Source organism: Nansenia antarctica (genome assembly GCF_963989245.1).
Source record: "Nansenia antarctica genome assembly, chromosome: 1".
NCBI classification, from domain to species: domain Eukaryota; kingdom Metazoa; phylum Chordata; class Actinopteri; order Argentiniformes; family Microstomatidae; genus Nansenia; species Nansenia antarctica.
The window spans coordinates 91,899,002-92,187,359 of record NC_137674.1 but is presented as its reverse complement, the minus strand read 5'-3'; the positions used below and the strand labels follow the sequence as shown (position 1 = coordinate 92,187,359).

The 288,358-nt window shown below is 42.6% G+C and overlaps 2 protein-coding genes across 2 annotated transcripts; both read left to right on the top strand.

The window, feature by feature from the left end:
- Positions 1-30,785: 30,785 nt before the first annotated feature.
- On the top strand, positions 30,786-91,200 carry wdr18 (WD repeat domain 18; the record flags this gene model as incomplete). The annotated part of the gene is made up of 10 exons (XM_080536077.1): positions 30,786-30,995; positions 32,030-32,140; positions 33,407-33,540; positions 44,172-44,313; positions 50,835-50,978; positions 55,966-56,030; positions 59,269-59,393; positions 83,078-83,244; positions 87,217-87,285; positions 90,249-91,200. The coding sequence occupies 10 exons, from the start codon at positions 30,786-30,788 to the stop codon at positions 90,375-90,377; spliced, it is 1,296 nt and encodes a 431-aa protein (XP_080392203.1). The 3' UTR covers positions 90,378-91,200.
- A 36,898-nt stretch (positions 91,201-128,098) lies between these two features.
- Positions 128,099-274,166, top strand: grin3bb (glutamate receptor, ionotropic, N-methyl-D-aspartate 3Bb; the record flags this gene model as incomplete). Its single annotated transcript, XM_080527278.1, has 9 exons — positions 128,099-128,551; positions 181,749-182,377; positions 189,995-191,087; positions 199,022-199,167; positions 211,755-211,870; positions 216,855-217,006; positions 254,458-254,622; positions 271,039-271,100; positions 273,533-274,166. 9 exons carry the CDS (start codon positions 128,099-128,101, stop codon positions 274,164-274,166), a joined length of 3,450 nt encoding a protein of 1,149 aa, XP_080383404.1.
- Positions 274,167-288,358: the final 14,192 nt, after the last annotated feature.

Sequence of the window (288,358 nt, the reverse complement as noted above, 5' to 3'; positions counted from 1 at the left end):
CAATTACGACTACATAAAAGTATGTGTAAGTCTCTCTTGTCATCATCATGTCTCTGTCTTAAATCATAAGAATTAACATTTCCATTGTTTGTCACATTGAAATGTCATTAGTTTGTCTCATTTCTCTTGTTTCATCCGGCAATAGCTTCCTTCAGCATCTGCAACTTTCTCTCCCCACTTCTGCAATGGTTAATATAGACCAGATCTTAACAGCATCTCGGTCTCTGAGTCCTTCGCTCAATGTCTCTTGATTTCCTTGATTCTGTCAGGAAATAGAATCGACAGGCATTGTCAGAATACATTCCAGGTCTTTCTTGCTGAATTGTGTTTTCTCCATCAGAAATGTCCTCCTTTGAGGTTTCATAGAGTCTTAGAGTCTTAATGCGTCTTTCTCTGTTCACTAAATCAATCAAAATGTTATATGTCTGCTGAATCAACACAGATTTGCATGATAATTTCAATATGAGACAAATTTGTCTAGTTGTTGTATGTTGTAGCTCTATGTGTGTGTGTGTGTGTGTGTGTGTGTGTGTTTGGTTACAGGAGCAGTCTCCGTTCTATTAATAGCCTAGGGTCAGAGTTTTAACACTCTCGCCCTGTTGTGATGCTTGGTTCAGAAATATGGTTGTTATTCATTTCATTCTTAATGATAACATTCTGCATGCCATTCATACTAGTTTGCTTCCCATGATGTTAATAGACATGCGGTTTTAGTAATCAATTATGTTGATTGAAACTTCTCTTAGAGTCTTTTAAATATTATGGCCAAATCTTTTCAAACTTAGTTTTCCTCAAAGTGCTGTGCTTTCAATCACGTATTTAAGGTCTTGTCCCTAACTTAATACACAATAAATATCTCAGTCTGTACTGTTTGTCCACAGTATTTCCATTACACAATAGACTTCTGCTTTGTTCCTTACAAAGTTCAGAATCTCAATAAATCCTAACTCTCAGTGTTTTGACCACCGTCTTTGACTATACAGCGCCTTCTATTCAAACTATATTTTAATTGAGTACTTTCCAATATCAATACATCTCCTTTTTGAAAAGAATTGAGATTCGTTCTAGAACAGCAATTCAGGTTAAAGCAAATAATCACATTGTGCCTTACCTGTTTCGCTGAATCTAGCATCCTGTTCGTTAGAAGCCATTTGATATATGGAGATCTTTCTTGGTCACGTGGCCGGAAATTATATATTGATGACTCAGAGAGAAGGTTGAATTGTAATCATTGTATTAGGCAGATCTGGGTTGCATTCCCAGATGTACAGATGTTTTCAAGGCAGCATGCTCTGTTACGTCCAAGCTTCAAGCATGGCTACAACATAGGAGATGTCGAGCTTGGCTGCGGCTGGTGCCGAGCATGGCTGTGGCATAAAGAGATGCCAAGCAAAGTACTGATGTTTGTTACAGCTTATATACAGTTCTCAGAGAGGAAATAGCTTTTACCTCGTAACTTACAATACTGACATTAGTTCCCATACATGGCTATCCTGTGTTCATGCTGTTCTGCTCGGCTGACCACTGCAGTAAGGCTCCTATGTCCTTAGAGTTAAACTGGTCTCACTGTTACTTGATATGGTATGTGCCTGCTCCTAAGAATGTTGTTTACTACTGAGAGTGGGCACACATAAAATAAGTTTAAGGTTAAACAATGAGTATTGCAATATTTGATAGGCACACAACATTTGCATATAGTTACACAAAAACACATCATAACAGTAAGTAAGTACAGTGGAGCGCAGTTTACAACAGGACCAACATCAAACATCATACAGCAAACCAACATCATAGTGCAAAAAGTAAAATAAATATAAGAAGTGCCAAAGATCAAGTGTTCAGGTCAAGACAGTCCATAGCTCTCTGAGTGGGGGTGGAGGGTAGGGGTGGGACAATTAGAAAATGTAATGTCACGATTATCGTGGGCAAAATAATCGCGATCCACAATCTTTATTTATTTATTTTTCGAATGCCAATAAAACACACTGTAATCACTTTAACTTAGATTTTGTTGTATTTTTATTGAATCATGTTAATAACATTAACATCATTTTAAAAACATCTTGACAAAAAAATGAAAATCTTTAATAAAATCTTAAATAAGGTAATGATACATTATAAGGTATCCCTGCATAAATAAAGGAAAAAATACTGTCAAACAAAACTTGAACACTGACACTTTTCTGTCATCAAACTGAGTGCTAGCCTTAGCTTGGCTTAGAGACTTGAAAGCTTCAAGATAGGTTAAAGTGCAAACATGTCAACATGTTCACTTTTTCTGCCTTTAGCTGTGCTCGGAGAGGTGTGAGTATGTGCCCACTGGCACTAAACACTCTCTGAAGGAACACTAGTTGCAGCCATGCATAGAAGCCTGCGTGCAACCCTGGAAAGGTGAGGCATTTCTCCTGTGTGACCACGCCACCACAGCAACGGGTCCTCGTCAGCTTGGATGGAAGACACATGTATACCTTCACCTCTGCTCTCACCTGTCATGATGACACACACACACACACACAACAGTAATCTGTTTTTGTTCATAATCAGTTGCATATCATGCAGTTGACAAAATAACTCCTCCCCCTCTCCCCAGGGATAAATAAATAATCTAGATGTCATCATAATTTCATCCCACCTGTTCTTCTGTGGTTCTGTGTTCATCTTCAGATCTCTGCTGCCTGGTTGCAGTGATCTTCTTCAGCAACCCAGCAGGCCCTTACTTGTTGCTTTGGTAGGGGGGGTGGTGACGGGCTCTGTAGGTTGAGATTGACCTTCCTCCTCCTGTCTCACTCTTACAGGTGCCAGTTGCAGGGCCTCCTGTACACAGTTGCCTGTTGTGCCTTCAAGATCTTCAGAGAATTTTTATTTAAAGCGAGGATCAATGAAACACGCTACATCCATAATTCTCTCTGCTTTCATCGAATATCTTGAGTCAAGGTCCTCCCTCATCATCCTCTTCATCTCTTGGACCAGTGCCGGGTCTTCATCGTTCTGCTCGAGGATCTCTGTTTTGACGTGCACCAGGACCGGTTTGACAGCAGAGAGTGTGACCCTGGTCTCTGAGGCAAGTGAACTGGCTGAGAGGGCCAAGGAGCTCACACACTTGTTCAATAACAGTGATGTCGGAGTCCTTTGGCATCAGGTGCCATACCCCTCTTTCTGGATTCTAGTTTCCATTCTGGGGATACATAATGTATGGTGAAGCTTATGTATGGTTCACCCCCGTCTCCACTGCTCGTCCACAGGTCAGTGGTGGCAGCATACCAGGTGCCCTGTGCCACCCTTTTGGTCACGTCAGCTTTCACCTCATTATACAATCGCGAAATCTCTGTTCTGGAGAAGAACTGTCGTGTCAGCACCTTATATAGTGGAGCAGAGGTTTTCATAATTTCTAAAAAGCCAGGCTTTTCCACTATTTGAAATGGCATCATTTCTTTTGAGATGAAGTATGCCACTGCCACAGTGAGATATTTGGCATTCTTTGAAGTTGGTGCATATGAAGCCTGATTTTGCAGAGTCTCCTTGGCTGCTTGCTGTCTGTTTGGTTGCTGCTGCTGAAGACTAGAAGAAAAAAAAAAGTCAGTATGATGCATGGATGTTGAGGATCACATTAGTTATTCATAACAGACACATAGCAGAATAGTGATCATTACATTTGTTACCTCCTGCCTGAGGGGAGCAGGGCGAAGAGACCGTGGCCTGGGTGTGCGGGGTCAGCCATGAACAGAGATGAGGAGGCATGCTGTAGCCTTCTACACTGCCCTCTACGGAGCGGAGGTCTCTGATGCAGAGGAGCTGCTTCAGGGGCTACCACAGTTGGGGACAGCGGAGCACTCTGCCCTGGACGCTGACATCAGCCTGGAGGAGTCGTCTGGTCGCTCTCCAGGCATAGATGGACTACCTGCAGACTTCTATAAACATTTCTGGAGCTGTTTGAGGACGGATTTCCTGGAAGTACTACAGGAGTGTGCTAGGGGGGGCTCCTTGTCAGTCTCCTGCCGGCGTGCAGCTCTCTCCCTCCTCCCAAAAAAAGGAGACCGAGCATTGATCAAGAACTGGCGACCTGTGGCCCTTTTATTTACAGACTATAAACTGCTGTCTAAGGTCCTAGCGAATAGGCTGAAGACTATCAGGCAATCCTGATACAAAAAGACTAGTCATATTGTGTCCCGGACAGGTCCATAATGGACAACCTGTTTTTAATGACAGATGTATTTGATGTATGCAAAATGTACAACCTAGATGTTGGTGTTTTATCTCTCGACCAGGAAAAGGCTTTTGACCGTGTTGACCATGTGTTTTTATTTTCTACTCCCAGGGCGTTTGGTTTGGGGGAGGGTTTTATGGCATGGTTAGGACTGTTGTATAATGGGGCATCTTGTAAGGTTTCAGGGTTTGGCGACAGCCTTTTCTTTTAAGCTTTTTATTTATGGTCCACGGTACTCAGCTGCCAAGAGGTCTGTACATGTTTTACTTGTGTGTCTGGAAGACAAGAAAAAACTGCATGCAAGGTCAGGGGTCAGTGGACCAGTCCTGATGACGGGTGGTTTGCTGGCAGCACGGCTTAGGCTGGAATTTGTGTACTACAAACTGACAGATAATATAGATGATTTCATAAATATGTGGGGTATTGGCTGGGTTTTGTGCTCGGTTGAAGAAGAGTTGCCTGTACTTAATCTTTGAGTTTTTCTTGTTTTTAATGTTAATAATTTTGTTTCTTTTTGTTGTTGTTTTATATTCTATTATGAAACAAGTGAATTAGCTTGTATTCTTCTGAAAGATGAATAAAGAAAACATTTAAACCTCTCTATCTCTCTCTCTATATCTTTCTCTCTCTCCGTCTCTCTTGCACACTTAAGGACACACACACCGACAGTAGTTTGAAGGCTTTGGATAAAAGTGTCTGCTAAATGGTAAACATTTAAATATAGACGGTTATGGACATCATAAAGCGGACTCTACACCACACTAGTGGTCACATGACCAACTAACACACGTTAACATGACTGGGGAGTATGTCGCGTCTGGCCTGCAGGGAGAGCTGCAGGACGGTTGGTGAAGGAGATGGGGGCGTGATTGGCACCGGCTGAAGCCAATTGAGTCCCATCAGACGGCTTCTTAATGTGTGTGTTTGTTTCCCCCGGGGGTTCAGTAGGAGCGGAAGCGTGTGACGGGCAGACGCAGAGAGACGGAGAGCTGCGACACAAAGACTGTGCTAGTATTACCACCAGTGGTGGAGTGTCTGCCAAGCAAAGACTGTGCTAGTATTACCACCAGTGGTGGAGTGTCTGCCAAGCAAAGACTGTGCTAGTATTACCACCAGTGGTGGAGTGTCTGCCAAGCAAAGACTGTGTTAGTATTACCACCAGTGGTGGAGTGTCTGCCAAGCAAAGACTGTGCTAGTATTACCACCAGTGGTGGAGTGTCTGCCAAGCAAACCAATAAACCGGGTGGTGCCCTTACCAATAACCTCTCATTCCTGTTGTCCGGCTCCCTCTGTGCGTGTGAACCTGCTACAATGACGTTATATATAACGATGAATTGAAAATCAAGGACCCCAATTGAAATAAGCCAGTGGCTTTCTTGGGTTTTTATCCTCTTAGTTTGACCTTGTATGTAATATGTACTTTCATGTACCTACTTCTGCAAACATTCTAATAAAGTTTTCAATCAATCAATCAATATCTGACTCCAAAAGATATGTCATGATTAATAATGATTGATAATGATTTGTTGATCCCTGTGTGACATACACTCGATCGTATCGGATCCTAGATTCCATTAAGAACACCCAATATCTGTGACTTGAAATGAGACGACATGGTGAGGCATTGACAACACCTGATGTGATAATATATAAAGGCTATGATTGATTGATTGAAAACCTTTATTGTCCCCAATGGGGAAATTTTGTTGTCAAATGATATGATAAAGGCTAGGCTAATACTATAAGGCTAGGCTATATTATATAAATAATATACTACACTATATAACTATAATATATACTGCACTATATAACAACAGCTGGGTCCAAGAAGCAAGCCCCACCAAGTAAGTAACTATTTGCCGTCCCCTCAGCCGAAGGCCCGACGAGTAATCCATCACGACGACCACGGCGACTCCCCTCACGAAAACATTCGGAAAGTATCGTAACTCGTACTTTCATTCCGCGTACCGCGTATCGCGTATCGCATGGTTATCACGCCGACACGTGAAAATTCAGTCCCGAACGACTCGTCGCTAAAAGGAAAAACAACACCAAGGGACTTCACGTTTCTTTTCTCTGAAGCTTTCAAACGTTCAGACGTTTGTTTTACAGCTTCATTGTCGCACCTAGACCCCTGACCCAGGGAATAATGGTTGGGAATTCTATTAAAAGAAAGAAGAAAAAAAAGACTTTGTTGCACAATCAAAATAATGAGCTATTTAAAGTGATGGCCTACAACATCCTCTACCATGGTTGAAATTGAGGACAGTGATAATTTACAGCAGTCAAGAGAGCAGTGATGATGATGATTAAGCTTGTAGCATAAATAAATGCTTAGGCTGTAACTTTTTGTTGAAAAGTTGATTTCAGTGTTTACAGAACAGAGCAGTGCTTAAAGAGATGTCAGTTGATTTCATTGTGTTTAAAGAACAGACATTCAGTTAGTGCTTAAAGAGATGTCAGTTGATTTCATTGTGTTTAAAGAACAGACATTCAGTTAGTGCTTAAAGAGATGTCAGTTGATTTCATTGTGTTTAAAGGAGTCTGACAGACTTTCATGCTTAAAGAGCAGTCATTTGATTTTGCATTTGTTTATTTTGTTTTGCACACAATCATTTGTTCGTTCATCTTTATTTATGAATAAATGTCGTTTTGCTAATATAAGTTATCCATATATCCCTTTTTTATCCATCCTGTGGGACGGGTCGTGACTCGCGAGCTCGGGGAGCACCAAGCAGCATCCCTAGGTGCTCCTCTGAGCACTGGCCCCAAAAAGTTGTGCACCCCTGTATATAACTATATAATACACTATATAATGACAACTATACTATATAACTATACAATACACTATATAATGACAACTATACTATATAAAGGCTATAAATGCTAAGGCTAGGCTGTGGAAAGGCTGGAGACACACAATAGGCAACAAGTGCAGCAATTGGCGAAAGGGCAAACTGTAGGAGATGTTACAGTTTTTATAGTCTCTTCCATTTTTTTCAATTGTGGTGCCAAAAAACAAATCAATACTTTTCTAGTATTATACATGTTGAAACCAGTACCTCTCAGTACTCTGTTCTTGATACCCAACCCTAAAAATCATGCACACAGAGGCTTTAGGAACATAGCCAAAACGTACTAGTACGTACAGGCTATAGGAACGTAGCCATAATGTAATTTTATATGAACTTGGCAACAGATATGTCTTATCTGTGGACCTAAACAGGACTCTGTAATCCGCATCTGCAAACCCGTATGGATGGTTTGCGTACTGAGAGTCCAAGAGGAGTAACTCTCTCCGCAATGGCTGCATGATCTATAATGTGGCAATAGGTTACGAGTTGCACAACAGTTAGTCATTAGGACAAGGAGTAGAGCTGGATTTCATTCTGTTGGAATACACATTATTCAAACTGCACAATAACCATATATACTCATATCATCTAATGACAGTAACATAGCCTTACACAGAGAACGTAGTGGTCCGGCCCATTTGCGTTGGTCCAAGCTGGGAAGACTAAGAAGTATTTCATGTCTAGATCATCCTAACATGAATGAAAAAAAGTTGTCATTATACATAAGTACATTTTTAACGGCATACATGCTATGCTGTCTAACAGCATTAATATCTTTAACAGCATAAATGTTGTTATTTTATGTACACTGACACTGTAAAGTCAAGCATGGTGGGTGGTGTAGTCTTCCATGAAGGAACTACGAACATGTCCTCTATATAAATGTCTTTGCCCTACGGAATAAATAACATTGAAATACAAATGGTATAACAATGCATAAACAATTGCATTGTGTTTCATTTATGCTATAGTCTTTTGTATAGATTTACTTACATGTAGCCGAGCTACTTCTTTGATGATTGTCATGCAGGCATTCCCGATCTGCAAGAAACAAAACTCATCAGTGAACAAGCATGAAAGCAAATACAAAATATGCTTTAACCTTCCTTGTGTTCACCTACTTCCCACTACTCACAGTTGAATCAATGTCTCTTTGCAATCCCAGGCTCCAGAATTCTTCACGCACCAGGTATGGTGTACATGGTATATACCAGACACCAGACATATGGGTCCTTCTTTGACAATATATTCTTCCGCCGGCCGTCCCTTGTCCAGGATGTAATTCAGCTGCGAATAACAGTTATTAATTATAATTAGTTATTACCTATTGATTTATTTTTTGTCAGATAATGCTGTACTGTATACAGGGCTGGACTGGGACAAAAATTAGGCCCTGCCATGTGGCTCAGACCGGCCCAACACAATCGGTCCGACACCGCCGATCAACATGCTGGCAGTCTGTTGAATATACCATTTGTAAAACCCCCTATAGAGCAGAGTAAGTGACATGGACAGCAAGTATACCAATGCAAGTGTGAACCAGTGTACTCACTCACTGTTGACATACTCCATGGTGATGAGACATGGCTGCTGTGCTGAGCAAACAATACCCATACTCAATACTGTTAAGTAGTTGTATAACAAAAAGCTCGGCAGTCATAGGAATAATTACACTTATTTATTAACATTTTAATACTGTTAAGTAGTTGTATAACAAAAAGCTCTGCAGTCATAGGAATAATTACAATTATTTATTAACATTTTAAATACAAACAATATCAAATATCACTCAATATAACACCACTGTAAAAAAATTGCAGACAATGCAATAGGGAAGAGAGAGAAAGACACACACACACACACACAAGAGAAATGTGAGACATGGTACAGCAACACATGTAAAAGATGGCTATAGCTGAAAAGATTGGATACTCACCCAGTTCCGAAAGGCTCAGCCCTTTCAATCTCCACCTGGACAATTAATGGCCATATCCGAAAGATAGTGAGAGGAACAGAGTAGAGGGAGGGGCAGAGATAAAGAGACAAGGAGTGAGAAGACATGATAAGTGATTACATAACTGATTCAGATCAGAATCTTCTGGGAATCAAAAAACAGATTTGCAGCATGTCTATATAGTGTATACTCACCAAGTCAAAACGCTGCCTGTGAACTCCAGATCAACCAACACAAACGGAAAGGCTGCAGTCTTTAAAACATGACAAGGGAAGGCATCCTATGAGACATAGAGAGAGAGCAAGAGAGAGAGAAGGAGAGAGGAATGATTACATGACAGATTCAGATCAGAATCTTCTGGGAATCAAAAAACAGATTTGCAGCATGTCTATATAGTGTATACTCACCAAGTCAAAACGCTGCCTGTGAACTCCAGATCAACCAACACAAACGGAAAGGCTGCAGTCTTTAAAACATGACAAGGGAAGGCATCCTATGAGACAGAGAGAAAAAGAGAGAGATTAGCATTTGTTTGGCAAGTCTGTGGCACACTCCCGCACAGTAGGTGGCGGTGTGTGGCACACACATCCCTGAGACTGGACTAGCCTAGTGATGAGAATTTAGATATTTTTAAATATATGTCTCACCTTTTTAAGCTAGAGGAGCATCTTTCTCATGAGGTCACTCTTCTCAGCTACCCTGTCAATGATGGTGTCAGAGTCCAACCCCATGAGGACATCTTTTTCGGTCGCCATCAACAAGAACGTCTCCAGCTTGTCTGCAGACAGGGTGCTCCTCAGTCTGTTCTTGATGAACTTGAGTGTTGAAAATGTTCTCTCGCAGGCCACCTGGGTTACGGAGAGCGTCAGCAGGTACTTGTAGGCAAGCCCAAGGACATGGTAGGCATCTGAGAGCATGTTGAACTGTCGAAGTACCTGAAAGCAGCAGAGTGGGCAGTTTCTGCAGGAGGCGCAGCTTTTGCTGACAATATCTGGCTCCTTATCCTCTCCTGCAGACCCATCTTCTTCCACTGTTCTGGCAGTGTATTCCTCCATGTGGGATGCCTTAAGCCTGTCCCACTGCAGAGCGAAGTTCTTCATTTCCATCTGAAGGTTTTCCACTGTAGCCCTGCTGTCAAATCTGATTAGACATTTGCTGAGGTCCTGGAAAGCATTGTGAGGAAGGTCTGTCGTCTTGAAATTGTTGAAGTTCCTGGGGTCCAGGCATGCCAAATCATTAATGAGAGTGCCGTTTGTTAAAAACTTTCTCTGGATTACCTCGCTGGCTGTGTCCAGAATTAGGTTGTGGACATTCACCTCGTATGCTCTGAGAGCATTGTCAGGTACCTCATCTAGAGCCTTCTCTCCCGGCATGTTCTTCCTCTTCCTTAATCTTTTCTTGGGGAGTGAAGTCTCCACTTCGATGTCTGCTCCTCCCTCTCTCTCTTCCAAGTTCTCGTTGGCCCACTTTACAAAGGTGTCTGCAGCCGCCTTCACAGTAGTGAAATCCCGTGTGATGTTTTTGAGGCTGTCTTGTGTGGCTATCACCATCCGATGGGCGGAGAGGATTTCCATCCCACTGGTCTGGAGGTACTTGGAGAGTGGCGTGGTGAGCTCAAATATTCTGAGGAAGATCTGTGCTGTTAAGACGGTTTCGTATTTGAGGAGGCCCTCTTTGAATCCTCTTGCTTTGGCACGGATGGTTGGCTTCTCCTTTGCCTGCTGTTCTATGGCTGTCAGTGTGAGCACTGTTTCGAGGTAGAGGCTGCTTGTCGGTTTATTAAAGTGTCCAAACACTTTTCCAACTGCTTCATGCTTGGACAACCACCGTGTTTCTCCTATTGGAGATAGTCGTCTGTGCCGTTTGTCTTGGGCTTCATTGTCCCACAGTATGACCCTCTGATATGAGTCCTTGATGAAGACTGCCACGTCGTTTAGTAGACTGAACAGAGATCCCCTTTCCAAAACACTTCCAGTCGTGTCTGCCAGGACAAGATTCAGTACATGGGCATAGCACCATACATGGACATGAGTAGGAGACTGGGATGCCATAAGTGCTGAAAAGCCTCTGTACTGACCCTGCATATTTGATGCTCCATCTGTTGAGTTGCCGATGCACATGGCCTTGTCCAGTTTCAGACCATAAAGGACCCCAGAGAGCAATTCCACAAAGTATTGCCCTGTGGATGCATGGCACTTCACCACAGCAACCAGCCTCTCATGGACTTCTTCTGTCACGTACCGAATAACGACGGCACACTGATCCTGGCTGGTTATGTCCTGTGTGGTGTCGAGCTGAATAGTGAACATTCCAGCTTTTTGTATGTCACTTGCGATGGTCTCCTGAATGAGATGACCAATACTGTCTATCACTGAGTTTACAGTGGTCTTGGACAGTAAGGTGACGAGGGACCCTCTACCTTTTGTTCTACTGGATGCATGCAATTCTTTGCTCTTTTTAATGCACTCCTCAAGATGCTCTTTGAGGCTAACATTGCACTTTCCTATTATAAGGATGAGCTCCAAAAAGTTGCCATGATCCAGGGTACTGTCGTCCCACTTGTATAGTGGCTTGGTCTCCACATGCCTGTAGCTCAAGCCCCTCTTGCCTATCACCTTCACCACATCCACAACACACTCCAAAACCTGGCGTTTCTTTCTTACTTGCTGCCTATGAGCAGACATCTGACTGCCAGCAAACTTGCTCTGGATATCTCCTTTTCTACTTCTTAGAAAATAGGCTTCAGCACACTTTCGGTGTGTAGCACTCTTTTCATGCTCCTCCACATTCTGTTGCGCACGTCTCCATCCTGTCATTCCAGTAATACATTTTCTGGGGTCAGTGCTATTGCCAAATGCCATACAGACAAAACAAAACAATGTATGCTCTTCTTCGCAATATGTGAGCCACTTCCTACTGGTGCCATCTGCACATGTGAAATACTTTTGTGCCGCTGTATTTTTGGTTCTCTGCTGAGGGTGGTAATCTAAAAAGTGATCTAGCATGGAAGGCTCAGGACAGGCAAAGTAATTGAAGTCCTGAACGTGGCACTCTGTTTCCTCTGTTTCATATTTTTCTCTCTCCTTTTCCTCTCTTTCCCTGACACTCTGCTTTTCTGGGGAGGGCAGCAGCAGCTCAACCTGGTTCAACAAGACATGGACAGAGAAGTAAACTAACTGGTTGTCAAAATCAGCAAAGTTCTCATTTACATGTACACACAGGCTGCATGATTGCATTATGTTACACCTGAAGCCCAGTCATTTCAAATGGAAGGTTGCAAGACAACATTATTGGGTTGCAGACTGCATGAGTTATTTCTCCATGCAATAAAAAGCATTCATTAGTTCTGAACTAGGCTAGTGTAGATTTTTTTACAAATATTTTTATTTTCAAATAAAAAGTATTATTAACACCCATTGTTGGTATTGCATTTATGTCAGTGACAGTGATACCTCAACTTGCTAGCTAGCAACAAAATAGAAAGTCACAAAATGCAGAACACCCCCATCTAACGTTAGCTATAGAGTCCACAGCCAAGCAGCACTAACGTTACACCACGAGAGAGATCACTGTGTGTGCATGAATTCCAGCCAAGTCCTGGTGAAGCAATGCAATCATGCTGCCTGTACGGGTTAGCATAAGTCATAAGACATTCTCTGCTGCTGCTCCCTTAATCTGGCCAATGCAAGCGACTAACATAACTTTGCTTTTGTAAAACCAAGTAACAACATTGCTTACCTCTCTAGCTGTGTCCTCTGTCTCCTCCTCAATTGCTAACGGCACATCAGTGCTAACGTTAGTTAGCGGTAAAGATTTTGCTGTGGCAGCCGCAGCTGTAGTAGGCCTAGCCCCCACAGTCGATGCAGAGAACATGTCTGTCAGTTTCTGACATTTTGAGGCATCCTCTGCTAGCTTCTCCCTAATTTTCTGGGCACCCCTTTCACTATCTTATCTACGGACATGACACTGTACTTGGGTTGTCGGCCGAGGGATCAGAGTGGGGGAGGGGGCCGATGGACAGCAGGGCCTAAGCATGTGATTGGGCCAGCCCATGTGTTAGTATAAACGGGGGCCGCCGCTTGGTTCAGCGCTAGTTGATGCCGCGCTAGTTTGGGCTCGGCCGCGCTAGTTTTTTTTTTTTGGGGGGGGGGTCTGGCGGCCCGACCGGCCCAAAACTAGCGCGGCCCATCTGCCAGCGGGCAGAAAGATTGTATGGCCAGTCCAGCGGTGCCCTGAGCCCTGTGAGAGAAAAAAAAATCTGTGACGTACTCACTGACTCAACATCACCCTGGTGTGTTGACCGGGGAGCAAGAAAAAGGTAGCTCAACAACAACTTCTCCAAATGTCATTTAAACAACCCATTCCTGCAGACTCAAACCGTGCTAAAGCCATTACAAATTCCATTGGGAAGTTTATCGCGATAGACATGAGGCCATACTCCGTTGTGGAGAACAGAGGGTTTCAAAATATGGTCAACGTGCTTGAGCCACGCTACCTGGCTGTGCCTGCTACTTCAGTTCCTAGCGAGAGATTATTCTCCACAGCAGGAGACATAGTGACTGCAAATAGATCTACCCTCTCCCCAGACAATGTGGACATCATCTTTTTGAAAATGAATATGAAGTTATAAACTTGAGGCTGCTTTGCTTTATTTATTTTTTTATTTTTTATACCATGTTTAAAGGATTTCACTTTATTATTTAGGTAAAGTTAGGTTTCACTTGGCAACCAGATTGCAGCAGTGATGTTCAAGGAAAAAGTAGTTTTTATAAAAAGATAAAATGTTTTGTGTTGATCCGAAAATGATCCGATCCGTGACTCTAAATCCGTGACACGATCCGATCCGTGAGTTTGGTGATCCGTTACACTCCTAGTTATTGATTTAACTGGAATTTTTCTGTATGAATTTATGACCTGACTCATCCTTTGTAAATAGTCTCCATTTCAATCATCAATATCAAACTGCAATACTGCTCATGTGCAGTTCTAATGGTGCTGTGTATTGTGTAATTAGAGAACTTACGAACTTCTGGTTTCTTTTCCAGTTTCTCAGCTGGTGGCTGAGACCAGTACTTCACACTATTTGGTGAGTTGTATGTTACTTACACACCACAAATAAACATGGCTTCCAACTATATAAGGGACTGGAAACGAAAAAGGGCTAGATTGGATGCTGCCGTAGCATCAAGCAGTGATGAAGAGCCATCTGAAGAGAATGTGCCACAGCAGGAGGAGGGGGGGGACACACGTGAGGAGGGGGACATGCAAGAGGACGTGTCTAACTTGACTCAGCAAAGCTCTAACTATGAGAGTAATGACGAAACAGAGGAGCATGAGGACTTTGGGGAAAATCCAGACTCCAGTGGCTCAGATGGAGAGCTCTTAGAATTAGACTCTGCACCAGAGGATGAAGTTGCTGCACCGGAAGATGAGACTGCTGCACCAGAGGCTGAAGAGTCCAATTTAAGACGGGACCTTGCAGCTTGGGCCACCGGCACACAGCAAACACAGAGGAGTTTGAATGAGCTGCTCCGCGTCCTCAATATACATGGCCTGAATCTGCCTAGAGATGCTCGTACACTGCTTGCAACTCCACGTTATATTGAGAGCCAAGTTAAGTGTGGGGGAACATATATGTATTTTGGGCTTGAAAGTGGCATCATCAGGCATCTAACGCAGTGCACTAACCCAACTGGACCGGTAGTAGTTGATATCAACGTAGACGGCCTTCCCTTGTACAAGTCCTCTCAAACCCAGTTCTGGCCTATTTTGGGAAAATTAAAGGATGTAGAGCCTTTTCTTGTTGCCCTCTATTGTGGGAATACAAAACCCAACTCGGTGGATGACTATTTGGACGACATGATACAGGAAATGAAAAGCATTCAGGAACATGGCATTTCTTATCTGGGAACAACATTAAAAATCATATTCAATGCCTTTATCTGCGACGCTCCAGCAAGAGCCTTTCTGAAGTGCATTAAAGGCCATAATGCTAACCAGGGCTGCGAACGATGTGAGGCTGCGTCCAACATGGTTGAGGGCAGGATGGCTTACACAACAGGAGGTGAACATGTAAAAAGAACGGATGACAAATTCAACCAGGTTCAGTACACAGTCCACCAGAAGAAGGCGTCGCCCCTCATTGCTGCTGGTGTTGGTTGTGTAAGCCAGTTTGTACTTGATTACATGCACCTAGTTTGCCTTGGGAGTGTTAAGAGGATTCTCACGTACTTGCTGAAGGGTCCTGAGGAATGTAAACTTGCACCAAGATTGAGAAAAGAAATATCAGACCGGCTAAAGGCACTCAGAGGAGCAATGCCTTCTGAATTTGCAAGGCAACCCAGGTCTCTGGACGAGTTGGATAGATGGAAAGCTACGGAACTTCGTCAGTTACTTCTCTACACTGGGCCAATTGTGCTTCAAGGCATACTGCCCGATGCCCACTATGACCACCTGATGTGTCTCACAGTTGGTATCTCAATTCTCCTGCAGTCTGACACTGAACAGAGAAAAGCCTATTTGGACTATGCCAGGGATGTGCTAAAGCACTTTGTAGACAATGCTGTGAATTTCTATGGGGAAACCTTTCCAGTGTACAACATCCACAGTCTTCAGCACTTGAGTGATGATGTTGAGAAGTTCCAGTGCTCTCTCAATGACATCTCAAGCTTTCCCTTCGAAAACCATCTGCACTCAATCAAGAAAATTGTGAGAAGTAGCCACAACCCAGCGGTACAAGTCGCAAAAAGAATTGCGGAAAAAGAGTTGGTCAAACCAAAAAGACAGACTTGCAAGACATGCTTTGTGTCCACCAACATGAGAGACGGATGTTTTATAATCGACGAAGGGATCGCGTTTGTCCAGGAGAAGAGGAGTGATGGCACAATGGTGGCTGATGTTGTCAACTTCAATGACGCTAGTAATGTCTTTGAGCGTCCATGCAACTCCATGCTGCTTAACATTGCCTATGTGGAGCGGACCACGAGGAATGAAGCTCAGCAAAGAGTAATTACTAAAGGAGACCTGCGGCGCAAGGCGGCCTGCCTTCCGCACTTACAGGGGTTAGCCATATTCCCACTGCTGCACGGAATAGAGTGACTATTTCTCTTGGTAAATATGCTTAATTTTAAATGCACTTATTTTCACAACATAGCCAAAATTGTATACGGAATTAGGTTTCATTCAATATTTAATAATATTCATTAATATTTCCAGGCGCCATTCTCAGCGCATCCCTAAAAAAAGAAACTATGTTGATTATGTGCAAGGTATGTTTTAATTTTTATAGCTTGTCTATTTTGTTATTACAACAATTGAACAAACTTAACACCAAACTTTTTCATCCATTTATGCCTAGATATGTCTTCTGGGGATTCATCCATCTCTCCACCAGCCAACAAATGTACGAGTAATCCATACCTTTATTCATTTCTGCAAGACCTGCAAATGTTCAGTAGCATTAGCATAGGTATTGACACGTCTTTGTCATTACAGGTGTTGTCTTCCCTGCCCCACCGCCAAAATTCAAAAAAGTCACTTCAGGTAAAATCTAGTTGGCGCTCTATTCTATACTTATAAATGTTAACTTTCTATTCACCCCGGATGTCTGTCTTGCTACAAATTGATTGTTCATGTGTAGTTATTGTTCATATCAGTATATTTGTTGCAGGGTTGCAGAAGGCCTCTGTGAAGCAAATGCTAAAAAAAAATGACCCCCAAATCCATGTGAGTTTGGTCACAATGTTGGTTCACCCATCTCAATTTAATAATTAATTTGTATTTAAGAAAGCACATTTTAACGATATTTCCTTTTAACGCTCAGTTTCTATGGACCTCTTTGAAATAGAAGAAAAGGACAAAGAAGAATATGCCTGTAAGCAATGCGTTTGTATTTTTAAAATATAACTGGTCTTTCCTCTCATTCTGTGCTACTTGTTCCTGTTTGAAGTTGTTCATGTGCTTTGATCTTTGTTTCAAAAGCCACTGATGACTCTACAATGATAGACTCTCCTCTGCAGTCATCAACACCAGGTACTATGACTATTTTTCTATATAATCTCAATTCAGTTCATGTAGTGTGTTGCCGATTTGTCTTCCCAGCCTCATAGTCATAGAGTAGAGCGTAAGGACAATAGAATAGGGGACAACCAACATTTGTTACAGCACACATTTAAGACAAAGACAAATGTCCAAACTAAATAAAGCATGAGGACGTCTCAATAGCCTTTTTCACAGCAATAGTGGGATTTGAGCAGAGTCTTGAAAGTCCATAGATTGGGGGCGGTCTTGATGTTAAGTAGGCTAGCCACAATGTTAGTCCACCCATCTTCATTTTCCGTATTGTGTTCCATATTGTGTTGAACTGACATTTACTTCAAAGAAAGCAGGTTTTAATGTTTTAGTTTATTTTACAGTTTCTAAGAACCTCTACACCCTGCCTGAGAATGATGAATGTAAGTAATGAGTTAGTATTCTAAATATATAACTGGTCTAACTTTCCTCCTCTACTATTTATTCCTAGTGAAACTAACTTGAATATATGGGATCATGTGATTTATTTTTGTTGTTTTTTCACTTTGAAAAGCTGATGAAGATTCTACTTCCTTATCAGCTCAACACTCATCCACACCAGGTATTATAAAAAATGTTAATGTTGTTGTTACATGAGAATATGGTAAGGTCTGTCATGGAGCTGCAAAGACTCATAACACCTTTCTTGTTGAAATAGTCCCAGTGTCTCAAGACCCCCGAACGTCCTCTCCTGTCAGAGAAATGCCATTTAAAGGTAATGGCAAATTACATTACAGATTTTGATGTATTATGCGAAGGTAGTGACAGCTTGTTGTTGTTTTGGTGACAAAGCTTGAGGATTATTACTTTTCTTTTGTGCTGATGAAACATAAAAATGTAACAGCACAAGCAAGAAATACTAAAGGTTCGTTTTCAAATCACATTGTCAACAGTTGTCACAGCACATGTCCGACTTATTCTTAAGTTTACCGTACAAGGATGAAGTCAATAGCAACCCCTTGGAGTTGAATATAAATGATTCTATGTTTCAGGCTTGACCCATAGAAGGCTGAGTCAAATATCAAGGTCCAGGGCCCTCATTTCTTCACCAGCACAGACCAGGACTCCTAGAGGTTTGTGTTCAAATCACGTTGTCACAGCATGTCTTAGTTATTGTTGATGTTTTGACACAGATGAGGTCTAGAGCGACCCTTAACAGTTGAATACAGCCGCCAGTGCATGCTGCCCACCGGGGCCGGGGTTCGTATCCCGGCTCGCCAGATCCAGATATGGCCGAGGCACACGGGAAGCGGCATATTGGCCGGCCGCTTCCGAGGGTGGGATAGGAGTATTTCTGGACTAGGATCCGTCGCGCAACACCGCCCCCGTCTGGTGCTGGAGTAACGGTACTGGGCTCGAGGAGCCAGTCAGCCTAGTCTGCCTGGCGGCCTCCTCTGGGACTGCCGGCCACGGGGTCGGGCGGCGGATCCTTCGCAATAGGCAGGGGATAATTGGATGCTAAGTTGGGTTAAATTGGCTACCAAATTGGGTGAAAAGGGGATAAAATCTGAAAAACAAATTAAAAAAAAAAAAAAAAAACAGTTGAATACAAATCATTCTATGTTTCAGGCTTGTCCCAGAAACGCCTGACTCCACAGAGGGCACAGAGCTCCAATGGTACTTCCTTTTGATAGTAAGAAGCTTACAGGTATGCATTAGTGACCTGTATCACTAACATGTTTCATTCTCATTTCAATAGTGGCCCTCTCTGACTCTCCACCAGCACAGAACAGAACTCCTAAAGGTTCGTTTTCAAATCACATTGTCAATGTGTTTCAGGCTTGTCCCATAGAAGGCTGACTCAAGATTCAAGGTCCAGGGTCCTCTTTCACTCTCCACCAGCACAGACCAGGACTCCTAAAGGTTCTTTTTCCAATCACATTGTCAACAGTTGTCACAGCATGTCCTACATGTTGTTGTTGTTCTTGTTGTTTTGACACAGATGAAGTCACAAGCAACCCATTGAAGTTGAATACACATGATTCTATGTTTCAGGCTTGTCCCATAGAAGGCTGACTCAAGATTCAAGGTCCAGGGTCCTCTTTCACTCTCCACCAGCACAGACCAGGACCTGACCAGGACTCCTAGAGGTTTGGGTTCAAATCAGACCAGGACTCCTAGAGGTTCAAACCAGACCAGGACTCCTAGAGGTTTGGGTTCAAATCACGTTGTCACAGCATGTCTTAGTTATTGTTGATGTTTTGACACAGATGAGGTCTAGAGCGACCCTTAACAGTTGAATACAAATCATTCTATGTTTCAGGCTTGTCCCAGAAACGCCTGACTCCACAGAGGGCACAGAGCTCCAATGGTACTTCCTTTTGATAGTAAGAAGCTTACAGGTCTGTATTAGTGACCTGTATCACTAACATGTTTCATTCTCATTTCAATAGTGGCCCTCTCTGACTCTCCACCAGCACAGACCAGAACTCCTAAAGGTTCGTTTTCAAATCACATTCACTCAACAATGGCGGTAGCTGCCATGCATGGTGCTAGCCTGCTCACTAGAGAGCCGTGCCAAAGAAGACTTTGACATAATAATAATAATAATAATAATAATAATAATAATAATAAATTTTATTTATATGGCGCCTTTCATGGCACTCAAGGTCGCCGTACAACAACAAATCTAAAAACAGCCACAACATTCAAAACACAAAAGACATAGAAACATACAGTATAAAACATAGCCAGCAGCAGAGCAGCACGGGAAAAGCAAATCAACAGGGATACGCCTGCGTAAACAGGTGGGTTTTGAGGTGGGTTTTGAATGAGATGATAAGAGTCAATGTTCCTGATGTCGGGGGGGAGGGAGTTCCAGAGGCGAGGGGCGGAGCGGCTGAAGGCTCTAAACCCCATGGTGGACAGACGGGCTGGGGGGACGGTCAGGTTGATGGAGGAGGCAGACCTGAGGGACCGGGTGGGAATGTTGATGTGGAGGAGGTCGGACAGGTATGGAGGGGCGAGGTTATGGATGGCCTTGAAAGTGTGGAGAAGGATTTTGTAGTCGATGCAGTGTTTGATGGGGAGCCAGTGGAGTTGGTGTAGAATGGGGGTGATGTGACTGATGACAGGGGTTCTGGTGACAATACGGGACATGAGGAGAGGAGGAGCCAGGATTGGACCCTGCGATTATTGGGCGACCCCCTGTACAGTCTTGAGTTACAGTTGCACCAGTTGAAGCCAAAAGTGACCCTTCAGAGTTTTAAGAAAATATACTTGCTTGTTTCAGGTACACCCCAGAAAAGCCTGACTCCCCCTAAACGTATGTATTCAAATGCATCTCACGATTATCTGCATGTTTGTGATTTTTTTCTTCTGCTCCAAACTGATTTAGCAAACTTGTTCGTATGCTCTCTATCTCAACAGGACCTAAAGACAAATACCCACTCTCAGAAAAAAGTAAGAATTCCAATTGAAGCTAGTAACATTTCATGTTATTTGACTTCAGTCCTGTTAAGTATGTGAAAATACAAAAGAAGAAGCTCCTTCCATTGCCTCAGTCAGAAATGGTTATATTTGTGAGATCTTTGCGGTTTGCTTAAGCACGGAATGTTTTCACTTTATTTAACTTATTACATTGTGATTTACATCAGCATTCCAGAGGACAGTTGTGGGCCTACTCCTCGAAATTTTGGACGAGGTGAGGAGGAGAGAGCCATGGCAAACATTTTCACTGCGACAGCTGGGGACAGAAACAGATTTCACAGAGCAGGAGGAGGAGCTGAAGAAGGAAAATTTCCGACAAAGCATGGTGATAATTTAAAATAAAAGTTTACGGCTGCATTTACCGCGCCAAAAATGTACAGACAAATTTAAACCCCAAAAAATGTAATATACGGTACACGAAAATGAGTTCAATGTATAATACACCTGAAAATGAGATGAGATTCAATGGAGATGGCAAAATATTTAAACTTCAAAGGGTTGAAATGATTGTACATGATTTGTACATGATTTGTAAAAAAAAATCCACACAGACCTCCGTGATGATGAGCATCGGAGGGAAAAGTGCAAGGGACTGCACAAACAAGATGATGGACAGGTATTTAAATGCATGAACAAAGACGCAGGTTGACTTCATGTATAACATAATTTCACCCATAATGCACATTAGTCATGTAACTAGGGTGGGTGGTAGCATACTACAGATTATTTTGTGGCGAGTGTCAAACATTTGCTCACTATAGGAACAAGAGCTACAGGGCACCAGACATTCAAGCATATTACATTTTCTTTGGCACAAAGTAGGCAATCCACAATTTATCTGGCTCTTTACTCTTGCTTTTTAAAGTTTTAAATGGGATTCTTCTGTGAAAATAACTTTTCTTTTGCTTTATTTAATTACAGAAGCTGTCATGAACCTAAAAAAGGTCACAGAGGTGGAGGCAAGGGCGAGCATCGGAGATCACCTGAAGCAGGCCCCAGGCAGAACGGGCGGTGCTGGCTACAGACAGAATACAACCTAAATGTTGTCTCATAACTGTCAATAAATATTATTATGTTGTTAAATGTTCCTATTTAATTGTTATTATGTTATTAAATATGTTGTTATTATGTTGTTAAATGTTCCACAACAATCAACATTGTTAATATTTAATATTATTTTTTCCTTATTTTTATTTCGTATTTACTAGTTCCCTAAATAAAAAAATAAAAAAGAAAAGTGCAGCAGTTTTACATACTGAACCTTATTGATAAATTTGAGTTGTTGATCAGAGGAAAATAGATATCTGTCAGCCATGTTGCTGTGTTATCGTTGATCTCCTTGAGATCTAAATGTCATCAAACTTATTTGTAAAGTTTATATTTACCCTGTTATATAACAAATACATGTTCTGTTGTAAAGTTCATACTTCCCTACAACAGTCAGTTGTCATTATATTGCTCTGGGGTCTTAAAGTTGAAAAGGAGACTCAGAGAAACAAACTGCCCAATTCCCTGTGGGGGAAGGCCCCCTTCCTGTCTGTTTATTTTTTTTACAAAATAAATCTTGGCTTGTTTATATTCTCCCATCGCCTCTGATTCTTGTCCCCCAGTTCTATTTCATTATTACTCCCCATATCCCCTGGATAATACTTGGGGATGTAACAAAGTTCCATAAAATGTAATCAGACAGTACAATTTTCATTTCTGGCAGTTTAATGTTACTGTGGTCCTTGCATTAGATGTGTAAAACATAATTTAAGCAATCCAAATAAATGTCCCTTCCAAAGCTGTAAGAATGTGCCGTGGGATCAATGGCAACATGTAAAGCCTCAATCTCCTCAGCAGATAAGGCACATTCTACACTTAGAACAGTAACTCCATAGTTATTGTCATCTACGGATAATCCAGAGTCCTCCCAATCGATGTCTTCCATCTGTGTTCCCTAAGATCAAATAATGAAAGTAAATGTATGGCATACATTTTAATAACACCTATACGTTGTGTATGTTAATCACCTCTGTATCGGGCTCCATGACTGGGTTCTGCATCAGGCCTAGGGTCCACATCTGATTTGGGGTCCGGTTCCCTTCGGTCCTCAAGGGATGATCATTCCAGCCATCTGTGAACCTGGCTAGATCAGCCTTCAAACGAGGTAGGAAAGTGTAATGAACACAGAAGAGGTGAAGACTGTCAGAGATGTCCAGGGATCCATCCTCTTCCCGACTGTAGCACATCATAATAAATATGTGTAACTGCAGTCCGTTCGATTCTGAATAGGCATTTGATTCTGTAAAGAAAACACTCTTAGACTCATTGATTGGAAAAACTTACTAGCAGGCAGAAACACATCCTGTAGTGTTTGGCTACTGTAAATTAACAATACCTCTGGTTATGCACACTTTTCCCAGATATGAAGCTTCCACATCCAGTGCCTCGAGTGGTAAACATGGTCTGTGCAATGTCAACATTCTCCACACCCTGGTCACCTCTCACCCTTTGAAATATACAATTTGGAAATTACTTGTAATATTATTATTGCTTGTAAGTGAGGTCATTGTCACTTGTGTTCTTTGTTTAGAGAAACAATTCCCATACATAGACTACGCTCACTTGTAAGGCCAGCCATGCCTCCTCACGCCTTCCATGAAAAACTCATGTGCAGTATTGGCTTTGTTGTTGGTTGCTGCATTCAGATACATGATCTAGAGTGAAATTATATATTATTTCCCCTGAATGTAATTCAACACAGTCTAGTGGATGAGAACTGTAGTAGACCTACCTTGCGAAAGAAGCCATCTATGCCTCCAAATATGACCATATTGTATCTGTTGAGGAAAAACACATTTACTAACAAAGATTGTTACTTAAGCATCATATAACTACATGTATTGGATTGTTATAGATTTACAGCTGTTGTGGATTACACACCTGATTAGTTTGTGATTGGTGTCAATGTGTTGAAGGAAGTGTGGGCCCCTCACACAGTACGTCCGCCGAATCACACAGCCCATTCTTGTCATTCTCTAGACAGTATGCCAGCTGTATAAACTCGTTGCATTGATCCTCTTACTCTGGACCATTGCACACGGTGACCCTCTGCTTGCAGACACCCCTTTACAATGCGATAACCTGCATGGGGTAGCCTTGACTTGATGTCACTAACTGTTTGGTCAAGGACTTCATCTGTCATGGGGGAATACAGACTCCTCACTGACAAGCCATGGTCGTGCATACTCCTGAACAGAGTTCTTCTACAAACTCCAAGAATGTGTGCAACACATTTTGCTGAAAGACCAAGTGCAAGAAAATCTTGTAGTTGTTCCTTTGTGATATGGAGCCTTAGACGTCCACAGGCCCCCATTTGCCTCCTCACAGAAACTGAGGGAAGATATGTATTCGACTTCTCTAATAAATTGCTCAGTTCATCCATTGCTTGGGTGACTTCATCAGGAAGACCAAGGTTGTGTACTGCACTGATGAAGGTTCTTTCTTGAGTTACTATGTACTCCAAATAGTCAACATCAGGTGGGTTCTGGTCGAGAGCATGCTGTAGTCTTGTCCTAAGTCTGGCTATGCACTCTCGGGTCAAAATAACCTCTGTAAAAAGAACAGAAATACAAATCAGCTAGCTGAGTGTGATAATATAATAATAAAAACTCAAAATCTGGTATGAATATATTTACCATGTCTGCAGACCCAGGCGTTTCGTCATCCATCCTCAAATTACTGCTTTGTAAAATACTGCTGCAAGCCAAACAAAATACAGTGAGTCAATACGTAATTATTGATAATCCTGGAAAAAAAGGTTCTCAAAAATGTCGGTAGCAGTAGTACATACCCAGCCATCACCTTGTCTTGAGACATCTTAAGACACATTTGTCAAGACGTCTTGAGACACGTCTTAAGACGTGCCTTTAGACATGGGTCTTAAGATGTCTTGGAAATATGAAGATGTCTTGGCTTGAGATGTCTTGGAAATATGAAGATGTCTTGGCTTGAGATGTCTTGGAAATATGAAGATGTCTTAACTTAAGATGTCTTGAGATGTCTTGGAAATATGAAGAACACAATGAATGTCATAGTATTGTCTCAGCATTTTATTATTTAAAAAACAACATACACAAATACATAATCATACTGTGGATTACTAATTGATAAATACATTTACAGGAAATTGCAGGAACTATTATAAATAGGAACAAAATGATTATGTGTACAACATTATTATATGAACAAAATTATTATATGTACAAAACCTTTTGTAGGTAGGACACTATTGGACCTCGGCCCAAATCTAGTACTGAACCTGACCCCCCATGCTAAACCATTTGGAAGTACAGTATACTAGGCCTCCAATTCAGACACACTGGGGGGCTGTCACAAATCTACTAACTCTAATTATTTAAAATACAAATAAATAAATAAACAAGAATGTGTTGTGTAACAACTGCCCCAAGATTCTCCTCCACCACAGAGAGACTAAACTGTCCTTCTGAAAGAGACTACACTGACATCCTCCATCCCAGACAGACTACAATGACCACCATCACAGTGTGACATGGGAGAGTTACTCCATATGAGAGTGGAGAAACCTATTCTTCTGGTAGCATGTGTTCCTGATGTTGTGGACTACTCTTTTATCAACAATTTCACAGTATTGCCCATTGGTGGCAGTTGACTTCATACCTATCCCAACAAGTTGGCGTGGTTCCCAAAAACATTTATGATGTAGGAACAGGAGGGTGTCAGTGATGGCTGAGGGTGGGAAGAGAAGCTTTGCTCCCTCCTTGTACTCTTCACAGCCTGTCAGGGGATCTTCTCTGTGGAGTGGCAGGAACACGGTCCCTTCAAACAGGAGCTGTGGATTCTCTGAAAATAAAAGACATCAAGTATTAAGGTAGGCTATAGATTCCCATCAATATTTTTTATACAAGGTCTTTCAGTAAGACTATTTTACCTGACATGGTAGCCCATATGCCTGTGATTTTCACCGGTTGCCTGTGGTTCCTGTCTTCACCAAGTAGGGTTGGGTTGAGTTGGGTTGGGGTTGTCTCCACAAATGACCCAACTCTGATAGTCTTTATATCAAATCTGAGAATGAAATTCAGTATGCTAATTAGCATATCATTTAGATTGTTTTTAATTTATTATTTTAGATGATTCATTATTTTAAAATATTATTTTCTTTAGATAAACAACTAAAATAAAAAATCTAAATTAGATGCTATTGATACTGCATATAAACACTTATATTATATATATATATATATATATATATATTATATTATATATAATATACTTTATTATTTATTATTTATTATTATTTATTATTTATATATAATTATTTATTATTATTTATATATAATATACTTTATTATTTATTATTATTTATTATTATATATATATATATATATTATATTATATATAATATACTTGTATGTTTCAGGGGACAATGTTGCACACTGATATTTAGTGTGTCTCTGTGCTGCTTGCGCAGCAAGAGGGTTGTCAATATTTTGGATGACAGGCTTTCCCCTTTTCCAAACCTAGGAAATAAAACAGCATGCATATGATTCAAAGAATGCTCTCTTACAAGAAGTTAATACTGACTTATTTGATAATTAATTGTATTAAATATTGTATTGAAATAATTAATACATTTATGATCAACCCCACCCTGCCATACCTTTGGTCCGAGGAAGACCTGTTCCTGTGTCAGGATTCTATTCTCCATCCTCTCCATTAGATCAGGTTGCCGCATATTTTTTGACACCTGTAGTTTTGACAGCTCTGGCAACACCTCGTTTCCATGCTGCCTTAAGCCTGTTTTGGAACGAGTTATATTTTGGTACCAACATTCTAGATATCTTTGGTATAACTGACATGCAGGAAATAATACTGTACATGATAAATACAGATAATACAGTTACTTAAGTAAATAAACACATTTCGAAGTAGATGTTCCTACCAAGCCCTCGTCTTTGCCGAAGATCAGTGGCCGACACTAATGCGACTGAACCAGATGCTCTGTATACAGGGGCATAGCCTGGCAGCCCGTGTACAGGTGTTTTGTCTGCCACATGATTGGGTGCTGACAATGTGGTGATGGAATCCAAGACTGCAATCCTCTTGACCATGGTCTTCTCCATACTAACACCATTCTTGTGAGCGATGACTGAAGTACAACATTCATATAAAACAATTAGCTTTAAGCACCTATATGGCCTTGCAAATTAAATACTGTATGTGTAGTTACATTTACCCATGTCCTTGACCCTGTGGTGGTATCGTTCAAAGCGGTTGCAGTCTCCAATCATGGGGTGGCCCAGCACATCTGTTTGCTCTCCAGTGTGATAGCCACAATGAATGTTGGCACGGTTTGCAACATCTGCTTTCCATATCTTAAAGAAAATATGACACCAAAATGTACTTACTTCTGCTAAATGGTGTTAATATGAGTTAATATGTTAATATGAATTAATATCTAATCAAACCACACTGTTTTGATGCAAAATCCTGTAAGAAAAATAATATATATATATAATAATGATATCAATAATAACTCACCCTCTCGAAAAGTTTGTGGTGGTCACATATCTCGACCTGGAGTTGCCTTGCTTTGTCATCCGTCAAACTAGCTGATCGGATCAAAGCCAAGTATCCACTCAGCAAGATGTTGGCTTTAGTCACTAGTCGGCAGGTGTTAATGTTAATGTTAATGTTAATTTTATTTATAATGTGCCCCCCATCCAACTTTTACATCGGCCCGGGGCGCAGCCCGGGTAAAGGAACAGATAAAGACAAAGACAAGGAACACAGAAAGCAATCAGACACAGACGACTTAAACGTAAATCTCAGGTATACAATTCACAACAAATAGGGAGTAGATTTAGGGAATATCATTTAGGAAGAGGTGGGTTTTTAACTTGGCTCTAAAGGAGTCCAGAGTGGGGGAAAACTTGATGGCAGAAGGGAGCGCGTTCCACAGGGTCGGCCTATGTATTCAACAGAGGCTGCTGTAAATGCCTCAGGGCAACACATGACATCTCTGGCTATGATGGGCCACATCTGAATGAGAACAGCCAGTGGCACATGCCAAGTGATGAACATCTGGGAGCTGAAAGTATAATGTGGTGTGTAATGCAATTTCATTCAGAGCTGTTCACACTTCTCACAGGACATGGACTTTGATGACAAAAATGTACTATTTAGTGATCTTAAAACAGTTGCTTGTTATATTAAGTGTGTTCTTCACTTCAACTTCCGTAATATGGAGAAAAAAACCAACAAATTCTAGCGCAATTCAGGATTTGCAGAGAAGAGGACCAAATCACCAGCGGCTGTCACATATAACAAACAGGCAGAGTATTAGAGAGAAAGCTAGTTCCCATTGACTTTGGTTGTTCTTTACTTGTATTAAACTATTTTGTACTTTTCTATTTAATTGTACTTGTATTAAATGTTTTATCAACTTCCCAGAGATGTCACTCGTTGTTTATGCTCATCGTGTTGAAAACACTTAAACTTCACAGTTAATACCTTTTATCCACATGACATGCATTTTTTGTCCTGGGACACACCAATTGAATTATTATTAACTAATTCATAATGTAAAATATATAATAGGATAATTCATTATTATACTTGAATTATTCCAATTGGAACAAGATCGCCTGACTGTCTTAAGACATTGATATTCAGTGTCTTAAGACATCTCAAGATGTTCTGTGTCTTCAAGACACAGAAAATATGGCTCTTATGCTCCATGTCTTAAGTGAGTGTCTTCAGGTTAGATCTTAAGACGACTTAAGACATCTTGACAGACAAAATGTCTTATTTTGGTTAATTAAGACATCTTAAGACATCTCAAGACAAGGTGATGGCTGGGTATGTAGCTGGGCTGTTTGAGCTTAAAATAAAATAGCCCCCCTGTTACGTACGGTGTTCGTGTTCTGTGTGTGTTTGTGTTATAGCAGGCCTGCTGTTTGTATTGTGTTGTGTGTTGTGTTTTTGTCTCCCCCTGTTGTTGTCATTTTTCCTAGGTTCACAGATAATTGCTTGGTTCCAGTCCCATCATTCCACACACCTGTTTCTGATCAACAATCAACCTGGTCTTTGCCTATAAATGTTCTGTCCTCAGTGTTCTCTCTCTCTCTCTCCTGTTTTGAGCTGTGGCAGGGCTCTGGTGGGTAGCCTTGTTTGGTTTTGTTTGTGTTATTTGTTTTGTTCATTTAGATGATTTATGTAAGTTTCCATTTATTATATTACCTTGTTTAATGTATTTTGTTTGTTAATCATTTATGTTTATTTGTGCACACAGGGACAGGTGACTAGTTGAGATACCCTGGGTTTACATCTGCATACACGTAGGACATACCTGCTGTCTAGCACCCCAGTTTAGAGTGAGCACCACCCACTGTACTTTTGAGGTGCCTAGCACCTGTAAAGGGGGGTGGGGTTATTATTTTGATTACTTTTATTTGGTGCCACTGTTAGTCCTCTCTGTTCCCTGTGTTGCTGTATTAATAAAAATCAAGTTAATTGCAACCTTTAGTTTCCTGGTTTTTGTGTGACTGCACCCTCACTTGTCCTTTCTGTTGCTCTATGTTGCGCCCTTCTACCCCGAGTCACCAGGGGGCGTAACACCCCCTATCAATTATTTTAAGCTCAATTGTTATTACCAGGCAGTGACAATGGCTAAAATAATGACTGGAGACCGAGGAGGTAAAATATTAGTTCTTGATAATTTTAGGTACCACAAACACCACACAAACAAACAGAATATTCGGTGGCGGTGTTGGAGAGAAGACTGCTGGACAGTACTGGTGACCAACATCTTTGATGTAGAGGTAGACAATCCCAACATCCAAGTTCGGGAGGTCTACGAACATGTACATGCCCCCGATACACAAAGGGTGAACAATGCACAATTTCGCCAAGTGGTTACTGGAGAGGTGGTGAGGGAACCCACCGTACCCATCAAACGCATTTACAACACTGAGCGCGTAGGTCTACAGCGGGGCCGAGGTCGGGGGCGACCTCAAAGATTTCTGTCAGTTAGGTCTGTTATGGCCAGAGCCAGAGCTGCTGTAATCCCTCCCATCCCAGCTACCGTTGATGATGTAAGGATCGACGGTCCATGGGCTGAGACATGGGGCAGAGACCACTTCCTCCTGCTCCAAGACAGTGAGTGGGGCATAGCAGTGTTTTCCACAGAGGACAACCTAAGACAGCTGCAACACTGCAGGACATTATACATGGATGCTACATTCAAGTCGTGCCCACGCCCACACAACCAAGTCTTTACTATACTCGGGGACATTCATGGCTTCGTTGTCCCCCTTGTACATGTCCTCATGGAGCAACATACAATTGGACACTACCGACAAGTGTTCCAGTGTGTCAAAACGTCAGTCAGGAGAATCACCCACCACCGTTGGCGTCCGCGTAAAGTCATCTGTGACTTTGAGCAAGCGCTGAAAACTGCTCTTGAAACGGAGTTGCCACAAGCCAGAATCGGAGGATGCTACTTCCATTTCAACCAAGCCTTGTGGAAGAGGGTACAGGGACTTGGATTGTCTGGTCCATTCCGAAATGACCATCGACTGGCAGCAGTCATCCGCAAGGTGATGGCCTTAGGACACCTGCCTCTGCCTCTGGTCCAGATCAATTTTGATCTTCTCCTCAACCACAGAGACACCAGGCGTGCCCTGAGGAACCACCCTGAGTTACAAGACTTCCTCACATATGTTCGTAACACATATGTCCAGCCTGGAGTGGCCTTCCCACCAGCAATGTGGAATGTGTTCGAAAGAAACATGGAGCAAAGGAACAATAACCATGTTGAATGTAAGTGTAACAATGACAGATCTGAACAAAAAATATATAATTTCATCTAATAACTAAATCTGAAGTATTAAGTTAATTATTTTATATTGTTAATATAATATTGTCTGCTAATTATGGGTTAATTCATTCTTATCCTATCACCTCTGGGCCTGTGCGTATATCGAGTATAGGTTTAACTATGAGCCGAAACAAAAATTAACGAAACATCAAACACAGCAGAGGACAGGAGGGCTCTTTAAACAGAAGGGCTCTTTAAACAGGTGGACGAGTTGCCAATTGGTCCAAATGAAATTTAACTTGAGCACCCTTATTTTGAAGAAATCCTCATTTACATTAACCGGATGTAAATGGGCGGAGTTCCACTATAGCTCCTCCCATCTCTGTAATGAGTCCCATCCAAAACACCCGCGCGCAACATAGAAAGATGTCAGCGCCCATGGAAATAGTGGTTAGTGCCGATTCAGCTGAACAATTATGGAATTGCGCTGTATTCGAGCTTCAATCGGGTACAAATCTCTTGTCTTATCGAGGTGGAAATACATCTTCGAGGTCTCTTACCGTTTTAAATGGAGAGTACATTCTTGGAGCCCAGCTCGGGAAGAACTTCATCAACGTGTGGGAGATCCAGAGAAAGGTAGGCGGCGTTAGCAGCTGTGTGCATTGAGAGGCCTCTGTCCATAGCCTGAGCTGCACATTGTTGGCTGGCTGGCATGCTTCGCTGCCAAAGCGAGTTGTAATAGTAGCCGGATAGCATCCTCCTGGCTCGATCCAGTCCATTGGACAGATAGAGTCGGAGACTTTTCCATATTACACGTATCGAAAAACACCGTTTGTGATGAGAAAAAAATCCGTCTTTCACTGACTCTAGTCATGTGGTTGCCCCCGTTGGCATCAAGCTAGTCTGGCAAAACATCCATAAACGCACATGGAACTACAGTAGCGGACTGACCATCTGGAGCGCCGGCCGTTCTTCTGCCTGCGGGGCGGCGGTGGCAAATAATGATAATATGGGTAAAAAATAATAATAATTAAGCGTTATGGAACGAGAAGCCGTGTATATCGTAGCATTCATGTATTTTAATTAAACTATGTTTTATTGTAAGTGTATTCATCCGCTGAACAGTTGTTTATCGGTTGCTAAGCAACGGTAAGCATGTAACTTCAATAACGGTAATATATACAAACGCGGAGTAATATGAAAATATGTGTCAACATTCCATTTAGCCGTGCGTGTATCGTGGATATTGGCACGGCTGGAACGCAAACTGTCCATTCCAACTTTCGCACAGCCCAGCATTTCAATACATGGCAAAGTCTCCGACTATCTGTCCATAGCTAGACTGTCTGCATAGAGGAGGATGCTATCCGCTTATAGCAAGGCTTTCATTCACTTATAGCAAGGCTTTCATTCACTTATCTTGAAACATTACTCTACTTTCTAGCTAGAACATTAGTTTCATGACTCGAGTCAATTCATGATTTACCTGCTATAACGTGCATCTACTGCCTTTGCCAGTAGAAGGAACATTTAGCTAGTAATGGATACCTATGGTATTGAATAATAAAGGCATACATTTAAGCGTTAAAGCAAGTTAATGAACAGCGAAATGTTACTCCATGTCATATTCTGATTAAACTGACAATGCACCATTATGTAATATTTTTCAGGATCAATTACAGCAGAAAATCGTGTGTCCCGGGATTGTAACCTGCTTGACAGCTTCCCCCAATGGCCTGTACCTTGTAGCTGGCATTGCTGAGGCTGTCTACTTATGGGAGGTAAGAGAGAAACTGTGCACTCATCAAGCGACTTTCAACTCCACTACTACTAGTGTGCAGTGACGTGCGGTGAGGTCAATGATTGGGGAGGCACTGGCTCCTATCAGAGCCAGATTTACACACATATGAACCCGATACAGGCATCTTAAATTCACCATTCAATTGGCAGGTTGCACAATGACTATTGTTTAGGAGACCGTATATTTCATGTTTCCTGGACAAAGATGTCAGTGACTTTGTTGTAGAAGTCCTCTTTATTTTCTTTTAGGTCATGTTCTCACATGAAAGTCCGAATCATGAGCAAGTGGATGAGTTTGCAACATTGTTGCATAAATTGTTTCTCTGATTTGCGTTCTTACAGCCCTTTATGTAAACGAAGTAACATACGCAATCGAAGCAACAGACGTGGTAGTTGATTGGTCAGAAAAAATTGCATGTTCTCACAGCTCCAAACGACGCAGAGCAAAGCGAATCTAAACCTAAACTCTGATTCCAAGTGAAGCAAATGTTCTAGTGAGAACACACCCTCAGTTTTAAAAGTATCTTCTTCTGAGCAGAGATGATTGCCAGGGATGAAAGTCGTCCTTGGTCAGTCCGATTCCGACTGTTTCAAGTCGTTTCTCCCATTTTAGCGTCCCTACACTGGCTCCCCATCACATTTAGAATTCAATTCAAGGTTCTGGTCATCACTTACAGAGCCCTTCATGGTCAGGCACATGCATACATTTGTGACCTACTGGGTCCTTACAGCCCCAGTAGGTCTCTCAGGTCCTCTGACCAGGGTTTGTTGATTGTACCCCCTGCCAGATTAAAAACCAAAGGTGATCGAGCATTCCAAACCGTGGCTCCCAAACTTTGGAATGCTCTTCCCTTGGATCTTAGATCAGCGGTCTTGGTTGAAGCTTTTAAAAAAACAGCTGAAGACTGTCTAACCCCAAAAGCCTGTCTTTTTGTGTCCTGTTATTATTTGTTGTACACTTGTTATTTGTTTCTTGTTCTTATTTTCACTTGTTAACCTATTTCTTTTAACCTGCTTTAACTTTTACTCTTTTATTATGTTTTTATATATGTAAAGCACTTTGTGACCCCTGGTCTGGGATGGGTGCTATATAAATACATTTTACTTACTTAACATGTGGAAACAGTGAAGGTCTGAATACTTTCCAAAGCCACTGTAAGTTACTGTTAAGCTGTTATGAAAAATACACTAATTTCCTCCATAAAGCAACACAATTTTCATGTTCATGTCATTGTTACCAATTGCAGGTCTCCACTGGGAATTTGCTGGCCATCCTGAGTCGGCATTACCAGGACCTGACCTGCCTGTGCTTCACTGATGACAGCAGCCATTTTATCTCTGGAGGCAAAGACAATCTGGCTCTGATCTGGAGTCTAGCCAGGTACAAACCACATACCAAAACCCACAGAATAGTCTATCTGAGCCCCGCCTTGTATGGTCTATATCAATGTGATTAGGACATGATGGATACAATAAGGTTCATGGCAGCTTCTGAAAACTGATCTAGCCTTTCTTGTGACCAGTCTCAAAACAAAATGCAAATAGGGATGTCAGGGTTATTGCATAATTGTCACAGCGTGATAAGCTCCAACCGCAATTACAGTACCTGCGTAAGTAATGGGACAGTGAAGCATTTTCTTTTCTTTTGGCTCTACACTCCAAAAGTTTGGAATTTAAATCAACAGGTGTTGCTGGTAAGTCAGGTGTCAATGAAAGTCAAGGAAGCCATTATTTGGCTGAAGAATCAGAAATAAACTATAAGAAGCATAGTCAAAACCTTAGGCATGCCTAAATCAAGTTTGGAACAATGCTATTGACAGCTCTTATGCCTGGACAAATTATGTGAAAGAACACATCTGACAAGCCAATTTTCCATCACTTTTGGTGCCCTGAAATCGGGGCACTATGAATAAAAATGTTTGTTATTTTTAAATAGTGAAACCAATCTGAAAATAGAAAACCTTGACTGAAAGCCGAGTATAGAGCTTAAAGAAGACAAAATGCCTGCTCTTTCTAATATTTACGGAGGGCACTGTATATAAAGAAACGCGGTCGGGTCGAACTCACAGAGGGATTGACCCTTCTGTCCCACTCACACACACTCTCCTCAGAGAGGAAGTGATGTCGGGGGATATATCAATCTCTGGCTGAAAGAGAGAGCAGAGCAATGAGAGGGGGAGTGGTGCTTCTAGTTCCCCCAGTCAGCTCTTATTACAGGCCTGCCCTCACAGGTGTTTCATACATTCTACAACAAAAAAACTGCTTAATTATAGTAAATAAATAGAGGGTAACTAACGTCTGTGCTTCGTGAGTCGTAAACAAAATACTACTAGACTTCATCACAAAAAGGCACTATGTATACAAGTGTTTTATGGATGCATCCCTAAAGAACAGTGCTTGTGACATAATATGTAATACCCAGAGACCCTGTGGAGGTGAGGCATACCTTTGTGTGGACAGACTGGATTCTATTTGATACAAGTACATGATAATAACCATCTCATGTTGTCATGGTGTTAGTTGTCTGTTGTTTAGTCCATAATGGTCCAAATTCACTGACGCTTCCGCTCGGATTGAATGACACTGAAGTAACCTTACCCTTCTTATCCAGTAGGTGGAGATGTAAGACTTCCATTGCTCGTTCAGGTTAACCTGAATGTTGTATGGTCATTCACAATATGTGATTTAATAAGTAGGCGAGTACGCTGAAATAGAATTCTTAAGATTTAACAGTAGATGGATTAGAAATATGTGTCTGTCCTCTCTTAATATGTATTCATTTAAGTTTTCCAAAGCCACAAAGTCTTATCTTTTTCATAATGCATGTTATGTTGCCAGTAAAGCTGTCACTGTACGACTATCAGCCAGCCTTTCTTTTACATCTCTATACAGCTCAATCTTTGCCAACTCTTCATTGCAATGATGAAACAATCGAAGTTCAAATTAGAAGGCTTGAAATAAATGGTGTTAACAGTGTGGAAGCACCCAATATTCAGTTTGAAATGGCACTTGTAAAAAAGTATTCCACACCACACAGTACAGCTTTGGATAATTATATTGTCCTCTGGTGCTATTTGTGTGGGCCAACAACCTTTTAAGCAACACAGACGGAAACCAAACAAATCTACTCCGATAATTAGAATGAACTGCCAGTGCTCAGTCAAACCCTAGAGGGGGTCTGGATTTTGACATATACCATGGATTTATTACTGAATATGTTAATGTCTTTGTTCCAATGTTCTTGTAAGATGGTAGGCATATTTCATCTGCCCTTTCTCAGAGCTTCATTGGTGTCAGTTCTGTACTATCAGATTGGCACAAATATGATGTCCTGCTTCACTTAGCTTAAAGGCTGCGGGGGCCGGTTGTACTCTCAGGTTTGAAATGGACCCGAATGTTAAACAAGTTCCTCACCACTCATGTTTGTTTGATGTGGATGAGACAAGTTGGTCCACCTCTCTTAAAAGAACACAGTCGACTTGAGTAATAATACAAGGCCACAATCTGGGAAAGTACATAATACTGTCCTGAGATTTCAATTAATGAAAGGCAGCAACATTACACTTTAATGAAACTTTCAGCGAGTGGGCGGTTGTACTTGCATGTTTTATTCTCCCTCTATATCAATGCCTCTCAGCCATGCAGTTTTGCCACCCCAATCTCCTGACAATTTCACAATAAAAGAGTAGCACTCTTTTGTCCAAAATGTCTTAAAAAGCAGGACTCGCTGTGCACTGTGTTCACATTGCTTTGTGTCTGGATTTTGGAGCCTCACTTCTGGCAGTCCAACTGAGCTTTGATTGATTAGAAAATCAATGATGAACTTTTTCGATTTTAGCACGGGCATAGAGAATTAACAAAGGAGTACAACAAGCAAGATGGGGATAAAAATTTACTTTTGACCAACATGTGTGAACTTCAAAGATGTAACTTGCAGTACATCTCTCAATTGGTGCTTTTGTGTTTTGCTCTGTAAGTGGAGACTATGGTCCCCCACAAACCAAATGCTAACTAAACACAGGAAATATCTACACTCAGGTTTTGAATGTGAAAAATGAAAGCAGGGAATTCCATCTAAGAATTGTAGAACTTTGCTACACTCTGCGTCACAGTAATGAACCGTGACAACATTTTTAGGAAGGTATGGCAATGATTTTTTTTTCAAGAACTATATCAGTTAAAATATGAAATAAATAAAATCTTGGCATGTACCCCAGAAACAAACCAATAAAAAGAAAATGATATGTATAGTGCCATGGAACTGCGGCTAGCGAGTTCCTTATGTCTCTTGCAGCTAGCTCTGTCTTTTACTAATGGACTCGCTAGAATGCCAGTCTTCAATCTAATCTATAAAATATAGCTAGTTGTGTAGAGTAGGTAGGGGTTTAATCTGTACAGGTCAACATTTCAGCGGGTCTAAATCCTGTCGCTGCAGAAATGTCACTGTGTGAAGTGTTGCTGAAAACCACCACAGGGTGGTGACATGCTGTGAAGGATAGTATGCGTCTTGCACTTACAAACATCCATGTTTATTTACATTTGGTGGAGTGCACAAACAATAACCACCATCGAATTATTTTAATCTCCTGGGAATTATTATTTTTTGGGTGGTGGGGTGGGTATAAGCCATGTTACCTGTGATTAGCCAGGTAGGATATATGAATGAATGAATCGTTTAATGACCACACGACCTAGGTCGGTGGAATTTGTTTTCGGTACAGGTGGAAAAGCTCATTACAGCAGTGTCAGTTACATCAAACATGCACACATTACACACATTGCACATGACTATCACAATGGACATGTACACACAACCACAAGACAAGAACATAGTCAATATTTACAACTTATAAAGTGCAGTACATCTGGCAGGGTTAGTGCAGTGAGTCAGGTGTTGAGAGTCCTTATAGCAGAGGGGAAGAAACTGTTTTTGAAACGGGATGTTTTGGTGGCCAGGGATCTGTAGCGCCGTCCAGAGGGCAACAGTTGAAACTGGTGGTAAGCAGTAGGGGTGTAACGATACATCGATTCACATCGATGCATCGATTCATTGACTAACGATCTGATTACATCGACGCAATGTAAAAACATCGATCTATATCGTCATCTTAAAGATACACCTTTATTTTGAATTTGCACAGGCTGCATTCGTAAACTCGCTCTTAGAACGCTGGAGCGCACAGTGGTATCAACGTCATAAAGGGACCAAGACATCTGATTGGACAAGAGGCATTCCTTGAGTGGTGATCAGATTTCCAGAGCGAATTTACGAACGCACCCACAGCGTCCCGCAACTCGGTGAATGAATTGTCTCCGGTGACGGTGTGAAGACACGAGAAACATTCCGTTTTTAAAGGGGGGACAAGTTCTTCCAGTTTTGTTTCATAGGACATTAATGTTTTAAAGCTGAATATCTCTTGTTTGTGAGACTAGTGAACGGGTCTATTTTTCTTTTTGTAACAGAAGAATACTGTATAATACAATATGATTTAAATGCTGGATAACTGGAAGAGCTCACAAATAAAATGGTCAAATCATATTCTAGTTGTTTTTGTGAGTTGATAATTGTGTTAGATTGGCATATGATATCGCGTCATATCGATCATATCGTCATATCGATCTTGAATCGAATCGAATCGAAATCGTATCGTGACTGACATTGTGATATCGTCAAACATTGTATCGTCATACAAACAAATCGATATAATATCGTATCGTGATGAAGCTGGTGATTTACACCCCTAGTAAGCAGGGTGACTGGGACTGCTCCACACTGCAAGAACATCATCCCTCTCATCAGTTCTCATTAGGGGTGGGCATCAATGATCGACGATCGATAATTGATTGATAAGGATCTTGGTCGATCACAAAATATTTTGCTCGATAATCATTAATAAATTGAGTGGAAATTAGTTTGTCCACGTTATGTGTGAGAAATTAACTTTGCATTTGCCTTCGCATTGAATTTCGCAACGCAGTACGGCATGATGCAACAAGTTACGCCGCTCATTACAAACACTGCGCAGTGACATGTACAATACGACGACGACCCCGACGACCACCTGCAAACAGTACATCCGACCCCGATTGCTCCTTCGCTACCTTCTCAGCCCTCCATCACGTCTCATCTAATAGGGAGGTGTGATGCACAACGAGAAGAGAAAGTAACGATGGCCATCTGCAAATTAATCGAAACAGATATTCTGCCGCTCAGTTTTGTCGAGGGTAGAGGATTTCGTGCGCTCATGCAAATAGTCGAGCCAGCATATCCTATTCCATCGCAACGTTCCATAACCAGGCGCATAGAAATCAAGAATAAAGTTTTCCCCAAGGAAAACATGCTTGTTATTTCTGCCCTAGGCGTTGTTTTAATGAAAAAAAAGCTGATCGTTAATTCTTGTGATTATCGAAAAAGAAATGTTTATCGTTTGCCCAGCCCTAGTTCTCATCCTTCTGGACTTGTCTGCTGTTTGACACAATAAACAACCAGATCCTTCTCGCCACCCTCTCAGACCTGGGCATCTCAGGCTCTGCACTCTTCTGGTGCACATCAGTTCTCAGCAGCCTGAGAACTGATGAGATGGATGATGTTCTGGCAGTGTGGATGTCCACTGTGACAGCAAGTGGAGCAGTCCCAGTAGAGTGAGCAGACTTGAAGCAGGATTGATGTGGGTCAAGGAGAGTTTTAGCAAGGAAAGAAGGGATACCGGTCTGTAGTTTGGTACAGCAGATGGCTTCTTGAGAAAAGGTTTGTCTTAAAGGCAGCCGGGACAGAGCTAGTGGTCAGGGAGGAATTGATAACGGTGTTGTTTGTGGTTGCCTGATTGGATGAGAGACGTTTTAGGATATCATCAGGGGAGAGAGGGCAAAGAGATGGTGAACCACAGCCAACTCTACTAGTGGTAATAGCGATGGCACATGGTTGTGTGAAAAAGCTGCTAAGGTCATCAGTGACATCATTTACAAAGTAAGTAACAGTCATCTGCAGAGGAGGGGATGGTGGGCTGAGGAGTGAGGAGAATGGCAAACAGTTTCCTTGGGTCAGAGGCAGATTGAATTTTAGAAGAAGCTTTGGCAGCAATCACAGAGGAGGAAAACTTCAGGAGGAGAGAGTGATAAGATGCTAGGTCGCCAGGAGTGTCAAAATATGAGGAGAGAGTGGACATGAGGATGGAGGAGGCCCCAGGCCCCTGAGACATCTACTACCTACTACCCTGTCCTGTTTCTCCTGATACATCTACTACCCCCCTGTACTGTTTCCCCTGTGTCTTTAAAACATTTGTTTTTGATCTTCCTCCTTCTAGTACGACGACTGCCAATGGCCCCAGGCCTGAGCATAGATTACTTTTTCCTGCTATGACTAGTGGATAGTTGATTCACTTACTTAGCCAAATGTATTGATGTAAATTATTGGAATAAGGCGTCTGCCTTATCCAGTAAGGTACTTCAATGGCAAACATGTAATGTAATGTAATACCCCATCAGTAGACTGAAGGGAGAAGGATCGAAGGTAGGGACAATGGAATAGAGAAAGAGATGGGTTCGATAGGTCCGAAGGTTGTGGTAAGTAGTAACAGAATGGGTAGAGATTGAATGAGAGAGGATGGATTTGAGAGAAAGGGAGAAGATACAAAGTACTGGAAGAGTAACAATAACGTTGGAGGTGGAACAGGTTTTGGTGAAGACATGGTCACGTTGATTTCCTGTCTTATGACTGTCGCTACCCTGTCTTATCGTGGCAGAGTGAGACAGGGTAAGGACAAATGAAGAGATAAGGTGTCAAACCTTTTTGATTTGATGTTGAAGTCACCCAGGAGAGTGAGTGGTGTGCCATCCTCAGGGAAGAAGCTGAGAAGGATATCCATCTCATCTAGGAAGTCGCCGAGCTGACTTGGGTGAGAGATTACAACAATATGAAGTTTGACTGGGAAAGTAACACAAACAACGTGGAATTCAAATGAGGATATGGATAGGTGATGGAGAAAGAACATTACATGTCCACTTAGGTGAGATGAGGAGCCCTATGTGAGAAAAGGAACAGGCAGCAGTGAGTGCTGCTGGAGTAGCCGTGTTCTCTGATGTGATCCATGTCTCAGTGAGAGTCAAAATCAGTGTTCAGTAGGGGTGGGCATCGACGATCGATAATTGATCGATAAGGATCTTGGTCGATCACAAAATAAAACATTTGGTCGATCACAAAAAAAAAAAAAAAATCGACCAAATGTTTTATTTTGTGATCGACCAAGATCCTTATCGATCAATTATCGATCGTCGATGCCCACCCCTAGTGTTCAGTAATACTCTGTAACTGGCTATCTACTGGCTATAGAAAGCTGACATTCTCAGCCTTTCAACAGTCATCAAAACTCAAAATAAGCGTAAGCGACTGAAAATGATGAAGCCAGTCACATACAATATGAGCTACATTTTCACAACAAGCCTGTCTATTAGAATTACTCTGATGCCCCCTGGTTGTTGTATTGCCTATCCTTCAAGCATGAACCTTTTTAAACTCTGGGTAGGTGCCAAAAGAAACCGTTACTTCACCAACTGCACCCACGAGGCACATTCGTCCGATATAAACAAGACAAACACCAAAACTAGTATAAAGACCAACATACAACTTTTTAATGATCTTTTAAAAATCAAGTAATGTGTACGGATAGTGGCAACAATTAAAACCTTTAAAATATATATATTTTAAAACTTCTAAATCATTTTCGATTTAGAGGTTTACATGTGCTAAAGCAAGTGTACTAGGTTACTAGTAACTTAGCTGGCTGGCTGTCACTCTGAAAGCTATGGCTAAATTGCTAATTTGCTGGTTTAAATGTTAGGGAATTACAAGCAAAAAATACTTTGGCACCCTGTCAAAAGCACCCAGTACCCCTGTCATACACATTGATGGATAGTGGATACCCAGTTCCCCTGTCAATACAAGTTAAAGCCTTGCCGTCACACGCTCCACTATATTCTACAACACCTGGACAATCGAAACACCTATGCCAGTCCTGTTTGTGGATTATACTTCAGCCTTCAACACCATCATTCCTGACCTCCTCCACAATAAACTGGCCCAGCTGAATATCCACCCCTCCATCTGTCAGTGGATTACTGACTTCCTCACCAACAGAAGGCAGTATGTCAGGATGGGCCCTCAACTGTCTCAGCCCCGCACAGTTAACACCGGTGCTCCTCAGGGCTGTGTGCCCTCCCCCTGCTCTACCCCCTGTACACCAACGACTGTACCTCTGGTGACACATCTGTCAAGACCATCAAATATGCAGATGACACCACCATGGTTGGCCTCATCACTGACAATGACGAGACTGCCTACAGGAGGGAGGTCGGCTGCCTGGTGTCCTCGTCTGCAGCCAATAACCTGGAACTCAACAACACCAAGACAGTGGAGGTGATTATGGACTTCCGAAAAAAGGCCCCAACTCACTCTCCACTGGTCATCAATAACTCCCTGTCACAATAATGGATGAATTCAAGTTTCTGGGAACTACCATCTCCAACAAACTAAAATGGGATAACAACATCACCCATTTACTTAAAAAAGGCCAGCAGCGCTTGTTCTTCCTCCGTCAGCTGAAGAGACTCCACATCAGTCGTCAGATCCTTGTCCAGTTCTACAGGGCCGTCATAGAGAGCATCCTAACATCTTCCATCACTGTGTGGTACGACTCTGCGTCTGCCCGATCCAAGGCCAAGCTACAAAGAGTAGTACGGACAGCTGAGCAGATCATCGGCTGCCCCCTGCCTCCCATCACAGACCTCCATAGCTCCAGATTATGAAGAGAGCACGCACGATTGTGGCTGACCCCTCACATCCAGCTCACAGCTTGTTTGCATTACTCCCTTCTGGACAGCGGTACAGGGCCACCAGGACAACAACATCACGCCACTTGAACAGTTTCTTCCCCAAGGCCATAGCCCTTCTCAATAACTCCTGATTATTGCCACTTGCACTTTACATGTTCTTGCACTTAGTTGTACAGTATATTTATTCATAATATTCACTCATATTGGTACTGTATATTCTGTCTTGAGTTTTGTTGTATTGTCTTGCTGTTACATGTACTGTAGCTTGTTTAGCATGGTAGAATACAAAGTCATGTTCCTAGTGCACTGCACATGGCGAATACAGTTGAATTGAATTGAATTGAATCACACACACTGCATTGTTCCCCCTCCATAACATCTCCAGACTCCGCCCTTCACTCTCTCACTCCAGTGCTGGAACTTGAATCCACGCAATCGTCACTAATGGTTAACTCTCAGGACTATCCTATAAGCTCAACAATAAATTACAAATCATCCAAAACTCAGCAGCACAAATCCTCACCTGCACCAAATAGAATGACCACATTACTCCCATTATCATGCAACTATACTGGCTACTGGTCCAATACCGCCTTGACTTCAAGATCCTCCTACTCACATACAAAGCCCTTCACTCCCTTACACCCCTACCTCTCCCATCCACTACACAAATACACCCCTACCCGCACCCTTCGCTCCTCAGCCGGCCTTCTCTCCTTCCTTTCAACCCAACTCAGCACAATGGGCTTGCCTTCAGCTCTGCCGCCCCCAGACTCTGGAACTGTCTCCACTCAACTGACACTTCTCCCTTATTGTAAACTACCACTCACTGTTCTCTGTTTTTATGCTGTGCATGTCCTATTACTGTTTGTCTCCTACTGTTTCGTACCCTGTCTTGTTGTTTGATATATTTGTATACTGTCCATGTTTTCTTGCTGCTGTATTGTCCTATTTTATTATGTTCGGTCATGTTCCATATCTTTTAAAAAATCAAATGTTTAACCATAACTTTGTAATTTTGGGGTCTTTACTTGGTTGTGGTGTCTAACCCTATGATTTGGGGGTCATCTAGAAATAGTCACACACCATCGAGTTAAGCCAAATATGATTTGGGGGTCATCTAGAAATAGTCACACACCATCGAGTTAAGCCAAATGTAAAAAAATGTACCTACATTTTTAACCATGCCCGTGGACCTAATATTTATTGGTAAATTCTAGAACAAACTGATAGACAACAGTTTACATTTGACATATGCTAATTAAGGTGAAAAAAGAGGTACATTTGGTCAAAAAAGCTATTGACTCAACATCTGAGTGTGATTTTTCAGGGAAAACTGCAGTCATCTTGGATTTGTGCCCTGCACACGTTTTTCTTCAGTAAGATGTTCGTAGCGATGTACCTTTTTAGCGCTGCCTACTAGCAGCTGTTTTGTGTATGTTTTGATTCCGAGACAGTTTCTCTGCTATTTGGTTTGAGTGATACCAACATTCACATAAGCATATCTTCTTCAACTATTTTCGGTTTCAATGTATGACACATAATTTGAAAGATTACAATCTGCATTTTCATAATTGTTTTTTTTCTTTTTTTAAATGACCATGACTTTTTAGCCAGACCCTGTCACATATATTTGAAGTCTTTTAGTGAATACAAGATGGTTCAATTTCCACAGAAAGCCCTTGGCTGCATCTTCCTCTTCCGTCCTCCTCTGTATGTGCACATGCCATGCTGTGGTGTGTTCCTGCATTGGGGATGTTTGTCGCAGATGTTGCTTCAGATGTTATCCTGCCAGGAAGCGCCTATCACCACGGATCTCCCCGCTCAGCTCAACAACAGAGGCTTTCTATCCTAACCGTATCTTATCCTTCTGTCTATCACAATTCATCCACCTATACCTCTCTCTCTTCCTCCTTCTCTTCTCTCCCCTTTCTTCACCTGTGCTGCTCTGGCAATTTGCTGTCTTGACTGAGCCAGAAGCAGTGAAAGCCCAGAGCCCACAGTGTGCTTAGGTGGCTTTAATTGCTTTTTTGGCCCAAATGCTTTCTGAATCCCTTTTAGAATCCAGCATAAGGGCCCACATTTTTTTCGCCACATGCAATTCTTGAAACTGAGATTTTTGTGATTAAAAGCTATGTTTTGGGAGTCTTTAAATCATGTCCAAATGTTCTCTTTGTCTTTCAGTGTGGTGCAGCTGGACCCATCACACACACCTGAGCCCTGCCATGTTCTGTCCCGCCACACTCTCCCCATTACAGACATCCACGCCGGCCTAATGGGACCCCAGGCGCGAGTAGCCACCGCATCGCTGGACCAAACAGTCAAGGTAGGCTTGCCTAAAGGCAACTACTGAAGAGACTGTTGGAAATGTATGGTTGAGTGACTATGGCGGGAAGTTTGATTGTGGCTTGAAGATTTTTCCTTGACCTCAAGTTGAATGATACAGTTGCCTCTTCTTGACAAGTAGCTAAGGATAAAGGGCTCTCAACCAACTTTCTGATATCTCTCATATAGCAACCTAATGTATTAATGTAAATAATTTTGAAAATGTCCACATCTTACATGTGTATTTTCATGTCAGTAAACACATTTTTGTTGGACATGAACAAAAACACTTTTTCATTCCTCTAAAGCACACTTTGTTGGTAGGTTAGGTCTTAAGTTTGAAAGACACGCATAGTCACAATGCATATTTAGTCATAAATTGAATCTGAAAATAGTTGAGAAAGATATGTTTATTTGAATGTTGGTACACCACAATTCAATTAGCAGACAAAATCGCCCTGAACTAAAACAAACTGGTTTCAGACCGTGCTCCATCGCGCTAGCTAGGTAACGAACAACAAAGAACATCGCAGATAGCTGCTCTGCATGTTTAGCACATCATAACATGCAGATAGAACATGAACTAAAAACACATAACTACACCACTAGATGATCACACATTACCTAAACATAAACAAGACGTGTCACCAGCACTCTGTGAATCGCGTATCCTTCTTCTGAGGAGAGGGTCACTTGACATACGATTATGATCGCTTCTAAATACACAGAACAAAATATAAACGCAACACTTTCGTTTTTGCTCCAATTTTTGAAATTAAAGACCTAAGACTTTTTGTCTTTTTTTTATGTACACAAAATGCCATTTTCTCAAATTTGTTTAAATCTGTGTTAGTGAGCACTTCTCCTTTGCCGAGATAATCCATTCACTTGACAGCTGTGGCATATCCAAATGCTGATTAGACAGCATGATTATTGCATAAATTGCATATTATTGAATAAAGACCATTCATTCATTCATTATTGCACAGATGTGCCATAGGCTAGTCACAATAAAAGATAAAAGTTGTTAGTACATAGCAATGTTTTCTTTTTAGCTGCTAGGTAGCTACCAATGCGATGGTTGCAAACACGTGTTTTGCATCTTCAGATTTCAAAGTATGACACATCATTTGAAAGTTTACAATCTGCACTTTCATAATCTGTAAAAAATCTGAAGAATTACCTGGGGACTTTTTCACCAGGCCCTGTCACATGCAAATAGGGCTATGTCAGTCATTGTTAGTCTAATCAGTCTCAAACTTAGTGTGCTTTGAGACAATACTATAATAGAGATTTGAGGTTAACCCTGGAAAGTTCCTACCTTGAAAATTCTTGTAATTTTGCAACCCTATCCTCAGGTTATTTTTTTCTTTCCTCTGCAAGCCATAATAAACAGTTTGCTTGGGGGGTTCAATGAATGACCATCAAGATCTTGGCAAAAAATAGTAACCGTCAAAGCCACTAAATTATTTGATCTAGAAATGTGTTTTATTTCATTAAGTTGAAGTAGGAACAGAAATGTGCAGACGAAGACATAGTGCCCTACACTCTGAAGTGTACAGAGTGAACTCTTTGAACAACTTGGGTCAGTTGAACAGCCCTGCAGTGTATGCTCAGATGTCAGTATTCTTGTGCCCCCTCTTTCTCTCCCTCTCTCTCTCCCTGTCATTGAAGAGCATGAACCCTTTGAATGCTATCAAGGTATTATTTTGCGTGATTATATGGTGATTACAACCCTTACCATTCAGGGTTCGACGTTAAGGTTTTTTCCTACTTGCTTCTCAAATCTACTTGCCCCATCTACATTTTTACTTGCCCTGCCTACCGTTGCCGGCTGTGCGGCGCATAGATTTCTCTCACAACATACTTCTATGTACCTCCTAAATTTCGTTGTTTGGTACCTGTACTGTAGCAATGACAATAAAGTCCATTCATTCATTCTAACTAAGATCTGTTGCCTGTTGATTGTGTGTAAATCGCTACAGTACACAATGTTTGTTAAAAAACTGTTCATTAGCTGTATTATATCAATCATTATATTTAATTGTAGATGAGAATTGGTTCCAACTATTAACTTATTTGTAGCATGGACGGGTAAAAGCAATATGGCAGAAATGTAACCTGTCAATCAGTAGTCATTTCAGATCAGTGAAATGATAAGTGCTATTTCAGAGTATTCAGACAGGGCCAATTACACCCTCCGTGCCTCTCTGAACAGGTGAGCCACCTGTTTAACGTCCGGTCAGTTCACATTAGGGGTGGGAATCACATGGTAACTAACGATACGATAACCTTACGATATTTTGCCCCTGATACCGATAGTATCACGATACAGCGACTTTGCGATAATCGATACATAGTAACACAATTCATCAACGCTACATCACAATATCTGTATTAACTGAAGAAAAAATGCCATTATAAAGGCAAAAAGCAGGAATTATGTTTTTTATTCATTCACTTTGTTGTTGCTGGTTGTGAACAATGAAACAAACAATAAATTAGGCCTAGCCTACATCTTTCTTACTCGTCTCTAACATACACTCACACTGACTGCCACTTGTGTGCCTGCCATCATACAAAATAAAAAGACAAAAAAAAAAGACAAAAAAAAAAGACCGAACGGCCCAGAAAGCAGGGGTTATCATGTTTAAGGAAGGACTATAGATATCTATTGTATCTATGTGAAGACTCATGTCCTATTTAGAAAAGAGGCTACAGAGCAGCCAGCAGTATCATTATGCTATACATACTGATAATATTAAACTATGCATTTTACTTTTTAAAATATATTTTCTGTTGTCTCATTAATTGGAAGAGTAGCTTCATAATATAATTACCAAATTACCATATAATAAACCAGTGGAACATTTAGCTAGCCTACAACTTCAAGTGGGATACCATAGAACTTACTGCAAGATATGAATAACATATGCACGATTCCATGACCCCACTTGAGACAAAGAAACGTTAACACATTGGTAGCACTATCTGGCACAATGGTAGCACTATCTGGCACGGAGCGCGCAAAGTATCAATGGACGCGTTATTATTCTCCACGACGTTGCATTTCCTTTGACATTGTTTGTCACATTTTAAATAGATAACATGCTACTTTATCAGCTTTCTCAAACAAAGTTTGCAAACGGATACAAGGTGTTGTGGCATAGCCTGGGCGCTTGAATACTGTCCTTGTTGCGACTAAATACAACCTTACACTGCGGATTACATACAGTAGATAGATACCATAGATATTACATACAGTAGAAGCCTCGTTTGAGACGATAGACAGTCAGACGCATAGCGGCTACATTCAGCATCTACATTTCTACATCTCTGTCGAATACTACACGGCAGAGTTTGACGCTTGAATTTTTACAGCGCGGAACCGCCTGAAAAACATACCGGCATATACACTAAATCGATATTTGGCGACGTGAATCGATCATTGTATCGCAAGAGGCCACGATAGTTCACATGCCTGGGAATTGTCTGCAGACAGTGCAGTACATAGCTGGTATTGTGGTATCATTCTCCACCCACGGATATGTTTATGCGTCTATTATTTGAATCTAACTTGCCCGCATTTTTTTTTTTACTTGCCCTGGGCAATCGGGCAACCATTAATGTCGGACCCTGCCATTCCTGTATAATTAGCCTACAACGCCTATCCAAAGTATACCCAAAATAAATTGCTGTTCTTGAACCAATTGGAATAAATGCATGAGGTTGTCTCCTTTTGAAGGTTGCGCTTCGAGCCAAATAATCCATCTCAAGATACAATCACAACAGCAGGCACAATCGACTTTGCTGTCAGACCACCAACAAACGCTACATTGACAAATTTGATAAAACTCACCAATGAAACCTTATAGTTGACCACCGATCGATAACATTCCGACAACAATGGTTTGTTTACATTGCTAAAATAAAAATTAAGGTGAAAATGAAACAAATAACTTGTGTGTTCAAACTTGTATTTTTCAATGCCAGTGCCACTTAGTCATTCTTACCATTGGGGAACAAACTTCAGAGTGTTACCTTCAAAAGGAGACCAATCCCATGCATTTACTCCAAATGGTTCAAGAACAGCTTTCAATTTGCTTTGGGTACACATTGGATAAGCGTTTTAGGCTAATTATACATGAATGGTAAGCAGTGGCGGCTGGCCAATAGAGGGCGCTAGGGCGCCGCCCCCACCTTCCAACGCAGCCCCACTTCCTAGTTGCTACTTGTAAAAGATTTTTAAAAATAAACATTGTTTATTCATAAAATGCGGCTGATATTCTGTCGGCGCCTATCAGCATTCATTAAAAATCCTCCAATACGCCCCGCGGTGGTGTAGCGGTCTACGCACTGGCCACTAGTGCATGCTGCCCACCGGGGCCGGGGTTCGTATCCCGGCTCGCCAGATCCAGATATGGCCGAGGCACACGGGAAGCGGCATATTGGGCGGCCGCTTCCGAGGGCGGTATAGGAGTATTTCTGGACAAGGATCCGTCGCGCAACACCGCCCCCTGGGTGCCGGAATAACGGTGCTGGGCTCGAGGAGCCAGTCAGCTAGTCTGCCTGGCGGCCTCTTCTGGGACTGCCGGCCACGGGGTCGTGCGGCAGATCCTATGCAATAGGCAGGGGATAATTGGATGCTAGGTTGGGTTCAATTGGCTACCAAATTGGGTGAAAAAGGGATAAAATCTGAAAAAAAAATAAAAAAATAAAAAAAATCCTCCAATACAATAAACATTTTATCTGTGTGTGTGTAAAATTCACTGTGAAAATACATAGGGGAGGAGTCGGGGCGCCGGCCGAATGGCAGTCTATGGCAGGCCAAATACTTTTGGCTTACACGTGAGCTGTAGCAGCTCTCCAATTGGCTGTCTCCTATTTCTCGGTCGGGGCGCAAAAAATGCGCCCGAGCATGCGCAGATTATAGGCTTACCTAGGCTGCAGCCTAGGGCCACTACCACTAGGGGTAGTAAACATTTTAAAAGGCGTGAGACTTGAGAGCCCTGAATATCCGGTTGTTAAGTCTGACGTCAAACGTGACGTTTTGCAATTTCCGAGTCCAAACCAGAAATTCTCCGCACCAGAATACCAGTGTACTACAGAGGTAGAATGACAGTTTAATCGTTTTTTAGACTCTGATCTATTCATACAACAAGGGACACTGCACTTTCCCGTTCTCCCCATATTGTCAGGGTATTTGAGCCTCGGAAAAGCGCTATATAAATATAATTTATTATTATTATTATTGCGGCATTTCGAAGACAGCGCCTCAGCCAACTTTGGACCCGGAAACACGTCGCGACTTAACAACCGATATTCGGACAGACAACAGGAGAGGAGAGCAACAGAGAGACAGACAACAGGAGAGGAGAGCAACAGAGAGACAGACAACAGGAGAGGAGAGCAACAGAGAGACAGACAACAGGAGAGGAGAGCAATAGAGACAGAACTGAGGTGAGGTGAGCAACAGAGATAGTTCAGGATGATAACAAACAGTTCAGTATGACAGACAACTAATAGAAAGACAACTGTATGATTATAGAGTTTACATGTTCAAGGAAATATTGTATGATAATAGAAAGGTACACTTTAATTTAATTAAAGAAGTAACAAAGAACACATTTATTATCACAATTGCATTGTGTTCCATGTCTTTCTCCATTTAATAAATAATGCCTAGTTGAATGGCTAAACAAGACAACTGTCTGGACAGTACTGCTAGAATTATTCACCTTACCGCTGCACAGATAGACAAAGGGTATATAAGTCCATTCTGTTAACATTAGGTCTACTCTGCTAACAAAGACTATTCCAGTTGATTTGTCAGTTGTGCATTATATTTTTGTTGTGTTTGCAGTTTGCCCTTTAATAAGTTATATATAAAAATAATTAAGTTATATATATATTCTCATGCTAAAATCGACTGTAAATCCAGATTTTTAAGTTGATATTCTTCCCCGTGGAGCATGCCCCCATAACCTGTGCCCCACCCAACATTTTTATCACCAGCCGCCACTGATGGTAAGGGGTTAAAACCTCAAACCTAAATTGATTGCATCGAACTAAATTAAAATAAGCGGTATTGAGTGAAGTTAACGCGAATGGCACTAGTGACCCACAATGTACACTAACAGCGATAATACGATAATGAACTACGAGAGCACTTAAATAGCCTCATAGGCAGCGAGAATGAGGCGCGGCATAGCTTGCTAATACAGTTTTTACTATTCAGATCGCAAGGAGGAATTCATTTTTGCAGATATTAATACATATTGATTTCTTTTTTTGTTTTGACTTGTCAGTCGGACAACTGCAGGAGGAAGTCCACTTCGTCCGAACATAAAATATACTTATCCCAGATAAGCGGACAAGCCTTAATGCAGAGCCCTACGCATGACTACCTATGTAAACATAGGAACATAGGAAGCATGTACAGGCCAAGACAATTGGCATATGATGCTTGGGCCCGCGGATGGATAAGAAGCTACTAACAAGAATCACTTTCTCTGTCTCTAGCTGTGGGAGTTGTCTACCGGAGAGATGCTCTTATCTGTCCTCTTTGACATCGGCATCATGTCGGTGACCCTTGACCCCTGTGAGTACTTCCTCTTCTGCGGGGCCAGCGACGGTATGATATTCCAGGTTTCCCTGTGCAGTCAGGTAAGTCTTATTTTCCTCAATTCATTTAACCCTGAACTTTCACTGAGAAATGTCCCAGCACGTAACAGAGAGATTTGAGCTGACAGACAATTCTATCTGCAAAACAATAGCCCAGCTTTACTTGCTGGTATATTACTAAGTATACCTATTGTTTGTTATACAACAGTTACTTCCGACCAAGTCATTTGATTGGACGAGGCATTCCATGAGTGCTGATATACAGTATAACAGCACTGGGACCTTTAACTATATGTATCACTCCGCCGCACAGATGTTCTACTAGATGACAGTTAATTAGACTACATTGTTTGTGTTCAGGTTACTAGGCAACAGTCCATTTGAAGTTCAGTTGCGGAACTATTTATTTGTATTTTTATGATTAAATAAACAAACAAATCATAATCTGTTAGGGCTGTCCCTAACAACTATTTTTCTAACGATTAATCTAGCGATTCTTTTTTCGATTAGTCGATTACTCTAACGACTAATTTAACGATTAGTCTAACGATAATTTTTTTTACTGTTCGATTAATGTATCACTTAATTCTTCCCAAAATAATGTCTGTATTGTCTCTCTCAGTGTCTTTATAAAGCACTCTGGGTAATAGCTGCTGCTCTTATAAAACAAAGCAGCGTGTGACATGCACATTACTCAGACGGCCGCCCCTTTAAATGATCAGCTGATGTATGGGGGCTGTCTGTGGGCCCGCAATTAAACACAGACACCTTTAATTCGGTGACATGCTACTACTACTACTACTACTACTACTGTAACTGCCTCTGTCAAACAGCCCCAGACACAGGGCAGACTCACTGCTATGTTTAGCCAACTTGAATGCCAACATGGCCATCAGGGTTTTTCCTGACTCAAAACGAGGCGGAGGTGGTACCAGTGGTGTTTGACATCGGGGGGGACCCATGAAGCAGGGCTGTCTGGGGGTCCTTAAACATCAAACACTTAATTTCTTGCATTCTGGTGAATTGATATGCACCAATTTGTGCCCTTTCTGCATCAATTTATGGTGGAAATGTCATTATTTATGTAAAGGAAAACACAATATTCAGGCACCAGATGACCATTCAAAATATAATGTAATATAATGCAATATAAGACTTTCAAATATGTATTCTCCTTGAGCAGTCAACATACTATCAGCTATTTCGCTAGCAAAAACGAAAGCTAACTTATTTGCGAAACAGCGCCCCCGCCACCACGTCGGCGCAGTGCCGCAATTGCAGTTAGAAATTACAGAAATCCACAGAGTGCAGCGCTTATAGAAAATACGACCGTCAGTTTGTCGAGAGCTGGAGGCGGCTAGAAATATGACGGAGGCGGCCGCCTCATAATTCTCTATGCAGGAAAAACCCTGGCCATTTAGAAGTCTGTCCATCACCACAACACATAGCTAGCTAGTAGCTACATGGCTAGCTAACGTTACTCTCGCTGCTATGTTATGATTAGCTAAATTGATGCTAACGTAGCATGAGAGCTACGAGCTAGATAACGTAGGTGCGAGCACCACAATGACAATAGGCTACCGTAGCTAGCCAGCTACATAGCTAACGTTACTAACACCAGAAGACAAGACATACAAACTGTGGTGAGCTACATTGCTTGTGTAACATTAGCTAGTAGCCTCCTCCATGTTTCCACTGGTCGCAGCCATGTTGTTTATTTGCGACGCACATTACGCAAGTCAACGTATTGACGTAGTCGATTACGTCGACGCGTCGTCCCAGCCCTATAATCTGTTGTCGCTTATTACTGTTAACTAATAAATCGCGCTGTAGAACTGTTGTATAAAAGCAATATCACACTCGGGGTCGTGCTGTTATACTGAATATCAGCACGGCTGTGATCGTCTTCGGTACTCGGCCTGCGGCCTCGTACCTACGACCGAATCACAGCAGTGCTGATATTCAGTATAACACACTCCCTCTCGTGTGATATTGCTTAATTATGGCCGTGTCTTTATTTTGTTATAAATTGAATCTGACCTCATAACAGCAATCAAATGGGGCCAATTTGAAAGTTATACAAAAAAATACAAGAACTGCATAGTGTCATCAAACCAGGACCAGTAATCATGTTGTTACCTTATTTAATTACCACAAGCTAACTCACAAAGCAAGGCCCATTTCCTCCATGTACAAGCAACTGACATAACACAGATCAAAACATTCTGAACATTACTAGAAGAATCCTCCCTCCAGTTGTCAATTGTCTCATAATACACATTCAAACTGAATACCCTTTAGTCATCCCTGCTCATTTCTTGTGTAGCAGCAAACACAGTAAACACATATTTATTTAATAAGAGGGTTGCTCATCCTTCCACTGAAAGCTCTTTGATCTCTCTCCTCCCGGAGGGCTGGAGTGAAGAAGGGGAAGCATGAGTGATTTTGTAGTCTGCAACACTCTCACACGGGTGGGAGAATGCGAGGGCAATACAGGAGCACTATCCTGGATAATCCCTGTCTTTATTTGTGCACACCTACATTTTTGTCATTCTAAGAATACATGATATTTTTCCTCCTGTCACGTCCACCCCATCTCTCCACTAGGGTTAGAGTTTGGTTAAAACGAAAGAACTATTGTTGCTGAATGCTGATCCTGACCCAGTTAACCCACATTATGCACATGATAAATGTTATGATTTACGCAAGTGATTTGTGTGGTTGTAGTGAATTAAGCATGCTTTTATATCAGACTTAGCTGAGGTGCTGGAGCTGAAGAGTATCAAATAGAGTAAAAAAAGCAGCACCCGCACACTCAAATCTGTGCAAAAAGCATACATTTATTACAAGCTTTCGGTCATAGACCTTCTTCAGGCATAAAGCAGCGACAAGTGAATGCAGTAATATAAAGGGTTCAAACTAAATTACTTGATTAGCCAATGCATAACACCTGTGTCAAATATTTCACCTAGTGGCTAGACATCAAGGGAATTGTAGTCCTAGATTTAGTGGACTACAAAAGCCACATACACAAGTGTTCACTGAGACAAGAAACACCAAATTACAAATTCAAATATAAACACAGAACAAAAAACAATAGAGAAATGCTACAACATCAGACATTAGGCAGTAGCCATTAGGGATGGGACGAAATGTGCGTAGGGCTCAGCATTAAGGCTTGTCCGCTTGTCTGGGATAAGTTATGTTCGGACAAAGTGGACTTCCTCCTGCAGTTGTCCGACGGACAAGTCAAAACAAAAAAAGAAATCAATATGTATTAATCAAAAATGAATTCCTCCGTGCGATCTGAATAGTAAAAACTGTATTAGCAAGCTATGCCGCGCCTCATTCTCGCTGCCTATGAGGCTATTTAAGTGCTCTCGTAGTTCATTATCACTGTTAGTGTACATTGTGGGTCACTAGTGCCATTCGCGTGAACTTCACTTCTCAAATTAAAAATTCTAATATATATCGTGAAATAATCGGTGTTTTATTTTCCCTTAGCTACACTTCTTGGGGAGGCGTCCGTAATAAAGAGGAATTATTATGGACATAGACACCAAACATCTGACAAGCAGGCTAAAATATCCTCGTTAAACGCACCCACTTGAATCCCAATCACGAGTTGCCTGAATGAGGTCTTTCTTTTAATCGCCGATATACTAATCCAACGTACGTGGAATAGCCCCCAGAGGGCCGGATACCGATAAACACATTTGCCAACCAATAGCATTGCAAGGGTAAAGAATGGGACCCATTCACTATGTAAATGTGGTTTTGGGATAGCTAAATGTGATGTAGTAATATTGCTACAGGGGGCCTTACAAGGTTAAGGCAATACATTTTTGGTAACCACTATGTTAGCTTGCCCTTTTATGTACGTCAGTACACTGTATGTTTGGACCTTGCATCGAATCTACAAATAAGCATGAAATTCCTTAGTGACAAACACTTTCCTTTCCTGTGTGATGGTGTTGCTTGAATATTTTCTGAACATCATGTCAAACTTCTGTCACCAGTTCTGTGACTGTCTGAGATGCCGTTCCCTGCTCCTTTAATTGTGCCATTTACCCGAATGGAGAGCATTTTTCATTTCCTAGATAGCTTAAATATGACTGTGCCCATGGATCATTGTTTAATAAAGGGGATTTCATAAGCTAGCTGGGCAGAAGTTCCTATTTGACGAGTGTTTCAAAGCATGGCATTAAATGCCATTGGGGAAACAAGGGCTGCATCTGACAGTGTGCCGTTGTGCCATTTGCTCCCCCCCCCTTGTTGTCGAAATTGTCCTCCAGGAGACGAGACTGAGCCCAGCATTGTCATATGCATAGAATTCCCTTCCCCACTGAGGCACAGCAGCAGCCAGATGGTTCTTTTTCGTGGTTTAGGTTTTGAATAATCCTGCCTTTTCTTTTGCTATAGAAAATACATAATTTTCTCACTAAATCGTTCCGAACAGCCCTCATGGATTTAAGCACTTGAATATCGAAGTTAAACAGTTCCATATTCCATGAGTGTGTGGATTTGACCCATTACATGTTTCACTCCTTGGTAATTCAGTGGTATGTAATGACATGACTTTACCCCCCTATTTCCTGCCCAGATTTAAAAAAACAAAAAAACAAGAACAGGCATATTGAGGAAGGCTCTGGACAGATCTATCTCCCTTTCAAGTCCACTAGTCATTTTTAATTGAGCTTGAGCTTTCAAGGCTGGCAGTATAAATGTGATGTAATGATTTCATTCACTCATAGTCCAGCTGTGTCAGTCCTCCCCAACCCTCTTCACTGCATGTCTGATGCAATCTCATCCTTAATAAAAGCAATTAAGTCAACGATCAAAACCTTTAGGAGCTGGACAGGGCCAAAAACCTGCAACTGGAAGAGAGGGAGGAACATGGGGTGTACATGAGAGGCAAACTAATCAGCCTTGGGAATGAAGAAGAGAACTGTCAGTAGCTAGGCTTTCTTTGATACTGAACTTCTGAACCTCAGTTTTTTTATCCCTAACCCTTTTTTCTTATCTCCAGAGCATAGGTCGGGATAAGACCTTTCAGTCGGACAACGAAGGCAACCAAGTGTTCAAAGGCCACAGGTAGGCTTGCCTTTAAGGTTGTGTCAATACTTCAAGAATCACTAGAATACCAATAATATATTGTACAGTGGCAAGAAAAAGTATGTGAACCCTTTGGAACTACCTGGTATTCTGCAATAATTTATCCTAAAATGTGATCTGATTTGGGCACCCCTAGCCAAAATGCCTTTTACAATTAATATCGAAGTGAAAATAAGCAAACCTAACCTCTAAATGGTACAAAGTTAAATATGACACATTTTAAAGCAATTTTTTTTTTTAACAGTTTAAAAGTAAGAAAACAAGGAAAAAGGCCTTGTACAAAAGTTTTGGAACCTTGTCAGCTAGTACTTTGTAACTCCTCCTCGGGCAATTATAACAGCTTGCAAATGCTACCTGTAGCCAGCTAAGAGTCTTTTAATTCAGATTTTCAATAATATTCGAGTCTGGGGACTGTGATGGCCATTCCAAAATCTTCATCTGTCTTTCCTGGAGGTACTTCATGGTTGATTTTAAGGTATGCTTTGGGACATTATCTTGCTGGAATACCCAACCTCTCTTCAACTTCAATTTCTGGACTGACCGTCGAACATTAGCCTCTAGAATGTCTTGATATTTGGTGGAATCCATTCTTCCTCCCACCCGCACAATATTGCCTGTGCCCCCAGCTGCTACACAACCCCAAAGCATAATGGATCCACCTCCATGCTTAACAGTTGACAAGGTGTTCTTCTCTACAAATGCTTCACCCTTTTGTCTCCAAACATACCTTCTTTGGTTGTGTCCAAAACGTTCTGATAACTGTAGAAGTATAACTGGTGGTGGGTTCAGAACTCACCACTGCCACCTATATCAGAATGTTGGTTGGACTTCTCTGGCTCTGAGAAGAGAGCAACACTGCATGCTGTTTATTTGTAAAGCACTTTGGTTGACGAGTGTCATGTTTAAATGTGCTATATAAATACATTTGATTGATTGATTGATTGAATTACCTGGGTATCTAACAAGTTTTCTAAATTACAAATTGTGTACCTACAGCACTCGTGCACATGACTCCTTGGTTTTATATATTCCGTTTGTTAGGACAGAAGTGGGTAAAATGGCATTTCAATATTATGCCCCATATAAATGGAATAACCTGTAGATCCTGTTAAAATGTATTAATTTGATTCCATTTAAGCACTTCATTCCAAAAAGCACTTTTTGTATGACTCCATGCATTCTGAATGTTCATGTGCACTTTGATATTTGGTCTGTTATTTGCCATTCTGTAATTTGTTTCCTGTGTTTGTTATTTTTACTGTGTATACCGTATTTTCCGCCCTATAAGGCGCACCGGAGTATAAGGCGCACCTTCAATGAATGGCCTATTTTAGAATTTTTTTCATATACAAGGCGCACCGGCTTATAAGGCGCACCGGCTTATAAGGCGCATAGAATAGATACTGCAGTCAAACGTTTGACTGGGGTTGCGTTACGCCCAAGCTCCACCTACTGCGTTGCGTCACCTCTCCATCGGTGTTGTGTCAACTTCCCGTTGTCCAAGCTCCACCTGAGCGTTGTCACCATCAACGTTCTACCTGCTCCACTGTCAAAAATATATATTTTTCCACCTCAAGTATCAGCCGTTCGTCATCCATTTTTGCAACAAGCGTCAAGGACCTGCGGTGATTCACAGCTGACTCGCGTGAATAGCAATTCGCAATAGCTGCAACCACGAGATATAGAGTAGTTAGCTACAAGCATTTTCAATCTGCTATTATCTCTATTAGTGGATTAACCGCTGTGGTGATTTAACAGCTGATAAAAATACATCAAGTAGACTACAAACAGAGCAAAACAACACCAGAAAACAACCAATAGGCTATACAATTATAACCAACAACCAATATGTGACAGCTCCTGGTGAAATGTGCAACGTACTTTTTCAGTTTTTACACATGCTTAAACTGCAGATTGTAAGCTTTCAAATGATGTGTCATACATTCAAATCAGAGAAAGATTGAACACGACAGGCGTATTTGAATGTTGGTTCATCTCAAACACTGAATGGGAGAAAAGTGAATCTGACCAAACCACAACAAACGCTGCTAGCGGCTAACAGCTAACAAAACACATCGCTACGAAGGTCTAAACTGTATTTTAATAACATGACAACATACTGGGAGAACATCGACATGCTAAAAACACATAACTACACAACTAGATGAACACACAGTTCTTGCTTTTGAACACGAGCTAAAACGAAAGTATGTTTACAAATCAACCCTCCCTTACCGGTAGCCTCCGGCAAACGAGAATAATGAATCCAATACACAAATGATAAGTGTTTAGTGATCGTTAAACTGTTGTTTATTATATCGAGTGGGTACTTTAAAACTTCAAGTTGAAAGCACCAAGAATCTCACTTTGTTCCCTCGGAAACTCTGTTTAGTCTTCTTTACTTGGGGTCTTGTGGTGTGGGACTGTGAGTAAGCACAACACCGGTGTTTACTGATTACCGTAATGCTGCAAGCGGTGTGAGTGTCCGAATTGAACAGTTGGGTGAGTACGGCATCCATTCAGAGCACATGATAGAATAACAATAGCATGTAGTGCCGAGAGACGGGAGTCGGAGGCGGCGTATTAAATGTCACAGCTAGACGTTTATTGACAGACATGAACCAGTTGTTATCACACACTTAAAACAGGAACTAAAACTCAGTACCACCCACTTAACCCTCCGTACGGAACAATACTCCCAACTATTAGTTCCGGGGGTGAATTATGTTAACCCACCACAAGCATAGCATTCGCGGAGATTCCAAGATGGCGGCCGTCGTTTACTGATTACCGTAATGCTGCAAGCGGTGCGGCTTTGTAGTTTACCAGTCGTACTGAAACATTGTATTATTATAAAAAAAAAAATATTGGTCATGTAATTTTTACATTTTGATCCATATATAAGGCGCACCGGGTTATAAGGCGCACTGTCGTTTTTTTTTTTTTTTGGGGACTTTTAAGTGCGCCTTATAGGGCGGAAAATACGGTAGTTGTATTTTTATGTAATCAGGGCGTCATTGGAAAAGAGAGCTTGCTCTCAACTGGCCCTCCCTGAATAAATAAAAGTGAAATCCCCCCAAAAATGTATATATATGAAGTTATATATCAAGTTATATATCAAGTTTATGCACGTACATACTTTGTTTGATTTTATTGCACACACTGTCCCCTGCCTTTACACACATAATTGAATTAAGTTGTTCTGTTTCTCACCCAGAAACCTAGTGACCTGTCTGTCTGTGTCTATGGATGGCACGCTTCTCCTCTCTGGCTCCCATGATGAGACTGTGCGACTGTGGGACATCCAGAGCAAGCAGAGCATCCGCAGCATCAACCACAAAGGTGAGCTTGACCCTCCCACCACTCACCTCTCACATCACTCCACAACCCTCTGTGCCCCAAACCAGTCTTTCTTCTTGCGTCACTCCAACTCTCTGGGGCCCAATTCAGCTGGTGACGGAGCAAATCTAAAGCCTTAGGCATGCTTCCATTGAACTCAGTTTGTGCAGAGTTTCTACGTTCTCCGCAAAAACAGCAGGGCATAGTTTTGCTGTTTTGAGTTTGTAACTATCAGGAGGGACATTTTTAAGCCGTCTATACTGTGTGGCCATGGGAATAACTGCAGGGCATTGCAAGTGGCTAGTGCCTAAAAGCATGTATCGCTGATGTTAAACACCAAGCCGTATCATCTCCAAGACATTTCTCCCTGAATTCCTCATCATGCTTCACCTTGGCCCTAGGCTGTGTTAAACAACCCATCCATAGTTGCCCTTCTTCGAACTGCTGTCGAGGCCAAGGCATGGGGGTGGCCTATGCTTCCTAGCTAGTTGGTTAAAGAAAAATAAATAAACTAGGGATGGGACGAAATATCGTATGGCGATATATCGCGATACAAAAACGTGACGATACGCATCGTGTTGCAGGAAAATGGATCGCGAAATAAACTGTGTTTTATTTTCCATTAGCTACACTTCTTGGGGAGGCGGGGGGAGGCGTCCGTAATAAAGAAGAATTATTACGGACGTAGACACCAAATATCTGACAAGCAGGCTAAGATATCCGCGTTAAACGCACCCAACCTGAATCTGGCGAGTGGCAAGCCCATAAGCTTGTTGGTAACATTAGTCCGCCAGTAGTCTCGCATAGCCAGACCTATCTCCACACTTCGGTTCGCGCGCGCGACGCGAGAGAGTTTTTGCCGGGTGAGATGTCTGCAGATGGAAAGTAAAAAAGTTTAAACGTTAGCAAATATAATTGCTGAGTATTCTGACAAGAAAGTTGTTTAAAATTGGTCGTTATTATTGGACATACGTTTTTTTTTCAGGTGAGAGAGTAAAGTCAAAATGACATTATCTGACTGCATTGCCCACAGCAATCCAATATTCAATTATAATTATGTTATAAATTGATATGGATCAATGTATACCTCTTATTAGATTTGAAATACTCTGGTTGTTATGTTTGCCTTTTGGTTGACAGCAAAAGAGGGAGAGAGGAGGATAGAGAGGGAGAGAAGGAGAGAGAGCAGGATGGTGTCGGCACACCAGAGAGAGAGACAGCAAGAACCAGGTGAGAAAGTGGACAGGTAGTCAAGACCACATAAGTAAGTAGCCTTGAGAACCGATGGTTCTCTAGCCTAATGGCCCATAGGGCAGGAGCCTATCTCCTACACCCCCAAGGCAGCAAACCTAGGGGAAACACTGATCTTGTTTTATTTATGATATCGTATCGTGACTGTATCGTATCGTGAACCCCTATATCGAGAGGTGCATCGTATCGTGAGTTGAGTGTTTCCCTAAAATCAACATTTTCCATGTATTATCTATGTTGATTAGGGGTGTAACGGTTCACGTATTCGTACCGGAAATTTCCGGTACGGGTCCTTCGGTTCGTGTGTACTGAACGAATGCAGCTTTACCCACTGCACACGCATAACTTTTGTGTGTTGAAGTAATCTCAGCCAGTACGCATGCGCACACATGCCACAGAAAGATTGTCAGTAGATTAGCTTAAACTAGAGCTTGAAGTTCCTCCAGCATCCTTTAAGTCTCCTGTTTGAGAAAATTACGGTTTCTCAGTTACCTACAATGACGATGGACAAAGACAGGTGGATCGGACCAAAGCTAGCATTGTTACATTTTGTTTGATCGGGTTCAAAATTGTTCGATCCGGTATGCGGTTGGCTGTACGTCGAGCTTGCTCTCTCATTGAGACGGCATCAGCCTAATGTGAACATCACAGATACAAGAAAACACTGTGAAGTGCAAACCCAGTGTAGTAGAATTATTTAAGTATCTAAATAGAAAATAGAACAAGGCAGCCTGCTTCCTTCAGATTGTATAGAAAATGTATTTTATTCTCTTTTGCAAAAGGAGAACAGTTTACAAGCATGACAGACAGAGTCTGGCAGTCAAATTCTTCTCAGAAAAGTGGAGTTCATGGCACAGAGCCTAGCTTTTTATGTACAGATAACAGTTACGCCCTCAGGTAAAATACAAGCCAATCATAGGGATTTCCTGTCTACATCTGTAATGAGGAGGGGGTCACGTGATGCTATGTGATGCTATGTGAATGTGTCTGTTTAGCCAATGGCAAGCTTCAAGTAGAGAAACTGGTTTCACTATCTACTGGACTGAGGTCGTCAATGTGTTAATTCTGCCCAGACAGTCTGACTGTCTAGTGACTCTTGTGAATTCAGTCTCAAAGGTAATGAATGTCTTATCAATAAATAAAATGTCTTATCAGGCATATTATTCCGCCACACCAGCTCCCCATGGTATTTAAGTAGCCTCTCGCTAACAATTCAGGCCGGGCCAAAGCAACAACAAACATAGCAGCGGACCATACTCTGTTGTCGAGAACACAGGTTTTAAACATTGAAAGTAATCGAGTTATGTAGTTCCCTCTTGTCCACATTTCTGCCAGCTTTTGTATACCATTACACCTCTAATGTTGATCAGAATATCAATACATCCATTCACATTCCAACCCTCATGCTCTCTCCTGTCCCTCATTTGGCTCAAGACTCAGACTGCTGTTCCTCTGCTACCTCTCTCCGTCTCTGTCCCTCCTTGAGAGCCTGTGTGTTTTCCTGCTGCTTAGGCCTAACTTGCTGCCAACTACAGTTAATTAATGGTGCCATGTTCATAATCACTTAAATTGCATTTAACATATGTTAATTACAAAAGTACATACAACTGGTAAATTATTAGTATTCAGTTTGGTGTGTGAAGGCTGCTCTTCAACCTTACAGCTTTATGCAAAAGTTATTTATGCGCAAGTTGTAGTCCATGTTGTATTACCATCAGCACATGCAACATTCAGTAAATTGTCCAGCACACTAACTAACAAACTTGCCGTCTTGCATTTAGCTCAAGTCAAGCTGACAAACTACGTACTTGATTTTGACAAACTGTCTGATAAAGCAAAGCAAAACTGAAGTCGCAAACCCTTCTCCCTAATTTTTATTTCAGGCATTATTTGGAGGGGAAATCAATAATCTTAGCACTGTCAGTAATGTATTCCAACATAAGTATGGATCTTCTCATTAGGGATGCACCGAAATGAAAATTCTTGGCCGAGGCCGAAGCCGAATTTAAGGAAACACTTGGCCGAATACCGAATACCGAATACCGAATGTGTATCGGCAGTTTTTAATTTTATCATTGCATAAACTAAATACATTTTGCTTTTTATTCATGCTTCTCAAAGAAAGAAATTGAGATTTAAAAAAAATAACTTTTATTGAACATTCCAGCAGACATCAGTCTATACCAACAAAGCACAATAAATAAAATAAATCAGTCAAATTAAATGTTTTTGTTCTCCCTGAATAGCTGCTGAAAGAAAATCTTTGTAGGCCTACAACAAAAAAGTGCATTGGGATAAAAGTGCTTTGAGCCTACTTTTTACTAGGCTACTTCTTTTCGTAAAAGACCATATTTAACATTTTAACAAAATGTTTTAAACATTAGAAAACAAACAAACAACATTATGCCTATACTTGACTGACTGCTCAAATTAAATCTGTCTGTATAACGTATGTATATAACTTATGTATGTGTAGCTTGTCAGCTATGGCATGTCAGTTACACAATATATAACAAAAATGTGCATAGGGATAAATAAAACAAATGAATAACTGGCTGCCCTTTAAAACAATATAAGCCTACTTATTCAGGAAAAGTGGCAGGTTCATCGATGCCCAAACTGCTGAAGGCTCTGGCCAAGGAACGGGCTGCAAATCTAACGTTGGTATTAACTCAAACAATCCAGACAAAAAATCTAAATATTTAAGTCCATATGTAAATAAAGTTATGTGTAATAAAGTGGAATGAAACAGGGAAAAAGTATTGAACACTAGATGAAAAAAGGGCGCTTGTGACTTCAAGAAGTAATGGCGATTAGCGATGTTTAGCTTAGCCAGTTGAACAGAAGTAACTTCACTTTTAACATCACTTCCCGGGGTCGTAGAGGGCTGGTTGACGGCTTAAAATGACCGTGATGACATAAGGACCTTATCCAGCATAGTCTTGTGTTTCTACCCCGGGCATAGCGCGGTGTTATTCACGGACAAACAACTCGTTATACGTTCGATTTGGGCTCTTCGTCTCATTCGCTGAGCAGCATGGGATGCTTACACTGTTTGATTGCGTCATCAAAACACGCATACTATTCGGTGGTAAACATTCGGTGTTTTCACACATTCGGCCGAATACCGAATGTGCTTTATTTTGCGATATTCGGCCGAATACATTCGGTGGCCGAATGTTCGGTGCATCCCTACTTCTCATACTTCACAGCTTTTGTCACCACCTTGGCTTTCACCCTCACTTCATACGTCTTCACAACTTGTGTTTGCAGCAACAGCGGCATTGAAGTAGACCACCATTACGACGGCAGTATGAACCTCTTAAACACTGGCCTACTGTATATATCTAAAGGTCATACTTCCGTCACACATATATTAATAGAAAATAGAAAACACATTTTAAAAAAGTAAGTAAATAAAACAGTCGACGTCTCATCATGTCCAGCTGAATAACACTGCAAGCTAGCAAGCAAAAAATATTTGATTAAATTTACCTTCAAGGGAAAGCTAACATAATATCTTGAGCACAGACTGCCTTGAACAAAAAACTATTTTTTACTACCATGTAATAATAGCATATTGGCTCTTTGAGCCAAATAAACCATCTCAAGATACAATCACAACAGCAGGCACAATCGACGTTGCTGTCAGACCTCCAACAAACACACTACATTGACACATTTTATAAAACTCACCAATAGGGCTGTTACGATTATTCGACGTCGTCGACGTCATCGACTACGTCAATACGTCGGTTAGCGTAATATGCGTCGGTTAGTCGTAAATAAACAAAATGGCGTTTTTTTTTTTTTTTTTTTTTTTTTTTAACCTTTATTTTACCAGGCGAGACAATTAAGTGTATGAGTGAAAAATGGATAGCTACTAGCTAATGTTACACAAGCAATGTAGCTCACCACAGTTCGTATGTCTTGTCTTCTGGTGTTAGTAACGTTAGCTATGTAGCTGGCTAGCTACGGTAGCCTATTGTCATTGTGGTGCGAGCACCTACTGTACGTTATCTAGCTCGTAGCTCGCATGCTACGTTAGCATCAATTTAGCTAATCATAACATAGCAGCGAGAGTAACGTTAGCTAGCTATGTGTTGTGGTGATGGACAGACTTCTAAATGGCCATGTTGGCATTCAAGTTGGCTAAACATAGCAGTGAGGTGGAGACAAATACGTTTTTTTTTTTGTTTGTTTTTAACAGTACAAAAATTATCGTTAGACTTATCGATAAATTAGTCGTTAGACTAACCGAATAATCGATAAAATAATCGCTAGATTAATCGTTAGAAAAATAGTCGTTTGGGACAGCACTACTCACCAATGAAGCCCTAAAGTTCACCACCGATCGATAACATTCCGACAACAACGGCTTGTTTACATTGCAAATTTTTTTAGAAAAACAACAACATTTATTTCAGTGTGTTCAAACTTGTATTTCTCAATGCCAGTGCCACTTAGTCATTCTTACTGTTGGGGAAAAAAACTTCAGAGTGTTACCTTCAAAAGGAGACCAACCCCATGCATTTACTCCAAATGGTTCAAGAACAGCTTTCAATTTGCTTTGGGTATACATTGGATAGGTGTTTTAGGCTAATTATACAGGACTGGTAAGGGGTCCAGCTCACGTTGTTGAAGCAAGTTTGTGTGAGAAGTCAGCCTCAATCAGCAGAATGATTTTATGGATGTTACAGGGTAATCGGAGTGATTGATGGGAAGTGATCAATCCTGAGGGAAATCTACTGTGATCAAATCCTAGCTAAGGGTCTCTCAATATAGGACTTAGCCTATAGCTCAGGCTTTGAAGATCATTACATGCACAGGCACACTCACACACCACCATCATAGACAAACAAGTGATCTTGACTGGCATTCTAAAATCCTGTACCATAATTAACCAAATCCAACCTCTGTTGCTATGGATCCAGGGTGACGTTCTGATTGACACAGTATTTAGACTTCAAACGACCTCTCCTCCCATTGCTGTCTCTGTTGCTCCTCCGGCGTGGATAAAACTGCCAACTTTGTTAATCCTTAGTGGCGCTGTGAGCACAGTATTATTGGTCTGCTGTGTGTATGATCACAGGAATTTATGCCTTCTGTCTGACATCAGCTGCCGTCTTTGTCATGGCAATATTTGCTGCCCCCCCCCCCCAGTATTCTATTAGGTGACATAGGTAAACTCTAAACTGTTACATTGAGTCACCTTTCTTTACATTTATCTTACAGATCAGTGACACCAGTCCCTCACAAGATAGACTGTCTTTTTGGGAAGAGTCAACACTGTGCTGTGAATGTCACATTGCAGTTCTTATTTTAGAGTGGCCTTTTATTGTGACCAGCCTAAGGCACACTTGTGCAATAATCATGCTGTCTAATCAGGATCTGAATATGCCACACCTGTCAGGTGGATGGATTATCTCAGCAAAGGAGAAGTGTTCACTAACACAGATTTAAACACATTTGTGACAGGGTTTGATGAAAAAATCGGCACGATAGTGTACTGTACTTGTTGAAGTCATCCTGTACTGTAAGAAGTAGGCTAGTGAAATAATTTCAATCCACAGTATTATTCTACAGCAAATCTACAAATCAATGAATTAATCATTATTTTTGATTCCACACAACATTACCGTTCATTACAAAAGCATTTGCCTTTTCTATTATCTATTACCGGTATATCTCTAGCAAAGCTAGCTAGCTAGTACACACACACACACACACACACCATAACTTGTGTAAGTTCATACACAACAAACAAAACCGCTAAGTCAGCTAACAAAAACAAACAAACAAGCTTCTACCAAAGCTAGCTATCTAGCTAACAAGCTAACACCTGTGTGGCTAGCCTTGTAAACACTGACACAGCTTAGCATGTAACTCACTACATAGTTAACACTGACACAGCGTAGCATGTAACTCACTACATGGTTAACAAACTAACATGTTTGTTAGTAAGCAACGCATGCAACTCACTTACCCAAAAACAAGGAGAAGCTGTATTGACAGACCACAGTCCGTCTCAGGTGAATACTATGTTGATCTACGAAACTTTCTCTGTGGTTAGTGCTTGATTGCAGCATCCTCTCGTCAACAAAGACACTTTGTTCAGTGTATGCAATTTCATGGACACACATTCTATATATGACATCACTTTATGAAGACATGATTTAAGGTTTATCCAAGGACATCATTTTGAATTTCTACGACCAGACAATAATTAGGGGCAGTGGCTCAGGTGGTAGAGTCGGCGTCGAATGATCGCAAGGTCGGCAGTTCAATCCCTGGCCGGCCACGTTTCCAGGTGTCCTCGAGCAAGGCACTGAACCCCTAATTGCTCCAGGGTCTCCCTCTATGGCCGATCCCTTGCCTCGAGTATAAAATACCAAATTCCAATAATTGGCTTACAGTTGATTCAAGTTGATTGCATCAAGTTGATTGCATGGCAATAAAACAATTATAAATGGTTTATTATTTGTACTTTTGGTGCCCTGAACTAGGGGGACCATGTAAACTCCTCAAAAAAGGTTCAGAAATGTTATTTTGATCGATTATTCCTCCTCTTTAATAATACCAATTGGTATTGTATTTTATATCGTTGGAAAGCCTGATTAGTCACCTTTACAACGAGGTACAACTTGTAAGGATCATGCATTAGTGGAATGAGCAACACAGCTAAACTTTTACAGCTTTTACACTGTCAGGGACCTCAGTAGCGTGTGGAAGATCCATACGCAGTCACAACAGCTTGGCACCTCCTCCTCATGCTGGTCACCAGCCTGGTCACACACTGCTGTGGGATAGCACCCCATTCCTCAACCCGGATTTGCCGCAAGTCAGCCAACATGGTTGCGTTGGTCACTGGCACGTACAGCGCGCCCAAGCTGATCCCACAAGTGTTCAAATGGGTTGCGGTCTGGACTCACGGCAGGCCATTCCATCCTCTCCACTCCCAAATTCTGGAGGTACTCTGTGATGATCCTGGCTCTGTGGGGGTGAGCGTTGTCATCCTGGAGTATGGAGTTAGGTCTCAGATTCTGGAGATATGGGATCGCCACTGGCTCCAGAATATCATTCCGATAACTCACTGCATTGAGATTGCCTTCAATGATGACAAGTTCTGTTTTGATGGAATACCAACAGAAGAACATTGCAGGGGATTTTGGCACATTCGTTTGGGCCGCTACCCTCGCGTAGGGCTGGGTATCGCCACTGATTTCCCAAAACTATTTGATTCCGATTCACAGCTCCCGATTCAACTCACAATTTGATTTGATTCAACTCACAATTTGATTCGAATCGACTCCGATTCGATTTAGTTACAATATAAATGTTGCTTGAATATGAAAGAGATTCTCAGAACTAATGCTATAAATGGTTCAAGAAACCCTATAACATGTAGCATTGTTAAACATATCAATGTTTACATTAAGAATTGACTCCAAAGCAGTTACATGAATGTACTTTTTATTGGAACATAAATGAACATCATTGACCAACATTTTGCTAAATCAGACACTACAAACGGTGCTTTTTAACGTGCTTTACTGCAGCTGGTGTAAATAAAGGGGCTACAAACAAAGCCTACCGGTAAACAAGACATCACATATCCCTCAGGACTGTCTCAAATAGCTTATTTGCATAATATATATACAGTATATATACAAAATAAAACCCCTACCCTAGTCTGAAGAACATGAGACGTGAGACTCCTGTTATCATTGATATAGTGGCAAGTGATTGTCAGGTACGAGTCCATTGCTCTGGATGTCCAGCTGTCACACGTTATGGCAACTCTCTCTGCTGGCTGAAGTGAAGTTGCGATGTCACGTTTCACCTGCGCATACATGTCTGGGACTATCACTTCACTCAACTGTTTGCGTGTCGGTAACACGTAGCGTGGTTCTAGTACACTGACGAGGCTTCGAAAGCCAGCATTTTCGACAACGCTGTACGGGCGTATATCCTTGCAAATAGAATTTGCTACAGCCTCGGTAATTTGTTGGGCACGCGGAGAATTTGATTGTAATTTGCAACCAAATGTCTATCACCGAGGCTTGTTTCGGATCCGCTTTTCCATGTTTCATGTCATTTCAGGGTGATGCCCCATAAGTGGTTCCGTAGATTTGTGGTGTTTCCACTAAATTTAACCTCCACTGCGCACAGCTTGCATATGGCTTTGCTTTTGTCCTGCTCATCTCTATCGTCATCATTTTTAAATCCAAAATGCACCCAGACATCTGCCTTTAAGCCTGGTGGTGACTTGAGTGTCCCTGCCATCGCCATGTTTTTAGATTTTACAGTGTTGAGACTTCTCGTTGCGTGAGATATGATAAATTCTTGTAGCGTGAGATCTGGCCACGAGATCTCGTTGAGGGTTGAAGCTGCAAGCAGGAAAATGCATGAAAGATCGATCTCGGGATTTATCCTCATTCAATGAAGATCGATTCAGAATCGGGAAATCCATTTTTTTAACCCAGCCCTACCCTCGCGTTTAGCTGTGTTGCTCATTCCACGAATACATGATCCTTACAAGTTGTACCTCATTGTAAAGGTGACTAATCAGACAATATAAAATACAATACCAATTGGTATTATTAAAGGGGAGGAATAATCGACCGAAATAACGTTTCCAAACTTTTTTTGAGGAATTTATAACAAGTGATGTCATTTCTAAATGGTGAAACCAATATTTTCATAAATACCCTATTATAATATTTTAACCTCATTGTTGAGACTGTTGTATAGAGCCAAGCAAAGAGTAAATGCTTCACTATCCCAATAATTACACATGGCACTGTATATTGAATGCTTCTTCAAATATTGGTTTTGCGATGGTATCGAATTACACTCTACACTTTTTTTTTTTTTTTAAGGTTATTTTTTCTGAGTGGGGCAGCCCCACTCATATTTGTACATTTTATTAGACAGATACAGTGAAGACAGACAGGAAAGTACGGAGAAGAAGGGAGAGAGGGTATATGTCAGCAGGGCATGGGCCGGATTCGAACCCATGCCGACATGGGCATGTGTGTGCACTGCAGACCGTGGTGCTAGACCACTGGACCACCCCAGGCCACACATCTACCAGATGAAGTGATGATATAGCAGTATACATTCTCACAAAAATGTATGTGGTCTGATCTTTGTAGCTGTATGCAATTAAAACTTGTGAAATGCTCCTTAAAGCAGCAGCCTAAATGAACGGATGAAGCCAAATTCCACAGATGAATAGGGATGGGAATTGAGTACCAGTTCCATTTTTTGATCCATCGGAAATGTATGCCTCCAAGGTTATCGATTCCTGTTTTCAATGCTGGCATGTTTTACGCATGCACTGACAGTTTTCCGAGAGTCTTAACATTCCAATCCTCCAAGTTGTTGCAAAATGGTTGAGGCTTGATTGGTCTCTAGACAGTATTATTCAACACCCATCTATGCAACAAAACAATTATGTTTATACATGGGATGAATTAACGTTCATTTGAATACATTTTATGACAACTTTAGTTAATCTACTGTCAACATCACTAAAGTTAGCAACAGAAAGTTAGCTAATGTCAACGTTAATGTTAACACGATAACGTAAAATTGTTGGCCGCCAGCGAAATGATGGTAATGCAGACTTTGAACTTTGAACTCGTTCCCATAGGGATAGTATTGCGGCCAGAACGTTTGCCCACGCTACCGTTACTGAGGGTAAATATCCTATGCTAATAATATTAGCGCCACGCAGGCAGGCTTAACAGAGTTTTTCTTTGACTAAGAAACTAATGAAAGCGAATGCTGTACAAATTGATGACAGACAGACTGTTGCTACAGATAGCTCTGAAGCTACAACTAGCTGCTCAAGCTCATTTTATTTATGTTAGATATTATACACTGTGTTCAGAGACTCAATAATAAAACAGTTGCGTTGACGCTGAACCCGTGTACGCCTACTTTTCTTCTGAAAATGTATCAAGAAGCGATAAGAGAAAAGATAAAGAATCAAACTGATAAACATGATAGGTATCAATAACATCTTATCAATTCTCATCCCTACAGATGAGTGACAAATTCAGCTATCACAGAATCACCAGAAACCAGAGGCTTTTCCAAATAATCTTTCACTGTGTTCGAAAAAGGAGCTGAACTCCTCCAAGCATTCACACCAAACCAATGGACATATGGGCAGCACAAACATCCCAGTAGGAATTGGCTATTAGTTGTAAGAAAAGCCTGCTGTCTGCTGTTCACTATCACATCTCCTCCAGGTAAGCATGTTAGTGCCTTTTCTTTTCCTACTGTTACTGTCATTTCGTGCCATGGAGGTGCTTGATGCAGGTGCTCAGTTATTACACCTAGCCCATAGCTTGGACATCTTGTCTGATCAGCCATTGGGCTAAAATATAGTCACTGTGTGTTTGGTAAGGGAGCATGCTTGCCTATGATGTCACAGCTTATCTGTTTATCCTCCGTGAGTGGAATTTCCTCTCAATAGATCTGAAATTGAAAGGACAATGCCTGGCGTGATGATATAACCCTCTGTAAAGTCTATTACAATCTATTGTAAGTCTATTTTCAATGGGCAGGGTCAACTGGTTGATCGGATAAAGATTTATTATGGAGTTATTTGGCTACTGTCTGATTGACAAGACATTGCATGTTGGGGGTTCATAGGATATTTCCCCTCTCCGTTTGATATTGTAGAGCTGTGTGATATCTACTGTGATATCTACTGTGTTTATTGAGATTGCAGTATGAACTTGACAAGCGTATTGTAGTATTTCAGTACTTAACGATTTTGCCTTCTATCCTGGCTAAAGTGTGACTCAATGTCTGTAGTACTCCGTGCCTGACTTCAGAGTCTGGCTAGGCCTTTGAATGCACAGTGAGCTGATAATGATGGGGATGTGCCCTACTCATGTGCCCGGTATCTTTTATCCTGTATCGTTGTGTATTGATTGGTATATCTGCAGTGTGTTGGCAGGGCATGAATGTGTGTTGGAGGGGCCTGTACCATTAGTGTAATTCCAGTAGTGGGGAGCCAAGTCCCTGGGATCGATATCTGTAAGTGAGTGGGCGATAATTAGCTAGCCCATATTACCACAACAAGGAATGAAAATACTCTGTCACCCCATACACAAACTTCATTTTATATACTCCAGTGCATAGACATTGTGAAACACAGGTACAGTACGTCTTTGTAGCTCACCCACATGGTAACTCCTTTCTGTTTACTCAGGTGTATTGCTGTGTCTGTCCTAGGCACAACATTGCTCTAGTCCCACTGCTGGCCTGCATTATTCATGATGGTTTTTGTTATGCTTTTGGGATTATAATAATGTGCTGATTGGACAGCAAACCTGTTGGGTTTATTGGCCAATTCCCATATTAATGTTGGGGTGTTTCTTTCCCCCACTCTATCTCTCTCTCACTCGCTTGATTGCTGGCATGGTTCTGTTCTTTCTCCGATCCTTAATCTGTGTTGACATTATTCCTCCTGTCCTTCCAAAATGTTCTATGAATATTTTTTACTTCTTTATCTAGCTATATTCATTTGTCTGTTTATTTATTTCTCTCTTCCCTTTCTCTATATGTATTCCCTCTCTGTATATGTTCTCTCTCTCTATTCTTTCCCCAATTTCTATGTTATCTTTGTATTTTACGCTTTCTACAAACATTCCCTTGTTGGTTGGTAGGTGGTAATGTTAATACAGATTAGTGATGCACAGGGTTGGCTCATAACCCACAGTCTGGTGAGTTTAAGGTCATGAAATATTGGCGGGTAGACGGGTGGGTGGCGGACAGATTGACTCAAGAGAAAACAATGCATTTAAAAATCCAATGCAATTCGTATCTATAGGCTACATTGAGGTTTTTCTTTAATTATTTTTACCTGGGGTTAGTGCAAAGCCTTTAGGGCCTACCTGTATGCATGCCAAATACACAACAATCACTTAATGTTTTGGGGGAATTTCTGCAGAAAAACAGGAAAACAAGACAATGTCTGAGTTTAATTCTAGAAGAGAAAAGCTGGAAAATGGAGAGTTGTAAATAAAAAAGGGAACTGTAGGCTACAGCGCATATTCTATATTTGTGGGTTTGGGCCTCAGATTTTCACTCGGATACAGTTGCAGATGGGTTCTTAGCAATTGCGGGTGCCCATGGGAGAACAAGCGGCTGACCCGTACATCACTCGTCCAGATATGATTCTCAAACATGGGCATGTAACCACAGTTAATCGTTTAGATCTAAGCTTTCATGGTCATTAAGCATATCACATCTTAAAGTCTTAAAGCATACAGCAAAATGCCGAACCTGTTTAGGGTAATACAATATTCAGTCTACTACGTCATATATTAATCTTCTTTTCTTCTGAACATGATGACAAGATACATACAGATATCTGTCAATATGGCCATCGGTATCAGTGATGCAACGCCTCACAATTTAGAAAATTAGAATGTATCTAATATTATGTTTGTCAGAGAATCAGTTTACCCCAGTGACACAATTCCGAATTTTTGCTCACATGTGGCACAGATCGGATATGTAACATGTATGTGTAACCAGTAAAAAGAGCACATTGAATCTGATATTCTCAGATCTGATTCAGGCCTCAATCTCATACCGGCCTCAATCATATGAATCAGATATGTGTCATTTCGACTGCGATCTAACCAGGCAGGTCACATATAACTCAATTCGGATTTACATGTCATTGAAAATACGACGGTCTTTGCATTTTGATGACGTTTGACGTGAGTTTCACTCACTCCAACAGTGAAGTCCCCTTTCTTCTCCCTCCTTTCTTTCTTCACTTCTTCTGCCTTAAAATGTGTGCGATATTTTGCGGACCTCTAAACCTTCCATACTTTGGAAAGCAATAGGATATGGGTCATTTTAAAAAGTAGATGTAAGCAGGTGTTAAAAACATTTTTTAAAATGTGGATATAGACACTAAATCGGAACTTGGCATTACGACTTCCGGTGTGCAACTTATGGCGCTTCTCCATTGACCAGACCGGGACGGTACACGACGGCACGCATTTGTATCTTACCCATACCGTATTTTCAGAAGCGCTTCTCCATTATACACAACAGACCCGGAGCGAGTCGGGACAGTCCCCACGTCTGTTCACTAGCTACATTACTTTGCTTTTAGATACCTTGACTGCGGGATTCGAAAGAAACATCGTAACATAATTGTGTAAAATGATTTGGGGGGCCAATATCTTTAGCTAACTAAAGTAACTAGCTTACTATATTGTGGTCTTAGCAGTTGGTAAAAGAACAGGATTCAAATAAATATATATGAGCAATAACATATTGTGGGCTTGCTCCAACAAGCAAAATAAACCAAATTGTTCCGTCTCAAGCTACAATACTGGGACCATTCGTGACTGGGCTACACGCGATATACATATACTAGGGGAACGTGTGTGTAAGACACGAATACATTTGGATTTCATGCATTTCAAGTGGCATCTTTGTAATCGTGACGACGTAGTCATGTCTAAGAATGCATTTCACCATGTAAATTCTCAATATAGTGAAAATACCACCGCTCATCCGTGATCAGACTTAGCTGGGGTGCTGCAGCTGAAGAGTATCAAATAGAGTGCAAAAAAGCAGCATTTGCACACTCAAATCTGTGCAAAAAACTATGTTTGTTGCAAGCTTTCGGTCTCAAGGCTCTCGGACCATTGTAAACAACAGCTGTATGACGCGTCACTTATCGATTAAACCAATCAACGGTCTGCAGCGTCACATCGTAGCACGGATAGTACCTTTCGCTCCGACTCAGGAAGGGTAGCTAAAATCAGTACGGGTACTACGGCACGAGTTCTGGTACGGTACAGGACGGTAGTGGAGAAGCGCCATTAGTGACAGCCAGAAGACGAGCAGAACAACTGAGTCAGACAAGCATGCTCAATTGAATAGTTTTTGGGTCCCTGCAGAGTGTTTGTGTCAACCTGCCATTGAGGAGGGATTTAGTATGCCAAGCCATTTGATGGTTAAAGGTTGCATTGTGCCTACATTTGGGGAGTGATAAATCAACTCCCACATTTTTGGGGTCTTTCTCCCTTTGTGTGAAATGGCTCTGGCAGCGATCATAGTCTGCTGATTAGGAATTACAGCTTACCACTGTCAATTTAGCTGCTAAAGATTTAAAGCAAGAGCAAATGAATCCATTGACACGGTGACCTTCCTGTGTCCCCTGATAAACTGAGCAGACAGAGGTTGCCACGGTCTGCTCCACTACTGAAAGTGTTTTAGTTGCACCAAAGTTATTGGGACAGATTAATATTACGTTCAAATAATGTACTCATGTTCAGTATTTGGTCAACAATCCTTTGCATGCAATAACTCTGTGTCTGTGACCCATTGATCCCACCAGATGCTGGGTATTTCTCTGGTGATGCTCTGTCAGGCCATTAATAATTTTAGTATATTTAAAACATACTTTCTAAATGGTGAACCCAATTTGAAAGAAATAGCATTAAAGCTGAATCTCTAGTAATTGTTTTATTTCTAATTGTAATCATTGGAGTATGAGCTAGAAGAAGACAAAATGCTTCCTCTTTCCAATTCCAATTCCAATTTATAGAGGGCACTACTTATTATATATTACTATTATCTGCAACGGGTAGGGATGTAACGATGCACTCAACTCACAATTCGATACAATTCACGATACTGGTTTCACGATACGATTTTCTCATGATAACAAAATGAGATTGGAGACAAATTATGACTGAAAAATATGATTTAATTTATTTCTCAGACAAAAAAAAGACTACTATTTTCTTAAAGAATTACTTATTGGTACCTCTTCATAACCAACAAAATAAGGAGTTATTATACTTGTTTGTTGCTTTGGATTGTTTGTTTTTGTTGACATGGGATGTGTTTGGCTAGACTCAAATTATATTTTCAAAATGTATTGCTGCTGATATGTAGTTCCTTCTATGACCTTATATTCTTACAACTGAAGACAGGTCATAGAAATGATCTATTTGCATATTAAAATGCATTTTCCCCGTAATTTACTTTTTGATAATGACCCTGCATGCAGAATCACTTCTTCAACTGCATTCCCAATGTCAATGTAGCTAGCTAGGTTAACTGTACACTTACACAACACACCACCAACAATGCACACTTCGACAACAGCATTGCAAGACGAGTGCAGCAAGCTACAGCAATAACAGTTTAACCTTAAAGCCCAACAACATGGATAGATAATCAGCATGCTAGCTAGTTAGCCTAGCTACATGACTTTCACTCCAAGTTTAGCATAAACATGACCGCTTTGTGTCCTCCACCTGTCAATACGAAAGTCACATCAAACTTTATTCAAGCGAGCTAGCTAGTCTTGCATGTAATCTGCAATCAAGTGTCATGGGCTCAAAACATTAAACATGAGAATATCAGATTCAATGTGCGTTTTTACTGCTTACACATTCCTGTTACATATCCGATCTGTGTCACATGTGAGCAAAAAATCTGAATTATGTCTCTTCTACCTGGCAGTGTAAATGCGGCCTAAGAGACTCAGGAAGTACAGGATCCTCAGGTTAAATGTTTCTTTTACATTATGTACAGTAAAACAATTATATCTGTGAGCGTCATATTCAACATACAAAATGTGGTATTGTAAAAAATATTATTTCCTAACTAAACACAACCAATGCATTATTTTGCATTCCAATTGCATGGTATTTGACTAATTAAATTATAACACTGTTATACTGTGTATTCTTATGATTTTTCCTCGGAAATGTCCTGTTTGACATTATAGCCTTGTCTGAGTTTTGTTTGGGGATCTGTTTGAAACTTTGGGTTTAGCTAATGAGTGTCTATGCTGGATGGATAATTGCCGTGTTCAGATTTCTGTGAACATTTAAAAACGTAACGAACTAAGACTAGATAATAATGTTCAAATGATTGACAGATGTATTGTTTTAGTTAGAAGTAGTTTGCATTGAGCAAGGGGAGGCAGAGAGGAGCAGAGGCTTCTGAATTGTCATTGCAATTCCCATTGCAGTCAAAAGAGGGCACAATCCTACATAGGGTACCTTTAACTGGATCTGCGGAAATGGTGGAAATATGTTAACTATGGTATGAGGTGACAGATGACTGAAAACAGGGCACTTTTTTTAAGAAGACCAAAAAAACATTGAACATTGAAACACTGAATTTAGTCATGAAACTGGGGAATGTTCAAGTCCTTGATGAGGAATAGGCCTAAGTGCCATCCTCGCATTCCTTCTTTTGTTGAGACTCCCTTTTTGTGTAGATTGTTTCTCTCTCTACTAGAATATTGTTACACAACAGATCTCAGCATAAGAAGTGAATGGACCAATAATCTGTCAAGAGCAGCAAAACATGACCTATGGGAACATGCATATTCCCTTAGTGAAAATCAGCTTGATGCTTCTAGTTTGTAGATGAGACGTCTGAAACTGTTTTGATGCATGGCACTGGATTCTCTCCAAAAAGTTAGCAGGATGATCTGCAGTCTGCATAGCTAAAACCCAACCAAAAGCTAAAAACGTAATCATCATGTGTTACGTCCTCCCTCAGATGTAAGACTAGGGAGGAGGGAGGACTGCAACATAGCCTGTGTACCAGCACTGGTGAAGCAACTGACCGTGTGTGTGGTGCTCAAATACGGTCAGACCGACAACAAGGTGTACCTTAAAGAAAATGATTTATTTGCCAATGGTAATAATAATAATAAAGTGAAAAACATGGACATCCATGGACATACAAATAAACAGGGGGGAAGGATAATACAAAAACAGAGGGTAGGAAGGGAGGGAGAAGGCTGCGAACGGTGTCACAATAAAACCACAGCCCTATGCTTCCCTACACCTCTAATCTAGCATATCTACCTAGGTACAGAACTGCTAACTAATCTACCTGGAACCTAAATCTAACTGCTACAAAGGATGAGTCGACATCCGCTCGTTCTCACCTAGTGTGTTTAGACAAACAGTTACCTACGTGATGTGGTGTAAACCCCAGGGTATCTTACCTAGCCCTCTCCCATGATAAGGCAACCGGGGACCATAGGTAAACCAAACAAACACTAGACAGACAAATATAGCAACCAGCTAATATACTAACAGAACAGAATGAAACAGAATTACTCAGAATAGAATGAAACGAATGAAACAAACATAACCTCACCCCTCTTCCCTCTAACCTACACAAGTAACAAACTGCCACATATATAGGGAACAGGTAGACAGGTGATTGGTTGACAGGACAGGAACACAGGTGGACTTGATGATGGATGATTAACAGGGAGACAATCAACGGATCACGAACACCTGGGAGAGAGAGAGAGAGAGAGAGACAAAGCAAAAACAGACAGGGATGTAACATCATGGGCCCATTCCACTAAGGTCGATTATCTTCTAAGCCTCGATAAAGTTCTAAGCCTCGATAATGTTAGCTTGCGTTCGGTTCCATCAATGTGGCTCAAATAATTCGCTGCTTGGTTGAGCTCCTTCTGAGTCAGATATAATTAGCCTGGTCGCGACCAGGCTAAAACACTGGCTAAAGTAAGACGCGCATCAAAAAAGGCTCACAGGCGGAAACTTCATCCCGAACGACAGTTCCTCTTTTAGGAAATATTAGTTCCCACTTCACACGAGATAGATAGATGGATAGGTTGACTGTGTGATAGATAGATAATTTGATATTTTGAAAGTGTGTTCGATCGATAGTTTGATTGTGTGATAGATAACTTGATATTTTGAAAGTGTGATAGATAGATCGATAGATCAATAAATAAAAGAGTGTAAAAAAAAATGTAATTGTGTCAACTTGCATTACTGTCATCACAGCGGTCTGGCTGGCGCAGTGGTTAAGGCAGCCGGCTAGAGTTCCAAAGGTTGCGTGTTCGAGACTTGATTTAAGTCAGTGGTTCTCAACCTTTTTTGGGCCAGCGCCCAAAGCGCCCCTGTCCATTATCCAGGTCTCTTACCGCCCCCCATCAAAAAAAATTGGCTTTTTTTCTTCCCTGAATATTAATGTTGACTAATATTCTGTGTTATATCATTTAAAAAGCATGTCACTGAATGCCAAATAATGGATTTGATTTAACTGGGCAGTTGGAATATCATCATCATTAGTTTACCAGAGAGCAGAAAAGCCATGTGAATGTGAATAAAAATGCTGTTTATGAGTGTTAAACAAACTCAGACAACATCAGAGAATACAAACAGACTGTTTTATGATGCTAATATTTATTAATTTTTTATTAGACTTTGTTAACACAGTTCCAAAGTTCAGAGCTCTGCGCTCTGGGAGCGCTCAGAGATGGGTGCTCTGACTGAAAAGACGGTTTGCCCGAGCGAACTGACCGTTCGTGCATTTACGAATGTACCTGTAATAACACTGCTGACAGCTGATCAATCGCAAGCAGACAGAGTAGTGGTTTCCTATAGCAACAAAAGACGCTGACAGCTGTTCGGAGTGCTTATGTGTTCGTTTCCAGGGCATCACATGAGGAGCAACATATCACTAAAAAGCGATCGTATATTTTAGTTTGTAAACGTTAAGACGAACACATCGCAATGCTAACCTCAGAATGGCACTAGGGATAACATCCACAACAACACTTAACAGTAATACATTTATGTAATATACTGTAATGAACCTGCGAGGGGAAGGGACATTCGTAGCTGATTTCTCCAGGTTAGATGATTGGTAAGCGACAGAGAACTTTCCGGACTGGTTTATTACAATACGATCGCTTTTTTGAGATAGGTTGTTCCTGCTGTGATGTTCTGGTATGGTGGTATGGTATTAGCACTCATTTTAACTAAATTAAATAAGCTGTATTGAAAGGAAGCGAACGAAGCGAACGCATAAGCGCAGAGGGTAGTGTGTATACGCGGGGAGGGAGTATTTGGCACGACAGGCTTATGTCACCGGCGGGGACATGGACTCAGTATCAAAACTAACATAAGAAATATTCTCTCTCGCTTATAGCCAACAATTACAATGAGCCTACAAACTGAAACACATGTCACTCAAGCATAGCCTACAAGGAAAACACTCATAGAAATTAAACAAGACCGTAAATTAAACAACACCTTATCGCTGTTAGATGAGCAGCACAAATTAAATAGCCTGATCCTCATAAATCTTCGCCAACTGGCTAAATCCAAAGACAATCAACTATTTACAGTTATATAGCCTATTCCACTCCTATCCGTGTTCATTTGCGGGTGCTATGCAAGAAAAGGATGGCAAGGGTTGAAACATGACATTACAGATGGGATGAACCAGGGTTATTTCTATCGTAGACTAGCATAGTATTGCAATTCCTGCACTGTACATGAACTGTCAAGATTCTTCTACAATGCAGCTTACCCAGACACATTGGAAACTATCAAAAGCTCTGCCTTTGCTAGCTGAGTTTTTAGCTTCATCTTCTTGTTGACACTCTCACTTTTAAAAAAATGTGGGCGCTGCGCTACGTGTGTCTGCATCACAGAGCCCGGCCAAGTTCAGAGCACTGCGCTCTGGGAGCGCTCAGAGATGGGTGCTCTGACTGAAAAGACGGTTTGTCCGAGCGAAATGACCGTTCGTGCATTTACGAACGTACCCGTAATAACACAGCTGACAGCTGTTTTTCATGAGAAAAATACTTAATGCACGAACGCCCCCCAAGAACACCTCAACGCCCCCCTTTTAAAAATATCTGCTCCAGCGCCCCCCGATGTTGTCTTTTTACATTTAACCGAAGCCTTCATGCAAATCGATTCACAACATATATATATATATATATATATATATATATATATATATATATATCTGTCTAAGTGAATCATCTATCCATCAGTAATCGTATTTTTTTTTTATCTATGCCAAATCCAGGGTCTAGTTTAAGAACATAATTTACTCAGAAAGGCTTCAAACACCATTGTAATCGTGTCAGTTCTTGTAAATTAGCCTGCACCATCATTTTATAGCCTATATACTTACTATTACTATATTTTAGATTAGATTTTAGATTAGATTCAGACAACGAAATGCAATAAAAAAGTGTGTCCGAAGAGGGATTCGAACCACCGTCTTAAAAAGGCGAATAAATACCATGGCAGCGGTAAATACCACTAGGCCATCGTGACGATAAGACCATTTAGCCTGCTGCTGATATCACCACAGTAGTAAATATTCATTTATTAAAATATGAACATATAACAATAACTAGGGCTAGTATGACCTAAGCATTTAATCGGTCAGCAATTTCTTGCCAAACCATTTCCCTCGCCTTGTTAATTGCGGCAGTATTGCACTATTTGACATCTTATTTTTCTGTCTTCATAAAAATCAATAATTCGGAATGCTGCGCAAATGTAGGACCCCTGCAGAGTGGAGTATCTTCATTTCGACAGATCGACTCTTCAGGGCTCTTTATGTCTGCGTGCACGCGCCCATATCGAAGATTTGTAAGCCTGTCTTCTGTGAACACTGATGACACAAGGCTGATCCTCGTTCGAGGAATCACCTGAGGCTTGAATTCCAATCCCGAGTTGCCTGATCGCCGCATTTATTTCAATCGCCGATATACTAAGCCACTATAGTGGAACGGCCCCCATGTCTGTTTCGAAAATGTTTAAAGAGATAATGACTGTTTAATCGGATCCATGAACTCTGTTTTGATCCCGCACTTTCTAAAATGATGTGTCTAGGGGGCAACATTCAGTTTGTAAACAAGTATGTTGTTACTGTGGAACTTCAAACTGAATTTCGCTGTGGTGGCCAGAGGAGGCATATTTCCAACAGACTTATGCCCAGCTGCTTTAAGTTGAATGGAAACCAATTGGGTAGCTTTGAAACAAGTAGTTTCAACAAGCTACCCAAGAAAGTATGGTTACTCTGCAAATGCTTCGTGAGAGACTGAGTGAGTGCGTGTGAGTTACTGCAGTCAAATGGCAGTGTGGAAGAGGGAGGGCATCCACCTTGTAAAATTCCTGTTTCTTATAGTAATATAATAATAAAGTAATATAGTAATAATTTCTTTTTGTCTTTCTTGCCCTCAGCTAACTGATCATGATAATTGCTAGTGAATGTTGGGGTGTTAACAAACAAGAGAAAGTGGGTGATGGTTGAAAGAAAACCCTCTAAGAAAACCCTCTATGAATAGACTAAGGCCCAATCCCATTTCTTATGTTTACCCATTTCTCGTTTGAGTGCCATTCGCTTTTCTGCTTGCCCCTCGGAACAGAGTTACAAGGGGTAGTGGTTGAAATCTTCCCCTATGAAATGGGCCAACCCTTCAAGACCCTGATACGTCATCAGTAGTATCATAGAAAAGCATGGACGCTTGCGATTCGTTCACAACTTATAAGTTTCACGCTATCAATTGCTCAAACAAGTCATCAAATAAAAAAGAACAATGCTTCATTACCAGGCCAGGTCATGGCATGATAGCAGTGCTCTCAGAGGCAGATTACAGTGGATTATTCGGTTAGTTGAGAAGGTCATCAGCTGCAACCTGCCATCTATCCTGGAACTGTTCCACTCCAGGACCTGTAAGAGAGCCGGAATGATCATTGCTGATCCTTCCCCCCTCGGTCACCACCTCTTCCAAAGTCTTCCATCTGGAAAAAGGTTCCGGTCTATCAAGACCAAAACCACGCACCACCTGAACAGTTTCTTCCCCATGGCAGTGGGCCTCACAAACAAGCCCCCTGCCTCTCATTGACTCTGGGACTTCCACTCCCCACCCCAGTCTCACACACACACACACACACGCACACACACACGCATAACACTGACAATGTATTCTATATTAGTTTTACATTACTCTAATTTACAGCCTACATAATTGTTGTTCTACTGCCCCATTGTCATTGTATTTTTAAACAATGTTTAGTTATATATTGTTGTTTTTATCTTTGTCCTATGCACCAACCACACCAAGTCAATTTCCTGTATGTGCGAATATACTTGGCGATAAAAAGAATTGATTCTGATTCTAAAGTTTTAAGATGTAGGTCACATTTCTTGATGCATGTAAGGGAAAACTAGTACTAGCACAGTCAACCGTTGCTGGGTAGGATCTGTTCCTAGGAGGGTCGTGGTGCGTTTTTTCTGTTTAACACTGCAAAAGAGTGTTCCCCAAATATTTTAACGGAATTAATGTTTTCTTACCTGTCTCCTCCCCCTTGGCATCTTTGATTCTGATTGAGTCTTGTGTAAAACTCTGACCCAGTTACAGGCAGATGTTAGCCTAGTGAATGCGGCATATCATTTATTTTTATTTTTTTATCTTCCCCACATATAATTACATATTGAGGGTATCCCCCTCAATTCCCCCCCACTCTCTCTCTCAAACGCCCTCTTTTTTACACTCTTGCAATGTTTCTCTCTCCCACTCCCTCCCCCTCTCTCTCATCCTCTCGCTCTCTTAGGTCCGGTCACGAATGCCTTCATCATCCCGGCGCCTGCAAACATGTTCCTGCCAGACAGCCGCCCAGGCATCCCCCTGCCACGCTTCAGCCGCCACCTGAACCCCTCTGAGCAGGGCGAGGGCGGGGAGACTGGAGGGGTGTGTCTGCGTCTGGCACCACAAACACAGGTCAGTCACCACTTGGGAGACATTCCTTACAACGATCCCCTAAACCTAACCCCTGCTGTAAACCCTGAACCTGACATTAACTCTACTGAATTGTTGCATGTCAATAGAGTTGTGGTTGAGTCTACAAATGCGATGCTTGAACTCTCAATAAACTGTCTACATAGTATTGGGGACTATGCAAATATAGTGGGGGCCAGCCTTTCCCGTAAGGTCACTGAGATGATTAGATTTAGCCATATGATGCAGAGTTCAATACATGGCTTTCGAGCGGGTGTTTGCTTTGATTTAGCACTCTAGCCCGATAGTAATGGAAGGCAACATATTAGTAGGCCCAGTGACCCAGTGGGTATTTGGCAAGCAGGTGTCCAATCACCGGTACCTCAATGATGAGCAAGATCTAACATTTCTTTTACACATATTGTCTTGCACATTGACTCTTGAAATGAACCAGGCCCGCTGAGGCATTCGAAATGTAAACATAATGTAGATAAGAATATGTATTTGCCTACTTTCTAACACTTAACTCTCCTTCTCATCTTAAAAAGCGGTGTAAAAATCAATTACACAGGGGCTAAATTAAATGGTGATGCAGAGGTCTTTGAATTACCTACCACCTGCTCACTCAGGGTATACACCTGTGCCAGGTTATTTTCTCTCTCACACAAAATATCCCCTATCGTGACCCAGAGGCATGCCCCCAACATCACATAGCACATGATGGTGACAGTACACTGCATTCAAGTAAGGGCTGTTTGCTTTCCTGTGCACATTTTAGCATGTGGTTGCGTCTGTGACCGCTATAAGTGTCTAAGTGTGTACAGGCATATGAGTATGAATGTGTGTTACTCTGCTAGAAAAAATGAATCAGCCACACTTCTCCACAGCCGGCCCTTAGATAATCCAGACGATGTTTTGCTCCAGGTCCATTATTGGGTTGGCTGCTTGGGGTGACGGGCCAAGGGAAGTCTAGGCGATATTGAGCCGCACATGCTCGTGGGCTGGCACTCCCCAGTGAGGTTCCAGATGTAGAGGGTGGTTATTTGTGACGCATTTAACCTTGTGCGTGCATGGTCATGAGAGCATGAAGGGGTTTGACCTGTGTGTCCTCCTATTGATTCCAACCTTCCACCTGTCACTGTACTAGTGTGAGTGATTAGGGTAGACCCTCACATTTCCCTCCATTATTTTATACCAATATTATCATTAATCAATATCATTATCATTATCAATATTGACCATGTACAGAAATATCTGTATGTTGGTCAATGACGGATAAGGTTTAAGAGAGAGCTGGCTACTTTTCTTCTCAGAGGATCTGCTGCAGGGGTCTTAATGAGGTAATATCCTGTCACATGATTATCAGTTGATTTGATCCAAAATGGTGCCTTGAAATTGGTTGCTCCGAATGATATCAGTGAAATTATTTTTTTGTGACAAAAGTGATTTGAGCAAAGCAAACATTTCTACATAAAAATCAATTTTGCAGTATATTGTTATAAACCCTTATAAAATCATGCCAGAATGTTTATATAATAGTTGTAATATCATTTTAGATATTTTAATGGCACATTAGCTGGTTGCATTTGTGTTCGGGCGGTTGTACCGAATGACATTTCAACCCTTTAAAGAGCTGAAAGTGACTGAATTTGTATTTGTGTATTCAATAAAGGAGAGCAAATAGTGTTAGTTAACATAATATTTAGTTAGTATATATATTAATTGTTAATTTTAGAAAATATTACATTCGGACAACATTTACATCATTGACCCATTAGCAAATATTCCTCAGATAATGCACAGATTAAGCATAAACAGCTTGGCCGTGTATTCCAATCAACCTTGTCGGAATGGACTGCACAACGTTGGTTTGTTTACTTTTATGAAGAGAGTAGAATCTACCCCTTTGAGGGTATTTGTATACAGTACCAGTCCAAAGTTTGGACACACCTGTTTCCAAACCTTTGACTGCTACTGTACATATTGGTTTTACCATTCAGAAATTACAACACATTTTAGACACAGTCCCCCTATTTTAGACCACTGAAATTACAGATTAATATAATGCCCAAATACATTTTAATTTAACCAAACTTCCTGTTTCGGCCTGTCTCAGTAAAGAAGGCACTTCGAACTAATAATCTGATCATTATTATGATAACTAGGGATGCACCGAAATGAAAATTCTTGGCCGAGGCCGAAGCCGAATTTAAGGAAACACTTGGCCGAATACCGAATACCGAATACCGAATGTGTATCAGCAGTTTTTAATTTTATCATTGCATAAACTAAATACATTTTGCTTTTTATTCATGCTTCTCAAAGAAAGAAATTGAGATTGAAAAAAATGAACTTTTATATATAACTTATTATAACTAATTATCGTGGGATTTAATCTCTACTGCTTTCCAGGGTTCAAGTTAATGACATTCATGATTTGTCTCTACATAGGCTTCAGAAAGTATTTAGATCCCTTCACTTTTTTCACATTTTTGAATAGATTTGCCATCAATCCACACACAGTACCCCATAATCTAAGTAAAACGTTTTTTAATGTTTGCAAATGTATTAAAATGTAAATACAGAAATACCTCATGTACATAAGTATTCAGACCCTTTGTCACTCTTAAAATTAGGTCAAATGCTAAATGTCTTCAACAAGTCATTCATTCAACAAGTTGAATTGAGTCCACCTAAGTGTAATGATAATAGTTCATGTTATTTCAGAATGAATATCTTTTGTTTTTATAGTCTCTGGTTTGCATAGAAACCACCGCATGATACAGCTGCATGTCATAAACTCGTGTAGAACAGCTGGGAGTCTGAATATGTTTTCAACAAGGCAACAACTCTGCTTCTTCCGCTACGACTGCTAAGCTAACTAGCTAGATGAGTGTAAGGTTGCGTTCGTAAAGTCGCTCTGAGAGCGCTGGAGCGCACACTGGGCCCGACGTCATAGAGAAACCGAGTCATTTGATTGGACGAGAGGCATTCCACGAGTGCTGATCGGATTTCCTGAGTGAATTTACGAACGCAGCCAGTTTTGAAAGCGCGTCGCCTCGCGCCGCGCGCCTGTTGAGAGTTATATTTAATTCTATTGCGTCATCAAAACACGGCCACTATTCGGTGGTAAACATTCGGTGTTTTCACACATTCGGCCGAATACCGAATGTGCTTTATTTTGCGATATTCGGCCGAATACATTCGGTGGCCGAATGTTCGGTGCATCCCTAATGATAACATACCTGTAAAGTTGTAGTGAATGATTGAATGTGACATGTTGAACATGACTGCGAAAACGAAATATTATGATGTGATGATTTTGAAATGTGTGATGTTATAATGCGGGACATGTTCTGTCATTTTGGGAATCAGACAAATAGCCGAAATATGTGAGGCCCTACTCCATCTCGCGTTACGGTGCTCTCTCTCTCTCTCGCTATGATAAACTGTACCGTATATGCCCACTATGATAAACTGTATATGCCCACTATGATAAACTGTATATGCCCACTATGATAAACTGTATATGCCCACTATAAGCACCGCTCTTGTGATCAGGGCTGTTCATCTGGTCCACCCTTTTTTTTTTTTTGCATTTAGCAAACGCCTTATTCCAAAGCGACTTATAACAAACACATTTGACTAAGTGAATCATCTATCCACCAGTCCTAGCAGGAAAAGGTAATCTATGCTCAAGCCAGGGGACAGTCGTGCTAGAAGAAGGCGCAGGAGAAATAGTACAGGAGGGTAGTAGATGTCTCAAGAGGGACAGTTAAGGTGTAGCCTGAAGAGATGGGTCTTCAGTCTCCGGCGGAAGTTCCGACAGCAGTGGGAACACACACACACACACACACAGAGAGAGAGCTACATTTTCACTTTTAAAATGAATGACTATTGAATACACAGATAAGCTCACACAAATTCTCAAACACAAAGCTAATTGTTTGCCTGTTTTGTTTTCTTGTTCATTAGGCCCAAGAGGAGACCTACTTAGGGAAAGCGAACCATCTCTATTCTCTTATGAGTGCTGTAACAGACAAGGTGAGTAAGGCTGAAATTTTAATTGGAGACATTACACAGTACAGCACCCCCAAGATGTTATTTAAACATACTTTCAGCAGTTTTTTGTGTGTTAGATGTTGATGGATTCCCTGTTAAAGTTAACGAGCAAGTAAAAAGTAGGTAGTGGCATTATTGACGTTTCCTCCATTCACAAAGTGTGTCCCACATACCGCCCAATCCTCCACCTACTCGGTTGCTCTGTATTGATCCTACCTAATATTCATTGCACATGGTGCAAGGCTGGAGAAGTTGAGCACCGTTCCCGAGTGCTCAGTGGGAGACGTTTCCGATAAGTCCAATGATTGCAATGTCCATACATTGAAGAACATGAACAAGCCCACTGTAATTGACTATCATCCCCATGTATACGGACTACTAGTCGCACCACTCAGGGTTTCCGTTAGAACAATTTGCCGTCGGACATCGTGTCTGGGAAGATTTCGATTTACCGGACAAACGTGAATTATTCCGGTCATCATAATTAAATAATAATTTAATAATTAAAATATAATATAGCTGTTTGTCGCGGTGATTACTGTTGTGTAGCGGCCTATATATGCCATTTAATGTCTATTTCTCATCCGATACGATTAGATGCGAGCTATATAATATATAATAATATAACATGATTTGACGCATGCACGCTATGCCATTATGTCCAGCGCTGAACGGGCGCCTCACTGGGAACTGAACAGACAGCATCGATCAATGAACGGACTCCACATTACGTTAACTGAAGTTTGTTAAATTGTTTGGGATTAATGTGAGTTTTCTATTTTCTCTTTCCAGTTTTACCCTTTTTTTATCAATAAAACAACGTCATTTCTATAACCAGGTCTCGCTGGTTGGGAAGGCATTTCATTTAGCTGCCTGTCAAATCATACTTAATCGGACTCGGGAGTATGACAATGAGGAGAACATAACTGTTTATTGAGAAACAATTGCAGGCTGGGATACGATGACATTTTAATTAGGTTTTTTCTCTCTCTCTCACTCGCTGTCTCACACACACACACACACACTCACACGCACACACAGACACGCACACACACACACACACACGCACTCACCCGTGGTGGTCAGCACGGTGCTGGTGAAAAACAGGGAGGAGATGAAATCCCAGTTGGGTTCGCTGGAGTTCCCCAGCACGGACACGCCGTAGTTACTGGCCTCCAGCGCCCGAGCCAGCAGCTCCTCCAGCCGGGCGTCGGACACGCACGCGTTGTCCCGCAATTGTTCGCGCAACCGGTGCTCACCACGACGGCGTCAGCCGCCTCCATCTCTTCAGAGCCAGACTTCTCCTCAGACTCATTGTTGCTTGGTTTCATGAAGTAATTGCTAAGCTTACTTTGTTTTGCCATGTTTACATTAATTTAATCGCTCGCTATGGTGCACTTTGAGCTGCAACGTTTGCGTATTATTATGGTGGACGGGTTGGCAGGGTTGCCAGATAGGCATGGGTTACCGCCGAATGGGCTACTGGGTTTAAGCGGTAATAGACTGGTTAGGCTGTAATCCCATCTGGCATCAATCCCATGTGGCACCTGTGCGCTGTTTCGCATAGGCCGGCCTACACATTAGGAGTCATCATCATGCCGGTGTCAAATCATATCATAATAAAAGAAATACATAGCCTATATATTCGTCTTTTTTAAAATAGAAGGAATCAGAATGTGAACTTTAGCGAATTGTATTCAAAGGGAATTATTTTCACCGGACAATATGTCCGACGACTTTTCAATTTGTCGGACTTCAACAAATTTTACCGGACAAAGACCGGTAATTACCGGTTAACGGAAACCCAGGCACCACTAGTGTATCTTGTCTTACCTGTACTATTGTCACCTTTATCTTGTATTATGCCTGTTGCCTTATTGTCATGTGCTGCAATGTCAGGAACCGGAGCCTAAGAATTTTACTCTCTTACACTTGTGAAATGTAACATAACAGTAAACTTGAAACATTCTGGTTAGATGGCGAATTGTGTTTCCTTGTCTTAGTACTACCCTGCCAATAACAATAAGGTTGAATCTAATCTAATCGGTAGCAAAATAGGGAACATAAAACCTGTCATGCTGTCAGTCAGGGAAAGCATCTTCTCCTAATCATGAAAATAGGCTGAACCATCCTTTTAACTCTCCCCCATCCCTTTAATACTCTTCTAATTTATATTACATAGTTGTGGCTGAATTAAAACTTACTGTCACCCCAATGTCACGTTCTTGTTTTCCTCTTGGCCTTTGCATTAATGTTGTGTGTAGTGATGCATTCGTGCAATTGTATGCTAGGAAGTAAAGGTTGCTTTGGATTTTCCATAGAGGGATTTGTCAGCGAACGAGACAAGAAGGTCACCAGAGGCACCTTATCCCTGGGCTCAGTGAGCCGCTGTCGACTCCACCACTCACACACATACACATGAGTCACAAGTGCCCCTAAAGTGGATTAGCCTCACTCTGTCCAAAACAGAGACACACTCAGTTCTCTCCCACAGGCGAGCCCAAAGCCTCACCAGCGTGTCCACATCACAGCATAAGGGAGCGAAGACGTAAATAAACTAGGCAACACAGGCAAAGAGTTCTCTCTCCCCTCTATGGCTCTCTTTAATCTGTGATTAAATGTGCAGTGCTGTCATCCAACGGGTGCCTGCGCTGCAGAATTGGCCACAATGAAAAATGTCAATATTTGCTTGCTGAGATTAGTAAGGGTTTTCAAACTAGATTTGGTGTCCTCACCAACTCCCGCCCACTGGCAATAAAGTCATTCAGTTTAGCATTGTGACTCGAAACACATTCATATTGGAAGGTTCTCATCCTTTTGATGATGTTGGAAAAAGAATATTGTCTGAGACTTACAGGCTAATGCAATCTAGAGGTGGTCAGTTGAAATGTTATACCCAACCTTTGTGTCTTTCTCCTCCACCCCCACCCCCCTCTCTCTTTCAGAGTGTATTCGGGGATGGGGAGAACACCAAGGTGCGAGTGTCAGAGCTGGAAGAGGAAGTAAGGACACTGAAGAAGGTCAACAAGGACCTCTACGATTTCACCACACAGCTCTTCACAAAGCCCAGCTAGAGCAGACGTCCCATGCCCACCCTCCACCAGGCTCCCCAACACCAAGCGCTGGGACCCTTACCTGGGGTGAGGGAAGCCACCACATTCCCTCTTACCACTGAGTGGTAGGCAGGGGGCTAGGGGAAGAGAAGAGAAGATTGTGTCATTTGATTTGTATGGGGAGGGCTTGCCTAGCATTGCGAGTCATTGAGCAGGACTTTTTTGAACAGTGGTACAGTATATTTAGAAAGTTGATTACATTGTGGTAAAGGATCTTCATTTTAAAGGCAGCGTGAAGAAAAGGGGCTGAGATTTGTGCGATATAGGTTATGTGTGTATGACACAGCCACAACCGCAGTCCAGTGTGGCTAGGCTTACTGTCCAAATTCGACTGTCCAATATCGATTTGATTATCCCATGACACCTTAAAGTTACGGATATCTAGTTAATTGCTCTTAGACCATCTGTCTCCTTTGTAAACCTGCTAACCGACTCAAATTTCCCCCAACATGCTTACTTTTTTGGCCTTCTGTTTTCTCTCTCGACTGTGACAAGCTCACCAATGCTGACACATTCAATCAGCTAATAGATTAGATGGATTTGAGCAACAACATCCTGCTGTCCACCCAGGTTTGTTGAGCTTAACATTGACGCACTGGGTGTGAAGAGACATACTCCAGAGTTGACCCCAATTAACTTCCTGTTGCAGAGGTCAAGCCAGATGGAGCTTCTAAGGAACCATGATCACAGATTAAGAGTTGAAGGGTTGACAGAGTGAAGTGTTTTCATTGTTTGTTGGGGGACGATTTCTCGTTTTGTTCTGTAATAAAGACAAATGATTGACTGGATGTGTACTTTTTTTTTTCCATTTGTGTTTTATCTTCACTGTAATATCAAAGTTTGTACTAGTTGGAGACCATTACAAATAACTGCAGGGTTAGGGTTATTAAATTAGATTAGACTGCTCTTTGTGGACTTCAGCTCTGCCTTCAACACCATCCTTCCAGACAGGCTAGTGACCAAACTACTAGACCTGGGACTATCACACTCTATATGTGCATGGATCAAGGACTTCCTGTCCGACCGCCCCCAGAGGGTGCGGGTGGGCTCCCACACCTCCACAGCCCTCAGACTCAGCACTGGGTCCCCCCAGGGCTGCGTGCTAAGCCCCATCCTCTACAACCTCTACACCTACGACTTCACCCCCGTCCACCCCAGCAACTCCATCGTAAAGTTTGCAGACGACACCACCGTGGTGGGCTGCATCTCGGGGGGGGACGAGGCGGCGTACAGGGATGAGGTAGAGCAGCTGAGCAAGCTGTACAAGGTTAACAACCTGCTGCTGAACCAGTCAAAGACCCAGGAAATCATCGTGGACTTCAGGAGGAAAAAATCTGAGGTCCAGCCCCTGCTCATCGACGGAGAGAGCGTGGAGAGAGTCTCAACCCTCCGATTCCTGGGGGTGCACATACAGGATGACCTGTCCTGGAAGAACAACACAGCAGCCATCATCAAGAAGGCACAACAGCGGCTCTTCTTCCTGAGAGTCCTCAGGAAGGACCACAACAAGCAGGAGATACTGGTGGCCTTCTACCGCTGCGCAGTGGAGAGCATCCTCACCTACTGCATCTGCAACTGGTTCTCCAGCTGCACAGCCGCAGAGAGAAATGCGCTACAGAGAGTCGTGAGAACAGCCCAGAAGATCACCGGCGCCCCCCTCCCCTCTCTGGAAGAGCTGTACAACACACGCTGCCTCAGGAAGGCCTCCAAGATCTCCAGAGACCCATCCCACCCTGGGTACGAACACTTTGCCCGGCTGCCCTCGAACAGGCGGTACAGGACCATGGGCGCAAGGACAAACAGACTGAAGCTCAGCTTCTACCCCAGGGCCATCCAGGCCCTGAACACAGCAAAGACCTAGGTTCTGGGCCCTGGGCAGTCTGGACGGATTGATGGCAGCTGCTGGATTGAAAAATCAGGTGTAGTGCTGAGGCACAAATGTGTACATTTCAAGCCTGCAAACTGCGACACTTTAAATGAATGTGCAATAACACTATGTACAATATGACAACCCTAGGGTACATAAGGTTGCAGAGAAATAGGACATGTTAGAATAGGTATAGCATAGCATAGAGTACAGCACAGTGTTTTTATCTGTGCAGTATAGTGGATAGTGTACATAGCCTTTATTTATGTAAACCAGCTCCTTTCCCTTCTTGTTTTTTTTGTTTTTCTTTCCTAGCACCAGGGGAGCCACCCCTCCCAAATGTCGTTGTTTGGTACCTGTACTATAGCAATGACAATAAAGACCATTCATTCATTCATTAGATTCAACTTCATTGTCCTTGCGAGGCCAATACCAATAGCTGATTCTCATAGAACACAATTGTCCGATTCCGACTTGTTTGTTATTTATTTACCTCTTTGTACCCTGGAACAAAATAAATACATCTGTATTTAGCTTTTGATGCTGATATATTGTTTCTCAGTGGTTAAATGAAAAACAGAATTCCTTTTAGCACAAGATTTGGAACAGTGCCAAAAAGATGCTCTTAAGGGCTCTGCACACAGCGTGCGATTTCTGTTGCGCGTCAACATTCCATTTTTAAGTTTGAATGGAAGTCTATGAGAACATCGCATTTCAACACACACGGCCCCGATTTTAATCGCACAGCGAAAATTCGATTCCATTCATTTTGAATGGGAAAAAGCACAAATTTGACAGTGCGACAAAACTCGCACGCCGTGTGCTTTGTCCCATTCAAAATGAATGGAATCGAATTTTCGCCGTGCGATTAAAATCGGGGCCTTGTGTGTTGAGATGCGATGTTCTCATAGACTTCCATTCAAACTTCAAAATGGAATGTTGATGCGCAACAGAAATCGCACGCTGTGTGCAGAGCCCTTTAATGCTGATGTATTAACTATGTTTTATTAACATTGGGAAACATCTGTAAAAATCCATGTCTCAGTTATGACCTGAAACGATTTCCATTAATAAATAGAGCAGCAATTATTCATTTGTGTTACCTGTACTTTACTAGAAATGTACCTGTACTAGAAATCTCACATTCCATGTTCACTGCATTGATATGAGTGGTTTGCTGTTCAATGTAATGTTGTGGCAGTCTAGTCATCCACTGAATTGTATTAGTTGTAATTAATTCATGAAAACATACAAAAAAGCACTTTGAAAATATACTGTAAGAATAACTCCTCCCCAAGACTAACTTAAACAAAGTGGTACGTTCCCCTCTACTCACAAGTGTCAACAACCTAGTGCCTACAAATCTGTGTCGTGCTCCATTCTGTTGAAGCTGCTTATGAGAAAGATAGAACATCTACAGTGCACTGCATAAGTAATGAGACAGTGAAGGATGTCTTTTGGCTCTGTATAACAAAAGCCAATCAAACAATGGACCTATCGCTAAGCCACGCCCCCTTTGAAAACTCAGACAAACAAACAACGCTTCACTGACAGTGACTGACCGACCGTGACTGAATGACATTCAATGACTTACAATGGCGGGAGTTGGCTCATTTATCACAGCAAGTAATCGATTTTTTTTTTTTTTTTTTTTAAGATTACAAGAATATTTAGTCTAGAAGCTTTTCACCATCAGATATTAGCAAGTTGTTTGTCCGACTTTTGCTGTGATATTCTATTTTGGGCCGTGGCTTAGCGATAGGTCCATTACTATGAGGTTCAAATACAGATTCTTGTAATATTCTTAATAAGGATGCACGGACACAGACTCAAGGTAAGTGTGACTTTACTCGTAAACTTCAAGGTACGGAATCCCGTAAAGGACATACAGTGCGCATGACATAGAATAGGTAGATAAGTCTGCTATTACACTCATCTACTACACTCCTCCCCTTAGCTAATAACCTCTTATCCATGAACTAATTAAATGACCTAAGAACATGTCAACTCTAACATCCTGCTAAACCTAATTAACGTCCTACTTCTGCCAGAACGGCACAGTCTCTGCCTATTGCATGGGCTGCACCCAACTAAAGGTCAAGTCTCTCAGGAGGGTTTCGTTGGCGCACAGGATTACGTCTTGCTATCTGGCCTTCAGGCGGAGGGCCAAGTTGCGCTGGTAACTCAGGCTCCTCTTGTCCACATCTCCAGTCTAGGGCGAAGTTCCCTGGGTCGTTGTTGATATCCTTGTCTGCATCGGCAGGAACGTTAGACCTCAGCAGATGATCCACGTGCACGCTGACTTGGCGATGACCCACCTGTACGGTGTAGGTTAGAGGGCCTTTACGGTGTAGGATAACACCTGAGTTCCACAGGCGCTTGGGATGGCGGAAATCACAGACCTTCACCCTCTCCCCCTCACTGAAGTGTCTGACAGGCCTTGAGTGCTTGTCATGGGCCTTCTTCTGCTGTAGTTGATGCTTAACTACAGTGTTTGACAGGTCTGGCTTCAGTAGTGTCAGGCGGGTGCGGGGTTGGCGTTTGAGGAACAGTTCAGCTGGTGTACGTTCAGTCACTGTGTGGGGGGTATTTCGGTAGCTGAACAAGAAGCGGGAAAGGCTCTGGTGAGTGGGCACAGCCGGAACCTCCTGCTTAGTCCAAGCCTTCTTGAAGATTTGCACAGCTCTTTCAGCTGCTCCATTTGAGGCTGGATGATACGGCGGTGATAATGTGTGTCTCGTCCCGTTGTTTCTCAGGAAAGTCTCAAACTGCGCTGAAGTGAAGGGAGGACCGTTGTCTGAGACCAGCTCTTTAGGAAGGCCATAAGCCGCAAACAGGTGTCTCAGTAGGTCGATGGTCTTCTCAGCTGTCATCAGCTGAGTAGGGAACACCTCCATCCACTTTGAGTGAACGTCCGTGACCACCAGGAAGTGCTGTTTGTTTATTTCAGCGTAATCCACATGAATACGCTCCCATGGTGCATTAGCCCAGGACCACGGATAGAGGGGCGCAGCAGCAGGCCTGTTTCGGACTGCTTCACAGGGAGAACACTGACTGACACACTGCTGTATATCCTGGTCGAGCCCAGGCCACCACAGATAACTCCTGGCAAGAGCTTTCATCCGAGTGGTCCCTGGATGACCCTCATGTAGATCTGAGAGCAATCTCTTCCTGAACTTGGGTGGCACCACTACTCTAGATCCCCAGAGTAAACATCCTTGATCAGTAGAGAGTTGGTCTTTCTTATCTGTGTAGGGACGAAGGTAAGGGTCACTCACATACGCTGGCCAGCCTGCCAGTGTCAAGTCCATCACCTTTGATAGGACCGGGTCTCGTCTGGTTTCCTCTGCTATGTCTGACGCAGATAGTGGCAACTCTTCGATGAGTGAGATCTGGAAAACAGCTGCATCATCTTGACCACCTGAGTCACTGTTGCATGGTAACCTTGATAAAGCATCTGCATTGGCATGGTCACCTGATTTTCTATATTCAATGTTATAGTCGTAGGCTAACAGGATCAGAGCCCACCTTTGCATGCGGAGAGCAGCCAATGTCGGAACAGCTGATTTAGGTCCTAGAATGACCAGGAGAGGCTTGTGATCTGTCAGCAACTGGAATTTTCTTCCATACAGATACTTGTGAAATTTCTTCACTCCATAGATTATGCTCAAAGCCTCTTTTTCGAAGGATGTTCTTCGCCTGAGGGTAGGACATGTGATATGACGGCCCCAACTCCATACGGAGAAGCATCACACGCCAGTCTCAACTTCTTCTCAGGGTCGTAGTGCGCGAGCCACTTGCTCTGTAGTAGGCGCTGTTTGCAGGTCTGAAAAGCCTCTTCACATTCTGAGGACCATGTCCATTTGGTATCAGTCTGCAGTAGTTGGTGAAGGGGGTGCAGAATCGTTGACAGGTTTGCTACAAACTTGCCATAGTAGTTAAGGAGACCCAAAAATGATCTTAGCTCAGAGACATTAGTGGGTGCTGGTGCACTGACAATGGCCTCCACTTTGCTGTTTGTTGGGTGCTGACCTTGGCTATCGATCTTGTATCCAAGATACTCCACTGAGTCTTCGAGGAACTCACATTTTGACGGTTTCACTCTCACGCCACATTCTTCCAGTTTGCTCATCACCTTGTCCAGTACAGCCATGTGTTTTTCCAATGTGGGGGCTGTCACTAGAATGTCATCCAGGAAACAAACCACGTTGTCTATGCCATGTAAGATCTGGTCCATTGTTTTCTGGAATATCGCAGGGGCTGTTGAGATTCCATAGGCTAGACGATGGTACTTGTATAGCCCCTTGTGGGTGTTGACGACTAGATACTGTTCCGATTCTGAGTCTAGCATCAGCTGTTGATAAGCAAACGACAGGTCAAGCTTACTGAAAACCTTACCCCCGGCTAGGGTGGCGAACAGATCCTCGACGTTTGGCAGTGGGTATTCTTCCTTCTGAATACTCTGGTTTATTGTGACCTTGTAGTCTCCGCATATCCTCACACTGCGGTCTTTCTTGGGAACCACGACAATAGGGGCAGCCCAGTCGCTCCTATCCACTTTTGAGATGATGCCATTCTTCTCCAGGCGTTCTAGTTCCTTCTCTACAGCTTCCTTTAAAGCATAGGGAACAGGGCGGGGCTTGTGGAACCTAGGATTGTCATTTGAGTAAGTAAGGCTGTCTTGTCACCTTTTACTATGAGCAGTAGTAACATCCACTCTCTTCCTTCATACTTGACCGGTACCTGTATCTGGCCTAACACATGAATCCTGTCCCCTGTGTAAGATGAGAGACGGACGGCAGCTGGTTGGAGAGGACACTGTTTCAGATGTTCTCTGTAGATATGTTCCGGAGCTATGGTAACTGAAGCACCTGTGTCCAACTGCATACTCACTGGTTTTCCAGCTAACTACATTTTTACATATATTCCCTCTTTGTGTCCTTCAGCGGTGTACATGTTGAATAGTTCAACTGTCTCAATTTCACCTTCCTCCTCTTCCTCTGACACATTGTGAGTTCTTCCTGTGTGTTTTGCACTTTTACACACCCTCTGCACGTGACCTGTCTTCCCACAGTTGTGGCATTTCTCATTAATGAACCTACAGTCACTGGGTCGGTGATTATCTCTTCCACACCGATAACAACCTTGCTTTGCTTTGTCCGATGCATACTGCGTTTTGGGTGCACGTCTTGCACTTCTTGAGTCATGTACCTTGTGAACCTTCTGGCGTTCTGAGTGCTCCGACAGCTCCATGGTGTCCTTGTGGGCAAGCTCGAGTCCCAGGGCAATATCACAGGCTTTCTTGAATGTCAGATCCTTTTCTGTCAAAAGCCGTCTGTGATAGGCTTCACCTGTGAGACCACACACAAACTGATCTCGGAGAGCATCATTCAGAAACTGGCCAAACTCACATGAACTAGCTAACCGTTTTAAGGCCAGGATGTAGTCTGCCAGTGCTTCACCTTGGTTCTGGTGACGCTTATAGAATCTGAAGCGTTCAGCAATTATAATGGGCTTAGGCTTGAAATGGTCTGATAGTGCTTTAGTAAGCTCAGCATAAGACAGTTCCACACATTTCTTTGGCTCTGCGAGACTTTTCAGCAGCCTATATTCAGTTGGGCCCAAAACACTGATAAACACATTTGCTTTCTTCACATTTCTATTTCATTTGCAGCCAGCCAACTCTCAAAACGTTCCAGATAAGACTCAAAATCCTCCTTTGTTGAATCAAAGTCATCAAAGTTTTCTTAAAAAAAAAAAAAAGTATATATTGCCTTGTAGAAACGATTTACCTGAATATTCAGTAGTGTTCACTTTCGCCAACAGAGGTCAGCAGAGGAGCCCATCAAAGCCATGACTTCATCGCTATGCCGCGGCAACGTTGCTTGCTGACTTGTTGCTAGCCGCACTCACTTCTTGACAAAAACGGCGCAGGTTCCTTATTTCTTCTAGTTCACTTGGTCAGTTTTCAAGTTCAAGTTTTTTTTTGTAAAAGAATTTTAATGTTTTTACGATATCATCAACTCGCCACTGTAATATTCTTAATAAGGATGCACGGACACAGACTCAAGGTAAGTGTGACTTTACTCGTAAACTTCAAGGTACGGAATCCCGTAAAGGACATACAGTGTATGAATATTGAAGTATTCAGCATGACATATAATAGGTAGATTAGTCTGCTATTACACTCATCTACTACAATTCTCATCTTTTATTTGATGGTATCTGTGTAGGCTACATATTGGTTTGTTTGTTCAGAAAGTACACCACTTTTTTATGCATAGTAGCGCTATTTCAGGGTACTTAAAAGTGATGGGACAATAATTTTTTTCTCTGAATAAATTAACTTCAATGAAAGGTTGTGTGAAGACGTTGATAATAAGGGAGATGGAGACATGTATCTCAGGCGAACACCCGACTAAACAAGCCTCTTTAATCCAGCCTCTTTTAACATAGCCGGTGGCACAAACCACAACCTACAAATATCGCCCCCTACCGGGGCCTCCATGCAACAGCTACCACCACAGGTTGGATTTGTCTCTTTTTCTCAGTGTGACACTAAGCTAATTCACCAAAAGGTATTTTTTTAATAATCAGAATCGCTTTTATTACATCTTACCGTACAAGTACACAAGAGTAAAATGATTTGGCTTTGGTTCCTCAACATTTACATTGCAGTATTCAGATATAGGGAAAAAACAGAACAAACACAATAACACAGTAATAATAAGCACAGTAAGTAAGCAAAAAAAGTAATCCCACAACAATAAGAAAATAAAGTGGCCTTTTGGTAAAGTGCAGTGAATCGTATAACTCTTTTAACTCATCTTTACCAGCGGTGCCAATAATTGTGGAGGGCACTGTAAGTGCTGACGGCAGCAGCAGGATGAATTATGAAGTGTACATAAACATATCGTCAGCACAAGTACAAGCAAATGCCTCCAAACTCATTAGACAGTGCTTCATCATCCATCAGGACAATGACCCAAAATATACTGCCATGTTGTAGCAACTATGATGAATGAATGGACTTTATTGTCATTGCTACAGTACAGGTACCAAACAACGAAATTTAGGAGGGGTGGCTCCCCTGGTGTTAGGAAAGGAAAAAAATAAATAAAAAATAATCACAAGAAGGGAAGGAGCTGGTTTACATAAATAAAGGCTATGTACACTATCCACTGTACTATACTGTACAGATAGACGACTAGGGTTGTCATATTGCACAATAGTATTGTTTCACGTTATTTAAAGTGTCACAGTTTGCAGGCTTGAAATGTACATGTTTGTGCCTCAGCACTACACCTGATTTTTTCAGTCCAGCAGCTGCCATACAATCCGTCCAGACTGTCCAGGGCCCGGAACTTAGGTCTTTGCTGTGTTCAGGGCCTGGACGGCCCTGTGGTAGAAGCTGTTCTTCAGTCTGTTTGTCTTAGCGGCCAGGGTCCTGAACCGCCTTTTCGAGGGCAGCCTGGTAAAGTGTTCGTACCCAGGGTGGGTTGGGTCCCTGGAGATCTTGGAGGCCTTCCTGAGACAGTGTGTGTTGTACAGCTCTTCCAGAGAGGGGAGGGGGGCGCCGGTGATCTTCTGTGCTGTTCTCACGACTCTCTGTAGCGCATTTCTCTCCGCTGTTGTGCAGCTGGAGAACCAGTTGCAGATGCCGTAGGTGAGGATGCTCTCCACTGCGCCGCGGTAGAAGGTCACCAGTATCTCCTGCTTGCTGTGTTCCTTCCTGAAGACTCTCAGGGTGTATAGCCGCTGTTGTGCCCTCTTGATGGTGCCTTTTGTGTTGTCCTTCCAGGTCAGGTCATCCCGCATGTGCATCCCCAGGAATCGGAGGGTTGAGACTCTCTCCACGCTCTCTCCGTCGATGAGCAGGGGCTGGATCTCGGACTTTTTCCTCCTGAAGTCTACGATGATTTCCTGGGTCTTTGACTTGTTCAGCAGCAGGTTATTAACCTTGCACAGCTTGCTCAGTTGCTCTACCTCATCCCTGTACGCCGCTCGTCCCCCCCCCGAGATGCATCCCACCACGGTGGTGTCGTCTGCAAACTTTACGATGGAGTTGCTGGGGTGGACGGGGGTGAAGTCGTAGGTGTAGAGGTTGTAGAGGATGGGGCTTAGCACGCAGCCCTGGGGGGACCCAGTGCTGAGTCTGAGGGCTGTGGAGGTGTGGGGGCCCACCCGCACCCTCTGGGGGCGGTCGGTCAGGAAGTCCTTGATCCACGCACATATAGAGTGTGATAGACCCAGGTCTAGTAGTTTGGTCACTAGCCTGTCTGGAAGGATGGTGTTGAAGGCGGAGCTGAAGTCCACGAAGAGCAGTCTCGCGTAGCTGTTTCCCCTCTCCAGGTGGGATAGAGTGGCGTGGAGTCGTCGCGATGGCGTCCTCTGTGGACCTGTGGGCTCTGTAGGCGAACTGGTATGGATCCAGGTTGGGCGGGAGGCGTGTGAGTATGTGGGCCCGGACTAGTTTCTCGAAGCACTTCATGATGATTGGTGTGAGTGCCACCGGGCGGTAGTCGTTTAGGCAGCTCACCGTACTTTTCTTCGGGACTGGGATGATAGTTGAGGTTTTCAGGCAGGGTGGGACGGTGGCCTGGGACAGGGACTGGTTAAAGATGTTGGTGAAAACCCCGGCCAGCTGGTCGGCGCAGTCTCTCAGCACCCGTCCCAGGACGCCATCCGGCCCCGAGGCTTTCCTGGGGTCCACCGCCTTCAGTACGCGTCTCACTTCATGCTCTGTGAGGGTGAGGCTGCTAAAAGCTGGAGAGAGTGGTGTTTGTGTTGCGGTTACCTCCGTTCGCCCCTCGTCGAACCGGGCGTAGAAGGTGTTCAGCTTTCCCGCCAGCAGGGGGTCGTCCTCTGCGGCTGTGAGCCTGTTGGCTCTGAAGTTTGTCATCTGCTGAACCCCCTGCCACATCCGCCTGGAGTCGTTGCTCAGGAGGCATTCCTCAATCTTCTCTCTGTGGTCTGCCTTGGCCGCTTTGATTCCGCGCTTTAGGTTGGCCCTGGTGGAGCTGTACAGCGGTGTGCTCTTCCCTGCGAAGAAGGCGTTGTCCCTCTCGTTGATCAGTTTTTGGACCTTCCCAGTCATCCATGGCTTCGTGTTGGGGTAGACCCGGACCCGTTTGTCCACGGTGACTAGGGAGTTTTTCAAGTAGAAAGCTGTTGGCTAGCTAAGCTAAGCTAAGTCAATCTCACTATTTAATTTGCTGAAGAGGAGACTGAAGGCAAAATGTCCTAAAAAACAACAACTGAAGATGGAGTCGGCCTACAGAGGGCTATTCCACGAAACTCGATTATAGCTAATTCAGGCTTGTTTACATAATTCGCGATCATTTCAGATCGAGTTCCGTTCCCTGAATGTGTGTCATAATTCACTGCTTGGTTACTATGCAACCAATCCTTCAGAACAAACCTGGTAGCGACCAGGTTTACGGTCTGGTTTAAGTAAGATGTGTGTCAAAAATGTCTCACAGGCGGAAACTAAATCCCGAACGACAGTTCCCGTCAAGTGTCTTTTTGGAAATATTAGTTCCCACCTTTTACGAGATACTGTAGATAGATAATTTGATTGATAGTTTGATAGTGTGCCAGATAGATAGATAGATAGATAAATAAAATGGTGGAAAAAGATAGGTATGTGTGTCAGCTTGCATCTGAAATAGCAGCGCTGTGTGTTTGGCACAGGGGTAAGGGCAGCCAGCTTGCAATCAGAAGGTTGCTGGTTCGATCTTTGCCTCAGGTGAGAGGGGTTGATTTTAATTTAATGTTTATTTTGTTGACATTTAACAGACGCCTTCATGCAAATCGATTTACAATAAATACATCTGTCTAAGTAAGTGAATCATCTATCCATCAGTAATCATAAGAAATAATCATGAAATAATCTATGCCAAATCCAGGGTCCAGTTACAATGCTAGAAGAACATAATTTACTAGTCAGTAAGGCTTCAAACACCATTAGATTCAACTTTATTGTTATTGCAGCATCAGACAACGAAATGCAGTAAAAAGCATAGGCCTATGTCAGAAGCGGGATTCGAACCCCCAAAGAACACTTTAATTACTGTAGATGGCACCGGCTAATACCACTCTGCCATCCTGATGATCTGATAATATGTAGCCTGCTGCTTATATAACCATAGAAGTGAATGTTCATTTATTTAAAAAATTAACATAAAACAAGAAGTAGGAGCTAGTATGACATACATATTTAATCTGTCAGCAATTTCTTGCCAAACCATTTCCCTCGCCTTATTAATTGCGACAGTATTGCACTTTTTGGGGATGATGGAGTTAAATGCAGAGCTGAAGTCCAAAGATGCCAGGGGAGTCCAGGTGATGGAGGATGAAGTGGAAGCATCGTCTACGGACCGGTTGGCTCTGTAGGCAAACTGCAGTGGGTCGAGGAGGAAGTCAACAATGGCCTTGAGGTCGAGCAGCACGAGGCGCTCAAAGGTCTTCATGATCACAGAGGTCAGGGCGACTGGTCTGTAGTTTTTTAGGCCTGTGATCCTCTGCTTTTGGGGAACAGGGATGATTGTGGATGTTTTGAAGCAGGCAGGTACCTTGCATTCAGCCAGTGAGGTGTTGAATATATCTGTGTACACTGGAGACAGATGATCTTCACAGTGCTTCAATGTAGAGGGGGAGACAGAGTCTGGTCCAGCTGCTTTGCGAGGGTTCAGTTTTTTAAACAGTTTGTTGACGTCCCTCTCCTTTATGGTGAGAGGTGTGATGAGGGTGGGGTGGCTGTGTGGGACCATTGTGTGGGGGAGGGTAGTGTCTTTACATTTACATTTTTGGCATTAAGCAGACGCTAAATCTAATAATAAAATAATAATCTAAGTAAAATATATATATATAAGCAAATAGCTTTGTTTTATGAAGTAGTTGGGAGAATGACTTGAATTAACCAGGTATTGTAACATCTGTAATACTGCTCTTCAGACAAAGTCAGTCATCCATCCGTGGACAGATTTTTTTTACAGATGTTACCTGTCCCATTGGTAATAAGTGTTCACTTATGCCAAGCTGCATTGTGTAAGACACTCACAGCTTATTTGATGCTAAGGGCGTATCAGCCCAGCTTGAGCATGATGAATTATTCATGACTTGCTTTCCCGCACTCCCAAGCTTCTTAAATACCTAAGGTGATCCAATCATCTGATAGACGCTTTATTAGCAGTGCAAGCTGCCAACAGATACACAGAATTGCCCCGCAAAGATTCTCAGACAAGGAAAATGAAATAATATCTCAATCTAGAACTGAAGAGATACTTCCCCCATTGTAAGTATTCAACAATTCACATCAACAATTTTTTAATTCACCATATTTCCATTGCAGCTATTCATATGAAATGTAGACCAGACATTGGTATTAACTCAATAAAACTACACAGCTTAAACATTTTTAACATTCCGATCCATAAAAAAAGCTATATGCAATAAAGTGGAATGGCACAGGGGAAACTAAGGCTTCGTTCACACGGCAGGTCTTGATGCTCAATTCCGATTTTTGGGATTGGCAGTTCACATTACTTTTAAAATGTGACCTACGGTATATTTGACCTACATTGACTCCCGTGTGAATATTCCATGGCCCTGAACAGACCCACATGTGCAGAAGGACAATTACAATGACGCGCAGCGCAGCACACTGTTTACAGAAGTAACCATGGATAACATGATAACATGATAACGTTACAACCGGTTTCATTTTCAAGTTTTTGTGCAGCGGAAGCCGGCAAAGATATGTGACAGGGTTTCATTAAAAGGTCCCCATCTAAATTGTGGGTCCCCATCTAAATTCCAACAGTTTTACATTCACTAAATACCTACATTTAGTTAGCAAAGTCGGGTGGGGGGTATTAGTGTGGCAGTGTGTGTAGCCACGCCCACCCCAGCTGTATGTAAGGAGCCATCTGCGTGTGATCTGTTTGTTGACAAAATGGAGGCTGAAGCTCTCGCTAACGCTATCAACAGAATTACTAAAGCAGGCAGAAATATCGACAGTGGGCAATTAATGAACTCCTTCATACTGGACTATACATAACGGTAACTCCGAACTCCGAATCTGACGATGACGAAGAAGACAACGGAAAGACTGATCTCCACATCAGTTCATGGAGCAGTCCAGTGGTGTAGTCTAGTTTTTTCTAGTGGGTATACTGTGATTTGCCCTCCCAGTCAGAGCGACACCTGTCCCGTAGCGACACCCCATAAGCACCACCACACTCACTTATGCATACAGTATGCATCTACACCGGTGTTTGCTGCCTTGGGGGGGGGGGGGGGTGGCATGGACTGTACTTGTACATCAAGCTGCCTCACGCTACAGAAACAGGAGATAGGCTCCTGCCCCCTAAGGGCCGTTAGGCTCGAGAACCATCGGTTCTCAAGGCTACTTATGTGGTCTTGACTACATGTCCACTTTCTCACCTGGTTCTTGCTGTCTCTCTGGTGTGCCGACACCATCCTGCTCTCTCTCATTCTCTCCCTCTCTATCCTCCTCTCTCCCTCTTTTGCTGTCAACCAAAAGGCAAATATAACAACCAGAGTATTTATAATTTAATAAGAGGTATACATTGAATTCATATCAAATCATAACATCATTCTAATTGAATATTGGGTTGCTGTGGGCAATAGAGTCAGATACTGTCTTTACTTACTCTTTCACCTGTAAGAAAATCGTATGTCCAACTACAAAAAACAGACATTTCCAATGAGTGAGAGTTTGTTCCAATGCTTCAATCCACTGTCCATGTACTGTAAATATACCATTATGGTATTACCATAAAGCCCAATTCTAGCAGAATAAGAAGATTGTATATCTACTTTCAGTAAAATAATAAAGTGCCTCCAGTTAGCTCTTTAGCTGGCATGTGTGCAGCAGACTAGCTCATCTCACCACCTCTGAGCTAGTTAGCGTGCTAGTTCTTTGACACTATTATTCACACCATGGAACTATAATCAGACACTTTCTAATCACAATAATAACGACTAATTTGAACCAACTTTCTCTGTCAGAACACAGTAATGATATTTGCTAACGTTTCAACTTGCTTACTTTCTTCTGCAGAGCTTTCACCATGCAAAAACTCTCTCGCGTCGCACGCGCACACAAAACAAAAACAAAACCATTCTCCAGCGCGGCACGAAGCTGTGTGTGGAGGTCTGGCCCGCCCGCCCCAAGGCAGGTAGGGGAAATACTGAGAGCATTCTGAACGACTGGTTATGTGATAACAAACATGTCAGAAAGTTTGAAGTAAGTGCTTCGTAACACAGACGGGGTGAATTTTATGAATAAAAGTGTGACAGTTCTGTCACAAAACGCCGTTACGTATCCTCGCGCATTTTTTTGTGGGTATACGCAAATCCTTGGCCTTTCCTAGTGGGTATACGGCGTAGTCCTGCGTATCACGTAGACTACACCACTGGAGCAGTCGTCTACAGACAGACCGTCTGCTGTGTTCTTGGGTAAGTTTTAGTGAGTTACATGTGTTGTTTACTAGGATTTTGTGTTCTTTACTTAGGATAGCCAAACAGTTATTTGTTGTTTTGTGAGTAAGGTAGATACCGCCTTTGTTAGCATCATATCAAACCACTGAAACTGCTCACCATGATTATGCCACCCCTCTCCAAAACTAATAGGAGATGGTGGGAGGAAGAAATAGGTTGTCAAAGATAAAACATTCATAAAAATGAATTAATACATTTGTTGCAGACCTACTAAACATGCAACATACTGTAATATGTTTCATGCACCATTTTAGTGTGTTTGTGTGTACCAGCTAGCCAAACAAGTGTTAGCTTGTTAGCTAGCTAGCTAGCTTTGTTAGAGATACAGTATAATAGATTATAGAAAAAGTAAATGCTTTTGTAATGAACGCTAATGTTCTGTGGAATCAAAAATAAGGATTAATTCATTGATATGTAGATATGCTGTAGAATAATACTGTGGATTGAAATGATTTCACTAGCCTACTCCTTACAGTACAACAACAGTACACTGAGAGTCTATGGAAAACCTACACTAGCAGTGTGTCCACACCTCTGACCTGACATCTTTGTTACAGAATGACGAGGTGAGAGGTTCTGAGAGATGACACCTTGATGAGTCACCAGCACTTCAGGTATTTGTCATTGTATAAGCAATTCTATTTTATGAACATAGTAGTATTTTGTAAAAGTGGTGTGTTGGTAACAGTGGGCAATCATTTTAAATGTACTGTCTTCTTTTTTTATTAGGCTACAGCTTTGATGCCCGGATGGGAAGGAACTACACCAAGTCCCACTAGATGCTTTATGGACTATAATGATAAATGCATATGTGACGGGGTGTATCTTTTCATGAATCACTCTCAGCTGGATGGCTCACGTTCATTTATTCTGTCGAAAAATATGTACAGTGCATCAACTTCAACTTCATCAACGGAACGTGCAGGGTCATTGGTCTAATTTCGTCTCAGTGGTTAAGAATGCACTCAGCCATATAGTAGTCACTCACACTACACAAATTATAACAATAATATAAAACAAAAATACAAAATGTGTAGACTACATAAATCTTCACTTGTGTGATCGTATAGTGGTCTCCATTTAACAATAACAACAAGAAATCATGACATCCAAACGCATGGAAAAACCCCGCACCCGGAATACGCATGGAAAAACCCCGCACCCGGAATACGCATGCGCACCACGTGCAACAATGGCAGCAACCCGACCGCTAGGCAAGCCGCAAGCGTGCTGCAAACTAGCGAGGCGGAAAATCCAACCTCCTCATAGAATACAGTCTACTAACAGAACAACAGACATACAATAACACAAAAAATAATAATATTACCTGTCGAAAAATATGTACAGTGCATCAACTTCAACTTCATCAACGGAACGTGCAGGGTCATTGGTCTAATTTCTAAAATGATATTACACACGAACAGTCACATTAGCGTCATCAATGCTAACAACAGAAAACTCATTTTACCAATGCTATGATATGTTCCAAGTAAAATACAATACATGGGGAAACTCAAAACAGCTATCTTACTTATCAAACATTCAAATAAAACATAGGTACATTAATAATCTCTTAAATTATATGCGATCTCAGACCCTGCAGAAAACATGACCTTACCGTCTCAGTGGTTAAGAATGCACTGAGGGAGATCACGTTACGTCCCGTGCAAATGCACTGTCCAGCTATATTTACACAGCATCCGGGTCACGGACACAGCATCCGAGTCACGGACACAGCATCCGGGTCACGGACACAGCATCCGGGTCACGGACACACCCCGGGTATACCACGTCATTAAACATATACATAAACATTACATTAAACATAAACATACCTATTTTAGCTATAATTGAACTTGACCTTTCTACTCCGTTACATACACCCCCCTTAAATTATACTAAAATGGGGCAACAGCATGAAAACCGGAGGACAGTAAAAAAAAACAGGAGCGAAAAAAACAAACAAATGACAAAACAAAAAAACAACGTGGATCTCGAGCACTGATGTACCAAAACTCAACATTATAAATTCTTCCATAAGAAGTGTGTAAGGACAGATTGGTACCAAAACCCGTACTTATCACAGAGGAGAAAGAGATGCCATCTACATCCCAGAGTTGTACATAACTTTGCCCTTACAAGAGGATCTCATGACTCTAGGTCACGACTCAGACCGGAAGCAAAATAAATAAAGAAAAAACAGGATGCACTACGCCCCTACATAGACGCCGCAATGAAACTAAATGCAGAACTTATGAAGGGCTCAGTACTCCCTTTAAGCATCTGCCCTGACATCTCACAAATAAGCCTATTTGGGTTCCTAACACTCCTCCCACATCTCGTGACAACTGATGGAACTTGAGCACTCTGTGAACGTGTGCAAACTACCTGCTCCGGCTCAACCTCAACTAGAATTGGAAGGTCACCATGGGCATCACATCTAGCTTCAGGTGAGTGTACTGTGTCACATACTGTGTCAGGGGGATAATCAGTGTGGCAGTCAGGTACAGAGTCATCAGGAACACTATCCAGCAACTCATCTGGTCGGTCTTCCTTCGAGGCACTCGGCACGGGCATAGTCCCTCCGTTGACTTCTTCCTCATGGATGCTCTCTGCCCCCGCGTGCTCAGGCGACTCCAAGACCCAGTCCCTGGTGCGCAACCGAGAGGCCTCTTCAACATCAGAGGTGACAGAGCCCTGAACACTGGCACAGGAAGCTATAGACTGCGACTCCTCTAGGGATGCCGGGTTCCCATCTTGTTCCGGAACGGTCAAGAAGTCAACCGGAAGCAGCATGTTCCTGTGTACAACCTTCTCTCTATTCGTGACAACATCTCTGATCCTGTACACGTTGATGTCCGATCTCACAGACACCACATCGAAAGGAGTTGATTCCCACCGGTCTGCGATCTTCCTCTTCCCTCTCTCACCTCGATTGGCAAGTAGCACTTTGTCACCAACACCCAACGGCAGTCCTCTGACCTTCCGGTTGTACAGTTTGGCGTGACGATCTTGTTCCCTGATGGCATTCCTTTGAGCGATCTGTGCTGCTTCAGAAAGATCTCTCCTCAGATGTTGCACAAACTCATGACGACTGACAACGGCATCATCCTCCAGCACATGATGAAACATGACATCCACGGGCAGCCGTGGGACCCGTCCGAACATCAGGTAGAATGGCGCGAAGCCCGTGGTCTCATGCACAGTGGAGTTGTAGCAGAAGGTCAGTGTCTGGAGCATCTGTGGCCACCTGGACTTGCTCAGTGGAGGGAGGGCCCTTATCATGCCCCCGAGGGTCCTGTTGAACCTCTCTGTGACGCCGTTGCCCATGGGGTGGTATGGAGTCGTATGGGACTTATGCACACCTGCCATCTCTAGTATATCTTTTAGAAGCCGACTCTCAAAGTTAGCTCCCTGATCCGAATGGATTCTTTTGGGGAACCCATATATGCAAAAAAACTTGTCCCATAGACAGCGGGCAACTTGTTTCGCAGTCTGGTTCCGACAGGGGAAGGCAAGAGCTACTTTAGAAAAATGGTCCGTAACAACAAGAACATCAATGGTCTTCTTGTCGCTCTGCTCTGCGGTCCAAAAATCGATGCACACTAAGTCCATAGGAGCTGAAGTGCGGATGCTCTCAAGAGGTGCTCGGGCGTGTGGTTCAGGAGTCTTCCCCAAAATACATCTCTGACAGTGCTTCACGTGATTCTCAACATCCCTCTGCATGCCTGTCCAGAAGAATCGTTCACTGACCAGAGAGGATGATCTTGAGCGACCCTGGTGGCCAGCCGCATCGTGGACTCCATGCAAGACTTGTTGCTTCAGAGCATCTGGAGTGACGAACTGAAAGATCCTCTTGTCCCTGATGCGGTCTCTCTTCACACGGTAGAGGAGTCCACTACGCACTCTTAACTTCTTCCAGTGTTTCAACAGCCTGAGCACACAGCTAGACTCAGCTGTTCTCTCGTGTGCATTTGGTTTCCTATGTCGCTGCATATAAAAGAGAACCCTGCTCACTACAGCATCTTGTTGCTGGAGATTGTGTAATTGACTCTGTGGGATGGCGATGGAAGGGTCTTCCTCGGGCAATTGCAAATACTCCGGATTAATGTAGGGCAGCTGAGAAACACCCCCAGTGCGATGGACGTCCATGACAGCAGACACCTCCTCAGCACTAATGGCACCTCCAGAAGACTCAGGACTCAGGACCTCATCTGTGTCGACATTAGTGTGCTGAACACCTTGACAGTTGGTAGTCAGCCGGAAAGCATCCTGCACCGTACCAGCCACTACTCCATTCACCTGATCCAGCAAGGACAGGTAAGGCTCCCTCACCAGGCGATGACTCACACAGGACTTAACAAATGGCTCACGGCTCAGCGCATCAGCGACTATGTTCCTAGGCCCTGGGATATAATTCAGATCGAAATCATATGCAGCAAGTTTGGCCACCCACCTCTGTTCGCATGCATCTAACTTGGGCTTCGTTAGGATGTAGGTCGAGGGGTTGTTATCCGACCACGCTGTGAAATGCACTCCCTTCAGCCAGTGGGAAAACTTCTCGCATACAGCCCACTTCAATGCCAGGAACTCAAGTCGGTGAGCTGGATAGTTCAACTGAGCATGTGACAGCGTCCTACTAGCGAAGGCAACTGGTCTTGCAACTTTATCACCAGGCTGGAGCTGAGAGATGACGGCGCCAATCCCATCGAATGAAGCATCCACTGCTAGGATAAATGGCTTTGCGAAATCAGGATGGGCCAGGGTTACAGAATGCAGGAGATCGCGCTTCAATGTCTCGAAAGCATCCCTACACTCGGCCGTCCAGTCAGCTGGTTTGAGCTTTACAAGATTGTGACATTTCTTCACTGGTTTTCTCCCTCTGCGTGCCTTTTCTCCAGCGTTCTGTCCAGAGAGAAGCTTGAATAGGGGTCTGGCCTTAGATGAACAATCTTCAATGAAGTGCTGATAGTAAAGCATCATGCCCAAGAAGGACCTAATCTTCTTCTGTGAAGGAGACACCCCATCACTGTCCATCAGATCGGATACCTGTACTTGGCTAATGGCTTCAACCTTCCCAGGGTCCGTCTGCACTCCTGACTCATTGATGATATGGCCGAGAAACCGTACTGATTTCCGCAGAAGATAGCACTTCTTTGGAGCCAATTTGAGATTGTTGTACTTCAAACGAGAGAAAACCATCTCTAGACGCTCGAGTGCCAACTGTTCTGTAGGAGCGAAGACCATAACATCGTCTAGGTAGCACAATAGACTGGTGAAATTCTGATCCCCAAAGATCGAGAGCATCATCCGCATGAATGTAGCCGGGCTGTTGGACAACCCTTGAGGCATCCGGTTATATTCATGCAGGCCAAAGGGAGAGGAGAACGCAGTGTATTTCTTGTGGTCCTCATGTAAAGGCACGTTGTAGAAACCAGAGGTAAGGTCCATTGTGGAGAAGTAGGCATTACCACCTAGTGCAGCCAGCGCGTCAGCCTGATGAGGCAGCGGATGTGCGTCTTTCGTTGTCCTCGCATTAAGCCATCTGAAGTCCGTACAGATGCGCAATCCTCCATCCTTCTTCCACACAAGAACCAAGGGCGAGGCATATTCGCTGTTGGACTTACGAATTATGCCCTTCTCCTCCATGTCGTTGATGGCAGACCTCAGCTTCTCGTAGTGGTTCGGTGGCACTCTGCGGTAGGGCAGGCGAAATGGCCTCTCGTCCACCAGATGTATCTTGTGCACGAAGTCAGACGCCTCACCACAGTCCAACTTGTGGCGTGAAAAGATTGACTCGTATTTCACAACAAGCTGACAAAGCTTCTCTCTCCACAGGTCAGAGACTTCACACGCGTCCAAATCTAGGTCGCGTAGACCAAGTTCCTCCAGTGCCTTTCTGATGTCTTCTTTGGGCCTTGCTACAGACTCACCAGTCACGGATTGTGGGGAAGACTGAATGTGGTCGGGCGGGGACAGATCTTCAGCGGCAATGCAGGGGAACACGTCCGCCAATTTGGTGTTTCGCTTCAGCACTACCGGCTCACCGGTGGGATTCACAACCTTCATAGGCAGCCATCGGTCGCCCCACATCGGCGTAACAACTCTGCCAACCAGAACTTTATTCGGTCTGCATCTGGACTGAGTTGGTTCCACAACCACCGTACTGCCCTCTGATATAGGTGCCGACACAGGGAGTCTGCCCCATACAAGATGCTCACTATTTGGCTGTAGCACCACACACTGTTGTAGCTTCAGTGTGCCAACCTTCTCAGGCACTGTCTCACCCCTCCATCTCTCTGTATTGGAAAGGAGAGAGAAGAAGTGATGACAGTCCCCATCACTGCCACCACCATGTTCAGATATCAGCCGCCAATAGCTGTCAGTCTTCCTCATCAACTCTAGGATTTTCTTGATGGCATTACTGCCTAGTATCATGTCATCGGTCTGTCCAGGCACCACAAGCATTGGGATGACCATCTTGCAGTCATACACCACCACATCGACATTGTATATTGCCTTAGGTACAACTCGGTGACCACCACATCCTATGATAATGACATCATCAGCGGGGCATCCTCTCAGATCAGGGTTACGCTGCAAGAGACGCGCCTCCGCAGCCTCGCTAAGCGTGCATGCCATAGAACCACTGTCTATCATCGCTCTAAGAGAGACATCTGCAGCGGAGACAGTGGTGTAGAATAAACTATCAGACCTTTGGACTCGGTGTAGACCTTGAAATACTACTGTTTTGTTCGAAGGCGCTCTGGAGATGAATGACTTGTACGTTGACTCACAATCAGCCATTTCATCATTTGGGGAGATATCAACAGGATCTGCACAGTCCTCCCTTGAATGCAGATCTATAAGTTTCCCTGCTGCGCCGACTGGGCACGCCCCTGCATCGGACACTTGGATCTGGGGTGTCCAGGCGAATGGCACTGGAAGCAGAGCCTCTGGTCACGGCAGTGAGTCCAAGCAGAGTGTCTAGCGTCGCCACACACAGCACACGGCAGGTTATTCAGACCCTCAATCCTGGGGGGGCTGGGTCTATACTGCTTGTTTGACATGTCCTTAGCAGGAGCAGACTTCTCCACTAGGACTTTCTCTAGCATTGAGATGATACGTTCAAAGGCCTCTGCGCCCTTGTCTGGGCGAGTATCCTGCTTTTCAGGTGAACACATATCAGTGCCTGACATCTCAACTCTGTTCACTAGCACACCCTCACTGGGCCTTTTACTCACGGCTGCGGCAACACCGTTCGAGCACACCTGAGTGTGGAACTCGTCAAGTACATCTTGGACCTCTACAGCAGTCCACTTATCGATCGTCTTTGATCTGAAAGTCATGGCAAGCTCTTTGGATGGACAGTTCCTGATGAACATACGTGTCACCTCCAGGAGAGGGCACTCAAGTGTTTTGCCTTGTTCTTTGAGGCGATCAGTGGCAACATCTGCAGCTTGATTGAGGCGTAGCCAGTAGTCATACGCTTCCTCACCACTCTTCGGCAGCGTGGTGTAGAAGTCGGCTAGGGGGATAGGTGAACAGGGAACAGCAGCAAAATGCTTACGTAGAAGACCATAGATGGCCTCTGGGTTTTCAGCGACATTAATGCCACTGCTCCTCGTCCCATACTTCACTACATCCTTAGCCCTGCCCCTGAGATGGGTGAATATTTCTTCCGCCTGCTGATCTGCTCTGATGTTCGCCTTTTTCACATAACTCCTCATTATGTCTTCCCACTCACGCACATTCACTGCGTCCTTATCATCCCCTCTGAACGTTGGAGGCTCCTTCACCCTCCTGTGAGGTACCAACTGGACTTGGGACAGGTCTAGACTCTGGGTGGATGTATCAGTGGGCGTGGTCTGTGCATGCGCAGTGCTAAGAGGAGGTAGCATTGACTTAAGGCGTGCAAGTATGCTATCTGCCAGCTGTAGACCAACATCTCTAATTATGTCACTCATCTGGCTCACTACATTAGGTAACTGGAAAGCAGAGATTGGGGATGGGGCATCACTGACCCGTGTGCTCGGTGCATGATCAATGTCGTGGCTCTGAGAAGGAACTGTGTCCCCACTAACTGAAAGGGCCCCAGCAGCATCCTGACTACCCACAACATGAACATCACCCCCCTGAACAGGACTATCATAACTCAACACTGGAATCCCCCTACCTCCACTGAGGAGGATCGCTCTACCCCTCCCAATGCTACTGCTTAGTGGCGTACTGAAACATCCTGGTCTGTGGCTCATGTTGAATTACAATTCAAGAAAGCAGTACTATACAGACTAATCAGATAAAAGACCAGTAAAGAAAAATGTCACCAAAACAGCAATAAAACTAAAATAAATCACAGATCACATTCATTAATTCAACAATCCATTTGTGCATAACATCACCGAATGAACTGAGTGAAACCATACGCCGCCCACCAGACAGCACGCAGGAGCGGTCCAGCAGAGTGATCCAGCAGAGTGGTCCCGGGTCAAGGTGAAGAGTTGACTTCAGGTCCACAGGTCACGGCACCAATGTGACGGGGTGTATCTTTTCATGAATCACTCTCAGCTGGATGGCTCACGTTCATTTATTCTGTCGAAAAATATGTACAGTGCATCAACTTCAACTTCATCAACGGAACGTGCAGGGTCATTGGTCTAATTTCGTCTCAGTGGTTAAGAATGCACTCAGCCATATAGTAGTCACTCACACTACACAAATTATAACAATAATATAAAACAAAAATACAAAATGTGTAGACTACATAAATCTTCACTTGTGTGATCGTATAGTGGTCTCCATTTAACAATAACAACAAGAAATCATGACATCCAAACGCATGGAAAAACCCCGCACCCGGAATACGCATGGAAAAACCCCGCACCCGGAATACGCATGCGCACCACGTGCAACAATGGCCGCAACCCGACCGCTAGGCAAGCCGCGAGCGTGCTGCAAACTAGCGAGGCGGAAAATCCAACCTCCTCATAGAATACAGTCTACTAACAGAACAACAGACATACAATAACACAAAAATAATAATATTACCTGTCGAAAAATATGTACAGTGCATCAACTTCAACTTCATCAACGGAACGTGCAGGGTCATTGGTCTAATTTCTAAAATGATATTACACACGAACAGTCACATTAGCGTCATCAATGCTAACAACAGAAAACTCATTTTACCAATGCTATGATATGTTCTAAGTAAAATACAATACATGGGGAAACTCAAAACAGCTATCTTACTTATCAAACATTCAAATAAAACATAGGTACATTAATAATCTCTTAAATTATATGCGATCTCAGACCCTGCAGAAAACATGACCTTACCGTCTCAGTGGTTAAGAATGCACTGAGGGAGATCACGTTACGTCCCGTGCAAATGCACTGTCCAGCTATATTTACACAGCATCCGGGTCACGGACACAGCATCCGAGTCACGGACACAGCATCCGGGTCACGGACACAGCATCCGGGTCACGGACACACCCCGGGTATACCACGTCATTAAACATATACATAAACATTACATTAAACATAAACATACCTATTTTAGCTATAATTGAACTTGACCTTTCTACTCCGTTACACATACACACGGAGACAACATTATCATTTTTTACCATTCTATTATTGTATTGCTCAATTGTATCTTGCCTAATTTTTTCTATTGCCATGAATTTTACTCTCTTGTACTTGTAATGGGATGTAATAACCTTTTGGCACACATGGCAATAAAATGATGATGAATCATGAATCTTGAATTATTATTATTATTATTATTATTATTTAGCTATTTAAACGTGTCAGCGTGACAACCCCACTGACAGATGACAGGTAGATAATGACAGGTAGTGTAATGGGGGAGTGGTTGTCTTGAGGGTGTGGTTGTCTTGAGGAAGTGATTAGGGTGGAGTTAACCAGCTATTGTTCCCACCCATTACCTCTGTGAAAAACGTCTCTGAAGACTTTGAGGCTGGATATCTCAGTACGGTGGTTCAGGGGGTATCACCATTAAACTGTCCATGACTTCTTCAACTTGTTTCAGATTTCAATGTATGACACATCATTTTAAAGCTTACAATCTACCCTTTCATAATCTGGAAAAAACAGATTTTTTTTTTTTAACCATGCCCTGTCACATATACCTGACTACTTGATTGTTGTCAATGACCTTGCAAACAGCTAAAATGGTATAGTAATCAACTGGTTGTAATGATAAAATCGTCCTGACCTATTGTGATCTCTGTCGCCCAAATCCTAACTTGTCCCTGCTTAGTGAATGAATGAATGATCTTTATTGTCATTGTACGGGTACAACGAAATTGAAATGCAAACCCTAGGTGCTAACAATCAACACTGTCTTAAGATAATAAAACACAGTCCTAAGATAATAAAAAAGAAGAATGAGACATAAATAGGGGGATAAGTAATCGGTAGGATGTATCTATTATGTAAACGTTATATACACTATGGCCTATTCACAGGGGGGTATATAGACAGGGGGGTGTTAGCTTACTATGAACTAGTAACTTATATACAGTGTATGTAAAACTAAACACAAGAATGTAAACATTCGGTTTTAGAACATTGCACTATTCCCTTGGTTGTTGCACAGTAGTTTCTCGTATTTGGGGGGGGATTACAGAGGGGATTTTTGGTTTTGTTTCGCTTAGATCATTGACGAGTTTAGTGCACTTATGGCCCTGGGGAAGAAACTGAACTTTAGTCTGTTAGTCCAGGTGGGCATGATACTGAAGCGGCTGCCTGAGCGCAGCCGTATGAAGTGTTTGTTGCCAGGGTAGTGGGGGTCCTTGAGGATTTTGACTGCCTTCTTGAGACAGCGGGAGTTGTACAGTTCTTCCAGGGAGGGGCGAGGGCATCCGATGATCCTCTGGGCCGAGTTGACGACCCTCTGGAGCGCTCTCCTCTCTGCGGCTGTGTAGCTGAGGAACCACATGCAGATGCAGTATGTGAGGATGCTTTCCACGGAGCAGCGGTAGAAAGGACACAAGCAGGTCTTGTCTGAGGTGGTAGAAGAGATAAATTATAGGGATAGAGATAGAAAAGTAAGAGATAAAAGGAGGGGGGTGGGAGGGGTGGGATCGGGGGGGGGGGGTTCTTCCTACTCATTCATTTGGTCCATTTACTCCAGTTCATAGTGAATTGCTCTTCACGGTTTCCCACTTTATAAGTAATTCTTTCCATTTCTTTTATCTCTTCAACAGTTTTTTTTCCAATTATTAACAGATGGTGGGTTTAAATCCAACCATTTACGTGTAATTTGCTTTAAAGCCGCGATACGTAATATGGTGTACAAATATTTATCTCCCTCCCTGTGTATATCTAATGGAATAAGACCGAGTATAATATTGACTGGATGGAAAGGATTCTGTAAGGTAAATGTATTTTTTATTTTTACTTGAACTGCCTCCCAAAACCTTTTCAATTTAGGGCATGTATAAAAAAAATTGTGTGTGATTGGCTTCTCGTTCCGTACATTTCCTCCAGCATTCTGCATTGCCTGTTGGCCTATATTTTGACAACATTTTCGGTGTTAGGTAGATCTTCATATTTATTTTCCAAGCAAATTCTTTCCAGAATGTTGATTGTGTTGTCTTAAATATTCTTTTGCATGCTTCTTTCCAATCTTCATCCATGCTGTGCCTTCTTGACGATCACCGTGGTGTTGGTTCTCCAGGTCAGGTCATCCTCCAGGTGGACGCCCAGGAATCTGAAGACTTGGGGCGGTTGTGGTGCAGGAGGTAGAGCCGGTGTCTAATGATTGCAAGGTTGGCAGATCAGTGGTTTAAACCCCGGCTGGCAACATGTCAAAGTGTCCTTGGGCAAGACACTGAACTCCCAATTGTTCCCAGTGAGTGAGCTGGCGCCTTGCATGGTAGCTTGCCACCTTTGGTGTGTGAATGGGTGAATGAGAGGCTGTTGTAAAGCGCTTTGGAATAAGGCGCTATATAAGTCAGTCCATATACCATTTACAAGACTGAGACTCTCTCCACGCAGCCCCCATCGTTGTACAGGGGCTGTATGATGATCTTCTTCCTCCTGTAATCCACGATCATCTCCTGGGTCTTTAGCTTGTTCAGCTGCAGGTTGCTGGCTTTGCACAGGACTGACAGCTGCTCCACCTCGTCACGGTACGCGGTCTCGTCACCTTCGGAGATGCAGCCCAGCACGGTGGTGTCGTCAGTGAACTTGATGATGGCGTTGCTGGGGTGAATGGCGATGAAGTCGTGGGTATAGATGGAGTAGAATAGGGGACTCTGCACGCAGCCCTGAGGGGATCTGGTGCTGAGGCTGTGGAGGTGTGGGGGCCTATCCTGACCCTATGGGGGCAGTCAGACAGGAAGTCCTTGGACCACAGGCAGAGGAGGTGGTCTAGTCCAATGTCTAGAAGTTTGGGCACCAATCTGTTATGTAGGATGGTGTTAAATGCCGAGCTGAAGTCCATGAAGAGCAGCCGTGCATAGCCCCCCACCTCTCTCCAGGTGGGACAGGGTAGAGTGGAGAGTTGTGGCGATGGCATCCTCCGTGGGCCTGTTAGCTCTGTAGGCGAACTGGTGGGGGTCTAGTCCGGGCGGGAGGCTTGAGATGATGCGGGGCTTGAGCGTCTTTTCGAAGACCTTCATGGGGGGGTGAGTGCGACTGGACGGAAGTCGTTCAGGCAGCTGATGGAGTTCTTCTTCGGAACTGGGATGATTAAGTCAAGGTTTACAAAACAGGACAGTTTAATAAAATGTGATTCGTTCATATCCTAACTCTATCCTAGGGACTATGCAACAGCTTATCTCGGTACAGTACATGGGAGGTAATGACAAAGAGTGCAATTTGTGTGTGTGGTTTAAGAGGCCAACAACATCACATTAATTATCTCCAGCACTAGACCAGTGTCTACATAGTGTACTGTATGTGAAAACTGCGCTTTTCTACGTTCTGTAGTGAAAACATAAGAAGTTCCTAAGGAAATTACCCACTCTGAGGTTATAAAGTTGAAAATTGGTGAAGTGTCCCTTTAAAGCACATGCACCTTTAATTCAACATATTTGGTAGAATTTATGTTTAGAATCATCTGCAATGAAATGAGAATTAATCTGCATTGTACTGTTACTTAGGTGAAATGTCACTGTTGGGAAAGGTATGAGAAAGAGGCAGGATAGAGAAGGTATAAGGTTTCTAATTCTTATTTATAAGATAAGGTTTATTAATTCAAGCCCCATCTGTTTCTTGGATTGTGTTTATATTTACACATCAACACTGCCGTTAGGCAAGACGCTGCTCCTCTTGTCTCTGTTTACTGTTGCATATTCATTAGTGTTGAGTCATCTGTAAAATTCAGGTTGCCAGGTAAACCACCTTGTTAAGCCTCATTATGTAATAACTGCACATTATGTAATAAAATCCCAAAATGTAATAAAAAGTCACTTTCAATATGTAATAACACCGCATTATGTAATAACCTGCACATTATGTAATAAATCGCCTGAACGCAAAATGTAATAACGTTTGCCTTTATGTATTATGCATGTTGTGTTGAAACTAAATAGTATTTCTAGCGACCAGTTATATGCTGATTTGGTTGCTTTCTTCTTAAGTTATGAAGCCCCCAATGGCAATTTGCTTGTTTAGGAGACATTCTGAAGACCTGATAACTCATTCCTTCAGGGGATCATATTATTGTTATAGGGTTAGGGTTAGGGTTGCCTTGTCAATTAACATTATGCATCTTTTCAAAGCATTTAAACGTACTGAGTGCGCTTCGGTGCTTGTTATTTATTTTTTATTTTTTTACTTTTTAAAAATCATAGCCAGGGCTGAAAGTGGATTGAAGTTCTTGCAGGTAGCCTAATTATACAATACAAAGAAGTAGAGTCCGCACACTGCTAGAAGACTGCTCCCAGTAGATTCATTTTGATGTTTCAGTCATACAAGACCTCCAGAAAAGGTACAGTTAGGTCCATATATATTTGGACACAGACAGAATTTGTGTTATTTTAACTGTTTACCAAAACATCTTCAGGTTACAGTTATATAAGGAATATGGGCTTAAAGTGCAGACTCTCAGCTTTAGGGTAAGGGTATTCACACATCCAAATTGAAGGAAGGGTTTAGGAATTACAGCTCTTTAATATGTAGCTCCCTCTTTTTCAAGGAACCAAAAGTAATTGGACAATTGACTCAAAAGCTGTTTCATGGGCCATGGGGGCTATTCATTCATTATTTCTTTAACAATTAAGCAGGTAAAAGGTCTGAGTTGATTCCAAGTGTGGCATTTGCATTTGGAAGCTGTTGCTGTATACGCACAACATGCAGTCAATGGAGCTCTCAATGCAAGTGAAAAAGGCCATCCTTAGGCTGTGAAAACAACCAAAACATCCATCAGAGAGATAGTGGGAACATTAGGAGTGGCCAAATTAACTGTTTGGTACATTCAGAGAAAAAAAGAACGCACTGGTGAGCTCGGCACCACAAAAAGGTCTGGACGTCCATGGAAGACAAGAGTGGTGGATGATCTCAGGATCCTTTATATGGTAAAGAAAAACCCCTTCACAACATCCAGCCAAGTGAAGAACAGTCTCCAGGAGGTAGGCATATCATTATCCAAGTGTACCATAAAAGAAAGACTTCACACAAGCAAATACAAAGGTGCATAAGCCTAAAGAATAGAAAGGCCAGATTAGACATCTGTCCATTCTTTGGTCAGATGAAACTAGATCAACCTGTACCACCAGAATGATGGGAAGAAAAAAGTATGGAGAAGGCTTGGAACGGCTCATGATCCGACGCATACCACATCATCTGTAAAAAAAAAAAACGTGGAGGCAGTGTGATGACATGGGCATGCCTGGCTTCCAATGGCACTGGTAGGGCCTTCACACCGGCAGTTCCGAACGCCGGTTCGCGTTCGCGTTCGGAAACCTCCGAACGTTGGCGCTGTCTGGCGAACGAGCCCGCGTTCATACCAGTGTATCGTTCGCCAGACAGCGCCAACGTTCGGAGGTTTCCGAACGCGAACCGGCGTTCGGAACTGCCGGTGTGTAACGCCGGGTGCACACAGGGCCATTGCGTTGCACCGGAAGTCATTCATCTCAATGGGGCCGTTGCGTTGATCAGTTGCCTTGCTCTGCATTGCGTTTCTTGACCGTCAAGCTGCGTGCACACCAGGCCATTGCGTTGCACCGGAAGTCATTCATCTCAATGGGGCAGTTGCGTTGATCAGTTGCCTTGCTCTGCATTGCGTTTCTTGACCGTCAGGGTGCGCTAATCAGCCAAAAAAATTCAGCTTTTGCGTTGCGTTGGATCCGTTAAAACAACCGGAAGTAAACCGGAAGTAGTTTCTTGCCCAGAGCTTTCGCCTCAGATGTAAAATCCTCAATTTTGGCCGCCATTGGCTACAATCTGTAATTTGGCTCTACAAGTGTTAATATGTCATTTTATGAAGTTTTTATATGTTTTCAGGCGAGACAGTAACCATATATATTCACAAAATGTGTCCAGTTTATCAAAATAACCTGTTTATATATCTAATCTGACATTTTTTTCCCCACTTCTGTGGGAAACTTCGCTAGCAACACGAGTAGAGCTTTGCATCTGCATCGCACGTTGAAGTACGTCAAGCCCATCCCACCAGGTTGCGCCAGAACGGTGGGTCACGGTCCCTGGTGTGCACGCAGCGTAACGGCCAAGCTCCACCATGGCCATCGAGCGTTGCGTCTAATGTGCGTTGCGTCCGAAATTGGGATCAAATGCATTGTAATCAATGAAAGGTGCTCCACCTGCTGCGTCGCGTCACGTCAGCGTTGCGTCCGATGGCTGCGTCCAAAGTAGACTTTCAAAAAAGCCGTGGGGCGCCCACGTGGGGCGTCACTCACCGCACCTGTGGTGAACTCTTGTTGCAGTAATGGACGACGAACGGCTCATCCTTGAGGTCGAACTTTTTTTTTTTTTTATATGCGACAAATGATAGATTGTACCATAATGCCCAGGTGAAGGACCGAGCATGGGGTGAGATCGGGTCCACACTTGGATTATCAGGTAAGATATAATACGACAACTACTCAGCTATTGCGAATTGCTATTCACGGGAGTCAGCTGTCAATCACCACAGGTGCTTGAAAGCTTGTTGCAGGAATGGACGACGAACGGCTGATCCTTGAGGTCGAAAAATATTATTTTTTATATGCGACTAGTTGTTGCTGTTGATATGTAACTAGATTTATGGTTAAGGATAGGGTTAGATTTAAGGTTAGGGCAAGGTTTAGGATTAGTGGTTAGTTAGTTGAAATGTTGTTGACAGTTAGTTGAACATCTACTGAACTAGCAACTATCTATTTGGGAATATGTAGATAAAATATTACCCTGATTGGAAAATGTTCTGTATGATGTTGTTATTGTTGTGGACATAATTGCAGTCAAGGGTGAAATTACTCCCGTATACAAAAAATGCCAGTGGAGCTAGAGTAGAACGTTGACGTTGACGCAACGTTGATGCGACGCAGCAGGTGGAGCTTGGACAACGGGAAGTTGACGCAACGTCGATGGGGAGTTGATGCGACGCAGCAGGTGGAGCTTGGCCGTTAGTCTGCTCGGGACCAGGCTAATTATATCTGACTCAGAAGGATATGTTGCATAGCAACCAAGCAGCGAATTATTTGAGCCACATTGATGGAACCGACTTATTTAAACCTGGATCAGAGTTAATCGCTTGGATCAGAGTTAATCTCGCATAGTGGAACGGCCCCCTGATGTGTGTCCAGGGAATTTATTGACCTCTTGGAATCCATGGATTTTGTCCAACATGTCAATGAACCCACCCACAATCATGGCCATACCCTTGATCTTGTGATTACAAAGGGTCTTGAGGTCTCAATATCAGGTATCAGCGACCTGGCCCTCTCTGACCATTTCTGTATTTTCTTTACCATTGTAACACATAAAGCTGAAAGCAATGCTGAACGTGTTGTTAAAAAACGTTATCTTACCCCTGCAGTGGCTGAACATTTCAAAGCTTTAATGAACAGTAATCACACAACTCCCACGTTATGTGAAAACGACTTAGTAATTACCTTTAACAATAAAGTAAAAATGGCCCTAGACTCCCTGGCACCTACCAAACTAAAAAAGGTTGGAGCCAAGAGGAGAGCACCATGGCGAAACAGTGAAATAAATCTCTTAAAGAGAACATGTAGAAAAGCTGAGCGCAGATGGAGAAAGAGCAAACTACAGATTGATCAGAATACTTTTAAAGAACATCTATCTGCCTTTAACTTGGCAATGCGAAATGCTAGGAAAAATCACTTCTCAAAGATAATATCTACAAACAAGAATAACCCCAGGGTCTTGTTCTCGACAATTGATTGCCTTGTAAACCCTGCTCCTAGGACTCTAGACGGCGCAGCCTCTGTCACCAAATGCGAGGAATTTGCAGCCCACTTCAGGGATAAGATAACAAATATTAGAATGTGTATTACTCAGGAAAGACTAGGTTTGTGTAGCACCACAGATCCGCCACCACAGAACATGACTATGAGCATGTTCACCATGATTAGTACGGAAACACTAGGTAAAATTGTGTCACAGCTTAAACCGTCTACGTGTCCTCTTGACCCTATTCCTACCACCTTTTTTAAGGACATTTTTGAATCTGTGTCTGATGACATACTAGGCATTGTAAATCACTCCCTACTTAAAGGGATATTTCCTGCGGCGCTAAAAACTGCCCTGGTTAGACCCACCCTGAAGAAAAGTAACCTAGATCCTTCTGATCCAAAAAACTGTAGACCAATATCCAATCTTACTTTTCTAAGCAAAATTTTAGAAAAGGCAGCGTATAGACAGCTTCATGAATTCTTAGTCCTAAATAATAGGTATGACCCACTTCAGTCAGGTTTCCGATCATACCACAGCACAGAAACCGCTTTGCTTAAAGTAACTAATGACCTTAGGATAAATGCAGACTCGAAAAAACTCTCGATTCTTGTACTCTTAGACTTAAGTGCAGCCTTTGATACGGTAGACCACTCCATACTTATTGAGAGACTTGAAAACTGGGTTGGCCTCTCAGGTCCGGTCTTAAACTGGTTCAGGACTTACCTGGCTGACCGTGACTACTTTGTAGCCCTTGGTGACCATAAGTCAAAAAATTATAGCACAACCTGTGGAGTTCCCCAGGGGTCCATTTTAGGACCGTTGCTTTTTAGCCTATACAGGCTACCCCTCAGTTCTGTTATCAAGAAGCATAGCGTTAACTACCACAGCTATGCTGACGACACTCAGCTTTATATCTCAGTAACTCCCAACGACTACAAGATGATCGACCACCTGATAGACTGTATTGCCGATATTAATATTTGGATGACACAAAACTTTCTCCAACTCAATCAAGAAAAAACAGAGGTATTGATCATTGGCGAGAAAACTGGGAGAGAGAAATTATCTGCACACTTGAAAACACTAGCTCTTAACACTAAGTGTCAGGCCAGGAATCTTGGTGTCATAATTGACCCAGATCTAAATTTTGAAACTCATATAAATAACACTATTAAAACATCCTTCTACCATCTAAGAAACATCACTAAGGTACAATCATTTCTCTCCCAGGCAGACACTGAAAAATTAATGCATGCGTTTGTTACTAGTAGGCTAGATTACTGTAATGCTCTCCTGACAGGTCTCCCCAAAAAAATGATAAATAGACTACAAATGGTTCAAAATGCTGCTGCTCGTGTCCTTACTAGGACCAAACGGAGAGCGCACATCACACCTGTCTTGAGATCACTACACTGGCTCCCTGTCAGTCATAGAATAGACTTCAAGATCCTTTTACTAGTTTATAAATCACTTCACTGTGATGCACCCAATTACATGGTGGACATGCTCATAAGATACACACCAGCTAGACCCTTACGGTCTAGTGGCACGGAACTTTTAATAGTGCCAGAGGCTAGGACAAAGAGATTTGGAGGATCAGCTTTTAGCATATATGCTCCTAGATTGTGGAACACCCTACCTGAGGGCCTGAGGTTGTCTAAAACTCAGGACATTTTTAAGCGTGACCTCAAAACCTACTTATTCAATGTCGCCTTTTGATACTAAGGGAGACATTGGACATTATAGAACTAGGATCACTAGGCCACTACACCATACTCGTGTTTTTGAGATTTGTACTGACAGGAAAATGGACCCGGGTGCTGATGAGGCACTGTCAGCTCCAAATAGCACCTAGAGCAGTACTGGAACCGGTACAAGAGTGTACCAGGACCACCATCAGGTTGTATTGCTGTCATCTTTACTGTCTCTATTGTGTTGTTGCATTATAACTGTGCTTAAGTTTCTCTTTTGGCAGGACCTGTGACCATACTGGATGCAGAACGATGCAAATACAACACAAAATTTATGGACAGTGTGTACGCCGATAATATGCAAGGAATTTTCCTGGATACATGGTGTACAGGTTTTTGCCCTTGCTTGCTTGCTTTGTGCCGGTGGTCCTGGCCTCCCCTGGGGGACCGCTGGGTACTGGTAAGCAAACTGGCTAGTAGTCGCTCTATTGGTAGAGGGCTGCAAGGGAATTTTTTCCTGGCTACATAGTATACAGGTTTTTTACTTTTGCCTGCTCGCGGCTCTGTCAGTATTGATTGATTGATTGACTGATTGACTGAACATTTTCATTGTGTGAAGCGCATTGAGTTGCATCTTGTAAGAAATGCGCTATACAAATAAAATTTGATTTGATTTGATTTGATTTGTCCAGCCTTGTTTTCATAAATCTCGCGAGAGTTCTCAAAAATAAGCCTGGATTTTCCTTTAGCGACATTGATGGAATACCCCCAGATTGATTCATTGCAGTTTCCCAAAGTTAGTTTGGCCATTCTCCAACTGCGACTGTATTGTATCCAGGATTTAAAAGCAGATTTACCCGTGTTTTCTGTCATCCGATGTAGCCGCAATTGGTCCAATCAGTCGCTCAATCTCAGCACCGCAGCAGTGTCACACCGAAAAATACGTGTTCCCACGAACTCTCCTAGTCTATGCGTTTCAAATCCAGTTTAATACAATTCTGTAACAGTGAAATCGTTTCTCACAGTTGTGCCATTTTAAAAGTGCAAGATGGACATAAAACCCACATTATTCTTTTCATGTTGGCAACACGCAGGTGTCTATTTTTCACTTGTCAATATCCCGTCCTACCATAGGTGAAAGTGGGCCGGAACGGTCCGGTGCGGCGTTCCGGCAAGACTTTCTGTGCTGGAACGCCGTTGGGGGAAGAGATGCAGCTGCCTGTCAATCAAAATCCGATTGCTGCAGAGTGCAGAAGCAATCACGATTCACGATCCATAATTTCCAACAAGGAAACACATGGCTGACGTTATGTTTCGTTGCGTCTATTTTAATACCTTTGAAAAGGACATGTTAACCCGCTTTACAGTAGACCCGACGCGACGCGACGTGGTTGGGTGGGCAGCACTGGGCACTGAGACAGTCCGACCGGGATTACAGTCGCGCCGTATGGAAGCATATAGTGGACTTAATTCAAATGTTAATGCAATTTGAGATTGCATTTGTATGTTCCACTTTTGCATGCATTCTTTCAGACAATATTCAAATTCAAATGCAATTCTAATGATTTGCATTTTCATTTTCATGTACCTGATGTGCACATTCGCTGTCAATATTAAAATGATAATGCAAAGCCATTTGACATTTAATTTTCAAAGTCATGCGCTGCTTTGTAACTGACAAAACTGACAAGTTCATTCTAATGTAAAAATTACTATGCAATCCCAAAATAGCATATTCATTTGCCACTTTTGCCTGAGTTATTTGAGTCAATATTCAAATTGTAATGCAATAATGTGATACGCAATTGCATTTACATGTTCTAGTAAACACATCCGCTTTGTAGCTGACAAAATTCAAATTTTCATTTTAATGTGAAAATGACTATGCAATCCCAAAATAGCATATTCATTTGCCATTTTTGCCTGCGTTATTTGAGTCAATATTCAAATTGTAATGCAATAATGTGATTAGCAATTGCATTTATATGTTCTAGGAAACACATCCGCTCATTAGAATTGCATTTGAATTTGAATATTGTCTGAAAGAATGCATGCAAAAGTGGAACATGCAAATGCAATCTCAAATTGCATTAACATTTGAACTTAGTCCACTATATGCTTCCATAAGCAAGCCGTGTTGCCAGATTGGGCTACTTTTGGTCACACTGGACGGGTGGATTCGGCAGCTTGTAGACTGGTTGGGATGGAAATTGTCAATTCCATCTGGCAACCCTGGTAGCAAAATATGTGCATACGTATCTGGTAGCCTACTGGTACTTTCAAATCGCATCGTATTATTATTATTATTATTATTAATAATAATAATTACAATTTACAATACAAATACAACAATTGGAGGTCCCTCAAAGAAAATTTGGGCGCACTGCGCGTGCACAACATCAACCTCCAAGGCTTGATTTTGACCCAGGAAAAACCCTGGTATGTACTGTATAACATGATAGCCATCTATGCACTGTATATAAGATGATGACCAAGGGTCTTTCTGCTGCTGACCAAGGGGTTGAGTTCACTTGATGAGGCCCAATTTTGTTTTAGACTCTGTAGGCTACTGTATTTGTTTATTAAGACTTAAGATATATTATCTGAATTTCTCTTGTTTTATCAAATGTTCCAATTATTTTCATTTCTTGTGCTGGTTTAAAATGGCAGGAAACTAGCACAAATAATTGTGTGGGAGAGAGGGGCCGCAGCTACCAAAACGTGCACAGTTTTGGGTCGCTCCACCACCAAAAACTCTCACTCCAAACTTTTGGTGAAACATGGCAGCCCTAAAGTGTTTCTAATTTCGACACCAACACCACGATGTGTGTGTTCAGGGATGCATGAAGCTGGGGGCAGGAGGAGAACAATATGAAACGATGAAGGTTGGGGTAGTAGCCTATAGTTCCTGTAAGAAACTCAAACCACTTTCACCCCTGCGTCCTACACCGTCTCACCAGTGCTCCGCAAGTGTTCTCCGAGAATGACCGTCCAACTGCATCTGCGCCTTTCCATCGTTCACCCCTCTCCTTAAACTCCGAACCACACATTCGCATTGGAACTCCATCTATATACATCACCAGTCATATCATCGTCAACAAAAGGAAAAAGGATCTTACAGAAAAGACAAGCAGAGAAGAAAGAAACAAGGCAAGCGATGCTATCTTCTGACAATGCCTCATTTCGCTTGAAAGCCCAGCAGGATGCATTTAATATTCTCAAGATTCTTGGCATACTTTTACTTCGGATTCCAAGTCATTGTCCATTTCTTCATCGACCCGTGTCACCTTCATCCCCAGCCGTGCCACATCCTGGCGCAGATCGGACACACCGTGCGTCTCGGTGCCCTCCTGCCCACACGCCAGCCGGCCAGGGTACAAGCAGCTCTGGACCGCGCCCTCGCCGGTGTCGCTCAAACTGGGGACAACTTTCTACCGTACAACCTGAGCTTAGAAGTGGTGCCTCGAGAGCCCATCAGCGGAGACCCGGAGTCTCTTTTCAGGTGTGTTTGTCAGGCTATCGTTGTTCAAGGGGTCTCCGCTGTGCTCGCCTTCCCCCAGACCCAGGATGAGATCGTACAAGTGGAATTTATGGCTTCTTTTTTGGAAATTCCTTTTATAAGCATAATTGACCACGGAGAGCCACTGAAAACTCAGGTAACCTATTTTTATTTAAATGAATCAAAGCTGAAGTGTCTTTATGTAACAGGTGTATGTTCTACATTTCCAGTAAGCCCTCCAGTAGCCTAACTTTAGAAAATGGAATGCCTGCGCGTTAGTAGGCCTATGCGTTATTGTGATTAAAACGTGTTGAGATGTTTTCTTTTTCTCAACACAATATATTGAGTATTTATCCATTTCAAATCATTTAGTGGGAATCAATTCTGTTCTATATTTAAATAACAAATTAATCTACGTTTTGACTATAGGGCAGGACATGTACGGTGTCTTACCACCGTCTTCAACTATGAATCTGAGCCTTATTTTCTTTGCCAATCTGACATTTCGTTATTCTATGTGTGTGCTTGTCCAGATCGCGTCCTGTGCTGTACGGTCTGTCTCGGTGGCGCGTTGCGTAAGAGCTCAGAGACACCGCTTCTTTTCCACCAAAAATATCCGTGCTGTATCCCGACCTTGACCCTATTAGTTTCTAATTTAACAGTGAGAACGTTACTAATACGTATGTTGGCATTGGTGTGTGACATGTTGTTACCCGCCGCAGACGGGTTATTGATTTTTTTCATTCATGTTTGAAATGATGGGATGCAGCTAATAAGTGCGTTGATAATAGCGACCCTATTTCAGTAATATTTTATTCCATATTCAGATGTTACAAGTGATGGTTTTTATTTTGCTACATATTTGCTGATTTTCTTTTTCTATAAAGATGAGGAAAAACAGAGCAGCACACAAACACACACACACACACACACACACACACACACACACACACACACACACATCTGCATGAGACTGTGATCGTGAAATGACCAAGCAATGATTCACCCGCTAAACATTCTGCACATTTGTGGATAACTTTAAGGGGGACATTGACAATTTGTCTGTCACATTATTGATACGGAATGTAGTAGGCCATGTATGTATTAGATTGTTTTATACTGTCTCTGTTGTTTTAAACTGTGTTTTAAATGTCTCTCAAAAGATGTGAGCTGAACGATTTGGATTTTATATGGAGGAGAGAGACAGACAGGGGTGGAGGAGAGAGACAGACAGGGGTGAAGGAGAGAGACAGACAGGGGTGGAGAGGAGAGAGACAGACAGGGGTGGAGGAGAGAGACAGACAGGGGTGGAGGAGAGAGACAGACAGGGGTGGAGGAGAGAGACAGACAGGGGTGGAGGAGAGAGACAGACAGGGGTGGAGGAGAGAGACAGACAGGGGTGGAGGAGAGACAGACAGGGGTGGAGGAGAGAGACAGACAGGGGTGGAGGAGAGAGACAGACAGGGTGGAGAGGAGAGACAGACAGGGGTGGAGGAGAGAGACAGACAGGGGTGGAGGAGAGAGACAGACAGGGGTGGAGGAGAGAGACAGACAGGGGTGGAGGAGAGAGACAGACAGGGGTGGAGGAGAGAGACAGACAGGGGTGGAGAGGAGAGACAGACAGGGGTGGAGGAGAGAGACAGACAGGGGTGGAGGAGAGAGACAGACAGGGGTGGAGAGGAGAGACAGACAGGGGTGGAGGAGAGAGACAGACAGGGGTGGAGGAGAGAGACAGACAGGGGTGGAGAGGAGAGACAGACAGGGGTGGAGGAGAGAGACAGACAGGGGTGGAGAGGAGAGAGACAGACAGGGGTGGAGAGGAGAGACAGACAGGGGTGGAGGAGAGAGACAGACAGGGGTGGAGGAGAGAGACAGACAGGGGTGGAGGAGAGAGACAGACAGGGTGGAGAGGAGAGACAGACAGGGGTGGAGGAGAGAGACAGACAGGGGTGGAGAGGAGAGACAGACAGGGGTGGAGGAGAGAGACAGACAGGGGTGGAGGAGAGAGACAGACAGGGGTGGAGAGGAGAGACAGACAGGGGTGGAGGAGAGAGACAGACAGGGGTGGAGGAGAGATGTGCTCCTTAACTGGTGCTCATGTGCTTTGGTCTTTGAACCTTATCCTTATCTTTACCTTACCGGATCCTTATCCTTATCTTTCCATGTTCTTATCGAAACCACATTGCAAGGATTACTGTTTTGCACCCAAACTACAGTATCCAACATCAACATAATACAGTTGGGGGCCGATTTTGTTTCTACTAGCACAGCCTTTGGCAAAGATAACTCCCACAAAATACTTCTTGTAGCCATCAGTGAGCTTGCTGCATCTTAACACTAGAACAGCCGTGAGGTGTTAAACAGCACCAGTGAGTACAAAAAAAATTCTACCTTTGCACTCGATCACATTTCAGGACCCTCCTTTCATGACTTTTCCTAGATATGTGCGTTCTACCACCCAGCATTTTTACATTTTCAAAATCGAGTTAGTATAAAGCGTTTTAGCAGTATTTCTGTGTGTGTCTGTGTACTTGTGGCTGCCATCTATTTCTCCAAGCCTGCAATTCTCTTTTATATCAGCAGAGGTAGCAAGGGGACACACACTGTGCTCAAATTCAGGCTTCAGTGCTGAATGAGACACAGTGCATAAGACTGATATTTGTGTTTATATATAGGCTACAATAACAATCAAAATAAGATATGTATATGTGCAGACAGTTATGAAAATGATAAACTGTACAGTATGTCTCCCAATCAATGTTCGTTCAGACAATACAACCAAAGGCGTAAAAATACTGATGTTCTCATAATGTAATTATATATATAGCTAAATTAGACTGTAGACTGCTATGGAGGTATATTGAAACCAATATATAGATTATATATATAGATTATATATACAACCTGATTGGATTAAATAAGATTCTGTTGTGATTGTGTTGACATTGTTGTGATTGCAAAATAAATCTTGGTTATGTAATGTGTAAAGAACATGATGACACGAATGCCTATTATGATGATATGCAAAAGGGACAATCTGTCTATGAATCTTGGTTCAATCAAGGTTGTACATAGATATACGCAGATTCATATTTGGATAGTTGATTTTGGCACCATTGTATAGTAGCCAATTGCAGAGAGTATACATTATTTTGTTTGTTTACTGCACATTATAAATGAAATGATGTGTATTAATTATTTTTGTTGGTTTGAATCCTCACTGTGTTCATGTGTCTGCTGATGTTAGGGCCGGCGTGAAGTTCACGACAAATAAACAGACTGTGTGAAGCTCATAACTATGATAACACAATATTGCAATATTTATTACTATTCTTTTTTAATAATGATAATCAACTTTCATTCATTAGTAAAGCTCCCGCAGTCTCAATCAATCTCCTCTCCATATATAGCATTTAATCTGTTCCATAGTTCGTTCTCAGCTGACTCAAGCTTCATCAGATTGCTCTAATAATTTCCCCACTTCTCTGCTTATAGGAACTTTATGCATTTTAGAGAAACATGCAGAGCATGTATTTGACAAAGAAACGTGTAGGCTAAGAACTAGTTTCTAAAGTGAGTTACAATCACTTGATGGTTGATATACGGGGGAGGGTAATCTTATTGATCGTTTCCCATTAGCAAACAATAGCTGCCAATTCATGAGCGAGCCAAGCGGGTTTCAAAGCTGCCAAGCGGGTTTCAAAGCTGCCAAGCGGGTTTCAAAGCTGCCAAGCAGGTTTCAACGCTTACAAGCTTACAGCAGTCGATTGTCTGCTGATGTTACGGGCACGGCCGGCGTGAAGTTCACGACAAATAAACAGACGTTATCACTGTGAAGCTCATAACTATGATAACACAATATTGCAATATTTATTACTATTATTTTTGTATAATAATAATCAACCATCATTCGTTAGTAATGAAAACTCCCGCAGTTCCGATCAATCTCCTCTCCACTTTACACATTACATAACCAAGATCTCTTTTGACATCACAACAATGTCAACACAATCACAACAGAATCTTATTTTATCCAACCAGGTTTTATATTTTGATTATGACATCATGTCTTTCAACATTGTCACACTTTTCATTACACACATTAGCGGATTTATCATTCTGTACTCTTTCTCTCCTTTCTTTCATGTATTTTCTTTTCTTTTTCTCAATTAGTAGTCTCCTAATCTCGCTACAGTTTGAGCGAGACTGTAACTGTCATTGTTTGAATGAATGAATGAATGAATGGTCTTTATTTGTCATTGCTATAGTACAGGTACCAAACAACGAAATTTGGGAGGGGGGGCTCCCCTGGTGCTAGGAAACTAGGTGCTAGGAACTGGTGCTATAACTGTGTTCATGTTATAATGTTTAGTGAACGAACAATTGTTGGGTGTTTGCCACAAATCGGAATTATCTTGCCGTGAAATGTACATAAAATAACATGATGTCGGCGATCTACTAGAACTGCGGGACGACTGCAATGTAGGCTACCATATATATCTGCCATATCATACCGTTTTATATTGAAAAATATGATGGTAAATAAATACATGTGGGACCGATGTATGATATGGCAGAGGTGTGGTGTGTATCAGTCTGTCTCGTTCCAGCGAGTCAACTCGTGTTGACTCAATAAGACATGCGCTTGATGGGGGGAGGGTTGATGGCTGGCTCTCGATCGTTTCCGATCAATGAACAAAGACATCGGGTTCCCCCGCAGTCACAGTGCTACATGAAAATATCTAGCCACACACCACATAGCATACCTCCGCCCTATATGTATTTATCATCATATTTCTCAATATAAAACGGAGGTACGATATATGGCAGATATATGTATGGTATATTATGGCAGTTTCTGGCGCCTGTCCCGTTCTGTTGTTCAAAGAATATAATATAAAACGCATCACTGCACTGCTGTCTGTCCTGTGTTGTTTTGTTTGCATTGCATTTTAGCACAGTGCGCCGATTAGATAGAAGATGTTCTACAGAGGGTGATGTAACCCCTACCTCCCCTCCCTTCCCCCACCCCTCCCCTGCTGTTGTGTCTCGATACCTGGTCAACACAGCTTGGGATTCCAAGGAAATTACTTGGAACTATGTGTGAAAGGGACAACATTGCAATATATATTACAGTTATTTTTTAATAATGATAATCAACTTTCATTCGTTAGTAATGAAAACTCCCGCAGTCTCGTTACATACATGCATACGTTATTATATATATATAAATAAAGCCTTGAACTGGCCAAGCATAAAGGCTGAAGATGGAAAGTCACTACAGGCCTATGCACTGTATTTGAGAGGATGCAACAATGCCATGCAAGACTTGCACTATCTGGAAGAGCTTGATAGCCCATCAAACCTCAGGCTTATTGTTTCTAAGTTGCCCTACAAGTATAGGGATAAATGGAGGTCTATTGCCTGCAATATACTTGAGATTAGTCATGGCAGGGCTAAATTCAAAGACCTTGTTGGCTTCATTGGAAAAACAAGCCACAATTGTTTTAGATCCTTTGAATTTAGATTACCATCCCCCATGCTTCAACCATTATATCAAGTGAATGGAACTGACTTTAGAAACGAGTTATTCTGGTTTATTTGCGAGGACCACAGGAAAGGCCAAGGATTTCCACTTACACATGTGTGAGGAAAAGTAACAGCGTTTTGTTACAGAACTGTTCGCAAATGTTCCATTTGTTCATTTGCTTTATTGAGGTGACTCTGCGAAATGACAATAACTAAACAAGTCCTGACAACAAAAATATATGTATAATATTGTATATAATGTTTTTTCTGTATATCACTGTAGACCACAGTCTCACTCACATATACACAACACAACACTGTTGTGTATAATACAGTTTTCTCAGTCGCTTTGGTGCATTTCTCACATCACTATTAACATTTGCACAACAGTTGTCAGTGTCATCAAAATGAAAAGTCCTGACACCATTGTTTATGAACAAGATAGTCAAATGGCTTTGTCATGTTTTCATTATGACAGTTCACTCTGTAAGTGTTTTCCAATGCAAAAAAATTAGATCTTGAAAGTGAAACCGCAGGGTGCGTTCGTAAATTCGCTATGAGAGCGCCGGAGCGCACACCGGGTTCAACGTCATAAAGGGACCAGGTAATTTGATTGGACAAGAGGCATTCCATGGGTGCTAACCAGATTTCCAGGGCGAATTTACGAACGCATGCTAGCGAATTCGACGACGAAAATCGTCAGAGGAGATATACGGGTTATTTTGATAAGCTGGACACATTTTGGGAATATATATTGGTACTTTCTCACCTGAAAACATATTAAAACTTCATAAAATGACATGGTAACACTTGTAAAGGCAAAATCACAGCATTATTTTTTTGAAAAAAAATGGAGGATTCAAAACGCCTTCTGCTTGCCGGTGCGAAATGCATTCTGGGAAAAGGCGTCGGAGCCTGGCAGACGGCCTTGTGTGACATCGCCCTCCAGCGATCTTTGTGCGTCAGTACACTCTTCTCTATGTTAAACTATCATAGTGCTGAATCACACCTCATCGCGATTGAATAAGGTCGCGATCCGCCGCGGTCCTAGTGTTAATCTTCATCAAAAACTGTGCAACAAAGTACTAGCTCGTTGGTGCCAACATTTATGTCCAGGCCAATTTGGGTTTTCCAAGCTAAAATTCTTAATTCTAGTTTCAGAATGTCATTTTTTAGTTCAGTCGTCAGTCAGTCGTACATGAAATTATTAAAAGTGTGAAGAACAAACGTTTGTTCTAACAGCAAAAAACCTGAGGGTGCCAACAGAATTGGCTCTAATTGTTTGATGCACTGTCATGGATGTTAAGAGAGGTAATGGTTATTTTATCAGCCTCTGCCTGGTGGCCTGTCACACTATGGTAGCTCTAATGCACCTGTCCCAAGTTTAACATACTAGAGGAATCATAGAGACAGATCCACAGCACCACGTCACTCAGCTAGTTACTATATCTGGTGCTCTTTTGACTCTTGGGCTGCATCTCAATAGTCTTAAGTCGGTCCCTCTTTTATTTTCCTCTCTGTATCTGCACCGATCTGAGAGAACATGATAAGTGTAAGGAGGTTGCCAGTAGGCGTCAACTACCATTCATTAACCTGTCCTGGGCTAAAGAGTGCTGTGCAACACTATGTTTAGTGGCCTAGGCTCTCCATATGCATAAATTCCTGTATTATGTACAGTATACAATATACTGTATAAAATATTAGATTTTATACTCTAAGTCAAATCTAAGCCATTCATTAGTAACTGGTACAAAGCGCACTGGTGATCTATGTATGCAACATTCGTCATTCGATGTTTTAGGGAATATTGTGTACAGAATTTCATAATATGAGAATATACACAAGGCCTAGACGGTAGAGAGGAAACCACTCCAGACTATCCAGACACACCTCCAGAGACAAGGAGACAGAAAAGGGAATGCGGGGGTCACCTAAGTTCATGATATTGAAGTGTGCTCTCAAGGATTTGTCGTATGGTTTGATGCTGTTATTGGCCATGCCATGGCATTGTGTGTATTCTCTGTCAGCTGTTCCAGTCCTGTCATTCACAGTTGCAACATCAGTGTGTCTTCATGTATTATATTGTTGGACTTGGCAGCGTTTACTAGTTTCAAACAGCTTACATCTCAATGTACTTGAACAAATTAAAATGCGAAAAATCACACTGTAACTCTTATAGTGGGTAGGGAAAAGTGCATTTGTTTTGTTGTCTAATTCTGTCCATTACAATCTCTTAGAAGTGTTCCTTAACTGACTGAAATGATCATGGGGCTGAATGGAGGAATAGATAGACACACATATCAAACATGCTTGCATGCACAGTCTGCCCACTTGAGTGTTTTATACCATTATACTTGACCTTTGACACATGAAGCCATCATAATGCTATTAAAGCCAGGATATGAATTTAGTCATTTATGGCAGCTCATAGGCCTGCGCGATACGAGGAAAATCTGTGATGTGTGATATTGATGACGATATGACTATGATAAATAAACAAATATTGAAGTGTACAAATTAGCTATACAGTTCCTATGTCTTTCTGCTTTAATAGGTACACTGCTAACATAGACCCCAAATCCAAATATTGAATAGCCTATGCCCACTGAATAAAGAAATTAAATATATTATTTCGAACATGCTTTTATTGAACAAGTTGCACATAGCTAGCTAACATTAGATCAATAACGTTAATTCAGTCTAACGTTAATGTTAAAATACTGAAATGGCAAACCCCATTTTGTGAAACCGTTAGCTAGCTAAAGAATTGTCTGAGGATTTGAGAACCTCAGTGTTTCCCCTACCATTGCCTTGGGGAGGCGGGCCGCCCTCCCAACGGAACCCCCCGCCCCCCCAAGAAAGAGGAATTATTACGGACGTAGACACCAAACATCTGACAAGCAGGCTAAAATATCCGTGTTTTTTAAACGCACCCAACCCGAATCTGGCGAGTGGTAAGCCCATAGGCTCGTTGGTAACATTAGTCCGCCGTAGTCTCGCATAGCCAGACCTATCTCCACACTTCGCGCTGTGCCAGCGCTGGAGAATAATACAAGATTTTGCGCAAGTGTGCGCGCGAGACGCGAGAGTTTTTGCCGGCTGTGATGTCTGCAGATTGAAAGTAAGCAAGTTGAAACGTTAGCAAATATAATTGCTGAGTGTTCTGACAGAGAAAGTTGGTTAAAATTGGTTGTTATTATCGTGACTAGAAAGTGTCTGACTATAGTTCCATAGTGTAAATAGTGTCAAAGAACTAGCAAGCTAGCTAGCTCAGAGGTGATGAGATGAGCTAGTCTCCTTGCACACTTGCCAGCTAAAGAGCTAACTGGAGGCACTTTATTATTTTACTTGAAGTAGATATACTATCTTTCTTATTCTGCTAGAGTTGGGCTTCATGGTAATACCATAATGGCATATTTACAGTACATGGACAGTTGATTGAAGCATTGGAAATGTCTGTTTTTTATAGTTGGACATACCATTTTTTTTTCAGGTGAGAGAGTAAAGTCAAAATGACATTATCTGACTGGATTGCCCACATCAATCCAATATTCAATTATAATTATGTTATAAATTGATATGGATCAATTTATGCCTCTTATTAGATTATAAATACTCTGGCTGTTTTGTTTACCTTTTGGTTGACAGCAAAAGGGAGAGAGGAGGGTAGGGAGGGATAGAAGGAGAGAGAGCAGGATGGTGTCGGCACACCAGAGAGAGAGAGAGAGCAAGAACCAGGTGAGAAAGTGGACAGGTAGTCAAGACCACATAAGTAAGTAGCCTTGAGAACCGATGGTTCTGGAGCCTAATGGCCCATAGGGCAGGAGCCTATCTCCTGTTTCCGTAGCGTGAGGCGGCTTAATGTACTAGTACACCCCTGGACATGACGCTGGTATGAGGCAGGGTCTTACCCCCTGGGGGGGGGGTCCATGCCACGGTCCATGCCACCCCCCCAAGGCAGCAAACCTAGGGGAAACACTGAACCTAAACTGTGGAAAAGCGTAGACAATCTCAAGACTACAAGTCCATCTCCAGAGATCTTAATGTTCCTGTGTCTACTGTGCGCAACATCATCAATAAGTTTACAGCCCATGGCACTGCAGCTAACCTCCCTGGACGTGGACGGAAGAGAAAAATGTCTGAAAGATTGCAACAATGAATTGTTCGAATGGTGGATAAAAAACCTTGATCAACTTCCAAACAAATTCAAGCTGACCTGCAGACACAGGGTACAACAGTGTCAGCTCACACTATTCGTCACCATCTCTGAATGAAATCGGACGCAATAGTAGGAAACCCACTGCTGATACATGAAAAAGCCAGAGTTTGCCAAAACCTACCTGGGGAAGCCAAAATCATTCAGACAGATGAGACCAAAATAGAGCTTTTTGGTAAAGCACATTGTACTGTATACAGAAAACGAAATGAGGCCTTCAAAGAAAAGAACATGGTGCCTACAGTCAAACATGGTGGAGATTCACAGATGTTTTGGGGTTGCTTTGCTGCTTCTGCCACCGGATGCCTTGACTGTGTGCATGGCATCATGAAATCTGAAGTACCACCAAGGAATTTTGAGGCACAATATAAGGCCCAATGTCAGAAAGTTGGGTCTCCGTGCTGGAGAGTTCTGAAGTGGCCAGCAATGGGTCTAGATTAGAACTAAATCCCACACCTGTGGAGCGATCTCAAAACAGCAGTTTTCAAATGTGAGTGACGTGGAGCAGTAGGCAAAAGAAGAGTGGTCCAAAATTCCAGTAGAGAGGTGTAAAAAAACTCATTATTAATAATAATAATAATAATAATAATAATAATAATCTTTATTTGTATAGCGCTTTTCCTGCAAACGTTGCATTTCAAAGTGCTTTAAAACCACTCTGGGTTTTTATAATCTTAATTTAATTATTTAGTCATTTAAAGGAAATAATAAAAAGATGGGTTTTTAGTCTTGACTTGAACATATTTGCTGAGGTTGCATCCCTAATGTAAACTGGCATTACATTCCACAATTTGGGTGCATAAAATGAGAATGCAGCCTCACCAAATCTCTTCTTTTGTACATGTGGTACACAGAGAAAACCAGCGTCAGAAGACCTCAGAGCTCTATTGGGCTGATATGCTAGCAAAAGGTATTTCAAATATTCTGGTGCTATGCCAGTGAGAGCTTTATAATCAAGCAGAAGGATCTTGAAATCTATTCTGAACTTAACAGGAAGCCAGTGTAGAGTTTCTAAAATAGGAGTTATATAAGCTTGTCTGCTTGTTTTGGTTAAAACTTTCGCTGCTGCATTTTGGACTAATTGCAGCTAGCCAATAGCTTTCTTCGGAAGACCAGAAAGGAGACTGTTACAATAGTCCAAACGTGTAATAACAAAAGCATGCATTAACACTTCTGCATCAGCCTGCCGGAGAAAATGTCTAACATTCCGTAGATGATCAAAAGCATTTCTAGTGATAGATTTGATGTGAGGCTCAAAGCTTAAGTCAGAATCTATAATCACACTTAGATTCTTAGCTTCATGTTTGCAGTTTGAAAGCAAGGTTCCCATCGTTTTCGACAATTTGTCTTTTTGTGGTTTTGGTCCAATGACAAGAATCTCAGTTTTGTCCTGATTTAGGAAAATGTTGCCTTCAACCTTCAACTTACCACCACCTTAAAGCGGACAAAAGGCACTGGAGAACACATATACATTCACACCCTTTAATGAAGCAAACTAATTGTGGTGGTTCTGGGCACAGAGGGAGGTCAGCACACGTAGCTCCCCCTGTCAGTCAGTCACCATCATTTATATTTGTATAGAATTACATAATTGATGGGCTGAGGCTAGTTATGTTACAGTATGTATATCAGGGCAGACTCTGTGCTCACCACTTATATTGTATTTAGAGTCTTGTCCTGTGTTATATGACGATATATTACATGTATTGTTGGCCTGTGTATAGTACTGTGAAATCAAATCCCCCCTGGGACATTAAACAAACTTAGTTAGTTAGCGTTACATCTTAGGATAGATTTGAGTCATGTTCTGTATACATACATACTACCATAAGGGCATACTTAATGTGGTTACTCCATGTTTACTAGCTGTAACATTAACGTTACATCATTCTTTTTCACTTGTTACTCAGTCAACCAGAGTGCAGATATCAAAGACTATCAGCCTGTTATTCACTTTATTTGTATAAGTATTATCCTTTGTTTGATTTCTTACCATGTACCGTAACAGTACCTTGCTATGTTTCATTTTCATTATAACATAACGTTATGTTATGATAGCCAGCTAGCATCAGCAAACCGGAAAAGTAGTGTCAGTGAGTCAGTCACCTTTCTAATAAGATTCACAAACCTGAAACATCATCTATGTCATCACTGCTGGTGATGTCATTCTTGCTGCTGATACTGCTGCTGCAACAGTTCTTGGCGCTTGTTTTGTTGAAAACAACTTTGGGATATCCATCCTTACAATTTTGCAAGTCAGGCACTGATTGAGATCACTTCTTCTTCAGGGCAGGGCAGGCTACGCAGTACGCAGGCTAATATCGCGCAGCTGCTGCCTCTCTGTTGGACTCCGGTACTGCACGTTACTCAAGATTTTATTTTATTTTTAAGTAAAACATTCGGGGCTTTTCAGAAAACATCCGGGGCTTGAGCCCCAGTAGCCACCCCCTAGCGCCGCCCCTGCCTGAGGGACCCCACATGTGATGTCAACATTATCAGAAACAGAGTCTCCCAGGCAGGGGCGCCGCTAAGGGGGTGGTAAGTTAGGACGATTCTAAGGGCCCAGCACTGACAGGGGCCCATGAGAATCTTTAAAAAAATATATATTATATTTATAAATAATATTATTATTATCATAAGGACGTTAATGTAGCCGAATTCAAATTATAATTCTATGTATTAAAAAAAGTCACAAAAGAAACAAACTGGAGTTTTGTTTCTCTATGTTTAACAAAATGAAGCCTTATTATTTACCCCTCTATTTATTCACTGCATGGTTCAGTCCACCGCGCGCGAGCTGCTAGACTAGAGGAACGTTACCGCAAATATTCTGACAAGGTTTCCATGACCAACATGTCCTGCTGTAGTATGTGTGTGGGACAGATGGAGGACAGCCAGATTGGAAATGCATCAAATGTACGTGTGCGTGCGTGGACGATGTCGTGAAAGGCAAAGCCAAAGTCAGGGTCTCAAAAGAGAAAAGTAAAAAAATCTGTGATCTAATCACTGCATGGATGATCTAGTTAGCTCGCTATAGCTAATTAACATTAACTTCAAGTATAGTTAACTTACAGTGCACTGTCAGTATAATTTCAGTTAAATGTATGAGATGAGTGCAATTTTGGTCCAAATATAGGTTATTAGAGCTCAGTGAATTTGTATCCAGCAGCTATGCACTCTTGCTATAGCTAGCTAGCTAACTAGTATAATGTTACATGCTAATGACGTCATGCACAGATGCAGCTCCAGGATCAGGACTCCTTCCCTCAACCCACCTCCCAGTTGAAGGAGAAGGAGGTGAGCAGTAGGAGTTTGGGGTTAACAAACATATTTGGAATATTTTAATGTATGCTGCATTACCATGCAAGCATTGAATACAACTTTAGCTAATATTCATATTTAGTTAATAGTTCTTCCAGTAATTGCAATAACATTGACCATTGGCATCTTAATAATATTGTTAGCTAGCTAGATAACATTTAAGTTAGCTAATCTGGTGTAATGTATGTATTATTATGTTAATACTATTATAGGACATATTATGAATTATGTACCTATGGATACTCCATGCCAGGGCCCACTTCAAGCAAGGCAGCCAGAGAGGAGAGCAGAGGTGGGGGGGTAGTGGTGGTCTAGTAGTGGATAGTGAGTTGGACTTGTGATTGGAAAGTTGCAAGTTCAAATCCCGCCTGAAACCTCACCACTACTTGTGTGCCCTTGAGTAAGGCACTTAGCCTTCAGTTACTCCAGGGGGAATGTCCCTGTAATTCGTAATTGTTTGGATTAAAAGCGTCTGCTAAATGGCAAAATTAATTAAAATTTAAAAAATTAAGAGGTAAAGAGGCAGAAGAAGAACAAAGGACAATGACAGCAGCACAGCAAGTTGGCTTCATCACTAGATTTCAAGGATCTTATTAAAGATGTTGCTATATACTAAGAAGGCCCAGCGTTTAGCTTTGATTTGATTTGATCTCTTTACTCCTATCTTGAATCGTTGTGCATTAGGCTAGATATAGTTTTTAGCTCTCCAGGTATACTAAATACTGCCGCAGTGTAAAAATTAAAATCTTCCCATTTCACATTCAATTTCGCTGGCACCATGTCTGTGTTGCTCCCTCTTGTATAAGACACGTTTGTCTTTGTGTGAAACAAGCAATGCTGAGTCAGTAAATATCTCTCTGCTGTAATTCTTCATTGATCTAATCCTGACAGTATTATGGCCAACTGATCTTTACAAGATCTACATTTATTTAGACACAATACCACCCCATTAAAATTATATATTTTACTTTTTGTGTGATTTATACTTTTATAATTGGGTTCCAATCTTCATTTAATTATACTTTTGTCCTTGTGTTGTTCAAGTCTTAATTTAATAAGTTAAAGAATGTTGAGATTTCTTTGCTGAATTGTTGATTCCTGTATTAACTGTAATTTTACATTTACAAAAGATGTCCATCATTGGATTTCTTGCAGTGCATCAATAGTTCATCAACTTCAACTGGGTTTAGGTTGATGGGTGGTTTAGGTGGGGGGGCCCAAAATTATATTCTGTCATGGGGCCCAGAATCTCTAGCGGCGCCCCTGCTCCCAGGACAACAGAGAAATGCCTACCAGAGATACCTTAACCCTAGATAAGATTTAAACCACTCTAATACAAGTCCTGAGAGACCGACACCGTTTTCTAAACGATGTATTAGAATAGTGTGATCTACTGTATCAAAAGCAGCACTCAAATCTAACAAGACAAGAACTGATACACCACCAGCATCTATGATAAGTCTGAGATCGTTTACAACCTTTACTAATGCAGTCTCAGTACTGTGGTTAGAACGAAAACCTGATTGAAACTTCTCAAATAAAATGTTTTTGCTAAGAAAATCAGTAAGTTGTCTGAAAATCACTTTCTCAAGGATTTTACTTAGAAATTAAAGGTTATATATTGGTCTGAAATTTCCGAGAACAGAATTATCTTGCTTTCCTTTCTTAAGTAGTGGTTTTATAATGGCAGATTTTAGGGGAGTGGGAAAGATGCCAGTTGATAGAGAGCAGTTCACAATTTCTAATACGGTACATTGTCAGTTAAACAGTCAAAAACACTTTTGAAGAACCATGTTGGGATTGGATCAAGTGAGCATGTTGAGGATTTCATTTGTGAAACAACTGTTTTTAAAGTATGGGGGTTGACAAGCTCAAATGAATCCATGACAGCAATAGGCATACTTAATTCACCTGGGAGTACCAAATTAGATTTTGAATTCTCTAATGATATTTATGATTTTATAATGGAAATCTTTTATTGAAAGAATGTAGCAAATTCATGATATCTAAGTGTTGAAAATGACTAATTTTCAACAGGCGCAACCACTGAAGGGTTAATCAGACAATCAATGGTTGAAAAAAGCACTTTGGGCTTACCTTTGTTTTCAGACATTATATCAGAGAAATAGGTTTGTCTAGCCAACTTCATTGCCCTATTATATGTAAAGATCTGGTTTTTAAAAATGTCAAGGTGTATATGTAGTTTAGACTTTCTCCATTTGCGCTCTGCTTTACGGCAGTTTCTTTTCAATTGGCAGAGTTCTTCCATGGTGCTTTGCGTTTCGATGACACTTTTTTTTTCTTTTTTCTGGAGCTATAATGTCAAGGGTAGTTCTCAATTTGTTGTTGAAGCTCTCTACTAAGTTATCTATCGAGAGTATTTCGCAAGGTGAAGAGAGTGAATTCATAAGGCTCATGAACTTTTCATTTGCCGATGAATTTAACAGAGGACACAGAAATATTCAATCCTTTTGAAATAACTAGATCTAGTGTGTGGCCCTTGTTCTGAGTAGGCTCTGTAATGCTGTGTGATGGCAGTGTGTTTGGTGTGTGAGTCTTTGCTGGGGTTAGGGGAGGGGTTAGGGTTAGGGGAGGGTGTAATATGCTGTGTGATGGCAGTGTGTTTGGTGTGTGAGTCTTTGCTGGGGTTTCTGAGGAGCAGGCTGGACCTCATCTCCTCCAGCTGTCTCTCCAGGATGGGGCTGTGCTCCTCTCTCCAGGATGGGGCTGTGCTCCTCTCTCCTGAACAGCTCCTCTCTCTGTCTCTTCAGTTCTTGGTTACAGGAAGCAATTGATTTCAGTTATTTTTTCCAAAGGGTGTGCTACCAAATGTTAAGTTGATAATAAGTCAATAATTTTGTCCAGTCCATTTTTGGAGTTCTGTGTGGAAAGAGATGAGATTTGGCTTTTTTGTGTTGTTCCAATGAAAACAAAAGAAATACATGTGAATGTGAATACCAAAGCATTTGTAATTGCTTCTCTGGGAGAAGTGGTGCATTATCTGACAGAAGTGCAGGGGTGCCAATATTTTTGTCAATGACTGGATATATTTACTTTGTCATCTTCGCTTTCAACTGCTACAAAATTGTTGGCCACCAGCAAAATTATGGTAATGTTATTACTGATGTCCACCATGTTTACAGTTAGTTTGTAAAGACTTTTAACGGACCCTTTGCAAATTAACAGATTTCAGTGTGCTCCATGACGTTAAAACTAGAGCGCTCTGAAACTAGAGCAGATTTTCAGTGTTAATTTACAAACCCACCCAAAATAATTGTTCTTATTCATCACATTTGCAGTCTTTTGCAATGTGTTTATTGTGCATGTTCATATCGCGATGATGATGAAAATATGATATATCAGTCAATCCTAGTCAACCTGATGGGTAGCCAACAAGCCACCTGACCGTTTATCACTGCATTGTGATATCCCTCTCACTGCTGTCCCTAAGTCTGGGGTTCAGCACCATGGACAGTGCTTAGGGATTTGTCATGACTTGACAATGATATTATTTCAGATGTTATCTTAATGATAGATCTATGAAGGGTTTATTTCATGGCTTTTGAAGTCGTAACTAACTGTGAGACGAAAGGTGAAACATAACTGATCCCTGTGATGAGATTCAAAGAACAAAGTGCCTTTTTATCCTGTGAAAAGTATTAAAGTATGATGAATGGCACTGTGTACTTGGGGCAGAGGATAAATTGAGATCTTGCAGACACAATAAGGCTCCTCTCCCTCTCTCTACCTCTGGCTGTCAAACTGCCTAAAAGCTGTTATTAGTCTGTGCTGTGGCTGCACATTGAGGAACAAAAAAAATCATGAAAGTGAATAATTGAGAGAGGGCTTGTAGCACACAATGCCACACAACATGATCTGCTGTCTTGACGTTTTGAGCCTTTGAGTTGCATATTAGGGTCTAGAGCAGGCATGGGCAAACTACGGCCCGTTGGACTTTGTTGTTGTTTCTAGTTGATCCCACTAGATGGCGCAATCCAGACCCAATTGACCTTTGCTGGAGTCTGGTCTATCCTATCACGTGGAACAAGTGTTGAGAGGAGTTTCTCACTTTGTACTTTTGGTTTGCTCCAATGTTATAGAGTTAACAGCCAAAGAGCCAGAGTTATCAGCCAAAGTAGTGATTAATATAATTCCACAAATGGATACTACTTCATTTCCAATCATAGTTAAGCTTCTCTCATCCGGAGTACTTGACCTTCTCCTCTCCTTCGGCCTTACCCTGTCCCCCTGTCTCCCTCTCCTCCGACTCATAAGGCAGGCAATCAGCTCGACCTTGTCTTCACCAGATCTTCCCACACTTACAACCTTACTGTTACCCTTTTTTGGTATTTGTCTGTCTTACATGTAACGATGAATTGAGAATCAAGGACCCCAATTGAAATAAGCCAGTGGCTTTCTTGGGTTTTTATCCTGTTAGTTGACCTTGGATGTAATATGTACTTTCATGTACCTACTTCTGCAAATCTTCTAATAAAGTTTTCAATCAATCAATCAAACCCCTCTTCCAGTTTCTGATCACCACTTTATATCCTTCTCCCTTCCCCTCAAAACCTCCTCTTCCCTGTCAGCCTCTAACCACTTAAGACCCTCTCGTCGTAACCTAAGTACCCTGTCCCCCATCACCCTGTCTTCTTCTGTCCTATCCTCCCTACCCTCTGTTGAATCCTTCTCCCTTCTATCCACTGATGCGGCATCCTCAACCCTCCTGTCCGCTCTCACCTCATCCTTCGACACCCTCTGTCCACTAACCTTGAAGCCAGCTCGATCCTCTCCTCGAGCTCCCTGGCTCTCTGAAACGCTACATGCTTGTAGACTTGAGCTTAGAGCAGCTGAGAGGAAATGGAGAAAAACTGGCCTTTATGATTACCTTAACCTCTATCACTCTCTCCTTTCCAACTACGCCTCCTCTGCATCAGCTGCTAAAGCATCCTATTATCATTCCAAAATACATTCTTCTGCCTCTAATCCTAGAAAACTGTTCTCCACTTTCTCTTCACTCCTTAATCCACCTCCTCCCCCTCCTCCTTCCTCCCTGTCCGCCGATGACTTTGTCACCTACTTTGAAAAAAAGGTGGACGACATCAGCAGGACCTTTTCCCCCCCACCTCTCCCTCCTCCTACTAACGATGCTAACACCCCTTCCAAACTCTCTCCTTGACACTCGGTCTCTGGCTTGTCATCTTTTTCCCCCCTCTCCCCCGATGAGATTCTCACACTTATCACATCAAAACGGGCAACCACATGCCCTCTTGATCCCATCCCCTCCCCTCTTCTCCAATCCATTTCCACCGACATCCTTCCTTACCTTACCACCCTAATCAACTCCTCCCTATCCACAGGATCTGTCCCAGCGGCCTTCAAAATAGCCAGAGTCAAGCCTCTCCTCAAGAAACCTACCCTTGACCCATCATCTGTCCACAATTACAGACCTGTATCCCTTCTCTCCTTCCCTTCCAAAACCCTTGAACGCGCGGCATCTAAACAACTGACTGACTATCTCCGGAAGATGGAACACTTAGACTCCCACCAATCCGGCTTCAAGGCTGGGCACTCCACTGAAACTGCGCTCCTTGCTGTCACGGAAGCCCTCCACTCTGCCCAAGCTTCCTCCCTCTCCTCTGTTCTCATTCTCCTTGACCTGTCTGCTGCCTTCGACACAGTCAATCACCAGATCCTTCTCTCCATCCTCTCAGAACTGGGCATCTCTGGCACCGCACACTCCTGGTTTTCTTCCTACCTGGCGGGCCGCTCCTATAAGGTGACCTGGAGAGAATCGCTGTCTTCTCCACGAACCCTCTCCACTGGAGTAGCCCAGGATTCTGTCCTAGGGCCCCTACTCTTCTCTCTCTACACCAAGTCTCTTGGCTCGGTAATCTCTTCACACGGGCTCTCCTACCACAGCTACGCAGACGACACTCAACTCTTCCTGTCCTTCCCCCCGTCTGATGTACACGTGGCAACCCGTATCTCTGCATGTCTCGCTGACATTTCAACTTGGATGGCTGACCACCATCTCAAGCTCAATCTTAACAAGACCGAGCTCCTCTTCATCCCCGGGAAAGCCTGCTCTCTCCAAGAATTCTCTATCAGAGTGGAGAACTCTACTGTAACCCCCTCCCTGACAGCCAAGAATCTTGGAGTGATCCTGGATAACCGACTATCCTGTGCGGAGAACATTGCAGCAACGGCTCGCTCGTGCAGATTCTTCCTCTACAACGGAGGATACGACCATTCCTTACCAGAGAGGCAGCGCAACTCTTGACCCAGGCACTGGTCATCTCTGGTCATATTCTATATTCACTGTGGGCATGTCATTTCGAGCAGAAAACCTGAAAAATACGACCGATAAGAACCATTCATTGTCATGTAGACCTAAATGTATTATATCTTTGACCACTGGTTGGTTTTGTGGCGCTGTGACGACTTTCAGTACTTCAGCAAGCAGAGAATTACAGAGTCATCTCCAATGACTCGAGTCTGACAAATGGCTTGCTTTCAGAGTATTTTTCTTCAAACCGATGTTATTGTTAACCACTGTTATTTTCAAATTGCTATCACAGAATACAGAATTAGCTCAAACACACAAAACGAGCACACAAATTGTCAGATTTGCGACTCGGTTCACAGCATTCAGATCCGGCTTGTTGGTGAACAATCCAACACTCGTTCTTTGTCAGTGGTCCACTGAACGAATACTACAGTGTATCGTATTTCATATAACAGTGGGTCCACCATATTTCATATTTAGCAACATGTAAGCAGTGGGTCACCGTATTTTATACTACTGAAAATAAATAAATACCTGCAAAGGTGATTGCAATCGGAACCCAGTGCCTTAGACCACTCAGCCATCCTGATTTATGTTTGCTATCTGATTACTTTTTTTATTTGTTTGTTAAGGTTTCCAAATTAAGCGTGAGCGATAACGCGTTAACATTGACAGCCCTAGTTAATACCAATCATTGAATGTCTGGTCTAAATTTCATGAATAACTGCATTGGAAATACTGTATGTTGAATTAGAAAGTTGTTGATGTGTTGAATACTTATTTCTCCCACTGTATGTAATATCCAGGGTTTATCACCACCCACTTTCCTGGTACGCATTGATGTGTGTAAATGGGGTGAACCGAGTGTAAACAGAGGTCAGACAAGAAATACCAGATATTTTTTTCTGGCATTTTAGGGCTTGTGGGAATAGGGCTTTAGAAGCCCTCCACTTTGCCTCATTGCATATGAATTCAGCTGACTGGTTTTAGCCATGAGAAGATACATGAGAAACAGCAAAGCCACATACCAGGGGCCTTGTTTATAAAACTGCATAAGTTTGACATGAAAAGGTTGCGTACGTACGCAGTTGCTTATTTCTCCAGTTTATGTACGCACATTCTCCCGCCAAGTTAGTTTTTTTCTAATTTTTTCTACATTTCTAAATACGTTTTTTTATAAATCCCAAAGTTTTATAAATCCCAAAGTACGCCTTCTTTCATACGCAACGTTTATAGATGAGGCCCCAGACCAGCACACAGGGTTGGATGGAGTACTAGCATTTCACTTCAGAGCTAATCTATTATTCCTCTGACTGCAAACAGCATTTTGGCAGGCACAGTTGCTCTTTGAATTCTGTACATTTTGGCTCATTCGCCTGTAAAAGTCTCCCATGCAGTTTTGTCACGGTACCTATGTAGTTATCCAACCTCTAGTTGTGTTGAGCTCTCCCTGTTACGGTTGCTACCACTGATTACTAGACACACCCTTTGGTTTTAAAACAAGCCCACTTTGGTGAGTATGTTGCTCTGTGAAATCCCCACCCCCTGCCAATCACAGAATTGAATGACATCCAGGCTGTTAGCCATATTGTTAATTTACCCCATAAATGCTAAACTACAGGTCCTAATACATTTTCCACTTGGCCATGTACCCCTGTGTGCTCTCTAACACTGAATGAGACACATCAGCCAAGATCTTAGCAAGCAAAACACACATATGCCCCATCTGTTTACTCATTGAGCTGATAGTTTGACAGGTCTAAGAGCAATACAATCCTACAACGTGGGGATATAGGCAGATAACATAGATTTTCTGTCAATCTAATCCTGTACAAACATCTCAGGCAAACATTGCCAACTATAGGGAAAGATCTGCTGGTATTTGCCTGTGTCAGTCATGGCCAATGGAATTTACTATAATCTGCTAAACCTGAGGAAGGCACAGGGCTGAAATGTTGGTTCATTTATTCATTAAAAGTTAATGTTTACCAGTATACAATAATAGAGAGAAATGTTATTATTATGTTAAATGTATGATCTGCCAGTATGCCCATAGAACATCGTATTGGGGTGTTTGTCTTAAAGGGGCAATCTGGGATTGGTACATCCATTGTCCTTCAAGTTAATAAGATATAGTCATTGATACTTAATCTGTTTTACCCCATCACCACCCCAAATAAGTTTTACTACATAGTTTTTCATTTTGATCTCATTTTGATGGTCAGTCCTTGCATTGAGTCATTTTGAGGACGCATTCCTCATAACTAACATTTCTAAAGAGTCTGTAATGGTTTATAATGATCTATTAATTCTAAACAAGATAAAAGTAAATTGAATGATTAACATTCTGGTAGTATCTGTTTCTAACGAAGTTAATGATACCATGCTCTCAGAGATTACACAACTTCAAAGGACTCTTTGAACATTTTATCTCACAGATTTATGTTTAAAGTTTCTGTTATGTTCATTACCATATTAATGATAGACATTTAGTATGTTTATACAGTACTTTAAATGCAATGTTGCTCGTGCGGTAGACACTGGTTTTGCTTTTTTGCAAATTGTAAATAATTCAATTGCCTTTTCATTCACCAAAACTAAAGTATTCCATAAAGTATTCCCACCGTATGGTCATTCAACATGGTGTCAGAACTAAACGTGGACATAACAGACTAATTTTCAAGTTTCAAGTTTTGAAAACAGACACGGAAAATCAATCACCGATTGAGTGAGGACAACTAGCTAACAAAGCTAACTTCGTAACTTCTGACCCTCTACAGAGAACTGGCGAGTGTTTGAACAGAAGTATGACATGTTCATTGCAGTGGCACATTTCGACTAGTGATGTTACGCTCGACGCAGTAGTCACGACACGACACGACACGACCCCCTGACGCAATGTGCGTTGTCACAAATGTATCAATGCTTGCGTCAATTTGGCAAAAACCACATGATTACTCAAACAAAGCTTTGTACGTCACACAAGCACCTCTGACCAGTGTGTCAATCATTTCGCAAATGTGGCAGTGTTCCAAGTCTTGTACTGCATAAAATGACGTTGAACTCACTCATATTTGAGGGTTGTTGTCAGAGTGGAGACATACGGACACTAGACAGAATACATTTATTGACGGAGACAGGGATAGAAATAGACATCTGGGCTTATTGTATTTTGCCCCAAATTCCTGACTTGTCAATCAACACTTCCCCATAGTTCCTCACAAAGGTACAACATTTGAGATTTTAAGACTAAGAGTTTGCGACACACTGTCAGAATTTCTCTTTTATGTCACGTCTAGCTCAAGCTTGTTTGCTACCTGGGTGTTCTCTGAAAAGTTCTCACCGGGGACTGCAAGGCTACTGTTGATTGGGGGCGGCGTGGGGGAACTGATAGGCTGTAATTACCTACTGCTTATGTTGCAGACCGACATTTTCCCATTTAAATACGATACAGAGTTATCGCAATTTCCTAATCAAATATATTTTTAAGACCTACCAACTCATATTTCTGATCTTGGGGCATGGGTTCAAATCCTGCTTCTGGCAACTTTTTGTCTTCTTCTCTGTAATATAAAATACGGTGGACCCACTGCTTACATGTTACTAAATATGAAATACAATGGACCCATTGCTTGCATGCTACTAAAGGGGTCATCCCTATGTTCCCACAGCCCTATGTTCCCACATGTTTAAGAATTTGTGTCCCCATCAAAATGAGCCCTAAGTTCCCACATTTCTAAGTAATCATACTGTAAAGGCAGGAATCTCTGTAGGGTTAGGGTATGTATTCTATATTTAGGGTTAGGGTTAGGTTGTATTCTATATTTTATGTATAAATTGTTATGGCTGTATTGATTTGAAAACCCAATAATGCGGTGGGGCCACCAGACCCGTGGACATTGGCTGAGTAACAAAAACAGGAACACCACACATGGGTTAATCTGATCACCACACAAGGGTTCAACTGAACACCACACAAGAGTTAAACTGAACACCACACAAGGGTTAACCTGAACACCACACAAGGGTTACACTGAACACCACACAAGGGTTAACCTGAACACCACACAAGGGTTACACTGAACACCACACAAGGGTTAACCTGAACACCACACAAGGGTTAACCTGAACACCACACAAGGGTTAACCTGAACACCACACAAGGGTTAACCTGAACACCACACAAGGGTTCAACTGAACACCACACAAGGGTTAACCTGAACACCACACAAGGGTTAACCTGAACACCACACAAGGGTTAACCTGAACACCACACAAGGGTTAACCTGAACACCACACAAGGGTTAACCTGAACACCACACAAGGGTTAAACTGAACACCACACAAGGGTTACACTGAGGAAACTTTGGGCTGTGGGAACATAGACAAGCTCCCCTACTAAATATGAAATACGGTGGACATACACAGTAATACACTCTAATACACGCTCCTCTCAAGGCTAAAGTGATCTCAAGAACGAATGGTATACTTTAACCTGTGTCCTTCTTAGTTTATGTAGGAGCTAAAGTATAAAAGTATACTATATTCTGGGATAGCAATTTGAGAATGAAAATAACAGTGATCGGTTTGAAGAAAAAAAACTGTCTGAAAGCAAGACATAAGCAAGATCAATTTTGTTAGACTCGACTGCTGGGAGATGACTGTAATTCTCTGAAGTACTGAAAGTCCTCACCGCCACAAAACCAACCAGTGGTCGAAGATATAATACATTATAGTAAAGTCTACCATGACAGTGAATGGGGAAAAGTTAAGGGATTTTCAGAGTAACCTTTCTCCGGAGGTCCCCAGTGCGAGACCGGGTGGAAACAACGCCTTAAAAACCCTTTTACCTATGAGGTGGAGCAGTTACTTACGATAGGGCTTGGTTCAACTGACTAGAATTCAGGCGAGTGAGAACAGGCGGGTGCAGTGTATCTGTGTACCTCAGTCTGAGGTTTGGCAGTTAAGTGCAATTCTGACTGCATAGCTTGAGACATTTTTACTCAGCAAGAGATTCTAGTCTTAATCTTAATCGTGATTAATCTGATTAATTACTGAATATTATTGTGATTAACTTGATTAAAAATCGATTGACAGCACTAGTTACTACTAAATATGGTGAAAAAGACAAAGGTTTACATGGGGTATCTCTCCCCACCTCCCTTCATAATGTATTCCCCATTAACCTCTAGAATGGTGGGAAAGAAGCCATGGGCTTTCATTACAATCACCAGTCTTTAATTGTTCCACTTAACCTGGCCTGTTACTGTATATCGTTCTTTTGTGATGGGAGGGATAATAGCCGTGGCAGCTTTTACGACATATTCACTGTTTTGTATAGGTATAGCCATATTAAGACTAATCATGTGTCATGTCTTGGCCCATTTGAAAAGCATTAGCCAGGGTTGACAGCATTTAGCATGTTGCATGTGCATCTTGTGGACCCGCTGATGGGGATCACGCTCAACCCTTCAACAGAGCTGTGATGCTTAAGCCATCTATACAGTACATGAAGTGCAGCACTGAGATGGGCCTGTGCTGTATGGGAAGAGACATCTTGAAGGATGTACCAAATAGGCTAATGACCCCCATTTCTTTCTCCATTGACATAGACAGAGAGTAAAATCCATGTACTGAATTGTAGAAGTCCAATCCGAAATACATAGCTTTCCCTGGGAGAGGCAACGTTGTTGACGACAACATTTGACAACATCTACAGTGAAGAGTTTCAATTTGTGGATATTGACACTACCATTAATCATAAGGAATGCACTTCCGGGAATAGAGTGGTTAAAAAATAAATAATAATAAAGATAAAAAAGGTGCAATCACATTAATTTCCAATGTGAGATCTACATTAACCGCTTAAAGAGGTGCTAAGGGAACATTTCAGCCCACAGTTTTAAAACTACCCTGCAGTCTGTGCGTCAACATGTTGGCTCTAATAAGGTAGGGATTCCATGACTAAATGAGGTAAGACAGTGGTTCAGTTCATACATTATATTTGTGCAAACTATATATTGCCCATCCAGACCCAAATCAAGAGATTTAAACATCAAACTACAACAGGGATCCTATGTTTCGTCAAACCTTGAGCCCTCTGGTTGAAACAGTTTTCTACCTCAGGTGAGTGACAATATCAAGTTATCAGAATCTAGTATGGTAGCTGTGGAATTGTTATTAATTTGTACACTATGAAAAGTACCTAAGTTTGGCAGAAAAGTTAAAAGATGGGAGGGATATAAAACATGAACAAAGCAAGCACCTGCATGAGCAGGATTAGCTGACTACAACAAAACCACCACCCCACCGAGGGGGCGATACTCGGGTCTATGTTAAATATAACAGATATATATACCTTTATCAATAATGTTCATCAATATCGCAAACGATTCATTAGATTCCATTCTAAAAAAGAATCTGTGCCCGGTAAATAGAGTGCGAGTCACAAGCCCTTGTTTACAGCCACGTCACATAGGAAAACCAAGCATGCTTGGTTTCAACCTCCAAATTTCCATATCATTGGTCCTCGAAAGTAATTTTTTCCACCTCTGCTTGATTCTATTGGCTCTGACGCTTCAAATGAGTGGTCAATCATGACATTTTGACCAATGGGTTCGGGAGAAAATTCACTGCGTAACCAGAGCTGGTGTGAAAACGAGGCGGGTGCGCTATAGGAGCGCACAGAAAACCGCGCAGGAGACCCCTGCTGGATGCAAACAGAGTCTAAATAGTTGGATTTGGATGCAATTTATACCTATAGTGATATGTCAATGAAATATAATCAATTTTACAGTCTTGATACATGAGAAAGTCTGATACACTGATGGTGCCAAAATGTCTCCAAATGGCACAATTTGGTTGTCTGCCTAAACAAGCCTGTACTAAAACAGGTACAAAGTTGCATTGGCACACATTACTAGCATCTAATATGGCACAAGTACTCATCAGACCCTGGAGTACTGATTCCTAGATGATTTGGGCTTATTCAGTCAGATTTCCAAGCTGATATTCATTCTAAAAGCTGTTGTTTTTTTAGGCAGAGAGTGAATTTGAGATTTTTCACAATGTTCTAGCTCTATTTACTCTGACACAGTAACATATATTTTGAATCTGACACTTCTACAGTCACCCCACAGGTGTTAGCTTTCATTTGATACCAAGATCATTATGAAGGCCCATGTGATTGTAGAGATATTCTATATTCACTGTGGGCATGTCATTTCGAGCAGAAAACCTGAAAAATAGGACCGATAAGAACAGGTTCACACCCATCGAAAATGGAGAGTTGCCAAAAAGATTATGAACTCTATTCATTCAAGACCAGTATCCAGGTATCGAGGTGGCAAAATAAGTAATTTGACAAACAAATCCATGTTTACTATGATTCTATTCCAATGCATTATTGGATCCTTGCAGCATGGCAACTTTTTGGCATGCTTCATCCTGTGAACATTAGGATACTGTTTTTCATCAAATGTGGGGTCATAATCAAGGTAAAATTGAATAAACAAATGAAAAAGTTAGCGTTGTGCTGATTGTTGGTTGTTTTTAATTATTATTATTATTTTATTTTTTTATCTCATGCAGGGATTTAGCACACTCGTCTTGAGATTGTAGGGTTGCGGAGACCGGAGATCACACGTTACTAAAGCTTTTGCACCCTTTTCAACTTTTGAAGCATATATATATCCTCTGATATTACCTCTGAAATTCCCAACAAGTCAAGGACCATACAGTGAAAGAAAATAAAGCCTTGCCAATTACTAACAAAAGCTGGTTTCAAATGATACGTCTTAAGCCTAAAGCCACACACAATGCAAATGACACACGGCATACATCTTTGTCAGATCTGTGAGATAAAAAACAATCCCTTCCCTCACTAGATTCGGTGCAAGTGTGTGAGAGTAAAGTACTGGTGTAGCGGGGTCTCCAAGTGTGATGTGAAAGGCGAGATACCCAGGAGCAATCCATCAGACTCACATAAGACAATTCATGACAGATTTCATCTGGTGCTCAGTCACTCAGTTGCTCACACTGTCACCCAGTATTCCTTGGGAGGCTGCCCTGCCTTGAAGTTGCCCTCTCTCTCTGTTTGAGTGAGGGAGGTGGACAGCAAGAACACTATCACTCTATCAGTCTTGGTGGAGCTGACACAGAGCAGAGGCAGAGGCAGAGCTCATGCAGAACCCAGAAGTGAGAAGGGACAAGATGACAGCAACCAACCCAGGTGCTCTATAGTGCGGTGAGTCATTTGTCATGGTTGACTCTTTGCCACATTACAGGTCTTGTTGCTGTTGTGACTTAACTGCTCTGAGACCATTTAGAATGAAAGATCAAAGAGGTGTACTACAACACTGCAACATACAGTTTTAACCACTTACCAGTATAACCACAGGCTTCCAGAGCATGGCAGTGTGATTATTCTATGCAGGAGCAGTCACGCTAACACAACCTTCACACTGCCAGTCATGAATGTATCTACACTGGAGAACTAGCACTCTTCTTGTTGTTCCAATGCAACTGAGAATAGACAGACACCAATCAAGTCCCCTTCCAGTGAAACTGTCATTTCAATGTGATTACAGAAGATGAGCTAAAGTTTTAAGCAATGCTAACCTTGCATGCCTCATTTGTCATATGGTGGCAAATATCAAGTGCACAAATAGATTGAATTTGATGAGTAGGAGTGGGGCAGAACATTGAGAATATGGTTTATTACCACAGTACTGAGTGGCCCAACAAGTGTATTAGTCAAGCCTGGGTGTCCATTGGAACTACTAGAGAGTGGTGGAGAGAGTATAATAAGCACATCTGAGTTGCTGGGCCAGCTGAATTCAGTCAGATTAACAGTGCCCTGCATAAGTAATGGGACAGTGAAGCATTTTTTCTACTTTTGGCTTTACACTCCAAAAGTTTCGATTTAGATAAATACAACGGTCTAAAAGCCTGGGTGTAAAAGCTATTTTGGAACCTGTTGGTCTGGGACTGGATGCTCCGATATCGTCTGCCAGATGGGAGAAGACTGGGGAGGCTGTTGTCTTGCCTTGATAATCTTCTCTGCCTTCCTCTTACATCTCTCGGAGTAGATCGCTTGGACGGCTGGGAACTCATGGCCTGTGATGGACTGAGCCATTTTCACCCTTTATATCCACGGACCCCCATGGGGATCCGAAGTGATATAAAGAGTTTACCTCGATCAATTCTCTTCATCGATATCACATTTTTTTCACAACTTTGTATGCTATACGATGCCACCATTTTTTTCCAGAGACGGTAAACACGGCCTAAGTCACATCCAGTTTTCTCCAACTGGAGAATGTGTCATGTCCGGTTTCAACGCCAAATTTCCATACCATTGGTCGGCCAACTCAAAAATTTTTTTTTTTTTTTTTTTTTTTATAGAAATCTGATACATGAGAAAGGTCAAAGGTCAAAGATGGTGCCAACATATCTCCAAATGGCCTAAACATATAGGTGTCCGCCTAAACATACCTGTACTAAAACAGGTACAAAGTTGCATTTGCTCACATTACTAGCATCAACTTTGGCACAAGTACTAATAAGACCCTGGAGTACTGATTCCTAGATGATTTGGTCTTGGTTATCAGGTTTCCAAGGTGATATTCACTGTAAAAGCTGTTGTTTTTTTAGGCGGAGACTGAATTTGAGATGTTTTAGAATGTTCTAGCTCTATTTACTCTGACACAGTAACATAGATTTTGATTCTGACACTTCTACAGCCACCCCACAGCTTTCATTTGATAACAAGATCATTATGAAGGCCCTTGTGATTGTGGAGATATTCTATATTCACTGTGGGCATGTCATTTCGAGCAGAAAACCAGAAAAATTAGGTGGATAAGAAGAGGCTAGAGAGCCTTCCGAAAAGTTTGTGAGGATCTGGGGGGACATGCCAGATTTCCTCAGTCGCCTGAGGAAAAACAAACGCTGATGTGCCGACTTCATCACTGTGTGGGTGTGAAGGTTTTGCTGATATTAGAGAGAAATTATTTTTCCGGCACCACTCAGCCAGGACATTGACCTCATCCCCATTGATCACCATTCACAATGGAAGATCAGACAATCACTGTCTTTGTATCAGCCACATTTAAATACATTTACATCGCATGGCTGGCACCACTGAATCCGTCTACAGCTTAGAAGGGCTGATCTGCTATAGCCTACTCTGCCTCGCTCTAGCCCCACCTTGGTTGCTCGATGCCTTGATGCCTATTCTGATAAGGAATAAGAGTCTGCTATTGTTGTGGTTGCACACATATGGAGCTAAGTGTGGGACTCCTGTTTGGTAAACTCAACTTGAATTGAATATACATAATAACAATAATAATAGTAATAATAGTAATAATAATAATAATTCATTTTATTTATAAAGCGCTTTTCAAGGACTCAAAGACGCTGACAGTATGGGTACACAAAACACAGAAACAACAAGCAGCCGATAGCAGATAGCAGCAGGCAACAGGTACAGGAAAGTCGGAATTTAAAATTGGAGAGTGAGTCTCTGAGTGGCTGGGGGAGAGAGTTCCAGAGTCGGGGTGCAGCTCGAGAGAAAGCACAGTCTCCAAAGCCTTTGAGTTTAGAGGGTGGAACAGTGAGGGGAACAGTGGATGAGGATTGGAGAGTAAGGGTAGGGGGATGGGGGAAAAAATAGGTCAATCAGTTAAGGGGGGGGGCAGGCTATGGAGGGCTTTGTAGGTGAGGAGGAGTAGTTTGAAGTGTTCTTTAATCGGGAGCCAGTGGAGAGAGTGGAGGACAGGTGTGATGTGCTCGCAGGACCGTGTATGAGAGCAGGCGGGCGGCAGAGTTCTGAACCATCTGCAGTCTATGGAGGGAGCGGGAGGTGATGCCGGTGAGTAGGGAGTTGCAGTAGTCAAGGCGGGAGAAGATGAAGGCATGGATGAGGGATTCAGCAGTGGGGGAGAGAGGCAGTGTCTGATTTTGGCGATATTTCGGAGATGGAAGTATGAGGTCTTGATGATGGAGCTGACGTGGGGATCAAATGAGAGGGTGGGGTCCAGGATGAAGCCAAGTTTGCGAGCCAGGGGGAAGGGGTTGATGGTTGTGTCGTCAATGGTGAGTGGTCCGATTTTACTGAGTATTTGGTGCCGATGAGAAGGAGTTCTGTCTTGTCACTGTTCAAGTTGTGGGTCAGCCAGGTTTTTTATTGCAGATATGTAGTTTTCGATGTGGCTGAGTGGATTTTGTGCTGATTTAGATCTGAGTGTCGTCGGCGTAGCAATCGAAGTCCAGGTTGAATTGGCAGATGATGTGACAGAGGGGGAGTATGTAACATAGGAAGAGCAGGGGGCCGAAGACTGAGCCTTGGGGGACCCCCTGTGTAATAGAAGAGGAGGTGGAGGTGTGGCTGGAGAGGGAGATGAACTGTCTGTCGGTGAGGTAAGAGGTGAGCCAGTCCAGTGCGGTGCCCTCAAAACCCAGTTGGCGCAGCCTTTGGAAGAGGATGGAATGAGACACTGTGTCAAAGGCTGCGCTCATGTCTAGGAGAATCATGTCCCCATCTCTTCTCTATAGTTAAGATATACACAGTCTGGTTAATAAATTAACATGGTGTCAGCAGTGACAATGGAGAAACAGTAAAATAAAGCGAAGGAAGACAAATGGGAAATAGAAAAAAGAAAAGAGAAAGTCAAAACGAAACGAAAATGGATGGAGCAACCACGGCAATGGTGCGACAGGCAAGTTCAACTTCACTATTGTGAATGAATGGCTTAGATGGATGAAGCGATTTGAACGCTACAGAATAGCGCCAGGTTAGAGCAATCCCAAGCACCTTCTCCATCAAAAGACACGGGACACTAGTGCTGTATGGTCCAGGGAATCACAGACTGGAGGTAAAAGGATGTTTTAAAGGGAAGCTGAGAGAGACTACGACAGAACAGGACATTTATGTTGTCGTCGGTCTGTCTAAGCCCCTAGGTCTCCCTGCAATAGAAGCTCTCACTCTAATACAGCGTCCCCACACAGTCCAGGCCCAGCAGGAGAGTGTCAAAGTCCAGTACCCTACATTATTTTCAGCTTTAGGGAAGCTAAAGGAGCCCTACAAAATAGAGCTGGAGTCAGGGGCTGTACCATATGCTTATGCTCTATCAGCTCCATGCAGAGTACCCCTGCCGTTGTGTGACAAGGTGCGACCAGAGCAGACACGCATGTAGGGTGCATCTCCCCGTCTCTTCTCTCAAGTTAAGTTAAGTTAAGATATACAGAGTCTGGATAATAACGTAACAACGCCCTTATCAGATTTATTCTTGTCATTGCACATGGCATGGAAGATTTTTTATTGTTTTATTAATGAAAGTGGTAAATTGTCTGTGTACGTGGAAAATTCATGACACAAACTGCACTCTTTGCATTGTGAACACACAGTATCCATATAACCTACTGCTGAAATGTACATAATCAACTGAGAATGATATGAATTCTATAAATATAATAGTTTGACAAATAAATGATTACAACAATACAAATTAAGTAAAAATATTAAATTAATATCACTTCACAAATTGGTCAAGTGAAGACGCAGATAAGCTACTGTTTCACAACAAGCTCATCCATTATAATTTCTCAACAATGGTTGGTGGTTGTATTGGCACAGTGAAACATAAAATACAATGTAAATTAAAGTGTTAATGTGTGGAGATGGCAAGTTGACTGTCGCAGTACCTCCTTGATAGTGTCGCTCAAGTATGAAGCTTTTAAACTCTGACCTATTGTAATTGGTGTTGTACATAGCTAGCCTACTGTAAAAACATCACAATGTAATCATTTTAATTGATTTTATTTGTACATTGAATAAGGTATAAGTAAGTGCTTTTTTTGCCAAATGCACATAACAGAAGTGCCAATGCCAAACTTGTCCTGGCTAATTTGTCTCACTTGCCTCTTATAACTACTGCCACTTTATTTCTGTTGTTGCTGCAATGTCGAGGAACTGGAGCCTAAGAATTTGACTCTCTTACTGTATACTTGTGTAACGGGATGTAAGAATACATTTGAAACATATAACTTATAACAAGCAATCACGTTCCACACAAAAAAAAATCCAAATTTGGGTGACTTTGTCCGTCTCCATGTGCGTGGGTATCGTGTCCTTATCATCAAAACACAGGAATCGCATTATTTTACTGTATGACATGACATGATGTCTGGGAAGACAGGTATTCACCCATCATCAGTTCTCCAAAAGCTCTTTCTGTCTATGTTTCTGATAATCAAGGATGGTTGAAACGGATAAGCCTTCCGATCAACAAGTGTGCACAGTAACTGTTTTTTCTTTGTATAGAAAGCATAAATGCGCCAATGACACACACTTGTCATTTGTGTGAATTGACTATCCATCATGGTATTGCCTGTTTTCAACAGTGCGCCTTTCACTGCGCATTTACGGATAGTCACACACACACACACACACACACACAGAAGGACAAATAAAATAAGTAAATAGGCCTACGCCCTCTTATATAGTAAACAATATGAAACGATAAACAATATCACAAGGATGCACATTGAAAACAAGGTCTAAAGAGGTAAGTAGATAAAGCAAAACTATGTTGTGGCTTGAGTAGAAATCTTTTAAAACAATAATCCTGCGTTTCGACATAAGCGTGTGATTAATGGGTGCCCAGGCTTATTTACATAGCGCAATTGATCATGCAAATAATGTATTGTCTTATTTTGTGGTAGTCATGAACATACTGGACCTCCATTTGGGATGACTCATAGGGCCACTAAGCTGGCCTTGATTTTCCTCCTCCTTTCTTGGAGGTGTGGTTTGATGTATCAGACAAGATTCAACCTTAAACATTTCTCATTCTCTCTATTATTGGAAAAAATAAAACAACTAAAACATGGAAATACTGGAAGTTTTTACACATTTAACACATTGTGGAGCTAGAATTGAGATACACTGCTCAAAGAATTTAAGGGAACACTTAAATGACACATCTCGGATCTCGATGAACGAAAGACAAACCGGTCATGCTGGATGATGTTGCAGGCAGCATAACGTTCACCACGGCGTCTCCAGTATCTTTCACGTCTGGCACATTTGCTCAGTGTGAACCTGCTCTCATCTGTGAAGAGAATGGGGCGCCAATGGCGAACCTGCCGATTCTGCTGTTCTCTGGAAAATGCCAATCGAGCTGCACGGTGGTGCTGGGCTGTGAGCACAAGTCCCACTAGAGGATGTCGGGCCCTCATGCCACCCTCATGAAGTCTGTTTCTGACAGTTTGGTCAGAAACATGCACATACAAGCAGATACAAGTCCTACTGGTGGGTATTTTCCCTTCTACGGCCCTGGCCAACTCTCCTCGTGTAATGGCCCATCTCCTGGTATCTCCTCCACGCTCTTGAGACTGTGCTGGGAGACACAAACCTTCTTGTGACGGCACGTATGGATGTGCCATCCTGGAGGAACTGGACTACCTGTGCAACCTGAATCGGCCGCAGGTACCGCCTCATGCTACCAGTAGTGACAAGGGTACTAGCAAAATGTAAACCTAGAGAAAAATCAGCCATGAAGGATAAGGAGAGAGAAATGGTCTGTGGCCACCACCTGCAAAACCATTATCTTTTTGGGGGTTGTCTTGCTGTTGCCTCTCCTGTCCACCTGTTGTCGCTTTGTCACAAAAGCATGTGAAATTGATTAACAATCATTTACGCTTCCTAACTGGACAGATCGATATCGCAGAAGTTTAATTGACTTGGTGTTATACTGTGATGATTAAGTGTTCCCTTAGGGTTACTACTGAGGCTACCTTTTTCAATAGGAATTTTTATAATTTTCTGTTTCAGTTCCTATTTAAGATGGATTCCCCTACTGTCCCTACTGACCTCACAGTGAATAAACGGTTGGTGTTCATGTCAACGCTCCCAGACACACTGGGGTTTCCTCCAAGATGAATGAATCCCCAGTTAATTATTACGGCACGGTGGCAGAGTGGTTAAGATCACTGCCTCACAGTTTCAAGCTACTGGGTTCGAATCCCGGTCTCGGAAGGTGCTGGGTTCGACTCCTGGTAATCACTGTGGGAGTTTGCATGTTCTCCCCGTGCCGCGTGGGTTTCCTCCGGGCACTCCGGTTTCCTCCCACATGAATGAATGAAACATGCAGTATGAATGAGTAAGAATGCGAGTGAATGTGAATGCGAGTGAGCATTCCCAGGGCTCCTTCGAAAATGAGACTCGTCTCAAAGGAATTCCCTGGTTAAATAAATAAAGGTTCATTTCATTACATTGTAATTTATAACAGTGGGGCAATAAAGCATTTGGTGAATTACATGGCATAAGCTATTTATATTTTTTTTTGTCTTTTTTGTCTTTTCCCCCCACCCAAATGTTCCTGGTTAGTCATGGCAACTATCATTATGTGTCACAATAGGCTGTGTGAATATCCAATTTGTCAGCTCCAGGCACCTCCAGATATTTGCAATGCAGTGAATTCGGTGAGTAATCCCCACTACTCGACACTAACTAGGTAGTAGTGGGGATTAGTCACCGAATCCATTGCATTGCAATATTTTGGCTTGACTAGCGAGCGTATCATGATTTTCAACAACGTTGAAATGTATTAAAATTTTTCAGAATATAAGTCTGAACATTTTGATTGGTTGCCAACTTGTTCCCGCTTTCACCAGCTGCTGTCACAAATGTAACATGCACTTGTGTGTCATCTGCGTATCAGTGGAATTGGACACTGTGCTGTCTGAAGATAGAATATCTCTGATATACTGCTTGTGGTTAGAGAGGTAGAAGGTGAGCCAGTTTAGGGCAGTGTGGTCTCTGAGGTGCTGTAGTTGAATGGTGTGATCTACTGTCTCAACATCAGCACTAGAAGAATCAAGATAGTCAGGGATCTTGTATCTGCAGCCATGAACAGGTCATTTGCAACCTTCACCAGTGCTGCGCATGAGGTGTGATTGGAGCCTCATAAAGCTGCTTGCCACTGAGATGAGAGTGAAGTGGAGTTGCACTTGCGTGATCTGTCAATATCTTCAGCAAGGCAAGATAAATCTTTTTCAGAGATGTATAATGTAGATACAGTATTTTAACGTTCATATTTCTACATGTACAGTTTTCAACTGTGTGATCGTATAGTTTTTATAAATATATTTAACTCTGATATGACACACGTCATGAGCTGTGTCGTGGGATTGTCTTGCCGGACTTTACCTTACCCTTACCTGCTTTAACATCACTTATCCTAGGTTTGACAATATCCACATACTTTCCATAATCTGAGATTTTTTCTCTGGCCGAACAAAGTATACAAAGGGCTGCTTTAATATCCATACAGATCACTTCATACCTGTCATTACACAAATCCAAACATTGCAATTGCATTTCTGCATCTTCGTTTACAATTATGAAGTCACCCTCTAGTTTACCTGCACACTATGCATTTTTTTTCCCATCTGAGTTGGGTAATGATAGGTATTTAGGCCGATTTAGGAATGGCCACATACTGGACTTTTTTAGTATTGCAGGTAACTCACTTAGGGGTCTTCTGATTTCCTTTAAGTGCTTCTGGCTTTGCACCTTCCAAGGATTGGTATTCCCATTTTGAAAAGGTGTGCGCTTATATCACCAAGTAGGAATTCCAGACTGTATGCACTTGGAAAATTACACCCTCTGCCTCAAAATCAGACCTCTCTGGTGGCCAAGAGAAACCATATATGAGTTGAATTCAATATAGATTTGACTCCTATGTCCTATGGCTATAAAACCTTTATTTATATAAAGGCAGTCCTTCTGGATAGTAAAAAAAAACTAACTGGAATGTCATCATTATCACTACGCTTTAGCACTAGTGTGCCCTTAAGTAAGGCACTTAGCCCCTAAATTACTCCAGGGAGACAGTCCCTGTAATCTCTAATTGTAAGTCGCTTTGGATAAAAGCAACTGCTAAATGGTAAAAATGGAATGCTTTAAATAACAACTAAATAACCGTTCCACTAACGTTGATTAGTATATCGGCGATTAAAATAAATCAGGCGATCAGGCAACTCGGGATTGGAATTCAAGCCTCAGGTGATTCCTCGAACGAGGATCAGGCTTGTGTCATGAGTGTTCACAGAACACCGGCTTAGAAATCCTCGATATGGGCGCGTGCACGCAGACATAAAGAGCCCCGAAGAGTCAAACTGTCGAAATGAAGATTGATCTTTATGAAGACGACAAATAAGATGTAAAATAGTGTAATACTGCCGCAATTAACAAGGCGAGGGAAATGGTTTGGCAAGAAATTGCTGACCGATTATTATCCGGTGATTATATATATATATATATTGTAAATCGATTTGCATGAAGGCTTCGGTTAAATGTAAAAAAAAAATAAAACATAAAGTTAAATCAAGTCTCGAACAGGCAGCCTTTGGAACTCTAGCTGGCTGCCTTAACCCCTGCGCCAGCCACACCACTGTAATGATGGCAATGCAAGTTGATAAACATACCTATTTTATTTTTTACACTTCTTAATTTATTTATCTATCGATCTATCTATCACACTTATCAAGTTACCTATCACACAATCAAACTATCTATCTATCGATCGATCACACTTTCAAAATATCAAATTATCTATCTATCACACAGTCAAACTATCTACAGTATCTATCTATCTCGTGTGAAGTGGGAACTAATATTTCCTAAAAGACACATAATATTTCCTAAAAGACACTTGAGGAACTGTCGTTCGGGATGTAGTTTCCGCCTGTGAGCCTTTTATGACGCACGCATTACCTAAACCAGCCTGTAAGTCTGCTCGGGACCAGAATTACTCAAGCAGCGAATTATTTGAGCCACATTGATGGAACCGACCGCAAGCTTATTTAAACCTGGATCAGAGTTAATCGCTTGGATCAGAGTTAGTCTCGCTTAGTGGAACAGGCCCCTGTTCTTTACCTTTTTTGCAATGGAGTGGAATTGAGGTGCCTGAGTTGAGCAGTCTGACACCTGCGGGTAGAAACTGTTCCAGAACCTGTTGGTCCGAGTCTGGATACACCGGTACTGTTTGCCAGATGGTAATGGTAATGGGGTTGCTATACTATGTCTCTGTCATATCTAAGGTAGCTGCATGGCTACTTTCTTTTCTTCTTAATTTCTTTTGCGTCTTTTGTCCACTATTTCGGTGTCCACAGATTGTTTAGAGCTGGCTGTGGTAAGCCTCCGTATTGTAAACAAAGAGACAGACACAGCCTATTAAACTTTTGAATAGCCAATGAAACCAAACATGCTAATCTATTCAGTGGCGGCTGGTGATAACCATTTTGGGTGGGGCACAGGTTATGGGGGCATGCTCAACGGGGAAGAATATCAACTTTAAAATCTGGATTTACAGTCGATTTTAGCATGAGAATATATACATATAACTTAATTATTTGTATATATAACTTATTAAAGGGCAAACTGCAAACACAACAAAAATAGAATGCACAACAACTGACAAATCAACTGGAATAGTCTTTGTTAGCAGAGTAGACCTAATGTTAACAGAATGGACTTATACCCTTTGTCTATCTGTGCAGCGGTAAGGTGTATAATTCTAGCAGTACTGTCCAGACAGTTGTCTTGTTTAGCCATTCAACTAGGCATTATTTATTCAATGGAGAAAGACATGGAACACAATGCAATTGTGATAATAAATGTGTTCTTTGTTACTTCTTTAATTAAATTAAAGTGTACCTTTCTATTATCATACAATATTTCCTTGAACATGTAAACTCTATAATCATACAGTTGTCTTTCTATTAGTTGTCTCTGTCATACTGAACTGTTTGTTATCATCCTGAACTATCTCTGTTGCTCACCTCACTTCAGTTCTGTCTCTATTGCTCTCCTCTCCTGTTGTCTGTCTCTCTGTTGTCCGAATATCAGTTGTTAAGTCACGACGTGTTTCCGGGTCCAAAGTTGGCTGAGGCGCTGTCTTCGAAATGCCGCAATAATAATAATAATAAATTATATTTATATAGCGCTTTTTGTTGTATGAATAGATCCGAGTCTAAAAAACGATTAAACTGTCATTCTACCGCTGTAGTACACTGGTATTCTGGTGCGGAGAATTTCTGGTTTTGACCCGGAAATTGCAAAACATCACGTTTGACGTCAGACTTAACAACCGGATATTCAGGGCTCTCAAGTCTCACGCATTTTTTTATTTTTACTACCCCTAGTGGTAGTGGCCCTAGGCTGCAGCCTAGGTAAGCCTATAATCTGTGCATGCTCAGGGCGCATTTTTCTGCGCCCCGGCCGGGAAATAGGAGACAGCCAATTGGAGCGCTGCTACAGCTCACGTGTAAGCCAAAAGTATTTGCAGTGCCATAGACTGCCAATCGGCCGGCGCCCCGACTCCTCCCCTATGTATTTTCACAGTGAATTTTACACACACACAGATAAAATGTTTATTGTATTGGAGGATTTTTAATGAATGCTGATAGGCGCCGACAGAATATCAGCCGCATTTTATGAATAAACAATGTTTATGGAAGGTGGGGGCGGTGCCCTAGCGCCCTCTATTGGCCAGCCGCCACTGAATCTATTCTAATTGATCAGTCCATCCCCAAAACCCATGGAAACCAGACGAAAAACAGCTTCGCTTAGCTGACAAATGTATACGTATTTAATGATCGTAAAACTGTATATCAAGTGGGTACTTAAAAACTTCAAGTTGCGTATTATGAAAAAAAAACATAAATCACATTTTGTTGGAAAGAAAGCTAGTTTTAGGATTTATGAGGTTTCAGGATTGGTGACTGAAACCTCACTTCACATCAGCCGCTGTCACATATATCTAACATGTAGAGTATAGAACAATTCTCACAAACTAATGTCAAATTATTCAACACTAGGAAAAAAAAAACATTTCATTGACATCCATCCTTCAGTCTTAGAACCTTCATTATCGGGAAGAGAACACATTTCCTCTGATTTCTGGAGGAAATTGATCATCATTGAAAAACGATGTGCCTATTGAGCTCTCTACCCCTCTCCAGAGCCCAGCTTCATTTTGAAGTGGGAGAACTTTGTCACAATTGGTCCGGGCTTGTTGGGGTCTTTCCTACCAAACTGATGGGCTCTCTTCTCTTCTTTCACTTTCTACTTTCAGGGATTCATCTTATTTTCTTTAATTCTTCAATTAATTTGTTGTTGTAGTTCCCAGAAGCTGAGATTTAGATCTCTAATGTATTTTCCTGTCTATATTGGATTACCTTTTGGAGTAGATCCAGCTATGGGAACCTTAATCCTTTGCTATTACGAACTCCCAGATCTTCTGGCTCTACGTTTAGGGGGTGTAGGGGGAGCCGTAACATAAAGGGTGTAATATTGTTGCCACTTGTAGTGGGAGGGAAAAAGTAATAAAAGGCACAACACGGAAAACTAAAGTGCAATGATTTAATTAACAAATGGTGGTGAGGTACAAAAACACAAGCCATAGGACAACAGGCAGACTATGAGCGGTGTCAACCCAAAGAAACAAAAGAATAAAGTGAGACCCTACCAGTGTACAATTCTACATAACAACAGCCGCTCCTTTGCCTACTGTATTTAACATAGATGAGGCTTTGTGATGGAATGTATACCCAAGGGTATCTCACCTACGCCTGTTTCCTATGGCTAGTGTGTGACAATACAAATAGAAAATAAACTGTACTCAATACTAAATCAAATAAATGAACAACCAAACGTAATCTTTATCTCAACAAACTACTAAATGGAAAAATGGAAAGTACGTACTAAATAACACAAATAACCTAAAGCTAAGAGTTGACAAACTAACAAACAAAACACAACCAAACAGTCAACTTACAATGGCTTCGTTCACACTGCAGGTCTTGATGCTCAATTCCGATTTTTTACACAGATCCGATTTTTTTGTTTGGCAGTTCACATTACTTTTAAAATGTAAAGAGTATAGCATAAGGACAGCAAAGAAGGTGACTTTCCTAATCATAATGTTCAGGCTACCTTGTTGTCAACATTAAGACCGATCTAGAAAACCAACCACTTATGATGCTACGTGCCTGCTACTTCTAGTAAACATCTTAACTGCTCCTCCTGAGACATCTTCTGACCCTCACCACTACGTCTCCTAAAGACACCCGCTTTCCCCTCTACTGTGTCCCTAAGAACTTCTACTGCCCCCCTTGTACTGTTTCTCAGTTTCTCCAGTAAAAAAAAAAAAAAAAAAAAAAAAAAAATAGAAGGCGATAATAGGGAGAAGGTTTTTCCTTCTATCAGTGGCCCCGGGCCCGAGCTAGAGTACTCTTCCTGCAACGAATAGTGGACTGCTGATTCACATGCTTAGTATTCAAATGTATTGATTGTAAGTCGCTTTGGAATAAGGCGTCTGCTAAATGCCAAAAATGTAATGTAAAAATGTATATTTGACCTAAGGCCTACATTGACTCCCGTGTGAACATTCCACGGCCCTGAACAGACCCGCATGTGCAGAAGGACAGCGCACTGTTTACAATAATAATAATAATACATTAGACTTATATAGCGCTTTTCTAGACACTCAAAGACGCTTTACAAACTGAAAAGATCGAGAGGAAAATAAAAACAAACAAACAAACAAAACAAAAAAAGAAGTATAGGGGTCTAATTAATTTGTAGATTACTAAATCGAAATGTCTTTATAGGATACAGGTCTACTCTGTATACTGTCTGCAAGTATATCTAGATGTATGATATATAATATAAACTCCTCAAAAAAGTTTGGAAACGTTATTTCGGTCGATTATTCCTCTCCTTTAATAATACCAATTGCTATTGTTTTTTATATCGTTGGAAAGCCTGATTAGTCACCTTTACAACGAGGTACAACTTGTAAGGATCATGCATTCGTGGAAGGAGAAACACAGCTAAACGTGTGGGGTGACGTAAAAGTCGCATTAAAGGCGACTTGACAATTCAGACGGCGTTGCTAAATATCAGATATGTATCCGATGTAATACCACCTCTGAACGCGACCCAGGTCATGCATAAATCAGACCTGAGTCGCGTGTCAGCAAAAAAATCGGATTTGGGTCACATTTCACTGCAGTGTGAATGTAGCCAATGAGACACAATGAGGAACATTTACATGGTAAAGAAAAACCCCTTCACAACATCCAGCCAAGTGAAGAACAGTCTCCAGGAGGTAGGCATATCCAAGTGTACCATAAAAGAAAGACTTCATACAAGCAAATATAGAGGGTTCAACACAAGGTGCAAGCCATTCATAAGCCTCAAGAATAGAAAGGCCAGATTAGACTTTGACAAAAAACATCTAAAAAAGCCAGCCCTGTTCTGGAACAGCATTCTTTGGACAGATGCAACCTGTACCAGACTGATGGGAAGAAAAAAGTATGGAGAAGGCTTGGAGGCAGTGTGATGACATGGGCATGCATGGCTTCCAATGGCACTGGGTCACTAGTGTTTATTGATGATGTGACAGAAAACAGAAGCAGACAGATGTCTGTGTTTAGGGATATTCTGTCTGCTCAGATTCAGACAAATTCAGCAAAGTTGATTGGATGGTGCTTCAAATACAGATGGACAATGACCCAAAACATACTGCGTAAGCAATCCAGGAGTTTTTTAAGGCAAATAAGTGGAATATTCCGCAATGGCCAGAGTCAATCACCCGATCTCAACCCGATCAAGCATGCATTTCACTTGCTGAAGACAAAACTAAAGGCACAAAGACACACAAACAAACAACAACTGAAGACTGCTGCAGTAAAGGCCTGGCAAAGCATCACAAAGGAGGAAACCCACCATTTGGTGATGTCCATGTGTTCCAGACTTCAGGCATTCATTGCGTGCAAAGGATTCTTGACAAAGTATTACAAATGAACATTTTATTCATGATTATGTTAATTTGTCCAATTACTTTTGAGCTCCTGAAAATAGGGGACTGTGTATAAAAATGGTTGCAATTCCTAAACGTTTCATACAATATTTTTGTTCAACCCCTTGAATTAAAGCTGAAAGTCTGCACTTCAATTACATCAAATAATAAAATATGGAAATTGTGTCACTGTTCAAATACTTCCGGACCTAACTGTAGTTACATTCCAATACATTAATTAAACGTTTGTTTTGTCTTTCTTTTGTGAAATATTGATAGATAAATGTGGTAACCGTTGTATAAAAGCGTTATGGAACTCGAAGCCGTGGTATATCGTGGATATTGGCACAGCTAGGGGGTGTAACAGCACTCCGCTTCGTGCCGTGCCTAACCACCCCGCTAGCTGTGCCTATATCGATATACCACGGCGTCTCGTTCCATAATGCTTAAATCTGTCTAGACAGTCTAACTGGCAATAAGCACAAAAGGAGTATACTGGCAATTATTTCCCCTACAATGTGTACACTAGATTGAACTTGCATGCTCATACCCAGTCTACAGCATGAAAGTGAATACTTCGAATAGCGATGTGTAATGTGACCCAAGCCAGACAGACATTTGATAAATCTTAATAACAACAGTGTCTCACTGTATGCAATATCCAACATGGCCTTGTTGGAATATGTACCTGTACAGGCCATACCTCACGAACGTAATGACAGCGTTGGCATTTAAATTGATACAGAATTCCATTTGCCTCATGTCTGTTCATGCTTGATGGCAACTGCGAACACTACTTTGAGATCCAGACTGACTGCATGCTCTGATGATACCCCTGCCCTTTACATGGCAGTGACTGAGGGAGAGTCCCACTGTCTCCGCTCACTTAAGCACATTGTACACAGACAAACATCTATTAAGTCAACCAACTATCCATCCTGTGGAGTTGAGAAATGGCACATATAACCAATGAATGGTTGTGGGATGTAAATAAAGCCATTAATTTAGTTCATGCTTTGAGCCAGTAGGAAATCATCCAGATGGATCTCTTTGTCTTTTCATTATGTTGCAGCAAAGTAGGAGTACTATTTGTACCACTAAAAATAAGATGGATTTATATGTGCAAGGGTTTTAAGTCATTGCTGTGTAATTTTAATGGAAAATATAACCGCAAGCGGCAATGGGGCATGTTCCTACAGATATGCCCCCATAACCATAAATGGGGTGAGATTGACAGACACGGGGTAGTCCTACAGACAGGTTGTAGATTGACAGATAGAGAGTAGACCACTCACCTAATGTGGGCCAAGTTGAACTCATGATATACTAAGCTATGATATTATGAAGTACCCTAGGACCACGGGCCTGGAAGGTACCAGTCACCTAATTATGGCCTGATATACATAGGCTACTATGCTATGATGATAATATACACTAAGCGTAATTACGAAAATGCATTGTGGATTAACCTTCCCCAGTTAATGACTCTAAACCGCAGACCATATTATCCTGGATTGCCCGGTGTACCACCCACCCAACGGGATGCATGGTCTGTCGGTATTAGATGACGAGACGATGACGTGGCTTCTAGAAGGGTGTCCAGAAATATAGCCCGGGTGAGCCCCTCAACCAGGTCTCGGGGTGGTAAAAGGGTAGCCCCTCGGCCCCGAGCCTGGTGGAGTGGAGAGGAAAACAACTACCCATACGCCGAAGAAGAAGTTAATGACCATGTTGTATAGTTTATGTCAAGCATTTCACTACTTATAATGTGCTTACACTATATTCTGCAAGCCTAGTATAGTATGCCACCCCCATCTGACTGAATAAGGTAAAGCGATCTGTGCTCATTACAAGTTTGTTTACACTCTCCATCTCGGTTGGCATTGGTTGGCATTGGTTGACAGTTGCTGCACAGACACCAGCGATTATTGCCCACTCGCGCCTCCTCACCTCTCGGATCATCTTAATTTTGATCGACATTTTGTGTAATGTCTTATCTGCTGTCCTCCTCGCTGCGCTCAGGTTCAAATTCAAAAGGCTGGACAGAAAACATAGCTTGCTAATTGCAACCTGCGACCTCTGTCCTCTCGTATTCATAAAAGATGGAGGAGGGTGGGCGTGTTGTGCCCACGCCAAATGAAACGTCATTACGTCACAGACGTGTCGAAAATGTCAATAAATGTCAAACATTGAAAATGTCAAACATCTATAATGTCCTTCTTTTTTTTATATATCTTCAAATGCTTTGACATAGTAAAACATTGTAGTGCCCTCTATCAGCCTGTCGACTGCCATAAATATTGACGTAGCAGGGCAAATTCTCAGAGCATTTGAAACTTCTGGGCCTAAAAAAATTCTCAGATATCTTTAACCCTTCTCTCGCTTTCGGTCATACCTCTACTATTATCCCACTACTACTACTATACCATACTATTTTCAGTCAGAATTGGCCGATGTGTTTTGCACAGTGATATCTCTGGAACTCCTTATCCAATTTTTAGGGTTGACATCTAATTTGAACAGTCAAAGCAAGAGAATCAAGGGGTGGCAGACAGAATGACACCAGGGGTGAATTTCATGTTATAATTTTGCAGTAAGTTCAAAGATAGTGTTTACTGTACATTACTGTATATTATAAAAATGCTTAGGGTTAGGGCCTCTCCCTCAGGCTCCTCTCCCTCAGGCTCTTCTCCCTCAGGGACTCTCCCTCAGGGACTCTCCCTCAGGGACTCTCCCTCAGACTCCTCTCCCTCAGGCTCCTCTCCCTCAGGGGACTCTTCCTGGTCTGTTGACTGTTGGTCAGGCTCATAGTCTCGATCGCTGTTGTCTTCCATTTCTGAGACATCGTCCTCTATCTCTGGTTCGAAAAAATGCAGGTGGATTACGGACTTCCTGACTAACAGGTCTCAGCGGGTGAAGCTGGGGAAGAGCATTTCCAACTCCAGGTCCACCAGCACGGGCTCCCCGCAGGGCTGCGTCCTGTCTCCAGCACTGTTCTCCCTGTACACCAACAACTGTGTCTCCCTCCACCCCTCGGTCAAGCTCCTGAAGTTCGCAGATGACACCACCCTGGTGGGCCTCATCTCCAGGGGGGACGAATCTTTTCTACAGGGGTGAGATCGAGGGGCGGCGGAGCTGGTGCAGTTGTAACAACCTAGAGCTTAATGCTCTAAAAACAGTGGAGATGGTGGTGGATTTCCGCAGAAAAGCAGCCCTGCCCCCTCCCATCACGCAAGAGGTACCCCGGTGGCCTCCGTGGAGTCATGCCGCTTTCTAGGCATGACCATCTCTCGGGACCTTAAGTGGGAGCGGAACACCGAGGCCCACCCTAAGAAGGCCCAGAAGAGGATGTTCTTCCACCGGCAGCTGAGGAAATTCAGGCTGCCGAGGTCCATGATGGCCCAGTTTTACACGTTCTACACATCCTCACCCACTCCATCATCACCTGGTTCCGTTGTGAAGGCGTTCTCCGCCTCCGGGGACCAGGAAAACAAGCGGAGACTAGACTGTGTGAGGGCTGTTAATGGGCCGGCTATCGAACTAAAACCACGAATGAATCGCCTGTAAAAATGGGCAAAACCTTGTTGTAGCTGCTTTAATGACGAGGGTTGCGGCCAGTCCAAAACTGCAGTGACTTTCCCGGGGTCCATCAACAGGTCCCCCTTGTCCACCACGAACCCCAGAAAAGACACTGTCTCCACATGGAACTCGCACTTCTCCGTCTTGACAAACAGTTTGTGGCGGAGAAGGCTTTCGAGCACCTCCCTAACATGTCTCTGGTGTTGCGTCAAATCCTTAGAAAAAATCTAAATGTCATCTAAATAAACGAAAACAGAGTGGTCGAGGAGATCCCGTAGGACGTCGTTAACGAGGGCCTGGAACACCGCCGGCGCGTTGGCGAGGTCGAACGGCATCACCATGTACTCGTAATGGCTGCTCGGAGTGTTAAACGCCGTCTTCCACTCATCCCCCTCCCGGATCCTCACTAAATTATAAGCGTTCCGTAAGTCCAGTTAAGTGAAGATCCGGGCCCTGATATGATGGTTTCCTGATGATGGGTGGTGGCCGAGATCTTTGGTACCCAAAAGTAATTAGAGATTTGCTCAAGGTAGACAATTATGAAAGATTTATTCCAATACAGCGCTGTAGGTACGCCCACTCACAGAGAGAGAACGCACCCCAATATGTTGTTCACAGTGCCTCTTATCGGCGATAGTTGATGATCAAGCAAGCAGTTGTCTATCATACAAATCATAACCATTGACAAGGCTCTGTTCAGTCTGCCTGAGTCCCCCAGATTCTGAGGGGTCTTCGTTCTACCTCCGCCCACATCCCATAAGGAGTTGATTGTCATGGAAACCAAGTTATCTGAGCCTGGTCAGTCCTAAGTATACTTAATGACCTCTTGACTCATGTTCTATACTGGTCACCAGTCAAGTTACATGCTGCAAGGTAGACTGGCAGAGGATAAGACAGAGAGGGTGAGCCAGTATTTGGTGGAGTGTCAACAGTTTAGATGTCACGAGTTGATTATGATTACCGATGAGTTTATACAGAGCATTTAAAGTTTACAAGTGCACAATGAAAAACGCATCCTATCAGCTCACTCTTTTTTCTCCCATCTAATGGACAGTGACTTTAATTATCTCTATCTTTCACATGGCTGAGACCTCACATTCCTCTCCCGGAATCGCTATTAAATAATTCTCCCCAAAGACAAATGTGAGCCCTTAGTCATGTGGCCTGACAAAATGAACAAACCTCTCATTCCACAATTCTAGGAATAAGTAAAAGATAATTTTGTGGTTAAAACTACTCTGATTAATGATTACCTTGTTTGGACCAAAACCTTTTTATGTTAAGGAAAAATATCCAAATAGGTTCTTATTAATATGTCTAAACACTTATTACAAAATTAAGTAGGCATCATCAGTTTCATCATCAAGTCAGATCAAATATGTCTTCCATAGTTTGTTTCACAATTATACATGTTTTAACAAATAGGGATATAGTCAATTATTTTCTTTAGGTGGTGTCTTGTCTTTATCAGAGGGATTCCGGTAGCAATAAAGTCCTTGAGTCTGGGATGACTTCTGAGTATTGGAGTCTGCTTGGCATTGTCGTCTGTTTGGCGTTGTCGTCCTTTTCTCTCGTTGCTATATTACTGATAGACTCACAATAGAAATTAATCAGTTCACAATCATGATGCTTATTCAAAGGTCTTAACAGTGTTATTGAAACTCTAAATCCTCCCCCCAACTTTTCTGGCCTCTGTTGTAAGTTTGTGCTATGACCCCATTGTCTGATCTTAAAAGTTTAATCCCGTTGTGGTGAATATGTACAGCAATGTTTAACAATCTGACAAACTCCTGTGACTGAGTCTAGTGCGCTAATTGGTTTAAATCTATGGATGTCACGACGCATGCGAACAAGATTAGTGTCAGATTCATCAGTTACAGTAATGTCTGTTCCATTAGTCATCACACAGAGCGTTATATACAGAACTGTTAATATAGCTAGTATTCCCCTGATCCATAATGTGGCCTGGATCATGCGGTTTCTCTCAGCACGCATCGTCTGTCCGGTATCTCCTGTCCTCGTTTCAATCTTATAAAGCCTCCAGAGTGTCGCCACAGCTCTGTCCTTTATTCCTTAACGTATTATCCTATATGTGAATTAATGACCTTCATGTGTTTTATCAACAGCAATACTCAAACTATTTTATATTACTCTTTAACTTTCAACTTAGTGATTATCCCCCATCATCAAATCCATCCCTTTTTTCTCCTTTTCCATCATGTTTTTTGTTCAGCTTCAAAGATATGGTTTTTACCTTATTTAGCTGACCCTGTTCGAAGACGCCACAGTGATATGATGGTTTCCTGATGATGGGTGGTGGCCGAGATCGTTGGTACCCAAAAGTAATTAGAGATTTGCTCAAGGTAGACAATTATTATTCCAATACAGCGCTGTAGGTACGCCCACTCACAGAGAGAGAACGCACCCCAATATGTTGTTCACAGTGCCTCTTATAGGCGATAGTTGATGATCAAGCAAACAGTTGTCTATCATACAAATCATAACCATTGACAAGGCTCCGTTCAGTCTGCCTGGGTGCCCCAGATTCTGAGGGGTCTTCGTTCTACCTCCGCCCACATCCCATAAGGAGTTGATTGTCATGGAAACCAAGTTATCCGAGTCTGGTCAGTCCTAAGTATACTTAATGACCTCTTGACTCATGTTCTATACTGGTCACCAGTCAAGTTACATGCTGCAAGGTAGACTGGCAGAGGATAAGACAGAGAGGGTGAGCCAGTATTTGGCTGAGTGTCAACAATTTAGATGACACGACTTGATTATGATTACCGATGAGTTTATATAGAGCATTTCAAGTTTACAAGTGCACAATGAAAAACGCATCCCATCAGGCCCCCTGCAATGACTCGAACGCCGTTGTCATCAATGGGAGGGGGTATCTGTTCTTGATGGTAACATTGTTTAACCCCCTATAGTCAATGCACAGCCGCTGCCCCCCGTCCTTCTTGGCCACAAAGAAAAACCCTGCACCCGCCGGGGAGGTGGAAGGGCGAATGTGACCCACGGCGAGTGCGTCATCGATATACTCCTTCATGGCCAGGGTCGCAGGTCCGGAGAGGGAGAACAATCTCCCCCGAGGGGGCGTGGTGCCGGGCAGGAGGTTAATGGCACAGTCGTAAGACCTGTGGCGAGGTAGTTCCCTAGCCCTACTAAAAACCTCCCCCAGATCCCAATAGACCTGGGGAACGCCCACCATGGCTGGAGCCGCTGGAATGTCTGTAGACCCCGCCACCAGCGTGGAAAGGGTTCTAGGGGATGGAGCTAGGGACTGGGATGGGGTTGGATACAGGGCTGGGGATGGGGTTGGGAACGAGACTGGGGAAGGGACTGGGGACATAGGAGGGCTGATGATTCGCCCCGTGGACCAGTTAATACAGTGTTTATGCACCGCCAGCCAGGGGTGTCCCAGGACGAGAGGACAGTCAGGTCATAGTACTATAATATGACAGTCAGGAGACTCAATAATAAAAAACTGGATCAGCTCCCACTGTTCTCGCTCCACCTGGAGATGAATAGGTTGTGTGCATTGGGTAATGAACCCTGTCCCCAGAGGGCGACCGTCCAGGGCGCGAACCGGTACTGGAAAGTAAAGGTCCTTGAGAACTAATCCCCACTCGTGGGCTAAGCCTGTGTCCATTAAGTTACCCGCCGCCCCCGAGTCGCCTGCCTGCCTCGTAGGTAGAGAGCACCCGGGTGTGGTCAAAAACTTTTCGAAGCTCTGCGATGAAGAGCTGGGAACTGGCACATATCGCAGTCCCCCTCTCCCACTCTGCCGTCGCCCAGGACAGGGCACGTCCCGTTAGCAGTGTGGTGATATAGGCCACCCGGGACTGCTCGCTGGGGAAGGAGGTCGGTTGCAGGCTGAACACTAAGGTGCACTGGGTGATGAACTCTCGGCAGCCGTCTAGGCGTCCGTCGTACCTCTCTGGAGTTGGAAGGCGAGGCTCACGAGGTGTAGGGACCAGTAGTGGAGGAAGGGCTGCTGCGGCGTTGGCTGCTGCGGCGGCGACCAGTGCTGCATTGGCGGTCCACCAGGCTCTTGACGGTGAGGGACAGCTGGCGGAGATTTTCATGCATCTCCTTGAGGAGACGTTCATGCAGCATTAATCAACGAGATGGAGAGTAAGTAAAATGAAGATTCTCTTTACTGAGAAAAATGGTGCGCAGGTTCAAACATAACAACTTCAAACGGGAAAAACATTAAGTGGAGCAGTAGGGCTCAGCAACGTCTGCAACTACTAACTACAAAACTGAAATCATAACAATGCACACGGAAAATAAAGTTGAGCAATTAGGCTCCAATGTAAGTACAAGATATAAATAAACGAAAACAAATCAAGGCTCAATAAACGTCACGGGTACCTGATACGTGAAGCGGCAATACATAATACACAAAGGTTTTCCAAAGGGTTCTAACGTGTAACACAAATGATCGACTGACAAGGGAACAGCGAAAAGGGACACACCTAAATAGCCACATACAAACATACAACAGGTGACAGGCATTAGTAATTAGTCCAATAATAATGAATATCCAAGTCACCAGTAGGCGGTGTCGGGGAGTCGAGACTCCCCTAGTGACATGTCGCCCCACGAGGTGAGATCTTGCGTGGAGCCCCAGACCTGATGGTCAATTCGTGTTTCTTCCATTTTCGAATAATTGCACCAATAGTATTCTCCTTCTCACCAAGATGGTTGCCAATAGTCTTGTAGCCCATTCCAGTCTTGTGCAGGTCTACAATCTTGACCCTGATGTCCTTAGACAACTCTTTGGTCTTACCCATGGTGGAGAGGTTGGAATCTGAGCGTTGAGCTGGCGCAAACCACAGCCACCGATCTAGCCCCCATTGACAACACAAAACATGTATTCTCAATCCCAGAAATATCTGATACAGCAGTGGAGAAAATTATCAGCTCTCTGAGGAACACAAAAACAAAGGATGTCCATGGCTTAGATACTGCATTCCTGAACACTCTCGCTCGCCCGATTGCTCATTTAATAAACTTGTCCATCAAGCAGAGCATCTTTCCTGATGCTTGGAAGTCTGCTGCCGTTACTCCTATATTCAAATCTGGTGACAGAACAGATGTTGGCAATTTCAGGCCTATCAGCATCCTACCAGTTGTATCCAAGGTGGCAGAGAAATGGGTGACAGAGCAGCTGACAGCACATCTGAGTCAGGCCCATAATCCTCTGCACCCTATGCAATTTGGGTTTAGGTCCAATCATTCAACGGATACAGCTAACTGCTATCTGCTAGAGTGCATAAAATCAAAAATGGACAGAGGTGGTGTAGTTGGTGCTGTCTTTTTAGACCTAAGGTAGGCCTTTGATACAGTCAATCACAAGGTCCTCCTATCTAAATTATCCTCCTTCAATTTATCCATTGCTGCCATCAACTGGATGGCTTCATATCTATCCAACAGGAAGCAAGCTGTCCGTATAGTAGATACTCTATCTGCGGCGCTTACAGTGGAAACTGGTGTTCCCCAAGGATGGCTCTGGCCTGCAGAGGGGGCTTGCAGGACTGTTGGTGAAGGGGATGGGGGCCTAATTGACATTGGCTGATGTCAATTAGGTCCCCATCGGATGGCTTTTAACTGTTGTTTTTGTCTTTCCCTGGGAGAGAGGTAGAGACGGCGGAGAGAGAGATGCCAGCAATGCCAGTAACACCAGCAATGCCAGTAACGGCAGCAATGCCAGTAACGCCAGCAATGCCAGTAACGCCAGCAATGCCAGTAACACCAGCAATGCCAGTAACGCCAGCAATGCCAGTAACACCAGCAATGCCAGTAACGCCAGGCAGCAGAGACCGAAAGGGTTGGCAAAACGGTGAACAGAGCCAGCTTCGGGCTCTGCATATTCAGTCAATTAGGTCCCCATCGGATGGCTTTTAACTGTTGTTTTTGTCTTTCCCCGGGATAGCGGTAGAGACGGCGGAGAGAGAGATGCCAGCAATGCCAGTAACACCAGCAATGCCAGTAACACCAGCAATGCCAGTAACACCAGCAATGCCAGTAACGCCAGCAATGCCAGTAACGGCAGCAATGCCAGTAACGCCAGCAATGCCAGTAACACCAGCAATGCCAGTAACACCAGCAATGCCAGTAAAGCCAGGCAGCAGAGACCGAAAAGGTTGGCAAAACGGCGAACAGAGCCAGCTTCGGGCTCTGCATATTATTATTGAGAAACGTTCACAAAAGTGATTATTATTATTTTGAATACGAAAAGTGTATCTGCGAGGGTGGAGAATAAACTGGCTGCACACTTTAAACTCCCCTGGTGTCCGGCTCCCTCTGTGCATTGAACTTGTTACATGCACGCAATGATTTTTTCCCATCTGTCATATTGTATTACAAGCTGGTCCCAAGCAGGATCAACCACTTTTCATCAACTTGACCCCCTCTATAAACAAGCATTAAAGACCCTAGATAAAAAGCATCTCAGGTATCACCACTGTCACTCAAAAGTATAACTTACTCACCCTGGACAGTCTTAGACTGTATAGCAATGCCTGCCTTGTTTTTAAAATCCTTCACGGCCTTGCCCCCCCCACCAATGAGTCAGTTTGTGACCAGAAAGGACAATGACAGAACAACAAGGTCCTTATCTAGAGGGGACAGTGTGGTTCCATTTAGAAGGAGCACTTTTGGACGTTCAGCCTTCTCTGTCCGAACCACGCAGCACTGGAACACTCTGCCCTCTAATGTAAGGACCTCCACTACCCTTGGGCTGTTAAAATAATTCTGAAAAACTGGCTTAAGGGAAACCAAATCTGCACCCATAACATAATTTAACTGTGTATTTCTTAACTGTTTCTTTCATATGCTCTGTATGATGCTGTTTTATTGTTTATTTTATCTTGTGTCATTTTAGGATGCCTTTTTTTTTTTTACATCTTGGCCAGGGACTACAGATGAAAATTAGCCTCCTGGCTAAATCGGGTGTATTTACACTTGTTGTCAATTGATATGCATTGTCCCTTCTTAAATAAACAGAAAATGTAAACTGATTGATTGATTGATTCTGTGGACAGGTGTTTTTTTATACAGGTAACAAGTTGAGATTAGGAGTACTTTCTTAAAATTATAGACTGTTAATTTCTTTGTAAGAGGGTAAACTCACAAAATCAGCAGTGGGTGAAATACTTATTTTCCCCACTGTACTCTAATAGCAAACGCAAAGCCTAGAATCAAGACTAGACATTGACAGCTCTCTTAGACCTGCACAAATTATGTGACGGAGCACACCTGACTAACTAAAAGCACCTGTCAATTGTCATAATACTTTTGGTACCATGAAATAGGGGGATTATATATGTATAAAAAGTGTAAATGCTGATGTACATAAATCCACTCAAGCTGACAAATCTATACTTTACCTCATAGTAACTGTTTGATTTTAAATACAATCTTTTGGAGTATACAGTCAAAAGAAAAAAAGAAATGCTTTGTTGTCCCAATAATTATGCAGTGCACTGGAGATAAATTGGGTTCTATTCTTATTTTTCTATCCCATCTCTCTCAGAACCGCTTCCACCTGCAGATGATGACTGGCATCCCCCCTTCAGGCCTCTCAGAGTTTCTCTTCACTGTCCTCCAGAGAAGTGGCTGGCAGGAAGGCATGGCTGTGCTTTGCCAGGGCTGGGAGGAGGTGGGCCTGCTGCAGCTGCTCGACCTCCAGAGTCGCGTGGGCTGGGGTGGTGCTGGCACCACCCACTGGCATTTCAGCGCCCTCCTCAACCTCACCCAGGAAGATACCCAGATCAAGGACTTTCTATTAGAACACTTCCGGCACAACCAACCCCCTCCCCCAGTTGTGCTCCTGTTTGGGGCTGACACAGAGTGTGCAGCCACAGTGCTCCGCAGCGCCCAGGAGCTGGGGCTGACCCTACCCTCAGTGCACTGGATCATGGGCCATCCAATGAGCCCAGACGCCCTGCACTCCATCGGTCTTCCCCTAGGGCTGCTGGCTTACGGCGAGGTGGAGCGCAAGCCGCTGGATTTTTATATTCACGATGCCCTGCAACTTGTTGGCTGGGCCGTTGCAGAAGCGATAGTGGTGCGGCCGGATCTGGCACTTATCCAGAATATGGTCAACTGCTATGACAAGCCCAACAAACACGAGGTACCATCCTCCGGGCAGTATCTTGCCAGGTATGTTTGGCTTTAAAATGATTTATTTTGTGGTGTCTATAGAGCTTCACAAAACCTTAAAAGGTATTAGTTTTACATGCAGAAGATACTGTTATGCACTCCCTTATCCTAATACACTGAGGTATAATCAATGATGAGGTGTGTAGATGTAGGAACATAATCCACGCTGTGGAGGTGTTAAATGAGCCTTCAACTCTGGAACTCCCTCCCCCCCGACATCAGGAACATTGATTCAATCTCCACATTCAAAACTCACCTCAAAACTCACTTGTTTACGCAGGCGTATGTCCGTTGACTTACTGTTCCTGTGTTGCTCTGCTGCTAGCTATGTATATACTGTATATTTCTCCTCTGATTTTTTATTGTATTTGAATTTTGTAACAGTTTTTTAAATTTGTTGTACGGCGACCTTGAGTGCCTTGAAAGGCGCCTTATAAAATAAATGTATTATTATTATTATTATTATTCAACTGCACATCACACCATTTATTATCTGCTGACACCAAGGCTACTGAAATTAAAATATTTAAAACATTTGTTATAATAAGTAGGGGTGAACATCCCTTGCCTCAGGCCATTTTACACTTCCACAGTGTGGAGTATTATGCTATAACCACACACTATTGATTATCCTGTATATACCAAGGCTACTGAAACCTGAAATAGTTCAATGTTTCATTTTATGAGGAAGCTAATGGCTTGTCTCTACTGGCCATGTTGGTTAACACAGAGTGTCTAAATGTTTTGCTACACTACACCACACCGAATCTGGCTGGACCCTGGCTGAGTCGGCCATGTTTCACAAACTTTTCACGAACGAGGCCAAGGCAGTCCGTCAGTGAACGTATAAAGGGTTAAGCCCTGTCAAATCCATCAATAACCTTTCAGGTTTTGCATAAATAACTAAATGTTCACTTTCTACTCTCATTGATGCTGAAATCGAATATGAATGCACAAGGCACATTCGTTATTTTTTACATGAAACAGATATTCCGATTTAATTTGCACCCAAAAAAAATGTAAGTGACCCAACGGAAGTTTATGTAAAGTGCGGCCATATCTCCGGCTAGTAAGGTCGTATCAACGTGCAGATTGTTTGTACGTCTTTAGGGGACTTAGGAGCACAAATTGGCTCCCGTCGCAGCCCCACAGCCCGAGCTACGAGTGGAAGAACTAAACTTACATGAAACTTACATTGGGTTGCTTTAAAGTCAAGCTTCAGTTTAAGATTCACTGTATAATAGATTTAAAACATGTGATGGAGCATTACTAACCTGACTCAGATGGTTTCTTTCACACAACCATCTAGGAAAGGTCCATTGGAAACTGTTTGGAAAAGGGCAGGTACTTTCAAAAATACTTGGCAGGTGATTGGATGAATCTGTCTATCACCTTCTCTCATGGGCTAATTTCAGAGAGCATTACCTATGATACCATCAAACTGTTAACTGCTCTAATTCTAATGCAAGGATGAGAACTTAAAAGATATGAATTGGAACAACATATTTATTTATGGTTTTTTTAAACAGCTGCCAAAATAGGACCTTTCTACAAACAAGGTTATTCAATTATGGCTAATAATGATTACATATTGCACATAGAGCAATCAAGTTAAATAACGTGATAATAAAAATGTCCAGTAAAAAAAATAATAGGTCCTTTCTGTAAACATTGAAATAGATAAAGCAGGAAAGTATACCGTTTGCAGGCAACTCTTCAACTCAAAGTCGTAATTTATGAAGTGCACAGTGGGACTGAGATATGGCTCGGTCGTCCTGCTCGACCACAGATCGGTTGTTGTTGCATAGTACCGGGTACTCAACATTTCCCAGCTCCATCTCAAGTATCTTCCTACATTCCTCGTACATTTCTGGGATGGCCACATGACTAAAGTACGTGCGGGAGGGCATATGTGCGCATATCTTTTATCCAGCGTTTGGATGAGGGAAGTAGGTGCTGTGTGTGGTGATGACAGGGGAGCAAGAGTTAGTCCAGAATGAGGGGATGTTTGTGCCTTCAGTGTAGTGTAGAGTCCGGTGTCGATGTTGCCGGGAGCCTCGGTGGATGTAGCGGCGGCGGCGGAGAATGCCAGCCTTGGTGGCGGCAGTGGCAGCAGCAGCAGTGAGGCGATGGTCATTGTTCAGTGAGTGAAGGTCAGTGGCAGTATAGGTGAGACGAGAGAAGGGCAGAGGGAGGTGGGGGGTAAGTGAGATGAGCGGGAGTCCAGGGCAGAACGATAGGAGCAGCAGGAGGGTGAGTCCAAGTTGGAGATGAAACCAGAGTACAGATGGGAGTAGTTCAGTGGATAGGTTGGGAGTGACTAGTAGTTGGTGGGCAGTGAGTTGTATAAACATGGCAGTGAACCAGAGTGGCAGCGTGGTGTTGTTGTTGTCATTGGTATTGCTGGCTTGGGACCGAATCCGCGTGGCCGGCCAGCCTAGCCGTGCCATGCCAGCGACCAAATCCTGCAGTAGTGAGTGAAGGTTGGGAAGGACTGACACTCACCTGCGGAGATGGCAACCCCCGAACTGGCGAGGGAGTGGTGGCTACCTCCCAGGACGAGGGTAGTAGCACAGCGCGGCCAGGCTAGCGTTGTCTGAGAGCGGCGCACAGCGGGTCGGTCAGCAACACACAGAGCCGGGGGACAGGAACGATGGTGTCGAGAAGTGTGAATCCAGTGGGAGTTAGTAATCCAGTGATGGGGTTATGGTGGCGGTGAATACTGTAGTCCGGTAGTGGAAGCAGTGAGAGGCGGGAGGTGGCGGGGGGGGGAAAGCAGCGGAGATCGGTAAAAAATAAAATAAAGTAAAAATAGAAATAGTGGAAAATAAAATGTAAAAAAAGCGGAGACTTTTGGGGGAAGGCGAGCACACAAAACAAGGTAAACGTTGAAAACAAGAAACTATAGACACTTAAAGACAGGACACAAAAAGATAGGACAGGGAAATAGAAGCGGCAGTCGCAGAGCGGTGCTCTGAACCCGGAAAAGCAGCTACGGCAGACGCAACAGGACAACGAATGAAAGAAGTGAGGTCGACCGTCTGGCTCAGTAAAGCCAATAACCTTGCTCTCAACACCGACAACACCAAAGAGCTGGTGGTGGACTTCAGGAAGAAGAGGCAGGCACAAGACTCCATCGCCATCAAGGGGTCTGCTGTAGAGTGGGTAAACAGCATCTAGTTCCTGGGGGTTCACATCACCAACGACCTCACCTGGGATGTACACACCATCCAAGTGGTGAAAAAAGCACAACGCCGCCTCTTCCATCTCAGGCGGCGTTGACAGAAAAAGTTCAGCTTAGGCTTTCATAGGCACAACCGAGAGCATCCTGACAGGCTGTATCATTGCCTGGTACGGGAACTGCACTACCCTAAACTGCAAAGTGCTGCAAAGGGTAGTGTGGACAGCCGAGAAGATCAGCGGTTGTGTGCTACCCTCCATCCAGGACATCTACAGTGACTGGTGTGTCAGAAAGGCCCTCAGGATTATCAAGGACCACAGCCATCCAAATCGGAAATTGTTCGAACTACTGCCATCGGGCAAACAGTATCATATTCTTGGGGCTAAAACGCAGAGGATGTCGACCAGCTATGTCCCACACGCAATCAGGCTCCTAGGGAAATGCACTGGCATAAGGGAAAAAACTGTCCCCCTCATACCACCCCCATTGCATTAACAATATATATTATGACTACCTGATTACTTGAACACTACCTACTTGAACCAGCACAACCTGATTATTACTTGAACTTCCCTTAATGTTGATTACATTAATAATGTTGGGATGTTGACTTGAACTCTGCTGCTATTACTTATTACATTATTTTGATTTGCATTCTGCTGCTATTACTTTAATCTATCATTGCTGATTTGCACTATCGCTGCTATTATTGATTATTTTTATATCCTGCTTATTTTATTATTGATTTTGTATTCTGCTGCAATGCCAATGTCAAATGAACCTGAACCCAATAATCTTATTCTATGTAACAGTACATTCTGTAGCAATTCTGATTCTGATTCTGATTATAGAACACAGAAGGTTCTCTTTAACGGAAGCCTCTCAAATGCAAGCCTGTGTATGCAGATGATTCACTCTAATGTCTGCACCAACAGTTAAGGAAATCACCTCAGCCCTCAACATAGAGTTGCAGATAGTATTTAACTGGATCAATGAAAACAAACTTGTCCTGAACATATCTAAGAGCATTGTATTTGGAACAAAACACTCATTAAACTATAAAACACAGCTGAATCTGGTAATGAACAATATTGCTGTTGAGCAAGTACAGGAAACAAAGCTTCTTGGTGTAACTTTAGACTGTATACTAAAATGGTTAAGACACATAAATTCACTTGTGCAAAAGATGGAAAGAAACGTATCTGCAGTTAAGAGATGTTTGTCTTTTTTAACACCACATCTGACCTACTCTGTATTATCACAATTAGATTGCTGCCCGGTGGTCTGGTTAGGCACTACAAAACAGAGCAGCTCGGCTTGCCCTGCAGTGCACAATGAGAGCAAATCTAAACACATGCATGACCGACTCTTCTGGTGAAGAGTTGATGAGAGGTTAAAAGCATCACATCTTTCGTTTGTAAACCATATTAATGTTCTGAAAACACCTGTCTGTTTGTATAGGCAACTTACACTCAGCTCGGATGCACACACACACCCCACCAAACATGCCAACAGTGGTAACTACACAATTCCAAAAACTAAAACAAATTCGAAACAACGTGCAGTGCTGTAGAGCTATGGTTGAATGGAACACCCTACCAGGTCATATCTGTAAAACCCAGAATGAAATGAAATGATTATTTTTTTTAAACAAGTGAAGCAACACATCCTACGAATTACGTAGATCTTAGATGTGTATTTAATTTTAATTTCTGTTGTTTATTGTTTTGTGTGTGGATGGTTCTTCTTTGTTATGTATTTTTGTGATACTCACTAAAAACTAAGGCTGTGAGCATTGCTGCTTTTTATTTATTTTGTATTTTTGTTATTATGTACAGTACAGGCCAAAAGTTTGGACACACCTTCTCATTCAATGCGTTTCCTTTATTTTCATGACTATTTACATTGTAGATTCTCACTGAAGGCATCAAAACTATGAATGAACACATATGGAATTATGTACTTAACAAAAAAGTGTGAAATAACTCTAAATACTTATATTTTAGATTCCGCAAAGTAGCCACCCTTTGCTTTTTTGATAGCGCTGCAAACCTTTGGTGTTCTCTCAATGAGCTTCATGAGGTAGTCACCTGAAATGGTTTTCACTTCACAAGTGTGCCTTGTCAGGGTTCATTAGTGGAATTTCTTGCCTTATTAATGGGGTTGGGACCATCAGTTGTGTTGTGCAGAAGTCAGGTTGATACACAGCTGACAGCCCTATTGGACAACTGTTAGAATTCATATTATGGCAAGAACCAATCAGCTAAGTAAAGAGAAACGAGTGGCCATCATTACTTTAAGAAATGAAGGTCAGTCAGTCCGGAAAATTGCAAAAACGTTGAATGTGTCCCCAAGTGCAGTCGCAAAAACCATCAAGCGCTACAACGAAACTGGCTCACTTGAGGACCGCCCCAGGAAAGGAAGACCAAGAGTCACCTCTGCTGCTGAGGATAAGTTCATCCGAGTCACCAGCCTCAGAAATCGCAGGTTAACAGCAGCTCAAATTAGAGACCAGATGAATGCCACACAGAGTTCTAGCAGCAGACACATCTCTAGAACAACTGTTAAGAGGAGACTGCGCGAATCAGGCCTTCATGGTCAAATAGCTGCTACGAAACCACTGCTAAGGAGAGGCAACAAGCAGAAGAGATTTGTTTGGGCCAAGAAACACAAGGAATGGACATTAGACCAGTGGAAATCTGTGCTTTGGTCTGATGAGTCCAAATTTGAGATCTTTGGTTCCAACCGCCGTGTCTTTGTGCGACGCAGAAAAGGTGAACAGATGGATTCTACATGCCTGGTTCCCACCCTGAAGCATGGAGGAGGAGGTGTGATGGTGTGGGGGTGCTTTGCTGGTGACACTGTTGGGGATTTATTCAAAATTGAAGGTATACTGAACCAGCATGGCTACCACAGCATCCTGCAGCGACATGCCATCCCATCCGGTTTGCGTTTAGTTGGACCATCATTTATTTTTCAACAGGACAATGACCCCAAACACACATCCAGGCTGTGTAAGGGCTATTTGACCAAGAAGGAGAGTGATGGAGTGCTGCGCCAGATGACCTGGCCTCCACAGTCACCGGACCTGAACCCAATCGAGATGGTTTGGGATGACCTGGACCGCAGAGTGAAGGCAAAAGGGCCAACAAGTGCTAAGCATCCCTGGGAACTCCTTCAAGACTGTTGGAAAACCATTTCAGGTGACTACCTCTTGAAGCTCATCAAGAGAATGTCAAGAGTGTGCAAAGCAGTAATCAGAGCAAAGGGTGGCTACTTTGAAGAAACTAGAATATATATATATATATATGTTTTCAGTTATTTCACACTTTTTTGTTAACTACATAATTCCACATGTGTTCATTCATAGTGTTGATGCCTTCAGTGAGAATCTACAATGTAAATAGTCATAAAAATAAAGGAAACGCATTGAATGAGAAGGTGTGTCCAAACTTTTGGCCTGTACTGTATGTTGATTTTTTTCTTCTTTGTTATGTTTTGTGATGATTTATTGTATATGTTTTGTGTGGACCCCAGGAAGATGTTGTGGATCCTAATGAATCAAATCAAATCTGAAAGTGTGACAGCTGATTGTCTATCCAGGGCCCCCTTACCTGCTGCAGCTCACCCGGAGGTGAGGTGGTGGCACTCATCTCTGGCCTGTTAGCTGTCTCCCCCAGTGACTTAAGTGGTTCTGGGACCAATTAAGCGATCCACAGTGTCAAATGCTATAAATGCGATAAAGATGGCTGTACAGTGCTTCCTCATATCAATAGTATTAACAATGACATTTATCACTAGAGATGCAGCAGAAATGGTGCTCTGACCAGCTGTACAGATTGGCAATTATTCAAGACACAATTCTAACTTCTGAAAGGTATGAAGTTGGACATTTGCTAGCATTTCTAGGGTTTTAGATAAACATGAGAGCTTTGAAATTGGACTATAATTATTTAAATCACTCGGGTCACCTCCTTTATGAAGTGGGAGCACCTGCCCATACCTTTGGGAGTCCAAGGGTAAATATGCGAGCCGGGGCGCTTAGGTGGTGTAGCGGGTTAAGCGTTGACCATGTAACCGCAGGGTCCCCGGTTCGATTCCGGCCGGGGACATATCCTGCATGTCATCCCTCCTCTTTCTCTCACCCATCCTTCCTGTCTAAATATCTACTGTGTCTGTCAATGAAATGAAAAAATATGAGTTGGACTGCCCCACTCAGAAAAAATAACAGAAAAAAAAGATGTGAGCCAAGGGCTCAGCCACGAGGGGTGATGCCTGTTTTAAAACATCATGATCCCTGTGGAGTTTTGGTCTATATCTACCTATATCTTCATCTATATTTAGCAGAGCATCGAGCACCTCCTTGGTGGTGAAAGTCCTCAGTGATAATAAAATTCAAACTAGTGTGATCTAATCAAATCTAAACTGGCCCGTAGGTTCCTGTCCAACACATCCTTCTTGGGGCTGACGGGGCCTGTGAGGGTGCAGCAGAACATCTCCCGTATCGTCACCTCCCAACGCTTCCACATCTGGAGCCTGCGGCGGGACGTGGTAGGCCAGCCCATCTGGGTGACGGTGGGCAGCTGGGATGGCGGACATCTGGAGTTAGAGGACCAGGGCCTGTGGCAGGGCTCTGGTCAGCACCAGCGAGACCAGGGGCAGGGCGGTCGGGAGGGAAGCAGGTGGCGGGCGGGTAAGCCGGTGGCAGGCAGTCGGGTGCGGGTGGTCACCCTGGTGGAGCACCCCTTTGTGTTTACACGGGAGGTGGATGAGGATGGCAACTGCCCCGCCGGCCAGTACTGCCTGGATGCCGGCACCAACAGCTCAGACACTCTAGAACTCTACTTCTACGAGCTGGCGCTGGGCAACAGCAGCTTCCTACCAGCGGATTACAGCAAGTGTTGTTACGGATACTGCATCGACCTTCTGGAGAAGCTGGCCGAGGACCTGAGGTTTGAGTTTGACCTCTACATTGTCGGGGATGGGAAATACGGTGCATGGAAGGGAGGGCGCTGGACGGGGCTGGTAGGGGACCTCCTCAATGGAGTAGGTGACATGGCTGTCACTTCTTTCAGCATCAACTCGGTGCGAAGTCGGGTAATTGACTTCACCTCGCCCTTCTTCTCCACTAGTCTGGGTATCTTAGTGCGCAGCAAGGACACAGTGGCACCCATCGGTGCCTTCATGTGGCCCCTTCACTGGTCCATGTGGGTGGGCATCTTTGTGGCGCTGCACATCACCGCTCTCTTCATTACACTATACGAGTGGAAGAGCCCCTTCGGCATGACGCCGCATGGCCGCAACCGCGTCAAGATCTTCTCTTACTCTTCGGCACTCAACCTGTGCTATGCCATTCTGTTCGGGCGCACTGTCTCGTCCAAGACGCCCAAGTGCTGGACTGGGAGGTTCTTGATGAATCTGTGGGCCATCTTCTGCCTGCTGGTGCTGTCCAGCTACACTGCCAACCTGGCTGCCGTCATGGTCGGGGAGAAGACCTTTGAGGAGCTGTCAGGGATCCACGATGCCAAGGTGAGAGGGAATATGATAAATTTGCACCAAGCTACTTAAAGACTCCATACTACTGCTTTTCACTACCACTCAGATAGAATAGAATGAGTAGATTGGACATGGTCCGTCAACCCACAGCAGTTAGGATGACTGCAAACCAATCACAGAGGTTTCAATCCAGAATGTGGAAAATGGCAGCATTTAGAAACAAGTGAAACACGTTATTTTTGTAAACTGGAATAAACATGACCTTCTATTGATGAAGAATGAACATTTATTTTAGTTTTAGTTGACTATTCCACTGATTGTGACCCAAGACAACCGATTGCCATTAGGCTACATGGCCTACATAAAAATAATAACCATTATTTTATTTTTTATTTTTTTACCTTCCACCAACCATTTTCACGCCTTAACTTTAATGGTCCAGGGAGAGAATTATTTCCAACAAATATTATGTATATTATATATACAGTGGGGGAAATAAATATTTAACACATGTTGTCCAGTAAATGTATTTCCAATGAGCCCATTCAAGTGAAACTTGCACTAAACTTTGGTATTAACTCAAACAATCCAGACAAAAAAGCTGAACATTTAAGTCCATATGTAAATAAAGTTATGTGTAATAAAGTGGAATGAAACAGGAAAAAAGTATTGAACACACTAACTGAAATTAATTCAATACTTAGTGGAGAAGCCTTTGTTTGTAATGACAGCTTCTAGGCGATTGCTGTATGAAGTAACTAATAGCCTGCAGTATTCAGGTGTGATTTGGCCTATTCCTCTACACAGATTGTCTTTCAATCTTGAAGATTGCGGAGGGCCCTCTTGTGAATCTGGATCTTCAGATGCTTCCACAAATGTTCAATTGGGTTTAAGTCAGGTGATTGACTGGGCCATTCCAACAAGTAGATTTTCTTTCTCTGAAACCAATTGCGAGTTTCCTTTGCTGTATGCTTTGGATCGTTGTCCTGCTGGAAGGTCCACCCATGTCTCATCCTCAGCATCCTGGTGGATGGCAGCAGGTTCATCTCAAGAATCTCTCTGTACATGGCTCCATTCATTGTTCCTTCAATGATATGAAGTCTGCCAGTACCACAAGAGGAGAAACAGCCCCACACCATGATACTTCCACCTCCAAACTTCACTGTTGGTATAGTGTTGTCTGATGTGATGTGCAGTGTGTTCTCCCCAAACATGGTGTGTTGTGTGACAGCCAAAAAGTAAAATTTTGGTCTCATCTGACCGGTGTACATACTCCCAGTAGTTCACTGACTTGTCCAAATGTTGTTTGGCAAACCTTAAACGAGCTTCAACATGTCTTTCTTTCAGTAGTGGAGTCTTGCGGGCTGAGCGTGCACAGAGGCCATGGCAGTGGAGTGCATTGCCTACAGTTCTTTCTGCCACAGTTGTACCTGCTGCCTCCAAGTCTTTCTGGAGCTCTTTCCTAGTGGTCCTTGGCTCTTTGGCTACTTTTCTAAGTATCCTTCTGACTCCCTGATCAGAAGTCTTGCGAGGAGCTCCTGTGCGTGGCCGGTTGATGGTGGAGTGATGTTGCTTCCACTTATGGATAATGCCCCAAATGGTGCTTACTGGAAGATTCAGAAGTTCTGAAATATGTCTGTAGCCAATTCCATTTTCATGTTTTGCAGCAATCTGGTTGCGAAGGTCTTGAGACAGTTCTCTGCTTTTACCCATCATTAGATGTTTGTTGTGTGGCACCTTGGTAACAAAAAAAACCTTTTATAGCCCATCAATATATTCTAACCCAGCTGACATTAATTAGCACAGATTGGAGGTAGAGTTGCCTCCTAATTAGTTGTGGTTTTCAGCTGGTTCCTTGCCTTTCCTTGCTGTGGTGTACTGGTTTTTCTAAATGAATTAATTTCAGTTAGTGTGTTCAATACTTTTTTCCTGTTTCATTCCACTTTATTACACATAACAAACAACATGTTGATGTGTTCAATACTTATTTCCTCCACTGTCTCCCATTTGACACAATACATAGCAGTCTACCAGAAAGGGACACAAAGAGACACTTGCTGCAGGCTGCTTCAAACAATTTTTTCACAGGTTGACTCTGTGACAAAGGCAACAGTACACAAACCTATCCACCTATCTATGTTTTCAATCTTATATTTGTTATTTTGTGTATATTCTAAAAAGCATGACTAGATAGTATATGGCCGGCTTTACACCGCAGGTCGAAGTGACACAATTCCGATTTTTTTTTTTGCGTTTTTTTCTCATGTGGCACAGATCGGATATGTAACATGTAGGTGTAAGCAGTAAAAAAGCACATTGAATCTGATATTCTTGTAGTAGATGAGTGTAATAGCAGACTAATCTACCTATTCTATGTCATGCGCACTGTATGTCCTTTACGGGATTCCGTACCTTGAAGTTTACAAGTAAAGTCACACTTACCTTGAGTCTGTGTCCGTGCATTCTTATTAAGAATATTACAGTGGCGACGAGTTGATGATATCGTAAAAACATTAAAATTATTGAAAAGAAAAAAACTTGAACTTGAAAACTGACCAAGTGAACTAGAAGAAATAAGGAACCTGCGCCGTTTTTGTCAAGAAGTGAGTGCGGCTAGCAACAAGTCAGCAAGCAACGTTGCCGCGGCATAGCGATGAAGTCATGGCTTTGATGGGCTCTGCTGCCCTCTGTTGGCGAAAGTGAACACTACTGAATATTCAGGTAAAATCGTTTCTACAAGGCAATATATAAAAAAAAAAATTTAAAGAAAAAAAATGACTACTATTGGAAAAGTACCTAACTTTGATTCAACAAAGGAGGATTTTGAGTCTTATCTGGAACGTTTTGAGAGTTGGCTGGCTGCAAATGAAATAGAAAATGTGAAGAAAGCAAATGTGTTTATCAGTGTTTTGGGCCCAACTGAATATAGGCTGCTGAAAAGTCTCGCAGAGCCAAAGAAATGTGTGGAACTGTCTTATGCTGAGCTTACTAAAGCACTATCAGACCATTTCAAGCCTAAGCCCATTATAATTGCTGAACGCTTCAGATTCTATAAGCGCCACCAGAACCAAGGTGAAGCACTGGCAGACTACATCCTGGCCTTAAAACGGTTAGCTAGTTCATGTGAGTTTGGCCAGTTTCTGAATGATGCTCTCCGAGATCAATTTGTGTGTGGTCTCACAGGTGAAGCCTATCACAGACGGCTTTTGACAGAAAAGGATCTGACATTCAAGAAAGCCTGTGATGTCGCCCTGGGACTCGAGCTTGCCCACAAGGACACCATGGAGCTGTCGGAGCACTCAGAACGCCAGAAGGTTCACAAGGTACATGACTCAAGAAGTGCAAGACGTGCACCCAAAACGCAGTATGCATCGGACAAAGCAAAGCAAGGTTGTTATCGGTGTGGAAGAGATAATCACCGACCCAGTGACTGTAGGTTCATTAATGAGAAATGCCACAATTGTGGGAAGACAGGTCACGTGCAGAGGGTGTGTAAAAGTGCAAAACACACAGGAAGAACTCACAATGTGTCAGAGGAAGAGGAGGAAGGTGAAATTGAGACAGTTGAACTATTCAACATGTACACCGCTGAAGGACACAAAGAGGGAATATATGTAAAAATTTAGCTGGAAAACCAGTGAGTATGCAGTTGGACACAGGTGCTTCAGTTACCATAGTTCCGGAACATATCTACAGAGAACATCTGAAACAGTGCCCTCTCCAACCAGCTGCCGTCCGTCTCTCATCTTACACGGGGGACAGGATTCCTGTGTTAGGCCAGATACAGGTACCGGTCAAGTATGAAGGAAGAGAGTGGATGTTACCACTGCTCATAGTAAAAGGCGACAAGACAGCCTTACTTGGCCGCAACTGGCTGAAACAGATAAAGCTGAACTGGGCAGAGATCTTCAGTGTGAAAAATGACAAGCCAGTGAGTACACCTACACTCACAGCCCTGCTAGAGAAGCACAAAGGACTGTTCAAGGATGGCTATGGAAAGATGCAGGGTTTCCAAGCGAAGGTCAGAGTTCAAGAGGGAACCAATCCTAAGTTCCACAAGCCCCGCCCTGTTCCCTATGCTTTAAAGGAAGCTGTAGAGAAGGAACTAGAACGCTTGGAGAAGAATGTCATCATCTCAAAAGTGGATAGGAGCGACTGGGCTGCCCCTATTGTCGTGGTTCCCAAGAAAGACCGCAGTGTGAGGATATGCGGAGACTACAAGGTCACAATAAACCAGAGTATTCAGAAGGAAGAATACCCACTGCCAAACGTCGAGGATCTGTTCGTCACCCTAGCCGGGGGTAAGGTTTTCAGTAAGCTTGACCTGTCGTTTGCTTATCAACAGCTGATGCTAGACTCAGAATCGGAACAGTATCTAGTCGTCAACACCCACAAGGGGCTATACAAGTACCATCGTCTAGCCTATGGAATCTCAACAGCCCCTGCGATATTCCAGAAAACAATGGACCAGATCTTACATGGCATAGACAACGTGGTTTGTTTCCTGGATGACATTCTAGTGACAGCCCCCACATTGGAAAAACACATGGCTGTACTGGACAAGGTGATGAGCAAACTGGAAGAATGTGGCGTGAGAGTGAAACCGTCGAAATGTGAGTTCCTCAAAGACTCAGTGGAGTATCTTGGATACAAGATCGATAGCCAAGGTCAGCACCCAACAAACAGCAAAGTGGAGGCCATTGTCAGTGCACCAGCACCCACTAATGTCTCTGAGCTAAGATCATTTTTGGGTCTCCTTAACTACTATGGCAAGTTTGTAACAAACCTGTCAACGATTCGGCACCCCGTTCACCAACTACTGCAGACTGATACCAAATGGACATGGTCCTCACAATGTGAAGAGGCTTTTCAGACCTGCAAACAGCGCCTACTACAGAGCAAGTGGCTCGTGCACTACGACCCTGAGAAGAAGTTGAGACTGGCGTGTGATGCTTCTCCGTATGGAGTTGGGGCCGTCATATCACATGTCCTACCCTCAGGCGAAGAACATCCAATTGCTTTCGCCTCACGAACCCTCACACCCAGTGAGCAAAATTATGCTCAAATTGAAAAAGAGGCTTTGAGCATAATCTATGGAGTGAAGAAATTTCACAAGTATCTGTATGGAAGAAAATTCCAGTTGCTGACAGATCACAAGCCTCTCCTGGGACCTAAATCAGCTGTTCCGACATTGGCTGCTCTCCGCATGCAAAGGTGGGCTCTGATCCTGTTAGCCTACGACTATAACATTGAATATAGAAAATCAGGTGACCATGCCAATGCAGATGCTTTATCAAGGTTACCATGCAACAGTGACTCAGGTGGTCAAGATGATGCAGCTGTTTTCCAGATCTCACTCATCGAAGAGTTGCCACTATCTGCGTCAGACATAGCAGAGGAAACCAGACGAGACCCGGTCCTATCAAAGGTGATGGACTTGACACTGGCAGGCTGGCCAGCGTATGTGAGTGACCCTTACCTTCGTCCCTACACAGATAAGAGAGACCAACTCTCTACTGATCAAGGATGTTTACTCTGGGGATCTAGAGTAGTGGTGCCACCCAAGTTCAGGAAGAGATTGCTCTCAGATCTACATGAGGGTCATCCAGGGACCACTCGGATGAAAGCTCTTGCCAGGAGTTATCTGTGGTGGCCTGGGCTCGACCAGGATATACAGCAGTGTGTCAGTCAGTGTTCTCCCTGTGAAGCAGTCCGAAACAGGCCTGCTGCTGCGCCCCTCTATCCGTGGTCCTGGGCTACTGCACCATGGGAGCGTATTCATGTGGATTACGCTGAAATAAACAAACAGCACTTCCTGGTGGTCACGGACGTTCACTCAAAGTGGATGGAGGTGTTCCCTACTCAGCTGATGACAGCTGAGAAGACCATCGACCTACTGAGACACCTGTTTGCGGCTTATGGCCTTCCTAAAGAGCTGGTCTCAGACAACGGTCCTCCCTTCACTTCAGCGCAGTTTGAGACTTTCCTGAGAAACAACGGGACGAGACACACATTATCACCGCCGTATCATCCAGCCTCAAATGGAGCAGCTGAAAGAGCTGTGCAAATCTTCAAGAAGGCTTGGACTAAGCAGGAGGTTCAGGCTGTGCCCACTCACCAGAGGCTTTCCCGCTCCTTGTTCAGCTACCGAAATACCCCCCACACAGTGAACCCCCCACACCAGCCGAACTGTTCCTCAAACGCCAACCCCGCACCCGCCTGACACTACTGAAGCCAGACCTGTCAAACACTGTAGTTAAGCATCAACTACAGCAGAAGAAGGCCCATGACAAGCACTCAAGGCCTGTCAGACACTTCAGTGAGAAGGAGAGGGTGAAGGTCTGTGATTTCCGCCATCCCAAGCGCCTGTGGAACTCAGGTGTTATCCTACACCGTAAAGGCCCTCTAACCTACACCGTACAGGTGGGTCATCGCCAAGTCAGCGTGCACGTGGATCATCTGCTGAGGTCTAACGTTCCTGCCGATGCAGACAAGGATATCAACAACGACCCAGGGAACTTCGCCCTAGACTGGAGATGTGGACAAGAGGAGCCTGAGTTACCAGCGCAACTTGGCCCTCCGCCTGAAGGCCAGATAGCAAGACGTAATCCTGTGCGCCAACGAAACCCTCCTGAGAGACTTGACCTTTAGTTGGGTGCAGCCCATGCAATAGGCAGAGACTGTGCCGTTCTGGCAGAAGTAGGACGTTAATTAGGTTTAGCAGGATGTTAGAGTTGACATGTTCTTAGGTCATTTAATTAGTTCATGGATAAGAGGTTATTAGCTAAGGGGAGGAGTGTAGTAGATGAGTGTAATAGCAGACTAATCTACCTATTCTATGTCATGCGCACTGTATGTCCTTTACGGGATTCCGTACCTTGAAGTTTACAAGTAAAGTCACACTTACCTTGAGTCTGTGTCCGTGCATCCTTATTAAGAATATTACAATTCTCAGATCCGATTCAGGCCTCAATATCATGCCGGCCTCAATCAGATACGAATCTGATATGTGTGAGGTCTAAGCAGGCAGGTCGCATATAACGCTCAATTCTGATTTGCACGTCATTGAAAATACGACGGTCTTCGCATTTTGATGATGTTTGACGTGAGTTTCACTCACTTCAACAGTGAAGTGCTCTTTCTTCTCCGCCTTAAAATGTGCGCAATATTTTGCAGACCTCTAAACATACTTCGGAAAGCAATGGCTTTATATTATAATGTATATGCCTGAAGAAGGTCTATGACCGAAAGCTCGCAATAAACTATGTTTTTTTGCACAGTGTTTGAGTGTGCGGATGCTGTTATTTTGCACTCTATTGATACTTCAGTTCCAGCACCTCAGCAAAGTCTGATCATGGATGAGCGGTGGTATTTTCACTATTATAATATATATAAAAGGGATTATAATTTATGTCTCGTTTGCGTCCATTGCAAGTCCCGGCTGTCTGTTTACTTTCGTTTTTCGATGTACACATGCTGGTCGTTATAAATGTTACCAGTGTAAGCACAGGTATCAGATATGGGTCATTTGAAAAAGTAGGTGTAAGCAGGCGTTTAAAAAAAAGGCACCAAATCGGAACTAGGCATTACAACCTGCGATGTAAAGCCGGCCTTTTGTCACAGAGTCAACCTGTGTGAAAAATTGTAGGGTAGGCTACAGTAAGACTTTTAGCAATACTATTTGTGTTTAATATGTCTTAATACATATACCGGTACAATTATAAATATAAACCTATGCACCTATATGCTATATGCTGTGTTGCACATTATCCCAGTGAAAATAGAAGGGTAGACCAGCCGTTAGAAGCCAGTTTCAACCTTTTTTTTGCGTATGAAATACATACATACATGACTGGTTGCTCAGCTGCAATCACACATTATTGACATACCCCCATTATCCCTTCCCCGCCACTCTCCTTTGCTCCCTCTATCCTTCCCTCTCCTTCTCCCCTTCCCTCTGGATCCAGCTCCACCACCCTTCCCATGGTTTCAGGTTCGGTACGGTGAAAGAGAGCAGTGCAGAGGATTACATGAAGAAGAGTTTTCCTGAAATGCACGAGTACATGAGGGATTTCAATGAGCCCACCACGCCAGACGGGGTCTCAACCCTCAAGTAAGGGATTAGAGCAGCCCATGGGCATTTATTATTATTATTATTATTATTATTATTATATATTATTATATTATTTGTTGTGTTGCAGTTGTGAAACAGTAGGTTTTTTAGACATCATCATAATAATAATAACACTGTAGCTCTAACTATAGCAGTGTAGCATTTGATGATTGTTGCTCAGTCACATGATTGTTGAAATGAATAGTATTTTAAATGTTGTAATTGGATGTTTTATTTCTGAAAATGAAAGTAGTCTTAACATTGGCAGTTGGGGTGATAACACACCTCCATGAGGCTCACACATATATATGTTTTAATTAACATGCATATCTAGCAATACATTAGGCACATACTAATGAACATTAACATAACACAATAAGAATGAACATTAAAAAAGTATGAATATTTATTTCAAAACAGATTAGACATTAAACAAATAGTATAGGCATCAATGATTGTACAAGGCTACCATAGCGTGTACATATGCACATTACTATAGGATAAATTCATTATGATTCCAGGAACTAGTCAAATAAAATACGAGCACTATGTTAGCAACTACATTCGACTTAGGTCATGTTCTCACATGGAAGTCCGAATCAGGACCCGGAGCAAGTGGATGAGTTTGCAACATTGTTGCATAAATTATTTCTCTGATTTACGTTCTCACAGCCCTTTATGTAAACAAAGTAATGTCGTGGGCAATTCCTTCAATATCTTATTTATCTTTACTCAATTACTGACTAGTAAATTATCATAGAAACCAGAGTTGTTGATTGTTCAAGTCAGACTGCATTTATTGTAAAGCACAATATCGTACAGCCGAGATCCGTTTGCAAAAGGAACTCCCTCTTCTTTCCCCACCTCCCTTTTATCCACAAGTAACAAGTAACTTCCCACATTTCTAATTTACATATATTGGTCTAAGACAATTGGCTGTAAGTGCCTACCTCCCCTCTGGCCCTAAAATGCTATTCCATCTGTCCTTCCCAGCCTTATCACCTGTTGAAATCCTGTTTACAATGCCCTTTCTTGACCCACCCGTTCCTGCTATTTAAAACCCCTGACACTGCTGTTTTCATATATGGTCCTAAATTGCTAACTTCTCTTAACTGATTCTCCCTCTGTTCTCTGCTGCATGGCCACCTGCTGGTTCTCTGGCTGAAAGGCTGTTAAAAATCTCCTATCTTGGTCATCTCTACTTCCTGCTAGAAATATCCTAATTACCCTGTCCTGACCTCTGACCTCCCTCCCAACCTTCTCTTTGTCCTTCTAGCCCCTCTCTCTCCCCATCTGCTCCCGTCCATCCTATTCTGTTTACTAAGGCCCTATCATAAACACTTTATTACCAGGCCCTGCTCCCCACAACATTCTTGAACCACAGCTTTAGGAAGCCCAAAGACCTTAATTTCTATAAACATGTCCACATTTCAAAGCTCACAAATCTACATAACATCCCCCCTTTGTGACTTCCATCAGAAGTCACACATTACAACACAAGCTAACAGTTACTACGCACCATACAACAATTCCGTGGCTATAATTAATACAACCTCCATTAAACATCTCATCACAAGTATCACACACTATTATTCAGCTATAGTTAATGCAGCCTCCACTAAACATCTCATCACACGCATCACACAACTATTATTTAGCTATAGTTAATATATTTTAACAACACACACTTTATCAGTTAAGGGTGTAAAAAACCTATTTGACTGTTTATTTAGGAAAAAGCCCTTAACCCAAGTATCACCACTGTCCTCTTATCATTCAAGTACAGTTATATCAAAATAATTTCCCAGCCGTGCTATTTACTGCATCCCCTGCACAGTTAGTCTGAGTCTGAGTCCTCAGACTCCCGTTTCTGTCCTCCTGGTATCCGATCAGGGTATAATTCCTGATACAGAATGTCCACATTTAGGTCTGTGCCCTTCTCTAGATCTGTGCCCTTCTCTAGATCTGTGTCCTTTTCTAGAAGCTGGCTCGAGGACTTAGCCACCTCACGGACGGTCATCCCTCCCTCCCCAAGTCCAGCTTCCCCCAGTCCTGTCATCACGCTCATTTGCTTCACCGCTCCCTGTATAATAAAAGATCTCAAGGCAGGTAAAAAGCAGCAGAACAGTAGGCCCAGGACTGTGATAACTACAACTGATATAATTCCTATCCTCGTCAGTGTCGCTCCCCAACTCCCAAAGTAATCGCCCACCCAATCCCAGATGTGCTCATCTCTCCCTGCATTGTCCTTAACTTCTTGCCTGAGATCCTTCAGTTTAGTCATTGCCCTGGTAAAGGAGCCATCCGGAGCCGTGTTATTAGGAATATACGTACAACACTCTTGACCGAACATAACGCCCTTTTTCTGCCAACATCCAGTCCAGCACTAGTCTATTCTGCCAGGTCATTTTACTTGTAGCGTCTAATTGTTCCCCTAGGGCACTGAGTGCATCATCTGTGTAGTTAATAAATCTCTGCTGATTGTAATAAAGATAATTTATCCATTCTACATTTTTGTTAGGGGTTATCCATAGAAGAACTGATTCAAAGTCTGATTTTATCTCATCTCTCGCTTTCCACTCATTAGGAATTCCTCTCGGCTGTCCTATCGCGTCTATGGTTATACGGGGATCCTGGATGTACCCTCTTTTTGCTCTGGATGGCGTACGGAGAAACGTATTTTCTGTTTCTACTGGAATTATCATTGTCGGCTGCACTATCATGACTCGTACGCATAGCCCCGCCCAATTTTTGGGTAGCACCTTCATTAACCCCTGATCGTCTCCACACAACCACCATAAATCAGCTAACGGAATATCTTGGCCTACTATTATTTCCCTTGGTAATGGTGCGTCTCGATATTTTGAGTTCTGTCTCATGGCCTCATATGCCACTTGATCTGTGATGTTCCATAGGTTAGTGCAATTTCCACTAAAATGTCCCACGTCTTTTCCCCCTGCTAAGTTAAGGTAGCAGTCGTACCCTAGCGTTCCATTTAATGTTTCCTCTGAAACTGCTTCTATTTTGGTCTCCCTTGTCCTAGGCCACTGCGTAAAATGTTTACATGTATTATCGTATCTCACACTGTTTATATGCTTGGTTGACCCTTGAGACCAGAGGCATAAGTAGGGACAACTCCCCCTCTTCTGCATAGTCCATTCACTGCATGTTTCTGAGGTATACGGTACAGGAGCTATGGTCTTATGTGGTCGTGCCTGAGCACATACGTAACATGCTGTCCCGTTTCCTATATTTTTCCCTGCTGTATATTTAGCCCATCTATACCAATGGTTCATATCCAAGCCATACCCCTCTCTGTCCTCTTTTATGAATTGAATGCTATTTATTACAGAAGCTGTAGTAGGTATTATTTCTTTTATTCCTGACTTAGGTGGGTGGGATCCGCTGAGGTATTCTTTTTGCCCCGCTTTGTTTTTTACTGCCATCTCTCCCCAAATTACTGTTTCTCTCCAATCCCCTCCTGGCCCACTTGTATACATCTCTATTTGATAGGGTTTACTGCCCTCCTTATAATAATTGTCCATTTGTCCTTACTCTTCTCAATTTCCATTTGACACCCAGCTCTATCTCGCCTCCCATCTCCAAGATTGACTAAAGGCTCAATTACACTAGACGACTTTTCAAGTTGTAACATCGCTGAGCCTCTCACACTAAACGACCGTCGTGCTGGTGTCCGTGTCGCAGCGGCGCGCAGACGTCGCAGCACAGCGCAGACTACAGGATGTGTTAACGACGGGGGCTCACAGACTACAAGATTCTTCACTTGGTCAGGACGATTCCTTGACATGGACATAAACACACCTGCTACCTTCTTTGAAAGAAATCGCGATTTATTCAGTGAAAACTAGTACACCATTCAACATAGCATAACAATAACACTGCCTCGCTAACATCATCCTAAAACCCTCACAAAGCCCTCCCAACCCTCTCCTAACACCCTCTAATAACCCTCTCCTAACACTGCAGGCTGTGATACGGTCCTTCTGTCTGTCTGATCTGACTCATGTGTCCTTCTGTCTGTCTGATCTGACTCATGTGTCTCATGGAGAACATCGCTGCTCTGGTTCATTCATTCCTGCTCTGCGACACGTGCACCGGATGTTTACCTTCCGCTTGGCTCCATGTGGCGGTGCAGCTCCACTGACCGTCCCCCTGGAAACAACAGATACACTAAATAGTTCCGGGTTTAGGGTTCCGGTTGTTCTGGGTGGCTTCAGTAGACAGTGTTAGGAGAGAAAGGAGAACAGACCAACATTTCCTGTCATTCAAAATGTGCTGTCCACTTCCGCGCTGCATTTCCTCGACCTCTCATTGGCTGTGCTGTCCACACGGGGCGTTGCCCATCTCAGACTAGCAGAATGTAGATTCCGTCGGCCGATAAAATGAAACATGTTTGAAAAGATCTGGAGCCCTGCGACGGCCCTAACGACGGGGTCGGCGGTCCTCCGATTGCATCTCTGAGCCTGTCACACTAAACGAGCGTCGGAGACGGCGCGTCCCCGGGTTTGCAACGACGGGTGGATTTTGTCGCCGACCGCAAAAACTGGTAAATCGGGGTTAAATCGGGGTTAAAATCGTCTAGTGTGTAGCCGCCTTAACAGTATCCATGCGCAGAGTTCTGTCTGGTCTTTTGCTTTTATCATTATCCCTATCTCTATTGTGGTTGGATCCTGATCCAATGGCCATATGTCTGTATGTATTTTGTCTGATGCTTCCCTACGCTTCCTTTGGGTTAGTTTGTCTATATTGCGCTTGACTGGTTTGATATTAGGTTGTATCTCCCCCCGGGTGGCCATAGAGTTTACGTTTGTAGTTTTAGTCTGGTGAGCTGGGGTGAAGCTCTCCTCCTGGTCTGGGAATGTTTGATAAGGCTGACCAATCAACCGCGTTGAAGTATCCTTCTTGGTTTGAACCTGACTCTGTGTTCCCTGTTTTACCTGTGACTGCACTGTCATCTGCTCTGCTCCTGCTCCTAGTAGATACCCCACTGCCACTATCAGGCACAACTGCAGTCTCCTCCCCCCTTGGACGCCGGGTCCCTGACCTCGGCATCCTCCTGACGGCAGGCCCCTCATGGTTCTCTGTATGGTCCTGTCTTTGCTGTGTTTCTTCCTGTTCGGCCACGCCGTTTCGTTCAGAATCAGAATCAGAATCAGAATCAGAAGACTTTATTGCCATGACATGTAAACATGTTAGGAATTTGGTTTGGGACAGTGTCACAGTTCACTGTCGACCGCAGCACCTTGTCCAAGGTGTTTGATGTCCTGCCGGGAGGTCCTGGTGCAATGGTTCAGGTGGTACCACGTTGTGCTCCCTTCCACCTGTATTGCTGTGGGTGTGGCCCTGACCACTCGGTATGGACCCTCCCTCCGTGGCTCGTTCCACTTTCTCCGGAAGACCTTGACGTACACCTGATCCCCTGGCACCACTGGGTTGGGTGCGGACGGCTCTGGTTCTGGCTGCTTGTTTTTCTCCTGTAAGTAGATCCTTTTATGTATCACAGTTAGTTGGTTCATATATTGCCGTAGCTCCATCTGGAGCTGTTCCAGCGGTGGCCCTTTGTAGGGCCCCCTCAGCGTCGGCCCAGGCATGGGTCGACCTGTGAGCATTTCATGCGGTGTTAGATGTGTGTTCCTGTTAGTTTGCATGCGGTAACTCATTAGTGCGAGCGGTAGTGCATCCACCCAATTGAGCTTAGTGCTGGCACAAATCTTGTTCAGCTTTGTCTTGAGCGTTCCATTAACTCTCTCCACCATCCCCTGCGATTGGGGATGATAAACACAACCCAACCTCTGTCTCATCCGTAATTGCTGTATAACCAGCTTCACTGTTTTCTGATTAAACGCCGCTCCATTGTCCGAGCTAATCTCACTAGGTATCCCAAACCTAGGTATGACCTCTCTTGTTAAAAACTTTATGACGGTTCCCGCTCCCATATCAGCCGACGGCGTCGCTTCCACCCATCTACTGAACCTGTCTATGACAACAAGCATGTACCTCTTCCCATTCACTTTCTTAATCATGTCCACATAATCCATAACTAAATGCTTAAATGGGCCCTCTGGGACCGGTATGTGGCCTATAGCCGTCTGGATCCCTTTTCTCACATTGTTCTGTGCACACAAGGTGCAGTCTGCTAAAGCATGTTCTACCATTGCCTGTAAATATGGTGACCAATACCCCTGGAGCCTGATTTTCCTCACAACTTCCCCCCTTGCACAGTGGTCAAACCCATGTGCGTCACTTATCAATACCCCTAGGAGCACCGTAGGTGCGACTATTGCCCCCTCATGTGATCTCCATAATCCAGTGGTGTCTTTCCTTGCCCCCCTTTGGTGCCACATAGACTGTTCATATGGCCCTGCATGTTGCTGCATGCGTATGATGTCATCTGCCTGCGTTACGGGCTCTATGAGCACCATGGGAGCCAACACAGCCACTGCACATTTTGAAGCCCGTTTTTCTGCTTCGTCGGCTGCGTTGTTCCCCTGAGTAACAAAATCATGTCCCTTTCTGTGTGCCTGGCACTTCACAACTGCCAGTCTCCTTGGTGCCATCATTGCCACCATTAACTCCGTGATCTGTTCACAATGCTGTATGGGTGTAGGGATGCTCCGATTTATCGGCCACCGATTTAAATCGGCCGATTTCACTCCAAATGACTCGATCGGTGATCGGCAAAAATGGCCGATCGCAAAAAACGATCTTTTTATTTTTATTTATTTTTTATTTTTTTCCTGGGGAAGACAGATAACTGAACAGAAAACATAGGAGGACGTAACAGTATGTAAACCATGAAGGCCACGTTTATGATGTCTTTTATACAGCCATATCGACTGACTTGGGCTTCAGGCCCTAACTAGGTGATAGGCCAGACCTTTACTATGCCATAAAAATGGGTCTGCGTTTGCTTGGTGCCTAATGGATCAAAACTTTTGTCTAAAAAGCAAAAAATACTTAGGCTATCCAGTCAGTTATGTATTCTTAAAAAAATCGGTATCGGTATCGGTATCGGTTGATCTTGAGGAAACAAATCGGTGATCGGTATCGGCCCCAAAAATCCAGATCGGAGCATCCCTATATGGGTGACCCATCAGTCTTACAAAAACCCCTCTGTTTCTGCCCCAAACAAATGACACACCCCATGCGCATATACCGAGTCTGTAAAAACATTCACTGCTTTCCCTTTCCCCAGCACACACGCTTCCGTGAGGGCTTTTAATTCCGCTAGCTGTACTGAGCAAGGCTGCGGACAGCTGTCTTCCTTTACTGTCTGAAAGGTCTTCCCCACCTGTCTGACTATGCCATAGTGTTGCTCCCCTTCATCCTCCAGTGGTATTGCCTCTGCAGGGTTTGTCACATTACATCTCTCTATTGTTATGTCCGGGTATGTCAGAAGTGACATGTATGTCAGGACTCTGGCTGGGGTTAACACAAACCGTCCTTGTTCTAAGAGTTCCGCCGTCTTGTGGTGGGTATAGATTGTGATAGGGTAACCCATCGTGATTGTAGAAGCCTTTTCATACGCGTACCGCATTGCAGCCAACCCTTGAAAACATGGAGGATATCCCTGGGCTACATTGTCCAACTTAGTACTGTAATATGCTAACGCCTGTTTTTTCCTACCCCTGCAGGTGTCCTGCATCAATACTGCTGAGGCATAGCCATCTTTCCTGTTTGCAACGTACAACAGGAATGGCTTCTCATAGTCTGGCACCGCTAGTGCTGGCGCTCTCTGCATGTCCTTTTTTATGGTTTCAAAAGCTACCAATGCATCCCTTGTCCATATCAGGGGAGCCCCTAGGGTCTGTTGGCCCGCTTCCCTCATCATGTCCCTCAAAGCGGCTACCTTTACTGCATAGTCCTCTATCCACTCTGAACTGTACCCCGCTATCCCAAGAAATGGCATCATCTGGCTCACTATCATTGGTTTTGGTGCTTTACTCATGCCCTCTAACTGTTCTGGTGCAATTGCCACAGCTCCATGTGTTATCATCCTACCCAAATACTCAACTTCTGGCATACAGTACTTCAATTTCGCTTTGGAGACTTTGTGTCCCCCTGCCGCCAACATCTGCAACACCTGTACTGAATCTTCATGACACTGTTCCAAAGTAGACGAACAAATTAGTAAATCATCCATGTACTGAATGTTCGTTCCACCTATTGTTAGCCCTTCCAAATCTGCTTTTAAGACATGATTAAAGATATGTGGCGAATGCCGAAAGCCTTGCGGCATCCCGGCTGTTGCTGGGATATTGGTCAACAATGTGTGTGGATTTTGGCACCACTGCGGGCGAATCATGTACTACATCATTAACTGCTCTTAAGTCATGTACTAGTCTCCACTTAGTTTTATCGGCCTTTAATATCGGTAACAAGGGAGTGTTGCATGGGCTCCTTGTCTGTGTTAAGACCCCTGCCTCCAGTAACCCTTCAATTGTTTTACTTATTCCTTCCTCTGCTTCCGGTGTCATGGGATACTGGGCAGTATACTGCCTGGCTTAATTGTCACAACAAGGGGGCTTGCAGACTTAATCAACCCCACATCTGTATCATGTTTTGACCAAAGTTCCTCTGGCACCTGCCTTTCCATGCTCTCCCTATGCTGTCTGTCTGATTCTACCTTTGCCTGAACTTCTTGTCTTACTGGCAGTTCCACCTCCTGGGGTGTTCCGTTCATGTTTGTGATGCATGATAACCGTATATACCCTCTGTCCTCAGAGTATTGTATCAGAGGATTATCTGTTTCTACCCAAGTACTTCCTAATGCTGTCTTTGTCATCAACCCTAACTCTCTAGCTCTATGCCCTTTGTTTACCATCAGTGACACATGGGGAGCGGCATCTGGTATGCTGTGCCATTTTTGTGTAAAATCTGATTCGTCTATCTGCATAGTTGCCCCCTGTTTCCCCAAAATAATGTACCGAGAACTCATAGGCATACTTAATTCTGCCGTTTGGTCCTGCCAAAGTTGCTCCCTCTCAGGGTTATTGTCTGGGTCAAACTGCATGGTACAATGAAAGCCAAAACGGGGCTCTCGTGCCTCTGGCAGCTGCGATCTGATAAATTTCCCCCATGTCAACCATGTCTCATTTATCTCCTTATCAATTTGTCCTAGCCAATATACAGTAGCATTGCTGCTGCTTAGTGGCATTTGTGTCCTGATTGCAATGTCATCAATATAAATACCATCTGATGTACACCATATTTTTATTCCCATCTCGCACAACGCATCCCTTCCTAAGAGGTTTATCGGTGTGTGCTCTGAGATGAGTATAGGAATGGTGGCGGTCCGGTTACCTATTTGTAGGCATACAGGTGCTGTCATTGGAATTAGCTGCATTTTACCCGAGAATCCTATTGTCTTAGCATATTTTTCTGACCTGGGGAGGTGTGTGGCGTGTTTGGGCCCTATGCAAGTGTATGTAGCACCAGTGTCCACCATCATGGGTATGTCTATGTCTTTCACCTTAACCTGCAGCATTGGTTCTTGGTCAGTGTATGTAGTTAGTATTGGAAACTGACCCTCCCCTCTAAGACTCTCTGGGCACCCCTAGTAACCATAATTCAATCCTCCATAGGGATTGACTGGACCCTGCGGATACTGTTGCTGTTGCCGGTTATAACTAGGCCCCCCGTATGCGTTGGCTGGCCTCTGCTGACCATAGTGTTGTTGTCTATTATCCTGCTGTCTATCACCCCTTTGCTGTCTATGTTCACCCCTTATCTGTCTATGGGCCTGCTGCATGTCTGGCCATGGGTTTACTCTACACTCATTTCTGTTGTGGCCTAGCGCCTGGCACCCCCAACACCCTATTGGTCCGGCCCTTGGTCCATTCTGCCTGTTCTGAGACTGGGGCTGCTGGTTATATACCTGAACCATGGGTACATGGGGTCTCTGTTGGCTTTGAGGCATAGGCACTGGGAGTGGAGCTGGTGCAGGCATGGGTGGGGGTGATCCGCTGACCTCGGCGGACACCACCCCTTGCATCTTCCTTTTGCTCTTTTCTGCCAGTTCCCCAAGCTGCAAATGGGTAAGTTTCCTTTGAATATCTCTCTCTTGCTCTTTCTGTTTTAGTTCATCCCTTCTGTATTTCTCTACAGCGTGGACCACATGATCACAGAATTCTTTGTGAGTCTTTGAGGTGAGGCCTACCACCTCCTCCAATCTGTTCTTTACCGGAGGCAGCATTGCGTCTACCACAGCAGTTCTGAACAACATTGTCATCAGGGGGTCCCCCTCTGGATCTGATTTTGTTTCCTGGCGCCACTTTCTCAGTTGGCTGTGCAGGTATAGGGCTGGGTTCTCGGTCCCCCCAAAACTCTTGCGTCGCACGCGCACACAAAACAAAAACAAAACCATTCTCCAGCGCGGCACGATGCGAAGTGTGGAGGTAGGTCTGGCCCGCCCACCCCAAGGCAATTGTAGGGGAAATACTGAGAGCATTCTGAACGACTGGTTATGTGATAACAAACATGTCAGAAAGTTCGAAGTAAGTGCTTCGTAACACAGACGGGGTGAATTGTTTGAATAAAAGTGTGAAAGTTCTGTCACAAAACGCCGTTACGTATCCTCGCGCATTTTTTAGTGGGTATACGCAAATCCTTGGCCTTTCCTAGTGGGTATACGGCGTAGTCCTGCGTATCACGTAGACTACACCACTGCATGGAACACAGAGTTAGCGAACGGGGGGGGGGGGGGGGGGTAGGGACGGGGGAGATGGTTAGGGGTAGGGGAGGCTGTATGCATGTCAGGGGGGGAGGGGGGGTGGCAGGGTTAGGGGAGATGGGTAGGGGTAGGGGAGGTTGTATGCCTGTCCAGGGGGGAGGGGGGGGTGGCAGGGTTGGGGGAGATGGCTAGGGGTAGGGGAGGCTGTAAGCATGGGAGAACAGGTAGGTTTTGAGGTGGGATTTAAAAGTGAGGAGTGAGGGTGAGTCTCTGAGTGGTTGAGGGAGAGAGTTCCAGAGTTCCAGAGGGGTGCAGCTTGTGAAAAGGCACGGTGACCGAATCCGAGTTTTGAGGGTGGCACAGTGAGGGGAACAATGGATGAGGATCGGAGCATACGGGTAGGGCGGTGAGGGAGAAGGAGGTCAGTCAGGTAAGGGGGGGCCAGGCTATGGAGGGCTTTGTATGTGAGGATGAGCACTTTGAATTGGATGCGTTCTTTGATGGGGAGCCAGTGGAGAGAGAGGAGGACAGGAGTGATGTGGTCATGGGACGGGGTGTTTGAGAGCAGGCGTGCAGCAGAGTTTTGGACCATCTGGAGTCTATGGAGGGAGCGGGAGGTGATGCCGGTGAGTAGGGAGTTGCAATAGTCAAGGCGGGAGGAGATGAAGGCGTGGATGAGGGATTCAGCAGCGGGGGGGAGAGGCAGTGTCTGATTTTTGCGATGTTTCGGAGGTGGAAGTAAGAAGTCTTGACAATGGAACTGACGTGGGGATCAAATGAGAGGGTGGGGTGCAGAATGAAGCCAAGGTTGCGAGCCAGGGGGGAGGGGGTGATGGTAGTGTCGTCAATGGTGAGTGTGATGAGTCCGGTTTTATTGAGAATGGATTTGGTGCCGATGAGGATGACTTCGGTCTTTTCACTGTTAAGTTTGAGGAAGCTGTGTGTGAGCCAGGTTTTTATTGCTGAAATGCAGTTTTCGATGTGACTGAGGGGTGGGTTCTGGGTGGATTTTGTGGTGATGTAAATGCGAGTAAACATGTTTTGCTGTTGTTGGAGGTGGCAATTTAATTATTTTACTTTTTGCAGCCACTGTTGAATGTCCATGTTTCCATATTGCTAGTCATGCTTCGTTTCGAAATGTCTCCAAAGGTTATATTCTTTGAAAACGGCCAATGACTCTTGACATACGAGACACATTGGCTTTTGGTTAAATTCACAAAAATAAATCAATAAATAAATAGTGTGTCTCCCATCGTTCGTGAAATTGTCGATATTCATTGTCCACTTTTATTGTTTTGGCCATTGTTTAAGGTAGCTACCTTTCGAAAGGTAGATAGCATTTACGTTGTTTGTATTATGTTGTTCGTATTTTTGGTCTTTATTCATTCTCTGATAAAAGCATGAGAGTGGAGTGCGGTAGTGCCTCCTGCGTTTCAATGTTGTATTGTCACGGCCATGAATTTAAACACCAGCGCATTAAATTGGTTGTCCGAATTTATTGGAGGGCCGAAGTCTGGCCCGTGGGCCTTGTAATTTACATGTGTGACCTAGTATGTTGTCTCCTCGAGTGGGGCAGGAGATACTGTTGGTGGAATTTTGGAAGTACAGTTCTCAGGTTTGAGTGGTTGAAATCCCCTCCAACAATAAAGGCTCCATCTGAGTGTGCAGTTTGTTGTTTGCTAATAGCAGCATGGAGTTTTTTCATTGCTAGCTTAGCATTAGCATCCATAGGGATATAGGCAGCAGTGACAACACTAGCTGTAATCTCTAGGCAGGTAAAACAGCCTACACATGATCATCAGGTACTCCAGATTGGCAGAACAGTGACTCTCAGTAATAGCAGTGACCATGTTTTGTTGACATATCTATCATCTATTCCTCCTGTGTGTTGAAGGACAGATCCCACTCAGCTTGATGCCTTCATCATGGACAAGGCCCTGCTCGACTACGAGGTGTCCATTGATGCCGACTGCAAGCTGCTCACTGTGGGCAAGCCCTTTGCCATCGAAGGTAAGGAACCCATATGCTTTGGCAGCCCGTAGATTTCAATTCCATTGTATTTTGTTTGTTTGAGTGTTTGTGTGTGCATGCATGTGTGGAATCACAATTCTGGCGCACTTGTGTGTGTGTGTGTCAGGGTAGCCTGCAGGGTGTGTGTGTCAGCGTATCCTCAAGTTCAAGTTTATTTGTTACGTCACATTACACAAGTGTAATTAGAGAGGGGAAAAAAGAGAGTAAAAGAATAACATTTTGGGGCTTCGGATCCTGACATTGCATAGCACAGGGCACACACCTCCACAGCCCTCAGACTCAGCACTGGGTCCCCCCAGGGCTGCGTGCTTAGCCCCATCCTCTACAACCTCTACAACTACGACTTCACCCCCGTCCACCCCAGCAACTCCATCGTAAAGTTTGCAGACGACACCACCGTGGTGGGCTGCATCTCGGGGGGGGACGAGGCGGCGTACAGGGATGAGGACCAGAATATGGTCAAATGGCATGAAGTACATGAATGGCATGACTCTTTCCACCTTCCACCTCTTTTGGATAGAATCGTGGGTTGGGCCCATGAGGGTGGAAAAACTCAACTTCCACATATTGATTGATTGATTGATTGATAGATACTTTATTTATCCCCGTGGGGAAATTCATTGTGCCGCGCCACTCCACTAAAAACCACACATAACAACACAACACAACATAAAGGACAGACAACAACACTGGGCCAGCCATGTACAGTATATAAAAAACAGTGAGATCTGATATAAAAGTGGATTAAAAGGATGGCTATAGTTATTTATATTAAAATACTAAAAAAGTGAGGATGATGATTAAAATAAATAATAAATACAAATTCAGGAGCCTTGACCCCGGCTGCTACTTTAGTTGCCATTGAACAGTCTTAGTGCAGCCGGGATAAATGATTTTTTATATCGCTCCGTCCGGGAGCGGATCGTAATGAACCGCCCTCTGCGGCGGCTGCTGGTTTGCCCAGCGAGGACATGATGGAGGGGGTGGTTGGGGTTGTCCCTGATGGACAGCAGCTTACTCCTAGTCCTTCTCTCCACCACCGTCCCCAGAGAGTCCAGGCTCCTTCCCACCACTGAACCCGCCTTTTTTACGAGCTTGTCCAGCCGTCCGGTATCCCTCTTGGTGATGTTTCCCCCCCAGCAGACTGCAGCGTAGAAGAGAATGCTGGCCATGACAGACTGGTAAAACATGGCCAGCATCTCTCCACACACTTCAAAAGACCTAAGTCTTCTTAAGAAGTATAGCCTGCTCTGGCCCTTCTTATAAAGTGCCTCTGTGTTGGTGGACCAGTCCAGTTTGTCGTCCAGATGCACCCCCAGGTACTTGTAGGTCTTCACCACCTCGATATCCTCGCCCCGGATGTTAATGGGCAACCGAGGTGGCTTAGACCTACGGAAGTCTATAACTAGCTCCTTGGTCTTGGTTTGGTTGAGGAGCAGACCATTCCTCTCGCTCCAGACGCTGAAGGCTCCTATCAGATCCCTGTACTCCCCCTCCCGTCCATCCCTCACGCACGCCACTATGGCTGTATCGTCAGAGTACTTCTGTACGTGGCAGGACTCAGAGTTGTATTTGAAGTCTGATGTGTACAGGGTGAACAGGAAGGGAGCCAGCACAGTTCCCTGCGGAGCCCCGGTGTTGCTCACTACTGTGTCCGAGACACAGTTCCCCAGCCTGACTGACTGTGGCCGTCCAGTGAGGTAGTCCATGATCCAGGATGTAGTGGAGGGATCAACCCCCATATCTGAAAGCTTCTCTCGGAGTAGAAGAGGCTGGATGGTGTTAAAGGCACTTGAAAAGTCAAAGAACATTATCCTCACCTGACTTCCCGGCTCATCCAGGTAGGAGTAAGCACGATGGAGGAGGTAGAGGACAGCGTCATCCACACCAACTTTTTCCTGGTACCCGAACTGCAGGGGATCACGTGCATGTTCAGTCTGTGGTCTCAGATGTCTCAGAAACAGCCGCTCCAGTGTCTTCATACTATGTGAAGTGAGGGCAACCGGTCTGTAGTCGTTGAGCTCGGCCGGGCGCCCAGTTTTGGGTACTGGCACGAGACATGATGTTTTCCACAGAACCGGCACCGTCCCTGACTGTAAACTCAGGTTGAAGAGCTTCTGGAGGGGCTCAGCCAGTTGGTCTGCACAGACCTTCAGCAGCCGCGAGCACACCCCATCAGGACCCGCCGCCTTTCCAGGGTGCAGCCTCTTCAGCTCCGCCCTTACCTCCTCCACTGTGAGGGACAGGGGGGGAGGGCTTGGTGGGAGAGGGGGGGAGAGGAGGGGAAGGGGAGGGGAGGGGAGGGGGGGGGGGAGGGGAAGGGGGCCCAGCCGTGCTGCCGAGCCTGTAGCTGTGGGATGTGGGGGAGGCTGGTGAAGCGGGAGAGGTAGTAGGAGGGGCAGCAGGGACAGAGTAGGCACCGGCCGCTGAGTCAAACCTGAGCTCTGCCAGCGTGCCACTGTGCATCACAAGTCTTGTGTTGAAGTGGAGCCCATCTGCTGTTTGGTCCTGAACTTGTTCCCATTGCTGCCATTCGACATTGGTCTGCTCTTGCTGTGGTGTGGGAAGTGTATGTTTGTGGAGACACCGGGTGCAGGAGCGCGGAAGACATGCCTCGCTTGTCTGTGAACAGCAGACAAGTTCAAAACTATCCTCCAATTTGTTAGACTTAACAACACCATTTTCTCTTAGGACTTCAAGCATCAGCTTAGCATTTTCATGATACTGGCATTGGCATGTCTTGTGATCTGATGGTCTTGGTGCTGTGACATAGAATGGACGTAAGGCACAGAATGATGAATAACTGAGTTTCACTGTTGGTTCCTTCTTGATGAACTCCTTGTGGAGGTTCAATACTGTATCAGTCAGAATCATTCTCCGCTGCTTTATTTTCTTCTGTGTTATTGTGTCCTGTTTGTCAGTCGTCATTCGTTCTGCATTATGGTAGAAGCACAACATCCTCATCAACACTTTGGCCAGTGCACAGTGTCTGACCTGTCTGAGGGAGGGTTATGATAGCCGGGCTGCACTCCATTACCAACCAAGTACAGCGTTTTCTCTCTGGAGGAGTTGAGTTTTTTTGTGTGTGTAATCAACATTTTCATTGATTTTCACACATGGGTAAGAGATAGAAAATGTGTTTATCTGTATTGTTTCTTAGCTATTGATATCCCTGTCTGTAGCAGTTTGTGAATCTTGTGTGTGGGTGTGTGTGCGCGCGTGTGCGTGCCTCTGTGCACACTGATTGGGTGTCTCACTCTGATGCAATGTGTTGATGTCAGAACTTGTCTAACATTTGTCAGCTTGACTTGACTGACCCAGAGGAGGGAGGAGGGGAGATGACTGACAAACATTAGCCAGATCAATTGAAGGGGGAGGGGGTAAAACTGCACCATTGTTTGAATAACTGCTTTTACCCTAGCTCACACACACACACACACACACACACACACACACACACACACACACACACACACACACACCCTGTCATTAGATCATGGATGTGCTGAGAGTGTTCTTCACTTTTTCTTGATCCTGTTTTTCTCATGTCTTCATCTATATTTTCACTCAAACTCTTAGTAGCCACTGACTTTGACCACAAGTTGTACATTTTTTGGTCAGACACCTCAGGATCTGATATCAAAAACTGTACAGGATCAGCATTATAGTAGAGGAACTATACCAACGAAGGCCAAGTCTGAATGCAATAATAATCAGCAGCCTTATGTTCCCTTTTTGGAAGGTGTGAAGGTAAGGTCATCAGATTTGTGTTTGGTATCAATCCACTTAATCTCCCTGGGCGAGACGAGGATCGAGGCTGTGTGAAGTCTGGAATGATGCACCTTGGCTTGACTGATGCTGAGTGATATTGATATCTGTTTACTGCTGAATGATTTAAAACATATTTATAGCAATTCAGAGGAAACAGCTTCTTCCTGGGAAGTCTGTTTCCTCACCATTTTTCGGCCGCTGTGTCACTCCCATGTCAACAACTGTAGGGTGATGATGTCACTGTTATGAGACATACTGCATAGAGGATGAAACACTATGCAAACATGCTGCTATGCATTTAGGACTTTACTGTATTGTATCTCTTATGTATGCATTATAAATGAAGGTTGTGGTAATAATGTTGTCGATATTAGTACCACAATGGTAGACTAGAGTAGAGCATATCAAATGAAAAACTTCAACACTGCTGAGCAGACCTATCTTATATGAGTTTGAAATGAGGTGAAATAAATGAACAACTACATTTATCAAAAAAATCCATTGTCAATAACACCAGCAGAATCTTAGAAATTCGTAGAATTGTGATGTTTTTTTAAAATGTTTTATTCATTGGGTCTATAGATATGTAAACTGGATGAAATGCCAACACCTCCAATACTACTGCATTGGGAAACAATTTGCTTCAACTCATATTTATAATAACCCTAACCCTAAATTAAATTAAAGGCATGATTCACAGTTTCCAATTCATTGGCCCAACATTCAGGATAAACACATTGAAAAGCTTGACGTTGTGCATAGGAGATTAAAGGGAATAGCAGCATAAGGTTAGCTGTGTACAGTATGCTCCACAGTCCAAGAGGTGTATAAACAACAATTAGTGCAGATCATCCATGTACTGCTGTAACCTCAAAACCTATGATGATTTGAACAAATGAGTTACTTTTCGAAGTCTAACACCACAGAAAGCATTACTCATTTTACAGAGTAGTGGGCAAGCCAATTCGCAAACTGGATTGTTTCTTTCAGCTTTCATGAGGCTCATGTTTCATAATATTGTGCTTATTGATGTGTTACATATGCATTATGAATACAACTAGTTGTTTTATCGATTTATTATGTATGCATTATGAATACAAGCGTTATCAATGGAAATCGTTCCGATGCTGGATGTGTTAATTTTTTGTGCTGTACTGAAGGTGAAAGTAATGCTCTCCCACCCAACCCCCAGGTTATGGTATCGGCCTGCCCCAGAACTCCCCACTCACCTCCAACGTTTCGGAGGTCATCAGTCGCTACAAGTCGGATGGCTACATGGACATGCTGCATGACAAGTGGTACAAGGTGGTGCCCTGCGGGAAGAGGGTCTTTGCAGTGACTGAGGTTAGTGCACAAATACACACATGGCTGAGTAGAGCCCCCTGTTGGCAGACCACAGTAACCGCAGTTACATTTGCCATATGTGACACGTTCTAATGCTTTGGTCCTCGGCAACCAATCAAAATGTCTGGATTTTTATTTTGAAACACGGAACTACGTTTCAATGTTGTTGAGAATCTTAACACAAACTCGCTAGTCAAGCCAAAATACTGCAACGCAATGGATTCAGTGAGTAATTCCCACTGCTACCTAGTTAACTATAACACTACTTTACATTGTTAGTAGGCTCACAAAACAAGCTGTGTTAGTTGCCTCGCGATGTGTCATTGATTTTCAACAACGCGGAAATGTATTCACATTTTTTCAAAAGAAAACTTTGATCATTACATCGGATCCCGGTTAGAACATGTCACATATTTGTTATTAAGCAGACCGTTATTTTGCAATCAGCATAAGTACTGTAGGGGAGACAAAAAACAGATAAAACCATCAGTAAAAATAGATGCTCTATTTAAAAATGTCAAACGTAAACGTGACACAGTCTGATGAAAAGGTCTGCATACTGGCAATTCTCAAGTCACACAAGTGACCAAAAACCTTGTTTTTTTTATATATATATATATATATTATGAAAGATTGTGTTGAAGAGCCCTCTCAATATAACAAATGACAGTTTTAGAATCACTAAATACTTATAATTTGTGAATAGGCTACTTGCACAATCACTTCCACGTTCTACTCAATGCTGTTTATTAGTTTCTGGTTCAGCAATGGCACTGTTTACAGGAGCTCCTCAAGATACAGTGGAGTGCAAAAATGTGGGCAACCCTAGTCAAAATGCTTTTTACAATTAATATGAATGAATGAATGAATGGTCTTTATTGTCATTGATATAGTACAGGTACCAAACAACGAAATTTGGGAGGGGGGGGCTCCCCTTGTGCTAGGAAAGAAAAAAAACTAAAACAAAAACAAGAAGGGAAAGGAGCTGGTTTACATAAATAAAGGCTATGTACACTATCCACTATACTATACTGTACAAATAAAACACTGTGCTGTACTCTATGCTATGCTGTACCTATTCTAACATTTCCTATTCTCTGCAACCTTATGTACCCTAGGGTTGTCATATTGCACATAGTGTTATTGCACATTCATTTAAAGTGTCGCAGTTTGCAGGCTTGAAATGTACACATTTGTGCCTCAGCACTACACCTGATTTTCAATCCAGCAGCTGCCATCAATCCGTCCAGACTGTCCAGGGCCCAGAACCTAGGTCGTTGCTGTGTTCAGGGCCTGGATGGCCCTGGGGTAGAAGCTGAGCTTCAGTCTGTTTGGCTGCTGTGTTGTTCTTCCAGGACAGGTCATCCTGTATGTGCACCCCCAGGAATCGGAGGGTTGAGACTCTCTCCACGCTCCCTCCGTCGATGAGCAGGAGCTGGACCTCAGATTTTTTCCTCCTGAAGTCCACGATGATTTCCTGGGTCTTTGACTGGTTCAGCAGCAGGTTGTTAACCTTGCACAGCTTGCTCAGCTGCTCTACCTCATCCCTGTACGCCGCCTCGTCCCCCCCCGAGATGCAGCCCACCACGGTGGTGTCGTCTGCAAACTTTACGATGGAGTTGCTGGGGTGGACGGGGGTGAAGTCGTAGGTGTAGAGGTTGTAGAGGATGGGGCTTAGCACGCAGCCCTGGGGGGACCCAGTGCTGAGTCTGAGGGCTGTGGAGGTGTGGGAGCCCACCCGCACCCTCTGGGGGCGGTCGGACAGGAAGTCCTTGATCCATGCACATATAGAGTGTGATAGTCCCAGGTCTAGTAGTTTGGTCACTAGCCTGTCTGGAAGGATGGTGTTGAAGGCAGAGCTGAAGTCCACAAAGAGCAGTCTCGCGTAGCTGTTTCCCCTCTCCAGGTGGGATAGAGTGGAGTGGAGAGTCGTCGCGATGGCGTCCTCTGTGGACCTGTGGGCTCTGTAGGCGAACTGGTATGGATCCAGGTTGGGCGGGAGGCGTGTGACTATGTGGGCCCGGACTAGTTTCTCGAAGCACTTCATGATGATTGGTGTGAGTGCCACCGGGCGGTAGTCGTTTAGGCAGCTCACCGTGCTTTTCTTCGGGACTGGGATGATAGTTGAGGTTTTCAGGCAGGGTGGGATGGTGGCCTGGGACAGGGACTGGTTGAAGATGTTGGTGAAAACCCCGGCCAGCTGGTCGGCGCAGTCCCTCAGCACCCGTCCCAGGACGCCATCCGGCCCTGAGGCTTTCCTGGGGTCCACCGCCTTCAGCACGCGTCTCACTTCATGCTCTGTGAGGGTGAGGCTGCTGAGAGCTGATATCTAAGTGAAAAGAAGCAAACCTCACCTCTAAATTGTACCATGTTAAACATGACACATTTCATCACATTTGAATTTGTTACTTTTTACAGTTTCAAAATAATAAAACAAGGAAAAAGGCCTTGTGCAAAAGTTTAGAAACCCTGTCAGCTAGTACTTTGTGCTCCTCCTCTGGCAACTATAACAGCTTGCAAACGCTTCCTGTAGCCAGCTAAGAGTCTTTCAATTCTTGTTTTGGGAATTTTCCCCCATTCTTCCTGGTAGAACACCTCTAGCTCAGAAATATTATTCGGCCTTCTTGCATGCACGTTTGAGATCTCTCCACAGATTTTCAATAATATTCAAGTCTGGGGACTGTGAGGGCCATTCCAAAACCTTCATCCGTCTTTCCTGGAGGTTCTTCATGGTTGATTTTGAGCTATGCTTCGGGTCATTGTCTTTCTGGAATATCCAACCTCTCTTCAACTTCAATTTCTGGACTGACCTTCGAACATTAGCCTCTAGAATGTCTTGATATTTGGTGGAATCCATTCTTCCTTCCACCCGCACAATATTTCCTGTGCCCCCAGCTGCTACACAACCCATAATGGATCCACCTCCATGCTTAAGAGTTGACAAGGTGTTCTTCTCTACAAATGCTTCACCCTTTTTTCTCCAAACATACCTTCTTTGGTTGTGGTCAAAAAGTTCAATTTAGTTTTTGTGGTTTCGTCAGTCCATAGCACATTGTTCCAATAGGCTTCAGGTTTCTCAAGGTTTTCTTTTGCATACTTCAGACACTTAATTTTGTGTTGAGGTTGTGGGAAAGTCTTCTTTCTGGCAACTCTGCCATGTAGGTCTTTGTTGTATTAAGGTAAACTGTATTGTTGTCCTGTGAACAACTAGACCGGTGTCTGCTACTCTTTTTTGCAGCTCTTTTGCAGTGATGTGTGGGTTCTTCTGAGCATTTCTCACCAGATCTCGGGCCATTCTATCTGAACATTTTCTTGGTCTTCCAGATCTTGCCTTGACTTCAATTTATTTTCCATTTTCTGGTGATGTTTCTGACAGTGGAAATGGGTAGTTTGAAACGTTGAAAAGTTTTTTGTAGCCTTCTCGTTGATGGTGGAAGTGAACTATATTGATTCTGACATTCTTGGACAACTGTTTAGAGGAACCTATGGTTTTTAACACCAGACACAACAGCCACCGCAGTCGGATACTATATAAGGCATGGAGTTACTTCAGAATATATCCCAGCAAGCACAGACAGACCTGAACGAATTCGGATTCTGATAACGGCCAGATCACGTCATATCACAACTAGTTAGTATCTGGCCCAGAATATCACCTTATTTCAACTAAAATAAATTTTACAGAAAAATACTTTGCCACTGAAATAACTAAATGGTTGTAATCGAGGTTAACTAACTATTTTTCCGACCACCACTTATTTTGTAACATCGGAAACATAATTTGTGCTGATTTACAAGCTGTTTGAAAATTCGTTAATGATGTTGATATGCTGATTTGCATTCTGCTGCTATTACTTATTCTATTATTGCTGATTTGCACTCTGCTGCTACTATTTTACTCTTGTTGATTGCTGATTGTTGTTTTATATACTGCTTATTTTAGTATTGATTGTGTATTCTGCTGCAATGCCAATGTCTAATGTGAATTAGAATGAAATACAATGAAATATATATCACACATGTACATCTGATAAGTAAGTAAGTAAGCTAGCTAACTATGATTGGAAATTAAGTAGTATTAGTAGTGATGTCAATCGGGGGCAAGGGGCTTGGTTTATGTTGGCATGGCCATTAAAGCACCTACACAATAGTTGTACAGTTATGAAATGATAAGCACAGATCTCCCAAACAGTACTTATCATTTAATAACTGTACATATCCTATCATAACTACTATCCTATAGTCCGAAAGTTACATAAGCAATACGCAGGTGTTTTAATGGCCATGCCAACATAAACTGAGCCCCTTGCCCCAATTGACATGAGTTTTGTTAATGTAATCAACATTACGGTAAGTTCAAGTAGGAGTCAGGTTGTGTAAAAATGCTGTGCAGGTTATATCACTTCTACACTGTAAAAAGTGACAAACTCGTTCATCCAATACAATCATTGTTATTTAAAACAATAGACAATTATTGATTTGATTATGAAAATACTATTTTTTTCATTTGAGACTACAGTTGGATAGAAAGATTAGAAAACTATTGATTTGGTGTAGAGCATTCACAACATGCCATTTGAATCATAGCAGCCACCGTACTTGCTACTGCGCATTGAAAGATCTGTTGGCTATTTAACCAATTGTATGTGTGGCTTAAATAATGTTGAAAATAGCTCATTGCTCATTCCATTATGTCATATAAGCACTTTGAGCTGCAACGAAAAGTGCTCTACAAATAAAAGTTATTATTATTAGAGTAGATACTATATTGAAGGTCAGAGTTTTCAATAACCATGTTGTTAAAGACATGGTGGCGCTATGTAGCCTTATCTATATGTTGAGGGTTAGACAAGAACAGTACCCATGGGATTACCATCGCAACAGGGGGCATCAGAGGTGGGAAGATTAGCTTGTAGTCTGTGACTTTCTGATTTACGATTGAGTACTTGTGATAAACGAAGGGTATTTAATATGCCCTCTTGCACCCTGGACATCGTGTGAGCTGTACTGTATGCTGGAGAAAGAGCTGCATTTGAACCTGAACGCTACACTTTGTAATAAATCTATTATCTTAAAGAAAAGGGCAACCCATGTCATCCATCATATTGATTGAGAAGACTGTGTACTGTGTGAAAGCTGCGACTTTACAGAGAATTGTTGGAACAAACACAACGCAGAGACTACGACAAGAGAGACCATCTTATCTCTTAAAAACACCAAAAGCCAACAGTCAGTTCTGATCTCAGTATAGTGTCGATGGGCCATTGTTGTTACAAATACTGGTCACTTTATAAAGTATTCCCCTCCATCTGGTCATTCAACATGGTGTCAGTGTTAACAGTAAACAGTAAACGTGCGCATAACAGACTCATTTTCACGTTTCAAGTTTTTAAAATGGACAAGGAAAATCTATTCCCGATTGAGTGAAGACAACTAGCTGACAAAGCTAACTACGTAACTTCTGACCCTCTACTCTACAGACAACCGGCAAGTGTTTGAACAGGAGTATGACATGCTCATTGCAGTGGCACATTTCAACAAGCCAGCCCACACACAGGAGTATATTCACCTCAATCTAGCAGGATCAGAAGCTATTGAACATGATATGGATCATTCGTATACTCTCTGTGTTAACTGTTTGTGTTAACAGTTAAAGTTAACGTTTGTTTACGTTTTGTAAATAAAAAGTTCTGTTGACACAAGGTATACATGTAGTTGTATATTTAATAGTAACGTTTTGGTTCATAATTGTAATGACCCGAATACAACCGGCTGTTTTAGGTCACCAAAAAGTCGCTGAGATGACATCCTGGAAAATAAAAATATAAAATAAATAATCATGAAAATCCCCAAAATGTCATGACGTCTTTATAAGGTCTTTGTGCTTGCTGGGAGAGTTCAACCCTGGAATTGTTGTGGATCAATCTGGTTTCTCCTCAATTGATATTGAATATTGAACACAAGGAGATTGATCAAATTAGCTTGAAGCCTTTTATTAATAAAGTTACATGAGATCAGTCTAGAGTTTGCAAAATCCAAAGTTCCCCTCCTTCTCTGAGCACAGCCCTTATATAAGCTGACTCCCTTATGAGGTCACTAATCTTGGCAAACAAATGTGGTGACAGGAAAGGCTAGACAGTTATTGCAACTGTCCACCCGCAGGGGTGCAGATGTGCACCACACTTAGTTATTCGCACGTCTCCACTCAGATCTTTAATTATCTCCAACATATTTCTATTCACATGACTCATTGAAGCCCTAACGAGTAAATCACCTTTGTCTGGGCCTTAGTTATAATCTTCTCAAAAGGTAAAAAAGAATAATCCAAAAGGGTTCCCCGATTTTTGCACAGGGCCCTTTTCCTTTTTTTATCATTTAAAAACTCTGAAAAATAAAAAGAAACCTTGCTTTAAAATTTGCAGAGAGGTGTCATGTTGTTTATCTTTGTAGCATTTAGTGTTCAGGTTTGCTTTCAATCACTTATTGCGCTTTTCCATTGACCAGACCGGTTCGGCGCGGCGCGGCACGCATTTGAAAAGTTCTGTTTAGGTTCGGGTAGGATACGTTCTCCATTATACTCAACAGACCAGGAACGAGCGGAGACAGTAGGAGGAGTTAAGTGTCATAAGAGCACTTCACTTTAATAAGTGCCGCAAAAAAATGAAATGCGATAAGAATGATGTCAAAATGCAGCACTATCATGCACAGATCAGCCTTAAAACATGTAACGTTAAATACGTTAGACAGGGAGCGATGTATTATACGGAAAGGCTGTGCTTGACGCTCTCATTGGACTGACGGCGGGGCTCATACAATCTCTGCGTTTGTTATAGATACGATTGCTGCGGTGTCTTGCTGGTAGTCAAATATATTTATTTATACAGCATATGGATGTTACGTGCCTGTTACTTGCCGCTTTCAGTTCTAGTAGATCTAGTAGTTCTAGTAGATCGGCTCATGAGTGAACAGCGAAAATGCCTGGACGGCACAGCTAGGGAACTATGTGTGAAAGAGGCTTAAATGTTGAAATAACAGTAATACCATGTTCATTGGTAAAATGACATAAGGGATGAAAAGGGGGATGATGAAGCGCACTGGACTGAGAAACAGCGTAGGCACAGCACATCGCCATAATAGCGATTTCTTTGTTATGCTTGTTGTAAGTTCTGTGATGCATTGAAATTACATTAAACCAAAATAATAAGATTGTTATCATATTTTTTCAAATCTTTATTAATAAGTTATTACAGAAACAGTAAGTGACATTTTCCGAGAGCGAAATCTGTTGTGGTATTTAAAAATGGCGGTTAGCGATGAACTCTATGAACATGGGATGACGATTTCCATTGACCAATCAACGGTCTGCAGCGTCACACTTCACACACAGCCTGGCAAAAAAGTACCTTTCGCTACCCCTCTCGAACTGGAACTAAAAACGGCCCGGGTACTATGGTCTGGTACGGCTCGGTTGGCAGTGGAGAAAGGAAAACGAACCGCCCGGCCCGGCTCGTCTCGGCCCGGCCCGGCCCGGTAGTGGAAAAGCGCCACTAGAGAAACGCGGTCTGGGAATGCAGTGGAATGGCCCGGGGGTGGGGGGCAAGCACACTTCACAATTTCCACAGGAATTGTACCTGTCTAGTTATAATTAATGACTGTACAGATTATACATATGTAAGTAAAGAGACATTGTACAAAAATATGAACTCTAACCAGTACTGTACTGAGCTCTCTCCTTCATGGTCAACTTATTTATTTACACTGTAACATTTCATTCTTGTGCATTTCATTGTAGCCTACATGGTATCTGTATCTTGTATACATGACAAATAAACATTTGAGCATTCTCAAAGATCAGATGCTGGGTGGGGTGAGGCGGGTTGCAGCTTTCTTCCACCGAAGCCCCATAGCAACCGCTGTGTTCGTGTCAAAACAGAACATGCTGAAGCTTGCATCACACAAACTTATCATCGATGTCGCCACGCACTGGAACAGCAGTCTGGATATGATGAAATGCCTGTGAAATTGATGCGCTGGATGGCTCAGACATTCGTGATGCGGAGGATATGTGAGGCTTCTTAAACCTCTGAAAACAGCCAGGTATACTGGGGAATATACCTACCTGCTGCAGTGCACTGCAGTAGACCCCAGATTCCGAACTCCGAACTGTGCAGTTGCACAACCAGGTATTTATTTTACTCTCTTTCTAATGCTACTAATAATGATGATAATAATAATAATAATAATAATAATAATAATAATAATAATAATAATAATAATAATAATAATAATAATAATACAATTAATTTATAGAGCGCTTTTCTCTGTATGTGTGCATTGGGAGCAGGTACCAGTGGCCACACCTGCAGCAGAACAGCCTGTTGACCAAGCAGACACAGGAGGGGGTGCAGCTGAGCGGGAACAACCTCCTCCCAAGAAGACCGCTCTGGAAGATCTCCTTGGAGGGACTTTCCCTGAAACCAGCAGCAGCAGCATAGTCCATCAGTGGGATTGAGGCAGAAATGGAAGAGTACAAAACGGAACCATCCATTTCCCTCACAAGCTGTCCACTCAAGTGGTGGAAGGAAAAGGCAAAACTGTACCCACTACTTTCCCCTTTGTTGGGATTAAAATCAGAATCGGTTCTTTTGTTGACTGCTCCAAGAAAGAGGAGAGATGTTCTCTATTGCACAAGTGGTATATTTATTGAAAATTACATGTAGAGTACAAAACAGTGCTGCAGCAGCTGGACCCAACCCTGAGTCAATCTCAGAGGAAAGGTGTTTCTTCTTCAGTTTACAATACATTATATACTTTTAGAAAACACAGTCCTTCCCCTTTTGGCCACTATGATGTAAGAGCTGAATGGCCTATTAGAATGTCCTAAAACTATGAATGGAGTGTTGTCTTGTGTTAGACGTGAGAGTTTTTTATCGGTTCTTACAACACCTGGATTCATGGTCATCAGACATGACTAATTACAATGGGTCGTATTTGTTCTTAGGATACAATACTGATAATGTGCATATTAAAACAGGAAAACTGATAAGATATGTAACATCATGATTTAAGCAGCTGGTGCTAGAGAATGGACAATAGGACCGTTGAAAAATATATATCCTAACACCTTTAGCAAAGGCATGTCTCTCCATACCAGCCACCTCTGTCCCTAGTGAAAGTTGTTCTTCAACCGCAGCCCAGCAAGCACCGACGGACCTGGACGAATTCGGACCAGCCCGATAACGGCCAGATCACGTAATATCACAACTAGTTAGTATCTGGTCCAGAATTTCACCCTATTTCAACAAAAATATTTTTTTACAGAAAAAGACTTTGCCATTGAAATAACTAAATGGTTGTATTCGACCAAAATAAAATAAAAATCCAACCAGCACTTATTGTGTAACATCGGAAACATCATTTGTTACAAGCTGTTTGAAAATGTGTTAACAAAAATATTTTTTATAATTTCTTCAGCTTGAAAAAGAGCAGCATGGATAGGACCCCAAAAGCGGACAGATCAAGTCATATCATGACTAGTCAGATTTGTCCCAGAATGTCACCCTATTTCAACAAGAAAAATTATTTGTGAAAAACACTTTGCCTGAAAGACTTTACAGAAATAACTACATTTAGTTATTTCAGTGGCAAAGTGTTTTTCACTAAGAATTTCTTTTGTTGAAATAGGGTGATATTCTGGGCCATATACTAACTAGTCGTGATATGACTTGATCTGGTCACATTAATGGCAGACTTTTCCGACCAGCACTTACTGTGTAATATCAATAACATAATTTGTGCTGATTTACAAGTTGTTTGAAAAAACTAATTTTGATCATTTGTTCAGCTTGAAAGAGAGCAGCACAGACAGACCCTGAGAGCAGCCAGATCAAGTCATATCACGACTACTGTCTGGCCCAGAATGTCACCCTATTTAAAAATATATATAATTCTGATGAGACACGTCAATCGAAAATTGTGTAGAACACAAGTCTTTTTCAAGTGTTTTTCTGTCAAATGTATGTTAGTTGAAATAGGGTGATATTCTGGGCCAGATACTAACTAGTCGTGATATGACTTGAGCTGGTCGTTATCGGGCTGGACCGGCCTAGTCCTGGACTTCTCTGAAAGACGTCATCATGACGTCTTTCTAACGTCTTTGTGCTTGCTGGGAGAGGTCTCAGCTTAGCTTCTGCCTGAAAATGTAGATATGCTAATATTCCAGGGAAAAAACGTGTCAATTGCAAGCTAGGAACAAAGGCAAAGCCTTAGTTTGTTTATTTTAAGAGATGTTCTTTATTTGTAATATGTATTATTTTATATGTATATATAATTTATTTATTTGATTTAAAATTATTTTCAGGGTTTTTGGCATTTCTTATTTCTATATAAAAAAAGCATCATTGCATAGTTTGTGTTTTACTGTTACATCCTACCTCAGAAGTTAAAAGGCCTTCTTTAAGAAAATACACAATTGTGTTGTTTTTGTCTGACAAATAAATAAAAGACTCGTTTTCATACGTTGTTTTGATTGATTGATTGATTATACTTTATTGTCCCCGAGGGGAAATTTGTCTTGGGCATGGTACTTTCATGCTTCAAGAGCAACAGAGACGATACATACAACATACAGTAGACAAAGTAAACAACAGGACAGCAACAAACATTGAGTGACATTGGCAGCGGTTTCCACCTGGACATGGCATCATTTGGTATAAATATATATTGCACATAACCCTTCAAGTGGTGTTTTCGAATATTGCACATGGCCCTTCAAGTGGTGTCTAAGATAAAGTGCAGGTGCTGGTGATCATGTCCTAATCATCGTTTCTGCTTGAGCGAATTGATTAGTTTAATGGAGAATGGAACAAATTATAGTTTTAAGAGCTTATAATTACATCTTGGCATGCGAAGCCTTCTACCTAGGGGGAGAACTTCGTATTCTGTGGAGAGCGGATGTTGGGGGTCTGCGATTATCTTGTTAGCCTTGTCCAGGACAGCTTTTTCATATAGTTTATTTAGGATCACATAGTCTCTTTCACCTACAATTTTCATAGCTGTTTTGTGAATGCTGACTAGTCTGTTTTTTTGTTGTACAGTTAAGTTGCCAAACCACACAATTATTCCATATCTGATTACACTTTCAACAATGGACTGATAGAAAATTCTCATGATCTGCTTTCTCACCCCATAAAGTCTGAGTCGCCTCAGGTGATAAAGCCTCTGCTGTAGTTTGTTACATAAGCTGTCTAAGTGTGTATTCCAGCAGAGATGGTTGTCTAATTGAATATCCATTTGATTAAAGTACTATTGACACCCATGTCTTTGAGCTTTCCTAAGAGCACGTGGGGTTGTACCGTATTAAAGGCGGAACTAAAGTCAACAAACATCATTCGGGCATAGGCCTTTTTGTTCTCGAGGTGCTTGGATACAGAATGTGTGATATAGAGAATAGCATCCTCCGTGCTACGGTTCTGTTTATAGGCAAATTGAAAGACATCTAGCAGTGGGTCAATGTGTTTTCTAAGCAGAGACAGTACATATCGTTCAAAACATTTAATCACAATGGAAGTTAGAGCAATGGGGCGGAAGTCATTATTCTCCATGGCACGAGGTTTTTTCGGCACAGGGATTATAATTGACTTCCTCCACAGAGCTGGAACCTCGGTATTCAGGGACTTTTCAAATAGCGGACACCATGCTGTTGTTAGTTCTTCTGCACAGTTTTTGAGAAGAGAAGCTGATAGACCGTCTGGACCTGTGGACCTGTTGGTAGACACCCTGCTAAAGAGACGTTGAATGCTGGTAGGATTTACCTCCAACCAGCAGTTGGCATCAGTCTCTGGCAGGGTCTGCAACACACGGTCACACTCCTGAGAGTTCCGTGTGTCAAACCTCAGGTAGAAGTCATTCAGCTCGTTTGCTTTTTGTTGTTCGTCTAGGGTCATGATCTGTCTTTTTGTTGGGTTCATGTTGGTCACTGATTTCATTTTTTAAAGTTGGAAGTCAAAAAACTTTGTTCCATTGTGTCCCTGTGTTTTTTCCTTGCACTAACAAGCAGTTGTTTTAGTTCTTTCTGGACCACTGACAGTCCTGCCCTGTCCTTATTTCTGAATGCCTGTTTTTTCCTATTTATGCAATCTTTGATTTGTTTTGTAATATATGGTTTGTTATTAGGATAAACTACTATTTCCTTCTTTGGGACAACATTGTCAACACAGAATCTTATATAGTCTGTTATGGTAACAGTGGCCTCATCCAGCTCTAGTGCGTGGAATATGGACCAGTCTGTGCACAGAAAGCTACCCTTAAGTGTCTCAGTAGCATCATGCGACCACACATTGACAGTTTTACTTTCAGGTTTGCTTGATTTAAAGACAGATTTGTACGAAGGGATTAAATGTACAATGTTGTGATCTGAGTTTGAGAGGGGAGGTTTTGATTTGGCTACATATGCATTTTTTACATTTCCATAGCATTTATCTAGGATCTTGTCGTTACGGGTATTACATTTCACATCCCTGGCGCCTACAACAAGGTCTTAAGATAACAACCCTGAATCTGTCTATTTGTGGCGTCATTGAAGATCAGGCTGACCTGGAAGAAGCAGAATGTGTGTGTGTATGTGTTATGTGTGTGTCTGAGTGACCTGAGAATAGAGTGTATATGTGTGTGTGTGTGTGTGTGTGTGTGTGTGTGTGTGTGTGTGTGTGTGTGTGTGTGTGTGTGTGTGTGGGTGTGTGTGTGTGTGTATGTATGTGTGTGAGTGACATAAGCATATGTGTTGTTAGAAAATCCCACCAAGATCTAACACGGGTATCTAAAAAGCTGAAAAGCTTTTAATGAAGTCTTAATGAAAGGAAAATGGCATTCTGCACAAGTAATGTGGAATTGCTGTGTGAGAAAAGGAAAGAGCTAAGGGTGGGGATCCTTAAGGCAAACATTTATTTTAAAAATAAAATAGAGAATACATTCTCAACAGGTAATAAGACAGGCATGGGGAGGTCTGAACACACTAATGGGCAGACCCAGTAAAAAGAGCAACAGTCTTGTAAATAACAGTGTTGCCTTTGTTAATGATGAACAACCATTACTGTAGATTTGACACTGTGGATGACAGTAATGAATGTCATGAGATATGCAGCAATCTCCCTACAGGAGCAGCAATAGTCATCAGAGAGGAGGACGTTGCTGTAAGTCTTTCTAAACTTAAGCCAAACAAGGCCACTGGCCCTGACTGTTTGAAAGCCTGTCTACTTAAAGACTGTGCTTTTCAATTAAAGGGGAGTATTCGCCAAGCTGTTCCAGTCCCTCCTAAATGTGTACAGTGCCAAAATCATGGAAATTCTCAATAATTAAGCCCTTGCCGAAAAGGGCCCTTCCCGAAAATGATTTTCGGCCTATCGCAATAACTTCCAATCTGTGTAAAACTATGGAGAGAGTGTTGGCCAATTACTTGTCCACCACTGTGGTTAATATGTTAGATCCACTGCAGTTTGTGTACAGGAGCGAGAGAGGCACAGAAGATGCTGTGCTTACTAACACAGTAACTAAACATCTCATGCAGCCTAAAAGCTATGCTAGGATTTTATTTGTGGATTTTAGCTTTGCGTTTAATTCAATGAAGGTACATATCCTCCTGAAAAGGCTAGCTGATCTCGGTGTCAACAAGGGGCTAATTCTCTGGATCAGAGATTTTCTCTCTTGCCGCCCACAGAGGGTCTCTGTCAGTGGGAGCATTTCAGATATGCTCACTGTCAACACAGGCTAGCTTGTGAAAACATAACTCCCATGACTTCGACGGGATTCGATTAACAAGTTAAAATACAGTATAGAAGAATAGACTTATCATTAATCATTAGTTATGAAAGTATAAAATCAGTACAGGAAAATAGAATATCATAACAGCAGGTGTAAAATGGTTGTTAGCACATAGGTAAAAATAAGTAATTTACAGGCGGTTTGAATCATAATACTTTCTTTTAGTCAGGAGTTTTTCTTCTTCATGTCGCTCAAAAACAGAACCTCTCTTTTGGCTTTGCGTGACCTTCTCATTTTTCTCAACTGACCTCAGTCACATGTTATTTAAATGAGCACATAGTACATGAGTTATCACTTCTAGTTATTTTAATACAAATTCCCAACAGCCAAACAAGATCTGGAAACAGAACCAGTTTCACTTGATGGCCAACATGTTGAAACTGTGAATACATTCAAATATCGACAGTCTTAGATTGTCAGATGAGCTTCTCTGAAAACACAGAGTATGTTTTCAAGAAATGTTCACAGCGACTCTATCTTCTGAGAAGACTCCGGGGCTTCGGTGTCAGTCAGCAGATTTTAGCGCTGGTGTACAAAACTCTTATTGAGAGTGTTTTAACTTTTAATTTTCCTGTTTGGTTCGGTCACCTGAACTGCAAACTTAAACCTTCACTACATCACTACAAACTATACACCATCCTCTATTTACCTATTCTACAGGTAAAGTAATATCACCTTACCTTTTGGAATGTATACATTTCTCCAATTAGGAGCACCTGACACTTTGACACTCAGTTCTGTCATGACCCCACTGTGACATCACCACCCCTTATCACCATAGCAACATGTTGAACCACACTGAGGCAGTCCTTTGTTGTCGGCCTTATCAAACTCCCTACTATCGTGTCCCTCCAGGCAGCCTGGTGTCGGCGGATGGCAGCAAGCATCATCAAGGATACCTTGCACCCCAGTTTCGTATATTTTGGTATCTGTTACTGCTAAAAATGAAGAAGAGTTCTTGAGCAAATTTAAGACTGTTTATTCAAAAAAGCAGGTTACACAGCATGGCCCCTCAATGGAGCTGGTCATCCGAATCGGGCACAGGATATGAAGAAAAAGAGAAAGAGCCAATGTGTGTACAGGATTTTATACCCCCCCCTGTCACTGTCGCTGAGCCAATCAAAACAGAGATATGGTCTTGTTAACATCTGGTAATGATCAGTCCACGTCATTTTAATTTGGTCAGATACAAAGTTTGCCAGTGAAGTCATAGTAGTTTTCTGTCCTGTAAATAGGATGTTATTATCTTATTATCTTATTATCAGGGGCCATCCTAAGGATTATTTTGGGTTCATGCTGTGCATTATCTGCCATACACTTGGTTTAATGCAATTCACCCTATGGTCTAATACAATTCTAATGCAATTTATGCTATGGGCGTCTTGCTGGCTCGGGCCCTAATGCAATTATATCTACCCATGATGATATTACAGCCTCTGCACATGCTGGTCAAAAGGCCATTGTGTGTATTAGAGGGCCATTGCTATGGTTACAGAGCATGAAATACACGACACAGCCCCCCTCGGAACACCCAGAGGGTGTTCCGAAACTAAACGACAGACAGAAAAACTACATCAACCCATCAACTACATCAACAACATCAACACATCAACCCATAACTACATCAACCCAAAACTACATCAACAACATCAACACATCAACACATCAACACATCAACAAATCTCGGTAGAACCTCCACACAGACCAACCCAGGACCAGTACTATGAACCAAAGATAACACATACAAAAAATAGAAAACAACCAATAATAAAAAGAATCTTGTAAATAACAATCACAATTAAACCAAACTCAGTTCATCATGCATAATACAAAAACTGAGATACAGAAATTTCCAACGACCGATGTTTCCCTCGTCCTCGAAGCGGCAGGGTCAGAGGTTACTAGCACATGACCCCAGTTGGAGAACAGCCTTTACCGCTGTCTCAGATTGATAACACTTTCATAGTCAGGAGCTTCCATTGTCGCGTAACCATTACATCACTTCACAACCGACATCAATCACATGATATAGAAAGAAACAAACAGGAACCGAAGCAAACAATCACAAAACATCACTTAATAAACAAATCATCAAAAGAGGAAACAAAATCAGAAAGCAAAACAGAATCCAGCTTTTGCTCATCAGCTATGTCGGCCATCATTAAAGCATTAACCGGAACATCAGAAATACACTTTCCAAAACATTTGATTAAAATACCAAGTAACATAAGACAGATGATAATGACAACAAGAATAATAGCGACGGACCTGATCATATTACCAATACCTGAAAAAGCAGAATCAAAGAAATCCAATGTATTCCAACCGTGTTCTTTACGTAAATCCTCTATACCCTTCTTGTTAGATTCATGGAAATCATACAGAGCGTTACCAGAATCCGAAATATAACTGCAGCATTCACCGCCTATCAAAGCACAAGTACCACCCTGACTGGCCAAAATAATGTCCAAAGCCATTCTATTTTGGAGAGCTACATTCTTAGTTTCAGTCAATTCAGTAGCCAGGGCAGATACTACAGCATCCGAAGCATTAATGTGTTTTTCAAGAACGGATGATAGGGCACTTAATTCAGTCTGAGAGTTGTAGACACCATAACTTGGGAATATTAGGCCAAAAAACTTCTGAGCGGTAGATAACGCCCTACGACTACGATGGGTTGCTTGTTTGTGAAGTACAGACATCTCCTCCCGAGTAACTTTCCTAATCAAAGGTATCAGATGAGCTAAATAACAAAGACCCTCACTCAAAGCAGGAAGCTTAGAGAATGCATTATTATCACACACAAGAAACACACCCTCCGGGAGTTGAAGCTCCTTACCAGGATACGAGAAAATGACACCACCTATACAAGACGCGGCCCCTAGCTGACGAATCGCGCTGCCCTTGAGCCGAGATTGTATGTCAATACAGGGTGTAATATTTACGAGAGGCATGACTTTAAGCTGCGTGGTGCCTTTCTGCCGTCTGGTAGTATTGGTATCATGTAATTTCATTTGAGGCACCATAGCACAATCAACAACTTTACATTTCAATCCAGAAATAACAACTGAACCTCTCCACCGTGTAGAAGTCACACTCCCAGAACATGACAGATGAGGACTCAATGCAGTACCATTCAATTGAACGAACATAGCTTGGATAATATATATCTTCTTCGGACCTGTTGGTTGTGACAAATGTGTAAGCCTATCAATAATAACCTTCCCCACACCGCTAGGCCTATGGTGTTTGTTAACTGCTGCTGTCAGACGTTCCAACACACCAATATCCACACCTGCATAGGAAGAATTTAAAGGAACCAGAATCGTGCTGGGCTGACAAGAAGAGCTCTGGTTCTTGCCCTGTAAAACAAATTGGGCTAAACCCTGCCAATTATAATGAAACCATTCTGCTTTAGTTAACGGTATGGGGAAAAACATAGGAGCAGATGTACTTACAGGGACCTGTTGACAAATCCAGCAATCAGAATAATTCATTTTTGAAGCAAAATCTTTCATGATACTAGTGGCAGAATTAGGGTGGGACCGTGTCCCCAGGTGATTAGAATCATACAACAAATAATCGTCAGTAGCGACTACAATCGCCTTCGTAGAAGCCTTTACAGCAACATTTTTAACCTTTCCTGGTAACTCAACTGGAAAAACATATTCATGCACAAATTCCTTACAGTCCAACAAAAAGTGGTGTGGAAAGTCAGGAGTGTTCCTACAAACTTTGTCCTTGAAATTGTTGGATTTGTCAAACACCTGTTCACCGATATTACGTCTAGCACACCAATACGAGTTCACCTCATTGTCAGCATTAGTTAATGTCACAAGTGTTGACACTAACTGCTGTTTAAGTGTAATATATCTGGCATCCAGTAAATACCACTCAGCCGCTTCAGTCGAGGCATAGATCAAACAATCATCAACAGTACAACGTGAATGTGGGCAAACAAAAGCTCTACCTTCTGTGATCATTCTTCTCTGACGTCCAGGCATAACAGTGTGTGAGTGAAGTGTAACATTGTCCAAAGAAGTCAATGGGGTAGGAACACTAAGGGGTATATTAGTCTCTGAAACGGCATGGCTTGAGTTTCCTCCTAATTGGCCTCGGTGTATCACGGGATCTGTCTGGTTGGGGTGTATCACTGACAGGTCTGTGTCTCTCAATGGTACCTTGGTCCGGGCAGCCGCCCGGGTTGCTGACATCTCCGTCTGGAGCATTGTCAGGGTCGGAAGGGGTGACAACAGGGGCAACACCAGGCTTGGTAGAACCCCCAAGAGGGGTGTCGCAGTCACTGGATCCTTCACGATCTCCATTGGCCCACTCATCTCTGGGCTGGACAGGGTCTGGGACGAGGCCCCCGGCATCATCTGCATCACGGCGCAGATACTCACCAACATCTTCGTCAGCCTGGATGTCCAAGCTGTGGACTTCCTCGTCCCCAGGGGTCTCCTCACCATCCTGCTGAGGCTCTCCCTCATCGTCCTCATTGGGTGCCTTGATGCAGTGATGAACGTGATACCAGGTGGGGGACCCCTTGATTTGGATGGCAGTCCCAGTGCACCGAACGACCTCGTATGGTCCTTCCCGTCGAGCCTCATGCCACTTCCGTCTGTAGACCTTCACGTATACTTTGTCACCCGGTTGCAACGCGTCCTTCCTCTCCTGTGCGTTCACCTCCTCTTCACGTTCCTGTTTGTGGAGCGCATAAGAAGAGATACTCTTTTGCCGGTTAGTCATGTACTGTACATAGGCTTTCATGTCACTCTCCAAGAGAGCCAAACTTGGCCCTTTCCCACTGGTTCGTGCACAGGGAGCTGTCATTATTCTCCCCATAGCCAGTTCATGGGGAGTCAAGTGCAGCCCTCGAATCTCACTGGAACGACAGGCCATCAATGCAAGAGGGAGTCCTTCCACCCAATTAAGACCTGTATGCTGACAGACCTTAGAAAGACGGTTCTTAAGGACCCCGTTCATCCTCTCTACCATCCCCTGGCTTTGAGGTGAGTAAATACACCCAAATCTCTGCTTGATTCCCAACTTTTGTAGTATAAGCTTTACCGTCTTATCCACAAATTCCTTACCATTGTCTGACGCTATCCTATCTGGAATTCCAAACCTAGGTATGAATTCCCTGCATAGGAACTTTGCTACAGACTGAGCATCCTTTTTTCGAGTGGGGCATGCTTCTACCCATCTGCTGAACCTGTCCACTACAACTAACATGTACCTGTATCCTGCAACAGGACGAATCATGTCCACATAGTCAATCACCAAATGTTTCATTGGCCCGTTTGGGGTAGGGATATGCCCAGTTCCCACTGGTATTCCAGGTCTGATATTGTTTTTCAAACAGACCACACATTGACCAAGGATATGGTCTATTTGTTCCAATAAATATGGAGCCCAAAAACCATATTCCTTGGTGATCTTGCGTCTTACCTCCCCCCTGGCCACATGTGCTAATCCATGGGCTTCCTGTATCAGCATGCCTAATAAATCTGGGGGTGCCACAACCAGTCCCTCATGATTTCTCCATAGACCTGTGTCATCCTGACTAGCCCCCCTTGTTAACCATAGGTTTTTGTCTAGCGCATTTGCCCCACTCTGTAACATCAACAAATCCTCAAGCGTGACCATGCCCTGTAACCGTGCTTCATGTGTGACCAGCAGAACTTTACCTGCTTTGTCTGCTCCTGTAATGGCTTTGGCTGCATCATCTGCAGCCCTGTTACCTTGTGTGACATGTGATGAGTCAGATCTGTGTGCGGCACACTTCACTATGGCTAATTCCCTTGGTTTCATCATGGCTTGTAACAGCTTCATGATTTGAGCGTGGTGCTGAATAGGCGAACCATCAGTTTTCTTAAAACCCCTTCCCTTCCATACAGCTCCATGTAGATGACACACATTATGGGCGTAGGCAGAGTCGGTGTACACTGTCACTCTTCGTCCGGTTCCCAAGTTGCATGCTTCTGTGAGGGCAATCAACTCAGCCAACTGAGCTGAACAAGGCTGAGGAACAGCCTCGGCTTGTTCCACAATGAACCCTGAATTTTGGGATCGGACTATGGCATACCCAGCACGTAAACTTTCTCCTACCCGGTAACAAGATCCATCAGTCCAATACTCAACGTCAGCTTCCTTTAAAGGCAAAGCTAGTAGATCTGCTCTAAGCTTAGAGTACCTCATAGCTTCCTTCACACAATCGTGTGGTTCCCCATCTTCTGGGGTTGGCAAGGTCTCTGCTGGGTTAAGTGTGTTACATCTTAGTAATGTTACATCTTCCCTTTCCAACATCCTGTAATAATTCCTAATCCTAGGCATCGTCAAAGTATACTTGCCTTGATTCAAAAGATTCCTTAGACTGTGGTGGCAGAGAATGGTAATTGGGTACCCCATTGTTAAGGTTGTTGCCTTCTCGTACATAAGATATGCCCCGGCCATTGCTCTGTAGCATGGCGCGAAACCCATTTCTACCTCTGAATATGCGACAGAGTAATAGGCTATGGGCTGTGGACTAGGTCCAATGCCTGTTGGTTGCGTAAGAACAGCGCAGGCATACTTCCCTTTGGCTGAAGAAGAAACATACAATCCAAATTCTTTGGAATAGTCTGGAAGCGCTAAAGCTGGCGCTTCTTGCAATTTGTGTTTAATTGTCTCAAACGCCAAATCAGCTTCCCTTGTCCAAGTAATGCAACATTGGAGTTTATCACTACCTGTTTCCTTAATCATCCCCCTCAATGGAGCGACCAGTCTAGTGTAATCCTCCACCCATGCTGAACTATACCCAGTAATGCCCAAAAACATCATCATTTCCCTAACCGTTCGTGGTTTTGGAGCCTTCTGAATAGCTTCCAAGTGTTCATTAGTGACACTGCGATGTCCCTGTGTAATAGATTGTCCTAAGTAAGTTACCTTTTCCTGGCAATACTGTAGCTTCTTTTTAGACACCTTGTGTCCCTTCTCCGCCAAAACCTTTAACAGTTTAACGGAATCCCTGTGACATGTTTCTTCATCTGGGGCACAAAGGAGTATGTCATCCATGTACTGAATGGCAGTACTACTTATCGTCTGCCCTAACCCGTCTAAGTCCTCCTTCAAGACCTGATTAAAAACATGAGGACTGTGTTTATACCCTTGTGGCATTCTGGTATATTGATAATGTTGACCTTTGTAGGTAAACCCAAATAACCCTTGACTTTCTACACTAAGAGGTATAGAAAAGAAAGCCCCGCATAAATCAATCACTGTAAATATTTTGGCTGTAGATGGAATCTGAGTCAACAGCACATGAGGATCAGGAACTTCAGCTGGATAGCTGACAACTACCTCATTCACAGCCCGTAGGTCATGTACCAGACGATATGAACCATCAGGTTTCGTTACTGGCAGAAGAGGTGTGTTACTTAACGGATATTGAGTTATCTTCAAGACTCCTGCCTCTAACAATCCTTTGATCTGTGGCTCAATTCCATCAATTGCTTCCTGTTTCAATGGGTATTGGTTTTTCCAAGGGGGTTTTGCACCCGGTATGAGTTCAACTCTCAATGGACGAGCTGATTTCACAAATCCAATGTCTGTACTGTTCTTTGCCCACAGGTCTGCTGGCACATTCTGTATCATTTCTTCTCTGAGGTCTTTTTCAGGTTGTACAGGAAGGATTAGCTGGTTCATTAGCTTCACAGTCTGCGGATGTCCTATTCCTTGAGCAGAGATCATCAGTTTTGTGAACTGTCCATCAATGCTCCTCCAGATAGCAGGGTTTTCTTTTGTCGTTACAAATCTGGCTTTTTCTGAGTCTGCCATCATTGCCCCTAAATGCTTCCGCTTCCTTTAATCTTCTCTATCTTCAGAGACTCCTGCTCATCTTCAGAACCACTTTCTTCTTTTCCCTTTTTATAGCGTCTTGTCCCTCCCTGCTTTTCGGCCCTGGCTATTAGTTTTCTGATCTGAGCACTGTAACCTCCCTGTGCATTGCTGTCAGCACCTGAACATTCGCCATCACCTCCACTGCCATCTTCACTGTCATCTGTCTTGTTCTCTGGTTCGAAATCCACGGTCACTTTCGCTCTTCCCCTCTCTAGTACATTATCACCCTCATCTTTGATAGTGAAGGCTCCGTTCGTACTTAGGACGGGGACCTGAGGGTAGATCCGCTGAGAATTGTCCTCCAGTATCTTGGCATAGGGAGGAGGACTGGAGATTGGAGCTGTGTGTGAGAATGGAATGTTCACTTTCTCTTCCATTGCTTTGGCCAATTCATCTCTTTTTTCTGGATCCATGTGAGCTGTTTTCTCATTCCAAGCTAATGCTACTTTCTGCCCCTCTACCTTGAAGAGGTCTAAAATAGCTAACTCTAACCTGCGTTTCTCTGATCTAATCTTTCCTTTTTGATGCGCCTTATGTGCATTGATAAGTATCTCCAATGTTGCAATTAATTGTAAGTCAAAGGTGCCCTCTTCTGGCCATGGTTGTTCAATGTCTGCCCAACGAATATTCCATTTCGTTGACATTTTGCTAATCTCCTTAACAAGAGGATTCATTTTTTCCACTATAGCCACAGGGGATGAATTTGCTAATATTCCCTTATCTGTATTAACAGCCCTCACAATTTTACTGGGTTTGGCTCCCATGTCTGAAATATTTATACTGCTCAATATGCTGAAAGTATGCTATAAGGTGTACTTTTCTTACAACCCACCTTCTGTTGCCGTATCTGCTAAACAGATGCTAGTCCAACTTTTAACTGTGTCAACTGTCTACACAGAACATTACAATTCAGAACAACGGATTGTTTCAGTGGTATTGTGTATTATTGACTTAAATGTAATCTATGTGTGTGTGTTTTAATCTAAATGTTTTTCCCTTATTGTGTATGAATGTGTGTCACTTAATTGCTCAATCAATACTAATTATAGTTCAGGTCAACTTAATTATTAAACTACAAAGGCTGTTCAACACAATTTATCAAATTACAAAGGCAGGTCACGCTCTAAGTCTTTCGGATCCACAAACCCTTGATTGATCAATCCTCAGATAGAAACTGTTCTGCTATTCTTTAATCAAAAACTGTGAAAAAGAACTTAACTTGAAATAAAAAGATGTAAAACACGAATATTAATTACAACCTGTAAAGAAATCGATTTGTTATTTGGAAGGAATAAAATGATTAATTATTAATTACAATCTGTAAAGAAATCGACTTGTTATTTGGAAGGAATAAAATGATTAATTATTAATTACAATCTGTAAAGAAATCGACTTGTTATTTGAAAGGAATGCATAATTAATTAGACTTAGTCATTGACACTTCATTGATGTAAACCTGTGAAAGAAAACGTTATCATTGGACTATTACAATCTGTCCACTAGATGGCGGCAAGCAACCGAAAATGTCTTATCGTGTTCCATCCACTAGATGGCGGCAAGCAACCGACTTGGGTATCGATTGCTTCAGACCACCCTGCCGTGATCTTCAAGTCACAACCTATTATTTTCTACAATCCATAAACAACTCAACTGTCAAGCGAAAGGAATGAACGATTAGTTAGAATTATTCATTATATAATCATATACATTGATTTAAAACTTGTGGAATCAATCAATTGTTTTGTGAAACAGAAAATGAATGATCTGAATAATTAATTCAACTAATAAGTAATTAATTAAATTAATTAAAGTATTAATTAAGTATGACTGAACAGTCATTCACAACATCAATCTATGCATCAACCTTTTAGATTCTTTCACCAACATTCTGCAAGCAGGCACAGAGCCGGTTTATTGAGGGTAACGACTGGCCTATTCGCTTCGCGTGCTCTCTGTGTGTGTGAAATGTGCCTGCGCTGCCCATGCGCGAGTCCCCGTGTGTAAACTGCGCGTGAACTCGCCTCTTTTCCTAGGGCTCGTGAATGAATTCTATCAAATATCTTTAAACTACTTTAAATATCCCGATGATCAATTCACTATCTTTCTATCTCTAAATTACTACAATCTTTATATGAATGGATTTAACTTTATCTTTTATGCAACAATCAAATTCAGCTTCCCTTGTAGTAGAAAGGATTTTCAGCTCTGTGTGTGTCCGCTTTTGCAGAGCAGGAAGGGGGGGGCTCTATTGTTCTTGAAAACCCACGGCTGTGTTGGGGCCTGCTTAAAACAATCTCTTTAACACAACTTGTTTTCATAAACAATTACTTTTCACGACACCGCAATATCAAGATTATCTTTCAATGCAGTTAAACGTATTATTTACCAAATGTTTCATTCTAATATTCTCTAATGCCTTTTTTCCACGGCCTCTCTCTCGAGAGGGACCTGAGCCTGCGGGCGTAAGGCTCGTCCGTAAGACGGCACTAAAGCAATTAGCTCCGTTCACAAGGACAATGGTCCTCTTGTCTTCTCAAACAGGAATTCTCATTCCTTATACATACAATAACACAATTATCAGACTCTCGCTAATCTTCACAATAACCAATATTGCCGACCCATTAACAAAACGTCTTCCGTTAATTTTCTGTCGACAAGTCTACACTTTTCATATAGACACTACTAAAGTTCGTCTCCCTTTAGTACCACAGGCACACACACGATATTTTCCCAATACAGTGCAATTTACACATATTATGTACAAATACAGATTTCTAAATCCGGCTCTTTAATTCAATCCAATTGTAATTATCTTATATTTCTAACAGATACTCAACACAAATCAAGATTCTTTTGTTTATAGCTTAAGACCATTTATTACAAAAGTACATCAAAGCTGGACACTGGTCTGGCAGAGAGAGAGAGACAGAGAGAGCAGAGAGAGGGGGAGGGGGAGCAGCTGCTGGGACTGTGGGACTGGGTCAGGCACAGAGAGAGAGAGAGAGAGAGAGAAAGAGAGAGAGAGAATGGTACTTACCTCCAGGCGCTGAATGAAGAGATGTAAAAATTGACGGTCACTATAATCACTATAAGCTATATATATTTACTCGTGGACTAGGCTCGCCATTTATTTCGTATATTTTGGTATCTGTTACTGCTAAAAATGAAGAAGAGTTCTTGAGCAAATTTAAGACTGTTTATTCAAAAAAGCAGGTTACACAGCATGGCCCCTCAATGGAGCTGGTCATCCGAATCGGGCACAGGATATGAAGAAAAAGAGAAAGAGCCAATGTGTGTACAGGATTTTATACCCCCCCCTGTCACTGTCGCTGAGCCAATCAAAACAGAGATATGGTCTTGTTAACATCTGGTAATGATCAGTCCACGTCATTTTAATTTGGTCAGATACAAAGTTTGCCAGTGAAGTCATAGTAGTTTTCTGTCCTGTAAATAGGATGTTATTATCTTATTATCTTATTATCAGGGGCCATCCTAAGGATTCTTTTGGGTTCATGCTGTGCATTATCTGCCATACACTTGGTTTAATGCAATTCACCCTATGGTCTAATACAATTCTAATGCAATTTATGCTATGGGCGTCTTGCTGGCTCGGGCCCTAATGCAATTATATCTACCCATGATGATATTACAGCCTCTGCACATGCTGGTCAAAAGGCCATTGTGTGTATTAGAGGGCCATTGCTATGGTTACAGAGCATGAAATACACGACACCAGCCACAGTCTGTTTGATCCCCTACTATCAAAAAGACTCAGGAAGTACAGGATCCTCAGGTCCCGTACCACCTACTGTTACGAGCTACTATGGTGTGGACCCAGGTGCAGTACAGAACAAAGGAGGGGGTAGGTAGGTTTGTAGAATAAAAATAAAGTATCTCTTTACCTAGAGCAAAACTCAGGGGTACAGAGTACGACCGTACTATAACTTGGAAAATAAAAGGGGTGAAAACACAGTCTCCAAAAGCTATGCAAATAATAGTGCGCAAAAAAAAAATACTCAGAAAATACATGTCACAATGCTTAACAACCAACAAGGTTCGATAAGGCTACAGTAGACAGGCCCAATTGGTTCACAGGACACAGAGGCTTCGTTCACACGGCAGTGAAATGTGACCCAAATCTGATTTATTTTTGCCAACATGTGACTCAGGTGTGATTTATGCATGACCGTGTGAACAGCGCAAGTCACCTGAAATCTGACTTTTTTAAATCCGACCTGGGTCGCGTTCAGAGGTGGTATTATATCGGATACATATTTGATATTTTCTGATATATCTAGCGTTTAATGCGACTTTTATGTCACTCTAGCAGGGTTGCCAGATGGGATTGGCAATTTACAGCCTAACCAACCGCTAAATCCAGTAGCCCATTCGGCGGTAACCCGCCCCATCTGGCAACCCTGCACTCTAGACGCAAGTATAGTAGCGAGTGCTCTACAAAAAGCCATAGCTAAGCATTTGGGCCTCTTTTTCCTCATCCTTCTTCTTTTGACCACTTGCTCATATCTTTGCCGGCTTCCGCTGCGCAAAAACTTGAAAATGAAACCGGTTGTAACGTTATCATGTTATCCATGGTTACTTCCGTAAACAGTGCTCTGCGCGTGACATCCTGACATCATTGTTATTGTCCTGCACATGCGGGTCTGTTCAGGGCCGTGGAATGTTCACACGGGAGTCAATGTAGGTCAAATATAGGTCACATTTTAAAAGTAATGTGAACTGAAAAAAATCGGATCTGTGTAAAAAAAATAAAGTGAGCATCAAGACCTGCCGTGTGAACGAAGCCAGAGAGATCTGACAAAGACAATGGAGAATTGAGAACATAGACCAGGGGGTAACGAGGAACAGGTGCACTTAATCACAGTAATGAGGAGGAAAAAACAGAACAATACACAGGATCGCCGGAGGAGGGTGCCACAGGATCACTTACAGAGAGAGCGACCCCCCAGGTGTCACAGCTACAGAACATCTTCTTTCACAGAGCTGTCACTCTGCTGAACAATCACCCCCCCCCCACACACACACACATGGGGTACATTGACAATGACTCAGTATCCCCCCCCCTCATTCTGGGATACAATGATGTGGTATCATGTGGTATCTCCACCCCCAGACACTGAGAACAATCCAATTTAGATTTACAATACTACTTTGCACATACCATATTATTGCACATTGCACAAACCTCTTTAATATAACTTGTTTTATACATCTGTACATTACATACTGTACATAAGCTGATAACTGTATCTCTAAACTACCGTACATGCCATACTGTACCTATCACTATCCTTGTCATGTTTTTATATATCATGTTCTTAAATCACTATTTGCACTTCTGGTTAGATGCTAAACTGCATTTCGTTGTCAGGTACTCTGCAATGACAATGAAGTTGAATCTAATCTAATCTAATGAAGAGTTCCCTGGAGTACAAAAAAAAAAAAACATGATTTAGGATAATAAATACAAATGATCTGCTTTTGCAAAAATAACCCCTCAAATCTTGTACAGTTTAATGGGGAATCATATTTAATTGGAACTGTAACTATTAAACAATACTTGCATGTTATGAAATGTATTCTTATAAATAATAAGGTGAACAGTAGGACAAATTAAGTTTAAACTGATGCCGTTTTCAGTGCCTCAGTCAGGCAGATACGAGTGCAGTTTCAGATATTGTTATCACATGTGTTTCACTGGGTGAATTTTTTTTTTTTTGCCTTTCTGTCGGGATTTGCCTTCATTGTTGTCATGCAGTCACTATGGATTCATATTAATTAGGGACGTTTCACTGACCATTTATAGGCAACTATGGGCGTTAAAAGGGTGGGACAAGATTCTTGCTCACGTGTGCAAAATGTAGTGTTGATTGTGATTCATAAAGGGAACAAGGTGTGGGGACGTGCGTGACCACAGTGTTTTGAATCAGAATATTTGTGTGAGTAAACGTTCTGGCTTTTGTACGTATGCAACCTTTTTACACCAGACCCACAGTTTTATAAATGCCCCCCCCCCCCCTGCTGTACGATCCGATCTGTGAGGCACAAAGTCTCGAATGATCTCTCAACAGGAAGAGGAGACGTCGACCTTTCCGACCCCTACACTGAGCGCGCAGTCGTTATGTCTCTTCGACCACATCCTAACAACGTCAGGGTCATCTCTCTCTCTCTCCAGGAGTTCCTGACACGTCTCACAACCAACGTTGCTGTAACGTCAGGGTCAAACAGAGCCGTGTTAGTCAGAGAAACAAAGTTTGTAGTCATCCTCCATTTTGGCTCTACACTCCAAAAGTTTGGATTTGAAATCAAACAACTACAGTTAGAGTTAAAGTAGAGGCTCTCAGCTTTTATTTGAGGGTATTTGTGTTCATGTTGACAACACTTTTTATACATAAGCCCCCCCCCCCCCTAACAAATGCTTCACTGTCCCATTATTTACGCAGGGGACTGCATGTGGACTGTTTCGCCCAAACGTCGTTATAATATGACATGGACTTTCATAGCGTATTTGACAAAGTAGAACCATTACAAACTCTGAGTGATGGAACCTTTGGTGCCAAAATGGTGCAATGAACGGGCAAATACCAAACTTTGGAGCCCCTAAGATGTAGAAGCGTTGGTGTTAAGATGGTCTGTTAAAGTTCATTACTGTACATCAAGCACGGTTAGCCAGACGTACAGCTTTGGGAACAACCTTCCCTGTCTCCTCCTGAACAGTACGGTCAGGGTTTGCAGACCTCTCTACAGATTTGAGAACAACCTTTCTTGTCTCTCCCTGAACAGTAAGGTCGCGTTTTTTTCCAGTGACTTGTCTTTTGCAGCCCAGAATAAACACTTAGAAGATCCTCCGTGTTCCTTGATAAACAGACTCATAGAGTTATTACCGTGTATTGAATGATGGCCTCTATCGTGCATTCCCTATAGACCCATACATTCTCTCTCTCTCTAGCCCTGCTAGCAAATGAACACACTTGCATGTTACCAGCGTCACTGCAGTCAATAGTGGATGCTATCTTTTCCACAGGGCTAGAGAGGAGGTTATTGATTAGAGAAGGATAGACCGGGGCTGTAGAGGAGGGTATTGATCAGATTAGGGCTGTAGAGGAGGGTATTGATCAGATTAGGGCTGTAGAGGAGGGTATTGATCAGATTAGGGATGTAGAGGAGGGTATTGATCAGTTTAGGGATGTAGAGGAGGGTATTGATCAGATTAGGGATGTAGAGGAGGGTATTGATCAGTTTAGGGATGTAGAGGAGGGTATTGATCAGATTAGGGATGTAGAGGAGGGTATTGATCAGATTAGGATGTAGAGGAGGGTATTGGTCAGATTAGGATGTAGAGGAGGGTATTGGTCAGATTAGGGATGTAGAGGAGGTTATTGATCAGATTAGGGGTGTAAATCAGTAAGGCAAGGCACGGCAAGTTTATTTGTATAGCACATTTCATACAACAGGGGCAATTCAAAGTGCTTTACATACATTATTAAAAAATACAGCAAGTATAGTTTTCTTAAGAAAATTACAATAAATAAATAAATAAATAAAAGCAAATATAAGAAGATAGGGTAAACGTCCCTATTAAGCCCACGTACCATATAAGCCCACTTGTAACTTCTGAGTTAAAACATTTTTAAACTGCATGATCATTTTGTGCTGTGTAATGTTTCTTCTTTTTTTTGTAAGCCAATCAGATTTTCTGATCTTGAGTTAGGGTGAGTTATGTGTGACATGCACCAGCTGATCTGAGAAGAAGTTTAAAAAAAACTGTGGGTACCCTCAGAAGAACACTTTTTAAACATATTTCTACTCCTTTTTTTACGTACTCATTTGTAATAAAAAATTAAGAGATTAATATTTTGAATAAGACACATTTTAGAATATTACTTGAAGTATTAATATTGTTTCTTTTGAAATCAGAGTTTTAGCATGCTAGCTAGCCGACCACATTGTGCTACCATACAGTAGCTGCATAGTATGAATGAATGAATGAATGAATGGTCTTTATTGTCATTGCTACAGTACAGGTACCAAACAACGAAATTTAGGAGGGGTGGCTCCCCTGGTGTTAGGAAAGGAAAAAAAAAAAAAAACTTTTAAAAAAAGAATCACAAGAAGGGAAGGAGCTGGTTTACATAAATAAAATGTTTCATTGCAATGACATTAAGCATGATACGCATGCATAGTTTATCTTTTTGTATGCAGTTTATATTATTATACAGTTCAATGGTCAATAAATGTGTATGTTTATCTTAATTGTTTTTTAAATTTAATCAGGTGGGCTTAAATGGGACACAAGCAAAAACATCACTGTTTGGGGTGGATGTATATGAGTATAGTTAATTACTCTGCATGATCAATATAAACTTTTTATGTTATGTTAGTGCATCATATATAGATTTATCTCATATCATTGTTTTTTTAATGTCTGTATGTAGAATAAAATATTCCGTCTTTTATCCATTACATCACTGATGTTCCCTTTAAGCCCACCTGTTCCAATTAAGCCCAGTTGACTGTGATTCAATAGGGATATTCTCCCTTGTGACCTTGGAGCCCTTTTTCCTTCTAATTTTGACCTCACCTGATAAATTCAGTTCCATAATTAATTTGTTACCATATTCGTTGATACCAATATTTAAATATAAGTGATAGTGTATAGGTACATTAAGTCTGGACAGGCCTATATCCTATCGTAACATTAACAATAACCTAATTTCTAAATCTTTACTTATCAGATCATACTTTTGAGATTACTAAAACACGGCAAAACTATAGTTCATGTCCACGCATGATTGAAGCCTGCCGTGTGTACAGGGAGGGAACCAAACGCAATCTCTCATCTCTGGAAAAAAGATACGGAGTAGACACGAAGTGGTTGAGGCAGAGAGTGAAGGAGAAGCTGAATATGGAAGCACATCAGGGACATGTCTACCTGAGTCCAGCAGTAGAGAGGGGGATTTCAGAGTGTCTTCAGGTAGGGTAGTGACTGATAGACTAAGAAAAAGATAACACGAAGCAGTGGGTAGCCTATTATGAAGTTAAGCAGGCCTAGTTATGAGTAAGCAGTTCCTTAAAAGTTAGGTTAGACTATGTTATGCTATGTTAGTTATGGGATTTTGATTCTTAATTCGTATCGAACCTGGAATTTTTTTTCCTTTCAGTCAGTCGGTCTTCAGAAATCGTTATAAAAACGTGCACTTTCAACAAGCTGGCTGGACCAGACATATTGGGCAATTTCAATTGGCAGCAGCACACCATAGCAGTGGCGGCTGGCGGATAGAGGGCGCTGGGGCGCCGCCCCAACCTTCACTTCCTAGTTGCGATTTGTAAACGTTTTTTTTAAAATAAACATTGTTTATTCACAAAATGCGGCTGATATTCTGTCGGCGCCTATCAGCATTCATTAAAAATCCTCCAATAGAATAAACATTTTATCTGTGTGTGTGTAAAATTCACTGTTAAAATACATAGGGGGAGGAGTCGGGGCGCCGGCCGAATGCAAGTCTATGGCAGGCCAAATACTTTTGGCTTACAAGTGAGCTGTAGCAGCGCTCCAATTGGCTGTCTCCTATTTCTCGTCCGGGGCGCAAAAATTGCGCCCCGAGCATGCGCAGATTATAGGCTTACCTAGGCTGCAGCCTAGGGCCACTACCACTAGGGGTAGTAAAAATTAAAAAATGCCCTGAATATCCCTGAATATCCGGTTGTTAAGTCTGACGTCAAACGTGACGTTTTGCAATTTCCGGCTCCAAACCAGAAATACAACATTGTGCGCGCGACGCGAGAGAGTTTTTGCCGGGTGAGATGTCTTTAGATAGAAAGTAAGCAAGTTGCTGAGTGTTCTAACAGAGAAAGTTGGTTAAAATTGGTCGTTATTATTGTGACTAGAAAGTGTCTGACTGACACTTGACAATGACTATAATTCCATTGTGTAAATAGTGTCAAAGAACTATCAAGCTAGCTAGCTAGCTCAGAGGTGATGAGATGAGCTAGTCTGCTGCACACATGCCAGCTAAAGAGCTAACTGGATGCACTTTATTATTTTACTTAAGTTAAATTAGATATACAATCTTTCTTATTCTGCTAGAATTGGGCTTCATTGGTAATACCATAATGGCATATTTACAGTACATGGACAGTGGATTGAAGCATTTGAAATGTCTGTTTTGTATAGTATAGTTGGACATGTTTTTTCCCCCAGGTGAGAGAGTAATGTCAAAATGACATTATCCGACTGCATTGCCCACAGCAATCCAAAATTCAATTATAATTATGTTATACATTTATATGGATCAATGTATACCTCTTATTAGATTATAAATACTCTGGTTGTTATGTTTGCCTTTTGGTTGACAGCAAAAGGGAGAGAGGAGGATAGAGAGGGAGAGAAGGAGAGAGAGCAGGAGGGTGTCGGCACACCAGAGAGAGAGAGCAAGAACCAGGTGAGAAAGTGGACAGGTAGTCAAGACCACATAAGTAAGTAGCCTTGAGAACCGATGGTTCTCGAGCCTAATGGCCCATAGGGAAGGAGCCTATCTCCTGTTTCCGTAGCGTGAGGCGGCTTAATGTACAAGTTAGTACACCCCCTGGACATGACGCTGGTATGTCGCAGGGTCTTACCCCCTGGGGGGGGGGGGTCCATGCCACGGTCCATGCCACCCCCCCAAGGCAGCAAACCTAGGGGAAACACTGTTATTCTCATGCTAAAATCGACTGTAAATCCAGATTTTAAAGTTTATATTCTTCCCCGTGGAGCATGCCCCCATAACCTGTGCCCCACCCAAAATGTTTAGCACCAGCCGCCACTGCACCATAGGATACAGATACAGACAAAATGACAACACATATTGAAAGATTAAGTATTGAAGAGTAATTTCCACCATAGTTTTTATTTTGTATGTAAATACTTTTTTGGCTACATTCCAATGAAGACGTGTTGTAAGTTTAGCTTTTTCTGTGTTGACAACACAGCAAATAGATAATTTACAGGCCACAGGATAAGAATACAGGCAAAATGAAAATAGCTATTGAGAGGTAAGAGATTACAGATTTGAATAGATCAAGTTTGTATTGTTACATTTAACATATATTTTATTTATTTATCAATAAATCATGAAGTGGGCTTATTTGGAACACACATGGGCTTAAAGGGTGCATTCGGTACCCATTAAGCCCATGCCAGCCTTAAATTAAATAATAAACATTAAAAAGTGGTATAAATGAATGAACTTCAAATGAGAGATTAATGTTTAATTTAATTTGGGTCCCAAGGCCAAACTTAATTGCCGACCCCTGATGTAGAGATTGAATAGGAGGGGGCCAAGGATTGATCCTTGGGGAACCCTACATGTCATTTTAATTTTGTCGAACACAAAGTTGCCAATGGAGACATAGTAGCTTCTGTCCTGTAGGTAGGATCTATACCAGTTTAGGGCAGTGCCCGAAAGTCCTACCCAGGTTTTTAGTCTAGCTAAGGTCTAGACTCTAGTAGGACCAAAACTGAGACTTTTCCGGAGTCTGTGTTTACACAAATGTCATTAAGGACCTTAATAAGGGCCGTTTCAGTGCCGTTTCAAGCCTGATTGAAAATCACACACAACCACACATGTACACACACACACACACACACACACACACACACACACACACACACACACACACACATACTAGGGTTGGCTGGTTATACCGTTATACCGTATCAATTTTTTTTAAAATAGCAACAAAGGTATTTGTCAATACCGTCATGAAACCATCCTAAATTGCTGTATATAATAAACGCCTTATAAGAGTGTTTGTCCAGCACAGTTAGTTGAAGATGCTATGAAAGTGATGACAGAACCTTTTGTAAACAATGTAATTTGTCAAATAAATAGGGCTGGGTGATATTACAGTAATACCATAAACCGCGGTATTTGAAAATAGCGACGGTGTCAATACAAATACCGTCGTAAAAATAAATCTGATGCGCAATGTGCGCATACTGTATACAACAAATGCCTTAAGAGTATTTGTCCAGCACCACTGTCTGTGTGGTTGAAGACACTATTGAAAGTGATGACAGAACGTTTTGTAAAAAAAAAAGATTTGTCAAATAAATAACCTGTCAAAAAATACTATTTAGAAGCGATCATAATCGCGTGTCATGTGACCGTTCTCCTCAGAAGAAGGATACACGCTTCACAACACTTGTATGCTGTAACACGCTCTGCGCTGTACTTGGATGAGTGTTGGCAGTGTTTCCCATACATAGTCTCATTACGAACCAAAAGTATTCTCAGCTCTGTTTTTATTTATTTATTTTAAGCAAGTTTTTCAGCACTGCTCGTGGAAAGTGATTGAGCAAGTTCATGGAAAGGACAGGGCTTTGGTCCAGCTTTCACCAGCCGCTGTCACAAATTCATAATTTGAAATAGGCAGCTCCGTCAAATCTCTACAATGTGATTTTGAATAATACAGTAAAACTGTAAACCGTGGTTACATTTGGGGACGGTTTAATGGCATAAAAAATTGGAAACAGCCCAACTCTAACACACACTCACTTAAACACTCTCACACACATACGGACCACGCGCAAGCACACACATGCATGCGCGAGCACACACATGTACGCGCGAACACACACACGCATGGACTCACTTAAACACTCACACACACTCACTCCAGTGGCATATTTCTCCAGTATGAGGGACATAAATGGTTAACTGGTTCTTATCTGAGTCTGTCCAGTTCCAAAAGCAGATTGGTGGCTGTATCTTGATCACCATATCTGTCTCCCCGACACACACACACACACTACACACCACAGACACACACACACACACACACACACAGCCTTGATGCTGTGCCACATTCAGAGGGTTTTGAAGCCTTGATGTGTTGATGCCAAGCCTGCCTGCCTGCCTGTCATTCAGAGACCCACATCTTCTAGCCAGTTAACCTGCATATGTCTGCATACTGGCTTTGTCAATGTTGTCTCCACCATCATTAAACAACATCGAGTTGTCAACGTTATCACCTCCACCTTCAAACAACATAGAGCTGTTACGGTGCTCCTGTTATCATCCTGATCACAACCACCTCACATTAAGAGACTGAGGAGAGAGGCAAGAAGTGTGTATGTGTGTGTGTGTGTGTGTGTGTCTTTTTTTGGTTTGTTTTTTCTGTTCCCCTGTCCTCATTGATTTGCCCCCATTGCTTTGAACTGTGATGTCATTCGGTTTGAAGATTCTTGTCATGTGTATCCGCCCTGTGCCTCTACCTCAAAAGATTCTCTAGTTCATTTTGTGTGTGTGTAATGGTTTAGGGGTATGTTTTCTTTGACAATCTTATATGACAATCTTATATGACAGGGTGAAGTGTTCAAGTGTATCACCATAAATGGCTACTTAAAAACTCAGGAATCTGCCACCTAAACCACACACAAATGTTCCACAGTACGTGTACACAATGATAAAACACAACATACTGGCATTTCTATTTTACTCTAATTTGGTGGGGGATGGAATTACCATGGCCTGCAATAAAAAGATTATTCCTCATTTCCATTCTAAATCCTTTTGTCAATGTTGTTTTGATTTAGAGAGGAGGCGTTTGTATGTGTGTCTGTGTGTGTCTGTGTCTGTGTGAGAGACAGAGTTGGAGATGGGGTGTGTGTGTGTGTGTGTGTGTGTGTGTGTGTGTGTGTGTGTGTGTGTGTGTGTGTGTGTGTGTGTGTGTGTGTGTGTGTGTGTGTTGAGGGTTAGAGGGACAGAGTTACACTAGCCCAGAAACAAAAACCCAGTTGACAGGCTAACACATCAAATGGGAGCTCAATGTGATGATAGAATGAGTTATTCCCCCTTCAAACTGAGCAGGATCATAGAGAGAGAAATAGAGAGAAAAAAAAGAGAAAAGGTGATTGAGAAGCACAAATGTGAGGGAGAGAAAAAGAGGAGTGGGGCAATGCTTGGCAGCATGCTCTCTTGGTCGAAGCCCAAGATTAAATGGAAGGAGGGATGGAGGGAGTGATGGAAGGAGGGAGTGATGGGGGTTGGCATCCACTCACTGTCTCAGCACTCCAGAAACAAGCCATCTCACTCCTCTCTTCCTTTGCTACCTCCTCCCTTCCCTCCATCTCTCCATTCCTCAAACCACTCCTAATAAGATCAGACTGAAGAGACAGGAGGCCTGCTTTCACTTGTTTCTCTTGACAGGTTTCCTCAGTATTGTTTTTGCTATGTGTCAAACAGTGTTATATTTCTACAGCTTATATTTCTTATTGGAGGTATATATTGTTGTATAGGTGGGTACACTGTCAGTCTGAGACAGGTTCCCATGCTGTGCACAATAACCTACTGCTATCCTATCCACTTAAATTGCTTCTACAGCACGACACTTAGTTTCTCTTAGTTTACTCTCTCCATTTACACTCGCTCTCTCTCATAGGGCCGGTTTCACAGACAAGGCTTAAGCCTAATCCTAGACTAAAAAACATCTTCAATGGAGATTTTACATTGAAAGTGTGATTTAGTCCAGGACTAGGCTTAAGCCTTGTCTCTGAAACCGGCCCTTAGTCTCTTAGCAGAACATAATAGAGAAAAACATGATGGAATGTATTACACCATTTATAGAACCATTAGAGTTGAGTTGAATATGACGTCAAAGAAAATAAATGGGAAACACAAACCAGAGTATAATGTAGTTAGTAGAACACACAAAGCAGAGTATAATGTAGAACCAACTTTAAAACAAGTAGACTAGTTCATAATCCCACTGAGCAGGTTATATAATATCGTTTTATTAGCCTAACTACGGTTTACAGCATGGTTGGGAGCTCTACATTCACTGACTGAGCAATGAAGACAAGACAGACCATATAATACAGTACAATACAACTCAATGTACAATGAGTGTGTGAGGTGCATGATGTATGTATGATGTACTTTGTCAGGGTGGAAGAAGTGTCATGGTTTCTCTTGCTTGTTTGTGGTGCACTTGATGTACACTGAGCCCAATGGAGGGAGGTTGCACCCATTCTTTATGCAGATTTGTTTATGGTTGCTCATGCTCTGGGGGGTATTCCATCAACATTGCTAAGGGAAGATCCAGCCTTGTTTTGATAAGTCTCGCAAGACTTAAGCCTGGATTTTCCTTTAGTGACGTTGATGGAATACCCCCCAGGTAGGATTTTATAGAATACAACCAGATAGATTGATACAATTGTGAATAGAGGAGATCAGACTGTTATATAATAATAATAATAATAATAATAATAATAATAATAATAATCATCATCATCATCATCATCGTCATCATCATCATCATCATCATTACCATAATCATAATAATAACAATGGGGTACGAGCTGTATGATGAGTAGATACATAATATGCTTTTTATTCCATGTGGAGGACTGCACAAGAGCACAGCTGCTGAGAACAAGGTGGATAATTGGGATGCTATATTTATGGACATCCAGTAAGTGTGAGCAGATAGTGAGTAGATAGTGCCCTCTAGAGGTTTAAATATAGAACGGTAAAGGATACTTGAAAATACACTAGCCTCTCAGTGTTCATAGAGAGCCAATATAAATGATCATGTTTTTCATACCCTGCTTGAGTTGGACTTGGAAGGCATCACCATACCCCTACAACAAGCTAGAATAAAAGAGGACTAATACTATACTCCACTATCACCTATTTCTTACCCCCTTCTCTCTCCCTTCTCTTCCCTCATTTCCCCCCTCCCATCTCCAGACTCTGCAGATGGGCATCCATCACTTCGGAGGGTTGTTTGTGCTGCTGTGTGTGGGGGTAGCCGGGGCGCTCCTTACTCTGGCCGGGGAACATGCCTTCTACCGCCTGGTGCTGCCGCACATCCGACGCAAGCAGAAGTACAAGTACTGGCTCCACACCAGCCAGGTAAGAGTGTGAGTGCGGTGTGCGCACAAGGTGTGTGAGTGAGTGAGTATGTGAGAGAGAGTGTGCGTGTGTGTGTGTGTTTGTGTGTGTGAGAGAGAGAAAGCGAGAGAGTGAATACAACCGTTCACAGTGATTCAGTGCTTTAAAGACAGTAAAAATAACATTTTTAAAGCTGAAAATCTACAGTATCTTTGAAGTATAATCATGACAATATGTGACAGGGTTTGGTGAAAAGGTCCGCAAGTCTGGCAACGTAATTTTTCAGTTTTTCCCAGATTATGAAAGGGTACATTGTAAGCTTTTAAATGATGTGTCATTATGTCACGACCCAACAGCTGTGTGTACATTGATGTCCAATGGGCTCGTTCCCACACAGGGCCGAGGCCGGACACAGGTGTATAGCTTAGCTCAGGGTTAGCTGTCAGCACCAAGGTAGATGTTAAGCAGGGGAAATGGCTTACCTGGCTCCGTTGTTTCGTGGCGTGGTCCGCGGGGATACTGAACAGCCTGCACGTTCGTTCGCAGGATGTCCCTTCCCATTCAGTAATTGACATATAACAGACAACAAACAAAACCGAACACGACACAACACGACTTCGGGGGTAATCCAATGTTCCTAAACAGTAACAGTCTTGGTAATAAATGTCCACGGGGTTCTCCTAGATACGGCGTCTCAAATCAGTATCTCTCTTCTCTCTTCTCTCAACTCTTCACTCCACTCTCAACTCTTCACTCCACTCTCAACTCTCTCCGGTAGCAAATGAGCACCTTTCAAAATACCTTTAGAAAACCCGCCAACAGGCAAGCCACTCCCCCATGTACCCTGGGTAACCAATCATCACCCCCTGAGCTTACCATGACAACCAGGAACAGTTGGATCGTGACAATACATTGAAATGTACAGTCTACAAAGTTGAAGAAGTCATGCATATTTGAATGTTGATACCCCTCAAATCAGCGAGCCGAGAAATCCGGCCTCAAAGTATTCACAGCCTTTTTTCACAGGTAGGTAATGGGTGGGAACAATAGCTGGTTAACTCCACCCAAACCACTCCCTCAAGACAACCACTCCTCTTAGGCTACAAGAGAGTACAATTCTTATGGCTTCAGTTTCAGTCGACATTGCAGCAGCAAGAGAAAACAAAATGGCAATGCCTAGGCAAGTGTAGGCTTGCATGCTTTCCATAGACTCTCAGTGTACTGTACTTGTACTGTAAGAAGTAGGCTAGTGAAATAATTTCAATCCACAGTATTATTCTATATAAAATCTACAAATCAATGAATTAATAATTATTTTTGGTTCCACACAACATAACCGTTCATTACAAAAGCATTTACCTTTTCTATACAACAAATAACTGTGTGGCTATCGATCCTAACAGGTTAGGCTAGGTTACGCTAGCCTAGTAAACAACACATCTAACACACTAATGGCGCTTTTCCATTACAGGGCCAAAGCAGGCCAAAGCAGGCCAGCCCGCTTCGGCCTGCTTCTTTTCCCCTTTTCCATTGTCGTCCCAGGTCGGCTCGGCTCGCTTCTTTAGCTCCACATCGAGAGCAGGGTCTACATTTTAAGATCCGGATCTTTTTGCCAGGCTGCGTGTGACGTGTGACGCTGCACACCGTTTATTGGTCAATGGAAATCGTCATCCCATGTCCATAGATTTCTTCACTAGTAACCGCCATCTTGAAATACCACATTCGCTCTAGGAAAATGTCACTAGTTTCTGTAATAGCTTATTAATAAAGATTCGAAAAATTATGCTGACCATCGTATTATCTTAGTTTAATGTCATTTCAATGAATCATAGAACTTTTATTTACAACAAGCACAATACAAAAATCGCTATTATGCACCGTCTTTGTCCGTGAATAACACCGGCTGTGGAGGTGGTACAAACACAATACTCCTTTGCTAACTTCACCATCGGTCTACGGTCATTTTGAGCCCTTAACCACCGCGCTGACACCCCGAGAAGATATGCTTTTAACCGTAAACTCAATGAACCGGGAGTTCACCTGCTGCTGCTGTTTCAAAGTCCCGTTGACAGCGGGGGCAGAGAATATTTCTACCCGGGAATTCCATTCAAATGCCCGCGTCAGTCAGCCTTTTCCGTAGAAATACATCGCTCCGTTATATACCAGGCCCGGATTAACCCCCTAGGGTGCCCTAGGGTGACCAGACTTGATGTGTGCCCCCCCCCCCCGCAACACACACACTTTTATTTTATTTTATTTTTTTACTTTGCAAGTGAAAATGTGATGTTTACTATGGTTACAAAAACCATAGATTGACAAGAGCATATTACTACAGTACAGGCTCATCCCAGTTGGGCCTAATGCCGTAGTATAGCCTTGACACTGATGCTCAAATCTGAATGCAACTCACATCCCAATGCAACACGACTTTCTAAATATAGGCTAATTATTTCCATCATAAATGGCCTGAGACTACATGCAAAACCATAACAAAGGGGGAAATGCACATACTGTATACTACAATAAAACAAGCTCAATACCAACCAAGTCCAAAAATGGAAATAAACAGCGCCTTTCTCTTTGCCGCTCTGCTCACCTTCGTGATGCTGTATCAGACGTAGGCTATAGCCCTGTGCATCACACAGGCCCAAATCAGCCACAGCGTCATATTAGTCCATGTATTCTCAGGATTTGAAGCATCTCCTCTGGTGAACGGGTTGTCTCCTCCCGCACAAAATCCTTGAACTGAATAAGTTCATCTCCAAAGTTTTTGTCCAGGTCATCTGGATATGTGGAGGAGAGCGCAGTAGCGCGTTTACGCACAGAATCGCGGTCCATGTCGGAATCAAACAAAATGCCAAATAGTCCATTCAGGGCCCTGTATGCATCAATGCGCTGAACAAGACAGGATTGCTTAATTTTTCGCTTGGCAGAGCCACTCAGTTGTCGCCTGTCCATTTAGATTTCTTAGTTGATAGTTTGGCGTCACTGCGTCATCGCGCACCTGTCTGTGATTGGGGGGGGGGGCACTTGTCTGTGACTGGGGGTGGGGCACTCGCAATTATTTATCTTATTATTTATATGATAGCCTAAATATAACCGTTAGTTTTGTACCTGTGTGGATGTCTTCCAGTAAATATAGCCTATATTTTAAAAATGTGCCCAAAATATTTTAAAGGTCTATTCATTGTCCGAATAATTTGGTGCCCCCCCATTGGCTGGTGCCCCAGGGCATTCACCCGATGCAATATATGGATAATCCGGGCTTGTATATAACGTTACATGTTTTAAGACTGATCTGTGCATGATAGTGCTGCATTATGTTGATCTATTTATATCGATCTATTCTTGCCAATTCCTTATTACCAGTGGAAAGGGGGAAGGCTAAAACACTTTGAATGGAATAGATAGGACTTTCCATTCAATGAAGCATTGATACTCACTAGAGTTTCTGTAATAGCTTATTAATAAAGATTCGAAAAATTATGCTGACCATCGTATTATCTTAGTTTAATGTCATTTCAATGCATCATAAAACTTTTATTTAGAACCACAAAAATCGCTATTATGCACCGTCTTCCCTGGTCAGATTTCTCGCGCTAGGTTTCAGAGCCCGCCCTCTACTGACCAGTGATTGGCCACTCAGTCCCCACAGTCTTAAAAGAAAGCAGTCTTAAAGGGAACACATACACTATATCAGAAAGAGATAAGCTGGTCAAGGACGGCCTCACAGAGAGGCCCTGTTAGTTAGATAATTTCAGTGAACAAGGTAATAGGTATAGTGAGGTAGTACCAGGGCTCTCAAGTCTCACGCATTGGGCGTGAGACACACGCATTTCAATCCGTTCACACGCTCACACGCCACACCTTGTATTTCTCACACAGAGAAATTACCAGGGGCGCCCACCAAGTTGCGCCGCTATTTAAAAAAAAATAGAACAGGTAGAGAATCAAGTGAGTTCCCTCTGGTTCCCCTAGAGTTCAGAAGGCCACGCACCAGCTAATCAAATAAAAAAAATATAGCTACCGAACAGCCAATCAGAAAATAATAGCATTGCTGTATCCGGGGAACATTTTGATATTCCCGCTACAACAAACAACGTTCTGATTCCAACGACACGGGCTGACTGGAGCTATTGATTCAGATGCTCGCTACACAGAAGAGGACAGATTATTTGAATTGATCATTCACATCTGAAAGTGGCTACAGACTGGTAGACGTGGGAGAAGACCATATCCTTTGACGCTGAGACTGTGTAGTGTGTGTGGTTTTTTTTGTTTTTTTTTTACAAATTGATGTCATTTATCAGATCAGACCCCGCCCCCCCCCCCCCCCCCGCCGCCGCCAAAATCTCACTCTGAACTCTGTTCAAAACTTGAGAGCCCTGTAGTACATAATAATTAATAACAGCAGCATTAATATGGAAATAAAATATAAGTGATTAGATACAAATAATAATAAGTTATTATTTCTTTCATTTACTTCCTCAACACTGTGCAAAGAGTAGTTGAGTTTGTGCTGAATTAGTACAAGAATGGTCAAATAGAATTAATAAAACAAGGCTTTAATAATACTGTATACTTATACAATTATTACATGGCAAATAAGTAATAGAATATGTTACATTCTGCCCTCAATGGTAAATGATAAATCGAGAGAGAGGTAGAGAGAGATTAAACAAAGACAGACCACATGATCTGTTTACTGTACTTACAAAACAACATCCTCTGACCACTACACAAAGAAAAAAGAGAATGAATCTGTGCTCTACCTCTGTTTTATACCCAACTTTCAAACATAGTATTTAAATTAGGAGCGGTTTGCAAGGAGAACCAATAAATTCCATTCCACGTTCTTGAGACATCGTAAAAGACCACAACCACAGGTCATTTGAAAACAGGGGCATAACTGATGCTTTTCCCCCTTCACTACCACGACAAATGCTTCAAAACATAACCTACGACTCACCAAGCTTAGGCTCCAGATGGGCTGGTAGGGATTCTGGAGGGCATCCTGTCTTCTCGTCTCCTCCCCAAACAGACTCTGACCAAGGCAGGGTCTCTGTGCCACAGGCAACATCAAATGAGCCTCTCACAGTTAGTGACGGAGAGTCTACTGCAGCATAGTTATGGAAGAACCTCACAGTTTGCAATGTAGCATCTTCCGCAGCGTAGTTATGGAAGGATTTCTCAGTTAACGACCCAGCATCTACTGCAGCAGCGTAGTTATGGAAGGACCTCAAATCCTCCCATAACACAGGACCAAAACTCCCAGAGTTGGCTTGCTGCCACTGGACATCGCTCCTCTCCTGGTCGGGACGAGCTGGTCTGGAGTTTGTTGTTGTGGCTGTGACTTCACTCACAACTCCTCTCTGTGGAAGACAGAAGTCAAGAGGCTCTTTTTAGACGTTTGCATTGGACTTCTTAGCTTTTTGGCTACCGAGAAAGAACACACAACCCCTTATACGTTATATATATAACATATATTTTCAATCGATGGCAAAAGTGTGGCCCCCTCTAGTGGTTGTGGGTAGCCATATGGGTTGGTCCTGACAGATTGTACTATGCCAGTCAGGGTCGGTCCAAGGCATTTCGCACACAGTTCCCTGTAAATTGCATGGAATCCCAACCTGTGTCAGCCGGGCATTTTCACCGTTCACACATGAACTCCAAATGTTTTAGGGCGGACCTGTTAAATCTTCATGATGACTTGCGGCAAGTTTCAAAATAAAAGTCTGAAAAAAAAAAGTTTCAGAATAAAAGTCTGAAAAAAAAGTTTCAGAATAAAAGTCCTAAAAAAAAGGTTTCAAAAAAAAAGTTAAAAAAAAAAGTTCAGAATAAAAGTCTGAAAAGAAAAAGTTTCAGAATAAAAGTCTTAAAAAGAAAAGTTCACAAACTTCAGAAGCCTATTATATTTTCTGCATTGGATGAGGTTTTCTGTCATACAATGATCAATCAATGTAGAATTATATTGATCACTACTTGATGTCACTGATGTGATGTGTAGACATGATTCAGGACAGCTGTGAAAGGAGACGGTGTGTGTGCACTGCTGCGTAATGCATCTATATCACAAAATGTACATTTGATAAGTAGGTAAGTTATCCAAGTAAGTAATCTAGCTAACTATGATTGGACCTACTATCCAGTTGTGGAATTATATTGGCTGCCCCGGGCTTACACAAGCTACTTGAATCACGCATTCAACTGGATGCAGAACTGGAACGTAGCAGACATGATGGAATTATACATGGTCTCGACTCGGGTAATTGCCCGGGCAGATTTCCTTGGTCAGTCACGTTCAGATATACGCCAACCCTGGAAATTCCATGGAATCTACTGGGAAGGCTTGTATGTGTGAAAGGGGCTATAAGCAGTCTATGCGGTCGCTTAGGGGACACAACCGCTGGAGGGGGCCACACTTTTGCCATCGATTGAAAATTGTCCATGCACTTATTGCTGCAATTCGGTCAGGTGCTGCTACACCATTGTTACGTTATATGCGCAATGCCCGTGGAACACGGAGAGGAAGACGGCATCGACGGCATAAATGGTTGAGCTGAGTGGTCATAATATATAATAGTGAGAGATGGACTTTTGGGTTGAACATTAGTTTTTTTTTCTTCTATAGCCCCCCCTCCCAAATTTCGTTGTCTGGTACCTGTACTATGTCAATGACAATAAAGACCATTCATTCATTCATTCATTCATTCATTCATTCATCTAGCGTCCGTATGTCTCCACTCTGACTTCAACAAGTTCAACGTCATTTTATGCAGTACAAGACTTGGAACACTGCCACGTTTGCGGAATGATTGACACACGGGTCAGAGGTGCTTTTGCCAAATTGACACAAGCATCGATACATTTGTGTCGACGCACATTACGTCGGGAGACGTCGAGTGTAACATCACTAGTAGATGCTAAGTGGGATCCTTGGGACAACCATACCCTTAGCCCTGAAGGTTACCCTGGCTATGATCATCCAACTCAATTTCATGTTTTTGTTTACATTCATAAACATGGCCCATAATTAGCGGACCAGGCACGTCAGCTGGCCTCTGTACTGCTGCATCTGACATGTCTATATCCGTCTGAGTTGCTACATTAGTCTTATTTGGAGAACACTGCACACTTACGGACTGCTGACCTGGCGGACTGTCAGGCTCCTCCATGGTCAAGGTAGTGTCTGCTGGTGGTGTTGCGTTAGTGTTACATCCTCCTAGCAAGAGAGCATCCAGAGTACCCTGTAAAGTAAGTAAGTAAAGCTTTATTTATAGCACTTTTCATACAAGAAATGCAGCTCAAAGTGCTTTACAACAGGGATAAAAACATAAAGTGAATATAAAAACATATACAAGCATAAAATGAATATAAAAGCAGGGGGAAATAGTCAAAAGAAAAGGTAAAGATAAAAAAGAAAAAAGAAAAAGGGAAACAATGTACAACCTCTGCCCGCTTAGTAACCGCTATCCATCTTCTCATCAGCAGAATACCTTTCCCCATCCCCTTTCATCTCCCTACCTATATAACAAGGCTGATTCTCATTCGAGGAATCACTTGAGGCTTGAATCCCAATCACGAGTTGCCTGAACGAGGCTTTTCTTTTAATCGCGAATATACTAATCCAACGTACGTGGAATACCCCCCCCTTGAAACATTTATACAAAACCGTATAAATAAAGGTTAAATAAAAATAAATAAATGAGTGAAGAACAGGAAGTTGTCTGCTAGCTAAGTCTCCGCCCCTCAAAAGTTGTTGTTGCCACCGGAGACATGTTTGTTTCACACAGGGCCACTGGCCTCTCCTTCCGTTAAGTACACTCTTTTACAATCCGATCTGCACACAACAGTGTTCGTTACTAACCTTTGCTGCCCAGAGTCTAGACTTCGCTGCAGGGTTCAAGAGATTCCGTGTCACTGGGCTCTCATCAACGACATGAGAGGTTTCTATGTCCCTTCTATCCGGAGATTGAGTGGACGCAGCACCGCGTTTACGTATGAATGTGTCATTTGCCTTGGCGGCCATGTGCTTTACCTGAATAGCAATGCGTTTCAACTCATGACCACAGCGTCGATATCGAGTTAAGATGCCTTTGCAATGACTACAAACAGCTCTCACATCATCTCTGATGGTAATAGGTTCTGTGAGCTCCTCCAAAGTGAGGGTGTAGACCGGCTTAATAGTTAAGTATTTGCCTTGCAACAAGTCATATTTTCTCCTCTTTACAAACGGTTTAATCGTATCAAACGCATATCCACACAAACGACATATATCAAGTGATAGAGTTAAAATAGTTGTCGTTCTCGATGAGAGCTGTGCCATGTCGCTTTCAGGCCGCGTTCGTAAATTCGCTCTGAGAGCGTCGGAGCGTCCACGTGACTGCCTCTTGTCCAATCAAATTACTTTATGACGTTGAACCCAGTGTGCGTTAATTATCCTTTAAAACGTATTCATATAATTTCAGGAGTAATGCATATATTGCCATTTTACCATCACCTTTGCATGTAGATCTGTGACTTCTGCAGTCTTGGCCTCTAGGTGTTCTTCTGCCTCATCAGTAATCACAACAACAGTGTTGTCATCCACCTCATTCTGTGTACTGTTGATGACACCTGGGCTGCGGGGGGGCCTTCCAAATAGTGCACAGTATGGAGTGTACTTGGTTGACCTCTGTTTAAAAAAAGAAAAGAAAAAAAAGTACAATCAATAGCATTTTACAGTTTTTCTATCTCGGTTCAATTGTTTCCATCTGCAGGTGTTACACAATATTACCTGTTCAGAGGTGTTGATGCTCAACACAATGCCCCTTAAATGCGCATCCCAATCATTTTGTTCTTCCCCACAGTACTTCGCAAGCGCAGTCTTTATTGTTCGATTGGTGCGCTCGTCCTGTCCATTGGCCTGGGGGTGGTAGTCCGATGTAATGCAGAGTTTGACACCCAGAGCCTCAAAAACACCACGGTTGACCTGCAGATGTATTAGTGTATGCAAATTACCTTGAAAGATATGATTAAATTACAAATATTCTATGCCACACATACACTGTGTCTTATATACATGACTGTACCTCATTTACAAATTCACGTCCTTGGTCAGTAATAATCCTCTCTACCAGTCCAAAGTCAAGGAGAATGTTTACTATTTTCTTCGACACCTCAATGGCTGTTTTAGTGTAGAGGGATTTTGCCACAACCCACTTAGTAAACAGATCTGTAGCAGTCAGAATGAATCTGCAACAAAAATTGCAGATTGTTTAGTTTAGTTTATTAGGATCTCCATTAGCTACAGCATTGCAGCAGCTATTATTCATGGGTTACATATACTTCAGCCCAACATAATGCTACCTTTTGCCCTTTGCAGTGGTGGGAAGTGGACCAATTAAATCTATCCCCAGGACACTCCATGCTTCTTCTACGTGGATAGGATGAAGGACAGGTGCCACTGTCTTGATGTTTTCATGCCGCTGACAGCAGGGACATTCATCAACCTTTAAAACCCATGGAATAAAGTTCCATCAAAATCATTGCTAATGGGCAGTATATAAATTACAATGTTCACACACACCAACTACATTTCCTTCACATGCAGTAATAACCCAGTCAAAAACTCTCACCCATTTGTTGACATCCTCCCGCAAGGTGGACCAGTGGTAGGACGCCGTCACCTTCTCCAGCGTTCGGCGTCTCCCTGGATGAACCCCATGGTTGTCGTGGCACTCCTTCAGATCAAATCAAACTTCATTTGTATAGCCCATTTCTCACAAAAATGTGACACAATGTACTTCACAGAGAGCAAAGAAGATAAAACAACAATAGAACAGATGAAACAACAATAAAGACAGACATTTAAAAGGCGAGATTGAATAAGTAGGATTTGAGGTCTCCAACAATGATAATCTTGTCATAATTGGGAAAGATGATGGACAAGAACTCAAGTCAGATAAGAAAGTTACCATCAGGACATCACGAACTCCATCTCTGTTGCACACCACCAAGCGAAGTTTGTCCTTGTACTTGTCCTTGTAGTACAACTCCTCACCTGATGCAGCAGGAAAATACAGCATTCATTTAGAAGTGCAAATATAAAGCCACTGGAAACAGGTTTTAACAATAGCTAACAATAGTTAGCAGATGCTTAATGAGACACTCAATTTTGATATAGGCCTATGCATTTTCGCCATTTCAAGCAGTGGCTTCAAGAGTGGATATAACATAGTTATTCACACTGACTTACCTTTCATCAAGTAATTCTTGGACGCCTTTAGAATCCTTGATTTAAGGTGTCCAACCTTGGGCATGCCAGGAGGATACATATGATGCATCAAGTAAAACTTGAGTGCTGTATGAAACTCCATCTCTGTCACCTGTCTCTCTTTCACCTAAAGTCTCTCTCTCTCTCACCTAAACTCTCTCTCGTCTCTCTCTGTCGGTCTCTGTCTCTCTCTGTCTCTCGCGCGCAACATCCATGTATCTTAAGGTATCCGGTCATATTTTCCCACTTTTCCGGTTCCGGTCATAGGTTCTGCCCTTTCCGGCCATAGGTAGCGCTATGATTCGCTATGATTCGCGATGCCAACGATGCCAATGAAGACCCGTTAGTAGATCTGAAACTGTGTTGTGAACTGTCACTGTGTTTGTGTGTGTGTGTGTGTGTGTGTGTGTGTGTGTGTGTGTGTGTGTGTGTGTGTGTGTGTGTGTGTGTGCGTGTGTGTGTGTGTGTGTGTGTGTGTGTGTGTGTGTGTGTGCGTGTGTGTGTGTGTGTGTGTTTCGCGCGCATCGCGCGTGTGCCCGCGCGTGTGACCAATGTGTCACAGTGTGTGTGTTCAAGTAAAGTGGTATCTTTGTAATCATGACACGGTAGACAATTCTAAGAATGTATTTCACTATTTCTGAGTATTTCACTACTCAGTTATACATTTTCCATAGTTTGCTTCAAATAGCTGTTATGTGATAATAAAGTAATAATAATAATAATAGTAATAACATATATTTCAACCCTTTGTATATATACACATCTCTGCATTCTCTGTGCCATTATGCTTGTTAATCATTTTAATTCGTTAGAGTAAACTAATAGGTATGAAATGAAAAAAAGATTCATTACCTTTAGCTATGGTTAATGTAATAGGGTCAACCATTACATATCTTCTCCTATTATCTTTTATCACTTTCTCTTCAGAGAATGGTAGAGATGTATTAATTACTATGGCCACACCCCTCTTCTTACTATAAATACTTGGTTTACCAAATCCTTTCTCAATGTTTTGTAGTCTTCCTCAATCAGATGTGTTTTTTGTAGTAAAGCAACAAGATTGAATGAAATGCAATGAATTTATTGTAAATCAATACAGCATGAAACCATATTTACATAAAAATGGATTGACCATACACAAACAAAAACGTATTCATTCACAAATTAGCTGGAATCAAGTAAAAACATTGTGTAGGTTAACCGAAATATAGCATGTGTACATATACATATATATCTTATTTGGGAAAACCTCAAACAAGCAGAACCATGAGATTAACCACACCAATGAGGAGTGTAGTGACCCCCACAAGGGACCGGGTATTGTCACCACCATAGTGGCATTTCTACAAGCAGAACCATGATAATAACCACACCAATGAGTGTAGTGACCCCCACAAGGGACCGGGTATTGCCACCACCATAGTGGCATTTCTACAAGCAGAACCATGATAATAACCACACCAATGAGTGTAGTGACCCCCACAAGGGACCGGGTATTGTCACCACCATAGTGGCATTTCTACAAGCAGAACCATGATAATAACCACACCAATGGGTGTAGTGACCCCCACAAGGGACCGGGTATTGTCACCACCATAGTGGCATTTCTACAAGCAGAACCATGATAATAACCACACCAATGAGTGTAGTGACCCCCACAAGGGACCGGGTATTGTCACCACCATAAGGAGGAGTGGAGATGCTACAGAGCGGGAGCTATGGACAGACAGGATGCGTCAATGGGTAACAGCCGGTCTCCGGCAGGACAATTCCATGGCCAATGTTAATAATGCTGTCTAGTCTGTCACCAGGCCGATCCTGGACGTAGGCCCCAGAGAGACGGAGGGAGAGCCTGGCAGTTGAAAGCGTGGGGCCTGTAGCCACATCTAACCCACGCCCATGGAGAGGATGGACTGACTCAGACACGTGTCAGCACGTGTCAAAAGCCCCTCCCTCTGACATGACTCTAACTCTAGCTAGATCCAGACTCTAGCTGGAAGGAATAAGTGAATAAGGCCATCGGTCATCCACCGTTATCATTTGGGGTAATGTGACCATGTAGTTCACACTACTGTTCAGATAGTGTGAAGCCTATAGGCTACTCCCCAGAATCAAGTTTCTCTGTCAGCCTACATCCTAAGCATACATTTTGCGGTCATTGTAAGTATCATGATCAGTTATCAGTACATCTCTACGATTCAAGTCAGGGACACGTCAAGGGGCATGAGAGAGGGGAAGATAGCTAAGGAGGGAAGGTTTTGTCAAGTCAACATACATCTGGGCTAACTTCCACTTAATAGGTTCAGTTTGCCTGGTATACCATGTGACAAACAACAGTAATCACCCTTCTACAGGGGGTCTTTAAGAAGTCATCCACTCTCTAATAATAATAATAACTTACATTTATATAGTGCCTTTCACAAATCCACGGTCGCTTTACAAGGGAATGGGACAAACAGAACAGAGCCAGAGAGACAAACACACAAAACAAGAAACAGTGAAACAGCTACTACAGGTTGAATGCAATGGTGAATAGGTGGGTTTTAAGGGCAGCTTTGAATATGTCCAGGGTTAGAGAGTCTAGAGAGCGGATATCCTTGGGTAGAGAGTTCCAGAGGGTGGGGGCTGCCACACTGAAGGCTCTGTACCCAAAGGTCCGGAGTTTGGCACTGGGTTGGATGAGGAGGCCTGTGTTGGAGGACCTCAGAGTTCTGGATGGGGTGTAGTGGTGAAGGAGATGGGAGAGATACTGGGGGGCCGTGGAGGGATTTGTTGGTGAGCAGGAGGAGTTTGAATGTGATGCGGTGTTTGACCGGGAGCCAGTGCAGACGGGCGAGGATGGGGGTGATGTGCTGCCAGGGCTTGGTGCGGGTGAGAACCCTGGCAGCGGAGTTCTGCACGTACTGGAGCCTGTCCAGGGCAGTGTCTGATAACCCGGACAGGACTCCATTACAATAGTCCAGACGGGAGGAAATTAAGGCATGGAGGAGGGTCTCTGTGACGGAGTCTGACAGAGATGGCTGGAGTCTGGAGATGTTCTCTGCCTCTGGTATCTCTTTCACAGCGCTTTTCAATGGCTTTTTAAAGTGCTCGTTTTTGATTTGTGTCTCCTTGGCACATGTTTACGAACTCTATATCTAAAAGCTCTTACAGTTCACACATCCTCAGTAAATTCCATATTAGCAAACAGTCACTGCCTGTAAAAGGTTGTTTATGGAGTAGGTGTTTTATATTGGCTAAAGGCAGAGTCTGACTGTATAGCACCTTCTGTTAGATATAAAGAAAGCAAATAGTGCCATCTGCTGTTCATCTGTGGAACCACCTTTTGGGCAAGAGCACTGTGCAAAGCTAAAACCATGCGCAAAGAACATTTTGGTAATTCGGTGTCGCCGCAAATTGCATCCGTCACGACCAACACAAACTTTACACCAATATAGGCAGAGCAGGAAATAAGAGGGGTGGCTGTGTAGGGACAGCTGTGGCGGCTGTGGCGCAAGAGGTAGAGCTGCCGTCTAATGATCGCAAGGTTGGCAGATCGGCGGTTCAAGTGTCCTTGGGCAAGACACTGAACCCCAAATTGCTCCCAGTGAGCGGGCCGGCGCCTTGCATGGTAGCTTGCCATTGGTGTGTGAATGGGTGAATGAGAGGCCGTTGTAAAGCACTTTGGATAAAAGGCGCTATATAAGTGCAGTCCATTCCAAGAGTTTAGGTTTCGTAGGATGTGTCAAGGGGAGTTGGCAAATTTAAACACCTTTTATGTTCCACGTTCAATACTTATTATTAATAATACAACAGACACTTATTCGATCATAACGGGCAACAGTCGTTGCCTGTCAGGGACAATTCCTCATACTACCAGAAACATCCTCTATCATTTTGTGGAAGTAGGCCTAGTGTATATTCTCGCATTACTACATTCTGTAAACCTAAAACAAGGAATGATGTTGACACAGATCGCATCTACTCTCTGTGTCAATCACTAATTAAATCGTGGAACTGTGCATGTCTTTGAAAGGGTATAAAATCCAATCTGAGAATATCTTCCATTGTATATTATAGGAAAATATACATACTTCATACAAAATACATTTGGAGAGCCTTTACGCAAAATTGATGGTAAAAAGTTGAGTGTCATGAGCATAGCAGTGGTAAGGGAAACCAATATTACAGAGCCAAGAGAGTCCCCTCTGTTCGCTGTACCTGGAGGTAGGGATGGGACGATTATCGTGATTATCGTTAATCGCGATAAAAACACACGCGATAACTTTATCGTGGAGAATTTTAATTAGTTGAATAATCGTCATAATCGTATGTTATAAATACATAGTAATATAATTTTGATTTCTCACATGAGCCGCGCGCGAATATCCTCACAGAAATGTGTCTCGCGGGATTGTTCAGCCTGCACGTGACTGTCAAGTCAGCGTTGTCAGTCAGTCACTAGTATGCTAGCATACACCATGGCTGCATCGGCCCCGTGTCCATTGTATCCTCCGAATAAAAAAGTGAAATCTGATGTGTGGAAGTACTTTGGCTTCACAAGTCAAGAACGCCAGGATGAAGAGCCAACATGCCGAACTTGCCGGAGGAAAGTGTCTGCCCCGAGGGCAAACACGTCCAATTTGCATGTGCACCTCCGTGACCGTCACCCTGCGTTGTACTCTGAACTCCAGGTAAAATGAGCCTGGCTTTACTAGTTAGTTAACATGTGACTGTGACATTCATCTGAATGCTCGTTAGCAACATGAATCATGATGCACTGATAGGGCTTACACACCGGCAGTTCCGAACGCGGGCTCATTCGCCAGACACGCGAACGCGAACCGGCGTTGGGAACTGCCGGTGTGAAAGCCCTATGTGTGAACGTGCAGGCTATCCTACTGTATACATGCCCAGCTCATGTCACGAAAGTGTCCTTATCTAGCTCTCAAATGGATTGAAATGAATGGATACGGATAGACTACGGGTGTGTGTGGCCACGGCATCCTATCCAGTCAAAAATAATTTTCAATGTCATAGAATTCGTTAGAATAGTCTCCGTGAAAAACAAATCATACAGTGAATTAACATTAAGTAGACAGAGCATCTTTGATTACAGCTTGTGCAAAAGTGAACAAAATAATGACATGGTTGAAGTAATGAATTAAAAGTATATAATAGAAGTAATGAATTATGAATGAATGAATGAATGAATGAATGGTCTTTATTGTCATTGATATAAAAATACAACAAAATATAAGTTAAAGTGATTACAGTGTGTTTTATTGGCATTCTAAAGTTTTTTTTTTTTTTTTTTTTTAATTTTTCTTTTTTAATTTTTTTTTTATTCTCGCGATAATATCGTGGATCGCGATTATTTTGCCCACGATAATCGTGACATGACATTTTCTAATCGTCCCACCCCTACCTGGAGGTAGGTGCTCAAAGCCCTCCAGTGGGCGTTGGTCCATCCACAACACCAGGCCAGACGCAGTCGTCGCCCAGCTCCGGTTTCGCTCTCCACACAGGATCTCCCCCTCCGAATTGAGTCCTGGAAACTATTCCCCCTCTATGTTGGCCCCTTCAAGGTCATACGCTGGGTCAACCCGATGATGCAGCTTCCCCGGTCCATGTGGGTGCACCCCACCTTCCATGTCGCCCTCCTGATGCCTGTTGCCTCCAGTCCTTTGCCTTCTCTTAAAAAGAGCTATCAATGTGGCATCAACGCTTATACAAAAACAACAGGCAACAACACGCAAGATGTGGCTCATTTATCAAAATATATACGCTATTCAAAAAAGGCAGTTGTTGTCATAACTAAGGTGAGCTTTCCAGCAGTCTCTCTCTCCTTCCTCTACTAGTCGGTCTTTCCATTGTGCAATGGCAATACACTCTGGATAAAGGCACAGTCATTTTGTAGAATTCAGTTTTTTTTTTATCAGTGATGTCGGGCTCAGGCTCCAATTTCAATGGGCTTGAATTGTCAAAACTGTAACGTGCACTGCCGTTGCAAGGCAATCTATTACATTACATTGACTACAAGAAGTCTTCCATTATATGTGTTGATGTTTTTGATAGGGTTAGGGTAAGCTACGGTTTCAGTGGTCAGTCACTATTAATATAATGAGTGAAATTGAAAAGTAGAGCAAGGTGATTGGGTGGTAGCTATACCACTGGTATGACTATGGTCATGTGTTCTGCAGAAAATCCACAGAGCCTTGAACATGACCTATGAGGACGTGAAGAAGATCAATGCAGAGAAAAGGTATTTAAATTCAAATAACTTCAAGTGCTTTGTGAGGGATGGTACAGTATACAGTATACATTAAGACAGATTTTGCTGAAAAAAAGAATTCAGGTAATTTCAATGTCTGTTAGTCCACGTAAACGTTTTAGTCTTGTCTCATTAACAAAATAAAATAGATTTAGTCACAGTTTATTTTGTTCAAAGATCCATTTTCGTCTCGTGTCTTATCGTTGACGCATATATTTTGTCACAATGTTCATCAACGAAACTAAGTTAGTCTGTGTTTGTAATGGCATACTAGCATACTGCATACTAGCATACTCAATTAGTATATACTGCATACTGCCTACTAAATTCATAATAAGTATGCCGACCGTTTACACTGCAGTATGCATACTGCCTCCCAGAATGCATTTCGCACCGGCCGGCAGCGGGGATTTTAAATCCTCCATTTTATACCTCCATTGGCTAAAAGCTGTAATTTTGGCTCTACAAGTGTTAACATGTCATTTTATGAAGTTTTAATATGTTTTCAGGCAAGAAAGTAACTATATACTGTATATTCCCAAAATGTGTCCAGTTTATCAAAATAACCAGTTTATATTCTTATACTTCTGTTCGCTAGCTACATTACGTTGCTTAGATACCTTCACTGTGGGGTTCGACAGAAACATCGTAACATAATAGCTAAACAAGTTGTAAAATGATTTGGCGGGGCAATATCTTTAGCTAGCTCAAGTAACTAGCTTACTATATTGTTGTCTTACCAGTTGGTAAAAGAACAGGATTAAAAATAAATATATATGAGCAATAACATATCGTGGGCTTGCTACAGCAAGCACAATAACAACCAACTTGTTCTGTCTGAAGCTACAATACTGGGACCGTTCGTGACTGGGCTACAGGCAGTCAAATACTAGGCAAACGTGTGTAAGACACGAATAAACTTGGATTTCATGCATTTCAAGTGGGATCTTTGTAATCATGACGACGTAGACATGTCTAAGAATGCATTTCACCATGTAGATTCTCTAGTGAAAATACCACCGCTCATCCGTGATCAGACTTAGCTGGGGTGCTGCAGCTGAAGAGTATCAGAGTGCAAACAGCATCTGCACACTCAAATCTGTGCAAAAAAATCGATGTTTATTGCAAGCTTACCGGTCTCCAGGCTATTGGACAATGTAAACAACAGCTGTATGACGAGTTTGTATGACGCAGTTTGACGAGACTGAAGAGACACGCAATGCATTTTGGGGATGTTGAGTAGGAATAGCATGCATCGATTTGGCAAAATCTAGTATACATACTAAATTTCTCACATGCTCAAATTTCGCATACTGTAAAGTGTGAAGCTCTCGCATACAAATCTACGTCATATCTAGTATGAGTAGTATGCCATTCCGAACACAGCCCTGGTCGCTACCAGGTTTGTTCTGAAGGATTGATGGCATAGCAACCAAGCAGCAAATTATATGAGCCACATTCATGGAACGGAACTCGAGCTGAAATTAATTAATTAATTAATTTTAGTACCCATACTAGATTTCTTGCATACTCAAATGTTGCATACTGTACAGTGTGAACGCACTCGCATACTCAAATCTACACATCTAGTATGAGTAGTATGCTAGTATGGCATTTCGAACACAGCATAAGTGTACATTTGAGATAGGAATGCTGGGTAATATGTAAATGACATGAAATATACTCAAATTATATCAAGAATATATTCTAAACATTTTGTTGGGATTTTTGTGTTCAAATGTTTTTGTTTAAAGCTGCGAAGATTACTCATGGCCCAAGATGACCAAGATATTCACTTGCCAAAATGCTTGTAATTGAACTTAATTAAGATAATTAAATAAAACTTTCAATAAGTATATTCGACAATACATTCAAGTATCCTTTTTGTAAATATACTTAATTACAAATGAGAGGTAGACAAGTAGACTTTGAAAAAGTATATTTAATTACCATGAAAATAATAATGAAAATAGTTACAGGTACACTTTCAATAAGTATATTTGATTTCAATTAATCTATACGTTTTGGAGGTATACCTAAAATACAGGAAAATTAAGTATATTCAAGCAGATTCTCAATGGAAGTTCAACATCAGTACAAGTTCATTATGTTTTCAATTAGTATAGAAAAACCTAAATATATTAACTACAAATAAAATCGTTTTCAATTATAATTAAGCATACTGTTTTCCGCTTCCGCTCTTTTCATCTTCAGCTTTGAGGGGTGGTGTCCTAAGGACCTGGCTTCAAATAGTATTTGAAATGAAGCCCCACCCATCTGTCTCTCCAGACAGTCTCAAGCAAACACTCAAAGTATTTGGATGTATTTCGAATAATCTTGGACACAGATTAAGCCTAGTCTTGGCCTAAATTGCACTCACTCTAATCCAATATGATACTGACAGAGTTTTTGTCTCCCTCTAGCTGCAACATCCAGAAGTCCTACCTCCCCCAGCCTCCACCAGCCGCCCCTCCCCCCAGAGCCTCTGCCAAGTGGAACAATGAGAGCAGCCAGGATGCTGGGAGGGACCCCAAGGACAACAAGCATGTTCACTTCAAACTGGAGACCCTCAACAGCCGACGCCTGCTGGCCAGGGCTGTGACAGAGTCTACGGGGGGGAAAGGGGGGTCTGGAGGGGCTGCCATGTCTGGGGCTAGTCTAGCTACACGAGTGTGTGAGAACGGAGGGCCTACGGCTTCTTTCGCCAGCCTGGTGTTGTCTCTCCCCTCGTCCTCCGTACCCCACTCCTCTTCCTCTTCTTCCTCGAGCATTCCTCCCGGGGGAAGAGAGCTTCAGGAGCTGCAGGAGAAGATTGAGGAGATCCGTGATCAGCTGCGGGTGGCTCTGGCCAAGAGGGCTGAGCTTCAGACTTCCCTGGCTAAAGAGAAGGCCAGTTCTATCCACACAGTGACAGGACCTTCCCCTGTGGCTCCTCTCCTCACTACCACTTCCCTTCCCCCCAACACATGCTGTGCTACTACCATGACAGAACCTCCTCGCAAGACTCTGCCTACAGTGCACCACACCCGCATCAAACACACCGATGAGAAAAGGTGATGCATCTGGGCACAGAATCCATTGCTAAGGTTCTAGGGGGAGGATTGTAGTGACAGCAACAATGACAGATTCCCTCAACCTGGAAATATCCTCTTATGGCTCTTGAATGGGATTCGCTGCCCCCTTCCCCCTCCCGTATCCCAATGCCAGAGTATGTCAGCTAAACACTAAACCCAAACTGTTAAGTTGTGTCGCCTGCTATTTCCAAGGTTTTGAGGATTATGTCATACAGCCACTCCTTTGGTCCTTTCCTCCTGTCATCCTCCACAGGACAAAATGTCTGCCACCCGTAATCTCTTCCCCACTCACTGTCTTCAGTTTCCCATCTACAGATTATTGGTGTGTGTGTTGGGAGGGGGTTATAATGAACCCAATTACTGAATTTTAACCATGCAACCCGGAAAAGACAATCTGTGCTACCAGAAGACCAGACACTGCAAATGAAGTACTAAATCGGGAGTGGTGCTTTGATAATGTTTTTATTCATTCTTTCTTATAGACTAGTCCAGGCGTTGTGCGCCAACATTTGGGTGAATTGTTCATCTTTTCCTGAAAGCATGAAACTTGGTACATTTATACAGTTTTGTGCCTGGAACATTTCCAGGTGTAGAACCATCACAAAGATACCTCAGACGTGTCCACATTTTTCTTTCTGCCGTATCTGAAAATGTTATTACCCCTTAAATCTGCTGGACCGAACATGCTAGTGAGACTACCTTGCATCCATCCTGCAATTCAGTAGAGGTGCCAGGATTCACATATTGGCTGGGCCTGACAAATTAGTATTGAGATAATGTTGCATTCTATGCAATAGTTTTGAACATGACTTTAGCCTAGCAGACCAACATTATAGCTCATACATGTTAGGCTATATCAAAGATCTCTCATCAGTAACCCAGGCTACTTGGACACTGCAACACTGCCTGTTTAACAAACCAGTTATAGTTCTTGTCGGGGCTCTCCATGGTCCCTTTTCTCCAAATCCATTGTTATCTATATATCCCATTATTCCACCATGCATATGCTCTAAAATGTTGTTATCAGTGGCGGCTGGTGCTAAAAATTTTGGGTGGGGCACAGCAGTGTTTCCTCCAGGATTTTTCACATTAGTGGCGGGGGGGTCCTCTCTCGCGCGATTTGCACGATTTTTTTTCCGCGTGCACGCGCATAAAACACGCACTGGAGCTCAAAACAAAGACGTAATTTCACTTTACCCACGCAATACCCACTTAAACATGTGTGAGGATACGTAACGACGTTTTGTGACAGAACTTTCACTTTCATTCATGAAATTCACCCTGTCTGTGTTACGAAGCACTTGAATTTTGGACCATTGCGACTGACTATAGCTCATATATTATTACTAACACCAGAAGACAAGACATACAAACTGTGGTGAGCTACATTGCTTGTGTAACATTAGCTAGTAGCTATCCATTTTTCACTCATACACGGCCGGAAAAGTGAACAGAAATACAACGCTGACTTACGGTGGTATCTTGCGGCTGTCTTCACAAAGAGCTCCAGGATGCTTTTGCTTGAGGTGCTCGTTCATTGCAGATGTACTCCTGTGATAGGCCATTTCATTTCTGCACAGTTTACAGACCACCACATTGTTTTGTTTTTTTGTAAAAGCCGGAAATTGCAAAACGTCACGTTTGACGTCAGACTTAACAACCGGATATTCAGGACGCACATTTTTGCGCCCCGGCCTAGAAATAGGAGACAGCCAATTGGAGCGCTGCTACAGCTCACGTGTAAGCGAAAAGTATTCGGCCTGCCATAGACTGGCATTGACCGGCGCCCCGACGCCTCCCCCTATGTATTTTAACAGTGAATTTTACACACACACAGATAAAATGTTTATTGTATTGGAGGATTTTTAATGAATGCTGATAGGCGCGGACAGAATATCAGCCGCATTTTGTGAATAAACAATGTTTATTTAAAAAAAAAACGTTTACAAATCGCAACTAGGAAGTGAAGGTGGGGAACTAGGAAGTGAAGGTGGGGGCGGCGCCCCAGCGCCCTCTATCGGCCAGCCGCCACTGGTTGTTATTAAGCAATTTGGAGTCTCATGCCGAACAGAAAGCCTAGGTTTACTTCCTGGAGTGTAACAACACATCAATTGTCATCAAATTACTCAATGGACTTTTGACCCCACTCTGCAATGCCTGCGAATCCCAGAGAGCACCACACACCTGTGCTGATGACGGCAGCTCTGTGCTGATGACACGCTAGCTCTGTGTTGATGACTCGAATGAACCGATGGCAGGAATTAAAATAATTTTGGTCATCTAAATGTAAGGGGTATCCTATGGTTGCCTAGTGGTGATGTTAGGATTGACTGTGTGTACCCTTGTCTAAATGTAAGGGGTATCCTATGGTTGCCTAGTGGTGATGTTAGGATTGACTGTGTGTACCCTTGTCTAAATGTAAGGGGTATCCTATGGTTGCTTCGTGGTGATGTTAGGATTGACTGTGTGTACCCTTGTCTAAATGTAAGGGGTATCCTATGGTTGTCTAGTGGTGATGTTAGGATTGAATGTGTGTACCCTTGTCTAAATGTAAGGGGTATGGTTTGTGGACGGTGGGGGGGGGAGAGGACAGCCCGGGGGCGCACGGGGGGGGGGATATCCCTTATTTTCCAATCCCAATGTTGACAGGTATGGAACAGAGCCACAAGTCATAGTGGTTGAACTCTTTCCCTATGAAATGGGACAACCTTTCAAGACCCAGACGCAGGGGCGCCGCTAGGGGGTGGTAAGTTAGGACGATTCTAAGGGCCCAGCACTGACAGGGGCCCATGAGAATCTTTTAAAAAATATATATTATATTTATAAATAATATTATTATCACAAGGACGTTAATGTAGCCGAATTCAAATTATAATTCTATGTATTAAAAAAAGTCACAAAAGAAACAAACTGGAGTTTTGTTTCTCTATTTTTAACAAAATTAAGCCTTATTATTTACCCCTCTATTTAGTCATTGCATGGTTCAGTCCACCGCGCGCGAGCTGCTAGACTAGAGGAACGTTACCGCGAACATTCTGACCAGGTTTCCATGACCAACACGTCCTGCTGTAGTATGTGTGTGGGACAGATGGAGGACAGCCAGATTGGAAATGCATCAAATGTACGTGTGCGTGCGTGGACGATGTCGTGAAAGGCAAAGCCAAAGTCAGGGTCTCAAAAGAGAAAAGTAAAAAAAATCACTAAAAACAGTGGTTTAGTGATCTAATCACTGCGTGGATGATCTAGTTAGCTCGCTATAGCTAATTAACATTAACTTCAAGTATAGTTAACTTACAATGCACTGTCAGTATAATGTCAGTTAAATGTATGAGATGAGGGCAATTTTGGTCCAAATATAGGTTATTAGAGCTCAGTGAATTTGTATCCAGCAGCTATGCACTCTTGCTATAGCTAGCTAGCTAACTAGTATAATGTTACATGCTAATGCCGTCATGCACAGATGCAGCCTCCCAGTTGAAGGAGAAGGAGGTGCGCAGTAGGAGTTTGGGGTTAACAAACAGATTTTGAATATTTTAATGTATGCTGCATTACCATGCAAGCATTGAATACAACTTTAGCTAATATTCATATTTAGTTAATAGTTCTTCCAGTAATTGCAATAACATTGACCACTGGCATCTTAATAATATTGTTAGCTAGCTAGATAACATTTAAGTTAGCTAATCTGGTGTAATGTATGTATTACTATGTTAATACTATTATAGAACATATTATGAATTATGTACCTATGGATACTCCATGCCAGGGCCCTCTTCAAGCAAGGCAGCCAGAGAGGAGAGCAGAGGTGGGGGGGTAGTGGTGGTCTAGTAGTGGATAGTGAGTTGGACTTGTGATCGGAAGGTTGTGAGTTCAAATCCCGCCTGAAACCACACCACTACTAGTGTGCCCTTGAGTAAGGCACTTAGCCTTCAGTTACTCCAGGGGGAATGTCCCTGTAATTCGTAATTGTTTGGATTAAAAGCGTCTGCTAAATGGCAAAATTAATTAAAATTAAAAAAATTAAGAGGTAAAGAGGCAGAAGAAGAAGAGCAAGAAGTAACAAAGGACAATGACAGCAGCACAGCAAGTTCACGGCTTCATCACTAGATTTCAAGGATCTTATTAAAGATTTTGCTACTAAGAAGGCCCAGCGTTTAGCTTTGATTTGATTTGATCTCTTTACTCCTATCTTGAATCGTTGTGCATTAGGCTAGATATAGTTTTTAGCTCTCCAGGTATACTATTCCACAGTACTGCCGCAGTGTAAAAATAAAAATCTTCCCATTTCACATTCAATTTCGCTGGCACCATGTCTGTGTTGCTCCCTCTTGTATAAGACACCTTTGTCTTTGTGTGAAACAAGCAATGCTGAGTCAGTAAATATCTCTCTGCTGTAATTCTTCATTGATCTAATCCTGACAGTATTATGGCCAACTGATCTTTACAAGATCTACATTTATTTAGACACAATACCACCCCATTAAAATTATATTTTTTACTTTTTGTGTGATTTATACTTTTATAATTGGGTTCCAATCTTCATTTAATGATACTTTTGTCCTTGTGTTGTTCAAGTCTTAATTTAATAAGTTAAAGAATGTTGAGATTTCTTTGCTGAATTGTTGATTCCTGTATTAACTGTAATTTTAAATTACATTTACAAAAGATGTCCATCATTGGATTTCTTGCAGTGCATCAATAGTTCATCAACTTCAACTGGGTTTAGGTTGATGGGTGGTTTAGGTGGGGGGGCCCAAAATGATATTCTGTCATGGGGCCCAGAATCTCTAGCGGCGCCCCTGCCCAGACGTCATCAGTATTGTCGTAGAAAAGCATTGATTCATTCACAACTTAAGTTTTACGCTATCAATCGATCAAACAAGTCATCAAATAAAAAAGAACAATGCTTCATTATCAGACCATGACAGAACAACGGTGCTCTGAGTATGTTAAGCATAGGCACAGCACCTCGGCATAATAGCGATTTTTTAATGCTTGTTGTAAAGAAAAGGTCTATAATGCATTGAAATGACATTAGTAGGTGTCATATGCCATCAGACATGGAAATATGTCAATATGCGTGACTGTCATGCACAAATCAGCCTGTAACATTAGACACAGCACGTCGGCATAATTAGCGTTTTTTTTGTTATGCTTGTTATAAAGAAAAGGTCTATAATGCATTGAAATGACATTAAACTAAGATAATAAGATGGTTATAATAATTAGTAATTCCAGAAAAAGTAAATGACATTTGTGGCTGTCTTCCGCATTACATAGAGCGAAATCAGATTTCTGTAGATGATTCGCAATGCATTGTGGGACCGAGGGGTATGGCTCCGAACGTAGTCTGGTCGTGAAAAATCTCCAAACGAAGCCGTGGATATCCCTCCCCCTTCCCTCTAGCCCTTGATGAAATATGAATTGGGACACCCCTACCCTAAATGTGAACGCGCAAAACGAAGCCGTCGGGGTGAATTGGGATTGGCCCTTGAGGTTGAGGGGGACAGACTTGTATTTTCAGACTTGGGGTTGAATGGCATACACTAAAGCCCCTTTTCCACTATCGTGCCAGCCCGGGTCGACCCGGGCTGGCCTGCTTCTTTGGCGCTTTTCCATTTGTCGGCCCGGGTCGCCTCGGCTCGGTTCGGCTCGCTTCTTTAGCTACCCTTCGATACCAGGGTCCAAATTTAGACCCGGAACCTTTTTGCCAGGCTGCGTGTGACGTGTAACGCTGCACACCGTTGATTGGTCAATGGAAATCGTCATCCCATGTTCATAGATTTCTTCGCTAACCGCCATCTTGAAATACCACATTCGCTCTTGGAAAATGTCACTACAGTTTCTGTAATAGCTTATTAATAAAGATTCGAATTATGCTGACCATCGTATTATCTTAGTTTAATGTCATTTCAATGCATCATATAACTTTTATTTACAACAAGCATAACACAAAAATCGCTATTATGCACCGTCTTTGCCCGTGAATAACACCGGCTGTGAATGTGGTAGAAACACAATACTCCTTTGCTAACTTCACCATCGGTCTACGGTCATTTTGAGCCCTTAACCACCGCGCTGACACCCCGAGAAGTTATGCTTTTAACCGTAAACTCAATGAAACGGGAGTTCACCCGGCTGCTGCTGCTCGCAGCACCGTTTGCTGCTGGTTGAAAGTCCCGTTGACAGAGGGGGCAGAGAAACGTTTTAACAGGGAATTCGCTCCGCGCTGTAGACCGTGATAGGAGTGTAGGATCGACACCATTCAAATGGTTTTGGATTCCCTGTCCTCTCCCCTATCCGGACACGTTTGAATTGTTATCCTAACCCACGGTAATCCAAAGTTATTAACCCGCAAAGCACCGCTTGCTGCTGGATGAAACTCCTGTTGACAGCGGGGGCAGAGAATATTTCTACCCGGGAATTCGCTCCGCGCTGTCGACGGTGATAGGAGTGTAGGATCGATACCATTCAAATGGTTTTGGATTCCCTGTCCTCTCCTCTATCCGGACACATTGGAAATGTTATCCTAACCCACGGTAATCCAAAGTTATTAACCCGCAAAGCACCGCTTGCTGCTGGATGAAACTCCTGTTGACAGCGGGGGCAGAGAATATTTCTACCCGGGAATTCGCTCCACGCTGTCGACGGTGATAGGAGTGTAGGATCGACACCATTCAAATGGTTTTGGATTCCCTGTCCTCTCCCCTATCCGGACACGTTTGAATTGTTATCCTAACCCACGGTAATCCAAAGTTATTAAAGCACCGCTTGCTGCTGGATGAAACTCCTGTTGACAGCGGGGGCAGAGAATATTTCTACCCGGGAATTCGCTCCGCGCTGTCGACGGTGATAGGAGTGTAGGATCGATACCATTCAAATGGTTTTGGATTCCCTGTCCTCTCCTCTATCCGGACACATTGGAAATGTTATCCTAACCCACGGTAATCCAAAGTTATTAACCCGCAAAGCACCGCTTGCTGCTGGATGAAACTCCTGTTGACAGCGGGGGCAGAGAATATTTCTACCCGGGAATTCGCTCTGCGCTGTCGACGGTGATAGGAGTGTAGGATCGACACCATTCAAATGGTTTTGGATTCCCTGTCCTCTCCCCTATCCGGACACGTTTGAATTGTTATCCTAACCCACGGTAATCCAAAGTTATTAACCCGCAAAGGGCACCGTGTTTGTCCGTGAATAACACGGCACACAATGATACTACAGTTCATAAAGCAGACAAGTGAAGGCAGTGGTTTTAAGGGTTCAAAAAACATGACTTTATTATGTGTACATAGCTTCCTCTCTCTCTTTCTCTCCCAAAAAATCACGGTTAGTAATATACCACATGCCGAGGAAAAAGTATATGATAGCTTCAAGTTCCTCCATGTCGCTGTTGTTGTGGCTGTGTTGTGTCTCGTGAAAATATACGTCACCACCATGGCGCGCTGTTATGACGCGTAACTCCGCCTACTATCGCCTACTCCTCCTACTAGTTCCTGGTCTGTTGTTTATAGTGGAAAACCAGAACTGTTCAAAAGCGGGCCGAAGCGACCCGAAGCCATCCGGGCCGCTGATGGAAAAGCGCCATAAACTTGGCCTCCATTATGTTAAGCACCTAAATACACATATTTTATTTTTCCCCCTGTATCTCTGTAAAGCGACCGTGGCTATATAAATTCAAGTTATTATTATTATTATTATTATTATTATTAGGGATAACATGCAACTAAGTATACAAACTGAAGGGTACCATAGTAAATGCATAATCCAATCTCAAAATGAGCCCTTAATCCAGTAAATAATCAAACTGTCACATTTCAGACAAGAATGCTGGGTAATAGGTACATTCTAAATAGGTAATTCTACAAATGGTTTACTCACAGCCCAAAACAACAAAAATATGCCAAAACAATAATACCATTAGAGGAGCAACTGCATTAAAGTTGAAGGACCAGGTTACCTAACATTGCGCATCATGTCTCAGGGACATTTGTTGAAATTAAACAAATATTGATTACATGCGATTATGAATTTTTGAAATACGAGTATACTATTTTATAAATATGCTTAAGTACACATTAAAGGATATGGCAATAAAGTCTTTTTCTAAGTACCGTATTTTCCGGACTATAAGTCGCGGTTTTTTTCATACTTTGGCTGGTCCTGCGACTTATAGTCAGGTGCGACTTATATATCAATAATTCATAATCTCTGACTGACATGAACTGACATACGGTAATCTCTGACTGACATGAACCAAGGAGTAACTTCCGCTAGCGCCTCATACACGATAGAATAGCCATTATACTTGACAATGTGGACATTAAACACGACAATGTGGACATTAAACATGATGTTATGGACCTTATACACAATGTTATGGACGTTATAAACGATATTAAAGTCATTTATTCCTTCCAGAGACTGTTCTATGTTGCTAAGTTACCCCCGCGAGGCTATTTTGCTACTTCCGCTAGCGCCACATACGCGATAGAATAGCCATTATACTCGACAATGTGGACATTAAACACGACAATGTGGACATTAAACATGATATTATGGACCTTATACACGATATTATGAACGTTATACACGATATTAAAGTAATTTATTACCTTTCAGAGGCTGTTCAATGTTGCATTGTTTGTAGGCTGCCCTTCATCCTAACTACTTCCGTTTTTCACCAAGCTATCTTTGTCATGGCCTTATACACGATAAATAGTCGTTACACTCGACAATGTGGACATTAAGCACTATATTATGAACGTTATACACGCTATTATGAACGTTATACACGATATTAAAGTCATTTATTACCTTTCAGAGGCTGTTCCATCCTGTTTGCTTGCTCCCGCGACGCCATTTTGCTAACCTTCGTTAGCAACGCGCTAGCTAGCCCTGGCTTTACACTCGATAATTTAAGTATTTCTAACCTTTCAGAAGAAGTTTTAACGTGAATTATGTCCTTCCTGGGCTTACAAATCCTCTCATGTCTCTTCACAGTGCCAGACTAGAGTCAAGCTCAACAGGGTCTTCTTTCCCCGCTGATTCCGCCAAACCCGTTCCCTTGAACCATGCGACTTATAGTCCAGTGCGACTTATATGTGTTTTTTTCCTCTTCATGACCCATTTTTGGCCTGCTGCGACTTATACTCGGGTGCGACTTATAGTCCGGAAAATACGGTATACTGCCTTCTATATTTAAGAACAGGACAATAAAGTATAAGATAAACATGAAAGTAAACTATACTTATCAAGTGTATTTTGATTCACATTTAAGACTGTAATGATTTAATATAATTAAAAAGACAGGAAATTAAAGTATTGTATTTTAAAGGTATACAACAGTATAACACACACACACACACACACACACACACACACACACACATAGCCTATATATATGAAATATGAAATCAAGTATATGTGACACGTTCTAATGCTTTGGTCCTCATATTGGGATCGGGATATGTAATGATCTGACTTTTTTTGAAAAATTTTAATACATTTCCGCGTTGTTAAAAATCAATGACACATTGCTAGTCAACTAACACAGCCTGTTTTGTGAGCCTGCTAACAATGTAAAGTAGTGTTATAGTTAACCAGGTAGCAGTGGGGATTACTCACCGAATCCATTGTGTTGCAGTATTTTGGCTGGACTAGTGAGTTTGTGTTGTGATTCTCAACAACGTTGAAACGTAGTACCGTGTTTCAAAAGAAAAGTCTGAACATTTTGATTGGTTGCCGATATGAGGACCAAAGCATTAGAACGTGTCACATATTCTTAGAAAGTACACTACTAGTAGGCCTACACTTCTAAAGTATAAAAGTAGTATAGTTTTTGTAAGGATGCTACAATACAAAGTTAAATTATAATTTCAGAAAGTATACTAGTTGTATACTGTTCAAGGGATGAAAATAGTGTACTTTTTAAGTATACTAAAATAAAAATGTAATTACATAGCAATAAATACATTTCTTAGAAATGTACTGAAATACAACAAAGTATATTGAGCTTAAGTATATTTATTTGAAGTATACTAAAATACAATTTAATGGCATATACATTTGAAGTATACTTTAAAATAATATATGTAAGGGCATAGATACATTTTAAACATACTACAAATAATCTGTCAAGTACAGATAATTCAGTCCAATGTTCCAAACATCAACATCCTCCCTAACTTGCAGTGTCGGACATAAACTGTTGTGTTTCTTCATGCACGCACAATTCGAAGGAGGTAGCCACCAGAGACAGAAAGGCGAAAATCTGTGAGTCCACTCCTCTAGAACACTCCTGGCCATAACAACTAACAAAATAGTTAGGTCCGGAAGTATTTGGACAGTGACACAATTTCCATAATTTTGGCTCTGTATGCCACCACAATGGATTTGAAATGAAACAATCGACATGTTATTGAAGTGCAGACTTTCAGCATTTTTATACACAGTCCCCTATTTTCAGGAGCTCAAAAGTAATTGGACAAATTAACATAATCATAAATAAAATGTAAATGTTTAATACTTTGTCGAGAATCCTTTCCAGGCAATGACAGCCTGAAGTCTGGAACACATGGACATCACCAAATGCTGGGTTTCCTCCTTTGTGATGCTTTGCCAGGCCTTTACTGCAGAAGTCTTTAGTTGTTGTTTGTTCGTGGGTCTTTCTGCCTTTAGTTTTGTCTTCAGCAAGTGAAATGCATGCTTGATCGGGTTGAGATCAGGTGATTGACTCTGGCCATTGCAGAATATTCCACTTCTTTGCCTTAAAAAACTCCTGGGTTGCTTACGCAGTATGTTTTGGGTCATTGTCCATCTGTATTGTGAAGCACCATCCAATCAATTTTGCTGAATTAGTCTGAATCTGAGTAGACAGAATATCCCTAAACACTTAAGAATTCATCCGTCTGTTTCTGTCTTCTGTCACATCATCAATAAACACTAGTGACTCAGTGCCATTGGAAGCCATGCATGCCCATGTCATCACACTGCCTCCACGTTTTTTTTTTACAGATGATGTGGTATGCGTCGGATCATGAGCTGTTCCAAGCCTTCTCCATACTTTTTTCTTCCCATCATTCTGGTACAGGTTGATGTTAGTTTCATCTGTCCAAAGAATGCTGTTCCAAAACAGGGCTGGCTTTTTTAGATGTTTTTTTGGCAAAGTCTAATCTGGCCTTTCTATTCTTGAGGCTTATGAATGGCTTGCACCTTGTGGTGAACCCTCTGTATTTGATGTGTGAAGTCTTTGCTTTATGGTACACTTGGATAATGATATGCCTACCTCCTGGAGACTGTTCTTCACTTGGCTGGATGTTGTGAAGGGGTTTTTCTTTACCATGTAAAGGATCCTGTGATCGTCCACCACTCTTGTCTTGGATGGACGTCCAGACCTTTTTGTGGTGCCGAGCTCACCAGTGCATTCTTTTTTTCTCAGAATGTACCAAACAGTTAATTTGGCCATTATTAATGCTCCCGCTATCTCTCTGATGGATTTTTGTTTTGTTTTTGCAGCCTACGGATGGCCTGTTTCACTTGTATTGAGAGCTCCGTTGACTGCATGTTGTGAATGCAAATATGCGTGTAATGCGAATGCCACACTTGGAATCAACTCAGACCTTTTACCTGCTTAATATATAAAGAAATAATGAAGGAATAGCCCACACTGGCCCATGAAACAGCTTTTGAGTCACTTGTCCAATTACTTTTAGTCCCTTGAAAAAGAGGGAGCTACATATTAAAGAGCTGTAATTCCTAAACCCTTCCTTCAATTTGTGAATACCCTTTCCCTAAAGCTGAGAGCACTTTAAGCCCATATTCATTATATAACTGTAACTTGAAGATGTTTTGGTAAACAGTTAAAATAACACAAATTCTGTCTGTATTTGTCTATATATCTAAATAAATAATAAATAATAATAATAAATAAATAATAATAAATAATAATAAATAAATAATAATAATAATAAATGTATAAATATCTGTCTATATTTGGATATAATTTCTGTTGTTTTAGCTGTTTACCAAAACATATTAAAGTTACAGATATAATGAATATTGCAGACTCAGCTTTAATTTGAGGGTATTCACATTCAAATTGGAGGAAGGGTTTAGGAATTACAGCTCTTTAATATGTAGCTCCCTCTTTTTCAAGGAACCAAAACTAATTGGACGATTGACTCAAAAGCCAATTAATTACCAATTAAGCAGGTAAAAGGTCTGAGTTGATTCCAAGTGTGGCATTTGCATTTGGAAGCTGTTGCTGTGAATGCACAACATGCAGTCAACGGAGCTCTCAACGCAAGTGAAACAGGCCATCCCTAGGCTGCAAAAAAGAGAAATCCATCAGAGAGACAGTGGGAACATTATATGAGTGGCCAAATTAACAGTTTGGTACATTCTGAGAAAAACGGAACTGGTGAACTCGGCACCACAAAAACGTCTGGACGTCTATGGAAGACAACAGTGGTGGATGATCGCAGGATCCTTTACATGGTAAAGACAAACCCTGTCTCCAGGAGGTATCTTAGAGGTAGACAAACCCTGTCTCCAGAGAAAGGGAACAGACACATAGATGGAACGATAAATGGCCAACTCCTTCAAAACCTCATACATACGTACTGTAACTCAAACCTTCACATAAACCATGCATCCATGTCAATGGGACACAGCTTGTTCTCAGCTCATTCTACGAAACCTAAACACCTCGCAGGTTGCTACAGACAAAGGGTTGTCGAAGAGAAGAGAAGCCCATATTCCCACAGCAGGAGAGTTAGGTCTCACTTCAACTGTTCCCACAGACAGACTCCAGACTCACAGGGCCGCTGGCCTAGACACATAGAAACACTAATCCTGGTCTAAAATGGGACTAGGTTTATATATAGGACTAGGCTCAATCTGTTTCTAGGAAACCGACATAGAGAATACTGCACACTCACAGACATCTATGTGTCTGTTCCCTTTCTCTGGAGACAGGGTTTGTCTACCTCTAGTTTATCCAAGTCTAACCCTAACCCTAAAGAGAATACTTCATGAGAGCAAATACAGAGGGTTCACCACAAGGTGCAAGCCATTCATAAGTTTCAAGAATAGAAAGGTTAGACTTTGCAAAAAAAAAAAAAAAAAAAGCCCAGTTCGGGACATCAATTCTTTGGAGAGATGAAACTAAGATCAACCTGTACCAGAATGATGGGAAGAAAATAGTATGGAGAAGGCTTGGAACGGCTCATGATCTGAAGCATACCGCATCATCTGTAAAACACGGTGGAGGCAGTGTGATGGCATGGACATGCATGGCTTCCAATGTCACTGGGTCACTAGTGTTTATTGATGATGTGACAGAAGACAGAAGCAGACGGTTGAATTCTGAAGTGTTTAGGGATATACAGTCGGCTAATTTCAGCCAAATTCAGCAAAGTTTATTGAACGGCGCTTCACAATACAGATGGACAATGACCCAAAACATGCTGAGTAAACAAACCAGGAGTTTTTTAAGGCAAAGAAGGCGAAGTATCAATCACCTGATCTCAATCCGAATGAGCATGCATTTCACTTACTGAAGACAAAACTAAAGGCAGAAAGACCCAGGAACCAAACAACAACTGAAGACAGCTTCAGTAAAGGCCTGGCAAAGGACCTCACCTTTAGCAAGCCCCCAAACCCACCATTGCAAGGGCCCCCAGGCCCTATGCAGGGCTTAAAGTGGGAAAAAATCCTGTGCCTGAAAAGGGTCACAGTTTGAGATATTGGGAGAGCGGGTACAGAAGACAGCTTCTTGTCTCAATGTTAAAATGCATTAATACTATTTTATACTCAATACAAAATAAAATAATATATTTAGATGTCTTTAAAAAAACAAACTGATTAAATCACTTAAGGCCAAACTGATTGCATCACTTATTAAGCCACTATCACTATAACAATAGATCAATAGATCTACATCAAGTAGAATACTGATGACTAGTGACACACACTCAGGGAGCAGGGACCCAGGGAAGCCAGCATCCTTCAGACTACGGCGTGCACACACACACACACACACACACACACACACACACACACACACACACGCATGTTAGCTAACACACAACAACACACACAATTAGTGGTAACACCCTTTAAACTTGGACGCATTAAATACAAAGAGTTAAATAGTAGTAGTAGTAGTAGTAG